This window comes from Parambassis ranga, chromosome 14, assembly GCF_900634625.1.
Source record: "Parambassis ranga chromosome 14, fParRan2.1, whole genome shotgun sequence".
Classification (NCBI taxonomy): Eukaryota; Metazoa; Chordata; class Actinopteri; family Ambassidae; genus Parambassis; species Parambassis ranga.
The window spans coordinates 15,523,670-15,740,211 of record NC_041034.1 but is presented as its reverse complement, the minus strand read 5'-3'; the positions used below and the strand labels follow the sequence as shown (position 1 = coordinate 15,740,211).

The window sequence follows — 216,542 nt, the reverse complement described above, 5'->3', positions numbered from 1 at the left end:
CCCCAACAACTTTAATTTTGCAGCAGCTAACATCTGTGAATAGGTCTCAGAAAAGTGATTCAAGCACAGAGGTGCTCTCACTTAATCATGCAGGTCAAGCTAAGAAATATTGCGAGGATAAAGATGTCTCTGTGTGTGTGTGTGTGTGTTGGCTGCACTGACTGCAAGGACAGCAGCGAATCTGAGAAATTCAGATTTTCTGCAGAAGAAGAGGGAGGGGACCTGAGATGCTTTGTGAATGTGTCGATACACTGTTCTGTTAGTCTTTATGAGAGACATACAGCTGATGTAAAAGGTCCTGCAGCCTTTCACCTGTGTGGTAAAGGAGCTTTTACTCACTGACAAGTTTGCAGAATAGAGAAACTGTGTATTGATTCAGCAGCTAAAAATGTATTTTCGATTCACATTCCATTCAAACAGCCTTCCCTTCACTTTTTACTCCACCAGTTCCATTAACCCCACCCTCCCCTTTGACACCTGTCACCCCTCACACTCTCTGTTAACCCTGTCTGCTTGATTCTCATCTCATCATTTCTGCTTCAGCTGAGACACTATCATTACCTTTCCGCACACGTCCATCTGTAGGCAGGATTGTGTACCTCTGTAATTTTAAGTGTGTTGTAAAATGTAAAATCACAGGATGGCTTCGCTGCCAGTGATGCACTTTAACAAGCTTGCTCAGGCGGTTATAGATTCATCTGGCAGCAAGGATTGCCATGCACAAACAAATAATCCAACTCTGTTAAAAAAAAGTGAACATTATTGGACTGTGTAAAAAAAAAAAAAGAAAAAATCACACCGGAGCTTCAGCGGGGGTAAACCTGAAAAGATGATGAGGCAGCTTTTAAACATGTTGAATTGCTCCTGCTGAAAGCATGCGGAGTGAAAAGACATTTCACAAAGAGAGAGGAAGGAGCCGAACAAATCGAAAAGAAGGGAAACATCACGGAGGCTGCACTGGTGTGATTTCTTAAGCTTTTGTGTAGTATAAATTATGAGGCATATCTGTCTCTCTGCCATTGTTAAGTGCACCCCCCTCAGTATTTGATCTGCAGGGCTGTGAGCAGTTTATTAAAAATGGAAGTCATTCTAAATGAGCCCGTAATACTCAACCCTTTCAGGAAATCTTAATGGATCCCAGCCTATCTCTGACAAGGTTAAATGCTGGAGGAGACAGCCAGAAACGTTAACAGACTAGATTATAGAGAGAGATGAATACTAACCAGCACACACTAAAGACTCAGCTGGAGCATTAGAGAGCTGCACGGATTCATTCAGAGTGTGTTTACATGCTGCAGACATGAAGAGATAAAATCTGTTGACTTCATGCTGTACGCTTAACGTTATTGATTTTTCATAATATTTTATCTCTGCCACCATCATAACTTCATTATAATACATAAAACTGCTTTGAAACTACAGTGGGGCCACAAAACTCGAAGCAGCTGAGGAAAACAAGCATTTAGAAAAACATCCTGCAATAAGAAAAAAAGCACAAAATACAGAGAACAACAAAAAGTTGACTTAACGTACTTACAATTATTTAGTAAATAAGCATGTAATAAAGTGGAGTAATGTTTAGTCATAATAGTAAAGGCCCAGAAATAGAGCTGATATATGAACCAGCTCACAGCACATACTCCCTTACATAGCATAGCATTGTATAATAGCATAACGTGACATAGCTTAGCATATATTTCAATTACACACACACGTGTGTTGTATGTATACATACAATATATAAATAAGCTCATTCAGCTGAATTTGACGTTCAGTGTGCATATTTGCTGCTTATTCGTGTTGGGTTGTGATTTGTTTGAGTGGTGTGCATATGCTGTCACTATCATGAGGATCTTTCCTTCATTTGCTTGTGCTTTGTGTATTTGCATGTTTTAGCTGTAGTCTCATCGCTCTGCTTCAGCATTTTAAATAACTTGACTTCAGTGGAGGACTTTTCTCTGCTCAGCACGCTGCCTTTTGCTTTGAAGAAGTTGAAGTGCAGTCCGGTCTTTCCGCACCGTTCCCATTTCACTTTGACGAACGGTCAAAATGAAAATAATTATGTTCCTGCAGTCTGAAGATCGTCAGAGCAGCCAAATTGTTAGATTACCGTTTACAAGGTCACTTCTGGATATGTGAACTATAAAATGTAAATGTACTATCAGGTTGATCTGCCTCTCCACATGGAGTGTGTGTGTGTGTGTGTCCTTCTGGTGACTCTACTCAGGATAAATTCAGCCTCATTAACTTCACATAACTCAAAGCAGAGGAATTTGTGCTACAGTTTCAGGACATGAGATTGTCTTAAATAATACATCGTCTTTGTTTGTTTGGCGAGGAGTGCCTTTAAAGTCTTTGGGATAAGCTGTTCATATGCATCTTTAATGTCATGCTCACACATTCCCATGTATAATGAATCAATATAATCTGAATAAGCTCACAGATGCCATGGAAACTGTGCTTCAGTTGACATCCTGGTGTGTGAGTATTTTTAGAGCTTCTTATAACTGTAATAATATCTTGGCTCAGCTCAATGAAAATGTTTACATGTCCAATGTCAAAGCCACACGACACATATATATTCTCTCTATATCAACTCTTGGATTATATCCGAGGGGGAAAAAAAATATGAAACATTAAAGCTTTGTTCAAATGTTTTAAACTTACTTTAAACTATAGGAATGAGTTTCCTTAGATGTTCATTTAAAGCTGAATGTGTGTGACATGTGAACATGAATATTTCTATTTTAAGCAGTAGTACAGCCATAAAACTCTCAGAGCAACCGTCGTACAAATATAATCAAATCTTATCTATACTCTACATGTGATCCTACTTTACTACTACTAAAAATCGTAATACAAATTAAGGTAAAATTTAAAGGGCAGCTCAGCAGTTTATCACTAACTAGCCCTTTATTTGTCAGGGTATCAGACATGGAGGCTGCGAACGGCCAGTCTGCCTTTTAGGACACAAGGCTTTCAAAAGGACAACCTGTCACACATTATTATGTCTATCTGTGATCTGGGTCAAGCCCTTGTAATGCATGAGTGCCTTTACAGGCGCACACAAGAACGTCATGCAGCACACAGGACCACCGTTATATATGAGACACAAACAGGTCTATTGTGTCTATCTGCTCTGCTCTTACTTACAGTCTCTAAATGGATCTTAGCTGGTCTGAGCCTTCGGAGCGCCTACAGCGATCACTCAAGCCTCACAGCAGCAGGACTTTCATGGGGTTGCATATTTGCTGAAACTGGCACAAGCTGCTGATGGAGACATGGAATGCATTCCTGCCCTGTGCACAAACAGCGAAGCATAATAATTACCATTGAGATGCTTCCTCTGCTGGATTCAGGGGGAGCAGTGGTGGCTGTGTGTGTGTAAGTGTGCGTAAGGGAGCAATGTGGAGGCTGAAGAGGGTCTAGAGAGGGTGATAATGCACGATGAAGGAAGAAATCTGAGTTATGGTAGCATCATTACTAATTTAGTTCCTCCTTGTGCATTGCCTCAGTTTTTTAATGTATTGTTTGTGGGCTGTGTAGTGTTGATGGTACAGATACACTCCTCATATGTGGTGAAGTCAAACTGAAGATGAAAATATGTTTAGTATTCAGGAGGTTCAGTGGTTTGTTTGCCTGCCTAAGATAAAGATAAAAAAATAAACAAAACACTTTAGGGTTTGTTCATAACTTACACACAAATCTTTAGAAAATGAAAAGTATAAACCCGGTTTATTCCGTCTTTTTGTTGTCAACAATTCAACAGCAAAGCTAAACCAATATTATACTTAAATAAAAAACACTGAAGAGCCACACACATTATAATAAGCAGTGCAATTATCTGAGTATTCCACATACACCCATAGAAATAATAAAAACACCAACAGTCCCAAATGAAGCCCTGTCTAATTCTGTTTGAGTGATGTCTGCTATATAACCCTTATACCTTGCAGGGGCAGCTAGACTCCTGTGAGATTTGAGAGATCACATACTCACACTTCTTGCAAGGCCCGAGGCTCTACGTTTGCAGCTTTAACATAAGCGGTTTGGATCAATCAGCATCCTGTGAGGAAGTACTGGCAGTCATTGGTGGGTTTTAGGTGCGACGGCTGCGATTGTTTGCCCTGTGGCTCGTTGTGTTTCCTCTTAGTGTTGGTTGCAGCTATTCTTTGGTATCCTGTATTCTAGCGACTGTCCTTTCCAAACACTTTCCTAGGGCGGCCACCCAGATGGTTCTGTGTAATAAACCATCTGCTGTGTCAGGTTAACAGCACCCAGCTGTTTAAGGAAATTACTAATCCTATTAAGAACATGAAACTGCAGATATGTGACCTGTTTTTAAAAGTGTAACTTCAGGGAAAACAAACTGTTTATCAGTGCCAGGATAGAAAAGTAGTAAGTCGTAGTCGAACCTGTAGTTTGGTTCACTTGACAGGGAGAACGTTCCAACTATCGCATTTCATGTAGTTCTCTAATTAAGTCTGTAAAACATCATGCAATGTACGGACGAGACAGTCACTGTTTTGGTGATGGTACAGTTGAGTCTGTGTGTTAATGCCTCCTGTGTATGTTCTCTGCTGGCAAAAAACATCATTACTGTTTATTTTAAACAAATACAGCAGCTCTAATCTGTAATCCTGCTTTTCCGATTTAAACTAAGGCATGGATAATTGAGTCAAAATGTCCAGTTAGCAAAGTCCGAGGTCATTTACTGCAAACATTCAGGTATAAAGAGGGGGACAGCTTCCCCCATATGACCTCTTGATGCTGTTAAAGCTGTGGCAGATGTTGCAGTGGGCAGGACAGATGAGAAAGGTGTGACAGAAAATCAACAACAGCACCATCCAGAGCTGCTCTCACAGCTTGGCATGAAGCCATTTACTGCACCAGGGAGCTGGACGCAGCTCTGACCTCCTTGCAAACTCTTTTTTTTTTTTTTTTTGCCTCCTTCTGCCATAAAGCTGCTTCGTGGAGGTTAGAGGAAATAAAGGACTGCATTGCACTCGTGACTCCTGGCCCACATGCAGAGGAGATCACCAGATCAATAGCTGCCCTTAGTTTCTCTCACCCCTGTGGCTCATGCAGGGAGAGCAAGTGTTGTCAGTAGCACTGAAACTGTTTCCTCAAATAACAGAGTTCTAACGGTGCTGACCTTTCTGTCTCCAACAATCCAAGACCTATTTTCACTAACTCACAGCTTAGCCATAGCTGGACCCCCTAATTTCTTCCATTCATTTTAAAGCTGTTAAAGGTATTTTATGAGTTATCAGCCCAACTGGCATGTGCTGTCTCTTTCTCCTTCAGGTTGAAATTTAAAAAGCAGATGCTAAAAGGGGTCAGAGAGGAGAGCAAAATGATGAGATTATTATGTGATTAACTATGAGACTGTTATAAGAAAATAGTTGATAAAAAAACTGCTTTTTCTTCACTGTGGAATACTCAATGCAAAATGGGTTAATTGAGCCACTAGTGATCAATTAGTTTAATTAGAGGGTGAACTGTTGAAGCGGTTAACAACTTTAAAATGACAAATGATGGTGACATACTGCATGTTCAATAACATTTGAATCTGTTCCTGGCTGTTGTTAGGGTTAGAGTTTCTCAGCATTTGTATCATTTTTATGATTCAAAACGTAGTCAGAGATTATAGAACAGGAAGCATGAAGCAGAGCAAATAATCAATAAAGCCGTGTTGTCTTTGCCCCTTTGTCTATGCTGCTATACAGGAGTGTGATTGTACAGCTCCTCTCTCGGCTGTGATGATAGTCGCCATTGTGAGGAGAGAGAATTTCCTCTTAATACTCGCCCACACCCTGACAATATGTATGTGTAGTAATTTTGGTCTCTCTTCCCTGCCTCCAATATTTCTGTCCCGTATGCTGTAGGACAGCAGAAGTCAGCCCAGCGGTGTGGAAAATTAGATCATTAATTGGGAATCATCAACAAGGATCTTGGATAAGTAATTTAGCTGCAGTGGCTGTGGTAGGATGAGCTTTAATGCTGAGAATAAACCTCTGTTGGCTGTTTAAGGATATAAGGCTACGGATGGTCAATGTTTTCATTGCTGTCAACAAATCATATTAAAACATGAAATGCTTTAGTCTGATGATACATTATTTGTTTCTAATTAAAACTCTGTTTAGAAAAATATGTAATCATTTCCTTAAACAGCTGCAGTTTATAGCAAATGTCATTCAAATAGAAGAAAACAGTGCAGGGACTACTTTCAGCAGTGTATCCACACACACATGTGGTGTGACCCATGCAGCCTACAGTAGGACAGACTCAGTTGTACTAAAGGACAGTGTCTCACAGTGACGCATGCCTGACACAGGCAGACCTCTGTCCTTTAATGGCCTTCCTGGTTTTAATTGGACTCATTGAAAATAAATGGAATATCAGAAAATCTGTCAGCACTGCCGATACTCCAGCATGCGCTGATCCTTTGCCCAAACACCTGCTTAACCCTGAGTTTCTCTCACTCGCTCTCAAGCTCGCTCGCCCTGCTGTGCCAGCCTCCTCTGTGCCAAGAATGTTTCACATCTGCCTCTGCAGGGGCACGAATGATGGCTGCAATGTGGATTTAAGAATGTGTGCTTCTGTAAATATTTGGATGTGCCTAGGTGAGTCCCAGAGGGAGGAAAAAAAAAAAACTCCACTCTGTATGGTATAATATAAGGCGCAGCTGAGTGCAATCTGAAGGAGTCCAGAGTGACTTTAATTCCTCTCTCCCGGCAGAACCGGCAGGAAGAAGATCCCAGGAGTATTTAGTGGAGTAGGGGAAACAAGGACAGGCGTAATAGATGAGGCCAACATCACTTTTATAAATATAATTAAATTGCCCACAAGGACAAACAAAATATAGGGAGCGGTTAGGATTTATTAGTTGGCAGCTCACGTCTTTTAAGTTGAATCTGACAGCTGCTTCGTGTTTAGTTGAGAGGTCTGACTCAGTTCATCTAGTCAAAATGACTGTTATCATGCTGTAATGGATCACTACCCCTTGCAGTGCGGTTTGATGGCTTGTTGATTGCCTGAATAAAAAAAAAAAGGATATTATGCTCGAAAATGAACAATTTAACCCTTTCCCTCGTAAATCCTACCCCGCCGTTTGAGTGCTGATGACACGGTTTTCTCATCTATTGCTTATTTTATGTGTCTCTAAAGAGAAAATGTAGCCAGATGAATGGTTTTAAATGCAGAATGAACACGGAATTGTAAATGATGGAGAAAGAAAGTGTGATCGCTTTTATAGTTTGAAGCTCCATAGAGAAGTGATATGGTTGGAAAGCTGATGGTGTTATGGTGCTCACAAAACCCATTAACATGAATGAGAAATTTCCAGTGGTTATTAGGGACCCTTTGAACGTTGCATACTCTCTGCAGTTTTATCTCCCTGTTTCAAATTGGATGATGTGACAGGTGGGAAAATTGCAACTTCAGTTCTTTAATACTTTTGCAAATCTAAATATGTAAATGTGTTTAAGATGAAGAAGGCTTTGAGCCATTTATAGTAAAACTGGCTGTGAAACGGCCCACTGCTGCGAGCGTCACGGGCTGTACACTAAATTTATTATCCAGGAATTATTCTGTGATTGTGTTTTATGAGGTACTTGTATTAGGTCTTGAGGTTTTTTTGTGGAAATTCACAGCAACACTGCAAAAAAATAAAAAAAAACATGCAAAACTTTTCCTAATCAGAGTTTTTAATAATCCATGTCTAACTCTTATGCACAACAAGCCTGCTCTCTTTGTTGTTCACCACTCATGCTCACAAAGAGACTGACTTCACTCATCTAATTCTTCATCAGATAAGTCTCAGAATGACTCTGTGCTGAAATGAGAAAGTAATGGCTGCTGCAGTGTGTTTGTCCCAGTGGATTTATTTCCTGCCAAGTACTACCATAAGTGGTCATATGCAATAATTCATTCAAAAGGACAGAAATCGTTGTACAAAATATTGGATGTAATGTAGCAGTGTCGCTGTGGAATATAGGACTGTGCTTCAGAAGGGAGGTCAGAAAAAGGGGAGGAAATGAATCCTTCTCTTTGCCTAGAAGGAGAACGGTTCAATTTTCAGGAGGAGAAAGGAAGCAGGTTATATTTTTACCACAGCTCAGACAGTTTATATTGGGCACATTCGTTTATAACTGTCCTGATTTTAACATCTCTTTGAACGTGCACGCAAGGGGCCACTATTGTTCCATTAAATAGACGCTAATTGTTTCCTGTTTACTGGGATAAATCACCTCAGTCTGTGTTAGTTGAGGCTAAAGACTATAGAACAGTTAAAAACATCATGTGTCTTCACCTCTTTGAATACCCCCCCCCCCCCCCCCCCCCCCCACACACACACACACAAACACACACTCTAGGATCAGAGGTGACAGTCGTGTTACATGATAGTGATTTAAGCCAGGCCACACTTACATGATGTGTGTTGAGTACCAGCTCATCAGTACGGCTCAGTGATATCATTTAGTCTGCCATAATTACTTGCCAGATCTACCAGATGTGTTACTGCTGACATGTGTGACTCATGACAGATGTGTCTTATTTACTGAAGAGCACATGATTTTTTTTTTTTAATGCAGAATCCAGCTTGATTGCTTGTGTCAGCTCTGTGGTCCGCCTCTGTTCCCTGTGGCGACTGGGCTGCGGTTCCACCCAGCGCCACATCATCTCCAGCACTGGTGGTTCATGATTGGTGGAGTCACACATTACAAGTCAACGCAGCAATCAGTGTCTCTGTTTTCACCTAAAATCTTCACCCTCTTTCTGACCTCTTGCTGCACTGCACGTAATACATCTTATTTCTTCCTCTTGCACTCAACATTCTTTAATTAGTGTTTCTCTGTTATAAAAGATCATTCCAGTCACCCTGGTGCATTTATTACCGTCATTCTGTGGCTTGACTCTTGCTCTCCTATGCTCTTATTACTGCTTAGCTGCAGTGTTGGCTATCCAGGAATTTAGGCTTGTTCTAGTAGTGTCTAATGTGAAGGTTTCTGTGTGTTTTTGCATTTAAGACTCAATCAGACTATGCATTTCTGCAGGGTTTCACAGCTTTAATGCCTTTAGAAGTTCAGTGACAGCTTTAAGACTGAAGAATGATGTCAGTTCATGCTCTTTTGTCTTTGTTGACTTGTTTCCTGTTTGTTCCTTCTTGTTCAAATTGTACTCAACCGCTGCATCAATACTGCACTTTCATGCTGAGGATGGAGAGGCGTGTTTCTGCACCAGCTGCCACAGTTCAGTGGGCTGTTTTTCTCAGCTATCTTGACGTGAGTCTTTTGGTGTGGTCATTAAGGTTTTGTACCTTGCCACACACCGTTTTCCAAAAAAAAGTAAATAAAAGCCATTGTAGCGGTAGTGAGGCGGCAGTATGAATGTAATCAATGCCAGTTTTCTTACCAGTGTTCACAGCTTTAGAGAGCCTTGTGTTAAGAAAACACAGGAGTAACTGCACTTCTGGTCTGAAAAGAGTCTCTGTTCACTAATAATCGCACCCAAAATGAGCCGTTTACAAGACGAGAAGCGTAACACTTTGGTAAGAGAGAACTGTTATCCAGTCACAGTGTTAATTAAATGACAGAAGAGTCAAAGTAAGCCACCCTTCACTCTTTTTCTTTACATGGTTTACTGGGTGACCTCACATGGATATCCGTCTGCTGTCAGCTTGCAGGCTTGAGGCAGAAGGACACGATGATGCACTAACTTTTTGTTTGCGTTCCTTCCACTGTTCCGGTGATCTAAACCTAACTTAAATGTGCAGTAAAGCCGTAGTCGACTGTATTCTGCAATATAACGTCCATATGCTCAGTCTCTCTCCCCCTCACTCTCACTATCTGCTTCTCTCATTTTCCCACTGGGTGGAAGAGCTATAAATTAAACCGGGGAATTACTGCTAACTGTTGGAATAAATTAAGGCGCTTTTGCGTCTGTAAACACCGTCTGACTGCATAATTACACTCCCACTCCCACTGAGATGCCATGGAGAGGGAGGATAAGGAAGGAAACACGGCAAACATGGAGAGCGGGGGCAGTGTGGGAGAGGGAAGATGAACTAAATGTCACAAGGGGGGTCAGATATTAGATTCACTCCTTTGCTGAGTCCTGGACACTGGGCACTCCTACAGATTAAGGGGAAAGGTGACTTTGAACATCATGGGCTCAGTCACCATAATGTTCATGAAATCTTAATGATGGAAGGCCAAATACTGCAAACCTCTAAACTCCTATAGTCCTTGTGGAGATGCAGGTTTTTATTGCAGAGCTGCTTCAGATTTTGGAAAAGTGAGTGGAACTTCACACTCAAACTCAATCAAGAGCATGGACTGTAATTGTAATGTTAATGGCAAATCACAATTCAAAGCACAAGTGATCATTAGATCCACTGAGAGCCACATCATCACAAAAGCATCTGCCTACAACAACACAGTCTTCAAGGACAGCGGCATGATCAACCTGAACATGGAGCAGAACGCAGTTACCAAACACATTTTATTTAATTGTTCAAAAACGCGTAAGCTCCTGTACACCCACCTGTACTGCTGACTGTGAGTCATCCACTCAAACAGGGTTGTTGACATTAGCCAGTTCAATACAACTGCTGTAGTGTTTCAGCATGCAACGCAGGTAGACGCACAAACAAAGCACAGACTCCTCGAAGCTTAGCTCACCTTACCGTTTCATTATAAATAAAAAACTCAGCCATCAGCCTGCAGACTGTGTCCAATCAGTGCGTCCTCTGCTGTGATTGGACCTATGGATGACTTACAGGCTGATAATCTTAGACAGTTCAGCTGATGACGAAGTATGTTCCTAGTGACACACGTCTGAGGATGGTGAGCACATTCAGCTCAGCACTGACACCGTTTGCCCGGGGCACACACCTTTGATAAGATGCTCTGACAACTCCAAACAAGTCGTCTTACTCAAAGCTCCTGTCGCAGCGTTTTTCATGAAGTAGCAGCAGCTTTATGAAAAGGTTGGAGCTTTGTGACTCCACAACGGGCGTCATTCAGATTAGGATTATTAGGCTACACATCGGCACGGATATGCATCAAGAGATGAGGAGATGAGGAACAACAACGACTCAAACTGTCTGGGCCTCCTTGCTCTTCTGTCAAGTTTTATTTGCCTCCCTCAGATGTTACAGTAATTGTTTCCCTAAGAAACACTGACATATTTGATGGGCTGTGAGCACAGGCGTGCACGGTGGCAGAGAACACCATGAGAAGCTGCATTTTTCATTTTTTAAGGTCGTGCTGAATCATTAATGTATTATGCTGACGCTCTGCATTGTAATTACAGGAGCCACCCGGCTTTCCTCACAGTTTTCTGCTTTTCACACACATGGCTTCCTGTGGAATATGTAAAAACAACATAAAACTGTGGAAGTTTCTACACTCACATGCAGATATAAGAGCAGAGAAACCACACCTTCAACACACACCAGCCAGTATTGGTTTTAGATGAATGAACATTAACTGTCAGCTCCACCACACAGTGCTCACAGGACTGGAGTCCTTCCACACAGAGCTGTGGTCCTTCACATCACCGGAGACAGTAAAGGATTCCAGGAACACTTTGAAAACGCTGTGATTGGACACAATCATTACCTGACAAACAGGCTTCACAGATTACACAGAAGCTCTGATCAGGATCAGCCAGAGGAGAGAGAACATCCGTCAGGAAGAGAGGACACTGGGAGACGTGTTGATGGTATTATTCATTCAGATGGATATGCACAGTGTGTTTCACTCTTATTCAAACGGCATATAGAAGAAAAAGGCTTTCACAAATGTGTTCCAGCTTCCTCCTCCTTTAATCCTCTCCATCCTTTACGCCTCAGTCTTTCTCTGCTTCTCTCCTCCAGCCTCAGCCGGCAGATTGGAGAGCTCTCTCTGTTTTTCTTTCCTCCAGAAAATATAACAGCGTCTCGAGGCAGTTTATTCAGTGCGAATCGCACATACAGCGTATTTATTTATTTTTTTATTTTCTGCAAAGATGCACGGGTGGACAAGTACGGACCAGTCCGGTGACTAATTATCATAATAAGGCGCACAAGTTCGCCAGCGAGTCAGGCACGTTTTATTTCTCCGTATTACCATGTAGCCAGTGCCGCAGCGGGGAGATAATCGGGCGGAGGGAGCAGTTACAGAGAGTAGACAGAGGGAGAGAGAGAGGAGCTGGCAGCACATGATCACACAGGCTATCCAGTCACCGATCAACTGGAGCATTCATAATTGCGCTGGCGACAACATATGGGAATACACCGAGGCGAGATCGTGGTCACACCTGGTTGTGGAGGACACTGGAGGACCCGTGCGGGTAAAAAAAAAAAAGGGCGGCCAGATCTGAGGGACAGCGTGGCATCCGAATCACCATCCGGTAGGTGAGCCTTGATTGATGTGCATGGACTGCCAAAATGCTTTTCACTCGATGTGGCGAAAAAAAAATCACCTCATTAGTGTTTTAGCGCGTGTAACAGACCAACAAGTATTCGACATGTTCTTTTTATTTTATTTTATTTTTTTCCTGCTCTTCTGTTCACGGCACGGTTCAAGAAACAATTAGGTCTGCCTGTGAACAATGCCATCGACTCGGTGCAAATGCCAAGCCACTTGATTGAGGATGCGGGTTTCAGTGAATATCTGGCAGTCAGATATATAGCTGTAAGCGGAGGATTCTGCTATGAGGGCCCAGGCTGGATATAAATGAATACAAAGAGAAGACACACCATAAAAGCAACGGGGATTAATGTAGGCAGTGATTGGCGCACATCTGTGGAAGAAGAAGAAAAAAGCCACCATAGCCTATCAGAGCAGAATGTGAGTTCTCATTCGAAATATTTGACATTTGCTCTGTGCCACACTCTGTCTCTCGTTTTAATTGCCTCTGAATCTGACACCCTGTACACCCCCACCAGTCTTTCCTGAGGGGATGAATAAAGTTGGTCAGGTGAGTTCAGAAAGCCCCACCCTGCAAAATTTCCTCTGACTCCTCTGATGAGGACCTGTGGATGGATTAACTGCTCATATTACCTCTGCAGCAGCACCCCCCCACCACCATGCAGCCCCATTAAAATGCCATTAAGTTGGTAAATCAGCTGAAATCAACACAAATCTAAAAATGCATCACATAAACAGCTGATCTAACCTGCAGGCAGGAAACCAACATGATCTGCTTATGTGTCATCACATAAAGAAGAAATATTCGGATTATCACATCATATTTCTCTGCAGCTAAGTGAATAATTCCATGCTATAAATTTAAGAATGAATATTTGATGCTTTAAACTTCAGTGGGCACACCTCAAGAGGTGAAACCAAACCATTTGAAGGAGGCTCCAATGAATAAAGAGTCGCACCCGCTGCAATAACTTGATCTAACCTGTGCACATGGCAGTCTGGCGATAGACAAACAGATGGCATCTCCAAAGGAAATCATCTTGTGAAAGTTGGAAGAGGTATTCTTGGATGGGCTACCCTCTGACTCGCTGGCACAGAGACCCGCGTCTGGCAGTAATGATGGCAGTCGTGTTGAATGGCCTTACTGATTACATCGCTCAGTATTATGACTTACACACACACACACCTTTCCAAAAAAGGAAGAAAAAAACATCTCAGTCTCAAACCTTTCAGTTGTAGCAGTGACGCTGGTGCTGCAGAGTGTTGCTGAATTGATTTGCATGGCGTCATCATACATCAATAGACGCGAGCAATTGAGATTTGAAATTGCAGCTTGGGCACAATGCAGCTTCTTCCAGTTCCTATAGATGTCCGATCATTAACATGCTGATTGAATAGTGTAGAATGAGGAGATTTTTTTGTGGTGTTTCCAGTGTCTCATTTGAAGTTTTTACTGCTAAACCCAGATTACAGCACAATAGGATGCAGATTTATTTGGAAAGCACGACACTTTTTAATGCCTGTCAGAGGCTGGATCACTCTGGTAGGTGCTCCACTCCTTTCACAGCGTCGCCTGGATGTTTGTGTGGCTGCAGTACACAGCAGCCTTGTTAATTACTTCATTGCATTAGAGAAAAAAAACATTTAAAAACTGTATTCAGAAGATGAATGTCTTTGGTGAGGAAGGAGCTATGTAATAAGCAAGGTAATGTATAGGGAGCCATTTATTATTGCATTTGGCCTTGGGGCTTACTTTCAATAATGACCAGCTTCCTGTAAGTGTGCCTTGCTTGGCAACCTGTAGCAGATCAGAGTGTCGTGTTGTTGTTGCCAGCGATAAGCCAGTCACACATTCATGCTTGTTTCAGCTGGCTGTGAATCCCAAAGCAACAGACCTGACATTTGACTTATTGATCATATTGACGTTTGACTGATGGCTGTGTCGTTTTGTCCTGATGCCTGACAGATTGCTTTCAACACATCAAACAACATCCATGTTGTTTATTCCGAACAGGCCATAAAATTGTTCATCGGCAACAGAACAGCCTCATCCCTGCGTTTTTTCCCTCCTTTTCTTTATGAGACGCTTCTTCCTTTCTACCTTCACAGGCTGCTCCGTGTTGCTGTATACAGCCACCACACATCTCACAGGAGTCAAGCTAGCTTGCCCTCAGCTACAGTGCTTCCTGCTCACACTGGGAATAAGTGAACTTCCTGTCTATAAAACATAACAGCGCAGCCATTATATTCATGACAGCACAGTCATTATAGGAATGACAGCCTTCCCCGCTACCCATTGTTGCCATTACAGCTGAAAAATTGATGGTTTGCAGTGTCTGTGGTGGGCAGTAGGTGGAAACCTGTCAGAACAGACCGGAGGTGGACTGAACAGGAGGATTAAAACAGCTCATAAAAATGAGTTCAGATTGATTTTGACGGAAAGCACCTATACTCACTATTGACTCATATTGTTAATTGCAAGGTAAGTCATTCCGCAGAAGCCCACAGTGTTATTTTCACTGCCAATGTGGTAAAACAACACTGATTAAAGAGTTGCATGAATGCTAATTGGTACTACTCTGTGACAGAAAGGGAAGTGTGCGAGCATTTATTCAGGTGCTGGGTATAAAAGGGACTATTTCTCATGAAATGGAGCACACGTTCATTCATCTAGTAGAACAAATTAAGTTTTAAAATTGCCCAGTAGTTTTTTTTCTTTCCAAATCTCAAAGTGTAGGTGTTGCTCTATCCTTGGTGGTCTAATCAAAATGTACTTTTTCCAGCAACTTTATTAGAAGAATTTTCCGTAGTTTTAATGGAATTTGCATCCATTGTTTTTTTCTAACAGAAAAAACAGAAACAGAACAGAAACAGTCTCTCTCTTCTCCAGTGAAAGCCTTTAAAAGGGGAGGAAGGGCAGTAAAGGAGGCAAAGGGAGGGCTTTCTGGCACTAGTGTGGCCTTCGGTGTCGGTACCCTTGCCACAGGCCTGTGCTGAGCTGGACAGCCTCTATCTTTGGCCATGACCACAAATTAATTAGTTGTACATTTGCAGGGTAAACAGCACGTTGAACTACTGCTGACAAAACTGAGGTTCATTGGATCAGTGTTAGTCAGCTGGCTGGGAGACAAGAGCAGGACAGCTTGTGACAGGATGCGTCTCTCTCTACCGTCAACTAACCGAGCAACTGCATCTACATATTCCAGATTTGCTCAATCTCCCCTCACAACATTTGCTCATCTTTCTTGTATTCATCCAATAAATTCTTTCATTCTGATGATAAATAGCCATTAAATTAATTTACATATAAATTAAGGCATTGCCTCGTCTTCTTTGTGTGACTTTTTGAGCAGCCATTAGTGTATTTCATTGGAAAAGAGTTGGCATCGGTGTCTTTGGTGGATTTATCCAGACATTTATTGTAAACTTCCTGCCATCCTGTGCAGCAGACGCCTGAGTTTTATGAGTGCTATTTATTTGGCAGAGTGGGAATGGTGATATCAGCACATGCACTCCCATCCGAAATCCTTCCAAGACAAATAAAACATGAAGGACACGAAAAACATTTCCAATTGTTTCCTAATTGCTGTTGATTGTTTGTAATGTTGATTGCAAATTAGCACAAAATATGATATACTAAAGAATCAATGGTAATCACCAGAAAGTATTAAATACTCCGTACATACACAGGGTTTGTGTTCTTATGGGAGGGATACCTTTGTCGGTTTCTCTGTGCCTGTTGTGCAGTATTGTTGGCTGGTACAGTTTTCTCTGTAATGGTCCTGATAGCCTCTTGTTGTGACTGATAGTGGCGTCGGAGTGGGGAGGCACATCATTCATGTTTGGCTTCCATGGAGGTGCTGCAGCCTGGAGTGCAGCTGACTGATGGAAGCTGCCCACATCTCTAATTTCTAGCTATATAGGTGTGAATACAGCAGGGGCTGTGTCAGGATATATAGGATGTGACATATGTAGATAGCTATATAATGATAGCTCAATAAAGATGTTCTCCTAAAAGTAATTCTTCAGTGTGACAAGGTTGGAAATGACTTCATTAGGAAGGGATACATGTTGATGTAATGGTTATCTTTTGTGCTAACTGAAAGTGTTGAAATATTTTTAGCTCTAAGTGATAAATAAGTTGTCATGGCAGTATATCCACCTTTTCACATTAACGAATGTATTAACACATTTGGAACATGGTGGGTGGTGCAGAAAGCAGCATTGCCACTACCACTATAACACAATGTAGACATTGGGCCTGTCAGGCCATTGGCTTTGGCAAATACATTAAAGCAAGCTGTGACCTCACTGTGAAAAACTGACGCTAAATCAGTCGTAGGTGCAAAAATAAGAAATGCACTAATGTTTTCACTGAAAAGACTAAACAGGAACCGCTCTCTCTCCCCTGCTATGCTTCAGTCCTGTCTTGCTGTGTGGTGCTGTGCATATCTTCTTCTGATTACATCAGCTGTGATGCTGATATAACCACTTAGTGTGGTTTGAGGCTACACAAACACAGCTTCCTGAATTCATTTAGTCTAGAGTATTTTGTATGTCTGCAATTTTGACAGGAAAAAACTTCTCCATGTCTCAGTATTTTTTTGAAAACTGGTTTATTGCTGTGAGTTTCAGAGTAGCGTGACTTCAGCTGTGCATGCAGGAGTGGCCAGTTCATCCTCAGATAAAAGCTCTGTGCAGATGAAAGCTGTGTGAGGTTGCAGAGGTCATTGTTGCACTGACACTGTCCAATATCGGGCTTTACTTTTGGTGTAAGCGATATCCTAGTGTCCCTAAATTGAATGTTGAGTAACAATAGTTGTGGGAACAGACATCAATAGCTTGAAGCTGGTTGTGAGAGCGTACTGAGCAGGAATAAAATCACAATTTGTTTCAAAGAAGCTGTGCTGCTCTACCACAGGCGATAATATTTCCTCTTTCACACATTACATTGCTATGTTGAGGGACAGAAAAACACACTCTTTCAATTTTCATTCATTCTTCATTTCAGTAACAGGCCTAGGGTACACAGATGAAGGAGAGATACCGCTGATAACACTGAGTGTGGCCTGGATGAACGCAACTGAGGTCAAATGAAAGCACTTTTTATCTTTATAACAACATGTAGCTCATAACTTCTGTTATACAACACACAACTATACACAGAAAGCAGCTTTGTGTAATAGGACCTTTCTGAAAATGCAGTCTCATGTGGCCCTGTTTCATTTTAACCTGTATTTGAACATGCTGTGTGGTTTTTTGAAGTATTGTTCATACTCATGTCACTCTAATAAATCTTATTGTGTAACACAGGAGGGACTGCTGCAGGTTCAGGCCTGAGGTGAAGCTCACATGCTGAGAATTATTAAAAAAAAACAAAAAACAAAATGCCTGACATACACCTTTCAATTCCAAAATGTAAAAACAGCAGCAGTTAATAGTGCTTTTCTTCATTTTACTAAAGCTCTAAATGAGGCATGGAGAAAGCTTTCTGAGGCCAAGAATACCGACATTTGTTGAAAATTAAAGCATTTAAATCCAGCAGAAGTCACTGAATGTGTCTTCTAATGATTTAGTGTTCTGTTAAGCCCTCTTGTATCATGTAAATCAAATAAATTAGAGTGTTATGAAAAGCTGGAGAATGCTTTCTCATTTGTAATAAAGCTGTGCCTGACATTTGCTGACAAAATACACACACAAAAGATAAAAATTGTCATAAAGCTTCAGAGCACTGCTCAGTTGCGATCCAGTATAATACAGGCCAAAGGTATTAAATATTGATGTTTCCCATGAGGTGGAATATGAGCAAGTTGTATCTGCATGTGTCGAGGGCAAAGAATATCAAGTAACTTCATGTCCAATCCAATGGACAGTATGTGCTGATGTACAGTGTTTTCCAAAAAACCTCTGCACACATGCTGCTGATGCTTTTTTTAAGAGTAACTAAGCTGAAATTCTCTCTGCAGCGCTGTGACTTTAGGTTGATTGATGGTCTCAAAGTCAGAGAGAGAAGTCATGACATCAGATTTTGTGCTGTGTTGTGTTGTTAGTGCAGTCGGCTCCATTAGGGGATCACAACAGTCTCTCATTCATCATACAAGAAAACAAGCTTTTCTTTAAAAAAGCGACGGTTCATTTTTCTGCCATTTGCTGGTGATTGTTGTTTGCCTGTGGCTGGATGGTAAAAGGGGGTGGGGGGGCTGTGCACTCCTTTTACCCCCATTGCTTATAACCCTACATGCAGTTTTTGCTAAATGTGGCATCAAAACAAGATCTTAAACATCGCGTTTCAGTCATGTTGATGAATTTGTATTTCCATCACATTTTGGAAGCTGTTTGCCATAATAAACCGGCGTCTGTGCCGGCCTAATTAGAAAGGGGGGAGTGAGGGGGGGGACCAAAAAGGAAGACTGTTTTTGTTCTGGTTAAAATGTGCCTCATGAGGAGCTTCTCCTTCTACAGAGGAGCTTTATTTTTTCCCCCAGTCTGTCCTAATTAGTCAGAGGAGTACTGTAATGAATACTGCAACAGGCTGTGGGTAAATGTGTAGTCTCCTGCAAACAAAGCAATTCAAAGTATGCAAAAGCAAAATACCACATTGTTGTATATGGTTAATATCATGGGGAAACCCCAGGGTGCACTCATTTGGACTAATGCATTATGAGTCAGTATGTTGTGGCCTGCATGTTTAGTAACTTTGCCATCAACATGAAAAATGCTTCCTTATATTTCCCTTCCATGTCACGCCCGCTCTCTCTCTTTCTTTTCTTTCAGCATTGTTTTCTCCTTTTTCTTCCTCTGATGTCGACCTCTCCTCTTTTGGAGCTGCCATGTTTTTTTTGTTATCACAGAGACAAATGAGAAACAAGAGAGAAAGAAAGCCTCGGGGCCCATGTCCTCACATCATCACCACTCCCTTTATCTCCCCCCTTTCTCCCCCCTTCTCTCCTCTATCCTCCATCTTTCCGTCTTCCTGAGTGACAGCTGGCAGCCAGTAGGGTACAGTGGGCATGCCAGCCCAAGTGCAGATATTTGCCAACTGACTTGAGAAAATGCACATTTTGAACGTGACTGAGTCATGCATGGGGTCTCCTATCATTACTCTTTTTTGTGCATAGCTCATACACATGCAGCACACATTACACTCCCCACTGAGTTTTGTGGTCATTAAAACATGCGAACAGTGCATTCACAGAAGGCCTGTAAATGAATCCAGTGGGATGGTATGGAGGCATGACCACACAGGCAGCTGCCATAAAATCTACCTTTACAAGCTGCAGCATGTGGAGAAGAACTGATCAGAGGAATCTCTGCATTTAGAGAGATTTAAAAAAACTAAAGGATGATAAATTCACATCCGAAAATCACTATCTATTAAAAATCACTGGGCTTTGTTTTTAACTGGAACAATAATCAAGCTATATATGTGCCTTATTAGCACGCAGGGTCTCGCCTACATACTGTACAACTGATGGAGTCGTATATGTTATCACACAGCATGAAATATGTGCCATGCTGAGTGGTAAGTGGTGTTGAAAACAGCAGAAGCAGCCATGAAACAGGGGGATTACACTTTAATATTTTCCACATTTTTGAAGAATTTCCCAGTGGCAGACAGCTTTCTTTTCATTCCTTCACCCCAAATGAGTATTGACATTTGGGTCAGCTTCTCTGGCTGATGCAGAGTGAACAACAAAAAAAAAAATCCAAGATCTGATTAGTGAAGCTAAATTTTACAACCGTTTATGGTGGTGCAGAGGTCAGAGACCACAAACATGAAATTGCAGAACACAAGATTACACAAAATGTACATAAAAATAGTCAAATAAAATAAGAGCATACAACATAGTGCACACACAGTCCATATCTATGTGTAATCTGGGATTATTGTGGTACAGAAGGAGGCCATGTCCAGCACTTCATTCGTTGCAGAAACACACAAAATGCATGAAAAGAAAAAAGACAGACAGACAAAACACGGGGCTAAGACTCGACCCTTCAGGGATAAAGCAAGACAGGCGGTAATGAAAAATCAGGGATACAGAGATTTGTTGTTTTGCTTTGATGGGGGGGAGACAGACAGAGAGAGAATTAGAGTCTGAAACAGAAACAGCAGCAAAAATAATCTGCTGGAAGCAAGAGAGACAGTTCACAGGCATTTCCATCTGATATGTGGGTGAATGTTGTTTCTGCTATTAGCTCCAGTTCAACATCCAGCATCGGAACACTGATCGCCAAAATAACAGCTGAGACGTTTGTATATAATTATATGTAATCACCATAACGCACAGAGTAGCCATCAAGAAGCCTTTACACTACAGAGCACATCATGTGCCTTTTATATTGCAATGGAAGGCCAATGTGAAAAGCTGCAGTATGATGCACAAAGAGACAGTTGGTGCTAGTTGATCTTTCAGTGTCCTCATAAATATTATATCTGCAGCGATGTTTCAATCAGCAGATTGGAAATTAATTGGCAATAATTCTGATAGTAAACATGGTAGGTCAAAATAATCCTACTCAGTAAAGTCACACATACATCAGTAGAAGCATAAAGCCTATTTTGTGTATGTCGTATGAGAAGCTAGTCCAAAACCTCACAGTCCATCGGTTACACATAATTCCATCACAAAGACTGGGAGCATTCACGCTCACCAGAAGCAGAGAGCCTGCGCTGGTCGATCACCTCAGCTCACTGATGGCGCTCCGCCCTCCAGTCATTTAAGTCACACTTAGGTTTCAGTGGTCATTGGGATTCCTTTTTATGAGGCCACTGATCAATCAGTCCTGTAATTCAATCCCACGGTCAATCATGTTTAAATGAATAATTCACAAACCATTACAGAAAGCTCTGTGAATCGGCTCAGGAGCAGGGCACTGCTTTTCACTGCAGGGAGACCCGAATGGAATCAGTCCTAAAGAAACATAGATAAGATAAAGGTGCATCAGATTGATGTGAACATCTGTGTATGACTGTCAGCTGATCATCATCAAACTCTGCTGTGAGAAATGTAAAAATGGATGAGAAGCTGATTACAGTCAGTGTGTACATTTCCTTCATTTCCTGCTCTCTCTCCACTCATTTCCTGTTGACTCTCTGTTGTCCACTACTGGAAAAAGCAAAACAAAAAGGCAAATCTTTAATATCTCGCATGTACACCCACAGTTCATAACATTCATTGTAGTTTTTACATTTTTCCCTGGTACTCCTTTCATTAGTTTGAAGTGGCTTGATTCAAGAACATTGACCTCTTGTACATATAATGTAATTTGTCTTCTGAGGCTTTAATGTAAACAAACTAGGAGGAAAATAATAAGTCAGTACAGTTATGTGTATAATAAGCATCTGTAATGTTGCACATGTATCCATGCATTGGATGATAAGCCACCAGTTCAGAGCAATTTTAGAATTTAGGGTCGTGTATTTGTTTTCGTCAGTTCAGATTTTTTCAGATTAACGCAGCCTCTTTTCTATATAAAAGAGCAAACGCCTGCGTAATGTGCGTGTTTTAAACTTTGTACCGCCACGAGACCAGAACGTAGAAGCAATCAGCGCCTGTTGCACCGCCCCCACAAGGTCGGATTACGGCGACACATCAGCCGCTCGCGGTGTGGATGCCCAGTCGGGGCGCAACAACCAGCAGCCCACACAGGCTGGGGCCCAGATGGACAGGTTTACTGTTTCTGATTTCCTTCCCTCCTCCTGCCACTGAACAGTCCTCTTTCTGCACTTCAGGCTTTGTGCTTTGTGAAATGAAGTGCGATGATCAATTGCGCTGAAAATTTCTCAGTAGGTTTAAAATGGAGTTCTGTGGCCCCGGCCTGCCTCCTGAATTTTTTAGCTTTCCTCTGTGCAGTAAGACAAATGGCTGCCCTTTATGGAACTGCCTTAAGCGGTTTGATTGTTAGCACTGTAGGTGTTTTATATTGCTGAATAGGGTTGTTAAATATACAAAAACATTACAGTACGCCTTGTAATTTATGAGCTTTTTATAAAATTGCATCGTACCTTTTTGTGCGAGTATCAGGTTTCTCTATATTTCCACTAATAAAAGTGGAGCTTTCAACCGCTCTGGTTTGAAATGTGTATCTTTACCTCATCACAGTTTCAGTGTCAGAGTCACAATCAGTCATATGGACATGGAGCTTTTCCAGCGCACATGCTTTCTGAGAATAAAGGAATGAATTGCAAATATAAAATGCCAGGAAAACATAAAATTTCTTGACATTGAGGATATTGGCTTTGTGACTGGAGAGGAGGTTTATGGCAGAGAGCTTTTCAGAGGCCAAAGGGAGACAAAGGAAGCTAATCTCACTTAGAACGGTAAAATCTGCTATATAGCTAATGAAGTATTTTCTGTGGTCAATGAGGTAGAGGCACTGCAGAGAGCCTACGCAGTGTGTGTGTATGTGTGTGTGTGTGTGTGTACATTATGTGTCAGTGGGCTTTGTTGTATGAGTGGGGGTTTGTTTGTCAGAGGGTTGGAGTGATAATGCTGCCATCAAGAAGTGAAGTCTTTCAAGGAAGACTGAGCAACGTCAGGAAGTGAGGGGGAGAGAGGTAGAAGAGAGAAAATTTACCAAAATACTTTCCACACCATTTATAACAAGATTAGTGTCTTTTTGAACATTTTAGGCCAAGCTTAATGCCACAAATATTAAAATGTAGTGCTGTGGCATCTTCATTTGTCCCCCTGGTAGACATTAACATATGTGAAAGTGATCCCTGTGAGGGAAGAGTTCAGGTTGTGGATGGCTTTGTTTAATTGTTTCAGTTTTTTTCTGATTTCTCCAGTCACAATACATTTAAAATTAACTCCAGTAATCAACATAATCAACAATGGAAGCTAATGCTGTATTTGCCACTTTACTTTTAGTGCACTTGCCACACTTGTGTGCAAAGCATGTAGTATATGCCGATTGTGTGATTGAAAGACTTCATCTATTATTGTACCACACAATAGGCAGGCAACGAGCTTGACCGCTGACGCCCCGCTGTAAGCTTTGTTATTGCAGATGTTCATTCAGTCAACAGTTTCCATTTCCAGTCACAAATGAAATAAGACTTTACTGGGTAGGTTTATTTTTGATCAATGAGGCAGTCTCCATAAGCAAAACCTTCTTTGAACCCTGCCAATCAGAATAAAAACAAGGTTTTTAGGAAGGGAGGGGGCCTTAAAGAGACTGGAGCTAATATTGCCTGTTTTCACAGGCTGGACTGAGAAGCTATAAAACATAAAGTTAGAGATCAACGATTGGTTTACTCTAATCATGAACAGCTGCTCTATCACTGAACATTTCCAACATACATGTGGGTGGCAACGAGCACTAGTATGTTCCATTAAGCTCACTTCTATGAAAAATAAGTGTGGCTTCTGTGACCTCACAATCCCCACATTGATTACAGCCATTGTTGTTTTCAGCTGAAGGGCTATAAAAATGTGCTGTACAGTCATAAAGAGAAGCAATGATGACTGATTTTTGTAGGACAATGTGGAAGTTCAAACATCATGGGTCCCCCACCTGTTTGTAAAAATGATATGTAGAAGCATGAAAAAAACATCTGTGAAGTAGTTACATGTGTATTTTTTGTTGGAGATTAAAACATCTTTAGGAATCTTCAACGAAAAATCCCATTCAAAAACCAATTGAGGGAAGCAGAAGTGCTAAACTAATGCTCTCTGTTTTAGGACTTATACCTGCGTTACTTCACTGTACACTATAGCAGAGAGTACTTTTAGGCCAAGGACCCTTTACATTTGACAGGAAGTCAGAAATAGGATTGTACATGAAGGATAATAATGCTTGATAGCTGTTCTTGTTTCCACCTGTCCTCAGGTGACCTGAGAGTCAGAATAGATTTAATCACGATAGATTACACAACTAAAATAAGTTTCAAGATAGTCATATTTGTAATGAGTTGTAGTGTGGTATTTATCAGCTAGTTTTAATCATCAGAATGTACATTCAGTAAATATAAATAAGCAGCATGACATGCCATTTATTCATTGTTCCTATTTTTAGTCTTATGGCTTACATTTCATTTCTGAACTGTAGTTCACTTTTTCAACCACGCAGTCCTGTATTGATTATTCTTGTGAAATGTATTTGCTGTCCACGATGACTGTGGCTTTAAGCAATAATATGAGCAGAAGAGAGAGCAGAGAGAAATGAGTACAGGTATACTATTACTACATTTGGCTGTGGGTAACGTTACTGTCATTTTTATAGGAAGAACATTAAGTTCTTGATCAAGGAAGTTGATGAGGAGGATGTGTGTAAAATGCCATTAATGTTGAGACACAGGTCAAGGTTGAGATGATCCATAGGTCTGAGTCAAGGCCAGGTGGTTTGAAAGATAACCAGTATTTTCTCCTCAGCAGGAGAGCGGCTGTCACCAGTCCTGAAAATATAGCAGCACAGCAGCTATGCTGTGGTCAGAAGTCACGATGGTGTTCAACAGTGTTCACGTACATAGAGATTTTTTTTCTTCTTAGGAACATAATGATAGTTATAGAGGCCAGCAGGTTTAATGACAGAGATAAAAACCAGGGTGATCTGCCAGGGGGCATCGGGGTGCACAGCGATACGCTATCATGTGTCAGTGGCTGCCTGTGCTGTTGATTGGGCCTCACTCCAGTGTTAACCATACCACCCAAGGAAAAGCAAACATTTAATTACGTTTAATTTACAAAATATCACATAGTATATAGCACATTATTATTATTAAACTTATTCCGAGTTTAATTGAGCTTTTCTGAACACAAACACCGTGTTTTTTAAGGCTCTGTGTTGATCTTGTTCCCTCGGGGGGTCTGAGGATACTCTAGAGGCTCCTTTTTCATTAGAATCCAGGAAGCCTTCGAGAAACGGAAGGCAGCCATACCTCCTGTTCCTCTTCTGCTGCTCTTGGTTTCTGCCTCTCCTCGTTTGCCAAGTCCTGCTGTATCATTTTATGCTTGATTCTCCTTTTCCTATTACCTCATGTACAGACAGTATGGCAGCCCATGGGATATGTCAACATGCAGGCCCATTAAATTATTAGACCTCGTTTATTATTAACTCTGTAGCATACACAACTGGAACAATCTTTTAATATTCATGCAGCATGACTGTTCCCAACTGATGCTAACAGGAACAAGCGGGGATCAGATTAATGCACTTCTATGGCAAGCATACAGCGTACAGTGTGACATATAGGTTTTTTATAATTAGTGCAGTTATGGGGTGGAACAATGCGAGTGCACACATGAAGGATCTTTAAACCGGTCTAAAGATAAAGCCTGCTGTCAGATTGACGAGACCAGTCAGATCAGCCCGGTCTATTTCTGTCTTTTTCTGGTCCGAGCTTGCTGCAGGCAGGAGAGGTTGGAGCGCTGTCCGCTCGGCTGAGCGGTCGTGAGGGTGACCCATCACGCAAAGAGGGAAGACTTTTTAGAGCAAATGTTTTGGAAGGTGAAAGTGCACTCAAACTGCACATCCTGTAAAATGCAGACCGCCCAACAACAGCTGCAAACATTAAAAATGGTTAAAAGTGCAGTTTCTTGTGGAGCTGTGAACATGAGTCGTCTGTGAGATTAGTCTTTGTTTTCTGCATGCCCTCTGTCTCTCTATTCTTATCCTGCCTAATTTTCTCTCTGTCTCACACATTTTTTTCCCTCACCATGTTGACCTTGTCCCTCATTCCACCTTGTTCGATTGTGAGATAGTCCACAATGTACGTGTGACTGCATGTGTGTGAAGGGACAAAGAGGAAACACAGAGGTGGCGGGGAGAGAGTAGGAGAGAGAGCAGTGAGGTGTCCAGCACTTAAATTGCCTGTTTATTTCCAGTCATTGCATCAATTACACTGATACTGCTCACAAATGAGTGCACTGAGTGTGTTTGTGTGTATGTGGGAGAAGGTGCTGGAAACAAGAAACAATTAAGAAAGATAGATATGGAAATTTTTATGCTGTACTGTGCAGTTTCTGGTTTCATTCAAGGCACAAAGGACACACAGGAGGCAGTAAAAGGGATTTTTTATTTGTTATGAGGAAAAGAACCCCAGACTTTATTTTAACTGCAAACTCTGACAATTAGTGATTTCAGAAATGCAATCTGATTGTGTGTGTGTGGCTGAAGCTGCACGGGTGTGTCCGTGCATGTGTCTGTGCCCTCCTGTGGGTTCAGCAAGTGGCTGCCCTGAGATCAGGAGTGTGGTCGTGGGCTCTCATGGGGAAGAGGGGCGTGTCTGTGACAGGCTGCTGTGATTAGTGGAGCTCAACGGGCAGAATATATCAGACTCAGCTGAGGCCATGAACCATTTCGGCCTGCAACTCTGCAATTTGTCTCCCACTTTGCAGCTGGTGTGTGCAGGTTTGCAACACGCACGATTGACTCCTCTTGTGTGATTCTTACTGTGCCACCTACGGTGAGGCACATTTCAATTCTTGATTGGTGAGATGCTAGAAAATCACATGTTTGCATTACAAGGCCTCTTACAGCCGGAAGATATAATGCTGTGAATATGATTACAGCTTTGGTTATTCTGAGGCTAAATGCATGTTGCATTCAAATCTAAATCCAAAATAAATAATTTCCTCCAGCAAAGATATAAGTACGGAAACAAATAGTCAACTGAAAAAAGTCATATTATAGTAAATTTTAGGTTTCTGTGCGTCACACTGTCACAGGGCATAATAGGAGTTTTTGTGCTTTGCTTGTAATCTTTTATTTGAAGTTGCTGCTTGATTGATTGCATGATTCATATGAAAACCTGTTTCCAGACTTTGTATAAAGTAGTAATATGACTGCACAAGCAACAACTCACGTCTCATCCGATTAAAAAGGACATAAACATATCTCATCTTGCACCTTAGCTTGTTGAACAAGTCATCATACATTCACAGGGGGACATTAATAAACGCTAATGCCAGGCTAGTGGGTTGCAGCACTTTAAAGCATGTCAATGTACCTGCAGATGTCACCTTGGTCTGTTTACGTTTTAGGGTTTAGTGCCCTCTTTTCTCCTCAACAGTGTTTGGAATGCTTTAATACCAGTAATTAAGATGTGTCAACATCTGACAGTCTTGAAATAAAAAAGATACACGTGATATTAGGTGGAGATTTTTGCTGCAACCTTTGCTTTTCATACATCCAGCAAAAAGCAAAGCAGCATTATCACAGCGTGTTTCTGCCTACCTGCTAACTTAGGTCCAATAATTTAAGTTTTTGTTTTTGGTCTCTACCTTCGTCTGAAATATGTCAGGATAGCTCGAGAAAGGAATCAAGATACAGTATGAGAGCTCACACAAAATGTCCAAAGTCCAGGTAAAGGGTCAGTACACGGTAATCAGTCCAAAGGGCTTGACCAGAGCAACGACTTAGTCAGAGCAAACTGTTCATACACAGAAAATCAGTCGACGGGCAAAAGTACCAGAGGGAACAGGCTTACTCTCAGTCTGGGTCACGAGGCAAAAGGTCGGGTAACTGCAGATCTCTAGCTTAAGTCTAACAGGGAGCAGGCAAACTCAAAAGTGTCCAAAACAGGTTCAGTATCCAAATATCAATCTACACAGGCAAAGGCACCAACAAGGAGCAGGCAGTAATCACAAAATCAGGGCAGGAGTAGTTCATACACGAAGACTGAATGAAGTATGCTGGAACACTTGGAAACAAACAAGACGATCTGGCGCGGGACAACCCGGAAGACCATCTCCTAAATACTGAATGATATAGGACGACCGTGGATTGGAGGAGTGTCCAGCGCCCCACGATGAGAACCTGCCAGGTCGACCTGAAGTACAGATCACTCCAGATGTGACTAGTCGCCATATTACCCCATAGGGGTCCTAGGCCATAGGACCCTGAAATATTTGGACTCTTGTGGAAGGGCTTCTGAAAGTCCTTGCATACCTGATGGTCCAAGAAGAGGGAGCTATACCCTGAGCCACAGTCACATTGTTTTTACATTTTTACTTGAATCATTGTTAAAATGAAAAAGCTGGCTATGAAATAACAACTGAGAGACGAATTGCTAATGAAAATAATTATTCCATTCACCACTGCTGAAGAAGCCATTAGGTTTCCTGTGAAAGAAATGTCAAAGTAAATCCATGTATTAGGAGAAACTACTTTTAATCAGCCCGTGAACAGCCAATCATACTGGCCTGGCTCATTACTGTCAGAAGCAGAGAGCATGAAAAACATAGATGGCAGATTTAGTGGCCTGCTTCGGTCCCCTTGGGATGCATATGCAGTTTTTATGGTAAGGGAAACAATTCATCACAGGGCAATTCATCAGTGGATAACTTTTAATTAATGTTCAAACATACAGACCTTTAAAACGCCAGCCTCAGCTGGCTCCTCGAGTGTCTGCTCTGTTTGTTTCCTTCTCCTGACGTTGACACCCCCCCCCCCCTTTGCCCCTTAAAGTGTGATTGGTCTATTTACTCATCTGCTTTCACTCCAACACTGCCCCACTCTATTTTCACGCCTTCTCTTTTCCTCTCCACTCTATATTCTCTTCATGTTTACATTAGTTTCACTGGTGGCTCAGTTACTGCCAGTGCTTTGGTGAATGCTGCCCCCTATTTCCACCATTTTACCATCTTAATATCTCGCCCAGCCAAGCTCATTTATTTTCTCATTTCTGTTTTTTTTGTTCTTCCTTTCCTTTTCTCCCATCTCCTCTGCCCTGAATTAGCAACATCAATGCTGAGAATGAAAAGAAACAGCCAATGAGACAAGTGCGGTGGAAGAGGAAACTATCAGAAAGGCTCAAAATGGAGCCGACACAAGCAAATTGGACAGTCTTAGCGGCCTTGATGTAGAAAAGTCCACATAATAGGGGGAAAAAGAGTCTGACAGATTGATTCTGAATGAAATTAAAGAGGACGAGGGGGAGAATGAGGTAGAGCAAATTGAGCATTACATACTGCATTACAGTGTCTCTTAATTAACCGTGTAAAAGCTTTCTTATTAGGACTGATGCACTCCTCAGTTAACGAGGGAAGAGAGAATGCTCTTTCAGTTGTCATTGAGCCGGGCCTCGGAGGAATGAGTGTAACAGCAGAGCACTGAATGGGAAAGATCGAGAACAACTTTGGGACAAAGACAAAGGAAGGTCCGAGCCAACTGTTCGTGCGAAATCATCTCACTTAGTGTGTTTTGTCTCAATTATCTGTCATCTTTGTCATCCCAGTCCACGCTGCTCTCCGCCACAGTGAATACGCATTATGTGCAGCCGCGTTGAAAGTCTGATCACATCGCCGGGTATCTGTGTGGGAGCAGCGTGTGTGTGAGTGTGTCAAATCACTTCAGCTTCAGGTTCTGCACCTTTGCTGTCTGTCACTGCTGAACCACTGTGCGGCAGAGGCAATTTAAAACACACACACGCTCATTTGAATCCTTTATTTGTACCCACAATGAGAGAGTAACTTAAAGGATGCACAATAGTGACAGAGATAAAACCTGAACACTAAAACTGCTAATCAAAAGCACGAATAAGATTACTTCTCAGACTCTGTTTAAGAAAACAGTCATCTCAGTTTTTTGTTTGAAGTATTCATGCTTTGAAAATGATGTGAGGGCTGAGATTCTGAGAAGAAGCAGTGGCCTTACACATCACGCTGCAGAGCGCATCACAAGATGCAGATGAAGTGAGGTCCTATTTTCTCCTCACTGTATTCTATGGCGCATATGTATAGCAAGCATGTCCAGTAAAATGTAGAGATCAAGACAAGTCATACTCAGGCTTGAACTGAAGTTACCATTTATCACTATCAAAATATCTCACTCACCTTATTATCCTGCTCTCCACTGGTCATTTTCTCAGAGCGTCCTTCAGTCTAATCCTATGCCTTCCTGCATGTCAACTAGCCTGACAAATGATTACAATTATAGACAGCATAAAATAAAAATCTCATGTGAGCCACCCACTATCTTCTTGTGCTAATAGTAAAGGCCAAAGCTAGCTGATCAGCATGTTAGCTTCAGTAGATATTTCTGTTCTGAACTGAAGTTTTAGGGAATAGTAAATATTGACGAGAATGACAACATGGCTGTACGTCCAGGCAGTACAATGTGAAGACAGTATTTACCTGTTTTACTGTTTTTAATTGCAGTACTGCAAATATAATGTTGATGTTTAGTTCGACAGCTGTATTGCGGTAATTTTAAGTTGCTCAGCCAGATCAGAGCTGCAGAGTCCAGATGGGAGACAAAGACTGTTTGTATAAGCAACTGGGCCTGAGTCAGCAGATTTTACACACAGCAAATCTGCGACAGCAGCCATAGCAGTTGGTTGGCTGAGATCAAACTAAACGCCAGTCTGGGAAGGAGCTGCGCGGGTGTCACTGTGATTGACGGCTCTTGTTAAGGGCAGGATTTCTGAGGGAAGAACAACGGCTCAGTCTTGTCAAGGTCAATCGGGAGGTGTTTGGCAGGAATCCAATTGGAGATTTCAGCTTGAAAATCAGAGATATGCAACCCAACCTGTGTGTCAGAGCAGGGAATCAAAAGGTCAGTTAAGTGTCATAGTAATGATAGGAGGAATTATGGGATGCGGTGACAGGGCCAAGAGGTTTAAGTGCAGAGAAAGTGAGACGTTTGGCCCTGTTGGATACCTGTAATGTCTTCAGTGCATGTTAAGCTATGTAGTGTCCAATCAGTCTTTTGCTTCTAAAAAAAAAAAGAATTATACTGTATCCAATTTGTGTGTTTCACTGCACAATCCCCACACCTGCTGCCGCCTCCTGCACTAAGTCATGACAGTTTTATAACTCAATAATTAAACAGTTGTTTTCCTCCTTTGTTTCTAGCTGTTACCCATGTGTCTTTCGTCCTTAAATAAGTTCAACATGATTACACTATGCTAACACAGCCCCTGCATTCCCTCGGTGTATCAGTCTGCTTCTCTGCCACCTGGTGTAGAAGATAGTTTAATCACAACCCGTCCATGTAACTGATGGTATTGTGGAATTAAATCATAGTTTGGGTGCACAGTTTGCCCAGCACGTACATATCTGCCTACTGTTGCGTTTGTTTCAATTCCAGTCTAACCCCAAGTGCAGCTTCTCATTTGCACCTAACATCTGTGTTAGGTGTTTGTTTGTATTGGAGTTTCATGGAGGAGCATGTATGTATGTTGTGCTCTGACGAAAACAAGTTAGGTCATTGTGGTTCGGCCAGCTGATGGTGTTCCCTCATCAATATCAGCAGCTGGAGTGGTGGCTGTGATGGCGACACACAGCCCATGAAGGCAATTAAGGCACTCACAAACCATTATTAGACTGCGCCAAATAGCACCAGCAGCTGCAGTTAGCATCAAAAATCTTTCTCTATCTCGGAGCTCAGACACACATATTAAATCCTGAGGCTGTCCTGAATTCCTGAATGCCTATTGACAAAGAACTGCCCATGACAACACGTACTCACACATAATGAATCCAAAAAGGCGTTACTTCAATAATAATGTGACACATCGTCTGAATGTGTGCAAACAGGAACAGCTAATGACCAGTTGTGCATACCTTTAATGTTTTAAGTGTTGTGTCTTTGTACTGCATATAGAGCTCGTAGCTCCTTTCTTTCAGTGTAGTCACGATAGCAGCTGTAACAAGCTGATTCTGTCTGTCACTGAGAAAGAAGATCGTTTTCACGACTAGTGAAGCAGATCTTGAGGATATCCAGGCTGTGGGTTTGATCTGTACAGTGACACAACTGCTGCTGTATAATGCAGCAGACTTTAATAAAGTCAGAGGAGAGACTTGTACAAACAGCTGTAGGCTGTAAGAGTTATAGTGTAGTTGACCTGCCTTCATCAGAGTTCCTTCTTTTGGCCATATTACAGTTTGTAGAGTTCTGTTTACTGTCAGTCTGTTGAATACAGTGATTGTTTTTGTCAAAGTTATTGCAGGCGACGGTTGAGAAAATCGTGTCTTTGTTCAGAACATGTTTTAGAAATAGATTAGGAGAACTCATTGTAGACAGCATGTCAGGAATTTAAGGCAGGGAAGGAAAGAGTAATACATCTTAGTTTTAGAAGTCTGATCAGATGAGGCTTGATTTCATGACATGAGGAGTAAGTCGAATTGACTTGAAGGAAGATGGCGTGCTGTCTTGTGTCAGAGCGCAGTCAGTTGGAAGAAAAGAGGCACGAGCAGCATCAGTGTGAAGCAAATACAGGCAAACAGGGGTGGACAGGGCCGCAGTGACATGGTGGCTTTGATGAAAAATCTGACCTACCTAAAAGACTGATTTAAAAACCTTGTGACTGTCTTGGTAAGGCAATTATCAGCCCAACAAAGATAAACACTGCATTAAATTTTAATGGAAATGAAGGAGAAATTCATTGCTCGAGTTTGCTGATTTTATATTTTTATAATTGGCTTAAAAACTACTTAAACTGCAAGTTCATTTGTAGATTTTTTTTTCCTGATTAAATGGAGTCACTAACATTACAAATGCACAACAGATTTATCTGGCACAGCAGTAGGAGTTTATTAAATCAGTATATCATTTAATCCTCTAACCAACAGCAGATGAAGAAAAGTCATAAAAACGACATACAGTAACATTCCACGACTGACAGACTGACAGAGTCTCTGTAATACTGTTACCGTTTCATCAGAAATGTGACATCCTGACATTTGATTGACGTTGACGGTCATATGTGATCCTTTCTGATTTTCCCGTCACTCTCTTTCTCCACAGATAGGAAATCTGGAGCCAGAGGTGACAACTAATCTACACCAAAGCTCAGCTTATAGAGCACAGAAGAGAGAGCTGTACCTATAAAAAGTGAGAACCCACTCCCACACGTCACCGCCCGCCTCGGCTTTCCCGGAGTTTACGGAGAAGATACAGTTACACTGAAGGAATCGTGTGAGGAAAAACAGTGCAAATGGTGCGGCAGCACCCCCTTCCCTGTCAGCCCCACTTCAAAAAGTAAGTCTGTGATGTGGATCGTACATTTATTTTCTTATCAGTTGTAGCTTTTATGTGTTTCTGTTGTACAGTGTTTGACTCTGACTAATATCAGCTGATCATTTGACCTTAAAGCTCCATCTACAGTGCTACCATTAGCTGTGTGAGTGCAAGTTTTTATGAACAATTTATTTTGGAAGCCTGTTCTGTCCACTTCAGGCTACAAAAGGAAAAAAATCTATATACAGAGGTATATTTCCATATAAAGATGACGTCTAGTAACATTTTGACATATCTCCGTGTTCAGTTTGTGTAAAATGATGTTCCGGTTTCACATTTAGTTAGAGGACAAATAAGTGCTGCTCTGAGAAAGCTTAGCACTAAGCCTCAAATATAATAGTGACAAATGAAAGGTATGAGCACAGGCCAATCAAAATTCAAAAGCATTTACCCAGAGTCACTTCTTTGAACTGCGTAAGATGCTGTAAAATCACTACCTACGTAGAACCACCTCTATAATTTTCTTTCATTCTCAGAGCATTATTTTTTTTTTTTTTACCGAAACGTATAAAATTCTGAAACTCCAATACAGACCAGAGCTCCACCTTGACTGTAGCTTATTCTTGAAGCATGGCAGTGATTAAATAAGACATAAATAAAGCTCTCAAACAAACTAACACCCATCAGCTGCAGTAGTGAGCAATAAAGCTCGATTATCCCCTCATTTTCTCTTTTTTCGGGCAGGAGGCCAAACAAAGCAATCAGCAAAGGTGTCTGTAGAAGCTTGCACTCATTAACGAAATATACTATCTGCTCACACCACAAGTGGTGTTTCACTTGCAAACCTAAAAAGGAGCATTCCCTTTTCCTTGCTGCATAAATAGAGAAGATCACATTAAGAAGAGTAATATTTTCATAACTTAATACAACATGGTCTGTGTTTGAACCCCCGCTGGACTGGATTTCGTGGGGCGAAAATGAGGTCTTGTGGAGTCATAAGCAAGTGAGGGGTTTTAAAAACTGTGTGAGGCATATTGGGATTCAAAGTCTTTTTTTTTTGCTTAAGATCCCAACACTCCCACTGCTTCATGCAGCAGAAACCCACACACGCTGAGAAGTCAAAGTCAACTGTACACTGCACAGGATCCTTTCTGAGCCCCGGGGGCGGCCTCTGTTTATTCTTCAGCTGTGAGTTCACATGTGGTGAAGGATAAACTCATACAGCTCTAAGTGAGACGACACAAGATAATATTAAGAAAAGCCTTACTCCAGTTGTTTCAAATAAAGCTCAGCCTATAAGGAGATTTACTTAAATTAGATTTACTTAATTGCCTGGAAATTAAGTTAGCATGCATTATTTCAGCGAGTCAAAAGAAAACTTTTTATTTTGGGTGAAACAAAAAACAGAAGCAGCACAGAGTGACATAGACAGACAGAAGAGACAGAAGCTGCTGTGAAGGATTTAAATATGCAGGATAAACAAACAATGAAAATATGATGAAAGGCAGCTGATGTAAACTGTTCAGGACAAGGCATGTAATGGCATTTGTGAATGTGGCACACACAGCTGACAGGCCAGACGCATGTGAAAGCATGACAAAGGGAGGCACGATGATGAGGCAAAAGCACAATCTGGGTCTCAGTCAGTGCACTTCGTTTTTCCTACAACCCTCATATGTGACTGCGAGACACCACAGGATGTGTCCTCTGAGTGAAACACAGACTGGCTTTTGTTACAGTTTGGATTAAAATCAAGTATTTAGACTGAGGATGAGATCATGGCAACAGCATGTAATGGTAGCTGACTGATGATGGGTCCAATTAAGCACTAAAGTGCCAAATTATTCATCACATTTTCTGGACCATTAATCGTTTTAGTGCATTTGGGGGGAGGACGTGAATTTTATTTTGAAATTCTGTTGTGACCAAGGACAAACAACTTGAAATTGTCCATATTGTATTCGTCTTCACACACATTTTGATAAAGAACACACAGGTGACTTCTGTTTTTCCATTTTAGTGAATAGAGACCACTGCTGCACAGTCACTATGTTTATATACCTATTCAGGCAGCAGTGATTGTGGTAAGCTGTCAGCAGATTACTGAGCCTCTCCTGAACCTCTTGTTGTCATTCCCAACAACAATCAGAAAAAACATATCTACACATTTACAAAAGCCACAAAAGTGTGGTAACATTTTTAAAGAAAGCACTTGTGTCATGGTCAACAACACACATGTATCTCGTCTGCAGAGTGTGATGACGCAAAACAGATGATTTACTAAGAGGAATGGTGTGTGTCTTCATGTGTGTGTGGGCATGTCTTTGTACGTACTTGGCACCACAATCTGCTGTCTACCTTTGTGTGTGGTGTTCGGTTGATCATTAGATGCTTTCACCAAGACACAAAAATGATTCAAACTACACTGTATGTGTTCATGTTGTTGGACTGTAAAGTATTTCTCAGCTTTTTTAGCAGTAAAGTTTTATCATTTCAGGCATGATGGACCACCTGTGGCCTCCAGGCACAACCTAACAGCCGTATAAAGGTGTCAGGGACACAGAGAGACTTTCTATTGATCTTATCTTTTTCTTCTTCCTCTGTTGTTTCTGAGGTTAATATTCACCCTGAAGATGCAGCATTGTTTTGTGACTCAGCTGCCTGGGCCTCCCACAGCCCGTATTTGTATTTCAGCATGACAGGGTTGAATTTAAATTGTACCAATTAAGCTAACCAACCTCCCTCTGTACCTTTCTCACAAATAAAAAAAAAACATCCAATCAGAGCCCTAGCTGAAGCGTGACAACCACGGGCCAACTCCCCGGCTTAAAGGCAGCAGATAAATTTGCTGTTTAAAATGATCAAGAATGTTTTCTCAAAACAGAGAAGTTATCTCTTCTTGAAATGAAACTGTTTTCTTCTATTTTATATAGCAGCAACACTGAAAGCAGTGCTAATGGTTTCAGAAGGCAGAGAGGACTTGATCAAAGGCTGCATTATGGCCACTGACACAGACTGACACATCTGAAGTTTATTTGCCAGCTTCTCTGTCAAGCTCACACTATCTCAGAGTATCACACATCAGTGTGGCAGAACAGTACGTCTCCTATTAAATATTAAAGTCTTTATTTTAAATAGCACCCGAGATAAAACAAATGCATGTAGGTCACTTGTGTGTTTTTTCATTCATAAACTAAGCCAGAAATAATATTATTATATTTGTATCAGTGAAAATTTAAGGCATGATTAAAGTGCTTCCAGACAGCAGCCTGTGTAATGCAGTGTGACTCCAGGTTGATGATGCAGTTGTCTTAGATGCACAGGCACTTGACATTCTCTTGACTCTTCAAACTTCATCTGGCAAACAAGTACAGTAAGCAGATGCTTGTGTTGTGACATGCCAGCAGACTTCAGAGGGACAGGCACTCTGCACAAACCATAAATGTTTGACAGCTGTTATTCAGACCTGATGAGTATTAAACCTGAGTGTATGTCAGACAGTAGGACAGATGTGGAGCATGTGCTGTATAAGAAGATGAAAAAACCCTTAGTGAGATATATATATATATATAAAAATGTGAATGTGTGTGTTGCATTTGCAAGTTTATAGTTTTTTTTAGTTTAATGGTAATCTTCTGATGTTAATGCACCTTCGCTTAATGTTATATCAATTTGACTGTCTGGAACAAAAGAGCTGGCTTAAAATATAAACCAAGAGAAAGTGATAAAAAATTAAAGTTTGATCTGATATCAGATTTGAAGGTTTTAAGTCTTAATTAGCCAGACATGTCAGAGTGGTAGCATTTGCTAATTATCACAGTAAAGCAGTCATTTATTTTCAAAGTACAAGGTCTTTTGTTCATATATAGTTGACAGCTGATACATATTTAACAGTCATAGCACTAGAAATGAACACAGGGATATTTATTAAAATATTTTTGAACATTTTTTAAGTTCATTTCAGTTAAGGTAGCTGCGGAACTACACCATTTCCAACCAAACCCTCGGATGACCCTGTCAACATGCTTTTGGAAAAGCTGAAAGGATTTATCTGTAACCTGGCTGTCTCTAGAAAGAAACATTGAACCTAAAGAATTCATGGGCAGCAGTAGCTGCAGTGGAGAAAACAGGGAATTAGACTGGTGGCACGACAGAACGTATTATGGTGCTGTAAAGATAAAACATGTTATAGTGCTGTTATGCTATAGATCAAGTCACTTCAGGGCCCTGTGAGCCTCATACCCCACAGCAAACCAAAACCCTCGAGATGAATCCCTAACTGTGAATCATGTGAAGCAATTTCTATTACTTTGCAGCAGCATATTTTCAGATCTATAAATAGTAGAGTATACAATATACAATCATGAATGCAATATTTATTCATACTCTGCTTTGTGTTTGTTTCATTGTCCCATCCTCTTCTATATTTACTCAGCAATTAAACACAAACATGCAGACAGCGTGAAAATGTTTCTATTGTCAGAAACATGCAGATGAATAATGAAAGCAGCGGTCGTTCCAGATCTAACGCTGCAGGCACAGGCTGGCTTTGTTCTTCTTTTTTTAATTATTTGAGAGAATTTAAAATCTGCTCTGACATAAAAGAGAAATTTAGTATCTGTGGTAGTTTATTCTATCATGCAGGAGTTAATATAGACCACGTGACAACAGCGAGAGCACCATTTTCACAAGGAAAAACACAAATCTTCATAAATGTCATATATACTGGGACTTTGTGTCAGCAGCTGAGATGAGAAACTGCTGAGTGTGAATCCAATCATTCCTTCACTGGTGCATAAACCAAGGAGAAAACAAGTAACTTAGTGCGGGGGGGGGGGGGGGGTCTATACTTCTTTAGCCTTTAACACATTATTCAATCAGCCTCGCTGACACATTCACATTGTGTTTCCAGAGAAGATGATAGAGATTTAATAGGATTGTAATGCATTGGTACATCAAATCATTTGTAATTACAATTTATTATGAGACGCAGAAGTTTCACTTAGTTTGAAAATAATGTCATGTGTTGAATGTTGATGGCTTTGCTCAAAACTCTTGAACAGTATTGACATCAGTCCCTGTTTGTTTTTCACATTAGTGACAATGGAAGTCTAGATTTTGCATATGCGATAGAAAGACATAATATATCTGGGACATTTGTTTTTTTTTAGGTTTTAATGGCTTGAAGATTATCTGCTGAGATACAGGGCAGAGTGTTACAAGAAATAATATATGTGCTCAAATTAAACCCTACATCCTCTGCAATTACACTAAATGAATAGACCGTGCTTTTCTGCCCTCATATTTTTTCTCTCAGATCTCTTGATTTATTTCTGTCATCACCCTAACCATTTTTTGCGTCATCCTGTCCACATGTCCAATCTGTAAATCAAAAATGTGATCCATGGACATGGCGTGTAAGATAAGCTGTGGGCCACCATTATCTTTTCCCTGCCATCAGTAAAGTGGATTTCCTGATACATCAGCAGCCCCCTCGGTCATCCCAAATCCAGTTTTCCAGATTTCTCAGACTCTATCCCTCTGTGGGGGTCTTCGGTGAGATGGAATTGAAAGGTCTTGCTCAAAGCTGCTTTCTGTCACTCTCCACCTCTGCCTCCCCCTTTTTTTATGTAAATCGATCTAGTCTTGGATTCCAGTATTGGATTGGGGGGTTGTTGTGTGTACTGTACTCGGCCTGGGGCGGCTGGCTGTCTGGCTAACACATTACCCCACATCCCTGCTTTATTTGCCACTATAGATAACTGAAATGTAGACTGCAACCGTATACAGATTGTCCACATGTGGGTTAATGTTGGCAATTCGATCGTGCATGAATGGCCAAATGCACACAAACAACACACAGGAGTTCACGTCTATATGTCTTTTATGTTGTTCTCTGATAGAGGAAGAAAAATGAGCAACCATGAGGCAAAAAATATCCTGAAATGTGTGTCTGCCATTCTTTGTTGCAATTGCTTAATCCAGAAAAATCACAGCTCAATATGCTCTATTAATCTCTCCAGCTCTCTGCACCGCTTCAATCTCCCACCACATCTAGCTTGTTTTTAAAGGGCTGACCCAAATACTACAGTGTTCAAGAGACTCTGCTGAAGCTCTTGGGATTCAAAAGTCATCCATTCTTTAGCAGTGTTCGGACTATCACACACACAGACCTCAACACACTGAAACATAACAAACACTTACAGAACAATACAGGGATTATTCCTCTTAGCGATCAGATAAATTAATATCATACTGTGTGAAGTATCTCAGCTTTTAAATTTTAATTTTACTTTTCATGTTACACCTAAAGTGAACTGACACCACTTCACTGTCAGGAGGACTGAAGAAGAAATAGATGTTATAGGTATTACACTCATTTCAGATGCTGCAGGAGATAAAACTTAACAGCACATTTTACATTTCAAGTTTCTGCAAAAATCTGCTGCAACAAAGTTATAAATGGGAACCAACCAAGCAGAAGAATCAAAACAAGTGCATTGCAAAAGTGTTGCTGTTCCTTTCTGCAAACACCTGAACTAAAAGAAATTCTGTCAGAAAACAGATTTTTTTTAAACATTTCACTTCTCAGCTATAGATTTTTTCTATGTGTGACACATTATGCTGCAGCCAAAATATAAATTACTTTCAGCCAACCTCAATCTCAGAAATCCATTTTCAGGCTGCACACTTTGTTTTTAGTGGAGGTATTCAATGGCTATGACCATAGGTTTAATAGTTAGACCCATAAGCCATCTCAAAAATAACATAATTATTAACATGCTTGCATGCACAGCTTTCAGCGGAGAAGAAATGCAATCCACAAAAAATACAACCCCCCCTTAAAAAACAGACTGACAAATGATAGACAGTAATTACTTTTTCATTAATAGTTCTCTGACCTGTCACGCCTGAAGTGAAATGCTGTTTACTTGTTTTTTTAAACGGTGATTCATCACACTTGAAAATGAGAGAAATGTCAACAAAGTTTGTTCTCACCATTTTCGATGTTTTGGTAATGAACACGCACACATTGCAGATTAATGTTTGCAAATACATATTCAACAAATTCCACTCCCAGTAGAGTTGTCATTCATTTAGTTAATTATCATGCTGTCTAACTTGCACTCTTGGGAATGCTGTAATCTGTATGAGAGCCGACTGGCTCTGGCAGATCACCTCGGATTTGTGCGGAAATCAATACCACAGCCTGACTATGCTTGCCGCTGTGTGGGCCTTAACGGTTTGACTAATGGTCCTGGTTATTGAAGACTGCGATGGGCTCAAGTTGTCACTGAAAGTGTTGCAATTTACTGGTTTCCAAATCTCAGTAGTCAATACTGTGCTGACTGTTATGGTAACTCTCACTTAATCAGTAACAACAACAAATTGTGTTGCCAGTCACAAGGTCTGAGTCCAGCTTATGTAGGTCCCAACTGCATATATTAACTAATTAGCTGTCACCTCATCTGCATTCAGCCACAGATTATAACTTTTCAGTACTAATTTATTGCACCTATAATGTGATATAATTCAATTAAGTGATTTTATAAAGTGTCTGGTGCTATCCTGACTGTTACTCTGTGCTAAAACATGTTCTCCTTCTTGATAATGAAAAGTATGTTCAGTTCATTCTGGCTAATGTAACCATCTGCAACTCCTAATGGAGTTATGGAGCCTCTCATGATCCCTTAAATAATTTAGAAGAAGAGAGTGTTCTCATGACTTCGTTATTTACCCACAAAGCTTCATTCCAAATGTAAGATTAGGTTTGCAAATTCCAGAGTAACTTTTCCTGAGATTAACAGGAACATTTAGAAGTATAAACATCAAATTTTAGTTTAATAACTGTCTATAATCTTGGATTACTGTTGCTAATTCAACATAACGATTGTTGGCTCTGTGGTTATCATTGTGTCTTTTTGGCTTTGAGTTGATGGCAGAATGTTCTGAGTAGCTGTGTTGGAAATCCTCACAGATCTATCCATGTGTGCACATCCTGCTGATAATATGATTAGTAATCGTCATAAAAAAAGAGCCTTCAGTCGTGTTACTGATAGAGGATGTCTCTGTTTAGACACAATAATTGTAGCATGTTCTTCAGATTTTAATATAGTTTAGACAAAAGATACCACATGAGGTTTTTTGAGTCTGTATTTTATTGAAATCACCTTACGGTAGTTGACACATGAGACTATTAACTAATTAATTTGTGCATCACCAATAACTGCTGATTTCTCCTTCCTTCTCACAGGGTGGAGGTCACAGGATACCAGCTCACAGCAGCGTTTTGAGGATTAACCACACCCTGGAAAAAGACAGACAGTGCTCCCGCTCACCATAATGGCTCCTGCGTGTGTCAGCATACTAGGAGCTTGGCTCTCCACGCTGTTTATTTGCTTTACACCACATGCTAGTTTGCTTCAGTTTGCTGCTGCCACAATACAAGGGTACATTGGAGATATAGATATGACATGCCCGTCCGTGTGCAGGTGTGATGAGGACTTTATCTACTGTAACGATCGTGGCCTGAGCTCCATCCCATCACTGCCTCCCTCTGCATCCGTCCTCTACCTTCAGAACAACCATATAAACAACCCAGGCCTCCCCACCTCTTTGGAGCGCCATCTTGCCGTCCGTGTGGTCTACCTCTATGATAACGAACTGGATGAATTTCCCATGCACCTGCCACCATCAGTGCGTGAACTGCATTTGCAGGACAACAACATTCGCACTATTCCTCGCAGTGCGCTGGCTCGGATGCCCTTGCTAGAGAAGCTCCACTTGGATGACAACTCCATATCCACTGTCTCCATTGAGGATCAGGCCTTTGCAGACAACCCACGGTTGCGCTTGCTTTTTCTTTCACGAAATCACCTGTCGAGTATCCCCTCAGGACTACCTGCCTCTCTGGAAGAACTCCGTCTAGATGACAACCGAATCTCTACCATCCCAACCCATGCCTTCCGAGGCCTCACCTCACTTCGATGTCTGGTCCTGGATGGGAATCTTTTGGCAAACCAGCGTATTGCAGATGACACATTCTCTCGTCTTGCTAACTTGAGTGAGTTGTCCCTAGTGCGTAACTCTCTACAGACCCCACCAGTGAACCTGCCCAGTGCCCATCTGCAGAGATTGTCTCTCCAGGACAATGCCCTGACTCATATGCCACGTGGTTCCTTGGATGGAATGCGCAGGCTGCAGAGGCTGGACCTGTCAGGAAACAACTTGACTACATTACCAAGGGGACTATTCAAAGACCTGGACAACCTGGGCCAGCTGCTGGTCCGGGGTAATCCATGGCATTGTGGCTGTAACCTGCGCTGGCTGTATGACTGGCTACTTGCTCGTGGTAACTCCATCACCGTCAGAGGTCTCACGTGCCATGGACCCGACAGGGTACGAGACATGGCTTTGACAGACCTGAGCAGTGAGATGGAGGAGTGTGAGGTGGTGAGGACAGCAGGGACCAAAGACAGAGTGGGCATAGGTGGAGCTGAGAGTTCTACCACCAATACCCCCCCACAGGGCTCTCTGTTTACCCTCCGCTCAAAGCGGCCTGGCTTGGGGCTTCCTGACTCTGGCCTAGACTACACTCTTAGCAGTAGTGGTGTGGGGAAAAGCCTTGCTCTCAATGTGAAACCTTTGTCTCACAGCAGTGTTCGTGTTACCTGGAGCGTAGCTCAGCCTAGCTCCTCCTTCAGGCTGAGTTGGCTCAGACTTGGAACTGGAAATGCCATGGGATCAATAACAGAGACACTTGTCCGGGGTGATCGTCGGGAGTATCTGCTTACTTCTTTGCAGCCAGGTTCCAGCTACATTATCTGTATGGTGCCCCTGCCTGCCAGTTCAGAAAGCAAAGGTGCAGTTTCTGGAGATGCTGATTCTGATGAAGCTCTGGTTTGTGCAAAAGCTGAAACATCAGATCTAAGCCCGTTGGAAGAAGAGGAGGGTGAAGACTCACATCAGATGACAACACTGCCTATGGCAGGGATTATTGGTGGGGCTTCTGCCATTGTATCTTTGGCTCTTATTTTTGGTGTCTTTTGTTGGTATGGACATAGGACTGGGCATTTATGTGCTCGTGATCACTACACTCGAAACAGTTCCAGGAAAAGCAAAAGTTATGATGATTATATTGAGTCTGGCACTAAGAAGGACAACACCATCCTGGAGATCCGTGGCCCGGGGTTCCAGATGACACCTATGGCAGCTTGCCAGCCAATGCAGCCGAAACCCTTACGAGAGGATTACATCATCCATACCATATTCCCCTCTAATGGCACAGGCTTGTACAAAGGTGCCAACCATGCTTCTAATGCGGGACATGGCACCAACCGTGGCTATAGAGAAGGAGGAATCCCAGATATAGACTACTGTTACACATGATGGACTATACCAGATCCTGTTCACAGTGTTATTGGTAAACTGTATAGATGCACAATTTCCCTTCGCATGGACACTTCTGAAGCACCCCTCTGTGCCTTCTTCTTCTGGTCTCCCATTCCAAATGACCTGCTGTTCACTGCACTGGAAGTACTGTATGAGTAACTAGAACTGAAACCCTGTGGAAACAGTTCACTGCAGGAAGCAGCAGCCAATGTCCCAGGTGTAAATGCACAGCTGAGTGTTTCTTCACCATCTTAGTAATGGTCTGTGTATGTTTCCTTTTCTGCTCTTTCCCTGTGACATGCAAGCAAAGAATGTATCCACTGTGGAAAGGTCAACTTTAGCATAGTGCAGGTAGGGCTCCTCTTCCACATGGGAGCAGCAGTCAATTCAAATTGGATACAGAAATGATGAAAAAAGGACTTTTTTGGTACTCATTTCCTGCTCACCGCTCATACACAGTATGTAGTCTTATAAGTTCATTGTTCCAAATGCCTCAACTATATTGATGTGCCCTACCAGCTATCCAAGCAAAGGGCTTTGTAAAGCTGTGAATTGTTCTATTTCAAACAACCCAATAACCACTTGTCTTAAAGTAGACTTGTTATTACCTTATTCAGTAGTTGGCAGGGTGGGGCAGCCTTGGTAATACCTCTTGAGATCCTTCACCTGAGATCAGTATTGTAGTGTTGCATCAGATGGACTGCAGCACAGAGAGTGTAGATACTTTACATACAGATACCGAAGGGGCTGTGTTTGAAAAAGGCTTTGCTATTTTTATCAGTGGTTTGTTTAGTAATGAAATCCTGAACAGCTCTTTATTTATTTAATTTTTTCCTTATGTGATGTTTTTTGTCTGCGATTAATCATTTTTTTTCAATTCCACCCTAATTATGTGTCATTACTGATGAAACCCAGCTTTTGAAGAACACAGTGGCTTTGTCTCATCTATAGTGAAGAAAACATCCTGATGATAGCTGTCTTCAGGTTCACATTTGGTTTAAAGCAGCTTGATTAAGACTGTTTATATTATAATGTTATTCTAAAATTAGAACCCCTTCCAAAGACTAGCATGTCGGCCCATGGAGACAATAGAGACCAACCTCAGACCCTCTTTTCCAATGTTGTGCCTATGTGTTTAACCTGTGACTTCGGTTGATGATTTGTTTGGTTGTAAAATGTTTCCTCCACATTCTTAAAGTGACAACAGCATTTGCAGAGAAACCAGAATGGACAAAATACTAATGTTGAGCCTCTTGTGGGAGGCAGACTGTGAGTGAACCTCAAAATGAGGCGAGAACTGTGAGTGCAGCTGAGGAGACTCAAACCGCAACACTGTTGACCTACACTGTGGGGCGACAGCCAAGCTGTGTGTGTGTGTGGGAGGATGGACAGGTGTGGGGGGGAGGGGGGGGGAGAGGTGGGGTGACTCCTCAGTGATGGGAGTTCATTGATGTTTGTTTTAGCAATGGTAAAAGGCCTCCACTCATTCCACCTCTTTTATTACTGAGCAGCACTAAAAATGTAAATGTATTAGCACTTAGCAGGGAGCAGGGATAAATGTAATGGCAGGCGTGGGGAGACGGCGGGTAAAGAAACATCTCCGTACACCAGAGATGCAGAATTGATGGCTGCGGCGCAGTGGGGTTCACCCATCCATAAATCTCTTTGTCACACGTCTACCCTTGGGTTTTAATATTGTCCATCAGTTGTTTACCACTGTGTTGCTTCCAAAGCGGAACCAATTGTGCTTCCTTGACTGTTCTGTCCGGCAGAGTGTCACACTGGTGTCAGACAATATGTCAGTGGAATGTATATTTTATCTTGCACCCAAAATCACTGGCTCAAACAAATAACATCCTAACTGGACTGGCTAATTTTGTTTTGGGGAATGTTGATATAGTGTAATTGCTATTTCATAGTGGCTCTATTCAAGATGCATACTTCCTCATCATTTGTATAAATAAAACCATGGCCACATGAATATTTTTTTTCTGGTGAAATAATAGAAAGTACTGGTGCCATAACTTTACGTAAAAAAAAAAAAAACATGTGAACCTGAGATATGTGTGGAATTTGCTTTCTTCAGAGGGGATCAATAAAAGTTTTATAACCTTGTTATTACTGCAACCTGTCATTTCATCGCATGCCCGGAGAGGCTCATTTTATGACTCTAAAAATCTATTCTAACAACCTGGTTGTCATGCAGGAAAAATAGACCTTTTCTTTTTGAGCAGGGCACCAAGTACAGCCCGAGGACAGAGCAGCTGAGATCACAAAACAGAGCCTAGAAGAGTCAACAGGCTGCTGCCCACGGTGACTTGATGTTTACATGCAGCCTCAGACTCCACAAGGCTGAATGAGCTCGACTCTAAATGAACAACTTCATCAAAACACTTCAGATGAAATAGAGTAATCAGTCTCCAATGGGTTGGCATTTGAAGGGCTTGGTGCATCAGCTTGATACCCTTCAGTTACCTCTAGAAATTCATCCACCTATGACACAGCCACTTGCCAATTTAGGGAACGGAAAATAGAGTTTCATTTGCAATACAAATTAGTACCAGCCAGTTTATTAAACAATGCCACATTTTAAAGAGTTCTTATCAATGCAGGGAGCCACCTTTAACCACACTCAGCTGTGATGTCATGATGCACATTTGTGTTACACTTTTGCATAATGGCAGCTTCTTAAAGCGAGCGTACACTCTCATCCATGACGGTAACAGTGGAAATCTCCATCTCATGTTCAAATTGGAACAGGACATGTGTCAGAAACAATATAAACACCAACTAATGTGTAATGAAAGTGACTGCCATAGTTTCTTCTCTGCTGTTGAGCATGACAAAAAAAGCAAAACCACTTCCACTTCCATTAAGCTACACACACAGAAACAATGCCCCAGATTCATTCGTCATTTGCTTGTAAACAGTGAACATTGATTGAGTAGAGATGGAGAGGCCACTGGCAGCCTTTGTGTACCCACAGCCCTGCTATGTTCTGCTGTGTCACAGTTTGATCTTAATGTCTGGGGTCTGAATAGTGGAGTTACAGGGTGTTGTAACTTGAAAAGTTTGTTTTATGAATTTCTTGCACACACATTTGATCACCATATAGAACTATTTTTGAATGTTTATGCCCATGGGGGTGTGGTAGATCTGTGAGAGATTTAATGAGCGCTGCCACAAATGAACAACGTTGCAAAGCACTGTGAACAGTTTGTACAAGGAGCTGAAACACCCCCCCTCCCCCAATGTAACTTTATGTCCTTTATGTTCTCTGCTTTTTTTCTGCATGATTGCTGTTTTCTTTTACATTTAGAAAACAAATCAGCACTTAATATTCCCCTGAATTTGGTGTTCTTCTTTGTTTTACCCTGAAACTAAGGTAGTTCTTTCTCTTAAATGTGAAACAGTAACAGGAACTGATGGTGGATGAAAGTGTGACATTTTTATTTGGACAACCTATAAGTGCCAAGAACATGTGTGAGGATAATCATGAGAATGTAGAAATATTGAAATTAAAAAAAGAAGTTTATTTAGATCTATATGACAGCAGTGGTGAAGATGTTGCCATGGTGATACAGAGGATGTAACTTAAGACAAAGAGAGCTAGGAAAGAAAAGAGGGGAAACCTCATAGTCACCCATCAAGGTCTTGCTGCACACATCACATCTCTCCTGCTGGTTCTGGACAGCGCGCTCCCTCTTTCTGCCACCTTTTGTGCCCACAAAGATGAAAGAGTGTCGTATTATCATGGTCAGCTGCATCACAACTCAAATAACTGTGACCTGAAGGTTGGGCACTATCCTATTTCTTGGCTCACTCCTGGACAATTTAAGACCGTCCACTGTAAATCTCATTGTGGAGCAAGCAGAAAGGGGGAGAGAATGAAATATGAAAAATACAATATTGGAAATGAGGCCCTGGGGGGGGGGGGGGGGGGTATTGCAGAGACAGAGATAGTGGAGATGTTGGCCGTGGGAGTTGTTGGAGAGTCTCACAGCAGATGGGCTTGCTTGGTTTCTGGCGCAGACGGTTTAATAATGTTTTTCCAAGATTTCTAACAGTTAAGGGTTGATAAGCTGGCAGTCTGATCATCTTGGATAGGCGTAATTTTATACAGCATGGATTTGGAGAAGGAACGCCTTGTCTGAGCCCTTCAGATCCTCAAGGGTGACTTGCATTGGCTACAGTGACAACTCTCCCCTTGCTGTGGGGAGACTAGCTGCCCTGGTGGATCTCTGCAAGACGAGCAACATCCCAAACTCACCGCTAATTTTTTTTTTGCCTTTGTGCTGTAAGACTGCAGAAATTCAAGGGACAGAGAGTGAAGATCTGCCCTGCCTCAGCAGGAAGGGCCAGCAGCACAGCAGAGCTTGAAATGTTACCTGTCGGACTGGTCTTGACACTGACTGTGCACCAACCGCCTTGGTGTCAGCAAACAAATAGACAGCTGCAGATTGGGAGGCAGACATAATCCCTGTCCCTGGGGGACAGAGCTGAGCTTGTTAGCCAGAGCTCACTGGTGTGACTGTGGAGTGAAGAGGACCTCTGTGCTCTGTATTGGAATGACAGTATATCCTCTTGAACTTGTGTTGACTGCAACAGAGCTCTGATTACTTTTCCTGACGTGCTGGTTTATCAGTAAAGCTGTAGCACAAATTAATGAAATGAAAGCGTCCCATTTTACTTTAAAGATCTCATAATATTTTTTTTTATCTTGTGACCCTGTGACTTTATTTCTTCAAAGTGACATTTATCAGCAGGATGTTTTGCCTTCAGACATTATATTGCTGCAGTCTTACTGTAATACCATACCAGCCCACGCCTGTTTTTCCTGTCTGTTCTAAGGCTTCAGAAACTGCAGTGTAAGAAATCTATTCAGTTGTAACCTGCAGACACTTTGTACTGTTGTCTTCATCTGCTACCCTTAAGCTTGCATTCTTTTTTTTAATTAGTTAATGTAGGAGAGAAATGGAGACATAATGTCTGTGTGTAGGTGTGTGAGATTTCCTCCAAGAGAGGATTTAAGCAGAGTATTATCAAAGAGAAATTTGCCACAGCACAAATCTACTGTAGGTAGCCTAACATCTGTTTGAATTGTGTTATTTATTCAGAAGTGGCAGTAATCCCCATGATGTGACTCAAATTACTGAGGTGCTGCTCCAGACTGGAATAAAATTACACTTTGTAAACCAATTTAGAGCCGTTGGTTTGCAATTAGATTAGGATGCAGTTTGACTGGAAGGACTGTAAATGCATTATACAGGACACTTAATAAAACTAATGCAATTAAGAAAAAAACAGAATGTGCATGTTGGCAGAATGTGTGCAACTTTTGGGTTCTGCTTTTTTTTTAATAGGACCTAATCCTCCTGTTACATGGGACCAGCAGGGGGCGGATGTGGACAGGTGGAGGTGGTTTCCCTCTGTGTATGAGTATGGACACATTTAGCAGCATTCGTTTCTCTGTTCATCAGTATTAGACACACACACACACACACACACAGAGCACCTTTATAGATGAGTACTGACAAGTAATAGAAAGAAAGTGTCAATTTAATCCGCTGTGTGTGTTAAATAAAAAATAAAAATAATTCTAGAAAACATGTCCCGGTCTTGATGGACTGGGAGACAAACACATTCTGACAGGATGGGCTTTGTTCAAAGATGCTGAAATTCTTAAAAATTCAATGTTCAGTGTTTATGACATTTAGCATTATTAATTGACTTCTAAGAGTACTTGGTTCTTAAAAGCTGTCAATTTGCAGCCTTGTTAGCAGCGTAGCTGCAGAGATTGCACTGTTAGCCCTGTCAGTTGGTTAAGCACCTTGGTCCAAATATCAGTGCCCCTCTCAGGATGATTCAATACTTTAATTATAGTTTTTCCATCAGAAACACACAGCACAATCAGAAATGTTCACAAACACCTTATAAACTGTTGTAATGCAAATAATAAAAATGTTAGCATTTAAATTAGGCTACATAGGACTATCAATTATTACATGTCAAAAACTCAAGTTGTCTACTTGAATTGAACCTAAACACACAATAAGACAGCTGGAATCTCTCCACAAGAAGAGCTGGCAGCTGGAGTTGTCATTTAAGTTTTCCCATCCTTTAGTGTGACATGAACATAGCATTGCTCCTGTTTAATGATCAGGGTATTAATAATAAGGGTTTAATAGCCTATTTTGTGCTTTGTCTGCTATAATGCTATGATGCTAGCAGCAGCCTGGATGAGCCTGCCGCCTCAGACTCCCAGCTGCCTAAAACTATGATAGACATTTCCATGTCAGCCCAGCTCTTAACACCACTCTGTGCCTTATTACCTGCCACCTCCTCATTACGCACTCATACTGTGTCTCTCATCTCTCTTGTTACACTCATATTGTGCCACATTTTCACACAGTTCATTTATCCTAAACAATCAAACTGGGCCAACACAGATTTAACAATGAAAGGAGTGGGTGCTGGAACACAGTACACGGTGGCAGTAGGTGTTTGTTAGCCTGCAAAAAGCAATAATAGCTGGGAGAAAGCAGATGTCTCACTGACTCTCAAATAGCTTTCTTTTGCCAGTTTCATCTTATAAAACCTCACAGGAGATAAACTGATAACAGAGCATGAGTCAGGAGTCAGAGAAACAGTTATGACAAATTCGCAGTCAATACCATCTTTATATTACGAGCTATTCTCTGTCCTTGACAGATAGGTGTGGTGACTGTTAATCATTTGAGATTTGACTGGTACGTGCTCTGATATTGTCAACAAAACCATTCTGATCAAACACTGCACAGGTGAGTATTACTGATACATCATGCTTACTCGCCATGCTTATTCCACTACATGTGAAATACGTTTTTAGAGTTTTTTTTTTTTTTTTTTTACATTGAATGGTCAAGTGCATTTGAGCTCATTTAACCTGGGTCTGTCAGAGCCACTTGGAAAGGTGAGGCACAGATGGCTCACTAGCAAACAAACAGCTGCTGCAAGTTATTTCAGCCCAGGGTGCACAGCCTTGCATCCTCCCTCTGGCCTATATAGGACGGGACAAAGCAAAGCATTCATAGTTTTTTTTTGGCCTCTTGTCAACTTCTCTTTCAAATTCTTGAATTTGTTCTATAACTGCAAGTGGAACATGAGGACAAGGGAGCAAATGACTGCACAGTGTCCATTTTGTCTGCCAGTAATGTCAGAAATACATTTAGTATTTTCAAGCAACAGTTGTGGTGATGGATCTGTTGTTGTGGGGTTAGTCAGCTAGCAGTGGGCTAAGGATGCTTACAGCAGGTACATAGCTTTCCAGAGAATGAGTCAGTATACACCTTAAACAACAGCATGATAAAACATCTCTGACTAATCCTGTGTCAGTAGAAAGAGCTGACCGTCTGTGTGTCTCTATAGAAAGTATAGATGACTACACATGTTTTAGTCATTACATAATCATAATAATAATGTGATCAGCCAAGCTTTCTGGATAATAAACTCCCTTTCAAGCTTAGGGGTCAGTAGCTAGATGAATAAATGTGAATCATTTGACCTGATATAGACGCATTTGAGCTTCTTCACAACTTCTTTTTTTTGGCCTGAACACAGAGAATGAAGCAGCTACATCTGAGCATCGCCTCCTGCTTCATAACTGGGATGGATGGTCAAAAAATGGCATCCATGTAGCCATGATCAGGTAATAATTGTATGTGAGCACATTAAGAAAACAAGCACAGTAGACAGTACACAGTACTTGCTATATATAAGCACATTACCATAGCCATTGTTAACATACTAATTTTGTAATTAGTCACAAGCATCACACGCATTAGCGTCTCCCCAGCTGTTCTTATTGTGCTTTATTTATGCTCTCGTCTGCTAGCAGTCAATCACACCCTCACTCTGTGACACTCTACTCAAGGTCTCTACAATTTCTTTGTCCATCATGAGATCCTCAAGCTTTATCTCATCCTCACCAGGATCTCACACCGAGGACACTCACAATTTAATTTACTGTCTCATAAAGCAGGGCCCTTTGAGACTTTAATGGTGATTACAGGCTATCCCGAGAGCCAATAACAGGCGAGCGCCGGGATAGGGAGGGTACCGCTGTCCTCTGCACACCTCCACTCCCTTCCAGCCAGGGCTCTCAATCTTTTTGCCTGTGTGCTCTCTGTCTTGTTGGCTGAAGCTCCACAGTAAACATCAGGCACTACTTCATTAGATTCTGGATGATAATATGGCTGCCCCCCCCCCTGTCTTCATGTCACAGGGAAAAGTCTCTACCTGCAGAGGTAGCATCCTCACTGGATGATTGAACAATGGGGTGATCTGTTCGTTCTGCACCATGGATTTGAATAATGCCGTGTTAGGGCTTCTTCTAATTGGCTGAAGGTGTGTATGCAAAGAGAAGCCAATAATAACTATGATGGGGGGGTGAATCCTTGGTGGACTGTAACCCATTTTAGCTGATTAATAGAAACTTTGTGTAATTCTCTGCTGGGAAAATGCACAGCTCAGAGCAATATGCAGCATGCAGCAGACATCTGTCAAAGAAATGAATCCTTAGAAAATGCTGGTGTCTTTTCACTGTCAGCCAATGTGTGTGTCTGTGTGTGTTTATAAGTGAGCGAGTGGGAGAACTTGGCAGTCGGACAACAAGCACCTAATAACCAACCATTCATTTTGAGTCTTTGTTTTTAATTATTTGGCGTAGTAATGCAGCACTGCCTGTTTACTTAGAGGGATGGAAGTCAGGGAAAGCATTTGTGTACAAACACATCACCATGCCTGACCTGAGGTTGTGAAGTCATTTGTACAGCGGGGATGTTTTACGTTTTGCCTCAGTGACAGTCTACAGTCTAAGTGCTCCAGACCTCTCAGTGTTTTATAAGATTACAGGGTCCAAAATTAAATACAGGCATGTGCAAAAGGTTGGAGGGGCCAGGCAGGAGCGAGGTAATGTCACTGTCGTCCTGATGTTTATTGTGAGCGGCAGACAGACCCTCCCTCCCTCCCTCCACATACTCAGGCACACACACACACGTGCATTTCCCTGTATTGATTAGTAGGAAAAAAAAGGTTGAGGTCAGCAGGCATATGTCTGAATTTCTCTCTCTCTGTCTCTCACACTCCATTTGTCTCTGTCTGATTCAATACTCTCCTTCCCCCATCAGGGGGCCATGCTTCATCCATATATCTGCGACTCCCCTCCCCTGACCCCCTCTCACACTCTGTGCTTTCTTTGTGTCCGTCTCTTTGCCCTTCACTTGACATACATAAATCAATCACTCAGTCCAATTCCATTCAGAGCAAAGCCTGATGGATTTGCTTCTGAGGCTCCGTTCTGATAAAGTAACTGTATCCAGAGAATAATTACAGTACATTCTCAATTAGATGATGTGGTGATGTGACCATGGATTGGATTTTGCTTTATTTTCAGTTACTACATAGACAAAAAATTATATGTGGAACACAACAAGTTCACACATAGAGGAAAAACATCACAGGTTGTCTCTGACTTTTCAGAACTCTTCACACAGGAACAAACAATGACAGAAGAAACCTGTTTTACCTACTCGGTATGGTGTCCCTAGTGTGACTTATATGGAGACATATAAGCCTATAACCAAGTATTTTTGGTGTTAAACATTACCAAATAATCAGAAGAACTGAACATGAGAAAAACAGAACTGAACTGATCTATGACCCAGACTCATACCCCGTGTCCTGGCTAAAAGTCCAAAACCCCTCCTCACAGGTATAGAAAATGTAATTCCTCACCATGACTGATAATGCATCTACTAAACACTTGAGGTGTTTAAAGGTTTTTAGATTTTGTAACTACCTGCTAAAAACTGGTGCACAGCCAGAGGAATGTAATTCATTTATGTGCAGAGTGATCCTATAGATGCTGTTAGCCCAGAAGCTGTTTTATAATGAAGTTTTTTAAACAAGAAAAACACATTCTCCCAATATGTTTGATGAGAGTTTGAAGCAGTACCCTGTAAACATTTAGGAATCATTACTGTAGATAAAACATGAATCTTTAGTATTAAAAGACTTCTGATATCTTGATATGTTTCAGATTTGACAGATTCTCTATGACATCATCACTGAAGGTGTAAGAGTTATGACTGATTGTGATGAATAGTAGACAAGACATAACCTGATGTGTAGATGATGGTTTTCTCATTATAAGAGCTCCCCTGTGACACCTGAATCATTCATACGGCTCAGTTATTACTGTGTACATATATCTTAAATTTTTAAAATGACTAAAAGTTGTATAATACTGTATACAGCCAGCACCAATTCCGTCACAGTGGCTTCTCAAAATGATTAAACACACCATGGCTGAATCTTTACACTTTCCCTTACAGATAGAACTGATAGTGGATCAATAATTGCCAGACTCAATCAATCAATGTCCTCCAGCACAAGCCAAGCTAACCTCTCCACTGCTGTTTTCGACCCAGCTGCATCAGCTCCAGGGCCCATTCGTCCTCCAGGGCTTCTGTCATTTGTCTTTAGATTTCCCTTCCATCTGATAGCTCCACTCTTTTTTTTCAAATGCCCTTTCTAAACGCCCTCACCCTCTGCCATTGATTTGTACTTGTCCCTGCTCATCACTGAAGTCCATACTCATTTGCACAAAGTCTAATTTTCAAATTTTTCTTCAAAGGAATAATCTGTTTTCCGTTCAGGGTGAGATGGTCCCACATAGATCCAAAGTTGTTTAATCAGACTGTTTTAAAAATAAAATCTGCCTACGCACAGACATGACTTGCAAGAAGAGTGGATGAGATGGAATCGCTCCACTTATACCTCACATCAGCCAAAAAATTTAACTTTAATGAAACAGGACATTTTCATGCATTAAACAACCTTCATGTGGAATAATAAACCTTATAGATGTGCAGCACATCTCCCCCCCTCCTGCACTCTGACTGTTTGTTCTTTTGATTTTTCATTTTCTCATTTTGCTCTCAACGCTTCCCTCTACAGGCAATTCACATGTGCAGTGAACTGTGAAGGAAACAATTTGTATCCTCATTCTCACATACACCCATGGTCATTTAGACACACAAGCATACATGCATACTGTAAAGAGAAAAAAAGTCATTGTTATGCATGAACAGACAGCACTGGGCTCACATCGATGTCATTACCATGCATTTAAAAACTGCTTGTCAGCGCTGGATTGAGAGCTGTCATGGCTGCCAGTATGCACGACATGAAGCCCCAACTTTTTAAAGCAACAGCTCGGAATTATTTTAACACTATTGATGTCTGTCAGGAATGGGCAAGTTTTTATGACAGCCATTTCATACATTTACAGTTACTGATCTCTGTTCTCTCATTTACATTTGGCAGACTGTAAATGTCAAATCAAAATCTTCCTTCAGCATCTTTTTTTGTTTTACTCTTTTACTATTCTTTATGAAATAATTCACTATTTTTTGGAGGCAGTCATTGATCATCTGTTTACAAGATCCACACATAGGGTCAATAGTCCATGACAACATATTCTGGACTGATTTGCAGATGAAAGGTTAACATCTTTATCTACAGGGACAGAGCAGATTTGTGAGTGAACCCAGCATCCTGTAGAAGGGGGTTTAAAAGCAGAAGCAACACAGAAAGCCTAAAATGAGCCTATTAAGATCAAATCAACTTTCTTTAAAATAAAAAAAATCTTGATAGTCTAATAAAACATATAAGTATCTCTGTTGAAAAGAATGTGTTTGATTAAAATTAAAAGTTTAATTGAATTTTAAACACCCCAAAAGAGAAAGAATGTCAGATCCGGGGTGTAAAAACTTACAGTAGCACTCTGTTGTCACAAATACAGATGTTGGCAGGTTATACAGTACACACTCTCTTATACAAACATTTGGGTATGATATCAATACCATAAAAGTGTCAAATGAAATGAAAACAAATGTGCACTCCGACTCAGTAGATGGCAGCATGCGCCTGTGGGCGTGTTGGAAAAGACACGAAGAAGACGCAGAACCGGAAGAGACGTGGCACATAAACAGACAGAGGAAGGAACCAGTTTAGGTTCACTGATGACATATTCTGGAGCCGCCTTCCATGTGAATTTGACAAGGAAGCTTAAATGACAGTCGCACACCAGCACCTAAACCGAGCGAGACTTGAATAAAGTCTGTGAGACAGGTAAAACGAACGTTTGTCGTTGCGTTCTTACTTCCTCCAACTCCACCCGCTAGCTAGATTAGCTTGCTTACGCTACCACACTTGATAACTTCCAGCTAAGCTAGCAGCTAACTGATGTTAGCTCGTAAAATGTTGCTGTTAGTCTATGTGACAAATTATCGTTGGTGACCAGAAGTATTAGTTTGTATTCAACGTGGCGTTTCAGCTAAAAATGACTTGGAACCTCTCGGTTTTTGTCCAATAACTTGTATCAAGTTAGCAGCTGTGTGTAGTGTAGCAGCTGAAAGAACAGATACACAAGTCAGTGTGATCAACATTCGCTGCTGTGCGTGAATGTTAACTTGCTAATAATTGAATTGTATTGTCATTACGCGAGTGTGGAGGTGTTAGAATTTCTGTTTGTTTAATATACTTTTATTAAACGTACTCACCTTCTTTAGGACTGTCCATCTACTGCTTATGACATGATGATAACAGGGTGACACTGGTATCATGCGATAAACCAGCATTTAAAAGCCATTTATACCTAATTTAATCGAGATGGAACCAACACCTCTGACTTATTTTACTGTATTATATCTATAAACTACATTCTCCCTTTATCTAATTGTCCCCCCAACATAGTAACAGGTAGTATAATAAAACCTTTTATGGTGTTGTTAAAACTTTTCCCCCCAGAATATAAGCGCAAATCTGAAATTAATGCATTTTAGTGATATCTGACTATGTACGAGGGAAGCATATGTATGATGTCTGAAATGCTAATGAACCACTGCCTTTATGAATAATAATGCATTTATTATAAACACTGTAAGGACTGTCAAGGTGACAACAAGAAACATTTTAGGGCTCATGATGTTTCTTTGGCTCAGGCTGCTTCAGTCAGTCTCTTAGTTTGTGTGTTTCTGTTCTATGCATAAGGGGTCACTGTTTCTGATTTAGTGAACGACTAAATCAGGACAAGTTGTTTTATACATCAATACCAAACCTGCATTTGTTTTTGTTTGTCCTCGTCGCAGGTCACCATGGGTCTTTGCAAGTGTCCCAAGAGAAAGGTGACCAATTTATTCTGCTTTGAACATCGTGTGAACGTGTGCGAGCATTGCCTTGTCTCCAACCACAACAAGGTCAGTGGGTCAACAAAGAGTATTACATGTATGTTTGTGCAAAACATGTGGCATCATGTTAACTTTCTGTGTATCAATGTGCTGCCCCGTAGTGTATCGTGCAGTCATATCTGCAGTGGCTTCAGGACAGCGACTACAACCCCAACTGTACTCTGTGCAATAATCCACTGACTACACAAGACACCGTCAGACTGGTCTGCTATGGTAACGCTGTCTAGCTTATTTTTTCTATTCAATTAATATGAATATAACTTATTTTATTATTTCTGTATTATTTAGTTATTAGGACTACATGCATACATTTGTCAAAGGAACTGCTCAACCAGTATCTTGTACTTAAACCTACTCTTATCCTGTATCTTCTGAAAAATCATGACCCTCCTGTTTTGTTCCCACAGATGTCTTTCACTGGTCATGTCTTAACAACTTGGCATCTCGGCTGCCTCTCCACACGGCTCCAGCTGGATACCAGTGTCCCACCTGTCAGGGTCCAGTGTTTCCCCCTTCCAACCTGGCCAGCCCAATTGCTGATGTGCTGAAAGAACAGCTGTCATCTGTTAATTGGGCCCGAGCTGGTTTAGGGTTGCCACTGGTAAGGACCTGTCAAGTCTCCTGTTAGCTGATCTCTCAACTAGTCTTATTTCTAGACATATACTAGTCAAGAAGAAAACGAATGTTTCTTTATTTTGTATTCTCTGCATTTCAAGGTCAGTTTAAAATCAATTCAAAAGATTTTATGTTCTAAACAATGTCATTTTTGACTGACAGATCGAGGAACCCATTATAACCCTAGAAGAGACCACAGTTACTGATGTCACTGATTATACAAACTGGTCAACATTTGATGGTGAGCCATTACCTTTATCCTGTAAACTTCACCATGCATTTATTAATAATGCCGATTATTTATTATTCTTAGAATTTTATTATTCTTTACAGAATATTCCAGTGCTTTAATTAATTGGAAAAATTGTAAATGCACTGTTGCAGATGCAGATGATCTGATTTTTTTTTTTTTTTTTTCATTTTTATAGCACAAGAACAAAGTAACATATACCCCAGCCACTCCTACAACACCAGCCACAGCCCGCCACCTAATGCTCTTTCACCTGCAGCACAGGATGACCATAGAGGTCATAAAAATGGGGATCCAAATATGCCGGACTCTGTGATGAATTTTACTACTGCCCCCAATGACACTATTACAATACACACAGGTATAGTTATAGCAAATCCTTCTCTTCATGTAGAGGAGCCAAAAAGCATTTATTTAACATGTTTATTGTTTTTCCTGCAGCATCATCACCAAGAAAGATCTACGACACACGGGACATAGCTCACAGCTCTGTCACACAGATTGACTTTGATGATGACAAGTACCGGCGGCGACCAGCACTGAGTTGGTTTGCTCAAATTCTCAGGTTAGTATTGCGATGCTATATTATGGACATGAGTCCTCCACTATTGGGTAGAGATAAAGAAAAGATGAATATAGACTGTAATCTCTGATTTTGTTTTTTTTGTTCAGGAACCGCACAGGTGGAAAGCGGACATCTCTGTCCTGGAGACAGCGTGTCTTCATGCTTCTAGTGGTTGGCGTTCTAGGATTCTTTACATTGATAATCATAATGGCGAAACTTGGACGTGCCTCAGCTGGCTCAGACCCAAATTTAGATCCTCTTCTTAACCCCAACATCCGTGTGGGGAAAAACTGACCCATGATCCTGCTTTTCTGTGTGAGTTACACAACATTCTATGAGCCCAAGTAGGAGCTGAAATGGGACTTTACAGTACACAGCTAGCCCAGAAGAGGGAGCTGTTTAACCAACTGGAAGAAGGTGCTCTTTTTTTTTTTTTAATGTGAAGGCGGCAATCCCTGGTTCCATTTACATCAGGCAATAGGAACGCTTCAGGGCCCTTTACGTAACAAAAAATGTAAATCAGGAGCAAAGCAACACACAAGATTCCACAGTTGACCAAGGCTCGGTGCATATAGACGGAGGATACAGTAATCGTTGCTTTGAGGATGAGGGGCTGTATTTTATATTTGTAGTTCCAACCAATATTTGTCTGTGATCTTTTTGGTTATTTTCTGCCGTTTAATGGAAAAGAAAATGTAAGTGTAAATGCTGAAAGAGCATCTTATGCTGGCAGAGAAGTTGAGATGTATATAATCTGAAACTTAACCTTTACACAGACTGATGACAGTTGTTTGATTTGAGTGGCCTCATACGTTTCTCCTTTAGAGAGGATATGGTCCTCAGAACTGGGGTCAGAAATACACAATACACAACTATTTATGGGTATTTGCATTACTTCTACAAACAGAGTGCTTTGCTTTTAGACTTGCCGTACATACTGTATGTTCATTTTCTGACGTTTTTGATTGACCATTAAATGGGAAAACACAGAAAGTCCGTATTTTGTGTCATGACCATTTTCTTCTGCTGTCGGGTATATTGTGCAGCTTTGATGGAAATATGTAATTGTTGCATATTTTACTGCTGCAAAGCAAACTAGTTTGTTGTTTTACTGCTCACTTATTATGAAGCAGCTGCTGCCTCATAACACACCAGTGATTTGGATTCCACACTGTAAATGAAGAGATTGGTTTTTATTCAGAATATTTGCACTGAAGTGATGATTGATGAATAGTTTCTTAGAAAACAAGTGGACGGATGACAGCGAAAAATTACTTGTACTCTTTTACAGTGTCTCACTGTAGCATAACACTACACGTCTATCATAATAAATCAGTGACTTTCAGAGATGTTGCAGTGTGGATCTCATTTTATCACTTGTTAAAAGTCTCAGCACATTCACAGTGTAATGCTGTGAATACCCACTCATAAACACAGGTTTGTTGTGGACAAACACACCACCCAACCACCCAAGCACAATCAAGTAGCATAGTGATTAGTTGTCAAGTTCTTGTTCTGTGTGTGCAGACCTGTCCCTTTAGAGGAAATCTGATGCATAGATTGAATGCATTGCTCAACCAAATGTTTTGCATGCAATGCCCCCTGGTGGTGCATCTGCATCCAGCTCAGGACCTCCCACTAAATGTTTTGTGGAGGTCAGTGAGCTCAGTGAAAGGACACCAGGGTCAGCTTTGGTCTCAGTGCAATTCCATATCCTGCATTATACTGTAATATTTGTGCATTACATGTTTATAATCTGTAAGATAATTAGTTCAGAATTTGAGTTAAAAAACTGTCTAATCCATATTATCTTGTTGCATTATGCTCATTTGTGTTTGTGTTTTCTGCTCCCTTGTATGATGCTTTGTGACAAATGGTCAACAGTTGTTCTAAGACTCACAGAGTTGCTCTGATGTTCACATCTGACAAAAGAATACGTTTTACCCCTCACAAATCACTTATATTGCTGAAACATATTTCGTAAATAGCCTTACTCCATAAGAAGATTCATTGTTATGTCTTTGTTAACATCTTCCATGTTGTAAATTTGTCACATGCTGTCCTTGGAAATCCTCAAGCGTAGACATATCAGTGTTCTAAACATCTACCAATACATGACGTACTTGCATGTGAGTGTTAGCTGACTCTCCTAACTTTCCATCATGTTTGCCAGACAGTGACAGCAATGCAGATTTGCCATTGATTGTCACTGGATTTGATCAATGAAAGCATCGATGCAGGGAAAGCTGCCGGCGGTGATGAAATTATACATGCCGCAATATTACAACCATGATGACAGACGTGGCATCTGCATATACCACAAAGCTTTGGTTTGTGTTGCCTGATATATTTTTTGACATTTGAAAATGGTTGCAGTCATTTGTGCCTCAGTAAAACAACTTTATCGCTTGTGATGTGTAATTGCTTTTGTCACTCTATTGGAGTTCAATGTATTTCTCTCTATCTTGAGTTATTAGACTGCCCATTGCACTGACATAATAGGGACATCCTGATCAATTACATGAAGCTTGTTAATGTGCAGTGCAGTCTGTCTGCACCTCATTTAAACTTGTGATGCCAAATCAAGAGAGGGAGAAATATCTTTATACTGAACATCTGGAGAGGTTCATTTGTGCCTCACAGAAATATAGTCCCATTCACATAATCAAAACAAGCTCTAATACATTCAAATATGTGAATATTCTAAAAACATAAGCAATACAAAAAGACATATTATACCCACCCACCACTGCGCCTCCAGTCATTCAGGCCTACTTCAACTGCAGACTTGACCTCTGACATTTTATTTCTATTTTTGATGTACTACACTGAAGGCAACCCTGTGCACAGTAAAGAACAAATGCTGGAAGCCAGTGTTTTCTGGTTGCTCAGACATAAGATGAATACACAGTGAATTTACACTCAGGGGATCTACAAAATAAAGTATCTTTGAAGTTTTGACATGATTTACGATGAAAATCAGAGAATAACGTTGCTTTACACTGATGTGTCGCAGCTTGTATAGCATCAAACAACATGCTAACATGTTCGTGCAAAACAGAAAAGTTATTGAACCTTGCATTGATCATGTTTGTTGCATTTGAAGTCACGTACACTATATCACTCATCCATACACGCCAAGGCGCTTCATTGAGTTTAATATAGTTCAAAGCAGCAACTGGCCTTTCTGTCATTGGATGTCACGGGGGTATATATTGACATGTGAATGTGTGTGTTTCACATGAGCTTCCCACTTTAATTAGAAGGTGCATCACCCAGAGACTCTCCATCTAAGAGGGTAAGTACAAATGTTAACTGTATGACAGACAGATTTGTTGGATTATCTTCTTGGGATGATGTTTTATAATTTAGTATTCCTATTGTTGCTCTGGTTCATACTATTTGAACCCCTGTAGGATTCTATCTTTAAAACTTTATTTTGCTGTATGGAGGATTGCATTCGTTCGCTTTAATAATATGTGCATATTAGAAATCATATGCTTAAATTTTAACGGTAATGATCTTGAAATATAAGTATTGAAATACTGATACTATGTAAGATGTCAGCATCCACCCTTTTTTGATTTGTGTTAAAAATGTAAGAATATCTGTGTTCCGATTTTTTTCCTAAAGAAAGGTGAATTGTGTAACAAAGTTTAAAATATATATTTCTCCAGGTTTCAATATTTGTCCAGGATCTCTCAAGAGTAGTGCCAGTTGATGGAGAAACACTTCAGACCTTTACATCCTCATCAGAACACCAGAGGTGTCAAAGGTCACAAGTCTGAGATGTGTGATCGTCAAGAAAAAGACCACAAGCATGGAAAGACTGCCGGCTCAAAAATTCAACAAACGAAGCAGCACCACCACCAAGGCCACAGGCATCATCATTACAAGCAACAGTCAGATGACAACGACAGTCATGAGTAAGTCTGTCTGTTTATAATTTATAAATAAGATCAGTGATGTTTTAAATTAATAGCTGATATTCTACAGAGGGGGGATTTGAGTTTATTGTAGTAGATCAGAGTAACTTTAACAGCCATGTTTTCTTTTTCAAATAGCACCCATTCAACAACAGAGGAAAGCCTTCTCAGTGATCATCGTCCCAGCCATCAACATTACCACCACAAGCAAAACCACCACCGTGTTTCTCTTTCAGGCGCTTCCTCAAGTTCTTCAACTGGTTCCTCTTCTTCTTCCTCTTCATCATCACCCTCCTCCTCTTCCTCCTCTTCCTCTTCCTCCTCTTCTTCTTCTTCCTCTTCTTCCTCCTCCTCTTCATTCTCTTCATCTTCTGTATCTTCCTCTTCTACTAGCCTGTCTTCTGAAAACAGCAGTACAGATAGACATCCACTTAGGAAGCCCCAGCATTCTCAGTCTTGTACTGACATTTCTGGGAAACACAGATACTTTGAAGAAGAAGATGACACACGCCCTTTGATGTTTAATAGAAACCATCCTAACAGGTTATCTGCCAGACAGAAACGAGAGAAAGGCAAGTCCTCTCACAGTGGCCCCTCCCAGGCAACTTCAAAGAAAGCAAAAAATATTAAAAGAGGCTCTGGAAATGGAAGTTTCCGCAAAGCCAAATCAATGGAGGCTCTCACTACACCCAAAGACAGGGAAAGCCATGGAAATGAGGATGCAAATGAAGAAGAGAGGAGACAAAGTGAAGCCAAGAAAAATTTAATGAAAGAAAAAATGAAATTCTCTGCATTTCTTAATGAGATCACAAGGCAGGTGCTCAGTCCAATGAGACTCACCACTCTTGGTGTTACAAATGCTCAAAGACCCTCCAGTCCAGGGCAGGCCTCTCAGAGATCCAGGACAGCAGACAGCAGCACTGAGAGATCAAGACAGCAGAGAAGTCGGCCTGCCAGTGCAGACTCAGCTAGCTCTGGCATGCAGACACATACAAGCAAACATTCAAGCAAACATTCCCACTCTCCTCGGCTTTCTCATTCTAGATCTTTCCACCATCACAATCGCCCTTCTTCAGAGTCTCCCCATCACATGCATTACCGACCAAAAAGCTGCACTGACATTAGCTGTTTGAAAAGGCAAAACTCATCGTCTCAAACTCCAGAGCACCGGTCCCGCTCATCTTCTTTTAAGCGCCATGACCACCATCATCAAGGAGACCATCACACCTCTGGTCACCATCATTATCATCACCACCATGAAGACTATGATTGTCCAAGTCATCACCATCTACACAAAGATCACCCAACCACATGTCACCACCATCATCACCAGGGACACCACCACAGTCCTCTCTATCACCATAGGCATCACCATAGCCCCACTTATCACAACAAAGACCACCACAGCCCAGCACATCATCATCACTATAGAGGGAGCTACAGTCCAACTCATTATCATGGTGAGCAACACAGTGCAACCCACCATCAGCATCATGGAGACCACCATGGCCATGGTCATCACCATCACCATGGAGACCACCATGACCATTCTCATTGCCATCACCATGCAGACCGCCATGATCATCCCCATCATCATAATCCAACTCATCATCATGAGGGTCACCACACCACACCACATCACCATCAGAACAGAGATCACTGTGAAGACCACCACAGTCCAGGCCATCGCCATCACCATGGAGACCACCACAGAGAATCTGATCATCACAACACAGACCACAGTCACCAGCATCACCATAGTGACAGACACAGTCCAGGCCATCACCATCACCATGAAAAACACCACAGTGAAAAGCATGAACATCACGACAGAGATCACAATGATCCAGGTCATCACCACCACCATGGAAACCACCATAGTGAAGAGCATGAACATCACCATGAAGACATCCATGGATCAGGCCATCGCCATAAACATGGAAACCACCACAGTGAAGAGCATGAACATCACCATAGAGACCACCATGGTCCAGGTCATCACCACCACCATGGAAACCACCACAGTGAAGAGCATGAACATGACAAAAAAGACCACCATGGTCCAGGCCATCACCACCACCATGGAAACCACCACAGTGTGGAGCATGAACATGACAATAAAGACCACCATGGTCCAGGCCATCACCACCACCATGGAAACCACCACAGTGTGGAGCATGAACATGACAATAAAGACCACCATAGTCCAGGCCATCACCATCACCATGAACACCACCACAGTGAAGCACATGAACATCACCATGGAGACCACCATGGTCCAGGCCATCACCATCACCATGAACACCACCACAGTGAAGCACATGAACATCACCATGGAGACCACCATGGTCCAGGCCATCACCATGGGGACCACCACAGTGAAGTGCATGAACAACACTATGGAGACCACCACGGTTCTGGCCATCTTCACCATCACCCTGATGACCACCATAGTAAAGCTCATCCACACCACCCTAAGGAAGAACATGAGTATCACCATGGAGATCGGCAAAGTCCAGGCCACCATCATCATGGAGACTACCCCAAGGATTCACATGAACACCACCATGAAGACGGCCACAGTCCAGGCCATCATCACCATCATGAAGATCACCATGGGGAAGCTCATTGCCATAACCATGGAGGCCACCACAGTGAAGCCCATGAACATCACCATGAAGACCACCACAGTGAAGCCCATGAACATCACCATGGAGACCACAACAGTTTGGGGCATCACCATCACCATGGAGACCACAACATTGAATCATATGAACATCACCACAGAGACCACCACAGTCCAAGCCATCACCATCACCATGAAGACCACCACAGTAAAGATCATGATCATGGTCAATCTCACCACCACCACCACGGAGACCATCACAGAGAGTCTCATCAGCATCACCAAGGAAATTATCACCACCATGATCACCACCAGGATGGGCTTGATGACCACTCTCATTTAAAGGGGCACTCTGCTGGCAGTCCACCTTCACACAGAAAGCCACAGTCTCTTTCCAGCAAGACAGATTCACCCAGAAACACCAGCAGCCCCTCCAGTCAGGAAGAGGAACAGACAAGCTTTATTGGCCCAACATTACATCAGGTATGGCTTTTAAGTTTGGTAAGAAATAACTGGAAGGGATGTAGCTGCCTGTATGTTATGTGCTTCATTAACATATTATGTAATGATGTTCCACTCATTTGTTTCCTATTGATTTAGGCAGCAGTGTGCACGTCATGGTGGACAATAGATCATTCATTACAGGGCCATAGATTAGTTAGCATGCTAATGGTAATCAATTCACATTAAAAACTGATGCTCTTTTATTTTGCCTCTTTTTTTACTTTCTTTATCTTTAGACATTAATAGAAGTACCCTTTAAATGTTCTGTTTTCACTTTTTTTTTTAACTTTTTTTTTACCTTTAATACAGGAAAAGACACATGAGCTGGGTAGAATCATGTGAGTGTCATTCTATTTATGACTGTGATGCAGATTAACTTAACACCTAAAATGATAATAATAACAATTATCACAATTAAAAAATATGTAAATTGTCTGTCATTGGTTTGTTGTGTATTTGTCCTGAGCAGGATACTGCAGGGGCAAAATGAAGGTCTGCACCATAGTTTGCTGAAGACAGCAGTGAGGATGGAATGCTTAGGAGAGGAATTCATGAGCAGCCAAAAGCTGTTGGAGGCAGAACTTCAGAAGACACAAATGGAGCTCGGCAACCTCACAGAGAGGTTTAAAAGGTTAGGAATGGAAATTATAAACTGCATGCTTATATTACTTTATCTCATTATGTCCACAGCAAATTCAAGTTTTTGTACCAACAAATGCAGTATATCCCTATATATCCTTTTCTGCTCTATTTAGACTTCATGAAAACTGCTCCTCCACACAACAGACCAACAGTCTTCTAGAGCAAAAGCTTCACTCAGTGGTGAGATATAAAAATATTTCATTGTTAGAATCATGATTGCATGTTTAAAAGGTTTTTGCAGTGTTGATAATATTGATCTGTGATGACAGTTGTGCTAACTCTTCTCACAGGCCCAAAATATGGAAGGGGAACGTGAAAGGTTAAACTGGCGTATTTCTGACATAACAGCCAAGCTTGCTGATGCAAAATATGCCAACACCATGGAGACATTTGGTGTAAGATATTTATATTCAGGTCAAAAGACAAAATAAAATCATTAAAGGGCACTACAACAATGACTGTAAATATTACAATAAAAGAACAACAAATGTAAAAAAAAAAAGTAATTTACAAGATACAAAAACTTCTTACTTTCTTCTTTATACTTTACATCTGTTCTACAGAAAACCAACCTTCATTTTCAGTCTGAAGACACTATAAATCAGGTCATTCTCCCTATTGCTCCCCCTCCGGCTCAGTTCATGGACAGCCACTACGGAAAGCCCAAAGCCACTGGGCAGGAGCAACCTTTGGGGCCTGTTCCAGAGGAGGAGGAGTCTGATTGGTCAGAGATGGGAGAAGAAACCCCACGGTTTATACTAACAGGGTCAAACAGAGGTCATGCATGGAAACACCAGGAAGACATGGACAAAGACAGTGAGTCAGGAGCGGAGGAGGTTGTCAGGCCACACTCTCCACGTCCACTGCAGATACCTCATCTCCAGTTCACCATCCACAGTGAGATTTTACCAACCCAAACCACCTCATGCCCCTCTGGCCTCAAGAATCTCTCTGACGGAATGACAGGCGAGGGAGGTTACAGGATTGCCACAAGCCCAAACCTTGGTTCTGCCATTCTGATCCGGTCAGCTAGCCTGGAGGAAATCCCATCAGCACGGCATCACATGCAAAAAGAGCTGAGAGGCACAGGGGCCATGATGAACCTCCACCACACAAGGAAGGAAGTTATTGAGGATTTAGATAATGAAATTATTCATCACTGGACGTCAGGCGATGACATAGCCACAGTTATTGGGAGGCTATCGGAAAGCAGGATGTCAGAGGCAGATAGCAGCCTGGCCAGCCTGCGGTCAGCTGAGGAGATGCTCAACCATTTCATATGTGAATCACAGTCCACTGAGGGGAGAGTGCAGGGCAGGGCTGAGGTGCATGGCTGGACAGGAGGGATTTCAGAAGTGTTGAAAGGAGAGCGGACACAGCTGTGATAGTAAACAGAATGCACATTTCATTATAGTTGCAGGAGGAATATGTCAATGATGATTCTCAGTCATTATGGGCTTTTCCATTCAAGACTTTGAAGCAGCTGGGCTTCTTAAAGTCCTTTGAATCTGCAGAAGAAAGTTCAGCTGTTTCCCAGGTGGCTCTGTGGTTCTGATCCAGTAATATGGGGAGACTTTTTAAATTTAAACCATAAAAACTACCTATAAATAGAGTTTTAGCCAATTATCTTGAAACTTCCTCTGGTCATTAAATGATAACATGTAAATGTTTATTTTTGTTGATAGATAGGTCATTTAAGTAGATACAGTATATTTCTTTTCTTGTTTGTCATCTCTGCAACCAACATCAAAATAGACATTCAGTTTATGTTATGTTCTGTATGTAGAGACTGTATATTAAATGAATTTTGCGTAGGTAACCACATCTATCTATTGTTGAACACACTGTAGAAACATACTAGAAGTATTTTACTTTTGTTTTCCTGTCAATCTAATTTCATTTTTTTCTTGTAAATAGTACTATTATATTATATTATATTATATTATATTATATTATATTATATTATATTATATTATATTATATTATATTATATTATATTATATTATATTATATTATATTATGTAACTTGCGTAGCATCCGAACATATTATGTGCATGCCATCATGTATGTCTGTCTGTCCTTGCAACACCTAATAAACTGAAAGAAGAAAGAGAAGACATGATTTCAAACATACGTTTACATTTAATTTCTGATTGCTTCTGAAAGTTCCGATCAGACGGAGTTTCCCTGTAAAGGTAGGGTAATGCCAATACTTTAAATTATTGTGAGGATGTTTACATGTGTAAAGCAAATAGCGATACCTCCCAGCTGCCATAACAGACTAGTTTTGTGACTTTTAAGAGTTGCAATCCCTTTAAACTGTAATTAACTGTGTTAACATAAAGAGATGCATATAACTGACATGCTTAAGGGTAACATGTTGCGAAATTGTGCCCTCTTTGATGCTCCTGTCTTGTCGTGAAAAATCAGTATTACATTTAACATCCTGGCATCAGGCAGAGTTATATTTGTCCATCTGAGCTCCTTATGCATTAAAGGATATCTCTCCCACATTCCCTCAGGCCATGGCTGAAGAGGAACAATTCATCATTGTCAGTGTATTGACTCACTGTACTCATGAATAGCAGACAAGAGCAATATTAATACTAATACTACTAATTATACATCTTAGATTTATATTATGGTAATGTTTTTATTATGTATCAATTACAGTATATGACACAATTTGAAGCAGTGTCCAGAGGATCTGTGTCAAATAGACAATGACTTACACACTAATAATACTCATCTCCCTGTCAGGTTCAATTTGGTTTGTCATCTATGTCCCTGTGCGTGAGAGATGGGTGCTGAGCAGACAATGGCCTGGATTCACAGACCAGTTTAATAGGATAGGTAGGCATTAGTGGTAAGACGCTCCCAGAATCCTGGTTTGCCAAATCCAGTGTGCCAAATCCACTGTGTGGCACACTGGACGGTGCACAGTGGTCGGTGGAGATATCTGGACTTTTTTCAGGACTTTTTTGGGGACAAAAACAAGGTGAACTTTGACACATTAACAACTCAGGATCTGAACCTTTACATCTGCATTCACCCTGGATTTTGCATTGACCTCTTAACTTTTGTTGTTGTTTATTTTCCTGCACAAAGATTTTAATCAGTGTGCAGTAAAAGTGCTTTGCACAGTTGCTACTGGTCTGTTTTCAGCATTGTGTTTTAGTTCTGTTATCTTTACATCTGGGGGTTTGGAGTCCTGCCTCTTACCTCACCTCCTCTCTTACAGACAAGGTACAGCACCGTCCCTAGTTGTTTCGTCGCTCTCCTTCCCCTACTCCCCCGGTAAGACTCGGACTCCCTTGCTGCAACCATGGTGGTAATGAAGATGAAGTTCCCCTTCCAGAAAAGGGTGAAGCTCGCCCAGGGACTGTGGCTCCTATCATGGTGTGCCACAGTTGCTGGAGCCACGACCTTCACCCTGGGGTGTGTTCTCAAGATAGAGCTCCGTAGGAGGGAACAGGTACTTGATGTTTTACATGCATTATTCTATCTATCTATCTATCTATCTATCTATCTATCTATCTATCTATCTATCTATCTATCTATCTATCTATCTATCTATCTATCTATCTATCTATCTATCTATCTATCTATCTATCTATCTATCTATCTATCTATCTATCTATCTATCGCTAAGCCTACTTTGTATGTTGCCCGATGATTACCTAAAAATATTAAAATTGATTGTTTATTTGCTTTTTAAATTCAAAAAAGTATTTGCTTCGTATGTTTGTGTAACTGTGACCGCTGTGTAATGATAATTGTTAAAGATAGATGTCACAAAGCTCATGGTTATAATAGATCTAAACCAACACCGTTACACAATGAAATATCAACAATTTAGCTGTTAAACTGTGAAGGGATGAAGCTAATTACACACGAATTTGCATCAAATATGCTTGTTAAATACCTCCTGCACAAATCTTAAACTGCAGACTGGCATATCATTTTGAGGCGAAAGAGAAAAAGGAATCACCTGCTGAGAAGCTTTAGAAGAGGTAGATACACCTGTGACCCACTTTGACCCCTGAGTCATCATTTCATAAACTAGGCTCTGTCAGTCTCAATCAACCTAATCCTTGCTTCTGAAGGCTGCTCTCATACAAAACCTGACTAAAAAAGAGAAAAAAACAATTTACATACTTTTTACAACAAATAAATCAAACAATGTTTGTTTTTAACCACAGCTGACTTTAATATAAACAATGACTTGTTAAGGTTATGCATTAAAAACAGAGTTTAGAAAGAAAAAACTGCTTTTATGTGGTTGCCATTTTTGGCTGCTGTCAGGACAAGTCCCTGTCCCCATGAGCAGGGAGAGATGTTAATATCGGAACGGTTAAATTTACACTCATCTTGCTGTTTGACTTTCTGTCAGGTAATGGATAATGCAGACGTACAAATTGTGCCCAACACCCTCATGATCGTTGGTCTGGCCTCCTTGGGCATCAACTACTTTGCATCAAAGATCTGTCAGGACGCCCTGGACGCTGGGAAATTTCCACGCTGGAAGAATTTCTTGAAGCCCTACTTTGCTGTCTCTTGCTTCTTCACTGTGCTCATGCTGCTATCTGTCATCATGAGCTACGCAATGAAGGGCAGTCTGGAGTCTTCTCTGAAGGGGGGCTTGAGGAACGGCATCCGTTTCTACAAGGATACGGATACCCCAGGCCGCTGCTTCCAAAAGCAGAACATTGATCGCCTGCAGATGGAGTTTCAGTGCTGTGGAAACAACGACTTCAGGGACTGGTTTGAGGTCCAGTGGATTAGCAACCGCTACCTGGACTTCAGCTCTAAGGAAGTGAAAGAGTAAGTATGTAGCAGAGTAAAGTTAAGCGGTTATAAAGTAACGAAGTAATGTTGGTAAACTTTTGTTCATTCCTTTAGCCGCATCAAGAGCAATGTGGATGGTCGTTACTTGGTAGATGGAGTCCCATTCAGTTGCTGCAACCCCAGCTCTCCGAGGCCATGTATCCAGTATCAGCTCACCAACAACTCAGCTCACTACAACTATGACTACCAAACAGAGGAACTTAACATCTACCTGCGAGGCTGCAGAGAGGCCCTGGTCCACTACTACATGGGCCTGATGAACACCATCGGAGCCGGAGTGCTGTCAATCTTCCTTTTACAGGTAGACTAGAGAAGTTCGGGTAATCTCACAATGATTAGTGGTACTACTCGAGGATGATTAAGACATGGGATTGGCATATAATGGTGTTGCAACATTTAGAATTTTCATTAGTCCCCATTTGTACCTTGTAAATGTTTAAAGATACTCTGCAAAGTAGCCTGTACTACTATGATCTCACTTCCTCTCTACTTCTGTCCTAGGCTTCTGTACTGGTGAGCTTGCGGTTCCTGCAGACGTCCATGGAGGCAGTGGCAGGGAAGGAGAACACAGAGATTGAGACAGAAGGGTACTTGCTGGAACGAGGAGTGAAAGAAACCATCATGGAGTACCTTGACCCTGTGCTCAAGTTCCTCCTGCTGAAAAATCAGGTGGAAGAGGGAGATGCCGCAACTCCTGCCCCAGCTACCTAAACCACACAATGTACACACATGTAAATAATTTTTACACACAAAGGGCAACTAATAAATGATTTTAATTTTAAAAATGCAAACATGAATCACAAGTTCCTATGAATTGAATTGATTTAGGGATAGTGTTTTTTTTTATTGTCAGATGACCATTACAGACACATTTAATAACTATATGTGACTCTACTTTCACATTTAATATTTAACGTGGTAACTTTTTATAAAGGTACACACCAAAACCATGATAAACTTGTGATTCCTAAATGATTTGAGATATTCTTTAAAAGTAATACAATGCAGTAAATAATTGAGCATATGATTTTTTATTTATTATTTATCAGTTTTATTTTTCCTGTTATTTACTGTGAGTGGTAAACCCTTTACTGTTGTACTTGTTTACAGTCCCACAAACACACATAACCCTAATTACTTTTGTATGTGATGTGCATTTGCATTATCACTAAACAAAAGCAAAAACAAAACAGTGGATACACAGTAATTGATGAGGCCATGTGCAAAAGTGATTTTTTTGGATTACAAAGATGTAAAGCTGACTTTAGTGAGACATGAGGCACAAAGCTCTGCTGCGCAACAGGACTATGACATAATGTAACAGATGACTTATTAAAAGTTGGAAGTTACTAAATGTCTTATGGAGTGGAGTTGCTTGCTTCTTTTCTTTGTTTTCCTGATTCAAATGTTTTGTTTGCTCCTGCTTCTGTCTCCCAACCTCTACTCCCGGAGAAAGAAATTGGATTAGGAAGATTGGTTAAATCGGTGCCACTAATGCAGTGAAAGCCATCAAGTGTGTCCTCTGTTCTGACACCTTTGTTAAAGCTGATAATCCCATTTGTTAATACCCAACCTGCTGCTCTTGCAGTTGGACACCTGCGTCAGGTGAATGTAAGATGTGCGCTGAATTATGCAAAGGCAATGCTTCAAAAAATAAAATAGAAAAAAGTAATACTAAGAATAATCAAATTAACTGATCACAGAAACAGTTTAGTATCCTGAATGGTTTGTTAGGCAGAGCTCTACTGTAGTCACACAATAAGAAAATAACACAAATGCATTTGTGTTACTTGCTTAATTTTCTGTTGATTTAATATAATTAATCCTCCACTCTGTACATACATTCGAGTTTTGTATGTCAGTTTGTACGTCTCATCTATAGAATATTATCATTGTAAAGTTTCTACAATTATGTATGTGCTGGGTTGCATTGTGATGTCATTGTATTTCTGTCTTTCTGACTAATATGCTTAAGCTGTGGCTGTTGTCTGCAGATGAATGCATCAGCAACGACCTACAGCAGATAGAGATAAACAAAAGTAATCTGCTGCCTGGAGAATTACAGCTGCGATGACGTCTGGGCACGTGACTTGTCGTCGACGCGCTCTCTGACGTTCGACTCGTGTTTCGTCTCGTTTTTAGGATCGGATCTTTTTGATTCCTTCCCAAGTATTGGTGTATACAATGCATACAGTCTGTCATTTAGTGTAATTTGCAACTATTGCACTCTGAACGCCCCCCTGTCTTCGTTTAAGGACTACTTCATCTATGAATACATCTGTTATTTTGGTTGAAACCCTCCTGGACTGACTGTCACACCCAGCGAGGAGGAGGGTTTCAAAATGAACCAATCATCCGGCATCCTCACGCTGTAACTGTCGCAGCTGCCCGGAAAGCTAGTTGAAGAAGATAACTGGCTAGCTGTAGCCAGGACAATTACAGCCATTTGTTCATTATCAGCTAATATTCTTAGCTCAATAATATACAAAAATAGCACGATTCCATTCAGATCACCGGCAGCGAGTGGAGGGAAACTAATACTTGAACTGGCAGGTAGGTGGAGAGCAAGAGAAACACTGTGTTCCTTCACTTGCTACTAACAGTAGAGTGTGAACAAAACACCGAAAGTTAGCCCAGGGGGCCACAGAGACCAAAATGTTTCCAGCTGGCTGATGAATACAGTGTAAGTGTTGTATTATAGTGTCTACTGTTAGTAGCATGTACAAGGCGTAGCAGAAGTAGCTAGCCCGCTGTTTTTCATTGCCTTTAGCCAACCTAGGCTAACGCTAAATGAATGTGCTGGTGTTGAAAGGTTCCCTGGAATATTACAATCGTTTGGTTGTGTCTGGGCATGTATAAGACAATCCTGTTGGACAGCCTGGATAGCTAGCTAATGTTTGTTAGCGTCGGGTGGTGCCCGGTCTAACGACCTCTTTGTTTAACTTATTTAGCTGTCTGTAACATTATTTATCTGCATATAAGTGTCTGAAGCAAAATTACATACAGTAAAACGTGAATGCCATCAACCTTTTAGGGCTAAAAGACACGTTTAGTTCAACAGGAAGAGGTCAACAACTATTTAGGATGTTATGACTTACAGTCATCCCCCTTTTGAAGCCACGTGGTGGCGCTAGTTCACAGTGAGATTTAAGATTTAAGGAAAGAACGATGTGGCAGATATATATATATATATATATATATATATATATATATATATATATATATATATATATATATATATATATATATATATAGCACATATCTGTCTACAAGTCTCTGAAGCAGTTTCTTAGCAGCAGGCGTATTAGAAGGTATGAGTAGCTATTGCTAATGCAAAAAATATTACACACATGCACTTACACTCCTTTCAGGACACTCTTATTAGCCAGCCATAATTACACAAAGTAAGTAAAGCAAAGTTAAGGTTAGTAAGGATCCTAAATAATACATGGAGAAGGTTGCAGGTATGCGTGTATCTCAGAAGCATCATTTTTGATTCTGCACCAGGGATTAATTTGCATTCCTTTTGGTCTGTAAAGCATGTTGGTAACACGTTCTGCTACTGTGTTTGATTTTGGCCTCTGTTTTTCAGTTTAGAGATGGAAGGAGATGACTGCAGTTTTCCTCCAGATTCATCAGATGATCACTCGCAAAGAGGAAGTGTTGCTTCCTCTGCAACACTTTCCCGTGGTACGATGCAACACAATTTTGAATACATTTTCTTTCCCCTGCATGTGTGACATGTGTGTTTTTGTTGCAAATTAAAGACAATTGAAATGTCATGTGATTTTTGATTCCCTTGTTATTCTAAAAATGTTTTCTTTTTTCACACAGCTCAAGATGTGCTTGTATACTTGTATGGTGAAAGCGCAGTGCACTTATCTGTAGAAGGGCTTGGCAGTGTCACTGTGCAGGAGCTGGGCCGCAGTGTTCGAGAAGCTCTCCATATTCCTGAGTCTGCACAGGATGCTTTTGCCTTCTGGCTTAGCTCGACACTGCTTGGTTAGAGCTTTTCTTTTTTGCATGGCCATGCAATTTTACCTATGGAATGCAAAATATACCATAATATAAGTGATATATTACATCAAACTGTTTTTTCTCTTCCTTATTCTTTAGAATTGCAGCTTAAAGCAAGGCATCAACCATACAAATTGTGTCGGCAGTGGCAGGACTTACTTTATCGCTTTACTGAGGCCTCAGAGGAAGACATTTCACAAGGTGAGAAATTGAACTGTATGTTGTATCTACATAAAAGTAGTAAGTTTCTGCCTCAGTGCAGGTGAAATTTATGGACTTTTTGCTTCACATAAATGTTAATTTTGTAGTGAAGCTATTGTAAAGTCCAGTAAATGCATTCTCTGGCTTTGCGCAGCAGCTTAGTGCATCCAAACATAGCGTTTGTGTTTTATCTCAGATTTAAGCTTACTTGGAGTATACATTGTTGGTGCTGCATGGTCTACCCAGAGTAAATAAAGGAGCTTGACTGCAATACATAAAATGAAAGGGAGCCCTGGGAAAACCTGAAAAAAAGGCTTCAAGATAAAACACTCAAATACCACATTACTTTAGAGATGAGAGTGAATGATTGAATCTTTGAATCTTTTAACTCTTCAACTCTTTCACAACTTTTGATTTAAAAGACGTCTTGTGTTTAGTTTGGATGTTGCAAAGAAGTGACTTTATATTGTCAAATGGTGTGAAGTGTTATTCAGAATTTGTACAAGTTATTACTGCAGCTCTTGGCTCACATAAACTAAGGATGGGGGTGGGGGGCTTGATGTTATTTGTCATAGTTCTCCCTGTCAGAGCCCACACACTTGTGTGGTAGGAACCTTTGGTCGAAAGAACTGGTGGCACAGTGACAGCTTACCAGGGGTGAAACAAAGAAGTATCACAAAGGTATTGTATAAAGAGTTACATGCTGTTTTCTAGAGTAGGTTCCACCCACATAACAGGACTGTGAGGCAGAGTAGAGTGGGTTGGAGGGGGCTTGAGTTGTCTCTGTACCCTCACTCCTCCACTCTGGATGATGAGGCGTCCATTTAAATTGTCTGAAAATCAGTGAACACTAATACACCATTGTCCTCTGCTTTTTCCTCAGATGAACCGTGTCTTCAGTACAGACGCAATGTGTTCTTTCCCAAAGCTAAAGAGCTGCAGGTATTACTAACTGTGCAAAAATATTCATTAATCTTGGATATGAGTGTATTAAAAAGACAGGGTTATCCATCACTGGGTACCAAGGGCCTGAAAAGTCTGTTGACTGACTAAATGTTGAGTGGGCTTTAATGAAGGCTTTGTCTGCAAGTCATTAGACCCCATTGTTCATAATGAGCAGTATATAAATCAGCATCACCATTTATTGGTTTCAGGGGGGCTGTGAGACTAAAAATATTTCTTCTGTTATATAATGAAAAACCTTTGCAACAATCTATTCAAAGTCTAGTATAGTCACTCACAAATGATCCTCTAGAATATTCTGCTCAGGCAAACTGAGCTTTTTATCCTACAGATGCTGTAGCTAGTTAATTGTTTTCATTGTCTCACGCCCAAACAGATAGATGATGAAGGTGTGTTGAGACTTCTTTATGAAGAGGCCAAGAGCAACATCCTTACAGGTCGATACCCCTGTGACCCTGAGCACTGGATGGGTCTTGGAGCCTTGTCTGTTGCTCTTGAGGAGGGGACTGGACTGGACAGCCAACAATTGACAAATACTATAAGGTAAGGGAAGACAGATGCATTAGTTTCTTGTAGCAGTAGTTATTTTTGGATTTACTTTTAAGTGTATAAATACTAGACTAATTGATAAAACTGTATTGTTCCCAAATATCTGTTAGGTTGTACAAAAGGAAAGAAAAGGACAAAAACTAAAGCAAGAATGACATTTCTAACAAGAACCTTTATGAGATTGTGTATCTTTCTTCTCTGTAAAGCCTTTTAAGACACTAATATAATTATAGTATATATTATAATTCTGACTTGACACAGGGCAGTACAGTCTTGTAATCGACTTAATCTACCAAGTTAGCTACATATTGTACATTTATATTTGTTTGATTACAGTGTTGTAAGTGTCCTAGCTTGTCTATGGATGATTCCGGTTTATAATTTGCGGTTTTATGCCTTATACTGGAGAGAAATACCCTCACTTGGTATTTAATAATTATTAGAATACACAATTATACAATTAACACACAATATTACTGTGCTGCAACAGTATGCACTTTGTTGATGTATTGCAGAAGTCCAAAAACAAAGAGAGATACTTTAACCTTTATCTGTTTTATAAAACATAGAATAGAATGTCTGAAGTAGAGCCAAGTCAAATTCTCTGATGCAACTGAACCACTGATGGAAAACCAAAGCTATAACCTTGTTAATCCTCGTATATGTTTTTGAGTCATTCTTTGTTCTAGAATTATTGGCTGCAGATTATATTTTGCATCTAGATGCTCCCACTAATTGTTTTCTGTCAGGGTGTCAGTGGTAGTGTCAAAACTTCAGCTGCACTTTAAAGTGTTTAGGAGATTTTAATTTTGTGGCCCTCGTCTGGGTCACCGCAGAACACATTGCTAAGTGCATTTAAATGAGGCGAATGTGGGAAGATTAAAAAACAAACCTGCTGGATAATTTAGGGAGATGAATAAAGGAAATGTATAAAAAGAGACAAGCATCAGAGTGTAAAATGCCCTGCAGTACAACATGAGAGTCCATCTAAGCAATTAAGTTCAATATTATGTCTCACAGGTTTGAACAGAGCAGATACACCAAATGCATAAAGCAAACCTCTGTCCTTTGTGTACTGCAGGGAGAAAAAGCTGTCCTCTTTTCTGCCTGCACATGTTGCCATGGGGAGTGGAGGTCTATTCTCCACTCTGAGAGGGAAGTCAAGTCGTCAGGCAGGGCTGGAGCACAACCTCTTGGCGGAGTACAAAAAAATCAGCACATCTGCGGGAAACTCTCCTGAGCCCACACAGCTCCTACAGCAGTACCTCAACACGTGTCACACTCTGCCTTATTATGGGTAGGAATTTGTATACACTTCACATATTCACTGTATTCATCAACACACATCTTGAGTTTACATGTATCATTTAATTGCACAAACAGGTGCGCTTTCTTCTGTGGTGAAATTGACAAACCAGCGCAAGGGATCCTCCAAAGGGGAAAACGTAAAACTGTCAATGTTGGGATCTGCCTAGAAGGTGTTTATGTGATGGATGTCAAAGAGAAGGTGAGCACTGTGGTCTCTTAGGTTCACAACAAAACATACCTCATATGTCTCACTTTTTTTGCAAATGGTTTTCCATGCTCTTTAACAATACTATCCCTCTTGTTGTTAACATTTTCTTGCAGCATGTGCTGCTTGGCCTGCGTTTCAGCGAGCTGTCCTGGGACCACAGTTACCCTGAAGAGGAGGGCGACTCACACATTCTGTGGCTGGAGTTTGATGGTGAGGAAGACGGCACTCCTGTCAACAAATTGCTAAAGATCTACTCAAAACAGGTAAGAAAATAAATAAACGTGCAGCCTAATCCTTTCAAAACCATCTTGTGACTGCAGAGGGTGACAGATGTAGACTTCATCTGTGTCTCACTTCAAATGTTTTCAAAAAGATGATGATGATATGCAGCCATTTCTCTCGAGAGCAGCCCTGCACCTGCTGTTTTCAAGATTTTCTGGGTCGGGTGCAACCACTGTGCCCGTTTATACTTAGAGGAGCAGAACACTTCATGTTGATGTCAAATAATTTTTGAGCTCACATGTATGTCTTTCTAGTGCAATGACTGTTGTGTTGAAAGAGAGCCAGTAGATGTGAAGAAGTGTTGCAAAATGGTAGAGGCAGTAATGCATAATCACACTAATCCAAGGATGGCAATGTGAGCCTTATGTGTCAGTGATTCTCTAATGATCCATTAAAAAGTGGATCACAGCTGTTGATTGTGTCCAATTGAATCTTTTTTTTCTGTCAACCAGGCCGAGCTAATGAGCGGCTTTATTGAATTCTGTGTGGAGCTCAAGTCTGTGTCTGAGGGAGGAGCTGCAGCTGAGATGGATGGCGAGGTGAGTCAGCCTCAGCAGCCCGCTGGCCAAGAGGTCAGCAACAAAAATGGACGTGGAGGGCGGCGGGGGATGCTGCACAGGCAAAGCAGTGTTGTGTGCAGTCGGGTGCACTCACTGAACACCATCAGCTACGTGGACAATGGTGAGTCTATAGAATAGTAACAACCTGCATCCAGGATGACTTTTCTGCACTCAGGTATTTATATGCCAAGAATATTTATTTCAGTATATGTTTCAATTTTTACCTTTCAGGGAAAGAAATCAAACGATTGAAGCCCAAAAGAGCAGCGTCCTTCTTCGCCCGTCAGGCGACAGCAACCACCTACTCGGCTGTCCAGGTAGCAGACAGTCTGGAGCAGGGTTAGACTCACTGATCAGCTCTGCTTTGTTCCCCTCAAAGACCAAATCTGAACATTATACACTGAGATTTAAAGACTTGATAAGAGCTTGAGATGTTTAACTTCTATGTATGAATATATGAACATGGAATGGACCAAGCAAGAACTATTCAAAGTGCGTGACAATATTTATCTTCTGAGGTTGTGTATATTGAGAGTACAGTAATGTGAAAAACGAACCGATCTAACAGCTATGCTTCCATGGTTGAACTGAAGTGGCTATTTATCAGTTGGCCTTACATAAAGAACATATGATAAGTCTAAGACGAGCCTTAGAAGCTTACAAACACTGACTGCAGTTGATGACCGTATCTATCTTTGCTGCACCGCACTTGAGGTGGCTTTACTCAAACTACACCTCAAACAAGTATAACCACTGCATTACCTCTTTTTACTTCATTAAACATCCAGAATGTTGCAGTATATCCACTATACAACATTTTGTTCCTGCATAGAACTGTAAGACGTACCACAGACTTCTTACAGTCAGCATGACAAACACTTTCAGGGTTTGTTCCTCCTATTCTACTTTTTATAAACTGTCGGTGCCTTGTTCTCACAAAGGGGTGAAGACAGAAAACTACTGGTATAAATGCTTAGCGTTCGCTGAGCATAAATAATCTGCATGGGAGCACATTGGCTGTGTTGTGGGAGTTTCTTGTAAGTACATCTATTTATGGGTTTCACATAACTGATATTTGCAGATACATGCATCTATGTGTTATGGAAAGAAAATTCATTTTTATAATCAAAATGTGAATTTAGTCAAATGACAAACAGGGCAGAATTTAAAAATAAGTGCAGCATTCATTTGTAAAAGCTACATTTTGTTATTCGCAGTACACTTTATTCATCAAACGTTAATCAAAAATGGCCTGGTTGCGTAATTGTGTGTCCTTATTTTCTTTTTTTTTTCAAATACCCCAATGTTTGTTTAAAGGTGTCTTTTGAAGTAAACTATCCAGGTAGCAGGAGAAGCAGTAATACATCAACCCTGCAATGCTATGTGAAAACAAGCAAACAAACAAAAACCTACAATCACCAAGTTTTAAAATGCAGTGTTCACCGGAGATGCTCTGTGCATAATGACACAGACCATGTCGTTAACATTTTAGTCTTCACACCAAAGTGATCCTGTCTGACATGCTGCAAACCAGTATGCTGCGTACCTAAGCCCTCCAGGTGTTTTTGAACTTCACCCTGATGCTGATACAGGCAGTGTCTGTCTTTGTGGCTTTACATTTAACAAACAAGCCCACCTCAGTAATAGCCATGGGAGAAGGTCCACATCTCTATAATACCGCCTTCTACTTGAACATATATCCTTATTTGAGATGTGATGGCATCATGTATTCTTACTGATCCTCCTCAGCATGCAAACTACAGAATGTTGTTACTTTTTTTGCTTTTATGCTACCATCAGTAACCTAACTGCAGCAGTCCAATATATTGTTGCTAACTTACACTATGCATGTCACATTGTAGAATAGGCATTCCGATGGTCTACACATCATGTGATACTGCACTATTAATACTAATACACTGTTTATAAATCTTTTACATCAGCGGATTGTTTTGTATTGTTTGTTAGCTTTTATGAGAAAATATTTTTACTTTCATTGTCATACTTGTCAGTGTTTGTATACAAAAATGAAGAAATAGGTCTAATTAAGCATTATCTTGTCTAGCAGTCCCTTTGAAGACGCTTCAAGTGCCTTTGTGTTTATACTAAGTTGTCATCTGAATGACTGTTTCAGTGCTTGGATACCAGGACTGGACAATTTTGGTATTATTTTGTTCAAGAAAATGCATTAATGTATGTCCTTCTGTTATGAACCTTGCAATACATTTCGCCTTTCATATCTGGTGTGAGTATAGTGACATCTTGATGAACGACTGTGTGCTGTGGTTCCCCTCAGTGATCAGTCAGTTCTGCCTTCATTGTTAACACAATTTTCCCCAATAAATGGATACAAAACAGCCTGCTTTTTCCAGAGAATATATTTTTAAAGAATTTGTTGTTTCGCCACTAACTTCAGCCTAACTGGACTGTAGGTGTGCTCATTAGGAGGGTATGTGGATATGATTTATGATCCGAACTACTCTTTTAGAAGTATTTTGCCACACATTCAGCTTGAGGCTGAAAATTGTATACTTATTTTTTCATTTAACCCAACACCTTATTTTATTACAACTAGGTGCAGTGTAATGTGAATAGGCATGTAAAATGGATGTAAGAGATGTAATATGTTTAATGGTGACTTTTTTGATGATTACTCCTGTGAAAATGATTTATTTATAAATGATTTGTGATGGTATAAAATCATAGAATATTATCCCCCTCAAACATTATTATCATCCATGATGCAGTACAGACTTAGGTTTGATTTTTTTAATCTTTGACCAATAAAAAAAAAAGGTTTTCTGTGTCCAGCTTCAGCTTTCTTTGTAAAAGTTTAATGTCATCTCTTTATTTTAATAATACTTAGTATTAACAGTTTAATGTATAGCATCAACCTTCCACATACAAACAAAGTCAATTCATCTTGTATTTTATTGTAACTTTTATTTTGGCATTTTCCATGAATGACATGCGCAGTAGTGAACTTCCGGGCTGCTGACTACAACGTCATACCGGAAAGGCAACAACCCCAGAAACAGAAACGCTTGCTGTCTGAGCTGTCTGCTTGGTTGATTTTTGTTTTGGTAGCCTGATAAAACCGTATTCTTTAGATATACGTAGCTTGTTTAAACAGGTGTTACTCACATTTGAGTGCTAATTTACCGTTTTCAGCAAGCGGTTGTGTGTTATCAGCCGTAAACTGGGCTGTCGTCATTATTGTTTATCGTCCTTTCATCTTTCCTCCCTCAGCTGGCCTGAGTTCACTATGGAAGGTGAGGTGGACGGCTTGGTGCCCGAGGACCCCGGGAGACGGCGTAGGGTTCACGGCATGCTGAAGCTCTACTACGGCCTAAACAATGAAGGAAAGGACCCAGAGCAGTCGGAGTCTCTGGATCCCTGCGATATTAACGGGCCACATTTTGACCCGGAGGTTTACCTAAATAAGGTTAGGAATCGATGCTGATACTTAAAATGTCTACTCTTTTCTGTGTGCTGGTAAAGCTGCACAAGATTTCCTGCAAAAGTAAAAAATGCATCCTTATGTAGCCTTATATTCTGCTTTTAATCACATTTATCAATAGATCAAAAACCTTTTTCTTAGTGATGTGCTACATATCTATTATTCACAGTAACTTAGAATGATCTTGTGTTTTATATACACGTTTTCAAAAAAAATGTGACTGTGGTCATTTCATGCATGTCCGCATCCACATACAGCTTAGAAGGGAGCGCTCTCTTGCCGAGTTGATGGATGAGGAGACTTGCATGGTGAAGCAGATCCGCTCTTTGGACAGTGACATGCAGACGCTGGTGTATGAGAACTACAACAAGTTCATATCTGCTACAGGTGAAGGGAGCATCACACTCAAATGCTGTTCAATTGGCCGTTTTTAATTGCAAACCTAAATGATTGAAATATCATTTCCTGCTTCTTTTTGGTAGACACCATCAGAAAGATGAAGAATGACTTCAAAAAAATGGAAGATGAAATGGACTGTCTGTCTGCCAACATGGCAGCCATCACTGACTTTAGCGCTCGGATCAGTGGCACTCTTCAAGACCAGCATGCACAGATAACAAAGCTCTCAGGTAGGACCAGAACTGGCTGTTGGCTTTCTTGAATCTCCATTTTTAGGTGAATTTGTGGTTATGATCTCATTGTTTGTCTTGTCATGTTGCAGGTGTTCACACTCTTTTGAGAAAGCTGCAGTTCCTGTTTGAGCTGCCTGCTAGATTAAATAAGTGTCTGGAACTTCAGGCCTATGCTCAGGCAGTGAGCTCCCACCGCCGTGCCCGTTGTGTACTGCAGCAGTACAGCCACCTGCCCTCCTTTAAAGGAATTCAGGATGATTGTCATGCTATCATGGACAAGCTGGCGCAAGAGCTTCGACAGAAGTTCAGGTGGGAATGATTCAGATAAGAAATTAGAAAAGAGGAGAAATGTGACTGAAGAGAGTGGGTTCAGATTCTCTAAACCATACACCAAAAATAATATATGTTTTCTTCTATTTCCCATTGATCACTTATTTCTGTCTTTTTGTTGTGCCCTTAGGGATGGCGGATCAAGTGCAAAAGATTTATCAGAGTGTGTAGAGCTGCTTCTACAGTTGGATGAGCCAGCAGAGGAGCTCTGTGATAAATTCTTGAGCCATGCTCGCTCTCGTCTGGAGTCTGACCTCCAGAGCCTGGAAGCAGAGATAAGACCATATTCGTCCACCTCATCCGTGAAAGATGCTTCTGCACGTAGGCAGTCAACTGCAGCTGCCGGATCTCCAAGTGATACCTCTCCTAAAATGAGCTCTCTACCATCTCCCAACACTGACATTCTGGAATTCATCGATAGAGGCTGTAATGAGTTTGTGAGCAGCTTATGTTTAGTGATTACATCATATCAAGAACTGTTTATCAACCACGCTCAGACAGGTGAGCTGGCATCCAAAAATATTCCTCAGATGGCAAATGGTAAGCTGCATGCCTTTGTGGATGATCTGGCTGTTCGGTACTTCTCGATTGTGGAGCGGAGGATACAGGAGGAGAAAGGGGTTGGAGATAACTCCTTGCTGGTGCGTGCACTCGACCGCTTCCACCGCAGACTTCAGGCTGTGGCCAAACTGCTGCCTGGCTCAGCCGTGCCAAACCAGGGGACCGAGATCGTTATACGAGCAGCAACAGAGCGAGTCAAACAGTACCTCTCAGCTCTGCAGAGCTTCTACATGGACAGCTTGACAGATGTGAGGCAGGCACTGGCGACGCCTCGGCTCTCTGTGGGTGCTTCGGTGACTGGAGGTGGAACTCATCTAGGGGGGCCTGTCTCAAGCAGAGATGCTCCAACCAGCCTGCCAGAGCTGCTCTCCTCCCTGTCGGCCTCTATTCTCAATCAGATCAAGTCCGTTTTGGCATCAGTGCATCTCTTCACAGCGAAGGACATTACATTCTCCAACAAACCATACTTCAAGGTGAACTACTTTTCTGTTTATTTTTTACACACTGAGAATATTTTACTTAAGTATGAACTTCATTTGTTACCAATAATAGTAATGGGCATACATGGAGTTTAAATTTTGCTACATACATTTTTAGTATTGTCATCCTTATGTGAGAGATTTCTGTCTCCTCTTTGTAGGGTGAATTCTGCAGCCAGGGTGTGCGTGAGAGCCTGGTGGTGAGCTTTATCAGATTTGTGTGCCATTCTTCTCGCCAGTTTTGCGAGAGTGGAGGAGACAAAGGAGGTTCAACTCCTCCAGCTCTTCTGTTGCTGCTGTCCCGTCTCTGCTTGGACTATGAAACCTCCACTATCTCCTACATACTCACGCTCACAGACGAACAGTTCCTTGTACAGGTATTACTCTGCGGGAAACGCACCATCATCAGTCCTGAGATATGTGAGTGATCTGGAATCTGTTTGAGCTCCTAAATAAACCCTTTTAACTCTTTCTTTCAGCACCACAGTCCTGTAACACCAGTGACAACGTTATGTGCAGAAGCCAGGGAGGCAGCACAGAAACTACTCAACCATTATGTCAAGGTAGGTTACCTCACTCTGAACTACAGAGAGCTGTGGTTCCAGGAGAGTACTCATATATCGGTGATGTTTTATCTGTCCAGGTTCAGGGCCTGATTATCTCCCAGATGTTGAGAAAGAGTGTGGAAACACGAGACTGGGTCAACACCATCGAGCCACGAAATGTCCGTGCTGTGATGAAAAGAGTAGTAGAGGATACCACCTCAATCGATGTGCAGGTGATACTTTGGATAAATGTTTCAGGGTTGTCACAGCTGCATCCTCATGTGATCATATGAACAAGCTGTTTTTTAAACCTCTTCCCTTATAGGTGGGTCTGTTGTATGAAGAAGGTGTGAGGAAGGCACACAGCAGTGACTCCAGCAAAAGGACCTTCTCTGTCTATAGCAGCTCCAGGCAACAGGCCCGCTATGCTGCCAGCTACACTCCAAGGTACTGTAGCAGACAGCTAATGTGTACAAGACTATGTAATTGTAATAATTTGATACTGTACATTGTTTTATTAATAAATGTATGCATCCTGTTTACCTGCAGTGCTCCAATGGATACCAATCTGCTGAGCAACATACACAAGCTGTTCTCCGAGAGGATTGACATATTTAGCTCAGTGGAGTTCAACAAGGTAAATGCAAATCCTCAGGTAGTACTCAGAAAAACGTTTCTCCAACATTCTCTCTCACACACCTTTTAACTCCCACAGGTCTCTGTGATGACGGGAATTATCAAAATCAGTTTAAAGACTTTCCTGGAATGTGTCCGCCTGCGTACCTTTGGTCGTTACGGCCTGCAGCAAATCCAGGTGGACTGCCACTACCTGCAGATGTACTTGTGGCGCTTTGTCTCAGACGAGAACCTTGTGCACTTCTTGCTGGATGAGATAGTGGGAAGCTCCGCCCACCGCTGCCTCGATCCTGCCCCGATGGAGCAGAGTGTGATCGAAGTCATCTGTGAGAGAGGTTAAAGCTCAAAGTGAGGTTAATCTAGACAACATTAAACACTGGACTCATGAATCCACTTCAAAATCAGTTACATTTGCTGGTAAATTTATAAATCCAGAGTCAAGTTATACTGTAAAAAAATCTCATAAACACTGTTTTAGGCAAAGGAGCGATAAACACGCTGATACCTGCTCCAACACTTTCAAGTAACTAAAAACATTGACCTACATTAACATTTCAGAGGCTTGCCATTAAAGTACACATGAGTTTGTAGTATTGGCTTAAAATTATGATATATTACACGCCAAAAAAGGCACAGAATAGATCCTCTCATCTGCTGTCTCCAAACATAAATTTCAGACTGTTTTAAAAACATGTTGAATGTGACCCAGAGTATTCATAATGAATGAGAATAGCGTACAGTGATACCCTCATATATTATTAAATCATTTTCAGAGGTCTTTTTTCTGATTTGTTTGTGAGCTAAATATCTCCAGATTGTGTAATCTATGTCAAACACTATAACTGCAAACCTTCAGGTTAGTTGATTCTTTGTTGTTAGTGCGTGACTCCACTGTTGATGCCTGTAGGGATGGCTGAAATGTACACATCTACAATTAAAGTGTATGAATGTGGGGTTTAAAAGGTGTGTTCAATGTCATATTTGAAAACATATAGCATAGTTGATCCACTATTGTATATATGGCGCATGTATGTCAACAGTGAGTCCTTAACTGACGATATAATAAAATTCAGGTGAGTTTCACAACGTCTGCCTGCCTGAGTGTACCGCTGACTGTCGCCACCTGAAGAGCGCATTTGATTGGATGGAGTCTTTTCTCCCCACCCTCTTGTGATAACCGCGGAGGAATCTGATTGGCTGAGACAGCTCCGTGCTGAGGAAACGTCTGACGGGGGCGTTTCTGTCTACAGGCCGCTGGATGGACGCACACCGTTGATGCACAGTGCCCTACACCTCTCCACACACCGGTAAGAACATATTCACTGCATTATAAAAACAAAAAACATCGTCTGTACAGTTGCTGTGTATTCTGGCAAGCCTCGAGTTTCTATCGTGTTTGCATTATGTAACTGCATTTGTCTCATGTTTCATAATAGAAATGTCCCAGCATGGACACACAGGAACCTGAACTTTGGCTCTTTGTTCAGTAATCGCAATAATACAACAGTGGTATACAGCATAACATTATGATATGATATCAGAGAGTATGAAAAAGATGCCTTTTAAAAAAACACTTTTGTTGACTCTTTATTACGTTGTATTGATTGTTCTTTAATCGTGATGAACTGCATTTAGAAATTCCTTGAAGTATTTGAACGCATTATTATATAGATAGATGCTTAATTTTTTTATGTTCATCATAATCAGGTAGCTCTGTTTGTTTACTCTCTTATTTGTGCCTCTTAAATGTCTATATCAATTCATCAGTATATTATATTATGTTATCTTCCTTTATATTTTCACAGCGGTGCAATAATGAAACCAAACAGTCAAGCACTCAAACACAAATTGTCACATGACACGGAGACTGAGTTTGGAGGAACCCTGGGTGAGTGATAGTGACCATACTGAAAGATCTGCTATAAACCAAGGCTTCAGTGTATTCATGCAATCACTTGTTACACTCTTGTTTGAACAAATACAGAATTATTAGATTACGCTGTGTTTTCCCACAGCCTTTTTTTGTACAAAATACACATGAAGATCAACTTTATGTGGAATATATTTGAGTAATTTGATTTTGGAAAAAAGAAGAAATATTTTTACTGAACATGTTGAATGAATGATGCATAGGAGCTGGTGGGAGATTTATTGTTTTTATATTTTTAGTTTTTCTTCAGTGGATCATTAAACTGTTGCCACAATAGAAATAATAACTCTGTCCACACAGGGCTTTTTCATTACAGCTCTAACTCAGATTTGTCATTGTAGAAGTGAAATGAGATGAGAGAGCAGATTAATCACAGCTTCTCTCTGCCGCTGCTTTGTCTCCTGCTGTGAACTGAATTGCATTGAGCATCACGGTCAATTTGCTTTCTAGTTGTTTTTTTTTAAGAACAATCATGTTTTGCTTTGACAGTGAAACTCTCCACAGACCTGATCTATCAGACAGCTAGTTTAATTGCTTTATCTCTGCAATTATTCAAAGTTTGGATTGTTCACATACATTTGCAATATTATCTTTAGAAGCTTTGATCTCACTTGTCAGGCCACGCTCCATGCTGAATGCTGAATGTTGAATGCTGCTGTTTTTATACCTCTGTTGCTTCAAGCTGTCGCTCTGCTGTGTCATCCAAGTTGTCCAAGCACAAATCCTGTCTGTCATCTCACTTTTATCTGTGCTGTATGTGTCCCTCAGGTGCCATATGCATTCCCATCTTTCTTCCGTTGACGGTGCTGTTTCTGATCTGTGTGAGTCAATCTCATGAGGCCAGTGTGCTCCACTGGCCGCCTCCCCTCCCCTCCGCCGACCAGCTGTGGGACCCTCTGGCCCCAAAGCTTCTGCTGGGATGGATCGCTTTGCATGCCCTCCTCTATATGATGCCTATAGGAAAGGTATGAGACGTTCATCAGCCTGATTCAGGGTTACACTCACAAAGGAATCATTGATTTTTGACTAAATATCAGCTACAAACCTCAGTAGGATATCTCTTATCCTTTAACTGACCTTATGTGGATCTTCCTGTTCAAATGCATGACATGAGTTTTATTTGATTTTGCTGAGAATGTGCATGTTTGCCTGCAGGTGTCTGAAGGATTAGTACTGAGGGATGGAACCCGCCTCAAGTATCCCATAAATGGTATTGTTTGTTGGATTTTGGGAGGGTAACCACTAGCAGTATTGCTCTAGATCCACAGATATTATCACACGATTGAATGCAAAACCCTGTTTTTTTATTTTGTTAACTCATTTCATGATCTGCCTATGTTAGAACCAGATTTAAATCTCTTAAGTGTTTTACAGTACTGTAGCACTAGCTGTGATATATGTAATGTCTCACAGCTATGCTATATTACACATGTTTTAAATGCAAGGGTTTTTAATAGTTGCTGGATGTTCTTTTTTTAAATGTAAAAGAAATCCAACACTTTTAATCTGTACACTTTGTGCCTGGTCTGACCTTCAGATAGTTTACCTAAGCTCATTTTTTTCATTCTGACCTCTGTCAGTCTGTTTATCTGTCCCCCCTGGGCTACAACAACATTCAGTTTTGTTTGTTTCCCTCCCTCAGGTTTTCATGGTCTGTGCATCAGCGGTGTGCTGCTGATGTTGTTACTGGCGCTCGGGGCTCCTCTGGGGTATCTCTTTGAGCTGCTGTTGCCTGTGGCAGTGTGTGCAATAGGAGTGTCATTCCTGCTCTCCATCTACCTTTACATCCGTTCATTTTGGGCTCCTTTACATGCTCTTGCTTTAGGAGGCAACACAGGTGAGCGCTTAGGTTGCAGCTACTGGAGGTGTACAGCACATTTGTAGGCCTGTTTTTATAGTTTGGTGGAGGATTTTGGTATTCCTGTGTGTAATTATCTAACAGCCCAGCTCTCCAAGAGCTTGCAGGCATCGGGCTTCAATTGAAAATGTTTCTTTGAAGCAAACTGACCCTGCTGTCCCGGTTTCAATGTGCTCTGCAGCATCTGAAGCTTAAAAACATCCAGTAGACCACTGTGATTCATATTCTGAGAGGAATACTTTCATCACAGTGTGTGAAAAGAAAATTTCAGCAAGGTTACAAGAAACATGATTTTAGAGCTGTGCCATAAAAGCTTATTTTTACAGGATGTACTCTGAAGAAAGGAAGTGACTAAAGTGGATCGAAAGAAGATTTGCTTATGTATAATGATAATAAATAAATCTAATAAATCTATGCTAACATCAGGCTCATCTACATCAGCTTGTGTTGTGTTTAGTGCTCTCAGCAAATGCTAAGTTCATCCAGATCATGAAGTGAAATTATCACTGGGGAACATGTCATCCACTTAGCATTTACATCGTCACTAAGAGCATGATAACACAATGACATCAGTGGGTGCTGTTGACTATTGCTTTTACAATATAAACAAAGACAGTCGATCAATTGAAGCAATCAGCCTTTCCTGTTCTTATGTATATGTACATCCATGTTCTTCAGATACTACATATACCGCCTTAATCTACTAAATGGTTTATTTCTCTTGTTCATGACTGTATTATTAATATTGTAGGCATTTTTAATTTAAATTTAAAACTTGGTGGAACTAACAATACTTGTGCCCTTACACTTACACTCTGAAATTAAATGAAGCATTTAAGATGCCTGCAGTAAAAAAACAAAAACAAAACTGAATAAGTAGTATAAAAACTTTTGAACTATAGATATGTTTCAGTTATGTGAACTTATGAATCAAGTAACTCTGCCTGCACGTACCTGCACATACTGGAAGCTGTGAGTTGTCTTTTATGCATTCCTACGTTTGCTTTTCTTTAGGTAATCCCCTGTATGACTTCTTTATCGGACGTGAGCTCAACCCGCGAATTGGAAACTTTGACCTGAAATATTTCTGTGAGCTCAGACCAGGTCTGATCGGCTGGGTGAGTTGACCTGCAGGAGCAATATTCATAAATTAGAAATCTATCATTGACCAGAGAGGAAAGATCAATATAACTGAATTGCTCTTAATTTCAGAAAACAGTAGAGACATCTGTTGTGCCCTGTTTGTGTATCTACAGACTGTGCTGAATGCATCAACAGTGATAATGATTTATGTTTTTTACGAGACTGACATGACCAACAGGTGGCGATGTTGTTCTCCTCTGATCATCCATATTAATTTGCAGTCTGGGAAGGGCAGAATCAGAAGCTTTTCTCCCCGATGACCTGACACAGTGAGATGTTTGCTGGAGGACAGAGGCACACATCATTTTTTGTGTTTACGTCATCACACAGAATAAGAGAAAAATACAGATTTTCCATTTAGAATGGCAAATATCATTAAATATAAAGGTTTTTACAGTCTCATCAGACACAGTAACAAGAGCGAGACAGTGAGACAGTAAAAGAGTACAAAGTCTTTTTCTCTGAATTTGCAGTATAAACAGTGAAACCTTTGCACATCTGAGTGCTTTAAAGCCTTGTGCGTGGGAGAGCACAGAAAAAGCTCCCACCAACTGGCCACAGACAGTGTGTGGGATATTTTCATTTCCTGTTAAATGTTAAAACTGCCTTTAACATTCAGCATTTTACAACTGCTGATAATGTCACAAATCATTAGCCATGAAAAGTCTCCTAAATTATTTAGTGAATTTAATGGATTATTGACTCGTGTATATATAAAACACTATTTAAAGCACAGTTTGAATTAGCCTGTTTTAAGGTACAATATGCATTTATTTTTTACATGTATCAGTACCTGAGAGATGCCAATGAATGTGAGTACTGTAAATCTGGAAGCTGACAAGCAGGTCAGTGTTCCTACCTCCAATGTGATCTTTATATAGAGAATATCACCTTCCAGTTTTTTTTTAATGAAGTGGTTTATTTTAACAGAAGCCTAAAGGGCAGCTCTTTTTAGAATGAATGGAAGAACTGAGAGTCCTGCAGCTTGAGCTGCTGGCCTGTGACTGTGAGTCACTATGAAGGAAAACAACATGGGAGCCAGGCAACGGCTACATTGATTGGTCGTTTAATCAATCAGTCAACTGGCAGACCATTGATTGGCAACTGCAGTCCAGACCATAATTATATAGTCGCTTTCACACTTTGCTTTCCTGGAAGTCTCATGTTTCACCTGACAGTTGTTTTCTCCATCACTTCATGGTAGAAAGACTTTATTTATCACTCCTTCAGATGTTCAGATGAAAACACTGTATCATTATTCACATCCTGTCAGGTGGTCATAAACCTCGGCATGTTGATGAAGGAGGTAGAGCTTCGAGGTTCCCCCTCTCTCGCCATGATACTGGTCAACTGTTTCCAGCTGCTGTATGTGGCCGACGCTCTGTGGAATGAGGTGAGAGGGGGCTGCAGTTAGAAGGCGCCAAAGACATCTTGGTTCTTTTAACCACTATTTATTTATATATATAACTTCTTGACAGGAGGCTGTTCTTACCACCATGGACATTGTGCACGATGGATTTGGTTTCATGCTGGTGTTTGGTGACCTGGCCTGGGTTCCATTCACATACGGCCTGCAGGCAGCTTTCCTGGTCATGCACCCACAGACTCTAAGTTTACTCAAGGCTGCAGCTATAATAGCACTGAATGGTGATGATCTTTATCATTTATGTTGTATTTCATGACCAGATAAGAATGATTAATGGCTTTCTGTTTGCCATCAGGTGTTGGATATTACATTTTCAGAAAGTCCAACTCACAGAAGAACCAGTTCAGACGAGACCCTACTCATCCAAGTGTTGCAAGTCAGTTAGCTTTTTTAGATTTTTTAATCTCGAGATCACCACAAATAGACACAAATTTATTTGTTTTCTTCACAACTGTTTACAGGACTGGAGACCATTGCCACAGCCACAGGGAAGCGACTGCTGGTGTCTGGCTGGTGGGGGCTCGTTCGTCACCCCAATTACCTTGGCGATCTCCTCATGGCCCTGGCCTGGTCCCTGCCATGTGGTAAGACAGCTTGAAAAACCCCAAAACAGGCTTGTTAAGCTTCTGCGGTTACACCATTGTAACATAGTAACAGGCATGTTTACCTTTATCTCTGCTTTTGGTCTCTGCCAGCCCCTGAGAAAAATAACTAGCTCTATGCTTCTGTCACATTCATACAACATTTTATTTTTTCCAATATCATTATGAGAATGCTGCTTCAGATAAAAAAAGTATCATTTACAAAATAGACTATATCAAACGAAGCATTCATAGCTGTCTTAGTAGCTACCTGACACTGGCATTGTGGTTATCCAGCCGTAACCACATTATTTACCATTGTATTAATGCATGGTACAGTAATTGTAACTAGTGCCGATACAACATAGCAGCAACAATTTGTTCTCTTTGTTCCTTAGAAAACTATAGATGACTGTCAGACTTGTTACAGCTGACACACACTTCTCATTGATATTCAGCTTTATGTGAGTCACTTGTGAAGCTGTCTTTGTAACTGAGATGCATACTGTCATTTTTGCTTTTAATGGTTGCTGCAGATGTCTCAAAATTATTCCCTCCAAAAAAAGAAGAAAAAAAAACAATGACAGCAAATTAAAGCTATACAGACAAGGCCACAGATAAAAGGTATTACAATTTGAATAGATGACCATCAACATGAATCGACACTCGGAACATTATGAGCCTAATCAAACAAGGTATTCACTGCAGGGTCTCAGACTGAAAGGAAATGGTGATATTTGCAGAGGAAGCTTGATTATAAATTGTTTGATTCACATAAATGCTAATGTTAGCTAAAAATATGACGTTTTCTAATTTGAACTTGCACGTATGCTTCTTTATTCTCTAGGCTTCTCACATATCCTGCCTTACTTCTATGTCATATACTTCACTGTGTTGCTGATTCACCGAGAGGCCCGTGATGAGAGACAGTGTAGGGCCAAATACGGACTGGCGTGGGACACCTACTGTCGGCGCGTCCCCTACAGGATCTTCCCTTACATCTACTGAAAAAGAAACAGCAGATGGGAGGACTGGGACTTTGTGAAGTACACACACACACTCAGCAATAGCTTGAAATGTAAACACAGACCACAACTGGTGCTACTATATCAGGCCTGCAGGGGGGAGAGACAGTGTACCATTGACGCATTTTACTTCTAGTTTCCTGGATGAAACAACACAACAGTGTCAAAGACTCTCTGTGAAGGCATCCACCCTTACATGTGTTGAGATAAGGATCTTAGTTTGGGGACAAAATACTGCTAAATATCAGTGCCTTTTTAATAAAAACACAGCATTTTTTTTTTACAAGTCTACATTTTTGTGACATGCATTTTACATTTTAAAAATAAATGTATACAAAACAGGAACTATGTTATAGTGTATCTTATTTACCTGTGAACTACATTATATATGTAAGGAACTGCATGAAAATCTGAATCGCCTTTACAAGTGTGACACATGCAGTAATTGTCAGACAGTTAAAAGCCCAGAGCAGCTATTAACTACTGTAGTCACTGTTAAAATGACAGCTAACAGCCGTGTCACTTTGTAATAACCTTTCTCCAACCTGTTATCATCATTGTTTAAATGGATTGCCCTTTTGAACCTACAAGCCTCAACAGCAGATGTTCACTGAGCTTCCAAGTCTTTTTATAACATCTGCCAGGCTCCGGCTTTGAATCTGCTCCAAATTGCTCTGAAGGAACAGAAAGTAAGGTATGTCTTAGCACCACTAAATGGAGTTAGCTGCTGCTGAGAAAATGGCCTCAGTGTGTTTGTCTCAGAACATGCTCATGGTGGACATTTTATTAGTTTGAGAAAAGTTTTTTTTAATAGTTCCTCACCAAAAAGCGATATTCAACGATAGTGTCAGCTACTTGGTACATATGGTCACACACTGAGACCTCTATTCTATTAACAGGTGACGCAGCTTTGTCTAAAGAATAATGTATGTATCATATTTGCCCTTTTCCATTTTGAAGCACCCTGCATTTATACTGCCAATTATACTTCTCTCACATGCGCTGAGGCTTGTGTGCACAGATGACAGCACTCTACCGATGCACACCATACAGTTGGCCCCTGGCCTCGCCTACGCAAGCTATTTTCTGTTGTTTTTTATAGGCTAAGTGCTAATTAGGAATGGGCTTGCATAATGGCATAGACGGCTACATGGTGCCTTGATTTATGCTGAATTAAAACACAACATAATGATAATGTAACGGCAAACTTTTTTTTATGCAGCAGCTCCAAAACAGGCTTTAGAAAGTGAAAACAATGAGACCAGATTAGAGCTTGAGTCAGTCTTTAAAGGTAAAAAATAAAAAGGTTGCACAAGGTATTTGATATGACTGTTCAGAGACGGGTTACTGTTGAATAAAGATTTAAATATTGATGTTACGGCCCCTGAGGTCCGTATGGGAGAGAGTGACGTTCTCCCTGAGCCTGTGTGTCTGTATGAGGTTATCCTATGAATGGGACGGATTAGGTATGCAGATTGCCACACCTCCGGAGCTTCATCAGGAGTGGCACGTTGAAATGCCTGCACCAATGGGGGTTCTCCTCTCCTGGACCGTGATGACGTAAAAGGCCCGCGCCGGCTGAAATTCTTTGGGAGACTGCGTGAGAGAGCACAACTGTGTGGCTTCCTGCTTGTATTTTATTTTTTTATACTATTGTTCTCATTTTATGAAACAGTTGCCAGGTTTTGTTGAAAACCTGTGTGCTTCGCTTGTAGTTTGAATCTGCCAGTAAAGAAATAGACATTTGAGTTTGGCCTTCCTTTGCTTTATTTTATCTTTATACTAATGTTTACGTCCTTCCTCAACCCCTAGAGAGCTGGGGACGTAACATTAATGGGGGCTCGTCCGGGATAATTAATCTTGGAGTATTAATTTTGGAGTATTGTTCCCTTATATTAAAAAAAAAAAAATAAAATAAAATAAAAAAAATAAAATAAAATAAAATAAAATACAAGCAGGAACCCTGCTGGGGATTATCGAGACAGCGAAGTATAAAAAGAAATCTAAAGCCACTGCTTCTACTACAGTAGTAAAAACAACAAATAACCCAAAACAACTCTAGGAGCGAAAAACACACAGGTCAAACAACGAAATTAAATCTACTCAAAACTGAGGGAAACTCTCTCTCACACACACAGGAGGAACAGCACACAAAATCCCAAATTTTCACAGACACAGTCGTTGCAAGTTTGTGAACACAGAGAAACCTCTCTAACTCACAGCACACGGACGCTACAATATTAAATAGTAGCGCGGGGAGAACTGAAGCCACACAGTTGTGCTCTCTCACGCAGTCTCCCAAAGAATTTCAGCCGGCGCGGGCCTTTTACGTCATCACGGTCCAGGAGAGGAGAACCCCCATTGGTGCAGGCATTTCAACGTGCCACTCCTGATGAAGCTCCGGAGGTGTGGCAATCTGCATACCTAATCCGTCCCATTCATAGGATAACCTCATACAGACACACAGGCTCAGGGAGAACGTCACTCTCTCCCATACGGACCTCGGGGGCCGTAACACCTCCCCCCTTAAGAGTGACGTTCCCGTGTGTGAGAGAGAGTTTCGCTCAGTTTTGAGTAGATTTAATTTCGTTGTTTGACCTGTGTGTTTTTCACTCCTAGAGTTGTTTTGGGTTATTTGTTGTTTTTACTACTGTAGTAGAAGCAGTGGCTTTAGATTTCTTTTTATACTTCGCTGTCTCGATAATCCCCAGCAGGGTTCCTGCTTGTATTTTATTTTTTTATACTATTGTTCTCATTTTATGAAACAGTTGTCAGGTTTTGTTGAAAACCTGTGTGCTTCGCTTGTAGTTTGAATCTGCCAGTAAAGAAATAGACATTTGAGTTTGGCCTTCCTTTGCTTTATTTTATCTTTATACTAATGTTTACGTCCTTCCTCAACCCCTAGAGAGCTGGGGACGTAACAATGGAGTGGTACAAAGTGACTGTGGCTCTAATCAGTAGACAACTTAACAGAGGTAAATCAGAGTGTCATCTGCATAACAGTGTAAACTGATGTTGTGTTATGTCCAATGACAGCATGTATGGTAAACAAAAGCGTTCCAAGCACTGTACCCTGAGGAAGGCCAAAGTGCTTACTGATTTTTTTCTGTGACGTCAATCTCCAAAGTGGTTCATAGCAGCTTGGATGTTATTATCAGATCAGAAAACAGTGCTGATAGCAGTTTTCCAGAAGTTGTTTACTTCAAACTTTCTGCATAATCAATCAAGGAGTTGAACTGTATGTGCATGTAACCAAAGCTGTATAACTCATATCCCTCTAGCAGAGGCTACAAACTTTATCATCTTTACCGAACTTGAGCTGCAGTGTAACTTTATTATATTTATCCACTGCTATAGCTCCTAGCATCATCCCAAAGCTGACATCCATCTGTCGTGAAGATAATGACAAACAAACATTACTGTGCAGTGCAGCAGAGACTTCTTCGCACTTTGCCCGAATATTCTCAGAACAGCTGTATGTGTCTGAGTTGGAGCTGTGAATAGTTGTTATTGCCCTCCATGTTCATGCAGTTTTAAAGCTTTTTCAAGCATTAAACCGCCATTATCCTCAGTATTATGGTAGTCTGTCATCAGGACTAAAATTAGACGCTGTCAGGATCGGTACTAAGAGAAAAAAGACTACAGCAAAAACCTCTCAAATAAAAGCCTCAGGGCCTCATTTATAAAGACTTTTTCATGATTCAATCTTAAAATTGAATTTTAAAATTAGATATGAACTGATCTAGTTGATTAAAACCATGATAACCTTGGTCAATAAATGAGCCTAAAAGTGCCTCAGGGTTTGTTTGATCAGCAGCATGTTTCATTTTTACATTTTCACTGATCAGATACAGCAGCCAAGTCATGATGTCCTCCACAAACAAAGCCACTGATTGGAAATGAAGTTAGTTACGGATGAAAGTGATGGATATTTATATGGATGAGGCAGCAGCTGACAGTCGGAGTGAGTCACGCTCATGTGTCTGTCTGGACAGAAGATCAACAGTCCAAATAAAAACATAAGTGTGAACAGTTTTGACACATTCTTGGACACAAAAACACACTGCATAGACAGCACATCTGCTGCATAGGAAAGCACAGCTAACGGCTTCATTTTGTGCTGACAAAATGATCACCACCAACAGCAGCATACTCTATATCTACTTTAGAGAAAGAAAATATATAATACATTTCTTTATTCCCTTTATTTAAAGAAACTGCCACAATGAGTGTAGAGTCTGTGTATTAATTTATCAAACCAAAGTCATTTAGTAATTTGCACACACAAAAGGACACAAAAGACCAGCCGCTAACATCTTTGTCCTTCTAATTAAACCTCTGCTTTGAACTACAAGGTTCAGCTTTGATGCTTTTTTATTCTTTATTTAACTCTTTTAATACTCATTGTTGTGGTATTTTGCCAATAAATATGTGGAACTTTTTACGTTTGAAGTGATGAAGAATGATTGAAGAACGACCACGGAGGGAGTATTTTGCATGCCGTCTCTGTGCCTGCATGTCTGTACAGGCAGAATAATATGCAACAACTCAGAGTGTCTTGCATAATAATGAATGAGCACATGTGTTTGTGTGTGTGTACCTCTTTGCGTGCGTGCACTTGCCAATTGTGCATGCCAATCGTGACGTTTCAAACCCATCAGTTGTAGCCAGTTTCCATGGTAACATCTCTCTGAGAGAGAGCACAGACGTAGGAGAGAGGGGAAAAGGAGTTGAGACAATTATCTTGGTGGAGGGTGCTGAAAAAGGAAGAGCCTGTGATGATGATGATGATGCGTGTGAAGCTGTGTGAACCGTGGGATGAGACAGAACAAGAAACAGATGCATGTGTTCTGAGTGAGCAACAATTTGTATGTGTGTGTGTGTGTGTGTTTGTCTGTATCCTGGGGTTATAGCAGGTGCCACACATAAATGGATTGGGTTGTGGTTGTCATGACTACACATTAAATACATCCTCTACATACAGTGTATAGTATGTAGAGTATGTAGTACAAATAAGAAAATATGTAATGTGCAGAAAAGCATGTGTGCCAACTTCTATTAGATTTTTTGTGTGTTTTGAGTGAGAGCCTCCGAGTGAGTCAACAGGAATTTCTAATACAATTTAGTTTCCATGGTGACAGCAGGGAATGATATGTCCTTTTCAAACAGAGGGAAAACGCCAGCTTGAAGCCTCGTTGTTTCTCTGTTTTCTGTCTGAATCATTATTTAGACATGCGGTGAACCTTATAGACCCTACAAATGAATTCCTGAGTGGGTGTAAACACACTTTTTTGTTGTCTCTTTTGTTACTTGTGAAAAGAAACTGGCAAAATTGTGAATGTTTTTTATAGATACAGTGACATCTTCATCAGAGTCGCCTGCCTGTACAGATGAACTCTTTCAGCTTAGTTTCGTTATGCAATCTAATAGGCATCCACTGCTCTATAATTTGAAATCTTAGTACTCTGGAGGTACAGACTTTAATGAAAGGCTATCATCCTCACTCTGCTGCCTCTCGAGTAGACGCTCTTTTCACATCAGATGGGCATTTTTATGCAGTTCAGTTATTCTGGTGTCTTTAAAGAGGTTGTGTGGAGCCACTTCTAAATGCAGCTGTGTTTTTTTTCAACAGCTTTCAGTCCTGCTCCTCACTTATGAATTCCCTCATCATCCTCAGAGTTATATTTTTCTGCCCCTTGCTGCTGGCAGAGCGTCACAGCTATGAACTCTGCACAGATGGGCAAAGTGCTGACCCTCCGCAGACAGGAAATAAGAGACACACAGAACGTTTTGGACTGTTTTATTAGAATACGGCATATGAGTAGCTGTACATCATAGTGTAACCTAATAAATATAAAGTAATCCACCAAACTTACTGTAGCGTATGTTGATGAGAAATGTATAAAAGACAGATACAAATAGATATACTTAAATACAGTTTTCTAAAATGCTGTGTTTAGAGCAACTACATAATGACATTCAACCAAGTTGTGTTTCTCCTCCTGTCCTTGTGTTCCTGTGCTTTAATTGTGATTGTCCAGACTCAACACACTCACATCGTTGGCAAGTTTAAGTCTCAGTGTTTTCATTTTCACATCATCATATATCTGGGAAGGAAAAAATAAAATAAAATAATAAAAAAAAAACACTGGCAGCCTATTAAAGTCGCTTCAGGTGTTGAAATTCAGATCACAGTGTGCTCTGTCACACAGCTTCCTTAATTGGTGGCATTTCACTTCTGTCGCATATACTTTTAAGTTCTTAGAAAAAGTCAAACTGTTTTCTAAGAACTTAAAAGTGTACTAAGAGGGTGAATTATAAAGAAAAAGTTTTCTTTATGCAGATAATATATAAAATACTCTATTGGATCTCCTACAACAGTAACAAATATTTAACCCAGAAAATAAAAGTCATATATAATTATATAACTGATCCTTTTCTTCTCTCTGCAGCACTTATCTTATTTCTCTGCGCCAAAGAGATGGAACCACAATTAATTTCCACCCAGACCGGAGGGGAAAACAATTGTGTTTTTTTTTAAAGTGAACTCCTTTGTTTGCAAGCAATTAACTGAAATATGTCTAAAACCTCTTGTGTGTTAGGACGAAGCATCAAAATATAAGAGTAACCAAGAGGATGCTGACAATAATGTATATGTAGTTAAATTGAATGAGTTTTAGCAAAACACTAACTTGCTAATATTATAGTATTATTTGTATGGTGGTGACTCTTTTCCATACTAGTGAGGATTAGCCCTGCCCTCTGTCTCTATACGGTCCTATTGTTACCCAGTAAGCCCCATTGTTGGTTGGAGTCAATCCCACATATCTGTGCAACAGCAATAAGAAGTAATGCTGCACATTAATCCGCTGCTGGAAATAGTCCCTAAGAAAGTGACATTTTAGATTGCATTGTAAATGTTTTTTTTGTTTTCTTATTTGCTTTTTATAGATTTTCTTCTCTGCTAGACAGAAAAGGAGCCTAAATGCCACAGAGAGGGTTTGGATTTGTTGACAATAACTGAAAAACAGAAGTGAGCCAGCCTCACACTTTACTCTGGTATTTAGTCAATGGCATCCACATGTGCTTCTGTTCATAATGAATCAATAAATCTTAGACATCATAAAACAATATCAGCTGGGATTTGATTGTGGCAATTATCACAAAACGGACTTTTTTTCCAGCAGGTGATTGAAGGAGGTAATTGATGCACTGCTTATGTCCCTTCCTGTAAAGTCATTGAATTTGTGTTAAGGGTTTAGAAACTACTTTAATAGGCTGCAGAAGTCAAGACATTATTTCTTAACTGAGCCCCACAGTTAATCCATCAGACGTGTCATCACCACCAGTTACTACACACGGAGCTGGCGAATGACAAACATCACAGTTTGTTCTCAGGCTACTTGAGTTTCTGTTATTCTACTGAAATCACACATTTGTACCACCACTTTGTCTACAAATAGATCCAACCAGCGAACACATGACAGCAAAGACAGCGCCAGCTCAGGACACGGTTTGTGGTCCTGACGTCTGCTCCCTCTGAAACTGCATGACTGCAGATGAGATGTCTTTACACATGTTATATTACCCAAACATTGTCATAGAGTCATTATTGTCTCATCTGCCACTTGTGTCCCACCCACTGTTATTACAAACACTAAAAAAAACACTTCATCGATATGTCTCATGAATCATATTACATTGCTGTTGTTGATTGCTTTTTGTACATGAAATTACTATGTTCTACCTCGGATCAGAGAAAAGTCGCTGTGCTAAAATTACTACAGTATAGATGCAGATGAGTAAACTTCACTGGAAATAGGAATAAGGTGCTCTCTGCACACTTAGAAATACAACATAACTATACTTTTTTATATATATTTATATATATATATATATATATATTTGAGAAAAACATGGTGCCAAATGTGTTTAAGAAAATTAAAGACAAGGCCTAACGGTGCTGCGAGCACTTTGTTGTCTTTATCTTTTCCTTTTTTTTCAAATTTGGCACTGTGTTTTTCAGATATAAACTTTTTGGCATTATATGTCTCTTTAGGAAAGCATGAACCTAGCATGTAGCAAGTATACCCTTACAGCCATGGACTTATTGTGAATGCACACTGCAAGCATTAACCCTTGAAGTCTAACTTTCTGTTTTTACAGTGTCAGAGGCTGACGTGAAGCATCCTGGTTCAAAGTGTCATTCTCCCTCTGCCAGGTCTTCCCTGCGTTTCTTACAGTGCTTTTAAATTTCTCCTACACAACTTCACTATTTTTCGTACTGTTTTAATGCACCTGTGACGGAATCAAAGCAATGGTTGGATATTAGAGATGAAGTATAACAATCCTGCTTTCCTACATTTTCAAAGTCAAAGAATACAGACATATCGTTTTGTTTACCAGCCCCTATATGTTTTTTGGAGATTCACAGTGAGTCGAGCGACTGGATCAGTAAGAGCAGCATGGGGAAAATCCAGCCCTTCAGAAATATTGTTAAAATGTACAATGGGTCAAAGGCAACACAAACACCTCGTTCTCTATGCTTCATTTGTCCAGTCGTTCGACTGCAGTTATCTGAGATGTGATCCAGAAGTGATACAATCGAGCACCTTTACATTCACATTCACTCAGATTGGTCTTCTCATATTGTCCAAGGTTAAACTGCCAAAAGTAAGAGAAAGTCAGGATTCATAAAGAGAAGAGTTTATGCCTCCAGCATCTTATTTTTCTTCTTTCTTACAGATTCCTTTTATTTGTGTATGTCTCCTGTCTGTTAGAAGCTCACCAAGGCGTAGACCATACTACAAAACAGGAAGAAAATTCATCACAACAAATCTGCAAGGCGTGCTAATAATGTAAAAATAGGATAGTCAACTCACCTGTAGAGATAATAGAAGAAAGAGAGCAGATAAAAGCCCAGCTTACACCAGGACTCCTTCTGACAGTAGTTAAGAATGTCTGCGTTCATCACACTGACAGGATCATACATGACCTCTGATCCGTCAGCTGGCCGATGAAAAAACCTGAAAAGGCAAGACTCTTTGGTTTACACACACCCACAGGACCAACACAAGCTACTCAGACATCTGTTATGGGACCGTACCTCCACAGATGGTAGAAGAGCAGTGGGATATTTAGGCCAAGTGTGACCCACTCTCCAGCGCACATGAACATCAGGCAGAAGAGCCCGTGGATGGAGTACTCCGGTACCACCAACTAACCAGGACACACAAAAAGGAGGATGTGACGTGAGGAAACCCAGAACAGACTGTGGCGTTTACAAAGGAGGTACACATGTCACACTCAGCTCTCTGCTGCAACCAACTTCAGACTACATGTTAGCTGTTGCTGTAGTTTGACATTAACTGACCTAGTTTCACAGATTAGTGTGCCTACAGTTTCAATATTGACTGTTTCTGAGAAAATCTGAGGTTTGTAGCTGGGACCACTGAATGACAGAAATACACAAGTAGTACCAGAAAAAGTGCCAATGATGAAACATCACACCACCAGCACTGACATCACTAAGAGAAGGTCTTGCCTCCCTCTGCAGCACTTAGAGATAATTGGAATTACATCTACACTGCTACAAAAGATATTAAAAAATATGTCATTTCTACTTCAATTATACACTGATCGAGTGCCTGTTCCTGCACTGCACCGCTGTGTCAAAGCTATCGATCAACAGAAAACATCTTTTCTGTAGCCTAACACAGAGAAACCACTGTGACAGACTCTTAACTGACTAAATGCTCGTTATATCATAAAAACATTAAAGCTCACGGCACAAACTAACTTACTAGAAAACAGTCTTCACTGCACAAATGTCTGGACCCTGTTAGGGCCTGCCTGTGTTTGGTTTAGTGTTCTAATGACAAGCGCCTAATGTTACTGACTACAGTCCGACACAAGCACGTTCAAGCACAGCATGCCAGCTTTTAGACACACTGACGTCTTTTCTTATAAAAGCCTTGAAGTGCAGAAAAAATATCAAAACACACATAAAACTTTCTTGAGTGTATCAGTGAGTGGGTTGTGGAGATGGGCTAGACATGAAATGAATCAATGTGCGTCATGGTCTCTGTGATATGCAATTTCCCCATTGTGGGACAAGTTTTCTTAATCCTAATTTTAATCTTACAATGGTTAGAGATACATATAGTCATGTTTGTCTAAAGCCACTCTGTTTTAGTCATCTGACACCAGCAGGTACAAAAAAATCTATTACTCACTCTGCGAAGAAGGTTGCAGATCCTTTCAATGTTCAGAATCCTCTCCCTCTGTGGAGGGGATATAAAGAAAGTCAACACTCAGCAGTGACTAAAGGCAGAAACAAAATGATTCAGTTTTTAAGGATTTTTTGTTTCTATCTGTGTTACTGATCGTGAAAGGTGAAAAACAAACCTAACAACTGATAATCATTAAATAATCTATCTCAAACTGAAGCTACAACATTATGTGGTGTTGTTGCCTTCATCAAACACAGCTCAGGTAATGAAGACACTGACGTTTGCTGCAGACCTCACTAATTTCCTGTAAACGGTCTCCTGTGAGTCATAACAGAGGCTTCAATTATATGTTTTGGAATGAAAGCCATTCCTCACTGCATCGACTAACCAGCAGATAGTCACCTCTCATGGTGATGTTTTATTTGGTTGTCCATTGATTGGCCAGCAAAGAACTGCATAACTCTGGACTGAGATTAATTGATAGATCATCAATTTGTTTGGTGTTATTTCTTTTTTTTTATTATTACTAGGTTGGCACAATGGACACGTCGACTTCATTTCCTGAAGCTTTAATGCTTTCCTCCTGGTTTAATGATGTCTGCTTTCTTCAGCTGGAGCCACATGCACTTTTTATAAATCCGAGCATGTAACTTCACTGCTGACCTGAAACGTTTGTCCTGAATACACAGCTTCACTGTTAACAGTTCAGTCTCTGCAATTCTGCATCCTTCTACAACATCAACACTTTGCTACGCACTGACTGCATGCTTTGTTATTGCTTATGGGAATTGTTGTGCTGCTCTGAATTGAATTGCCTGCTGCCCTGGTTTGTATCCGGGCATCCAATTCGTTGTGAATATTTAATAGTTCCAATAAAGAAATGTGAGTGAGGACGTTAATCAAAGGCAGCAGAGACATTTCACAAAATGCAGAATGAATAAAAGGGCAACAAAAGCATGAAAAAGTCTGACTGTCCCGCTAATCAAGCTATCATTGTCCCCTCATAAAATGACAGATTCCATTATGTTATGAGGAGGGGGATAATACAGCTCTCAGTCACTCTTGATCAGCCCATGTTTCATGTCTTCTGTCTTTGAGGCTGTGACCAGTAGCTGGACACAAACACCTGATGTTTAATCTCCTCTTTCTGTCATTTCTGTCTTGCTGACAAATATTTACAGCATTGGTCCTCTTTGAATGTCTCTCTGATACTAACATCAGAAAAAAATGATGTTTATTTTTCCTCAGCTGCCGTCATGTAATTTGTCTTCTGTTTGTGCAGTTTATTGATTCTGGGAGAAGCTGGCAGCGGTGCTTCCTGGGAAAACATGTTATTTCAGAACACATCTGACATGTTGACATCAGTTATGATTGTAATGTTGTCATCCTACAGACGTAATGCAATCCAAAACACTATCCCCAATCCTGCTGCTGTGAAGCTCAGATAATTCATGTTTAGTTGATGTCAGAGAGCTCCTGTACTGCATTAGACTGCATTCTGTTTTACAGTTGTTGCCATTATTGTGTCCACCCCCCTGTAGCTGGCATGCCTCCACACTCCCACAGTCGCTTTTCACAGTTTCCTCTCCCACTCCTCATCACTCTCGCTTTGCAGTTCAGATGCAGGTTCACATGATTGCTAGAACATTAGCTAACTTGTGAAAAAGATATTCACAGCTGCTGTTAACTTGCTACTGACTCATGATTATGTTAATTATTTTTCAAAGACAAAGGCATAAACTGCAAATAGGAACTTAAGAAGAAAAGTACTTCCGCTCTAGCACTTTAGATGACGGGCTGAGTGACTCAGGGGAAGCACTTTGTTCTAGTTACAGTGAGGTGAAGCCTTCTGTCTGTCTGTCAGTATCTTATTATATATACAGCGGCTTCATTTGCATAGATCTCTTTAATTGATTAAGCCAACGAGCCGTGTCTCTGTAAAGGGTTGATTATTTCAATCTGCATACAAATGACTGATCAAGGAAGGGCTGTCTGCTTGCTGCACTGTTCATGTTGCATGAGAAGAAACTGTTTCAAATATTTATTGCAAAAGAATAAATGGTGAGGCTGAAATATACAGGTACATAAAGTGGTGTTTGCCTTTTTAATAATTGCAGGGTACCATGTGTTTATGTCTGACTTCAAGGACTGATAATGATACCAAAGTGATGTAACATTTAACCGAATACATTTTTTTGTAGTGAGATTTGTTCTCAGTCCTTTTGTGTTGTGTGTGTGTGTTACTAAATGTTCTCCTTGAAACTGAACAGAAGGGATTTCTCTGTGTGCACATGAAGGCTCTATCATTCTTGAAAGAAGTGAAACAGCAGGGTTCTTACCGCTCTGGTGGGATTACTCTGATCAATGGGGTTTTTGAAGTCTGTGCGAAGCTCATCAAATGCAATGATCTGAGAAAAAAAAAATAACAGATATGTGTGAGCTTGTAGCATAGATACACATTCTGTAAGTGTAATGTATAGCTGACTGTGACCACCACTATTGAGAAACTGTCTCAGTCTGCAGTGCTGTTGATGGTACTTCCTGTACAGCTGCAGCTACAGTGTTCATTTTGTACACACACATGGTGATTTAATGGCAAATGTGTACATGTATAATTTCTTAGAACATCGCTCTGTTGGTCCTGTTGTCTTTATATCTTAGATCTGCAAAGTAGATCCTTACTTGTGGATGAGGAGTTTAAAAGTTGACAACGTGCATGACTTATAATGGTTTAAATGATTTCTGTGCACATTATAATATTAATAATAAAAATAATAATAAAGGCATTGATCTGGTCCTCATTCTGAAGTGACTGTGACTGACAGCTTTTCTCACAGCTCCCTGATTAATAGCTCTATAAAAAACACTAATCATTCTCAGTGTAAAGGCCACCTGCTGTGCTTATCATCAGTTCAGCTTTTACACAGGGAAGCTTCACTTTAATGGCCCATTGAAAAGCAATAATGGATGGGCATTTTTTTTGCAGATAAGTGAGCCTCAGCCACACAAAAAAAAATAACACTACTGTCTGTTCTGGTAATTCCCCCCATATGAGTCTATAAGGCTCTCCCTCGTCTTCTCTCACACCGAGCTCTGTTGTAAACAGATGCAGTTTCCATGGCGACATGGTGAGCCCCTCACTGGGCACCATGGTTACTATAGCAGTGAACAAACATTCTGATTGGTTGAGGGCCATGTATAGTTGGGGTGCTGTACCCGTGGGTGGAGGCAGACGGGGGAGGGGGAAGGGGTGCATGAAATTATAAATTTGATAAGCGTTTCAATCACATGGTGAAGTGCGGAGCCAGACACACGCTTCTCGCCGTCTCTTTCACGCGCAGACACACTGACTGACTCATATGTAGTCTCACCCACTTAGTCAATTGGTACGTTAGTCATTTCAAGTCTTATATCCATACTAATGTGTTTTGTGTTTCACATTATTTCTGCCTCCATGCAGCGAATGTTAAAGGTGAGAGATCAAAGCTGTTGTTTGTTGAGTCCATACGTGTGTAACCAGTAAACCGTGTGCACCAGTCCCCTGCGATATCTGTGCAAATTCCACTCAGAATGCCGCGGGCAGACAGATTCATAACAGTCTGGTGTCGAGATTTATGATCACTGTGTTTTGCCACCTCCCTGTGCTCATTACATGCAGTTTGCTGAAGCTTGTGCACCGTATTTGAGGAAGTGTTTATTGTCAGTTTATTGGGATCATGTGGAGGGATGGAGCCAGCTTCAATCTGTTTTTTTTTAGCGAAAAAAGGGTCATTATATTAGTGATGAACTACCACATAAGCAGGTCAATTAGAGTCACTGTGAGGAAATTAATGTGAAAAAATGCACAAATTAAGACATGCATCTCCTCCAAATTTGTGTTGATTCATCCATATAAAAAACAAAATCACTATCCAACTAATGTTTTCACAGCCAAGTGTTTAATGTTAAAGGGCAGAAAGAGTAATTTGGTGGCTTTTAAGGGGTCATTTGTACATTTGAAATTCAGTTGACACATCTCTTCCGTGAGCGAGGTGTGTGTGCATTTATGTGTGTGTGTGCTCTGTGTTCCTGTTAGTGTTGTACAACTGTGTGTGGGTGGCTGTGTTTGTCTGCCTGTGTGGGTTGATAGAGTGCTCACAGACCCTACAGTATGTGTGTTTTTAGTTTCAGTGCGTGCAGCACCACTCACCTGCCATATGACAAAGAAGATGAGAGCGGCACACAGGACCAAGGTGAGCATGTAGCAGAAGGCCGCAAAGGTGAACGCCATGGCTGAACCAGCCAGCCTGACGACGAGAAGGGTTGGGAGAGAGACAGGGAACTTCCTCCCTGCTCTCTCTCTCTCTGTTTAACTACGGGTCACTCTCCCTCCTTCTTTTTAGTGGATCCTATTGTCTGTTTTTCCTCTCTGATGTGAGCTAGGTCTATGTCGCCCAGGTAGGTAAAACACTCAGTTTTAGTAACAATCAATAATCAGCTCAAGCCGTGTTTTCACTGCTTCCACTTTTGCTCTGCCTTTGTCTCCTATTGTACATCTGACAGCAGGACGGCTGCTTTCTCACCGTGACTGAGGAAGCTCTTATGTCTCTGCTCACAGCCACAGCTGTCTGTTGTTGGCCCCGTGCTCCTCTTTTCAGACTCTGACAGGCAAAATGTCTGTCTCCTCCTCCTCTCTGTGGTTCGTCTTTAGATAAAGCCTACACATCTTTCTGTTTTTCCCCCCTCACAGTAACCAGCGAAGTGTCTGACTGATGCACAGGATTCTTGTCGATACTAAGATATAAGAAACAGTGATTATTTTCGTCTGAGATGGTTATGGCTTGTGATAGTTCAGTTGTTTGTTGTTCAGTATGGCTTACACTTCATCTGTTGCTCTGTACACATTAATGACGCATGTACTTCTAAGTCAAAATCAACATTTGTAAACAGCCACAGTTTAGCAGATTAGCTGTGAGTTATCATTAACAGTTTTCTTATTTTTATTACTAAACTGTTGAAGAGTCAATATATTGCTCTGGACGCTGCACAGTTATTCTTTGACAAAGCAATTTTCTGTAAAGTAAAAATCAGCGAGGCAGTGGATATTTACCACTACAACGTCACTCATGTAACAAGACTTACAAGATCAGATTACTGAGAATAGTTTTAGTTAGCACGGATCAATATCTTGACTGACCTTAATACCGAGTGGAGAATACCTGCGCCTGGTAGGAGACGTGTCTGCCACTGAACAGTCCACTCTTTCCTCGTCTCTGTCAATTTGGGTCGTCACCATGTCAGAATTCTCTGCTCTGCATCTGTGTCTCAGACGCATCCCTCAAAATTTCTCCAAAAACATTCAAATCTGTTTCTGCTGACGTAACTAATTCGATGCTACTGGAGGGGTTAAAAAAAGAAAAGAAAAAGGAAATTCTTTAACTAGCCACCTGCAGAGCATCTACATGTTGGTTTTGAAAACACTGTTGCTCTGAAGTAAAAACATCTCCACAGCCCTCAGGAGTCATAAGTTAATGAGTCCACCTTCCTGTCATCTCTCCCTGCTCTCCTCTCTTCCTAAAGTCCTCCTTCTTCTGATCCCTTATAAAACAGACCTGAATGTGTTTCCTGAGTCTACTCTCTCCGACTGTCTCATCCTCTATTTCTCAGACTGCAAGAGAAATATTTCTATCATGGTTGATGTTATAACGGTTAACCAATAGCATCGCTCTGTCTCCCTCCCTCTCTTATTTGCTCTCTCTCTCTCTCCTCCTCCTCCTCCCTGTCTGTCAGTCTCCCTCTCTCGTTATACATTTCCATAATCCTTGTTCCCCAGAGAGTGATGAGGGGGCAGGGCAGCCTGCAAATGTCTCCGGCTCTCCCCCTCCTCAGCAGCCTTCCGTCATCCATCACGACATGAAATTTAAGAAAAAGTGTCACCTGTTCTGGCATCCACTAATTTTCATTTTTTGTTTCTCTTTTTTTCCTTGCTCATTAATAGGGTGAAAAACACAATCACATATTTGCTGAAAAATGTTCTATGCTGGATCTGTGCTGTTATTTCTATAGAAAATACATGGGAAATATGGAAAAAAATAACTAATGAACAAATATATTCTGTGAAAGTAAATCCAAACACTCTGCTTGTCCACTCTGTGTAATGTCATGTGGCGTTTGACATACACAGACCCATGAGTCTGAATATGCTCGTCTGTACCGACCATGAATATGCTCAGGAACACACTTATGAATGGATTATAAAATGGAGGTTTAAAGCTAAGTGTAACACTATCGTTAAAGTAACTTTACACATGTCTGTGTGATCAACATGTGTGTTAGCTGTATATTACAGTTAACCCTTTGCTCATGCCCAGACCTTTGTCTTTATTTAAAATATTTGCTTTAAGCAAACTGATCCTGATCACGAATATGATTTTAACATTTTATCTCTAACCTAACACTGTAACTCTCTCTCATATGTCACTCTGCATATCTCCATCTCTTCTGTATTTCAGTCACCAGTTCCTTAAAAGTCCTAATTTTGAACTTTTGTCTAACAACTATGTCAGTGGTTCACTTCCTCACTTATAGTCTTGAACACTAGAACACATATTTCCTGAAGATTATAGCATTGCCCAATATGTTTGTTTGTAACTCAGATTTAAGTCTATTTTTAAGTGCATCCCCCAGCAGACCTCCACCTGTGGACAGCGTCTCTCAGTGTGAATGACTCATACATCCAGATTGGGTGAACTGATCACTCCCCTGTGGGAGACAGGAGTCAGATCATACAGAGATCAACCACATGGACTAGATTATAGTTATAATCCCCAAGCACTGATCAACAGAGTTATCTCAGACACCCTAACCATTTGTTGTGAACATACAATAACAGATTTTTTCTTATCTTGAAATATTTGCCTTTTTACTTTGACCACCATTTATTATAGAGTTGAGTTTGCGTGTGCCTAATGAAAACTCTCTGTCCTTTTAGGTCAGTTTCTTCTCCACCAGCTCTCCAGAGATACATTTTAAATATGTAAGTATCTAAATGCATTAACATCATCTCTTGAAATGAAACTGACACATTGCAGATCTACATACATATATATATATACATACATATATATATATATATATATATATATATATATATATATATATATATATATATATATACATACATATATATATATATATATATATATATATATATATATATATATATATATACATAAAGCCTGGCTCCAGACCTCTGAATCACTTACCTCAAAGGAGATGGAAATTCCGTGTGATCATCAGGATGGTATATTCTGCACATAGCAGTACATATGGCTGATGGATGATGGCCTGTCATGAAAATGTGGTTTGTGGGTTACAGAGCAGATGAATGGGTGGTTTTCACCAATCTGGGTAAGTGTGTTAGCCATCTGACGGTTAAGCAGAGGTTGCTGGTCTATTTTGGTTCACTGTGTTATCAGTGTTTGGGGAATCCCTGCAGTCTGGTCAAACTGTGTCGAGATGTTATTTTTAATGTTAATTACTTTTCACTTGTGCTTTTCCTGAGGCTGTTTGGGTTGTTGGAACCAGCAAACACACAAGACGTAATGAGAAAATGTCCCAGACAGGTGACATATGAGCACATTTATCACATGTATCACAGTGTGATACATGTTTCAGTAATAAACTACAGAGAGAAGGATCTTGGTCTTAGTGTGAGCTGCCATTTCTGCTGCTGCAGGCTACCAGTCTGCCATGGATTGAGGTTTGGCTCCATCTTGAGCCAGTAGCTCAGAACTCATAAACATCATATGAATGTCTCTGGAGCAGTAACCACAGTAAGACGTCCAAGAGGGTTAGTCCTCTGGCCCTCAGAGGGAGCAGTTTTAATTCCTGACTTGCTCTCGTTAAAACCTTCCCACTAGTTCCAGCTTGCTAAAATTACTGCAGCATCTCAGACATATGAAAATATGACTTGACAAAGCCTCATAAGAAAGCAGCAAACACAGAAAGTCATTTTTTCATCTTAACTACAACAAGTCTCACAATGTTATGTGGTACAAAAACACAAACATTTTTATTAAAAGATTTTTGTTTTTTTTAAGTTCCTGGAGAGTCCTACAAAGAGTGGAAAAGCCAGGAAGATGCAACAGGTGTATCATAATGTTCTCATTTCTGGATCTGGGCTTCCCACTAGTGGTGATAAGAGGTGACTGCAGCTTCTGGTGTATTATTACATTCCTATGTAAAGATTGGAAACTCAGGTGTAAAAACACTAGAAGTACATTAATCATCAATCAATACAAAATTAATGTAATATATATATATATATATATATATATATATATATATTAAATAAATATATATATGTTGTGGATCATTTTTCACACAAACCAGTTAGAATAAGTTAAAAACCCAGTTAAATGCTAATACTCTCTGGCTGCAGATAAGACTGGTTGTCTTTTTCATTTTTTTCTATGAAAATCATATAATTCTTCTTCTTCTAGTAGTAGTAGTAGTAGTGGCAGTATTTTTTTTAATCATTATTGTCTGGACAGTGAGACTATGTGATCCCAGCTCACCAACCTTTACACCAGTTTTATTGATCACATTAAGAATATTCATGGTCATTATATTATCATTGAACCTGGTCTGATGTTCTCACTGCCTCATCGCTGAAAAACGATTACTGATTATGAATACAGTCATATACGTTACCTGTGTAATTTGGACCCGTCCTGCTTTCAAGGTCAACAGTCCGTGTCTGTTCTTTTGTTGATGGAGACTGATGCTGTGTATCCATGATTTGAATGTGAGAGTCCTCAGACATTTTAACTGGTGTATTAGTGCCAATGAAGACTGACAGATTTTAAATTGTCCACAAGATGGCAACATATGAGAGGCAGAGGCAGCAACAGATGGTCACATTAGAGGTCTAACAGCAGTATTGACTTGCAGATGACTCAGTCCCTCCAATTATTTATTTACTGTATGTGCAGTGCACACTCATGCTAAGTCATACCATGAAAGGACAGGTAATTCAAGCCTAATGCCCACACCATGGCGCAATGATGGCAGGCTTGACTAAGTCATTAACGCCAGTCACATGACAGCAGAAAGGAATTATTGCAGAAGCTGGTCACAGCTGTGCCATTGCAATGGCGATCTACGGGGAGTGTTTAGTGAGTTATTACAACAATTACTAGATATCAAGATTATCCCAGGGGTACTGAGCGGTGTGGAAGTCATCTGCTATGCTACTAAAATGCTGAGTAACAAGACAGGATCAATGTAATGACTCCTGACCTTCTGCTCTTTGGGCCCAAATAAAATGTCTTCAAAGAGCTTTATTGAGTGTTTCAACAATGGAGAAAATTAAACCACCAGACGTGGAGACATTTACGCCCAATGCATAAATTTGACTTTACAGCACCGCCATGACACATTTGCAACAGAAAACAGCTTTATGTTGTTGTCAAGAAGCTGGTTGGGCATCTGCTACACTCACACTGCCAGTGAGGAACTCCCTGGAGCCTCTTACAAGCCTCTCTGTCTCACTGTGATACAGTAGGATTTTAGTAACCGCCCTGCATGCTGTGCAAACAAACTGATGCACTTATAAGTTTGTAGATATGAAGGTATGTTGTTGTGAGACTACAGCACTTATTCTGACTGTGACGTATAGCCATCATTTATCACATGCTTTAAAAAAAAAAGAAATAAAACATGTAGGCCTAAAAGTGTTAAAAAAAATAGCTCAGCATGACACAGTCATGAAAACGTCCTTAACATCAGTGGATACACAGGGGCAGCAACGGTTGCCGTGGCAACAAAATAAACCCTGTACGGTTACTTTTTAGTCTCTAACCAGAAATCAAATGTGTTGTGCTCCTTAAAGACAGTTCTGAAGAACATGCTGGATACACCAGGTGGTTCTAATGTGAAATGAATGATTATTGATCAATGATATTACAGAATTCTGAAATATAAATAACCTGCTATCTGTGCTAGTCTCTATTACTCTGCTAATAAGCTTTTAACTTCTCATGAATCCTCAGCTGTTTTCTTTCATACTGCTCAAAGGTCAGAGTCAATATAATGTGCAGGAGTTATTCGCCCATGAGCCTAACAAATGGGAAAACTAGTGTATGTCGAGTTACAAGAGTGTAAACACAAATCACACAAGGCTGTGGTGTGGTGGTCATGTGGGTGCTGCAGCAGCAACAATTAGTTTTCACAGGAACTGCAAATGAGAATTTTGAAATATGTGGATAAATATCCATGAAAGCACTCTCCAGGAAATAGTACCTGCTGATCGCAGAGACACTCTTTTTTTTTTGAAAAGTTTTGTAGAAGAACCTGTACAAACTATTTATAAGTATGATGTTTCATATATAACAATGCAACAAGCAGCCCAAAAAAATGCATCAAAAGGACTCGAGTGCATGGCCAGAGGGAACAAACAGAGCAGAAATCACAGAGGACAAACTATCTGCTTCAAAACATAACTCATCTACGGCTTGGCCTCTTGCTGCAACAGCATGGATTTCTCTTGTATTACATCAGAACACTGGTGTCCATATGTTCCAAGAGTTATGGTGTCCCTAAAGCATGAAACAGCTCCCACACGGGGAGGGCAATAACCTACACAAGGGAGCTGAATATGACTTTATCACTGGAAGTGTGTTCCATTCATCCATGTGTACCATTTCTTTTTCCAATCGGTAATTCATTTCCTTGTTAAGATAATATAGTGACTTCTGCTATTTTAATTGGTAGTCTGTTTCTGCTCTGATTATTAGACTATGATTTGGGTGGATTTGATGGGCGGAGGTGGAACACAACACATCAACTAATGAAGCTAGAGGTTAATCTTATGATGAAGGCCGAATCGTGCAGCTGGAGGCACATACACAGCACTGGTAAATCATCCTAATACAACTGTTTATATTTTATTTTGTTATACTCATGTCTATGCTTTACAGTGGTGTCATTTCACTCATAAGTTATAGGACGGTGACTGTGGACTGATTATTCACATGTTCTTAACCACTGTCTCTTCTTATGTAAATAGGAAGGTCACCTGTCAATACACTGTAGTCAAGTGCAAATCATGGCTATGATTATAAAGTGTGTAAAAGTAAAATGTATGGTACAGGTCTGATGAATATGTGTACACAGGGCATATAATGCATATTTTATGTTGTGTTCTTTCTCATTGTCTGAGATTATTCTGTTAGAGATTCAGAGGTGCTGTCCGTGGTGCTGAACAGCAGTGATGGATTGTGACATTATTCAAGCTGACTGGCCTGTGCCTGCACACCTGCTAATTTGGGAATGTTGAAGAATGCAGTAGTGTGTGTGTGTGTGTGTGTGTGTGTGTGTGGATTCACATCAGTGTCACAGTTTACTCTGAGCAACACCTTCTCCTCTCTTAAGCTAAAGGCGCGTTCATCACCATCTGCTCCCACCTACAATGGATGAATAAACGAGCTACAATGGTGCTATTTCACAAGTATTTCTGCTGAGCGGAAAAGAAACAAGCTAAACAGCTCTAACAGTGTAGGGACCACATTTAAATATTCATACTTGTATTTAATGTGTAAGTTAATGTGTAAATTTCTCCTGCCATTTGACCTTTTGACCAGGGCCCACAATCATAATCTTTATCATTTATCTCTTGATTTAGGCAGCTACATGGTGTATAGTCAGTGTACAGGATGTGGTGTATTGAACACTGTGGTGACTTGTACAAGAGAATGATCTCCACAGGTGACCATGCAAACCTTTGCAGCACTGTCAGCATTTGGTTTTGAGTCCTCTCCACAGCGCTGCTTCAGTGTTTCCGCTCCTCCTCACAGTGTTTGGGTTGTTTCGCCTCCTCCTTTCTTTCTGTCCTCCAAATCTCAGTCTAATCTATTTTATTTCCCTCCAAGGTTGCCCATATCAATTCCTTCAAGCCTCCGTTTCACGGTCATTAAAGGCAATCAACCTCCAGTAAGCACTAAATGAATTTTATCCAAATGAAAGCAATATTTTTAGCTTTGCTTGCTTATGTGGTTTAAGAGAACAGTGGTCCGGTGTTTTCAGAGATATGATGGGATACAGACATAAAGCATAATAGAGGTGTGATCAGCTGACAGGTTGACTGAACATCTCATTTTCAGCTGTACTTTGAGGTAAATAGAGCGAGTCAGCAATCACACTAAAAATCAATGATATCCTGTTTTTGCTGCATAGCTATGGAGAAGAATGTTGACATTTTATCTGTAGCCATGTTAGTATTATGACTCAAGAAAATATCTCTTTTATCAGCGTGATTTTTAATCATAAAAAATACTTAAGTATCCATAATACAGTTTAGTTTGGTTTCATGCAGGTTTTCTGTCTGTTTATAGGCAAGAGTCAAGAAAGTCTTGTTGGAATCATGATGACACCATCAAGGTGCACAATTTGTATTGACTGACTGACGTTAGCGTATTGCAGTGCTAATGAGCTGATCTGCAGTCCACTGACAATACAAAGAAAATAGCTCTGCGTGTAGCAGTTTCACCAGCAAACATCCATCTACAACAACAACAGTCCATTTTGTCTTTATGTGAATGTAAAATATCCTTGAATTTCTCAGGAAATGATTTGGCTCTTTGTTAATTGGAGGACAGACAGAGGCTGATGGGAAATCAGTCATGCTTTTTGAATTTCAGAGAGAAAACTAACCAATAGGTTAATGTTAATTATTTTTTGAGAATTTATTGTAACTATTCTCTTTGAATACTCTTGATGGTTCACATGGGGCAGTGGACTTACAGACTGTATAAAGTCTTGTTTTGTGTGTACCAAAAGATCAGCCTACACAACTTGAGTCAATTATTAGTGATGGATCTATATAACACAAACGTTGTGAATATAAAATTTACACCATGCCCATGTGTTTTTTTTCTCTACTACATCTCCGTACAACCATCCAGACAACAACATCCCAGCACCAACCCACAGCAGACCCACAGACAGCAGCATCTGGGTTTGTCAAAACGCATATCAGCTCCATGCGTTGAGGTTATCTGCGCTGATGGTAACATTGATAAGTGAAATTTAAAGGATTTTGGAGTGAAATGGTCATTCATCTCTGACTCCTGATGCGCAGTCAGGAGGACCAGGCGTGCGTGTAGCGCTGCTTCTGAACGTCTCCTCCCCTGTTTCTGCAGTGTTACTGCTTTTCTTTCTCGCTCATCGTTTCTTGTGCCAATGCTGCCCACCGCCAGAGTAAGACAAGACTTCCATTTGCATAACACCACACTCCTCTTTCTTGTATGCCACCATCCCTCTGCTTGATATCCATCTTGTCCTGATCCGTGTACTGTGTGGTTGGCGTCCTCTCAATCCTTCACCATTCATTCACGCCTACTCTCATGTGCAGTCCTGTTTGGTTCTTTGCGTATTCCAGCTCAGACAGAAGAGCAAAGGAATTTTTTTTTCACTCAGTTTATTTCTCGGATCTGGCAGCACCTTTAAAACCTTTTATTATCAGACAGTTTTGAAGATTTTTATGACTGATACAAGCGGGAGGGATGAGGACAGAGTCAGAAATTTAATTTATTATTTTACGCATCAACAATCGCACGTAGTCTGGAGAGGATAAAGCTGAAAACGCATTGTGATTTCTGAAAAATTAACCCACTTAGCTTTGCGGAAGGTGTCGCGGAGGTGGAGCAACAAGAATTAATGAAAGGAACTAATCACACTGTGTTAAGTTTGCAGAGGTAGGGTACCTGTCAGAAAGAAAATAGCGAAAAAGCACCGTGGAAAGCTACGCGTCATTTCCAAGACACCAGCGCAACAAGCCAACACCATTACACCAGCCTGCTGTGTGAATGGCACACGGGGTGTCTTCCTCTGTTGAACTGGTGCAGAGTAGCCACGCTGTGACTGGGATCCAGCTGAGATTCTGGGCTTTCTGTGAGTATCTGTGGGACTGCTGTGCGCACCGAATGGACCAGTCTATCTGTCCCTCATGCACAGCCTACTGATGGGATAATCTGCTTTCTCTGCATCTGTAATGTCCAGCAATCTAGTTATCTCTGAACCCATTTGCTGTTAGCCTTTTGTATTGCAAATTCTGCATCAGTGGTGTTATATTTGTGCATTTGATGCCAAATCTAGGCTTTTTAAGAGCTTATTAAAACTCCCTAACGCCGAAGCTTTCCGGGTGTTATAGCCTAAAACTCTCTTTACATTTCGTTAATTTAAGATAACCATTCCTCCCACAGAGCAACATGAAAGATAAGTTCATCTCCTGAGGCCACAACTTCCACACAAGGCTGACTCACTGACAGCTGCATCCAGGTGAGTAATACCATTTAGATTAAAAATAGGAACTATGCTCAAGAAAATAAATGTATGTTCCTGCATTAGCATCTTGTTTTTTTTTCTCCGGGATGCTGCACTGAAACTCATAGCTGCATGCAAACCAACAGCAACTTGTTCAGATTTCTGTCTGTTGATCTTCATTTCTGTTCAACATGAGCTCTCAGTGATTGTTTCCTTTTATCTTGTTATTAGTTGTTGTTTTGTTTTACATCAGTTTGTTATTTAAATGACTTTTTATTCTCCAAATAGCAGAGGTGACATGTATGAGGAGTCTGAATACAAATTGAGACTGTCACCATTTGAATAAATACACACAGAGCGAGAGAGAGAGAGAGAGAGAGAACAGGTACAGGCTTTAAAGTGTGAGTCATGTACAAGTGTTGCCAAACTCAGACCTTTGCTCAGGAAACAGGAGCGTGTTTAAGGATAAAATCTTTACAATTTGATTTGGGTCAGAAGATTTCTTGTTTGGATTCAAATCATGGAAGTTTAAATGAGAAGTTTGGCTTTGTCAGTAGATGATGCTCAACTGTGGCTTGCACTTAAAGAGAAAACACCAGCTTTGAAACCATCACAGGCAGGTAAGATGAATACTTTCACAGTTAGTATAAATGTTGCCCATATTGCCTCCAGCAACCTCTTACACCTTATTAGCCTGTTGCTACCTAATGAGAAATGTCCCTAAACACTGTACGGCAGCATTAGAACAGATGGGAGGGCAGAGATGGCTTTTGTCTCTATAGTATTGTTGAATATTCCCACCAGTTGGAGATGCTTTCTTTTGCCATAGAAACGTCACCCACTCAAAATTTGTGCATGGCTGGATTCCAGATGCAATCAACAGTGTTTTGTTTATCTTTTAATGACGGTGAAGGACCGTTCACACATCATGTTACTGTACCATTGAATTTTAAATTCTCCTACATGGATGAAACAGGCTGTTATCACTTCTAAACCAGCTCGTGGCAGGAGCCACTGTCCGTGGTGCTGATGACTGGCTCAGCAGACAGGTGCTGCTGTTGCTGTTGCAGAAATACAATTTGTTAGTCATTTATTTATGAGCTAACAAAAAAAATGACAGCCTAATTTCTGCATCTGTGCTCTGCTGCTTCAACCTGACGTGTAGGCTTGATGGAAAATGTGCTCTCCTGTTATGCAGGTCAGAGTGGAAGATGCAGCTTTCCTTCTGCTGCATGTCAATGAGAGCATGTGCCGTACATGAGGCATTGTCAGATCTCTTCTGCTGTAGGTGGGCAAGCTATTTTTGAGATGGTGGTGGTCTTAAAATTTTAATTAGGAGGCACCAGATTACTTTACTTGGCATTGGTGGTGTTCACATTGATGCAGATGTTAATCCTCTAGATGGTATTGATGCCTGTGAATTGTTCAAGCTGTTAAGATGCAGCTGCCAAGAGGAGCACTGTGGAGTCATTTTAAGTTGTCTCCTGATGCAGTTTAAAGGCTTAAATCTAAAAAGAAATGTTTACAGTACAAAGTATTCTAATTGAGAGACTTGCTACACTTTACACTTTAATGAGAGACAAGAATTATTCCTCCTTTATATAATCTTGTGATAGCTATATGAACAAGCCTGCTTAACAACACTGGCTCTTTTCTCATTGTCAGTGAAGATTATTTTTGGGATCAGTACATGGCAGCCTGAGTCAGTTTTCCCTTGATACTACAGGTGCATGGGGCAACATTTGTACTGCTGCTTAGCAGAGAATGACCACATTACATGTGTGGGAGTCGAACAGGGTAGTTCAATACCAGTGACTCAACGATTAGTAGGTGCCAATATTTCTGGCTCTCCAAACTCGCACAAACCAAATTGTTGGATCCCACGTCATTTGCATACAAAAGAGTATGACTGTGAGCACTTTGGTGATGTTAAACCTTTCCATGTAAAGGTTATTTCAGGAATAGAACTCTTGAGTAATGAAAACCTGGTGTGGTCCATCTCATCCTCCACACAGATTTCTTTCTCTTCTGTCTTTCAGAGGTGTGTATGAACCTTCACATGTGACCTGTATTGATCTCCAGTATTAGAAAACTCCAAACATCATCACACCACCATGCTTCTGCACAAGCGCATCTTAAACTGTGCTCCATTTGTCAACCCGAGCAAGTTCATCTCTCTCCTGTTTGCTCTTCTACTACCGGGAGTCACTCATTTCTCCTATGGGAGTGCCAGCCATGACGACATTGGCAGCGTACCAGGAAACTGCTCCAACAAAGATAACTGCTCGGACGGTGTGGTGCTGCCATTGTGGAACCCCCAGAACCCTGCAGTTGGTGACAAGGTGGCACGTGCCATTGTTTACTTTGCAGCGCTCATATACATGTTCCTGGGCATGTCCATTATCGCCGACCGCTTCATGTCTTCTATCGAGGTCATCACCTCCCAGGAAAAGGAGATTACCATCAAGAAGCCTAACGGTGAGACGACGACGACTACAGTGCGCATCTGGAATGAAACGGTTTCCAACCTGACACTGATGGCACTGGGCTCATCAGCACCGGAGATCCTGCTGTCTGTTATTGAAGTGGTCGGCCATAATTTTGAGGCTGGTTCTCTGGGTCCCAGCACCATTGTTGGCAGCGCTGCTTTTAACATGTTCATTATCATCGCTATCTGTGTCTATGTGGTACCAGAGAATGAAACCCGAAAGATAAAGCACCTGCGGGTGTTTTTTGTCACTGCTGCCTGGAGCATTTTTGCCTACATCTGGCTGTATCTGATCCTGTCTGTGTTCACCCCTGGAGAAGTGGAGGTTTGGGAGGCAGTCCTCACCTTCCTCTTCTTCCCCTTGTGCGTGCTGCAAGCCTGGATCGCAGACCGGCGCCTACTTTTCTACAAGTACGTCCACAAGCGTTATCGAGCTGACAAGACCCGTGGCATTATCATTGAGTCAGAGGGAGATGCCATGTTCACTAAGATGGACTTGGAGATGGATGGACAAGGTGTGAACTCTCACACTCACCCCAAAGAAGCTCTGGATGGGATGCTGGAAGGAGTGGAGGAAGGTGGAGGGATGAGCGCAGAACAAGATCAAGAAGAAGAAGCCCGTCGAGAAATGGCACGCACTCTGAAGGATCTAAAGCAGAGGCATCCAGAGAAAGACATGGAACAGCTGATTGAGATGGCTAACTACCAAGTGTTGGTCCAGCAGCAGAAGAGTCGGGCCTTCTACCGCATTCAGGCCACACGCATGATGATCGGAGCTGGGAACATCCTAAAGAAGCATGCTGCTGATCAGGCCAGGAAGGTGGTGAGCTGCCATGAGGCCAGTGGGCAAGAAGAAGACCCCAACACCATCTACCTGCAGTTTGACCCCTCTCACTACCAGTGCTTTGAGAACTGTGGCTCCCTAAAGCTGTCAGTGAGTCGGCATGGAGGAGAAAGCGGCTGCACTGTGAAGGTAAGAGCAAAAGAAACGATAGAGGTCATTTTAAAATGAACCTGAGGTATAAAATATTAATAACTCAGTGTTTTATTATGGCTCAAGTGACTAAATTTTTAATAAGGTTTTCCATGTGTCATACAGGTGGACTACCGGACAGAAGATGCAACCGCCAATGCAGGCTCAGACTACGAGTTTGCTGAGGGAACGCTGGTCTTCAAACCTGGTGAGACGACAAAAGAGTTCACCGTTGGTGTCATTGATGATGACATCTTTGAGGAGGATGAGCACTTCTATGTACGCCTCAGTAACCCACGCATCGTGCACCGGGCTGAAGTCTCCATCCTGGAGCCGAGCTCCATCACCTCCAGCAACAGCATGGTGGGCATCTCTTCTCACATTCCTCCAAAGGCAGCCCTGGGTAAGGCTCACATCGCCACTGTCACCATCTACGATGACGACCATGCTGGGATTTTCACGTTTGAGAGCAACACCACAAGGGTGAGCGAGAGCGTTGGCAACATGCAGGTGAAGGTTCACCGGACGTCCGGGGCCAGGGGGAAGGTGGCTGTGCCCTACCACACTGTCGAGGGCACCGCTAAGGCTGGAGAGGACTACGACGAGGTGTCTGGGAAGCTGGAGTTCCAGAACGACGAGACCATGTGAGTGTTTTGTGATGCGTTACTGTTGCTTCTCATCACTTGATTAAACATAACAACCCACACATGGGTATGTTAAACCGTCCTGCTAGATTACTGTAAGTTGTCTATTCTGGTAATGGATAAAAAGACCATTTTTATGAGTCATAGATACGTTTGCGTTGACAAGTTTAGATCTTTCAGAGGGGATGACGTGGGAGGATAAGAGGATATAATTGTGCAGCAGATAATGAAACATTGTGCCTGATGTAAAACACCAAGAAGAAGCAGGAGGAGAAGCAGAAAAAGGCGTTTTCTGTGAATGAATGCTGAATTAAAATGTAGCCCTTTGAGATTTCTGCTGAGGTTATATGGAAGTTCATTGTAATTCAGCACGATAAAGACTCACAAGCAGAAAACAAAGCAAGTGAGCGACAGAGTAGAGGAAAGAAAGATCCGACAGGTGACTTGAACAGCAGCGAGGAAGGGGACGAGGGCTGAGCAGCTTCTGAAACAGGTGTATGCGATGAAGCCTGTGTGATTATTCCAACAAAAAGATTCATGGAAGTGCCAGCAGAGAGAGGCAGATTAAAAGATCAGGGAGGGAGGAGAGCACAAAGAGAGAGAGAGAGGGAGGAGGGGGTACACTTGTAGCATTTGTTTTATGATGAGATTTTTTTTTTCCTAAAAAAAAAATAATCATGCCCTTAACCATATCAAGCTCATCACAAAATGTTGTACTTTCACACCACAGGACAAAACAAAGGATTAAAATGTGTCGGATGAATCTGTCTGTGCGAGGAGGATTTCAGGGCTGGTGTGTAGGTGTATTGTGTAGGTCGGCTGAGTGGGAGGAAAGGCAGGTGAATACATGGTGTCAAAGAAAAATGTAGAGCTGCCGATTTGTCTTTTTTTTTGCCTCTGAGTGCAGTTGAGGTTTGAATATATTGGTCTGTGGTTTTGACAGTTTATATGTGCGTATTTATACGTGCTTTTCACACATTAGTGTGCGTGTATTATTATGGGTGTACTTGTCTGCTGGATCCACTTTAAACCTACATCAAACAAAATGTCGCTCCGAAGGGAACTAACAAGAGCTTCTTGAGCACCCAGAGCAATAAAAGAGAGTGAAGAGGGGTTAAAGAAGTCCCAAATGTTCCCAGCAAAGAGCAGATAGCTACAGAGGCTGCGCTTAATGAGTCAATAGTGTATATCAACAAGAGATGAAAGCAGGGCAGCTTCTATCTGTATACAATTGGAGACTGAGCAGTAGATAAAATCTTTTCTTACTGAGCCAAGACTCATCAGACTGTAGCAAGCTGACTGTGACACAAGCATCTGCACACTTTATGCTATCTGGAGTCATGCTTCCTTTAACAGTCGCCGTGCAGAAGGAGAGGAAAAGGCCATGGAGCGCCGGATCCAGCAGGGCGGGAAAGTTATCAGAAAACAGATGAAATGGGAAAAAAACAGATACAATGGGAAATGCCAAAGCTGTGCTCAGCTTCTCCTGTGCTCCTGGAATAGCAAGGAGCACTTTGATCATAGGTGGAGCAGGCTTGACTCAGATCTTGAATCACAATGCCAGGTCCGGTCATATCAGCTTATCTCTCAAAGGACCAGAATGTAGGATTTAATGCTGAAGACTCAGAATGCCAATGCTCCTTTCATAGTGTGTAGGTTATTCAATGTGAAAAGAATTAAGGGACTGCATACTAATGAAGATCCAAATAAATGAATCTTCTGCATCATGTGGCATCTGCAGGTCTTTGTGAAAGCTTGATGTCGAACCAAAGTTCCCCAGTTTTTAAGTTGAAGTCTACCACAACACATTTTGCTCCTGCTTTATGCTACTCAGATCCTTGAGTCAGACTGAATATTTTATGAAGTTGTTTAATTTGGAGCATTCAGTCATTCCTGTTAAAAGATGCAGGTGACACCCCACCACTCTGTGTCTGTGCGCTGTCATCTTAAAGCATTTCACCATTTGTGTGTTTGTGTGTGTTTGTGCCTCAGAGCAGATGAACTTGCTCGCACACTGTGTTAAATGCGTATCTGTGCTCCTCACTGCTCAGCATGCTGCCAAAGTTCATCCTTCAAACAGCGCTGGCTTTTGTCACCCCAGTGTTTCCCTGGGCGTTCGGGACAAAGAGCTGACACTCGGCAGCAGTCCTCCAGGCTCCTCTACGTGTGTGTGTGTGTTACTGTGTCTCGGGCTTTGTGCGCCTATGTACATCTGCCTTTTTGACACACACAGAGGAGCAAACAAGGAGGAAGCCAAGTTTTTAAGCTTTAGGCAGGGAGCCAGGAGGAACGGTTAAAAAAAAAGGCGTGCAGTTAAATAATAATTTACCATCTAAATTCTGCACTGCAGTAAATAGATCATGATGTACAGACACAAACCTCGGAGCCAAAATAAACAGGCTGACACAGAACCATTTTACATTCTGTGTTTATGGATTAGAGGAAGATGTGCACAAACCCTTTGATGCCTGTATGCATACGCTTGTATCTGTTTTCGTCAGTGCCTCTGAATGTGTGACACTATGCACTATAGTTGAGGCTGAAGTGGATAACAGGGCAGTTACATAAGCTGCGATGAAAGAGATGTGCAGGGATAAGTTCTGAAAAGAGAAATCAATACCCTGGTATTCCTTATTTCTCATGCCTAATGTAGCGAGAATCAATAACATCCTGAACTTCCAGAAAAAACATGGATAAAAGAGGAGCAGCGAGCGGAGTCAAGACTGTGTATCATTAATTTATTCTCATACAGTATGTGTCTTCTGTAGCGTCTTTAGTGGAGAAGGAAAGGTTTGCTCTACTTAAGCAGCACTGATGTGAGGCACCCAGTTATGATTCATGATAACATTAAGCTATACGCTCTTTGGCGTTGCTCATATTATGGATAGAAAAGTTTTTCCGTCTACCAGCCTGATCCTGACTGAAATATCTCAACAACAACAACAACTGAATGGCTACATTGTGATGATGATGATCTTGATCCCCGGTGGATGAAACTAAATTTTTGACGTGACATTACTGTACAGCCTTTCATGGTTCCCAAGAGATCTAAGTGTGCAGCAACGTGCAGCAGTCTCATCTACGCAGCAATGAACCGTGCATCACCATCTTCACTAAGGAATATGACTACATCACATTGTTACATTACTGAAGACATCTGTACATTTTACATAACATGTTAATATAAAACTATTTGATTGGATGCAGTCCATAGCAACAGTCTGTAAATATAGAAAATAGACCACAGACTACCACGACTAGCCAAGTCGAGTATTTAATGCCCCCACAGGATGAATTGTAATCACCTTAATGATCACTACAGTCAGGTTAAAATGATAAAATTAGTGTTCTCTACTCCATCTTTTCTGCTGTTTAGCATGAAGTGTAATGCGATTCAATAAACATTACACCTACTTTATGTTAGTATTACCACTACAAACACTGCTGACAGCATTTACCACTGTACATCCTGGAAATGAATTGTATTGAATTTTGTTTTCAGTGCTCAGGTCATGTACAACAGTTTCAAAAACCTCTTCTTCCTCTACATAAGCTACACATCAAGGGTGATGACACCATAACGTTCATATTTTATCTTCGCTAGATATAAAAAGTATATTTCTTCTGCTTTGTGTTTGTATTCGGTGACTTGCTCTAGGACACTTCATCAATGTGCAGCCACACTGGATTGATTCATGGCTTTTTAACAGCACAGGTGTTGGGAATGCATTCACTTGCATTGCATTCTCACTGCTGGCTTCATTTTTGTCAGGGTCTCAGGAGGGCTGTTCCCATGCCAGCATGCAGAGGGTAGAAATCAGAGATGCTCTCTCTCCGGGCCAACACAGAGGCATAAAAATCACTCACTCTCAAACCTGTAGGCAGTTTGGAGTTTCCAGTCCTCATGACTTATTGTATATGTGTTTGACTGTGGGAGGAAATTGGAGCATCCTTACCAAACAGATGCAGAATGTGGAGGAGAGGGAGACTCCACACAGAAAAAGGGTCCAGAGCTACTTTAAGAACCACAGCTGCATGGTGCTACTTTCTAAATTGTCACCTCACCAGAGCTGACTTTTTTTTACATGTCCACGTTATTCTGTTCTGAAAACATTCAAAAGACAGATTACAGGAACTTGATGTGGTTGTAGGTGGATCAGAGATCAATCTTCAGAGTGCAGACAGATACAGTGTGTGTTACAGATACAATACAGGGCTTGTTACCCTACTTGTTACCCTAACCCAGTAGCTTCTCAGAAACTGTCCCAGGGTTGGAGAAAACAGGCAGAGACACACTGCGAAATACGATATGCTGTAAGTGGTCTTAATAGAATCCAACTGTGCCTGTAATAATGACAGGTTACATCGACCAGCAGAGATACAGGCCTCATGAACCAAAACTGGATGATGTTATTCATGAAAATGAGTTTATACAGTGGCCATTTCAAAGTGAGTAAATCCCCACTGAGGTCCATGTAAAAACTTTCCAGCAAAATAAACATTTACATCCTGGTAAAAACACAGATTTCATCTTATTATTGATTATTTCCTAGTTGTGAGTGCTGTCACAGGTCAGGTCTGTTTAGGGTCATTCACTCCCTCCACCACACTCCTTGCCCATTCTTGGCATTGCTATGATTGCAATGGGCAGAGCCACTACACTGTATAGGTGTCACCACAGTTTGTCCCTCTATATAAACATGTATAGAGATAAAGATTTGGTCACAGACAGGCTGTATTTACCTGAATAATTGAAAGATTTAGTATCTTGAGCTAATTGCCAGGAACAGGTAAAATAAATACACGTATGACTAACCCAGGAATTCATAACTTGAGTACACATGCCTCCCACATTTCTTGCGAGATATTTTTGTCAAGGCAAAGGTCTGACAAATCCACAAAGGATTCTTAAGTTTTCTAAAATCTGGACTGAATGATCTATCAAGAAAGCAATTCTCAGACACCTTCACCCTCAGGGTACAAACTCATCGACTTACTGCAGACTCATAGCTAACTTTGTTCTGAATATTCCATTTCATTTATTAAAGTTGCTCATTTATGGTGAGCTCATTACTACTTGGACATGTTGGAAAGATTTAAATATATAACATGTAAACTTTTTATTATGGTTTTTCAGTCCCTTTTGGAGCCTGAAGTCAGTTTTGATTTGTTCATTTTGTCTGAAATGAGTGCAAAAAAACTCTGAGGTTGAGATTTAAACTGTCTGCTAATCAGCCTAATGTATAATGTATACCTCCCTGCTGATTTTTGACAGCATTTAATAACTTGTTTGTACGCCTGCATAATGTAAATGTTTGCCTGATCCTCAGCAGTTCTGTTCATCTTGGCATAGTACAGCAAGATGAACAGTGTCTGATATCAAAATGGCTGCTGCTTGAGCAGTGTCATAGCAACTGAACCTTCACATTTTATTTTAAGGCCTTGCCATGATGCTTCAAAGTAAACTTGTACATAAACCCTTTTGTTCCCATTGTAAGGCAGTAATCCTGCGCTTCTCTTTCTCCCACTGGCATGACTTTCCCTGACATTAGACAGCCGATGACGTATCATCGTGTTTAAAATAAACTTCTTCTCTTCTGCATGCAAAAGCTCTTCCTGCGTGTTGTCAAAGCCTGAGTGTGTATATGTGTGGACAGAAATAGACAGCCACCCACATATCATTAGGGAGATGGAGGGAGAGAGAGAAGGAGACTGACTGTGACAGTGTAGGAGACTGAAGCGAGCTGAAGAAAATATGTCGGTCACAGTTTGACACTGCGGCCTCACGTGTTTTTTTTTTTCAGCGTTAAGATCTAAGAGCACGAACTGTGGAATTCTAGAATGAATTTGCTGTGTTGGTTCCTGGATAGGCGGCGTCTAATTTCCACAGAGAAAAGATAACAATTCAATTTCCCCTGACTTATAACTTGAAGTGTGTGGGAGGGGTGTGGGCTATATCACTGTGCTGCTCTAATGGAATTAATGGTGTAGAAGGAGTCCGCCCTCTTGTGGGGTGCTGGGAAAATATATTTATATATTTATTATTCTTTTATTTTGTACATTGTGTTCTATTATATGGCATAACTAATAATTTGAACTTCTTATCTAACAGCTCTTCTCATGATTCATTGTGTAGGCAGCCTACCTGTTGGCTATACTGTCTACAAAAGCAGGAGAAGCTGCTCTCACCGTTAGCCTCGGTTCTATTTTGAGCAAATTTAGGTTACAAAGGCTCACAGCAGGTTAATGCATAACTGCAGTTGCTGTAGTTTTCTAAAACTCTAACTGTAATTAATCTCTTAATCTGTCTCTTTTTTTTAATCCCACCCTTTCCTTTGACCTCCCTGCCTTCAGGAAGCTGCTGAATGTGAAGATCATCGATGATGAGGAGTACGAGAAGAACAAGACGTTTACCATTGTGCTGGAGGAGCCCATACTGCTGGAAGTGGGGCAGAGACACGGTGAGTTCAGGACATGGCTGCAGTGTGATGTTCGTCATTATTTAATGGATTTAAATAAATGTAACTTTGCATCCACTCTGCTTGATATTTAATTTAAATTCTCAGGCTAGCACAGAATATTCCCATTGACATAAACTCAAGAGTTAAATTTTCAGGTGTGAGGTCAGATTTTTTTTTATTATAGATACTTTAATAATCCCAGAGAGAAATTGTTTTTAAGGCTGCTGCCAAGCAGTGTCATACAATGACCAGCAAGGCGCGCCACACCAATGAGTGCACTGGAGGCAGTGCGGGTAAAGTGTCTTGCCCAATGACACACAACAATGGGATCAAACCACCAACCTTCCGGTTATTGGACAACCCTGCTATACCACTGCTGCCCAGACCTCTGTGTCTTCAGTGTATTTCATGTTCGGGTTTTGTCAGAGAACTCAAGGGTTATAATGCAGTCAGGTCGAGGTTAGTTAAATGTGTGCCCAAAGGGGTTTTTGCATATATCTCCATGATCTTATTAACTGAAGCAGTAAAAAATCTCTGTCAGGACAGGTGCCTTGTAACTGTGCATGGATTTTACATTTAGGACATTTAGGATTCATATATTCATATTTTAATGGCTCATTTTCTAACAAACAGATATAAACTGTGCCCTCCACCCCCATAGTGACCAAACCCTTCCCACAAGATGTCCAAATAATTAAGTCATTGCTGTCACAGTGACACACTTAGGTCATGTGACACTAACTGGACACACAGAGAGAGAGAGAGAGAGAGAGAGAGAGAGAGAGAGAGCGAGAGAGAAAGCATTGTTTGAATAAATATTATTTAAATAAATAAGAAGTTTCCAAATAAATGACTGTGGATATTGTAGAATCGTACAAAATAACCAATTCCTACTAATTTTTGTATAGTTTTATGAACTTGCAGCCTGACATTCTTCATTAATTTCATTGATACAAACATACAAAGTAACTGACTTACTGAAGCATTCTCTGTATTATATAATGTTACCGTTCTCTTCTTAGCAGGTTGTATGAGTGTATTTCCCTTCCTCTGTTTCAGGAGACACCAATGACAACAAGACAGCAGTGGGACCAGAGGATGTGTCAAAGATGGGCTGCCCCTGTCTGGGAGAGCACACTAAACTGGAGGTGGTCATTGAAGAATCATATGAATTCAAGGTAACTCAAAATAAGCAGCTTTCACCTCAAAGCCACCACACACACACACACACACACACCTGATTGTTTTGGAATTTCTAAGCAGCACAACAATGTTCACTCTCCCCCGACATCAGAGAAACAACATTCAAACTCATCCACCGAAATAAAGTTTATTTAATCCCACTTTAATTTAGTTACAATACTATATATAATAAGTGTAGTAGATACATGTATATAATGTATAAGTGATGTAACTAAGGGCTCTGCCAGTGATCATCATTTCATCAAGCTTGAATAATCAAATAAATTCATAAATAAATTTTCCTGTAATGATGACACAATCCTCACTGTTAAAATCAAGACACTTCAAAGCAGACCTATTGTTTCCAGCTCATTGTTTTGACTTCTACCTCTTCCTCCCCTTGAGCTACACAAATGTACACTGACTGACTGTACATGATCCTCCTACATTCAACATTATGTACAGTAGCTATGACAGAAATAAGGAGAAGCATCGCAGATCCCCTTTAAGAACATTTAACATGTAACAGGATATTGCAGTGATACTTACAGCTCCAGTGTCATGCGCTGGATCTATTTTCCGCACTGGTGTAAAGCAGCTTCATGCTGGCAAAGTGCCTTTTTCCTGAGGGATAGTTGGGTTTTGTACACCCCTGCATCTGCTCTGATGACTCACTATGCATTGCATCAGGAGGAGAGATGCTGTTAATTGTACCTTAAATCACCACATCAGTGTCCCCAGTGTCATACGCTGTAGTGTTAAGATTATAGTGATGTATGTCATATCCATCAGTGCACCTTTCCCTTTGCTTTTTTTGGGCCTACAGAGCACAGTGGATAAGCTGATCAAGAAGACGAACCTGGCTCTGGTGGTGGGGAGCAGCAGCTGGAGAGAGCAGTTTGTTAGCGCTGTCACTGTCAGTGCAGGTGAGTCGCTGCGTCCTGAAACCTCTCCTCTGTTCATCCCTCTGAGACCAGAGCGGTGGAAGATTGAGCCTGCAGGCTGGATCTGCTCCACCAGCTGCCTGTTTAGATACTTTAATAATAAAATTCCAAAATGCTGCAGTTTGACGTTGAAAATTCTGCAGCATCATTTTAATTCAGAGAGCTGATTAAAAATACATGATGATTTTCTCTTGTGGCTCACCATAAAAAACTAAACTGACCAGCTCTGTGTGAGCCATTAATGGCTCTGAGGAACTTGTTTTGATGTGAGTGGTGTGGTGAACCCTTTTTATTTTGCCCTTTCAAAAGTTGGCTTTGTGAACCTTTTATATCTACACTATTAAACAAAACATTTAGGCTTAAAGCTAACATAGACACGAGAGATTAGAGCCCCTGTTCTATGATTTTCTTTCCTCTCTGGTTGTCATCACTCAGACTTTCTTGCACATACAGTGTATGTATAAATAGAAAGTGTTCTTCTGGCTTATATGCCTCAGTTACTGAGTCACAGCTATGTTTAATGTAAGGATTCAAAAAGGTTAACTCCCACACCTTTATATTGTGGTGTCAGCATAGTTTTTTTCTGTAAAAGATCTCATCCAAGCCCGTGCAGATGAGGAAGGTAACATTCTCAAAGGGTCTGTTATAGTTTCCTGATCCTAATCAAGTAGCTTTGATGCCAAAACTTTGTCATAAAAACAATATAAAACATGATCTGATATGGGAAATAAAAAAGCGTCCCCTAAGCCATGGATGATTCAAGTCAGTCATGTGCAAATTTGCACGATTACTGCTGAGGCCATAGCTGTGATTGTGTCATAGCACACTGGGTCAAATCCCATTTGATTTAACAGTGTTTCTTGGCCGATGTCACCAGGAGCAATAAAGAGTAGTCACAGTACAGCTTAACGTATCAGTGCCCACAAATGTAGACGTAACCGTTCAATATCCACAGCCAGAGCTCAGTCTCACCCAGCCAAGCAGAGCAGCTGCAGCACAGCGGTGAGAGAAGTGCTGTGGAATAATGCGAGGTCTAATGTAAAATGCCATTTCATCTCTTTTCTGTCGTACCTGGAGAGTACTTTCCTGAACTGGCACTGTTTTGTTTGTGTGGACCTACTCATTAACTGTGTCCGTGGATCAGGAGAGAAGCTACTGCAGAAAAAAAAAACACTTTGCGAATCTATGATGCCACAACTGGATCAATACAAATCATCAAAAAAAAAAAACAAATGAAATTTGAATTGACTGAAAAAGCAGAAGCAGCTCTTCTTGTTCTTTGAAGGCATTCATGCATATTCCCTTTGTATTTTCCAGGTGATGATGATGAGGAGGAGAGTGGGGAAGAGCGCTTGCCATCCTGCTTTGATTACATCATGCACTTCCTGACAGTTTTCTGGAAAGTCCTCTTTGCCTTTGTCCCTCCCACTGAGTACTGGAACGGCTGGGCCTGCTTCTTTGTCTCCATTTCTCTCATTGGCGTCCTGACAGCTGTGACTGGGGACCTGGCTTCACATTTCGGCTGCACCATTGGTCTCAAAGACTCGGTCACCGCTGTGGTGTTCGTGGCTCTCGGCACCTCTGTTCCAGGTGGGTGTCTATGCTGTCGATCAGCTCTAACGTGGGGACGTGTCCTTTGTTTCCTCTGGGCTTTGCCCACACTGTAGAAGCAGCTGCTTGGGGAGACTTGTGTAACCTTTGCTGCTGCTTGTGCTGTCAGAGGAATCCTCTCCAAAGCTCTTGTCTCAGACATTAATAAGCTGTAGACAAAGGAAAACACTGTTTCATTTGTTATCCTCCTCCTAATTGCATTCCCATTTGCAGTGTACTAAACACTGCCGCAGAGAGGATGGAAATGAGGTTCTGACAGGTTATGGCTTCATAAACTGCACACAAGCTGGTGGACCAGGGTAGTTGTGCTGAAAATATATAAATCGTAAAGTGAATATTTACAAAGTTATAGCAATCACACATTATGCTAATCCATTTTTGATTATAGATAATATAATTTACATACAAAGTTACAGCATCAGAGTCTGTGCAGGTCATTGATCTCTCACAGTAGCTGGTTTGTATCCATTAAATTTCTCTTTTTACAGACACATTTGCAAGTAAGGTGGCTGCCATCCAGGATCAATACGCTGACGCCTCCATTGGTAACGTGACGGGCAGCAATGCTGTGAATGTCTTCCTGGGGATTGGGGTGGCGTGGACCATCGCGGCCGTTTACTGGAAGACCAAAGGAACTGCGTTCAAGGTGAACCCGGGCTCCCTGGCATTCTCCGTCACCCTCTTCACTATCATGGCACTGCTGTGCGTGCTGGTGCTGCTCTACCGCCGGCGTCCCGGCATTTCTGGCGGAGAGCTTGGCGGCCCACGGACACCCAAGCTCCTCACCTTCTTCCTGTTCCTCTCCCTCTGGTTCATCTACATCCTGTTGGCCTCCTTGGAGGCTTACTGCCACGTGCCTGGCTTCTGAGACCAAGGGAAGCGTACAGACAGATACGACCCCTCTCCTTGTTTTTACAGTCTACTGAAGGTGTTTCTCTCTGTTTTTTGTCTATTTTCACAAAGGTTTATATCTATTTGTATCATTAGTTATTATTGATACCGCACAATATATGATTGACTTTAGACTCTTTTGGACTTTGGAACTTATACCACGCACTATGCCGTGAAGGATAGCTTTAGCCACAACCGCTCTTCACTTATTTTCCTGCCCAGGACATTTCTCTAACCATTGCTATCTCTTAAAAACACATCCACCCCTCTGTCCCATGACACATACAGCTTGTGTCCTGTGTCCTCTCTCTGTGTGGACAAATTATTTGAGCTGTTAGGTGTTAAAACAAAACAAAAAAAGCACAAGAATGAAGCCTGTATTTTGGTTATAGAAAACAGATGGTGGTGCATGGGACGACATTATACAGTACTTTACATTAACATAAAATGAAAGACTGAAGTGATTGCTAAAACATATGTTGTGATTGTAATTATTAGTCGATCTATACATAATTATTCATTGTATATCATGTAAAAGATGAACATTGTGCGTGGGAGTTTTGTGGAAGGTGTGTTTATTTCTGCACGTTATCAAATTAACGGTTTCTTGGTAATCAATTTTTAAAGTACTGTGTGTGATATTTTGATGGTGTGTTCCTGTACATGTGAATCACAGCTGTATCATACTCACTGACTGGTGCCCTTTTCCCTCAAACAGTATCATGTTTAACACAACCAGGTTTAAAAAAATGCCTTTTTTTCTACAACAGAAATCAATTTTGGAGCAGAGTGCCTGCTTAATAATTGTACAAAGCCTTTGAGCACATTTATTTTATCTATTTATTTATTTCCTGTGTGTGTGTGTGTGTGTAAAGTGGTGAGTGTGTGCTCCTCTGCTCTCCAGGACAAAAATTGGCTCCTCTTTGACTGGTACAGAGTCTGAGAACGGATATGAAAAGGACACCAGTATTCTTATCTGTCATGCTGACACTGTGAACATTTTTCAACAATATTACTTACAGAAAGAAAAAAAGCACAGCAACGGGCAACAGGACACTTTTCACACGAGAGCAGGAAGACGGAGGTCCTTATCATGGCACAATCACCGAACAGGTCCATCATTTGACAAATGTGCTAACAGATGAAGACATGTACAGTATTTCCTGAGAGTGTCTCCTTGTGTCAGCAGTTGATACTGAGGTTTGTTTTTTTATTTACCCTAGAATCTGTAGAGCCATATTTATTGTACCAGTATAACAGTAGAGGTATTTATATGATTGATTTTAGTTTTATTGATATGCACGTTTAATGTATAAAAAGTGGAAATAAATGTTGATGATTTATGATGCCGCAGCATGCCTCCTCTCTTATCTTTTCCTCCATTACATCTGTACAACATCTCATAAAGGACCATAACAACTAGAAACAATAAAATATAGTAACAACAGTGGCCTCCAGCAGAAAACACTCTGCACTATATATTGTAAATAAAGGTCATTACACTTGGCAATCCAACTCAGACAGCTACAAAGAAACACTCCGACAAGTCTTCAGAACTTTTACCACTGTAAAAAAAAGCAATACATCCATCTAGAACAAGTATTAGGCAGTAGGCCCGCTCCATTGTGTAATTAGTTCCAAAGCCATTCATTCAGGAGAATAGCTGCTATCACAGTCAGATTATATGATGTATCTGTTATTACTGATGCAGCCAGTCATAAAGAAGAAGACTTCCACTGTTACACCTGTGGGCTGAAGCAGCCATTCACATTTTAAATGTCAGGCTAAGGCTCATAGATTTTTTTCTGGGGTTTTGGCTATAAATTAGTAGAATAATAAAGCAGAAATTAAAGTACAGCTGAACAATCTTTTAATTGTTTGCCTTTTTTGTGGGAAAATGTACACAGCTACTAATTTAAACCCTATTAATTAAACCCTCTTAGAAGTTTGAGACTTCAAAGCAGAAATGGACATTCATGTCAGCTTAATCTCAGCATTGGTTCAATATGACTATTTGAGAAAAAAAGAAAAAATAAGTGGGCATAATGTAAAAAAAGCTTTGGACAATACTGACATTTTAGAAATCTGCAAAGATCCAGAATCATGCATCTTTAATCACACGTCTATTGCTTAACATTTCATGACCTACATTCTGTTCAGTGTTAAATGAAAGTTGTTTTTTGATGCACTGGATGCATTTATATGATGTTACTATCACAGTCAAGGCATGTTTTTTTGGCCACCTAACGTGAAAATGCCACTGAATGAATTAACACCTTTCCAAATGTCATCGTTCATAATTGTGTGCAATCTAGCTATGTAAAATAATCAGGGCCCACACATTGAACATCAAACACACACAGTGAGATGTCTGTGAGCATGGGGCTTGTGTCAATCATACAGTTTTATATATATAATAATATCATGGTACCACTTTCCTTAGAAGCTGTAAGACACGGGGGTATACGAGCCTGACACTGAGTGAGAGCATGGTTCTCTCAGCTAATAATCACAGAGAGATTAACATGATTGAAGACCATAGTCAGAGAAAGCTGGGGCTTCATCGCTGAGCTCAGGTTTGGGGATGTGTTGGTTTTTTTCATGCTTATAATTGCCCAATTCTCTGCACCAGAAAAAATAATCAAAATAATTGGAAAATGAGGAGCACATAGCTGTATATGAAAATAATTTCATCAGTTTCACAGTCTGTCTTAATAGTCTTTTTTTTATTGCAGGCATAAAGCAGTGCTAATTTCAAACATATTATCTGAGAAATAATCCCCCGCTGTAACAGCGAATGGTTTATTATTGTTTTTTTGTAGCTACACACACTCTCACACAGTTTTATGATGTCTTGAACATTGCGGTTATGTAGTTCCACTCGCTGTCAACTCTCTGCCAGGGTTTATGTTAGGGGTCACTACAGATGAAGGTCAGAGGAGAGAAAACATCTTGTTTTGCATTTTTTTTGTAAGAAGTGAAAAAAATATATAATAAAACAAACATTACAGGGCTGTACAGTCAATTTGCAGGTTTATCTTAAACTCCCAGTCAAAAAAGCGCTTGCCTAAAATTAGTTTTCTTTTTATTTAAAGGAAAAACAGTGTACAAAACCATCCATCAGAGCGTACAAATACTGTAATATTATTTGCCTTCCGTATTTTCCAGCTCTTCCATTTTGCCATATTGAACAGGAAATGAGCCATTGACTTAATTTGCAGACACATGCTGAGACTAGATGGGTTTCGTACTTGCTGCCAAGAGCATGCTGGGAGCTGTTCCAGCCACCGTAGAAGGAATAAGCAGGTAAACAAAATGTATGTGCAGGCATACACATGATTAAGCACAGATTAACCCACTATGCAACATTTGTTCAGCACTGGATGACACACAAATAGCTGATGAACATTTAGCAGTAAAAAGCCCAGAAAAAAAAATTTTTCTCACATACAATTATCTGAAAAGCAGCAGCTGTAAAAGTGAATACAGTTTTGTAAGCGTTACAACAGTAAAACAATATATCAGTGTGTAATCATCACATATATTTTTCAGTCAGCCAAAAGTTGGTCCTATCGGCCTGAAAGTTAGGAGCATTCAGTGTAAAAAAAACCCTTTTCAGCTCACCTGTGACTGAATTATACAATCCAGTGTTCACTTCTGCATATATCTATATTATAAATGAACAATTATATTTTGTAACAACTATATAAAGTTAAAAGAGGATAACATCAGTTTGCTGTACTGCCCTCATGTGGCCAACAAAACCCATTTTTGCCCAACGTTTGAGAGGAACAGTAAGTGTGAAGCTGCAGCTAGCTGGTTTAGCTTAGCATCAAGGCTGAAAATAGCACTCCAGGAGAAACAATGCATGCACAGACAGGCACATGTTACATGCTAAGCCAAGCTAACAAGCTTTTGAGACTGTGCTATAGCAGATTTTTTTCTGGCATGCAACTTGTTTGCTGTTTGAATTATTGAGGTAACTTGTCATCAGTTATCAAACGGCTAAACACGAACACACCTGTACATTCAGGCAGAGTTAGAAGGAAACCAGGACTGTGGCCCTACTCTTTGAAAAGTAACATACAAATAGAGGGTGGAGAAGGTGTCTTTTAATCTGTGAATCTCTTGTCTGGTCTTGTACCTCATCAGGCTTACCGAACCTCCTGTGTAAACACATCATCAGGTCTACTGGTGGTTTTATTTGACACATAAAATACATACTAAAATATATTACACTCACATCATCTAATTTACAGTGCAAGTGTCAAATAAGATAACTCACTGATTTAAATGATCATTACGTTAACACATGCAGTGGCTGCAAGCACATCCCTGTCTTACTCACTGGTATAGAAAGAGTTGACTGGTCCCTGCTGTTAACTGGGGAATCTGAAAGACTTAACACATTACAGTCACAGCTGTGAATGAGTCTGAACGCTGGGTGAAGTGAGTCCAGTGGTGGCAGCGGGAAGCCAATGTGTCACAAACTACACGTGTGGCAGACAGATTTTTCTCTGCGTGGAGGCAGTAAGAAACACATTTCAGGGATACTGTAGAAATAAAGCTCACGTGTAGATATAATATCATGCACAGCAATGTGTCTTCCTTTGATCATGAACAGGTTCTCTCTGATGATCAGGATTGTCCACGTTAAGTTGAGATGAACCAGCCAAAGAGACCTTCAGCCAGGGCTTTTTTCCAAGACTCCAAACGGACACCAGCAGACATTTTGCCAGTTAGTCAGTCCCGGTTTGTGCCAAATTGATGTTTGGTAACAGTTGGTGATGCCTTTGTCAAAACAAAAAGGGCATCATCCATAAAGCCTGTAAACAGTCTCAGAATTATGACAAAATGTGATCACAAGCTGCACAACCACAACCATAACAGCTATAACAGAGAAGGAAGGAGGAACAGAGTGACCGTTCAATGTGGGGAGCATATCAGGAATTTTCAATTTATGGGCTAAGAGCTAAATGTCTCTGCTTTCAGCAGATGTGACAGCACAAACTGCTTTAAATGCTAAAATTAGTCTGGAACTGGTGGCTCTGTTCCACTGGCTGATTTCACACAATGAGGAGATCGTTTCCTGGTCAGCGTGACATCCATGTCAATCAGCTGCTCTGCTTCTGTGCAAGTTAAGACAGTTTTGCCAAAAATATCACACTGACAGAGCTAACAGCTAATAGTTTCTCTGTGTGTGTGTGTGTGTGTGCATTCAAAGTGACTGTTTAGTTATATTAAACTATGATAGCTTGAACACAAATAAAATCATTGTAATCAGTTTATTTGATAATTATCAGTAATTATAAATTATTATCCATCCATCATCTGAACCCTGAACATAAATAATTATCAATGATCATATATATAAAATGAGCCATTACTAGCTGAAAGAATTGTGTTTGTTAGGGTTCCTTTTAGTTTGTATTTAGTATTTATCATTGATCAGATCAAATATATCTAACTACATATATTGGCCCATCTCTTTAAAGATTCTGAACTGTCACTTCAGGGAGTCGAACCAGCAACCTTCTGCTCTCAAGCCCTTGTCACCGAATAAACAAATATGATTAGCCAAAGAGTACTTACTAGTAACTAGTACTAGTTGAATTGTTGCTTTTATTTGTATTTCTTGTAAGAGGGGTTAACATCATCCCCTTCTTCTTCCTCTTCCTCATCCTCCCCCACCAGCCCGCACGTGCTGCGTGCTCGCCCCTGAGCCCCATCGTCTCGTGCGTTTCGCCATTGGTCTGGAATGATGTCATCCAGAGTGGAGACAATAGAGCCCACCTCCCCGTCAGTGTCTCCTCACACACGCATCGCAGCTCAGAGTGACACACGCTCAGACGTGACGCCAGCTGAGTTAGCCAAACACTCCCGATGACATGTATTTATTTGTCTGATGATTAGGGGACAGGCAGAGCTGTGCGCCTCACAGCCAAAGCAGGTCTTTCTTTGAATTTTCCTCTTATTTTTTTATACATATATATATTTATATATGCTGCACGTACAGACGCGCAGGCAGGGAAGGTGTTACACATCTGGATCGTACCAACACATCGGGTCGCGCTGCTCGGGCCACTCCGGACATGAGGATTCCTGCCTGCGCGCTGCATAAATGATGAATACACTACGGGACTGCCACTCTTGATGTAAGTGATGTTTCTTTTTAGTAACGTTACTCATCGTCCGGTCGGCCTGCAGCCTGTGACAGTCCCCCGTCAGCAGCGGCTCTCAAAGCGCTACGTGTTGGTCAGCTTTAGCTCACAGCTCAGATTTACCTCCTCCTTCATGCATCTTTTGTATTTTGCGGTCAAATTGAGGCCACATGCATAAACACAAAGCAGTGCATCCTCGTGTTTTGCACCGCTGCCTGACGGATGCCAGCAATTATGAACGTTTGCCGTAATTAGCGGCTTATTATCGTATACTCAGAAATAACTGCAGTCATGTGAAGGTGCCATTATTAATAGAGAATAACTCTAATAACACACATGCAGTCTTGGTTAAGGGGGAAAGGTGCAGGCCTGCTGGCTCGGGGCCTGTCGCCTACATCAGCTTTACTTCTCATCATGGTAAAGGTTCAAAGACTGCTACGAAGATGTGGTCAAACATACACAAGAATCAAGTAGTGCGCCATCTAGCGACGGGGTAAACAGGAACTAATAGATCTTCCTTTATTAGCCTGCAGAACAGCCTCATAAACAGCCATGCAGAGGAAGAATGTAAATGTTTATCTCTGCTTGTGGCTGTGCTGATGAGAACAGGAGAGGTGTGCATGATGTGCATGTTTAAAGACAGCCAGGCGTGTCAACAATGAAGGAACAGAAAAAAACATCATTTCAATACATACAGTGTGTTTATGGTTAAAGTAGGATAGATAGTGTCATAACTTCACCTGCAGGACTCAGGAGGATCACTGCAGTGCCAAGGCTGAAACATATACACACAAACCTCCAGATGTAAACCTGCTTTTAGCAGTATTCTGGATGGTAATATGACTCTTTAATAAAGCATGGTCAATTGCATTGATCACCCCAATGAGACTAATCATTTAACTCTGCCGCTCACCGTTTGAAGCTGCTTTGAGCTTGAACAGCCATTTCCTGTGACGGTGCAGACTTTGATGCTCACAGCAGAACTTTGATATGAGAGTATAAAAACAGAATGATCAGAGTAGCTAACCTGGAATTATGGGCAGGTGAGAAGATTTTTGTTGTGGGACATCAGATATGGACTTGTCTGTGAGTACTATGTTTCCTAGTGCATTCTGGGTGTTCATATTTCAAAATACATACAGGATATCCTACAATATCTGAGTGTCTAAGTTGTTAGTTTGACCTATCAGTGTGTAAATGTTCATGATACATCGTCACCATTGAGCATAGCACACTTGACCTGTTTGGGGTGACGATGTTGACGGTCTCTGACAGTCTTTATGGGCTTATTATAGCAGCCACCATTTAAAACTAAGGAAGTCCTTGATGGGGTATACACACACAAAACAAGTCTTGAGCTTCAGGGATAGAAAGCTAGTTGTGATTTTTATTTTAAATTTAAAACTAAAATATGAGATCAGGAAGAAATGTGTAAATTGTTGTGTCATCTGCATACATGAATTGTGATTTATAATAATAATACCATCTGTTCAAGATAATATTGCATTATCTCATACTTACAAAGTGAAGACAGCGCTGTAGCTGGCTGTTAAATCAGTAACAGAAGATACAAGTGTTAACAGACAAACGGGGAAAGAGTCGTATGAATACAGATGTCCCTAAGATAAGAAACTGGCTCTGACAGGCTCTCCAATTAATATGGAATTAGGCATTCTAATGTGTAATTAGATTTTTTTTTGCATATCTCCACACCATTATTAATGAAAAAGTTATTAAGCATCCCCTCTCCTGAATGTTGACGCTGCAGGCCGGCTCAGACACTGAGGGAGGTTCTGTCACAGCCTCAGGCTGTCCTGCTCTGTTGTTGTTTTCATGCACACTCATACTTTCTTTGAGCTCTTCTTGTGAGGGTCTGAAGATGGCCTCCAGAGAGGAAACAGGAACAGACTGTTGTTACCACACTGCAACTAACAGATGTTTCTGTTGACTTTTTTGTTGGAGCTGAGTAACCATGTCAAATACAATAAGGCCCGATAGTTCTGGGTGTTCTGAGGGGAAGGTTCTGAGGACTCGGTGGACCTGGACACGCTTCATGCCATAGGTTCTGTAAGAAATGGCTTTCTGTGAGTGATATGACACCACACTTGTTCATTTTCTTCCTCCACCAATTGTGTTATCCCTCGCCTGTCTGTCTTCTTTGACAGTTTCTTTGTCAGGAAGCTACAGTTTCAGACAATCATTAACCAGGACACTTTACACTCTATTCAAAGCATTACTGCTCTTCTTATCTTCACCTGACAGAGGGCTCAAATCCTCACCAACCACAAACCTTTTCCAAGCTGCTTTTGTCACTTTCTATTCTTAGTGTTCTATTTTAAGTCATACTTTTGTGGCTTTCTTATTAAAAAAACTGTGCAGAGGTTAAACTCCTCTCTGACTCAGTTACACTGGACCAGCATGGCTCATAAGTTCAGTGGGCAGGAGTGTTGTCTGTAAAGGACTGGGCTTTAATTGTCAGTGTGTTTTAACAGGAGTGAAGGTGTAAACTCTGGGCAACAACAGAAGAAGCTTGGCTCTGTTTCCAATCCTGTGAAATAGACTAAAAATAAGAACAGATCCATGAGGACGTCAGGTCTCTGTTTCAGTTAGATTGAACGGTGGAGGGGAGACAAAGTGGCTGACTGTCTCCTATAATGCTGCTCACTGATTGGCCAGTTTGCGCTGTTGCTTCACTTTGTGTCCGCTGACTGTGGATATTAGGTGATGTAATTATTCTGACTTCCCCTCACTCTCGCCTGTAGTGGTGTGAGCTCTGATGACACGGTGTTAAAAAAAATAAATAATAATAAGTTAAAGGCTAACACAGAGCAAAGCTTATAGGCCTGGATCTGAGAAAAAATAAATGAATTTAAGACTGCCTTCTAATAATCCTAATGTGTCATTATTGTACTACTACCATACCACTGTTTGCAAAACACTTATCTGAGTCACCGCTAAGTCATCACATACAAGTGAGATGCCAGTCATTTCCTTTGTCCTAAGTAAATCTTGCATCATTAGATGTGTGACTTAAGCCTATTTAGAGTGGGAGTAATGATGACTCATGTGCGTGCCTCTGTAAATGGCATCACCTCTTTGTTTTCTGCTGCCCCATTCCCATTTCCTCCTTAAAACATGCTACTTATTCTCAGTCTATTATGGGATGCTGTGTCGTATTTGCACATTTCTATCTTCTCAGTGCTTTAAATAGTTCTGAGGCTGTGCGTGTGACTAATTAATCTTAATGTAGATGAAGCTGATCGTACTTTATTCTGTCAAAAACAAACTCCTGACATTCACACAAGGACACATTAACATACTCATTACATCCTCTGCTGGCAACCAGTTGGCTGCCGTGAGAAAGAAAAGTTTGGGGTTAAACACATATTCAGAGGGGATTTTCAGCCACTTAAGCAGCTTTTTGTATGCAGCGTGTTCATTACCATTCATGTCATATTTTTTGACGTGCAGGAGGAGCTTCATTCTCCGCTGCCTCTACACATCCTACAACCCTCTCTACTGCAGTCACAATTAACATCTCCACCCTGGGGGATGTTAAAGGGGGGACTCTACATGCTGCTGTGACACTGCCAGGCTGTGTGTGCAGGCTCTTTCTTTGTCTTACACAAAGACTTGAACAAAATTATTTGCCTATTTGGCGCCACCCACAAAAGCTTTGGTGGTCAGTCAAGTGGATTATCAGTGTCGAACAATACAAGTGAGAGGTTGTTTTCTGCAGCTCAGCTTGATGATGTTTGATGCCAAGTCATGCTTGAGTGTTTAAATCCTGATAAAAAGGCCGGATAACATTCGACCTCTCTGAGGACTTGTGAATTAGCTCGCTCTCTGATAAGAACATTTGTGCAGGCAGAGGACAGTCTATTTATTCATTCATCTGGCCAACATTTTCTCACAGCTCAAGGCTCTTATACTCCCACCATAATATGTTCAGTAATTGGTCTAATTCTGCTTTATATCCTTGCATTAAATCTGCAACTCATACAGTGGTCTGCACGTCTCTGAAACAAAACTGCTGCATGCATTATATAAACATATAAAGTTGGTTATTTCAACCATGTTATCAATCAGAGTTATTTTAACCCATAGATAACTGTCTCAAGCTACACACACGTTTTTATTACACGTACAAAGTATAAGGCAAACAGAATCATATTTCAAAATTTTTCGAATATATGCTTAGCTTAGCATTAAACCAGAGGAAGGGCAACTAGCCTAAAAATCTGCTATGTGCTCAATCACGCAGCAGCCTGAGAAATAAAGCCCAGGTCAAGTGTCAAACATTGCAGTTCCTCTCGCTGCCTCTAGAGGCTAGCTCTAAAAGCGTGCCAATCTCTGTAGACCCCCCCCCCCCCAATTTAAAATAGCCATATACACAGTAGAAATAAATGCGTTTATATCTTTTCATGACATCTCTTGAGGTAAATTTGTATATAGCTCACTGCTAGTGACTTACATAGAAAGCTTTAAGCATTCGTGACAGCCTGTCCACATCAGTTCGTCTTGCAGTGGACTTCATTGCCTGGATTTTACCATTCTGTAGGCTGCACAACATGATAGACTCATTTGTTTCATATGTGAGAGCTGACATGGCAGTGCTGTTTTAAAATAAAGACATCAAGTTCTCTGAACGTTGGTTGGCGCTTCCTCATCATTTCACACTCACCCTTTTTGATCATCCAGGCACCCATAGTGCATGTCATGTTGCCATACTTGTCAGTGTGAACACACTCAAAATAGCAAGTGTAAAGAAGATAAAACTCATTCTGTGGCTCAGTGTTACTCTTGCCAGTTTGCTGACAGTGTAAATCAGTCAACACACTTGAAACACATTGACGGCGGCCTTCACTAATTATCAGTCACATCAGCAGCCTCACAGGAAAAACCTCATTCAACCTCAAATCTACTTTAGAATCTGCAACACCAACTGATGCTATGTAATTTTTTCTTTGGTGCCCATCACCCACAATGCTTTGGGTCCAACTGGTTATGTGTGTGAATGAGCATATAAAGAGTGAAGCAGACCGCCTTCTGTCATTTTGTGCCAACTCAGAGCTTAACACGAACAAAAAAAATGCAGAGATGTGCATTGTCCTCCGACAGAAGAGGCCTGCTCATCAGCCTCTGGAAACAAGTGACTTAGATGACTAATTTTCCTGCCATTCGCATGCTCGAGAACCCTTCACTTCCTGCGATGAGAAAAAAAAAAAATTTTCACGTTGCAGAGGAAGATATTTTCAGTAATTGAGTGCCCTCACATTATTGCCCGCTTTCTGCTCTGGTGTTGTCCACTGTGCTGTGTGGGTGTTTTGCCTGTCAGGTGCTTGTTATTTTTTTTTTGATGAAGTAGCTGCATAAAACCGGGGTGGGTAGAGAGGGAGCAGAAAGATCTCCATCAATCTTGCACTGCCAGACAACCATCTGCTCCCAACAAAACACCAGCCCCCTCAAACAGCTTGTCCCCAAAAACACTCACTGCACTGCCTCTGCAGCTGGAGAGGGACGGCATGCATGGTGGCTAAGGGCGTGAGCTGATGGCTGTTTTAGCTAATATAAGTCTCACTCTGACCTCCTGTCATGAATGTGATGCCCTGTCATGTCATGCATTTCAGTACGTGCTGTTGATGCATTTTTCTTTTTTGCCTGATTAAAATGTAGTTTAATTGCAGGTGGTTGAGTCAAATCGCTTGGAAAAGCGTTGCCGTATATAGAGCTCTCCTCTCTCTGGCCTCTGAAGCTGTTTTCTTTCCTCTGCTGGTGGTGTACAAGCTAAAGGGAGGGTGTCATGATCTCCGCCGTAGGCTCCTGCAGCCCTCCTAAGTGGAACTGAGTGGCACTCTTCATTTTTTTTTTTAAATATTTCTTTTCATCTACGTGAGGTTGTATTTCAAATCATTATACTTTAATGTGCTCATAAGCAGCTAATGTGATTTCATAGCTTAGCATACTTCAGCTTTTGCCTTAAATATTCATAACTGATCACATGCCTGCTTTTGCATTCACATCTTTTCCACTTCTTGATCCGTCCTGCAACGCCTGTTTATACAGCTTGCTGTCAAAACTTCCATATAGGGTCCTCAGTGGCTCACGTCCTCTGAAAGGTGCTCATAACTTATTTACATTTTAATGTTAGCTTTATATATTTCATCAGGTGTGTCCAGGAGATACATTATGTAACCTTGCACATGATTTAATAGACTGCAGAGAGTTTGTACAAAGGGGTGGCTTACCATTACAGATTGTGTGACAGCCCTGAGTCAGTGAGACATCGATTTGGACCATTAAACTGATGGAAGAGTTTCTTTTTTTAACTAGATCTTAGTCAGCAATAAGCCAGCTCATTTTGAGTCTGTGCTCTGCCACTGTACAATAACTCTGTTTTATTTTTAGGCTGCCACCTCACAGACAGTCTGGTATCTGGCATCTTCAACTATTAACAATGAAAACCTGTCAAATCACAGACTGAAATACACAAGTCAGTGCCTTTGATCATGCAACTGTTTACTCATTTCCTGAGCATCAAACGAGCCTATAGACTTTGTACACGACTCATCTTTTGAGAGACAGTTACTGCAAATGCACAGCAGCACTTACAATGCACAGTACAGAGCAGAGCAGGTACATCACTGGCTTTTATCACATTCCATTAATTAGGACCAGCCAATCAGAATGTTCTCACACTTAATTAATCACAACTGTGATTAACCTCCCAATTAACAGCCTCATATCTTTAAACAGTTTTACTGTCACAGCTATGTGCCTTCAGGTCCAACCAGGAATGAACAGAACATTTGATTTCAGAGCTGCATAATCAGTCAAAGATGAGTAAGAGTGATAGCATTTATAAATTCTCCTAGCAAAATTATCATGCGGTGAATATCTGATATAGTTACACGGCAAACTCGCCACAGATTTTCACAAGTTTATACCATGTCAGGGAAAAAATGGAAGATTTATGTTAGTGTGCATTAGGTTTAATGACTGTTAGATATCAGTATGGTCCATATTAGTACGTAGTTCTAACTACTGTATACACAGTATAAAAAACCTTGTCACATATTTTGGTTATGATGTTTGTAGTTCTTCCCTCTAGTTTGCAGTGTGTACCATGTTCATGTAAACAGTACAATCAGATCTGGTCTGCTCTGAGTGTTTTCTCTGTGTGTGTGACTGCAGCTGTGACTGTGAGTGAGTGAAAATGCCACTAGGCAGCCTGCACTTTACAGTGTGTGAGAGAAAAGTGATCAGAGTGATAGTGACTTCCACCATGATAAAACTGGGTCAATGTAACCCCCCACCCCCTCCACTACAGGCAAGGCTGAAAAAGGGGTGAAAAAAAGATGAGGATACCATCACCAGACTCTTTGCGTGGAAATAAACATGGGGACGCTGGAGCCGGGTTTACTTTGGGTTGGTAACTGTGTTGTGTTGGGACTGCAGGCATCCCCCCTGATTATTCTGATGTGTTCCTTCCTCCCCTGTAGTAGTCTGTGGTTTACTGTGTCACGTTATAATCTGTCCCTCTGTATTTTATCTTTCCCCCCTTTTTGGTCTGTCAACCAGTGTTGTTTTGAGTATCTGTTCCTCCCATTTGAACATGTTGGTTTCCTAAAAAGTATGGCTTCAGTTGCATAGGCTTAAAGTTTAACTTTAAAAACTGTGTTCAGAAACAGCTACATGTGATGTACCGGTTTATTTGGAGTGCTTTTTGCAGCTACTGGTCACAATTCAAAGCACACAAACCAAAATTTTGAGTCGGGATTTATGAAAAGTTACAACTATAATCAATCCTCAGGGGAACATGAATGTAATTGACTAAAGTGACATAGTAATCCACCAGACCCAGCATGGTAAACAGATGACATTGCTTATCTACCGACTCCAGCTGTAAGTCCTGTATATAAATGTTTAAAATATCAAATAATATATGAAATAATATTAGTATCCCAACATCCTGCAAACTGACCAGCTAGTTTAGCACCTAGTCTAGCAAAAAGGAAATTAAAGTGTTTCATCAACCCAACAACCTGTGGGTGCACTGGAAATCACAGACTGACCAGTGTGTGTACCAGAGAGTGGATTTTTCCCTTAACAATGCTAATATTTCATCTAAATGTTTGAAATGAAAAAAAGCCTATACTGTAGCAACCTGTTATTAATAGCATAAATCATAATGGCAATTTAACCATACTATATGTGCATACACATCGTTAATCTCTTTTTGCTGTGTCATGATGAATTCTTTCTCTCCAGCTGCGTTGTATCGGTGTGTGTGTGTGATGACCTTCTGTTTATACCATGGCCTTGGACAAATGCTTGTTTTTAATTGGCTCAAGGGATTGCGGTTAATTTAGATTATACCAGGGGCAGGATAAACAGGCGAAAATGGCTGCAGGCAGGAAGTGTTTCATTTCACATGGTTCTCCGGCAATAAACAGCTTTCAGAGCAGAGAGGACCCCCAGTGAACCATTTGCTGACTGTGAGTCACTGTTGTTTTTCAGTCACAATGTAGTGCGGAGACAGCGATGCAAAAAAAAAAACGTGCCAGTTTACACAAGGAAATAAAAATGTGGTTTACAGTATATTTAGATATTTTTGCCATCATCAGCATCTTGTTGAGTATGAGGGCTTCACAGAGAGATGGAGGTTGTTGTAGAGCTCATTTTATGCAGCTTTTGTGCCTCAGAAGCTTCACCGCCATCAGGATTAGCTGGGATTATCTGAAGCTAACAGCAAACAGATACACACTTTAGCACCTTGAGATTCAGGATTTTACAGTCTAATGGAAATGATATAACTGGAAAATTCTTGTAGATACAGACAAGCATTAAGTTTCTGGCCACTGACCATGGTATAAGACACATACTGTGAGGAGCATGTTTAAATGGATGATGTTACCATTACTGTGAAATCCATTCAAATCAAACATGCACCTCAGTGTATTCTGTCAATGGAATTTCTCCTTCATTTGCAGCAAATGTGAAGGGAAATGTTAAAGGTCAAACCTGCACTGGAACGCTGTTAGTGGTATGTTTTGTTATGCAGAAGCCACCTCACAGGTGACTTACAAAGATATGCAAAACATAAAAATGTACCAGTGTTAAATATATGTTGTCAGTATTGTTCCGGATTTGGAGTTTTACTTTACATTTCACAAACAATTGGCTTGATTCTTCTTAAACTGTAACAAACTATGATCACAATAACAAAGATGGACTAGATTTGTGTCTAAACCGATGGAGTGTAAAGTATACTCTGCATTTTCAGTGCATGTGAAGTTACAGTAACGTGCTGACTCGTCTCTTTCTGTCTTCATTAACAGCTTTGCCTAAACCCAGATGCCTCCCCTCCCTCTTGACGAGCGCATAGTGGTCATTCAGCGCCCTAAAAACTTAGCCCTATGCGAGGCCTCCCCGCAGACCATCCCGCAGCACTCCTCTCAAATAACAGCCTCCTCCAATGGACAAGTCGCCCACCCTCCACACCTCCACCCTTCGCAGTCACATTTTTACTCACCCTCCTGTAAATCTCTGACTTTGGAATGCAAGCGCAGGTCCTCCCGCGTGCAGAAATTCAAGGCCAACCAGCCTGTCGTCCCTGCGAGTGCCAGACACTACCCTAGTCACTGCCATAGCAATGGCACAGTAACTCTCGACCCTCGGCTGCCCTCTCACACACATACTATTGATATCAGGGTGACAGTAGACAAGGGAGGACGGGCAGGAGGATTCAGCAACTCATTAGGGCGTAGCAGCAGTGTTAAAGGTGGCAGAGGGAAATGTGTCTCATCACAGTTAGATCAAGGGCAATGTGAGAGAAAAACTGGAAGTGCAGGGAGGCCAGGTGGAGTCGAACACAAGTCACAGCGCATCCGTCAGCTGTCATCATCCCCTGGGGGGGTCCTACAATTTGTCCCCGCTCAGGCACAGCAGATAAAATTCAGGAGTGAAAAAGAGAAGGAAAACAGCAGTTTTCTCAACAGAAGTGACCAAGAATTTCCCTCTATAGGCCACAAGAAGAAATCCAAACTGGGAACTGTCCACCAAAATCAAAATAGCCACGGTCTTCCCTACCACCACAGCTCTGTCCCTGTGCCCCATGCTGCCATCCTAAACTCCAACTACCCCTCGTCCCCTCCCTCCCAGCCCTCCCATGCCCCAATCTCTTTTCAGCAGCTCAGTCAGCCTCACCCACCTCGTAGCAGGGATTATCGCCCTCACATTCTTCATGGTCTACCCCTCTCCCCTTGCTCCTCCCACGCTGGAGGGTTCCCCAGCCCTGATCACACCTGCACCATCGACTGCACCCACCCATTCAGCTGCGGCTGCTGGAGGTTGGTGAGATGCAAAGGTTGTAAGGGGCACTCTGCTAGCTTCCAAGGAGGTGGAGGAAGCTCTTCCACCTCATTTTCTTGTGGTCACAATGCCGGCGCAGTGAAGAGAGGAGGTAAAGAAATGGGCCTGAGAAATCTGGGTGGGTGTCTTTCCACCGCCTCCACCTCCAATACCTCTTCTTCGAACAGTACTGCGTCTGACTGCAGAACCAACCTGTTCAAACCTCTCCGTTGTGCCTCCTGCTCTGGTGAGGCAGGAAATTTTGAGAGTCCTGCTATCCTTCGCAAAAAACTGGTAGGAGGATGTCTGCCCTGTGCCCCGCTGTCCTCCTCAGCCCCTCTACGGGCGATACAGAGCTGCGTCACAGGCTGCAACCCCAAAGCCTCTCAGACAGGCAGTTCCTCCTGCAGCTACTGCAGCAGCGACCCCATAGTGGTGACGTTCAACCCACGCCGAGGCAAACCCCCAGGCAGAAGCATCGGAGCAGCTCATCCAATGGCTATGTTCCAAGCCGATGATGATGACTACAGCGTTCGTACTATCTGGCCAGAAGAACTGGCTAAGAAGATGACCCATTCTAAAGCCCAAAGAAATCACTGTGCCGGGATGGGTGTAGGAGTTGGGAAGACCAGTGCAAGTCAGGTCCAGAATGGCAGTAATGGAACGGGCCTCGTCTTGGACTGTCAAAACCTTGAAGAATACACACAGTCACAGCTTATAGACCATGCTGGTCGACGGCGGCTTCAGCAGGGCAAAATGGCAGCCCTTGATTTTATGGGCCGCCGGTCAGGGCCTGGGTATGATGATGGCCACAACTCGCTGAAGAGGCTCCTGAATAAATCAGAAGACATAGGAATGAGCGATAGTCTTGAGCAAGACGAAGATGCAGCATATCCCCACTCCCCCTCACCTCGCTCTGTGTCCCCGCCATCACCTGTGTCCTTTTCTCCTCCACCATCTGCCCCTAGCACACTTATCAAACCTAAACCCTGGCAGAGAGACAGGGAGGGAGGACACTCTCTGCCGTCGGCTCAGTCTCTTCACCTGGCACTGAACTCCCTGAACAGAGAGCAAGATGAGGAGAACAGCAGAAGTAAGCATATGTAGAAATTACTAAGTTGTTAAATATGAAGAGTAAATGTAAATGCAGTATTATATCATTTTTAAGGAAATTAAATCTATAACTTCTTCTCCCAGTGCACCTGTCTCTGCCGCTCTCCTCTTCACTGCCTGCTTCTTTGTCCGATGAGTCTGTGATGACTCCCGATGCAGAGAACGCTGTGGTCAGCCCGATTCTGCCCTTCCTGTACCTCGGTAACGAGAGAGACGCCCAGGACCTGGACCTGCTGCGGCGCCTTAACATTGGCTATGTGGTCAACGTGACCACGCACCTGCCGCTTTACCACATCAACTCTGGACTGCGCTACAAAAGGCTCCCAGCCACCGACAACAGCAAGCAGAACCTTCGACAATACTTTGAGGAGGTCTTTGAGTTCATCGGTGAGAGTCCTGAGTGTCTGTATGTGCTTCAAGAAAATCAGTATTTCAGTGAAAGCACCTGCTCTTTTTAAAACAGGTTCCAAGGACAATATATGAGTAACAGCTGGCACGTGAGGGTCCAGTAACACACAGCATTACACAATTTGAAGATCAGATGTTTCAGTTCAATGTGATATGTCTTACATACCTTGATACCGTTATGTACCTCTGTCCTTGTATATACATTGGAGCAGTCTACTTTCAGTAATGAGCAGGTCTAACATGTAACAACACAAACCTTTTGCCATTTTTTCCTGCCTGTACATAGAGAATTTAAAAAGAGAAGCAGTGATTTTCTGTGTGATCATCACATGCTTTGTTCCTTTTCAAAGCTGACTATTTTGTAGCGTTAGCATCTCTGAAGTGAGCTGCTGACCCTGTTTCTGCCACCCACACTGTGACTCACCTTCATATAAGAGCAGCTATAAGTTCTTTATTAAAAAAAAAAGAAAAGTGTTGAGTCAGTTTTTTATTGTTAAAGCAAAAATTGAGCTCATCCATTTTGTTGTTCTCATCCACAGAGGAGGCATATCAGAGTGGACAGGGGGTGCTGGTACACTGCCAGGCAGGCGTGTCCCGTTCTGCAACCATCGTCATCGCCTACCTTATGAAGCACACCCTCATGACAATGACAGATGCCTACAAATATGTGCGGAGCCGTCGTCCAGTGGTGTCCCCGAATCTAAACTTCATGGGTCAGCTTTTGGAGTTTGAGAGGGACCTGAACTCTGGGGTGACTCCTCGTATCTTGATGCCTAAGCTTAATGGTGTGGAGACGCAGGTGTGAAAATAGAGATTGAAGAGGAGTGCAGCACATTTCAGGAGGGAGACACGCTGAGAGTTATTACAACAGAAAAATGTCGGTGTGTTTGACAATTAGTGCACTTTTGATACTGTAAAAAAATGAGACAAAAGACTGGATGGCTCATTTGTTTAAGTAGCAATCCTTAGACAACGTGATCCTCATCCAGTATACTGTTTATAAGATAATGTGCCAATATTTTGTATAGATCTATCATCACTCAGATATCTCTTTTTTCTGATGCTTCCTCCTTGTTGTCCCTGTTTACATTCTCTGCCACACACACACACAAATGCAGCTGCAACGAATCACAAATGCATGCAAAGATTCAACATTCACCACTGTGATCCACCATATGTAGCAACACAAAGGCCATTTCAATGCACTTTACCTCCCACACACTTGTTGTCACCATGATGAGAATTTGTCACACAGACCTATTTACATTTGAGAAGTGTGCAAAAGAGTGACATGGACCTAGGCTTATCGCAAAAGGGACAAAGTTCATTGAAATGTGTTACAAAGGCTTTTTTTCAGTGAAGCAACAGGAAAGAACACACTGAAATGAGGTCATTATAAAAGCAAAATCACAACCAAACATATATGTTGCCGCTGTTATGACGCTTTAAACAGCAGACACATGCTGTTTTTTTGCTAGTAGTAGTAGTAGTATCTAAAAATCCAGAGCATGGAACAGTTCTGTTACAGTGCACGGGCTGATATTTATTTAAACATCAAAGAGCACGATAGCTCTCATTTGATATTTAGTTTTATTTATTTAGTAAGTGGCAGTTTATTTTCCTAGTGGAATCACATTTCCAGAGCAGAGCTAATTTGGTGGATTTATATATTTTACAGTAAGACATGAATACTCTTAAAGCCAAATCTGCTTTATTATTTTCATACCTTTGGGACAGAGCCAAATGAAAACAAATCACAGTTTTTTCAGAGATGTCTTAGTTAATTAGCTCATGTTGGTGTTGTTGGTGCTCCCCAACTCTTCTTCTTCTTCTTCTTCTTTTTTGCCTTATTGTCCACATTTAACTTCTTAACTGTGTCCCTCATTCATGACTATGCATTATCTTTATTATGAAGGCTTTGGTTTAATTAGACAAGGCTGCTTGATTCACTGTGAACTCATCTTCTGCATTATTGAGGTTCAACAACCGCCCCGAGTCCCATTTTACACACCCTAAATTGTAGCTCCTGTACACCTCACCTGCACACACACAGAGTCTTCACTCTTCGGCTTAGGGGAAAACCATTAATAGGTGCAGGAAAAAAAATGCCTTTAGAAAGTACAAATCTCTACCAAACACCTTTCCCCACAGACCGCCCTCTGTGTTTGGAGCCATAAAGGGTGTGAAGCAGCGAGATGCAAACTGATGTAGCATTGCAGTTATTTCACCTTATAGGAAGATTCTGGGATTTGAACCAACGTGAGCTGCTGTTTACTGATCTAGTGAGGATGATCTTATTTTGCACATTTTCTAAACTGATGCCATACACACTGTTAATAAGGATGATAGTATGCAGTAAATTCTGCTGACGTCAGTGTTAGGGGCCCTGAACATACCATAGAGAGCAGGATGTATATACACACACACACAGATGGACCGCATTGCTGTTTTTTTAAACAATGTTTTATTGTTGTTTATGTTTCAGTGTGTCCTAATTTGTGTTTTTTTTTTGTTCTAGCTGTCTGTACGTATACCGGTACACACTTGGGAACTTGCATCTTGTGTGCTTGGAATAGCATTTAGAGTGCTCAGTAATGTTACCTTGATATATATATATATATAGTTCCTGTTTTTATGACAAACCCAGGCTTCATAAAGACTCGGTGGTTAAGGGAGGAAGAAGGGGTACTTGTTGTGTTTATTAGCATCCTGTCTGTCCTTTAAAGACATAAAAAAATTCAAGCACACTGCAGATTGATAGTGAGGGGATCAGGCACACTGTGCTTATTGATTATACAGTAAATCATTTGTGAGGTTAAAGAGGAAAGGTTCCTGCTTTTTGAATCTATAAAACACAAACAAATCAAACGTTTTTAGGCTGAAGTGCAACAAAATTCAGTTATTTGAATTTTATTCTAGTTGCCCTTTTTTCAAATTTTACCAAAAGGCCCTGCTACAGTTTTCTAAAGCCAGAATGCCTTCAGTTTTAGCCTTGTGTGATTAGGTCCTCCGTTTCTGTCAAAATTTTGTAAAATGTTCCTTGTTGGATTTATTTTCTGGCTATAAGTGACTTTGATATAGGCTCTATATTTTTCTACAGTCTTCATCATGTCAGATGTGCACATATATCTCTACAGTTTTCTACATGACTCTTTGTTTTACATCTTCCAACTCTGCCGTGACACTACGGATCTTCAGTGTCGCAGCATTACACTTCCACTGTTATCAGACCTCGAGGAGGTCAACATGCCGCTCTCCTCATTTTTTTTTTTTAACCTCTCGCCTTTAGCTGGAGAAACTCCAACCAAACAATGCTGTCCACCTCCCCTCGTCTCTCCTGCTCAGCTCACAGTGGGCTCGGTGTTAACCTTTGAAGAGGGTCTCTTGCTACTGATTTTTTTTTTATATGGACTTTATATGCAAAGTGGCTTGCTGTGCAGCTGAGTCATTGCTGACCTCAGATGTTTGTATTTGAGAGACGTGTCGAAGGAAATTCAACGTTTTCCCTTGACTTCATATGAACTGAAGGGCCGGTGTCTCTGTGAGTGTCAGTGTGTGTGTACAAATCTTCTCTTTGTGATTTTTTGCACTTGAAAAGAGGAAAGTTGTTTCTGTGTGTATGATAACTTTGTATCTCTGTGCATTGCTTAATTGTGGGAACATAATTCTTCCTAGTTTTTGCCTCTTTTTTAAAACATTGTGTTATTATATCCTGTACCAAATATTGACTTTAAGGTTATTGATTTGTAGGAATGATGATGAAAAAGCAGACCATCTCCTTCCTTCCTGACGGGGGTAAGAACTCTTCAGGTATGTCCATCATAGTAATGCTGTGCTGTTTGGCTGTCCCGCCTCCTCCAGAGACCCCAAAATCTTATGTAATCTAACCTGTGATTCTCCTCTGTTGCACCCCTTCCTCTTTTACATAATGGATTGTTTTCTCTTTACAGCAAATGTAATATTTTCATATTGTAATACCTGGTCCTTGTATTTAGACAACGTTTTTACCTACATGTATCGACTATACTCTTCATAATTCTTTGAGGTACACTGTGACAAATACAATGCTGCTATATCACAAAGACTTTTATTCTGTACATCACATTTAGCATAAGGCTAAAGGTGACTGACGCAAAGTGGGCTTCAAAGGCTCTGCTTACATTGTCTGAATTCAATCCAGGCTTCATCGTGCTGCCTCAGAGTGACTTTGTGCACAGTCTGTTCTGTTAGTCCACCTTTTACAAGCATGATGGACAGATACGAGAGAGTAAAAACGTACCCATTAACCCTTCTCAGTGCTCACTGTGGTTAAATAACACTGTGATTTCTTTGGTGTTAATTCTGATGAATTAAATAATATGTAAGAAAATGTCCAGACATAGAAGTACAACAATCCTGCAACCACTGCAAAGTACACATAGGGTTAAATGACATGTGCATGAAAGTAAAGTTTACAATTTTGGACAAAAAGGACGTAAACACAGATTTGGATGGTCATTTCGGTCTATGTGTCGCTCAGACTGCTTTGATTCAATGTGGAATGCTAATAGTTTAGATTATTGGTCCTCAGAGGATGACATGTATCCTGTGATTCTTTATTTAACACCGTAATAAGATTAGCATTTCTGACTAAAAATAACTTTCAAAAGAGGAGGATTTGCTAAAGAATTTTTTTTTTGCACTGTACAACTACTGCTAGGAGTTGTGTGTATTGTACTGTGCATATAAACTGGAACAGTCAACATATTTTAACACACAAATACAGCTAATCTGCAGATAATATTTAGTGGATCAATTTATGAAGATTAATAAAAATGATTGTGGAAAAAATAGTAGTCACATATATGCAGAATCCAATGTGACATCTGGTTTTGTCTAACAAAACAAACAGTTAAACACACTAATACAGTAGACTTTATGACAAACATAAGCATAACAACTACCTAACTGTATCAGCACTGTACAATGTGTATGTAGTTGATCCTATTATGTGATGTCAAGTCGAAACAGGATACAAAAATAATGTCTTAAACAAAATTAAAAGTTCATATCACACAGTGGGCTAGAGGAAGACTCTTCAGCTGTCCATATGTTTGGACCAGGCTTAATTTGCAACAATATGTATATTCTTAGCATACGTGTACGTGGGCTGTAATGTTTAAGGAACTTGATTAGACTTCAGAAATAATCCAGTCCAAAAAGGTGTCTGTTAATCACTTTGTAGCACAAGATAACATGTAAAACGTCAAACGGAGCTGTACTGAAATACTCTTCAGATAATCTGTAGTTAGTAAATCAGCCAGTGTCAAGATTATCATCTCAGATACACACAGGCCGTCCCCTCATTCAGGACTTCCCAGAGGTTCAGCACAAAGGGTTTTGACATGTAAATGCGGCTGTACATGACAGGAAACGCAGTGTGTGACGACTGGTTTATGTAACTATACTCTATTAGCATGAGCTCCCATCCAGGCAGAACAGTTGTGCAATACACAGGCACACTGCCTGGCTGCACACACATGTATTTCCTCTTCCATTTCTGACCTGTCTGAGTCACAGCAGCTCTGATTAAAGCGTGTTGGTAACATGACTGAAGATTTCCCATCAAGTGATTTCATTGCTGTCTTGTCTCTTTTTGTTGGTTTATAGCTGAATATGATAATGTTACCATAATAGCATCCTTAAGTGTGAGGTACAAAACCTGATGGCTGAATTGTGAATTTGTTCTTCATGTTAATTTCTAGTAAACACACAGAAACTGGCTCTTATAATAAAAAAATGAAAAATAAATACGGAGACAGAGAGAGAAAGAAAGAGAAATAATTTGAATGTCTAGGACTTGTGTTATTTCTTATGTGACTGCTCTGAAAGTTGTTGTGACAGTGAGACCATGCACTGACTATCACTGTGTCGACTGATGACCTGCAGTCTGTGAATGAAGTCAGTAGTGTCTGTTTGGAAAGTATTGAGCAGTTATATTACCGTCAATACAAAGAGCCAATTGCAATTGATGATTCGGATGATCGCTCCACCCAGATCTGCTTTGCTCATTGTTACATAAAGCTGGTTTAGGACTCACAGCTGTGTGGTGACGCACCCGGGGGCAGATCGATTAGAGAGAGAGAGAGAGGTTAAAACAAACTCAGCATCTGACTGGTTTCAAATAAAGGCAATACTGTTCTGACTGCATTTAACTTTAACATGAATATTTAAAACTTTGATCAACTCTCTTTATCTCATCTTGTTCACTTCCTAAAAATCAGTTATATCAACACCCATATTGGACTGAATATATAGGGTGATTGATAGGCTTGTGGCCTGTGTCAGTGATTCACGGTTCTGTGCAGTCTGACAAAATGGCCAATATGTCTGTTGTTTCAGTCCATGAAGACATGGGGGCATTGGATGCCGTCACATGTAACAATATCCAGCTCCTTAGGCCTGACCATGTTGATCTGCAAATGTTAATCTGCATTACCCTGTATGGGGTCACAGGTGAGCTATCAGGCCACCCCAATGGACACGTTGCCAGTCTATCGCAGGGCCTAATATACAAAAGATTCCTGCAGTAAAGCGTAACTGCAGATGATACTTCCAACCTTCAACCGAAAGAACAGCTGTGAGTCTTCTGCTCCCAAGAAGGTCACATCAGTAACACCTACAGCTGTGATTTCTAAGATGCAAAGAGAAGGCAGCAGGTGGTCTACCTGGTAAAGGGTTACTGTTACACTGATCTCTTGAGATAGTGATGGAGACGATTCAGCATGAAAAGCTGACAAGAGGAGTTCTCATTCATCACACAGCACCCACCCTGTTCACCAAATTACTAACCAGGAGGTAGTGGTCGGTCATCAGAGATAATGTTCTTCCTGCTGTGGGTCACTTTCTGGAGGTCTAAGACTCCCCCCTCAATATATCTGCTTACTGCAGGAATTTAGTCCAATAACATATAATATATAACATATTAGCTAAAAGTGTGAGTGGAAACTCATATTACTCATTACCCATCATATTGTTTTGCTGGCACACATCTCTGCTGCATCTCTGCTGCTAGCACATCTGTTGTCACATTCAATAAAGCATATGGAGCTGGGCTGTAAATGATTTATTCATTGTACTGTATGTATGAATAACAAATCTCCAACTGCCATCATCAGTCTACTTACATGATATCTCCTCAGCCACCGACGCATGATTGCCTGCATGTAACACATGACTGTTGGTTATTACAGTGGACGTTAAATGTCCACACAAGCCGCGTTTGATTCAGCAGGATATTTACATGCTAGTTATCATGTTAATACAGAGAAAATGCACTTTCAATATTAACAGTGCAGCTGCTGCTCAATTTGAAACACATCCAACATTTGAGTGTTAGCCGTGGTGGAATCAATGGTCCAAATGGCTTAAAATGAAAATCTTTCACCGACATTGTTTCAATATTTATTGACATCACCCTCGTGGCAGGGACCTGCAAACAATCATAAAACTGCAGCATGTTGGGAGGTCAGTGATTATCTCACAGGTAGATAATACTGATTTCTTTTTGTTTATCTTTTTATAACATAAATGTGTAGCACAGCATGATTTTCTGTATTCAGTGCATGAAGTAAAATTGCAGTAGGGACATGAGGAAGACTGTTGAAGGCTCTCAGCTTGAAGGTCCCGGTGTGCCCGGCAGCAATTAAGTTCAACTTAATTAGGTATTATTAATTATGTAAGAAGTAATTTTAAAATAGTTAATTAACAGTAATATAAATAGTTTAATAGAGAAATAGTACATCAATATAACATAACTGAAATTTAAGCTGTGTTCATTTTAGTGGACATTTAAAGCTGTATTCTACGTTTAAACAATGAATTTCTCACGTGACGTGCGCACAGCTCCCCCACTCACTATTCTAACAGTGTCATTACTATGGCATCATATTAATAAGTGACTTATTGGAAGGTTTGCACCCACACTAATTACAACAGAGAATAACCTGCAGAGATGAAAGAGGAGCTCGCGAGGACCATCTGGTGAGCGTTTTAGACACGGCGCTTGCAGTCATGTACTGGTTTGTACCTGCTGTCACTGTTTTTCAGAGTTTGTGCCAGAACAAAAAAAAATATATTCATAGGATTAAAACTGGTCCTTAAATTACAAGCAATGTAGCCAAATCCCTGCTGACATAAAATTAGTGTTTACACCTCAGATGTGTTGCCTGAAACCAGTTTTAAAATTTGCTACAGAACAGCCTGCTCAGCATAAAGCACAAGACAGAATACTGGCCTAATTAGAGTGAATTTCCATCAAAGTAACAGTATTATTATTCCATGGGCCATGAAACACAGATGTATGAGTATATATATTCTATATTGTTCATGCAAAGAAAGAAGAATACTGCTGTTTCAGTAGTCATATCATTATACATACATACAGAACAGAAACAATTAGTATATGACATATTAACAGTTTTAATCAACACATAATGAAGTCTATTAGGATCAGTACTTAACAAGGTATTTAAATATGCTGTTGAAATTAGGCAGTCGGTATATATTACTAAAGCTACAATATTGGCTAAAACTGAGTCATTAATAATGATATTAATTACACAACAACATAGCTGGAGTCATCATTTCCTCCTATGACATAATAGTTATGAAAAGGACAAATGTCATTAGAAATTAATGACAGTCTTGGTCTGTGTTTAACATGTTAAAGTATACATATATGAGGTATGATCAAAATATTAGAGCTGCATTGGGCATCATTACTGACTACCCTGTTTGCACTCCACACTGAAACTAGATATTTCTATTACTGGCCATGAATTAAGTTTTCTTGTAAAAGAAATACATGTCATCTACTGCTGATTTTTATTTATTTATTTATCAAGTCATTAGAATGTATCTTGATGATATATCTTGGGTGTTGCTACCATGGTTTACTCACAGCAGAGATCCAGGCCTGCCAGGCTCTTCCAGCAGATGGAGTCCTTAAACTGCAGCCACAGTTCATCCATCACAATCTGCTGCTTGCTTTGCCCTGAAGTAGATCCACAGCAAGGTAATCAACAGTAAAATCACTGTATTTTAAAAAAAAAAAAAAACCCAGAATACTCAGTTCAAATTAAAGCTCAGTTCTGTGGACTTCTCTTTGCATTCTGGGGGAAACACCATTAACCATTGTAGCCTTACATGCAGGCCTAGAGTTTGTTCAGCAGCTCTACTAAGTGTTATTGTCTATATCTTTTAGTTCAATCCATATTTAGTATAACACAGTGTAAACATATTAGGCAGTAATATTAAAAACTGGTAACCAATTTACTCCTGGGATTAATAAAGTATTTCTGATTCTGATTAACAGCAGGTTTATTCAACATTAAATTATACAGTAAAAAGACTTAATTTACGGTAATTTACCACCAAAACGAAGCTTTTGCTGTACTTTCTTTCATTACTGGTGATATTTGGTATTTAATGGGTCTTGCACCGTGATTTTACCCCAGCAAGCCATGTACGGAAAGCACGAAGGACAAACAAACAGCAACGCGGATCTCCCCTCACGACCAGAGGCTTTAAAACTAGGAAGACGTGCCGCCGCCGTCAGAGCCAAGTGATCTACAGCAGCACAGCGCCCCCAATGTCGCGCATACACTTAGTAAAGATGGCGTCCGGCAATTTTAAGACTTTCTGATGTCATTTTCCTCATTCAATCGATAAGATTTAGTGCTATTTTCTTGTTAAAGCAGTCTTTAATTAACGGTTTAAATAAAAATGCGTGTTTCTACTGCCGAAAATACAGAGAAGACGTCCACAGAGCTGCTGTGCGCGAACAGAGCTCTCACCTCCACATGATCTTTGGTCTGAGAGCGTCAAGAACGGCGACAAAAATTCAATTTGCATTGTTCAAAAATACACACATTAAAAAAATCTTTAATCTGCTTCATATTTTCATTAAAATATGAGCTGAAATCCACCAATTTTAAACGTGATGTAAACCACTATATCAGACTGCAGCAGTCCCCATAGCAACAGAGGAGAGGGTGGGCATCACAAAAGGCACAGAGACATATCATGGTGTAGGTCTACAGCGTCCACTTCCTGAGCTGTATATGATATTTTATCACTGAAAACCAAAACCACACACCACACAGACCATCCTGTTTCATATCAGAGACTGAAACCTGAGAGCTCCTCCTGGCCCTAATTTCCTGAGCACAGATATGGTACACTCCACCCACATAGGGAAAGCATCACCAGTGGTCTCCCCCCTCTCTCTGTCTGGCATGTACCACTCACCTTTGAGGGGGTGATCCTATCCATCCACCACAAATCTAGTGCTCATTGTGGCAGAATTGCAGTGCACTGGACTGTACAGAGCAGGGTACCATCCAGGCTGTTGTCTGTGAGGGGTGGGGTCCGGCTACACTGATACCACCAAACAGGATCTCACAGAGGGGAAGAAAAAAGGCAGAAAAAGAGAGAGAGAGAAGAGGGGGGAAGATTGCACCTGAAGAGGAATATAATACGGGTAAGGAGAAAAGGGGGAGGATGGAGGGAGAAGGAAAAAGACAATGGGGGAAAGGTCCAGAATGGTTGAAATAGATTCGCTTCTTTGCTGCTCTGCTTTTTTCCCCCCTGTTGACAACCCATCTGACTTGATTTTTTTCCCCATCCATGACATATTTGTGCGCATATTTACTCATTTCATTAACATGTACATGGCTGCTGTGGCTATTTCATTCTACATTTGATATTTCTGTGCTGTGTCTTGCTGATGGAGGAGGAATCTGTGGGCCATGGCTTATAGATCCTCACCATATGGCCCACTTTGTGTTTCATCTGCATTTCAAACATATATATATATATATATATATATATATATATATGCTTTTCTTCCTCACATAAGATGACATAATATAGCAGCTGTGCCGATGGCGTGACACAATATGGAGTGATATTTCTACTTCATAGCTGTAGACTGTTGCTTTGCAGCCAAACATGTATAAATAACCAAGAAAATATACAACAATTTAAACCTAGCTCTTCATTAATATGGATGTAAATGGATTTTGAGACATGTAATCACAATGCTGCATTTAAAAGCTAATTTTGCTAATAAACCTAAGTGTGTTTCATTACAACTAGAGCTGACTGCAAATATTTCTACATTTGTATGTTTTGAAAAATTCAGTTAGTCAGTGTGATCAGTTGTGTTTCTTAGCCCAAGCTCACTGGGGTATAAGGACAGACATTTCATTTCAGTTTTTAAAATGTGTAAAATGTGTTTCCATCTAATTCAAGCACATAAATGTTGCTGTGTTTGTGGCTAGGATGAAAGGAGACACCCCAGTGAACAGCACCATGAGTGTCGGCCAAGCCAGGAAGCTGGTGGAACAACTGAAGATCGAGGCTAGTTTCTGCAGGATAAAGGTAAAGTTGGACACAGATATCATGACAGTGCAAAACTCCTATAGCACAACTTACTGCACTTTTATCTCAAATGGAAAATTGGATACATGATCTTAATGTGCTGAGAGTCATGTCCACAAAAGACAACATTCTGTGTGGGATCAAAACAAATGATAGAAGGACAAACACCCATCCTCATTGGTTTACACATGGTGACCTTCTCAACTGTACTTTAAGTCAGTGCTTCTCGTTGGACAGTTTCTAAATAGGTGTTGGTGTCTATGGTGTTCCTACTGGTGCCTGACACCTTGAGGAGGCACCTTGCTTTAAATAGGACACAAAATAGAATATAATGCTTATGATACCATGTTGACTTTGGCAAAGTATGTAGCCTTGGATACTGACAAGTTTTATATTTTATATTTTTATATCACCACCGCAAAGTCTAAAGTGTTCAAGAGCTAAATCAGGAATAATCTGTTTGTTATATGTTCACCTTAAACTAATGTCTATTAATTGTACACTCATTTTCACTGCTGTATTGTGATACCTTCTTAACTGTTGACTTTTGTTTTTTCTTTCAAACAGATCAATATGTTTCCTCCTGTCATTCTGTTTGTATTATTTATAGACATATGTCTAATATTTAATTCTGGCAGCAGTCTAACAGAGAGAACTATTAAACTGAACTTATTATTTTGACATTTGTATAAAGGCTACAATATAGAAAAATAATAACACAATCATAAAGCAGTAAGTTAATTAAAATACTAGGCAACAAAGGCACAGTATAACCGGAATTATGCATCAATAGCAACCGCGATGAGTTTGTAATATGTAAACATGTCACCTGCATCCCTCTTTCAAAGGGAAATTATGACTCTAAATGCAGCATCAGAAGAATTGAAATTCAATTGAGATATGAACTATGTTCTTAATCTCATCTCCTCTTTCAGGTTTCAAAGGCAGCTGCTGACCTGATGGCATACTGTGACGCACACGCCTGTGACGACCCTCTGATCACCCCTGTGCCCACCTCAGACAACCCCTTCAGGGAGAAGAAGTTCTTCTGTGCTCTGCTTTGAGACAAATCAGGGATTGTTGTGGTTAAAAGTACAGCTGTACAGTGTGTACATGTATGTACAGTGTGTACATGTACTTCCAATCTAAATAAGACATTAATGTACTATAGTAACTTGCATAAAAGCTGCCGATGTACAGTACATAATCAACCACAAAACGTCTCGAACTAAATTGTTAAACGGCTAACATCTGTCTCAATGTTAGAGGGGAAGAAATATCTGCGATAAATCTTAAGCATTTAATCGATAAGAGTCACAAAGAAGTTCCAAAATAAATGTAAAAAACAACAGCAATCATCTGAAACACATACATCTCATGCTCAAAAATGTTACAAGTAACTGCCAACCAGATCAACACAAGCCTAACTCAGCATCACTCACAGGAACATGAATTCTGCAGCATTTGAAACTTTTAAATGGGACTCTAAATTCCCATATAAGTTCTGTGGATTATGGTGGTGCTACTCAGATGCTGCTCTGAAAGGTCAAGGCCCCCACGTCTTTTCAAACTGTCCATACATCCGAGATCTGGCAACTGAGAAGACAATACGCCTGTGTTATGTAATCCAGTGTGACATTTCCCATAACAGGCACTGTTTCCCGTTGGTGGCTACGGATAATAATGCGCCTCCTCCATCAGAATACTAAATGTGCCACTCACAGAGATGTGTTCACTATTTTTCTTGTTTAATATTCAGATTCTCTTTCAGAGCTGCATCCCATCTGATGTCAGTAGATTTTTGTATTCTCCATTCACTGGTGTTCCCTATTTTGGCAGTTACTTGTACCTACACAGTCAAAAGCTGTTTATGAGTGGGTTATAAATATAACTGATTTTATTAAGATTTTAGCATTTTGCTCATTTCTATACTGTTGCTGTAGTGTGGATGTGGAAGTTGTGTGCGTGTGCATAGGTGCTACTGTGAACCTTAAGCAACAATTCTGAGCATCTGATCACTGTCATGTTAAGGTTTTTTAGCTCAATAGCACACAGACCCCCTAAAAATACACATTCCAGGGGTTACTCAATATATAATCTAAATCACTGAAGCTAAATCGGATATTCTGTTACTGTGAGTCTGTCACAAGAACTATTTTCTATTTCTTTAAGGCAAAAAGTAGTACAGCAGTTACAATGTACTTTTACAGACAGGTGTACATCGTCATTTTAACTGACCAGATCTGAGAGGTCTTCCAGAGCAGAGGAGTCCACAAACCAGATTAATGTCAACTTCACAGTTCATCTAAGGTAAAGGGGATTATTTATTTCAGCTAAAAAAAAGGAAACTGTCATTATATCTTTGCAATGACCCTCTGTTCTGAAACCTTTCCAAAATTTACTACTGTAATTCATCATACTGCAAATGTCAAATTTGGAGTTTAGGTGGGGGAAAAGTAACCATGGAACATAAAAACATAAGAAATAAAACCTCCTGTCATCAAAGAGTTTCTTGTCTCATGATTTATTCAATTTAAATGTGTAAGACACATATGTCCGACTCTGAGACTTGGCGTGTGTTGTTTTATAATAAAGGTAATATAAAAGGTGAAACGTTTTCACAGTAAATGCAAACAAATCTGCCAGTGCATTAACAAGGAGCTACTACACATCGGTTACATCTTCACACAGATGGTGACATGTGGGTACAAGCATCAATCAATGAAAAATTCGTTTTGTCATTTATGAGGTTACTAATGTACAACTAGCATGCATTAAGGCATCTCATGTTTAAAAATACACTCAAATACAATATGAAGCTTAGCTATGAAAACCTGACCTTAGATCAGGCTTATGGCATTACTACATAAACAGTGTGGTGATACGTTATCTCCATTCAAAGATGATGCAAACTGTAAGCCATGTGTTAAATCAGAGTGGATTTGTTTTATTTTTGCTCAGTTTTAGGAGCTTTAAACCTATTTACTAATACACAAAACTTATTAGCTACATGAACTGTGCCAATAGACCTATTGTTTACTTGTTACGTGCTATTTAAAAAATAAACGCAGTGGCATTACAACAACAGGCAGATAGGGCAAGCAACTTTAGATATGATACATGATCACACTGCACAAACCGCAATGTGTATTGAACAAAGGAACAATTCCTGAAGGTAGAGGGATTCCACACAAAACAAACTAGCTTAAAAGATGTATTTTCAGTATTTCATTACCAACACTGGATAAACCATAAAGTTCAAATTTAACCATGAACACAGTAAATGCTGTTATCCAGTAATTTATGGCGATGCTGATGAAGATTTGGTTTCAGGCTCAAATTTCTTTTTCCTTTTTTTCAAGTGTTTGTTAGAGCATGTATCAAAAATGAAGGGGAATCTGTGACTGTTAAATTAGATCTACTTACTGATGACACTAGCAAGAGAAGGGATATGTCAATACACCTTGTGGTGTGTTGTGTCGAGTCATACATATGTTATAACCGATTCAAAAACCATTGAAGAGGTGGCGTACAGCTTACACATCAGTATGAAGAAAACAATGACTGAATGTTTATAGGAAGGCATCACACCATTCCTTAAGACAGCCATAGCAATCACCTTGTTGCTTAACATTTGCCCCACAAGTGTCCTTTAGCCAGTCTCGGAAGAGCTCCTCATCTTTCTTTAACACGAGAAACTGCCCAAGGACAACATATGCCTGTGGTGGTACAAACACACAACAGAGAGTATAATTAATGATCTGGTGGCAAGTGTAAAGGAATTTCCCTGCATCAATGGACCTGTTGTCAACCAGCAAAACTTGAAAAACAGTTCAGTCCTTCTTCTGTGGAACTTTACATGAACTCGTTATTTTGGTCTTATAATTGAGTAATCATGTTGCTGTGATTGCGCAAGATTAAAATAAGTTATTAGGTAAAAAGACATAGCAACTCAAAGAATTTAACAATAACCATACCACATGGCAGAGATGCTATGTATTTATAGTACAGTACATCACCTTGTCAAAACCTTTCTCCTCCAGCCTTTTGCCTAGGACCTCTCCAATGCCTGCAAGAGCCATCACAGTCTTCTCGCCCATGGGCTCAGCCACAAAGTCTTTATGCTTTTGAGATGTTGACGACATGGCAGCTTACAGACTGTAAAAGAACAACACATACAGAGCTGTAACACAAAGGCCGTAACAGATCAACTATAGAAATATGGAGTTCTATGTATGTGAACACACGTTCTATTGTTTTGTATTGCATCTAAGCGAGCAACAGTTGCTTCTCACTTGTTATTAAATTATTATTACCATTATTAAATCTGGACACCCACGCCCGGGTTTAGCCGCAGAAGCACTTAGAAAAACTAATAGTTCAGATAGACACGATACATTCCTGGTGTTGATTTGCGCGCGCAACAGCGCTAACAGTTTTAGCAAATAGCTAACGACTACTAGCTCCAGCTTTGTTACTTATTTACCTATGACTCCCCCTGCTCGTTATCAGGAAGTGTTTGCTATTTTAAAGCATTGCGTAAGCTCTAAATAATCTTTGAATAAGAGGAATCTACAAGGTTAAAGCCAGCTGAAAGATTTAAAAAACACAAGAACTCACAGTTTAGGCGTCTTCGAATTAGCCAAACTTAATGCTAAGGTAGCTCGTGTGTTGCCATGCTAACTTACTCTTAACTCAGTTTTAACATGTAACGCTACATTTTGCTGCGGTATAGATTGACTTATTATAACCACACGGAACAAATACGCATTGACCTACCGTCCAACGTGCTGTTTAAACTGAAACTAACGTGGCTCGTTAAAGCTGAGTAGTCTCTGATTCTAGCCGAACCAAACACCGGCGACCACAATGCAATGCTCCAGCCTCCTGCGTCCTTACGTCACACGTAAGGACGCACGGACGTACAAAGTAAGTTTTGTTTCCCAAGGGACTTCGGGTTGTATGAACCAGTTTACCCTGTAATATGCTTTGACAACTTCCAGCGATCTCACAACAGATTTAAAATGTACCGTTTATAATGAAATTAATGCTATGAACAAAGTAAGAGGTTAAAAGAGATAAAATAGTTTTTGCACAACAAATGATGATATTCCAAAAATGTGTAAACAGTGATTATTGCTCAGAGGGTACATTTTATTTTCTCATGAGTAACAGTGTACACAGATTGATGCACTGTCCTTAGGATTGCTATTCATGTCATAGTTGTGCGCATTAAGTGACTTTTAGCTTGGTTTCTGACACTAGCATCCACATGACACTTGCATCTGTCTTTGGGAAAAAAAGAGGAAGCTAAACATGTTAACACTGGGTTTTGTTGCTGCCATTTTCACAGTAACACAGGGTGTGGATTTTGGTTTAATAATAAGATGAGAATAAGCCTACAGGTCAGACAGAATGTTAGAAGCCAGACTGCAGGTCAGCCCAGTGCCATCAGGCTCCACATTGATCTTCTTCACAACTCCATCTTCCACCAGCATAGAATATCTGGAACAAGATCATAAACAAGACATGCCATCACATGTGGGATTACATGTCTTTCAACATGTAACTGACATAGGCAAAACAATCATTACCTCTTAGAACGCTTGTTCCCGAGTACCTGTACAATCTGGTCACTGTCAAGTAACAGATCAACTGCCTAACACACACAGAGAGAAAACAAACATGAGCACACACAGTTTTAAACGCAATATGAATGATGACAGATATGTATTTCTACCTTTGTGAATGCTCCAGTGGGATCAGCCAGCATCCTAACCTGCAGAACAAAGTAGTAGTTGTGAAATTCACCTATCTATATAAGCCACACCTTTATTCTAAAGTAAGAGGTGTATAGTTGCAGTTTATACCTTGCCATCTGTCCCATGCTCCTTCCCCCATGCAGCCATCACAAATGCATCATTGACAGAAATGCATGCAATTTCCTGTAGGCCTTTGCTTCTCAGGTCCTCCGTCTGCTGCACAAAACCTGGCAGGTGAGTCTGAAAGAAACAAGAGAAGTATAATCTCAGCATATGCACATATGTACAAGACCATGGTGAGCAGTGTTGACATTGCAGACTTGCCTTGGAACAGCCAGGGGTAAAAGCTCCAGGTACAGCAAAGAGGACTCCTTTCTTCCCCTTAAAGAGCTGATCCATTGACACCTTGTTTCCCGGCTCCCCCTCCTGGACCTCCACTGCAGGAAGATGCTCACCAACCTGATGGGGGTGAGACACAAAAAAAGCAGACTTGCTTTAATAATTTGCAGCATTGAATAATACTTGTCATGTTACCCATGTGAGCTGATGATATCATTGCATGTATAAACTGTCTATTAATTAGAAAAACTTTGTTTATTTAATCATCTGTGTTGCATAATTATGAAAAGAAGATAAACTTACACGATTTCAATGTTTAATCGTAATAGACTGCACTTCTAAAAGTGACCACTAGGGGGCGACAAATCATCAGCTATAGATCTGGATAAAATGGCTGAACTTCTATATTTAAAACTGACACTGACGGACTGAATTTAAGTGGCAAGCGCTTACATCGAGTGCATACAAGCTATTTAAACAAGTTCTAATAATACCCATGGCAGTATAACTTATGTTATCACCTCGAGGACATTAAATAAACCCGTAGTTGTGACATTGCGCAGGTCAGCTGTGAGGCATGCTTAAATAAGAGCAAGTCTATATATACATACCTCCTTCTTTCAACATAAGAATTATATTTTAGCATAACTATATTGTTAAAGAAACCAACATTTAGTATAGGGAGCGATGTTGTAGTCGTTTGAGATGTATTAGTATACAAACGCACAGTACGACAAAGTGCAATAAATTTGAACGTCACACGCTGAAATGAAGAGGAGCAGGTGTGGAGGAAGATGCAGGTCAGATACTGACATGACGATGATAATCATCACACTGATAATCACCACACAGTATGATTTAGATAACTGGCTGTCATGGCGACGGCTGCACTGGGACAGTTAGCTTAAAGCCACCAGATAATAACACCAGCAATGTAAACCGTGTCATTCAGCTACTTCAGAGTAACACTGCCTTTGTCAGTAGGTTGAGCAGAGCAGCTGGAGTTTGCCAAACACACGCAAGTCTTACCTGAATCGGCATGTTGGCTGTCGGAGAAAAGTGCAGCAGCCTGGCGCTGTGGACGACACGGGTGCTTTTGATGAGAGTGCCCGTGATGGAAAGCATGGTAGTTTAGCTAGCTGGCTAACGCTAAGTCTTACGCTAGCTGTGTAGAGTTCGGGGCGTCGTGTGTTGCGTTATTAGCTCTCAGACACACTTCAGACTGGCTGACACTCTGACACACGCTGTTGTCCCACATTAAGTTTGGCTGCTCGGACTTAGCTTAGCTTCCAGATTTGGACTTGCTAAATCTTTATTACTGCGCCATCTGCTAGCATGAGGAAGCCATATGCCTGATTGATAAATGTGCGGACAAAAACTTTAAAAAGCAAGAGTTAAGAGACATGACAACAATTCTCGTATTCAGGTATTAATCATTATACAATGAAAACGTACATGTAGATGGAGGAAATATGAATAAAGCCTATAAAAGACTTGTGACAGTATGGACGGGTGTAACAATAATGGTTCAGTTCCTGTAATAAGCTAGCATGCAGAGCAGGACCTCCCCTAAATGGAACTCAGCCACCTGCATTATCCTATCTGTGGCAATAGTCTCTATTAAAGGTCCATTGCTGGCTTATCTAACATATTTACACCGGTAAAGTCATTAATGTACTCCCTCATAGGCAGACATGTGTACTGTTATTAATGTGCCAGTACCACCATGTAGAACAAACACACACACACACATAAACATCTACAGGGAGAGATGAGGCCAATGATATGTGGTGGTGATGTGTCCATTTATTACACAACACAAAGCACCTACAATAATCCACTCCCTGTTTGTGTCAGACAGTGGAAGATCTCACTTTTTTCACAGTGATTCTTTTTTTTTTTAATGTGGACATGTTTAGACAAGGACATCAAACTGTTTTTTTATATCTAAATGAAAAAAAGTAGCCTACACACAGAATTTAACAGCCAATATCACACACAAAAATAAAGCAGTGTCAACAAACAACAGTAAATTGAGTAAAAAATAGAATTTAATCATTTAAATAGTCTTTCAAAATACAAACATTGATTTGAACTTCTAAATAATATAACGTTTAGTAGCTATTCTTCATTATAACTGGCAATGTTAAATGTACACTGTGGCTATACAAGGAAATGTGTGAGGTTTGGTAATTTATTGTATTGCTCATTTTATATTAATGCGCACATGTTACAGAACCTACAAATGACTGTATAATTTAAACAATGACACTGCAAGTGACCCTCGCTCCACCCGAACCCCGCGCTGTACCTAAAATGTATTTGTATGCTAATGAAAAATAATCTACCGTTGCATATATGACTGAGTTTAAACAAGGAACAGCTCTAATTACCACTCTAGAATTATTTGTTTGAAAAGAAATTTGGAAACAAATCAAGAGACAGACATTTTTAGATGACTGACATATGTAAGCTGTAACAAACAGGTGAATCAGAGTCACATTTTTTGCCAGATATCAGTCCCCATGTTTCACATGCTAGTACCTCTGTCTGACTGTACCATCTGGGTACCATGAGGCATCTTATAGAGCACAGTTAATGAGCCGTATAACCGTAAAGTTATGAAAACAGAAACAAACCGAGGTGTTTGTACGACTGCAAGACATTCAGTGTACCCAATATATCAAATCAAACCCCCCTGTAAGTTACATTTGTCTCCACAGTAATTGGCCATCTGGCTTACTCTTGCCTCCTGAGGTAGCCTTCTGTAGCCTCGCTGTGACACCACATCTATTACAACCAGTTTAATTGATCCCTATGTGAGCAATACTCAGAAAACACACAACTGTTTACATACAAAACAATTATCATTTTTTTAATAATATCCTGAATAGAAAGCATCATTTTTGATACCAAACCCACAACAGTGTGTCACAATGTAAATAAAGTACCCTTAAATCCTAAAAAGGAAACAGTATGAAAAATGCAAGTTTCAAGTTTTTACAAATTTTAGTACACTGTAAGCTGCGCGAATATCATTAAAATGGGGAATTTGTGTGCCTTTTGCTGGCTTAATTATCTTCCACACTAAATTGCATGACTCTTGTTTATTTTATTATTTTAATGGAACTGTACATGGCTAAAAGATGAATGGTCTTTCAGCCATTTAATATTATATTTAGGGATCTGATTTTTGAAATCAGATGTGGTAGTTTTGCATTGCAGTGAAGCTAACTATAATGATCATTTATACTGTTAGTATACAAACTTTCTAAAGAATGAGTAGGACTTTTCGGGATGTTGTCTAACAAAGATTCAAACATCCAAAAGGAAGATGTTGCATAATTTGCATTTCTTGTTGCCCTGAGCCCTTTTATCGGGCATTTTAAAAGTTCAACAGACGTGTGTCAACCGAGCAGGGATCTCTTATGCAACATCCTTAACTACTGCCAAAAATGCAGCAACTTCTCACCATACACACAATCATATAGGTTAGTGTTACACGCTTATAACCCACAAATGAAACAGGACAGAACTTTTTTTCTTTTCTTTTTTTTAAAATGCACAGCCGCTGAACCCAAAAGCTCTGTTTCTAGTGGAGGAGGAGTTGTTTAGAAAAGCAGATGAGGCATATGCATTTCTTTTCTAATCATGTCTGTGTGCTTCCCTGATCTCAGTCGAGCTCATCGGAGTGGCAGCAGACACACACACGCTTGCTTGTATGGAAGCCATTTTTTTCAGCCTTTTACACTTGTATCACTTCCAAGTAGAACATTGCAACTCTAAAAATCAATTGCACAACCTTTTATAAAGAATCCTCCACCAGTAGCGCCAACTCCACCACTAACCCTAAAAGTGCTGCTGTTTTTTCCTCTATGAAGAGTTTCTTTCTACTCATGTAGTTTCTACTAGATGTTAGATTGATAAAAAAACAGCACTTGGGGTCTGAAGAGTGGAGAACTACTGACATAAACCCACTGTTTTATCTGCATTTTAAATGTGACAGACAATAATCGAGTCAATATATTGCTTTTAACATATTGCAAGTAATTCCTATGATTTGCCTACAACGGCACACTAAACTATAGTAAGTACAAGCACTTGATGTGCATTTTATCCTGACCCCCACACTGGACCCTCGAGCCTTTCACCAGGTTTATTGTTATGGCTTTCATGAGCATTATTTTTAAAAGGTTCAAAGCCAGATGATTGCAGTCTGTCCATGTTCTTCAGAAGTGAAGTGATTGCAGGTCGACACTGTGATGACACATGCCATGGAGAAGTTCAAACTGAGACATTTATGTTGTTGTTTTAAGTCATGGATCCAGGAGCCTTTCACTTTTAGTTTGGCAGTTTCATATTACTGTAAATTGCCCAGTACCACTCAGCAAAATGAAGAAATGAGGTTTCTCTTTTCTCAAATTATTTTCCTTTCTTCGTGTAGCCTAAGGGTAAAGGATTATTTCCTCATTATTATTTCTCTGATAAACGCTTTCCTTTTTCATAAACCTCTCCTCTTGAAGACTTAGATCTCTATTGGGTCTTTCTCTGCATCTTCTTTTCTCCTGCTGCTTTTCCACTCTAGGGGGAGTCCATCATGGCTTCCAGCATCTCCAGAAATAGTTTGTGCATGGGTACACCACCACGGGTCTTGATGCTGTAGAAGGTAGTAAGAGCACGGCCAGCAGTCTGTCGGAGGAGAGGCAATGTTAAAAGGAGACGTCCTGCCCGCTGGGGGTCGTCTGGGCGCCTCTGACATTCCAGCTCCAGCAGGGCCTGGTGGAGGATGTCGCGCAGCTTCTGCACAGCCTCCATGTCCTCGATGTAAACAGAGTCTGACAAAACAGCAGGGGACGTACAGTAAGTATAGGCGGTTTATATTTCCTCAGCTTTGTGAGTGAAAAAGCCTGAGGATTATCACAGTCTTTGATATTAGATCTTAATTTTCACTGTACACTGTATTTGTATATTTCTGTTTATTCTAATTACTTTATATTTCACGTAAGGCGTGTCTACATAAAGGTTAGTAGGAGTTGGGTAAACCTGCCACAAATTCTCCTGTCTTTTTTCCTGCAGTGTTTATGTCACAGTCTGCCCACAAAGGGCTGTCACCGCACCTAACTGTGGAAATACCAGATCTTTCTCCTGTTGTCAGGGGAACAGATAATCCCATCAAGCTAAAAGGACAGACAACAGACATTGTCTGCACATTTAACCCAACCCATCCCCACTGTAATAATGCACATACTGTACTGTGCAGCAAAACCACACACAGGATCATTAGGCAGTTTATTAGCTAAACCTGTATAACCTGCAGTGTGTTCTATTAAACCTCAATAAACTCATTCATTATGTAATATAGTGATAAGGATGTGTTTTTTGTTGGATTAAAACTAAATAGTTTTAGCTTGTATGCTGTGCCATGGTAGTAGATAATTAATTAGTGTTATCAAGTGGCAACCGCAGCAACAAAAGAGATTAGGTAGTTTAATCTTGGCGAGCTAAAGAAGTATAGCCCTGAGGTACAGGTAATGTTGAGTCTGATCTACATGTCATCATAATTACTGTTGCAGTGCATAAATACCTGAGTTAGTGAGTGCGATGGCTTTTAGCATGACAAATTCCTCCCGGTCCACGTTTAGTGCACGGAAGCGGCGAGCAAGTTGACTAATTGCTGCATTAAGCTCTGTCAGTCCAGCAACGCGTGACATCTCCTCGTCAAGGACAAAATCCTCTGCGAACACCACCTCGTCCTCACAGCCGAGTGAGCGGTATGCTACACCCAGCACTAGTACCTCCAGCCACACTGACTGCAGCACGGACATCTGGTCTGCTAAAGACAGTGACAGGAAGCCTGTGGGGGGGAAAAAGACAGTAAGGCAGACATATCTAAATGCGGAGAATGCGAACTGTTAATATTTTTGGGATCAACCAACAACTAACCCATATATAAGCTACTTCCTGTAAGCAGCTGTTGACTAAATTCCAGAGTGAGTGGATATTCAGATGTATATCTATCGTGCAATGCACATCAAAGAGTTCATTTTGTTATACATTGTTCACCATTCACATGAGGTTTAATATTCTAGTCACAGCCTAAGTGAAATATGACACTGCATGTTCCTAAAATCCACAGACGCTGCTCGCCTCCTTCATTATCTCAGCATCTCTTACCAGGAATATGTTTAGCCCAGCCAATGATCACAACCAGCTCACGGTCTGCAAGGTCACAGAGGGTGGTGAGCGTACGCTGGGCTGTGTCAGGCTGCAGAGGATCGGGCATGGCAAATAATTTCTCTGGCTCGGCTACTAGGAGGTGAGACACGATGATGTTGGAGGAACCTGTGTCATAAAACATAAAATGATATATTAATAGAAGTGAAGATTCAGAAACACGGTGGTCAGCTGAAACACCTTAAGAGCATGTTTACATTGTTAATGCTGCAAATGTCCAGATTTCTATTCAAATACAGGCTTGCCGACTAACTCATTAACAAACACATATAAATACTTCTGAGACACAGCCAGATTTTCAGTTCAAGTTAAAAGCTAAAGCATAAAATGACAATGCACCTTTTATGCAGTAGAGGGCACTGTTTTGTAATCAGTTGTACTTGACTAAGAGTTTTGTAAATTGCTGATGCTGTTGTATTACTGTTGTATTGCTGAGACTCATAGCACTCACAGTAATAACAACAATGAATCCCACCTTTTTCACTCTCCTTTGTCAGGGGCAGAGGGGCACTCTGGTATGTTGCATTTTCCACTTCTGGGCGTCTTTTGTACTTCTGCCTTCCGCCTCGCACCCTGTCAAGACGGACTCCTACATTGTGAAATATAAAGTAATTAGAATAAACAGAAATATACAAATACAGTGTACAGTGACTATTAAGATCTAATATCAAAGACTGTAACACTTACCCTCCTTCAGCATGCCTACTTTGAGGCACTTGGTAAAGCGGCATGCCTGGCAAGCCTTTCTACGCCTTTTGGTGATTTCACACTCATTTGATGCCGGACAGCTGTATTCAATGTTACCTGATGAAGAGAAAATGTCAATTTCAATAAATTACAAGCATTCTACATTTTATACTGCAAATCTGCTAACATGCAGTAAGACAGCTATTTGTTGTTTACAGAAGGTATAAACCAGACGGGTTGGTTAGGTACCGGGTGACTGTGTACTGATGCATAGTAAAGAATAACACCATCAGTATATGATGTGGGTCCTTCCGGACCACCATGAAGAGAACTGACTGTGACTTTGACTATGAAAATGAAGAATAAAGCCTGCAGTCTAAATTCTGTAAAGTGAAAAAGTATGAACTAAACGTATGTTTTTCAGCACTGCATGTTTTTCATCAACACACCTTGAATGGTTCTCTTGAAGAACGCTTTGCAGGCCTCACATGACGCCACGCCATAATGGTAACCTGAAGCCACGTCCCCACATACTAGACACAGCCTTTTAGGCAGCGTGCTGAGGGCATACTTGCATCGCCCTGCTCCATTTCCAGTGGAGCCCTCCTCTGCCCCGTCACCACTCTCATCTTTGAAGTGACAACGCAGAGCTGGTGTGTAGAGAGGCGGCGAGTAACGTTTAGCGCCGTCTCCTCTGGTTCCTCCACCTCCACTTTGAGAAGAGTCTGAGGAGGCCCCACCGGGACTGGTCCGTCCTCCCCCACCTCCCTCTGGACTGCTCGGTTCTGCCTTTATGTAGACATCTGACCGACGCTCCCGGGAAGACATGTCTGGAGGACAAAACAAAGAAAGGTCAAATTAATAATAAAACAGAACTCTTTGCCTCACATCTTTTTAAGTATCTTCATCCAGCCTTTTAAAGAAATGTCTTTTCTTGCCAGCAGATGGCACAAATCCATTATGGATTTTGAACAAGGCACAAAATACAAACAATCTGAAACATTTAGAATCTGACATAATATAAACTTGTATAACTAGAATCAAAGCAGTTCACTTTAAGTCTGAGGTTTTTTAGTTTTCAGTGTAGCATCTTTCAACAAAAAAAAGACCCACTGTGCCTCATCATGAGCTCCAGTCCACCATGATGTGGGATGGTTTGAGTGTAAACACAGTGATCAAAAGGGAATGGGCAGTAGAAAAAAACTCTTAAAAGGAATTCAAGACTTATGCTAGTTACAAACTGTCCCACAATTAATTGACTCCATTGTCACCATACTTATATATGTTTGAGTCCAGTGAATAATTTCCATGACTTAGAGATTACTTTTATATTACAGTAGAGGACTATGCAATCTGAGGCTCCATATCAGCGTGTTGTCCTGGTCATCATCTAGACAGAAGAAGTACGGTCGGCATTTTGTAAAGTCAAAATGATCTTTGCCACAGACTCGCTTCATTCTTGACTCCAAGTGAACATTTGTGCTCCATTGAAGAAATTTCCTCAAGGCATTTCTTGAGACATTACTTTCACAAGGACGGGACAGACATGAGGTCAGAATGACCTTGACCTTTGACTACCAAAATCCAATCAGTTCATCCTTGAGTCCAGAGAACATTTGTGCCAAATTTCCTCAAGGCGTTCCTGACATATTGCGCTCATGACAATGGACAGACAACCCTAAAACATGATGCCTCCAGCCACAGCTGGGGCCAGTGTGGCAGCATAACAAATTAAAGTCGAGCTAAACTACTAACCAACAAACATGTGGGGACTGCAGAACAAGATCATGGCCCTTTTTTAGATAGAGACATAGATTGAGTTTTGCTTTACTGTCATCACAGCAGACCCACTTGTTCTCCCATCTCACTCTCTGTATTGTGCTGTTAATCTGTCATACATGCTTTAAGCCATAAAAAACACCTCAGATTGACGAAACCAAACCTTTCAAGCCTAAAATTGAACTATGGAGTCCTTAGACCATCCCCACTCTGTGAAGGCTTTGTCACATTCCTAGTCATTAAAATAGCCAAGGTGACTGGATGAAGGTCACTATACTCATAAACAGTGGTCACTCTTCCTTAACCGGATATATAATTTATAGGCGGTAAGAGTACTGCAGTAACCTTTATACCTGCCAACGGCTGTCTGTGCTTCTCAATTTAATCAAAGAAACAAAAATGATGGCTTCACACTGGCAATGAAATGAAAAAGGTTTATGAATCCAAATACAAGCACATAAAATTTAATGAGTCAACAACTGAATGTACTGTACACTACAGTATAGTGCATTCTTCTTAAAGGACATGAAACATGTGACACAATTTCTGCCCTTCAGGGAGTATAAGCTTGGTTTCCCCAAAAGTAAATCTGCTATTTAACTGTGATTCAACGTGCAGTGTACAACCAGATTCATGTATATTTGTATGAGAAAACAGACCACCACTCCAACCTAACCTAAGGGTAATTAACTCAGAACATACCTGCACTGCTGCTGTAATTACACCCTACAAAGAGTCAGTAAATAGTATAGGAAAACAAACAAAGACTCACTTTACTCTGTCTAAATGGTTGTTGGAAAAATGGCTTCCACAGTGAGTACATCGATGCAGAGCCTTACTATACAATTGTGCTCTTGTTCCAACTTAATAGATCACTGCATGAGATGGGATCTCTGAAGCCTAAATAGTCTACGTTAAGACCTGAAATTGACTTGTAGTTTCTCCTGCATACAAACTGGCAATGCATTGTACATTGTGCATTGTGCATGTTCTTTTCTCATTCATTAGCTGGATTTAAATCAAGCTGTAACTCTAGCTTCTAAATTTACTCTGTTTATACTGTGTGTATGGTCATTTAAATACTTCAATTCCAAGCCTCAGTGACAGCATTTGATGGGAGTTTGGTATCATTGTTAAAATGCTTGTCAGTGTTACATATATATATGCTATGTATAGATATACATATATACATATATACACATGCATATTGCTGATAAAACACCATCTTAACTGACCTGATTAATCAATGCTAGCATGCATATGAAGGTGTGTTTTGATGGTGATCTGAATCTGGTAACACAAACTAGGTTTAAGACCCTTTGAAACAAGGGTAAGCTTGTAATGCATTCATACTGTCAGGAAAACTGAGTTAGTCGTGAAGGTTTACTGGGAAATAAAATATATTACCATAGGTATTACATATCCACCAAATAATGTAAGATGTAGCGAAGTATGGCTGTATATGTGGGACATCATATCCAGGACAAGGCTGGATACACACTCACTGCGACGCAGGTATGCTTTTATCATATTTATTGTTGCAGCAGATAACCTAATCCTATAGCTGCTGGCATAGATTTATGTGGAGTTTGCCCTCTCTGCATATAAACACTGTCTAGCAGGTAACAAGGAGGTCACAACAACCCTAGCTTGTTTAAAGTTTAGCTTGCTTGGACTGAGTTTTAAACGCTCAGTGAATTGCTCAGCCAGTACCTGCAGAACTACTACATAACGCTATGTGATCAACAATGTGATTGAGCTACCATGTGCACCGCTGGCCGGATCAACATCTGCTTGGCAAATGAGGAACACCGTTTTCGACAGAGGAAAAAATATAAAGCGATTAGATCGATATCAGTTCTCACTGCTGTCAATACAACAAATGAAACAATGTGCAGAGCAGGTCGAGGTTGCCTCTGTTGTCCTGCCATGGACATGTGTTGTGTGCACTGTAAACTAAGATTCGGCGTGTTTGGGGGTCGGGTTAGCATTAGCTAGCTTCAACATGTACACGTTAATGATAACTGTTGGTTAGCTGCTTGTAGCTAAGTAAGCTAGCTAGCTAGCGTTAATCCTGACTGACCAGCTATCTCCTTCTGGGGTCGAGGTTTATTTTTGTCACACTAACCCGGACTAGGCTGCATCTTACCTGACAGCGGTGACTAGTACAGGTCTTAATGTTAAGTCCCCCCACAGAGTGATACCATGGCACCGGCGGGACAGAAAAAAAACAGTTTCCAGACTGCCTGCTGCTGCTAGCTCGTGTCGGCTGTGTGTTGAGAAGGGCCGGGCTACGATCGGCTTTCTCTGCTGGATGATAAAGGATGGATCCACCGAGCTGAACACGTTAGTGCACGGAGCAGTCTGGGAACAGTTTAACACGGTGACGGCCATATGACTGAAGCGGTGTTCACCATGATGGCCAAATCAACCATCTGTAATAACACTAGATGTAAAACATGCGTAGATGAAATATAGCATCTACACTGTTACACTGCAGAATTTAGAGTTATAGTCTGTTATGAGAGAGGATCACCACAGACGGTATTTATTAGAGGTGGCACTGGATAAGTAGTCCATCCAACCACAACCTTGATGCCCTTAATAAAATGATAATAATGGTATTTTCATAATAAGTTGAAAATCTGCATTTAAGTCAAGTTCACCCACCCCCTAAATGAGAACAAACAAAATAAACGCTTCAAAAACGATGACATCGCTGGGACTGATATCTTAATTGCTCCTTTCTCCTTGGATTTTGGACATTGCATTGATTTATTTTACTCTACTCTCTCCTCATTGATTCTGTTTTCCAGTTTGCACTGAAATCACTGCATATCCTTTTTCAGTTAGTGCATTATAATTTCAGACATATCTGTGCAAGGTCCTCCTTTAACAACTCCTGGAACAACTCTTTAAGAATAAAAGTCAATCACAGCCTTAGATGAGTGCAGTGTGGAGCAGGTGAAGCTATACATAATCCAAGCTGAAGCATAATATTTCATCAGTGTAAAAGGTGATGTGGGAACAGCTTACCCGTTTGGTGAACTGGAGTTCGAAGCCTATGTATCGCTCACTTTTGATGCCAGCTCAGTGAAGTGCTATTGCTGTGGGTTGAAGTCTGCAGTTATCAGGACACCTGAAAAGTAAGCAAAGGTTTTTCAGTGTCATCAGAACTTACCTCCAGTTCAAAGAGATCACTGCCCCTGTTGTGATCCATATGTGATTTGAGTGGTACAAGTACATTGTGTGCCGCCTCTGTATGACCATGATGCATGAGAACAAGGTGTACATATTAAATGATTAAAAGGCTCTTAATAATAGCAGTGCTAATCTTCACTACATGCCAGGAGGAACACATTGTACTCATTGCAAACAGTTTGGTTGTCTGTGTAATAAAGCATGTATGTATGTTTTTTAATACTGACTTTCCTTCCAAAAATACATAACCCAGTGAATCTATCCAGATCTCTGCACACTGCTGGAGTACCCACCCCCTTTATGCTGCGTGACACACTCCAAAGGTCACAGTCACAGGAATGCTTGAAGGACAGACAGAGTAAAGCCAACACCTTGACTCTCACTCTTACAAAGTCATAAGCTAAAGTTTGGTGATAACTGTCTGTAAATAATTAAAGAGACTGCTTTAAGTAGAAAAAAAAAACTTTACATGGAATATGATTTCAGTCTGCTGTCTAAGTCTAAATATAACTCTTGAATTGCGTATTTTAAATTCCAAATTGCAGGCAATTTTGAAACTTTAACCTTGAGCGTCAATGTTGTAATATGACTATAGGCCTACATATATATATATATATATATATATATATATATATATATACTTTTTATTAGGGATGTATCTGACACATTTCTGACAATGTTATCTAGAGGTCCCATATCTTTGCTTATAACTAGTCTTTCTCATGTCTTTAAAGTGTTCTTATCAGGTTGGCTTTTGTTAGGGGGCCACCAGTGGTCTCTGTCACTGACAATGCATCACACACAGACTGTATACACTAAACTCAGTTGGAGCTTTTTTTTGAATGCGGCGCACTGTGGAGACGACGAGAACAGCACCCAGGGGTGACCTTGCTGCCTAGTGATCTCGGACCGGTGAAAGGTTAATTGCCAAAGTGGATTATGCCTTAAGATCAGTGATCTCAATCCTGGTCCAGCAGCCTCGGTGACTTAAAGAGTTCAGTGTGTTAAAACCAAAAGAGGAATAACTCCAGGGAATATAATAACGAGTGTGCAGTTGTAAAAGTGTCCTGTGCTGTTTGTCCATGCAGGACATGACTTCATAAGTGAGGACAGTCATCTTATTCAGTCATGCAGTGTTCATTCACTTCATATATTTCTATGAGTGACCCTCTTATTAATGGGGTTTGCAGGGAGGTTTATTGATGACCAGACCTTTAAGGGGAGTGTTGCAGCATTTAAATAGCCATGGATTAGTCCGATATGTTGTAAACCGGACAGTAAGCGCGTGAAGCTAATTATTACACAATATAGTCTACTAAAGTATTTATTCAGCGGCTCGTGTCTTCTACCCCCAATAACGTGGCCAAGCGAACTTACAGCTCTGCGTGCACATCAGGCTGTCGCTAGGACAGCTGACATGTCCGGAAAAACAAATCTAACACAACAACGTCGCTATATGGCCAATGTGTGCACTGTGGTGTGAGAAATGGTACTTACTGTGCAATGCAAAAACATCTTAGTGATGTGTTTTAATCTGGAGTCAGTCAAGTCTTTGCGGCTGGTAAGTCCACAGTCGACTGAAGTGGTTTAATGGCGCCGTCAAAGCCTCGCAGGGTTTCTCACATCGCATCACAACGTTACCGTGTGATAAGGTTGTAACGACAACCAGCGACACAATGTCTTGCCCGGCTGTTCGGTTTCGTACCCTGGTGTTACAAATTCCCGTCTTCGGCTTCCACAACTGAGGTTGTAGTTGACTATAAGCGTCAACACGCCAAGAAGGAAAATACGAACTTCCGGTAGGAGAGTTCCACAATAAAACGTAAGGGACGCACGGCACGTTCTTACTTTTAACAAGCTAGACGACGTCTAAAAGCGAAAATACGTCTGATGTGGAAAAAAAATCGTCTTTAGTTGCGTGAATGTGCCGCTTTCTCCACAGAAACACTAACTGCTGTTATAACTAGACTAAACTGAAATCGCACATTTATTACGGAGTGACTTCCGGTTCCTGCCTCACTTTCTTCTTTTTAGCTTGACGCAGTTTAGTGACGTATTCCCGATCTCGTGCTATTTCTCCTCCCTCTGCCTCAATTTGCGTCCGCTGTGTCTCCGTTACGTCCGTACGCACCTTCCACCAGCGTCATCCGCATTATAATACAGGCCTGCAACTCGGGAAAAAAATGACCTGGTCTACGTTAATCCTAATATATTCCAGGTATATTCATATTATAGGGTTATCATTTCAGAACAGCATAGCAAAAAATAGCTGTGTCGACATATTTAGGAAATATACTTGTAAAAGAAGAACGACAGAATAATATATTATATATACATATAATATATTATATGTACATATAATATATTACATGTCTTTAAACAGGCCTATAAGTTTCTTCTGGATGTAATTACACAATCTGTCTACAAATAATAGTCTTATACGTTAGTATTTTAACCTTTAAAACACTGAATACATCATAGCTTTTATGTGGGTAAATGTTCTCTTCAGCTTCCATTGTGACAGAAGATTTGGTGGACTGCTGCAGAAAGAACAGGCTGCATGCACACCTCTATGGAAAATGTAGTCATGCTGTCGATCTCGTGACACTGACCCGGCTCCACTCTGTTACTACACTATCTGGACAATAGCCAAAGAAGAAGAGATCAGGAGATCACTGCAATGGGATGAGAAGAGGAAATAATCAGTGGGTAGTAGTAGGATGAACAGAGATGGATCTGTGTGCTTTAAAGTCGATCACAGCATTTGAATAGTTTTTTTCCGTCTAACTTTGTTGCCTCTCGAAATAGACACTGCTTTTCAACATGCCTGGTAACAGCTGGCGGCGAGAGAGAGGGAGAAAAAAGGGTTGTCACGGTTTAGTTTATAACCTTGTCTACTAATTAAAAAAAAAATAAAGTACTAATCTGTATGTCTCCAAACACCATGGCATTATCCGGTTCTAATTATAGACGAATAAACGTTGGTGCAGCCCGGACCAATAGGCAGAGCACAGTGAGAGGTGCAGGACTACAGTCTTGCTGTGGTCACATGAATGCAGCGGGCTCGGGGCTCGGACAGGATTTTCGTGGTGCGCGCATGAGAGGAAAAACTGACGGCAGTGTCATTGCGACCTTGAAGCAAGGTCATCAGTCTCTGCTGCAGACACTGCAATTCCGCGGGGCTGCATCATACTGGTGCAGAGTCTGCGTTATCCGGCTAGAGACGAAAGCGCTCATGCCAGATTCATTCGAATCATGCACACAAATTGGACAGTCTAAACTGTTTATATTATCTACTTTCATAAGCCTTAATTAAACGTGTATGTGTGTGTGTGTGTGTGTTATCTCCGACAAAAATTTGTGTTGAATGTGTGAAGAGCGGAGCTGTAACAGCAGTGTGAATGCCAGCTGGGGGTCCGGGGGGGGGGGGGGGGTGGGGGGGGGGGACTCCTTAGGGCGGGTCGTGACCTCAGACAGGTGTCATTTGATGGGCTACATAAATACCGAGGAGCCATTGTGTCCACAAAAAGCACAGGGCACTGCATCAGTGACTGACAGATATCACAGCTGATAGGAAACAAGCCTCCACCTTTACTATAAACACCTCCATCACAATACAATCAGTATTACTCTACTGAATAATGGTTTTAAGGATTCAAGCACCCAGTCAGAACAGAAAGTTAAACATGGCACACTAACACAGGATGTGTCATATTTTGTAATGATTATTCATAAAAAAGGTCTTAATAGAGAATCTAGGTCAGTGTGACCTAATCCCTATATGTAATATTGTTTCCATTTATCAATTGATGCTCCATTATTCGTCTAAAAATGATATGAACTGCTCAGCTAAGACAAAGCTTGGATGTGTGCAGCAATACACACTGAAGAATGTTTAGATTCTAATTTAATGTGGATTTTCCCTTTAAATTAAGGGAAATTCGCCCTCCAGTGGCAGCACAGGGGAACTGCAGCAGCCCGTGATGACGTTATAGCAGCTGAGTGTGTGTCCTCCAGTAAAAGGTCACCCACTGCCATTGCACATCATCACTGCCTCCTGATGTCCTGATTGTTATGCCAGAGAGTGCTGCGTTTTGTCTCTGCACATTATGCTGCAGGAACCTGTCAGGTTTCCAAAGGCGGCCTCATGTTCTGTTTAATACAAAATGGACAAAGGGCTGGCTGAAAAATGGCCTCATTTTATATAAATCAGTTGGCCAAAATTACACAAATAGAAGTAAATACATACAGTATTTTAGTCAAAGACCTTGGATATACTGGAGCACTGTAGTGTAGCCGTGTTGTGGACACTAGATGTGAGTGCCATCTGCTGGTTGTGTTAGAATCATAGAAAAATCATCCATTCAAAGAAGGAGAATCAGCAGTAACATCTTGGTTTGAGAGCCCTATTGAAACCCTAGGGATTATTTTTTTTTATTTTTTTCCTGATTCAGTGATCACATTTTTGGAGGCCTTAACATGCCCCAAAACTCATTAAATTTGTGATCGCACACTTGTTCAAGATTGTGTATTAAAGTATTACGGTGTGGCCGGGGCGTGGCTTCAAAATGTGACAATTCCACAAGAAACAGGAAGTCACTATAACTTCTGTCCAATTTGTACCAAATGTCACATGCATGATCAGAGTCTGACCCTAAACACATCTATACAACAATATTCAGTGTTTGGCACACCGCCACCTACTGGCTATATATATTATATATTATTTCATGTTATTTTATCTTGAAATCATGTGTTTATTATTAGACTGCTGTCACATACTACAGCAGTTTAGTTTGTTTTGTTTTGTAAAAGACTAAAAATGCAGACATTAGGATAATTGCAGCCGCTCTCTGCTGCTGTTCCTCGTTTGTCCTTGGTGCCATTTTCAGATTGAAACAAGCTAAGGTTTCCTGCAGAGTATCACTTACATGGTTCAGCTGAGGAGATATACAGTGCATGCTATAAGGGCCATATTGACAACTTGACATTCATACAGCGCATCCATACCACACAGGAAACCTGTCTCTACAAGCTTTGCTCCAAATAATTGTTTAATTACAAACTACAGCAAAGTGCTTTCAGGCCTTTCCTCCCCTCTCTTCAGGTTCTGCTGTCACTGATAAAAGCTTTGTGTACAGACAGAGAGTTTGGGGGTCATTGTGTTGTTGCAGAATGAAGGTCCACACAGCGACATTGGAGGAATTGCTTATTCATGATAACTGCAGCTTTTCTGTTCTCAGAGAAGTTCATGAGGAAAACCAACAAAAAAGGTTAGACAAGGTATATATTAAAAAAACTTTATTACAGATTAGTAGTACAGTATGGTTTAATGCATTTGGCAATCAAAATGCAAATGTTATGCTTGTACACAGGCTTTTGTTTATTACCTGTTTAATTGTTGGCAGGACTGAAGACAGGAGCTGTTTCATTTGTGTTGTTTTGGATTAGTTTTTTATAACAAAATGTTTTTGCAGGTAGTGTAATTCAGTCTTAGTCCAGTAGAGGACAGTAACTCTTCATAAATAAAAAGGAACAATCCATCTTTGACAGGCATACACACTCACATGCTATAAAAGCAAACCACAAGTGGCCATGACTTCAGCATCATGTTTTCATCTTAAGTGTCTGTAAGTAAGCAGCAAATATACACAAAGATGCCGACAGTACACCTTTCAGGTTGGTGCTGCAGGAAAGACACTTAAGGATTCGCTGGCAGCTCTGGTACAGGTTTGGGGTGTCCGTTGGGCTCCTTCTTGGTAGCAGTGAAGCCGTTTACTTTGGTGTTTCTCTGTGGAACAGGCCTCCTGTGGCGTCTCCTCTTTGGCTGACGGGAGCCGGGTTGTGTTGGATCCAACAGAGGATCCAAATGTAGTTTACCACTCTGAGTATCTGAAGACTCATCAATAAAGGCAAGGTTCTCCCCAAAGTAATCCAGAGGCTGAGACAGGTGGGGATCAGGAGGAGGCTCCTCCTCCTTCTTAGGCTCTGCAGTCTTTTCCTCTGGTACTCGCTCTGTCTGAGTGACCTGAGAGTCTGTTTCTGATCCAGATCCTGATTCATTAGAGGAGGAGGAGGAGGACGTGGAGTAAGATCCGGACTCTGTTCGACTCTCATGCTGCTCTTCGTTTCCTTCAGGGTTGCCAGTGGCTGACACACTGTGACCATGGCTGCGTTGGCCGTGGCGACGCTTTCGTCTATGCCTTTTGAAGGGGTCATCAATTTTACCAGGGATGCGAAAGTCCACCGACATATTCTGTATGTTCTGGGTCCAGTCTGTGGCATGAGCTCGCAGCTCTTCCATCTGAAAGGAGGAGGATAGATGATGAACGAGAAGTGGTGGAGACAAGACATGACAGAACAGACAGGAAGTACCTCAGCTCTGGTCTTCTTTGAAAGAACCCGCAGCCAGTTACCAATCATTGTCAGGATGGATGCAAAGTACGCAAGACCCAGCAGGATCCAGAACCACACCAGAGGCTTGTACCAATGGTCAGTTCCATTTCCAGAATCCCCTTTAACACACGGAGTACATGAGCAGTGGGTAAAGAGGCGACACAGTCACACATCCTCTTCAATGGAGTAAATAAACAGTTAAGACAGGATATTCTACACAGCACATTACATGATCAATAATTCATCTCTCACAAGAAAATCATTATGAATAATTGATGACACTGTCTGTGCTAAGTGAACTTAATGCATTACAGCTGACAGTTATACTTATGAATGACTAATTAAGTCCTACCAGCTACCTGTCTGCCGATCAATACATTCAACGAAGAAAAATATGAAAAAGCAAGAAAGCCATGGTTTCATATCAGCTGTAGGGAAAGAACAGCAACAGTATTGGAGTACTGTTATATTAAAGCACGTCTCTTTGATGAGACGTCATCTGCAGTGTTGAAAAAAGGGTTAGGGTTAGGGTTAGGGTTAGGGTTAGGGTTAGAAACCACTACAGGTATCCCATATGTATCACTGTGAAAGAGGCTTTTTTGAAGGTTTTGTGGTATATGTTGTAATATTGCCAGTCTGTCTTCACATACATACACATAAACAAGTGTCTTTGCATGACACTTTTCATTATTACATGGGAGAGTGAGGTGTTTTTACATCAAAGTTAAAAAAGCCATGTGACCCTTTCTTATTCCTAGATGATGCTGTGTCATGTTTAACGTCACAAAATGGTAGTTTCCCGTCTTCTTCTTGAGTTTCTTCAAAACCAGAACGAACTGAACAAAGTTGGAGTGCTGCATGAAACGCTTCCAATTCGATATGCCACATTAGCAGAGGCCAGTGACAGTAGCTAATTAATAGAAAGGCTTTGGAGGTCATTTTAAAGTATGCAATCTAGTGCAATGGTTTTATATCTGAAATATTAGAGCGCCATCTATTCTGAAGGCTAGAAAAGGTGTTGCCTTTCACACCACTGCAAGCTGTGATAAGAATCGTGCTTTGGCTGTTATTACCTGCAACATAGTCACCAAATCCCACTGTGGTTAACGTGATGACCACAAAGTAGGCTGACTCCAGAAAGCTCCACCTCTCCACCCTTTGAAATACAAAGATGGGCACAGCCACAAAGAGCAGGCAGCCCAGCAGGATGGACAGCACAGCTGAGATCACACGTACAATGGTGGGGCTGACCCGCCATTTCTGTCACAGGGTCAAACAACACAGCAGGATGAGACTTAAGAAGTGAGTTAAGACTGGCATTTGAATCTGATTTTAAAAGGTCTGACCAGGAAGAGAGTCTCGATTCTGGCCACAGTTTTTCTTAGCCCGGTACCCAGATGGTCACCAACCCCAGCAAGCAGGAAACCAAACAAAGGGATTCCAACCAGGGCGTAAAAAATGCAGAACAGCTGCCCTCCTTCTGTCTTTGGGGAGATGTTTCCAAAACCTGGACACACAGGGTCAAAGGTGGAGGTTTAGTATTATGAGTTCAGTCACACATATGTAATCAGAGTTCATTCAGATGTTTTAGTGAACACCCACCAATGGTTGTGATGATTGTCCCTGAGAAAAAGAAGGCGCTGGCCAGATCCCAGTTGCTGACAAAGGTGGTGTTACTGTTTGGATCCACACCTGCACCAATAGCATCCACCACCTCCTAGATGAGAGAAGAATTAACTAGTTAGTTTATGAAACCTTACAGACAGGTTGAATCCTAACATTGTATTTCCACAATCAGGCAGTCAGAGAGGTGACTGCTGATTGATCACTGGGATGGCTCCATTCCTATCGAACGACTAATTCTCTGATCCAATTACCTGCTTCTGAATTTAACCCTGGGTGTAATGAAGTTATGAATTTACATGGTTTCTGCAGACATCATTACATTTGATGTATTGGATGTTTATAATTGTGAGACAAGCCTACGTCCTGTCTGCCAGAGTGACACCACCCTGTACAACAGCTTTACAGTGTTATCAATAAAACCTGACCCGCAATGCTGCTGTGTTGCACAGAAAAACTAAAGAATGACTCTGTAACAGCTGCCAGCTGCAGTTCTTTTAGTTATCTGCAGACTTTGACTGCACAGATCTCACTTCCTCTATCATTAAAATTTCAAACATGGCTGTTCATAAGAACAAGGTGAAGCAGCAGGCGGTCAGGACAACAAAGCTACAGGCTGGCAGAGGGGGGGGCAACTCTCCACTGAGCGGGATGACCATCATCATCACCATCTCTGTGCTGAAACTGATGTTAGAGATACACGTTTGGAACATGTGTCTCCACACAGACCCACAGCCACAGGAGGGTATATGATTTGGCTGAAAGGTGAGAACACAGTGACAGCACCACTGTCATCAAGAGGGACATTAAAAAAATTCACTCACTGTGTCACAGCGAGCTAAATCTCAAATACTAAAAAATAAATATATCATAATGTCCTTCATCATTTTGTCTGCTAATATAACTATAATGCAACCACAATTCATTTTTTTTATTTAAACAATAAAAAGATAGGACTTATTTTACTAATATGGCCTTTCGTGGCCTCCTTTAACCTTATTGTAAATGTCAGCCGGCGCATCTTTTTAATCACTTTGTAGGCTAAAACAGTCATTTACAATGTTCATTCTAGAGGTGCTAAGACTGCTCCTAACGGTGGACTTCATACACAGGACCAACACCTGTTATCTGACCCAGAGCCTGGCAGCACTTTCAGGGTCACACAGGAGCTGCATGACAGAAATGTGAAGGATTTAAAGTATGGTAAGCTTTATTGTCAGAGTCATCAAAGTTCCCAGTGGATATGAAATATGAGGTAGGATCAGTTAACTGTCGGACACATGGCCAAAATATATTTTTAGCTGGAAGAGGTGGTCAGTATGGAAGATTCCAATCTTCGTTGGAGTTTGTTTATGTGTAAATAACAACAAGCCGTAGCTGCACCAGCAGAGTCAAATTCATTTTAGAGTTTCCATTGATGAAAAGCATTTATTTGAAAAAAAAATGTAACAAAAAAGTACATTTTTATTCTGACAAGTCCCCTGTTTCAGCAGTCAGCAGACAGTCTGCTGAGTCCCCCTACCTTTATAAGGTCCTGCAGGTTGTCTATGTCAATGCAGGTGAAGTTAAGCAGGAACTCCTCGCACTTTTTCTGCAGTTGCCAGTGCTTGCCCTCCTCACGTGGAGACTCCAGGGCGCGGAACACCACAGCTCCCAGCACCAAGTAGAGAAGCACCCCCGTGAGGATGCAGAGCAGGGTGGAGCAGCGCATGGCTGCACCACCACTCAGTCCGAATGCAGCCTGCTCCTTCTCTCTGTCAGCCTTAGTGATGTGGCCCTGATCCCAGCTGCTGCAGCTGAAACATCAGCAAACCACATGAACACAGGAGGTTTCACACCGACCACAGTGCCTGACGCAGGCACAGACTGCACACTAGCCTGCAGCCAGTCAGCCTATTATGAGGCATTTTCTGGATTCAGGCGTTGCCACAGTGTTTACCCACAGTAAATGCAACATTCAGGATCAAAAGCCTGCCACATGGAACAGATGTGATAACACAACCATAACAGCTGTGCTCACCTGTCAGTGCGCTTCAGTTGCCCACGTCTTCGTCGCTTCCAGCCTCTCTTCGCATCAGGTTTGAGGATGGAGTCCCTGGATCCGTAACCCACTGGGAGTCCGTCCCCCTCACACTCTGAAGGAGGGGACACTAAGACCACATGCAGAGTCACAATCCATCCACAAAGACTGAAATGACTGACACATGCAGAGACCAACTTACATGATCTCTGCCTTGACAAAGACACATTTAGTTTGGATCAATGGATGATAAAAATCTGATCCCAATGATGCCTCTTCGTTGTTTATCAGTCATTATCAACTCAAACTAAGAAGGCCCTCTCAAGTCTAGTTGAAACTGGAGCCTGCATGCATTGATGCACCTTTACCTTGTTAAATCAATGAAGCTGAGAAAGAAATAGACATGTCAGATGCTCCATTTGTTCCGGAAATGTGAAAATGATTCAAGTGGGAGAGGACTTTAGGATTCCTACTGTACTGTGAGCCAGAAAAAAACAACAACCTTCTTTTAAAGTTCAGCAACTACAGCTCTTTAGTCAGCAGAGCTGCTGGTCTTGATCCAAAATTAGAGCAATAAACTGTCACACAGGGACAGCAAATTATACACATGCAGTCCAAACACTTTTACAGTTGTTGGAAATATACAAAGGGATTGTCCACCTACTGAAGCAGACACACTGCATGCAAAAAAAAAATCACTTTTAATACCTGTTTCCTGGAGCCATGTGTTAACTATGAAATGTTATTCTGAATACATTCAGCACAGTACTACAGCAAATACACAGCAATCAATGTGGACACCAAAGCCACATGCTAATATGCAGCTTATCTGTAAGACAGACTCATTATGCACCAATTGACCGAAGGAATATGCCTTGCATTAAGTGCTGCAGCAGCAGAAACACATCCATCCATTGTGATCCCATTTTATTAGCACTTAGAGTCCCTCCGGGTCTATACGATTCATCGTACTGACTAAACACGCCAGACAGTCCAGTCCATGTCTGCTTACCTCAAAAAGAAGGATCATAAGAGTCCAGAGCATCAACGGCCTCATGCAGAGTGTTTCAGGAGCACATGCAGGGAGACTGTGTGAGAGTGTGTGTGAGCAGGGAGGCCAGTGCTGAGCACACAAGAGAGGAGAAGATACTCAATCAAACTGACTTTATATAGAGAGAGTGAATTACCAAGAGAGAGAGAGAGAGAGAGAGAGAGAGCAGACGAGGGTGGAGCTGTGGAAGTTTGTTTTCATGCAGCAGGTAGGGATTTCAGATGGACACACTCAACTCTGTGTAACACTCACATCTGTGTTTTCTCCTGTCCAAAGAACAGCTGTAGTGTCCCTTGTCATATTATCGCAATCAATTTTTATAGATATGTACTGAGGTGTGATTGGTTCTGCGCTGCAGATGCTGCAGAGGGAAGCAAGCTCAGCCACCCTTCACCCAGCCCTCAATATGCCATCTTACTCAAGCAGCAACTACTGCTACTACTGTGTGTGTGTGTGTGTGTGTGTGTTTACAGAGATAAGGTTTCCAGGATAGATCCAGGAGACTGAAGTGATCCCTCACACATTACAAGGAATAGACATTACTGGCTTTAGTCTTATGTAACCTGATGGTTAAAGTACCTTATGATTATACAATAAAAATAAAAATGTTGAATTACTGAACTGCATTTGTCCTCCTACAACATTGAGGCAATAAATACTACCAATCAAAAGTTTGGACATAGCTGCTCACTCAGGTGCTTTTACGCATAAATGGTATAAATGAAAATAATACATATAAAATTGTGTAGTGAAGAGCCTTGCCTTGATGACACATAGCTTAAGTGGTCACCAGGAACAGTCTGACAACGTGCACCTTGATTGTCACAACTTTACAGATGGTTGTAATCAAATGCAAAACATTTTCAGAATACTCTCATCTAGTGCTGTAGGCTAAATGCTAACGGTCCTTTAAAACAAAACAAAAACATGTAATTCACTAATATGTGGACACTCATATGCATCATACTCAGGTTCCAGGTCCAGGTGGCAGTGATGTGGATCTAACAGCAAGCTTTTTACAGATCCATCAGAAACATCTGCATTGTTCAGACTGTAGCTACAGAGACAAAAACAAAAAGTAATCAGATTACTGCATCACTGGCTCTGTTCTCTAGCAGTGTTAGTGACACCTGGCTCAAGCTGGTAAATACCCAGCATGCTTTAGTGTTGTTCAGTCAAGGTTGACCATCACATTCTGCCGATCTAATTTAGTCGTGCAGAAAAGAAAAAAAATGGTTGTAAAAATACTTAAAGATTCAGGGGTTGTCTTGTTGCTTGGGCATATTGTATGAACAGGGATCTTTCCTTTTATACACATGATATTTTTAGACTATATCTATATTTTATAGTGACCTTGTACTGGTACTCCCAACTCCCTTTCCAAGTTCCTCTTTAAATAATGACTGGGATCATCCCTCTCAGTCTGATGTATTACCCTGGCACACGTTGTCATTTTCAGTCTTTAAGCTGTGCTGGTCGTCTGCTGAGCTGCCTGCCAGCCGCAGCAGCCAGTAACTGAACAGACCACAGGGAGATAACAGTGCACACCGATTTGTGCCAGCATGGGCAGCTGAGGTCCAAGCTAGCGAAGATAAATCAGAGAAGGTGGTGTGAACGAGTTCAGTGCTGGTTAGTGGGAGGGACTGTGATAATGACCTGGGCTCTTTTATTTATTTTGTTTTTATTACCACAGTATAAGATAAATGTAGTTGGGGGACATCATGTGTCTGTTGGTAGCTGGCAGGTTGAGCCCCAGCAGGAACCAACAGAAAAAAATAAGCAAATTTGTGCTATAGTCGGGCCTCTGTGTGCAGACAGTGTGTTAGCAGCAGAATGGGAGCAGCAGCCTTCTAGGTGGATGTTGTTTATTTGCAGTGTGATCTCACTGAATGAGGCTGTGGCCTGTCTGGCTGTCTGTGTTACCACTGACCAATGAGACCACACCGACCACACCTACTGATGTAAAGTACAGAGATCTGACTGGCAGGACAGAAGTAAGGTCTCTTTAGGTGGCTCCATCATGAAATCCAAATGTACGAAATATACGTTTCTCTCCGGGGTGTTTCTGTCGGGGTTTGTTGTACAATTATACAACATACTGTATAATTAAAATGCACCAAATCCAGCCATAGAAGTATGCATAAATTGAATGGATTATCAAAATATACTGATTCTATGAGATTGATGAGTTTTCTTCAGTGAAATTGACATATTTTCATATCATGTAACAAACAGCCAATATACGCAGGTATGAACTTACTCAGAGAAAATACTTGAAAACATTATCTATGTACCAAAGAATACGCTGACAAAGGAATTATGTCATCATAGCCAGATCTCAGACAGCTACACCACAGTCAGATGTATGAGCTGAGCCCCATCTTTTCCTGCAAATACCTTGTACTCCGTCTGTACTTGCTGAACAGCAGAATTTGATTTATTTTATGCACTCTCCAAATAAACTGTTAAATACATTTAGCTCCTTCAATTCAATCTGTGTGAGAGCTGCTGTCTCTCCGTTCTCAGCAAAAAACTGAACACAGTCCAACTGCAGTGAAACAGGTGTCTTAGTACTCTGGCCGACTGCATAAATCATGACACTGTGCAGTAAAAGGGACTCTTGCAGTATTAGGGAGAAATAAGAGAAAGAAAGCGTGACAACCCAAGAGGTCATCTTGTAACAAACATTGATTAAATAAAACCTCTACATGATTGTTGTAGTCATTCATGCAAAGAAATTGCAAATGTGCGACCACTTACTTCTTGCTGATCACTGATTACAATCCCCAGTGTCCTTTTAATTATAGTAATAAGAAGAAAAATGAATTCAATCCGTCTAGTAGACAAGAAGATGCTAGACAAGTGCTAGAAGATCTAATAATAAACAAACGTTTGTGAATCAACAATGGAACGAGATGCTCAAATTGATTGAACTGATGATGACTGTACTCACAATTGAAAGTAAAGGAAGGTGGTAGTAAATAAAAAAAGTGGGAGGGAGAGAGAAACGTGAGGAGGAGCTATTATGAGCACTTTATTTTCAATTAAGCCTTCTTGTATGGGCTTTCTAGTGTAAGCTCACTTTATGCCATTTTTGATGATGCAGGGACTTGGTGGACTGGAAATTGACTGGTTAGCAAACGTCTGCAACTTTGGCCATTTAAGGGAAGATGCACTTTAAATGTGCAGCAAGAAAATAAAGATCAGAGACATTTTTTTTTAATTGAGAAGACAAAAATAAAGTCTTTGATATCAAAATGGTGGTTATGGTTTTTACCTTTTTTTTAATCTTAATCTTGCTGTAGCTGCGATAAGTCTTTTTAGCAACAAGGTGTTTTGAGCCATGTGATTCACTTAGACGGCGTGATCTTAAGACTATTAAAGGTTAACGACAGTTTGCTAACATTTGTCGTTTACTCATGGCTGCATGCTAATGTGCTAGCATAGTAGGTATGATTACCATGTTCACCAATTTCAACCGACATCCTGTTGGGCTGTTTATACTACAGTTGATCATTTTTCTGTATTCAAAAGAAATAATGTGCATCGGCATATATCCATCATCGACCTTAGAGGTGACAGGAGCCAGACTAGCTGAAAACACCTGTGTTGGCTGTTAAGGGCCTTTAACACATTAGAAAGACACTGAATATCTGGGAAGACATAGTAGACCGTTACACCTCAGATCGATTGGTCAAGAAATCCACTTTACACTTTAATCTAATGCTGAAAAGCTTTTAAACTGTGAGAGGAAGTCGACATAACTAAGGAGAATGTAAAGTAAGAAGGATTGAGAGAAAACCATTACAGTGAGGTGTGTAGATTTTTACACTGGTGAGTCCTTCAGTGTGAAAGAGAGAACACCTCTCAGGCAAAATCAAACATTAAAGGTTTCTTTTATTGATAATAGCAAGCTGAGTAAGAGTCCTTTACATTATTGGCAAGATGAGGATCTTTCTGTACATTACTGTCCACCCTTTTCTTTACATTGACACATTTTTTTTTCTAATAACTTTTGTCTGTGTGCATGTGAAAACTGTATCTACGCATGGTGCTTAGTGTTGACGACTCCTTCTTAAGGATTCTTTTTAACACACTATGTTCATTACAACAATCGTCATAAATGTTACAAACAGCAAGATTTTTTTGTGGTTAAAATGATTCAGTCTAGAAAAGCTCACATCACATTATGGCTTTTATCTCATTACAAAGCTTGAAGCCGTCAAATTGTGACCTATTATTTAATCTGAAGCCTTCTACATCTGTTCATCAGTGACTCTTCAAGTACATGTAAAAAATAACTGCAAAGTGAACAGATGTCAATTCAGGTCCTTTTAGTTCCAGGTGCTAAAAAAATAAACAGTAGAATGAAATTAGGAATCATTGACCAATTTGCAGCAGGTTTTAAAATTATTTCCCTAATAAATATACAAAAGATGTGGAATGCTTAAATTAGAGGAATTGCTGTAAATGTGATGCACAAGCAGCAACTAAAGGTTTCACAAGCAGCCTTGCTGGTGACGTTTCTTCCTTTAGAGTCCTGCTAACCCTTTAATAACCTGATTCTGAGTGGCTGAGAGGACTGCAGATGTGGAGGTGGCAGCCTTATCAAAACAGTCTGACCATGCTCTCTCTGGACTTGCCGACTCCCACCCACTTCACTGCAATGAGAAGACACAAAAAGTGACTGGCAGGTTTGGCAAAGCCGGCAGCGGTTTGGCTCTGGTTTCTCCATTAATGTAAAAGTATCTCTTTACAAACCTGGCACTTGCAGGAAGTCCTCAATGAACCGAATGTAATTCTGTGCCTGTGGAGGCAGCTCCTCAAAGCTCCGAGCTGCCTCAGTGCTGCAGCACCAGCCGGGCAAGGTCTCATACTCCACGGACACTTGTGTCAACACGTCCATGTTTGCTGCAAAAGAAGCGATCGATCAGACTAAGAGAAAGACTCAGAGTTTTTGTTATCATTTGCAATCAGTAGCAGTTTTATTGCTGAATTGTTGCTGTAAGACTGTAGCACATGCTTAATGCACTCAGAGAAAAGAGCTGTGTCAGAAAAAAACCCAGCACACTGAAGAGAATCAGAGAAAACATGCAGTTTGCTGCAGTGTCATATTAGGCTGAGACGTGAATCAAACTGTTTTATCCCCAACTGGTGCATTAGCCTAACAATTCAATTTGCTTCATTTGGCACTGTAAACAGAGATAAAGGAGATAAGTGTGCCTTCAAATCTGCTGTTCAAAATAAAGCCAAGATGTTGCACTTCCTGCTCAGAAAGACAAGCTGACACATGTAAAATAATGACTGACATGAAATGCTCTTGTATATAGCACCTTTATCTTAAAACACATGTATGTACATTTACCTACTAATGTGGATAAATACACCATCTTAACATACACTAGGTAATGACTTTTCATAGTGTAAAACATAATTTCAATAACCTATTTGCAATATAACCGTCAACTACACTGCTAAAAAAAATAGATAAAATAGAGGGAACACTTAAAGAACACAATGTAACTCCAAGTCAGTCACTCTTCTGTGAAATCAGCCTGTCCAGTTAGGATCAACACTGATTGTGAATCAGTTCCAGCTGCTCTTGTGCAAATGGGACTGACAACAGGTGGAAATGAGAGGCAGTGATCAAGACAAGCCCTATAAAGGAGAGGTTCTGCAGGTGCTCACCACAGACCATTTTTTTCTGCTCTCATCCTTTCTGCCTGATGTTTGATCACTTTTGCATTTTGTCAGTGCTCTCAGCCCTAGAGGTAGCATGAGGCGGTGCCTACAACCCACACAAGTGGCTCAGGTAGTGCAGCTCATCCAGGATGGCACATCAATGAGAGCTGTGGCAAGAAGGTTTGCTGTGTCTGTCAGCACAGTGTCCAGAGCATGGAGGAGATACCAGGAGACAGGCCAGTACACCAGGAGATGTGGAGGAGGGTGTAGGGGGGCAACAACCCAGCAGCAGGACCGCTACCACCTCCTTTGTGCAAGGAGGAGCAGGAGGAGCACTGACAGAGCCCTGCAACATGACCTGCAGCAGGCCACTAATATGCATGTTTCTGCTCAAACTGTCAGAAACAGACTCCATGAGGGTGGTATGAGGGCCTGACATCCACAAGTGGGGCTTCTGCTTACAGTCCAACACCGTGCAGGGCGATTGGCATTTGACAAAAAACACCAAGATTGGCAGATTCACCATTGGCACCCTGTGCTCTTTACTGATGAGAGCAGGTTCACACTGAGCACATGTGACAGACATGACAAAGTCTGGAGACGCCATGGAGAACGTTCTGCTGCCTGCAACATCCTCCAGCATGACCGGTGGTGAGTCAGTAATGGTGTGGGGAGGCATTTTCTTTGCTAGCTTATGTGCTATCCAGAGGTACCAGGATGAGATCCTTTGACCCATTGTGAGACCATATGCTGGTGCAGTGGGCCCTGGGTTCCTTCTGATCCATGACAATGCTAGGCATCATGTGGCTGAAGCGTGTCAGCAGTTCTGCATGATGAAGGCATTGATGCTATGGACTGGCCTGCCCGTTCCCCAGACCTGAATCCAATCGGGCACCTCTGGGACATCATGTCTCGTTCCATCCACCAACACCATGCTGCACCACAGACTGTCCAGGGGTTTACTGATGCTTTAATCCAGGTCTGGGAGGAGATCCCTCAGGACAACATCCACCGCCTCATCAGGAACATGCCCAGGCGTTGTAGGGAGGTCATACAGGCACGTGGAGGCCACACACAATACTGAGCCTCATACTGACTTGTCTTGAGGAATTTCCACTCAAGTTGGATCAGCCTGTAATGTGATTTTCCACTTTTATTTTGAGTATGCTTCCAAATCCAGACCTCCATGGGTTAATAATTTTGATTAATATTAATCATTTTTATGTTAGATTTTCAACTGGAATATTTCATTCATTGAGATCTATTAGGTGTTTTTTGAGCAGTGTACTTATCTAACCAGATGTTCATACACATTTGTTCCAGCATTTCAAATGTGTATTTTATCCATTTATGGTCGACTACAGTTTACCATTTTCAGCCTTCATAATCAACAACTGGTCTTATTTCAGACCAGTGTCTCCTTTGATTTAACACTTGTTTTTTTCCCTGCAGATATAGAAAACAGTAGAGAAGCCCTACCTGGGAAACTTGGTAGCAGTTTGTCCTCACACTTATAGGCCACACCCACTTTGATCTCAGACAGCGTGTCCAAAATATCCAGTTTTGTCAGAGCAATTCTGCAAAAGAATTTTGTTACTCAGGTTGGATGATAATACAAAAAAGTGTGATGAATCTTTCTTCTATGTGTTACGTTGGTTAGTGAAGTGTCTTACGCAGAGAAGCCGTTGACCATGTGGGCATATCTGACTAAAATCAGGTCCAACCAGCCACAGCGCCTCCTCCTGCCTGTCGTCACACCAAACTCTCTCCCTCTGGATTGTAACAGATCGCCGATCTCCTGCACGACAAAGAATGCACTGTTTTATATGTATGTATTTATACAGTACACTTGTCCAGTAATACACTGCTTTACTTTCACACTACATGTAGGAGCGGTCCAGTGCACACTCCTGCTGTCAATCTGCTCTGTATTTTATTGTGTACATCAGTTGCATTCCCACAAAGGTTTTTCCCAGCAATGCTAGAGATCTGAACTGACCCAGGTCTCACCACAAGTCTGCCTCTTTAACCTCAAGACTGCATCAGACCACAGGACCTGAATAACCGATTATGTCACTGCAGCCACAGGAGTTACAGTGAGAAGGTTTAGTGGTAGCTGAGTGTGTGTTCCATTACACTGACATCAACATGGGACGTTACTGAAAATACTTTTAATTATATCATCAATGAAACATGTTTTTGTGGATCATTAAGATAAATCTGATAAGGACACAACATGTATCTTTAATTGGCACCATGTCTGTCACTCTGTACTCACATTATCCTGCTCTGTTGGGAAGGCACCAACGCCCACCCGGGTGGTGTATGCTTTGACAACGCCATAAACTCTGCCGACGTAAGATGGAGGGACACCAAGCCCGGTGCACACCCCTCCCACGGTGCAGTTGGAAGACGTCACGAAAGGATAGGTCCCTAAACAGAAAGTCATCCGTTATCCTGGAGAAGTAAAAGCACCCATCACCTTCTTAATCAATCTCATTGTGCCCTCGTTCCTCACCAAAGTCAATATCCAGGAGAGCAGCGTTGGCTCCCTCCACCAGGATTTTCTTACTTGGTCCAGTGAGAGCTTTGTGCATAAAGTACACCCCGTCAGTCACAAGAGGGCGCAGTCTCTCAGCATATCCCTAAAAAACAGACAAATTCAGTGGATGAAATTTACAAGTAATAATAGGTGTACATTGATGCATTTAAAACTAAGAGCAGAAACACACGCTCTACTTCCTGAGTTACATCCACACGTAAACAGGACATAGGAATCTTTATAGCAGCTGTAAAGCCACCTTATAGAATCAATGAGTGTGTGCTGTGAAACACACCCAAATCTGAAACAACTGAATAAATGTATATATGCTTAACTGCGAGTCAACCAAGTCCAAGCCCTCAGTGAAACTGCTCACAGTCCCCTCACCTTCAGCTGCTCCAGCTCACTGTCGATGTCAACGTTAAGGTTTGGGTACATAGTCAGGAAATGTTCCGCCAGCATGCGAAATCTGCCAAAAAACCAGTGAGACAAAGTTTAAGGGTTTGTTTACATGCGTTTTTATTTTGCATCCCATCTGTATATAATAATCCGCTTTAACTTCACAATATGATGCACGGGGCAGACAGACTTAAGCTGGATCCATACTCCACAAGAACAAAGAACTTTCTTCTCACTCCCCGGGGTGCAAGAACAGGAAAAATGTCAGTTTCGGCACGGAGTAATCACACTCCCCGAGAAGCGTGTGTGCAGAACCCCTAATACGACCCTCCCACTGCAGCGCACGTCACACACAAAAGGTTGACAATACAATTGTATTGCAAATTGTGTGCACAGTCGAGGTTAATAGATAAAAGGTTAGTATAGCTGATTGTATAGCAGTGGTCTGTGCGAATTTAATTCTGTGAACGTGTGGATGACTGTCTGCAATAATACATCCCGTCTCCCGGTGTTTAATGTGCGCATTAAGCCGCTGTAACGCCGTGATCAATGCTGGGATTAATTTCTCCAGCTTTAAAACTGTAATACAGCACTTCTAGTCTTCAGTTTGAAGTGGAATAACACAGCCACCTGCTGGTAGGAGAAGTGGTGGTGACTGAAGCAAATGGTCAAAGATCCTGAGCATTAAAAATACTAATCATGCTTACTTGTCCTCAAAAACTTTAAAGTCTGAGACCAGGTCACAGACTCGAAGTCCATTCCGGGCAGCTTTGGAGGAGTAGGCAGGGCCGATCCCTTTCTTTGTTGTTCCCAAACTGGAGCAAAAACAAAAACACAACAATAAAAAAAACAGAATTAATAAACAAATCTTAAACACTGCCTTATTACACATAAGAGTTCACAGTTCTAGTATTATATTAGAGCTGATTTACTTTTTCCCTTCTTGCTGCTGCCGCTGCTGCTCCTGGATTCCATCCACAGCTTGATGGAAGTTGAACACTAGAGATGGAAATAGGGGGCAGTCAATAACAGGATCGTTTGATGTCAAAAACCTCAGTGAGGAAATGCCAACTCACCAATGTGGGCACGGTCAGAAATCTTTAATCTCTCCTCCCATCCCTGTAACCCTGCATGAAAAACAACAAACATTCTTAACTTGTGTTAAGAAGTTTTCCCGTTATATAACAACGTGATATAATGTAAAGTGACACTTCACCTTTGCCTTTACGCAGGTTCTTTTCAGCCTCTTCAAACAAACCCGGCAGATGTATTACCACTCCGTTTCCTAATAATAACGTAAGATGAATCATATAAGAAGCCACTTCTGCATTAATAAAAAAACAAGCTCAACGTGTGTGACAAAATCACGTTTCCCCCTTTTTGAGATAACACTTTTGAATTTCCTCTTTCCCCCCTCATTTCCTGTTTTTACAGAGCTGGTAAATATAGCTACACAAGTAGGACATGGAAAATAAACAAGAGTTAGATGTGAAACACAGTATCAGGGGAATATTATAACAGTGGGATATGTGGACAATATAGTTTTTGTTGCACAGTTAGGAACACGTCACTATAACTATGTTTGTGGTGCTGTTGAACTGTATTGACTCCACTGTTGAGTTTAACCTAAATACTAGACAACAGGGTCACTCCTTCAACATGGCACACAAGATAAGGCTCTCTGCGGTATGATTATGGCCATACACATAGAGTTTCTTACCGCCACCATCAGGTTTTTGACAATAAAGTTTGAGTCATACCAATGAAGGAGACAGCCTTCTTATTGAGGACCCCACTGGGCAGTAAATGGAAGTCGTACTCCACTGAGTCCACAACCACCGTGTGACCTGCATTGTTGCCTCCCTGCAAAAACAACACCACAGTCAACCGGCTGTAGGACACTGTCCACACCTGTAAAACACCGCAGAGTCCATCCAGGGCTGATCTGAGCTCCTGCATGAACAGTGTTTACAGCTGGCGACCACATCAAACAAGCCATTTTTAGCTAACTCTCAAAGCAAAGAGGAACAGCTGGGTGTCGGCGGCGGGATAGCGCCTTATATAACACTAGCCGAACACCCTTATCAGTATGTGGAGGTCATTCGATCAATTCTGCACACACGCACTCACACTGCTACAAAGACAAAAGTCAAACAAACGAGGGAAACAAGTTAGCAGCGGCTGCTAGCATCAGTTTAGCACTTCTACATCCGGGAGGTCAGACAAGGTTGTTGACGTCGTAACCAGGTCATGAATATTTAACGGAACTCAAACGTTACCCAGTCCTAATAAACTACACATTTACTGTTGTAATAAACAATGACGCAGTGAGAACAGAGCCATTTAAAACGTACAACGTCAAGTGGACCGTGTATTTAAGTACCTGGCACCTGCATACAATATCCGCATCCATTGCCAGCAAGTCCACAACTTTCCCCTTGCCCTCGTCGCCCCACTGCGCTCCGAGCACAACGGTCACTTTGTTCTGGGGCTCCTTCGGGATGCGGAGCGAAGAGTCCTGTGAAACGCTCTCTCTGGGTCGCTTCACGACCGGCTCCCCGTTCAGGGACGCGGTCCCCCCTCCGTTAACGTTAGCCATGCTGCTGTCGGATGCCATGCTGCTGCCTTCCTACTGCAAACCGGAAAAACGTTTTACCGCCTTCTGTCCTCCACGGGAAGTGCTGGGCTTTACATACAGTGTGCTGCTGCAACATGTCAATAAAGACATGTACAAAAAAAAGAAAAAGCAGGACTAGTCGTCAGCTCGTCCACTACAAGGCAGTGTTTGTACATTCTGAGGTATATCGATGTCTGTAAATAACATTTTATATAAATGGATGTGTGACACGTAGTGGCAGGAAGAGTGAAGGAAACATGAGAATCAATGAAAGTGATGGTGAGCAGGCCAGTGATCCCACATTAGATCTCATGGAAATATCCCATGGTAGTCTAATAGGAAGAAAATAAGAAGAAGAATTCATCTTTTTAGATCAGAAAAAAGTCAGGAGTGCTGTAGGTTTTTAAGGTGGAAGTAGATTAGAGGATGAGTCAGGAACTGGAAAGGCCAAAGGTGTGGACATGCAGTTTGTAAGGGTAAGAGGGTCAGGTCAGTGAACATAGTAACAGTGTGCACTAAGTTTAAAAAGGCCTGAATGTTACGACACGCCTGACTGGATGTGATCAGGGAGCTAGTATATGTGTTTACTATGAAAGGTGTATATTGCACTGATGTGGTCTGTGATAGATACATACACATAGGTCTGGTTTGTGTGAGAATTGCCATGAAGAGAAGTCTGTCCATCATGTATTCTGTTAATATCAATGTATGCAGCAGAAAGGAGAAAGTGTCACAAGGATCTCAGGAAAACTGGTAAACCCTGGAAATATCTGATGGTATATCTAACAAAAACAGGTCTAATAAAAAAAATGAAGGTGTGTTTTTTTCTGTCAAGTCCACACTCCAGCACAGTAGGTGGCAGTAATGCACCTTAACGTCGGTTGCCACCCACCATTATACTGAAGGGGAAGGCCTCTTTTTCTTTGTATTTTTTATACTGTTTGCACCTCATCCAGTCAAGTGAACCATAAGAAGCTTACAATATTTTAAAACTGCATTCATCTTATTAACCGCTAGGTGGCGCTTTCCTGGTTTGAATTGAAGCAGCATGTTGATGGCAGCCAATGTCTTGCTTAGAATTAATAACATGTTGTTTATTAATCCCCAATAACAGGCCAATGTAACATTTTTTAATGGTCAATGATTAATGGAAGACAGTCAGTGGTGATTAATGATATTGTAAATATTACACTTGTTTGTGTAAGGATGGATTTTAATAGAGAGCACAGCACATAACACATGTAACTATTTAATGTATACAGGGCAGAATACACGGACCGCCTCTGACCCCCGCAGACCTCTTAGGTCAGGGATGCTTGCTTTGCATGACAGGAAATAACCAGAGGGCGTCTAAGTAAATGCTATGAATAAAAACATTCCCATTAACTCTTTAAATCCGTTACCTTGGCATAAATAAAGATGTGAACTGCTGCATATAGACGTGTAAGTGTTACTGTTTTTGTAGTTATTGCTAATCTCATAGTGTAAATGATAAACTCTATTGTGAACATGTACATGTTTTTTCTGCTCCCTTTGGACCGGTTTTGAAAAGTTAATTAATTAATTGCTATTAATTTATTTTCTGCTAATACTGTGTGTGTGCTTTCTGGGTTTTATTGCTTGATTGTGTACCCTTCTTGTTGTTCTAAGGTCGCTTTAATTAATTTGTGTACACAACAATGTGCTTTAAGTGTTTTTATAACCAAGTCCATGTGTACATGGACATAAACATGTCTCTATAAGTTTCATTCATAGTTGCTGAGGACAGCTGTGCATCTGTATAACATGAGGACACTCAGGTAATATTATTATTCCTTTATTGATGTCCTCTGTGTTGTGTGTTTATGTAGGTGTACAGATTTCCATAACTAACAGACGCACAGAGCAACACATTTAGACTTTATTTAGAGAAAAAGATACAAGTTTTATAGCACAAAGGTCATAAACATTCACATCAATGCATCAGCTCTATCAATCCGAAGCTCTTTGTGTGTATATGTTTAGAGGGACCAACGCGGCAGTGGCCTACAGAACTGACAGGCAGATGTTTGAAATCATTGGCTGTCAATTCATAGGTCATCACCTTGTGTCCCGTCACTCTTACTTCACCACAGAAGATCAGGTCACATCAGTCAAACAGGAATAAAAGAAGAAATCAACGGCGTGGTCGGTGGCTCTCTGCAGGTAACAACACCTCCACTGGAACAGATACAACTTCCACATGGAGTTGCTGTTACATCCAGCTATCACCTGTCATTTCCTTCAGTTTTAAACAGCAGCTCCACATAAACAAACCTTTGATGGGTTCACACTTCCAGTTTCCTCTGGGCTGAATGGCGATGAGGCAAAAGAGAAAGAGAGAGGGAGTAAGAGAAGAGAAGAAGCACAGTGAGTCAACTCAGTATCTGGACTTGGAGGTAACCGCTTTAGTACGTGAGGAGTCTCCTGTCGCAGGCGACTTTGACCCGGCAATTTCCTCCTCCCAGTTTTTATAGCCTGAAGTAAACGCCATCATTGCTCATTCTCCTCCAACAGCACGGCCAAAGGGCCAAGGCATGTGTAGATAACACAGATTTTATGGTAGCTGTCAACATGAGGAGGGCGCCTTTCAATGTGTGAGCGTATGGGTGTGTCTGACCTGTGTACCTGAGGGCCCTGTGTTTCCTGCTTACACTGCCATTAGGCTTCATTATTGCTAAAAGACTGGCTTCATAGTAGATAACTACTTGATTCTAACCAACGTCCTGTAGTAAGTTTTTTTTCAGCCAGCCATGTTGACTTGGCAGGGTAACATCTCTGTAGACTTTGCCTTGTATTAAAACATTCAAGCAGAAATAATCAGAAACATAAATCAAGTACATGATCAGATGATCTGATGTTATACATGGTTAATTTGTATGGTGTTAAATTAACCAATCAAACTGTTTTAATCCAAAAATATTACCATTCATAGTTACACTCAAAATATAAACACAATACACAAATAAGATGTAGTTGTGTTCTTCAGAGCATGGAAGGTAAATGTCTTTAAAATAAAGTAACTAGTCCTCACCTGTATGTTGAACACGGTGGATTTCACAGGCGAGGCCAAAGGTTTGGGAGCAGCAGGGTGTCGTGACACAGGGTCGGAGCCCCCAGGGGCCCCCTGACCAGCACGGACAGGAGACACACTTCAGAGCAGCAGCAGCAGCATCAGCAGTAGACAGGCCGGAGAAGATGCAGTGACACACACGGTCAGACTTAAAGAGCTGCCGTTTCTCTCTTCCGTGAAGTTGGACTGACAGCGAAAGCAATGGCAGCGAGGCAGAGCAGCCAGTTTAAGAGATCAGGAGTTGGGGTTAATTATTACACTCGCAGTCAATATTTAACAGGCCTGAGCGCCCTGCCCCTCAGTCCAACATCCTGATTCCACACTGACTGACATGGAGGGTAGGGCCAGGCGTCAAGCACATCTCTATTGTCCCCTGTGCGAAATATGTACTGAATGCCTAACATGGCCGACAGAAAGAAAAACCATTACACCCTCAGAGAAGTGTGCTTCTCCTGAAACAGAAACTCAGACGAGAGAAGAAACACAGCATGCTTCACTTGCACTAACATTTCTCACACATTCATACACTTGTTGTACACTTAGTGAAATAAGCAGATAGGAGCTATGAAGCAATAGCACATGAGGAAAAGTGTGGAGGGTGGTCACGGAGCAAGATTGAGCGACAGAACAGTTTTAAAGATTGAATGAATGTGTTAAAGGTTGCAAAAAAAAATTATTAATAGTGTTATAATTAATAACCATAGTGGTAAACAGTGGGAGGAGGGAAATGTGAAGTAAAAATAATAAACAAATAAAAAATTCTTTAACTTTAGAGTGACTATAAAAAACATGTGACACAAATCAGTGGTAGTGAAGAGGCGATTGCTGCTCAGGTCTCTCATCATGTATACTTACAAATAAATAGTATAATGAGGACAAATGTCATACATAAACTGATAAAGCAGCTGATCCACTGATTTCCTGTGTTTCCCCACCATAAAAAGAATCTAAATTGTGGTAAAATATGAATGATTTTACACCTCTTTTTTCTGCATACACTTGGGCTATCTTATCTCTGAAGTTCAAGGGATTGGTACGCCTCAGTGCAGAGTCCAGCGTCTCAAAGAGAAAGAATATGTGCACAGCATTAATCTGGCCCCACAGATAAAGCTGTTTCTTGATCCTCCTGCAGGTCATTATCATTTCAGCTGCAATTTAGATCAGATAGCATCATAAAATGATCTCGCCCACAAGGTCACATGCAATCCTCAAATCTGAGCTCATTTCAGAAATGATTGACTCCGTCAGGGTAGTTTAAGGCTCGTCGGATAGCTTCATTTTCTGAGGTCAAGTCTGTTACTGACAGTTTTTTGTGATATTTTCTCATTTTACTCTTTGATCGAGTCGTGCTGAACAACTGGGAAGCTGAGGTCTGAAGAATAAGCTGCAAGATGTCGAAGACGTGGCTGCAGCAAACGTGATGGTTTGAACATCATCATCACGTGCACGACCATGTGACGATGTTCAAACCTGTCAGATATCTGATGACTCTTAGCCTTTTGACACAATGTGTGATACTTCAGTTCACCCACTGTCTCTTCAGATTTACATGTCGTGACAGAACTGTGTTTAAACTTGCTGGAAATATCCTCTATGTAATGGGTTTTTGCCACATTGCTTTTTTCACCTCTTCCTGTTTGTTTGAAGAGGGCGGAGCTTTTTTTAAAAAAGGTGATGTCATCCACTTCAGCACTCCAATCACTATTTAGCAACATTTGAATTCAATCTAAGACAGCTGGAGGATTGTTGGATCAAGTCTGATCGAATCACAGCCACACAGTGATGTTTTTATGTATTTATTATTCAGCCATAAACAATTACTTGGAATATTTAGATTAAAGGATCGAGGATCGAGGGCCTCTCCCTCTTGTATTAAACATTGCCAGCTCAGCATGGCACTGATTGTGTTGAGTTCTGTCAGCTACAGCCTCTGCAGGTCCACTTCACGATGATAATCTTTCAGCACAAACACTGACACAGCCATTTACATGTCATAAAAATCCTATAGTAGTGATTTATTAATGAAATATCAGATTTGAAGTTGCACTTTGTTGCACCTATGTGATTTAGTACACCGCTGGTTGTGAGGCATAATTTAAGCCACTAACAAACACCCCCCCCCCCCCTCACCACCACCCCCGGCATGTTTAAAAGTGCATAAAGAAAGTGTAATAAAAAGACTTTGATTTTCAGTCTGACAACATCAGATCCAGTTATCTGTGTGAAAATGATTTCAATCAGAGTCTTAGAAGACTTCTCTAATCTTTAAATGCAAATGAGCCCCTGTGAGGCTGGAGTTTTCACTTCTTTCAGCTTTGCTTTTTTAAATCTGGGTCCAGTCACATTAAAGGCAATTTAATTATATTATCCAAGACTCTCAGTGAATTCTTTGGACTCTTAAGGAAGACATATCAGTCAAACCAGAGCTGTGACAATATACAAGCTCACATACAGAGGCAAAAATCCACTTTAGGTAACATTTACAGTTTAATATGTGTTCTTGCATTTAGTGGTGACCTCTACTGGTAACCAGGATGCACAGCAAAAGGCCTCAGGTCTAGGCCTAGGATAACCTGAGCAGTAACATCTTTTAAGATATTAGAACCTGTCTTGTTCAAATCTGATGGGATTTTGCTTTCACAACACATCCACTCTGCATTTCTTAATTTCTGCAAAAGCTTTGTCTCCTGTCTGAATTCCATCAAATGGAAGCCACCTTTCATCTCCTTTTTACCCCACTGCCTGAAATCTGATGCTGTTATCTAGATATAAAAGAACATTTTCTGTATTCATGGAAGGAACCTTCATATAACTGATTTCCCAGAGGCCTGATGAAATCTCTCATTTTAAACTAGACGTGCCTGTTTCCTCTCCTGTCTCATACAACTGTTTATATTTATTCCTCTCCTTCAATATTTTTGTTCAAGTCAGAATGTCTTTTATGTAAAAAAAAAAGGAAAAGAATTTAAATAAACAGATTTCTCAGTCAAACACAATACTGCTTTGTCTTGCATTTTGTTTGGCCTGGGAAGCAGCCATTGTAGCCAAATAAAATAATCCAGTGTGCAGAGCAGCATCAGGTGAGAATGTTTGGGGAGTTCACGGGGAAGAATTGGCAGTGACTTCATATGCCACCAGGTGAAGAGCTTTTGTTTCAAACCTACACACACACACACACTGGGTACTGAGAAATGTCAACACCCTGTGAGACCTCTTAATTGTTGCAAAGTAGCTCCCTAACTCCTAAAAATTGCAGCTGCTACCAGCCTGCAGCTTCGTGTCTGCAGACAGCCTGCAGGAGCCACCATGTCGGTTCATGAAATTAAGATTTTACAGCATGAGTAGGTAAAGTATGCAATTTCTAATAACTTGCGCATTCTTGAGGATTTAAATAGAGAATATTGAAGAGGAATTAGAAGGTACTCATGGAGAAATGCATTTTGTTTTCTGGACCATTCTGAGTAAGTGAGGGACTGCTGGTGGTAAAAATCCCAGCAGACATATTGTTCCTGAAACACTCAACCACCTGGCAGCAGGAGGTATTACTCATTCTGGTGTTTGATGTGAACCTCTACATCACGTGTGTCTGCAGGATTTTGTGTGTTACTACTCTGTCATCTTAATGGCTGAAAAAACATAAGCATAAATAAGCAGCTATGTTAACATTAACTATTTTATTCATCTGACACTTATAACAATGTGCAACATATGACAGGTGCTGATCATGTTGTGTTGAGTTTCTAGAAACAGAAACTGATGCTCAGGCTGTATTCAGCTAATCTAAACACTGTAACAGATGGTTGGAAATACTTTCCACCTTTAAATAATGTCTAAACAGTGACCTCATCAAGACAAAAAAGAGAGAAACAATCTGTTGTTCTTTACAAATCAAGATTTAACTAAGACTTTATTCAGTTCTGATACTAAAAGCACAATGAAAATCCTAAAGGTTGCCCTTATATTGTGTGTATGTCATATAATTGAAGTAAATTTAGTCTTGTTATTTAAGGAAATATGATATGGCACATAAAACTAAAAGCTATGTACAGACTTCATCTCATAAATGATTCAACACTATTCACCGTCCTTTTGATAGCCTATAAAAAGTGTTTAAATCAAGAGCTACTTTCAAGTTACAGTACGCAAACCTTTAGTCACATATAAAAAGACTGAACACAGACAAACACCTAATGTAAAAATCTCCACCATGCTCTGACTATGATTCTTCTCTGACTGGAGTGCAGCCAGAGAAGAAGCTGTTCTGAAAACTCGTCAGGATTCGTTTCTTCTTCTTAAGGAAGCTGACTGTTGTTCTGTCCTCACTGTTGTCTTCCTCCTCTTCTTCCTCCTCGTCTGCCAAGACGGGCTTCCTGACCAGCTTTAGTTCTGCAGTGGGGTGTCCCATGTCTCCGATTTCTTTAAGCACCTAGAACAGAACAGTTTAGTACACTACTGCTTGCTCCTCTCGCTTACATTCAATCGTCACTTCACTGTTATAAATAAAGTGACAGATACATGCCTTCTTTGTTGGTGTGCAAGATGGTGGCTTGAAGAAGGTGGTGTTGTCAATGCTGACAGATGTGGGGTCCTGAAGAGACTCAGACCCTTGGGAAACATTGTCTGACTGACTTGCGTCCTGTATGAAAAACAAAGATTCCAAATGAACTAAATCAAAATATTTTTGTCAGTGAAATTAAGACACTTCTTGGGTAACAGGCACAAATACTACAATAGACAGCTATAAAAATGCATTTTATAGCAGTTTACTTCATGAATTAAAGTCCATTCCTGTGCAGGACTTTAATGACCGTCTTTATATACTTCAATTCCAGACTTGGCTAAATCATGGGGGCTAACAATACCAATCCTGGCCATTTTTACGTTTGTGTGAAAATCTAAAAAAATATCTGTTACTTTGAACAAATTTAACGCTTGCTCTGTAAACAGAATGCGACACATATTTGAAAAATAACCATCTTTATAATTATCCTAGTAATTCTGTGTAAATTATTTTAAAATCTCAAAATAATTTATACCTCAGCAGCTGCCTGGTTGTCCATGTTGCGACATTTTTCATGATCACACAGGCAGTTCTCACCGCATGCCATCTTTCCTTTGCGGCAACTGCACTGTTTGTTGCTGCAGCGCCACCGACCTTTGCAAGCACACTAAAGAAAGAGAGACGATACATGTCAGTGATCTTTTCACCCCTTGTGATGTTTCAGGAAGCACTGTGGACAGTCAGGGTTTATAAGCTTTGAGTACGTCTAACCCCAGTTGTTTTCTTGAGTTTTGAGTTTCTGCGTCCAGGTTTCTCTGGACGCCATTCGTCCTCCTCCTCCTCGTCCTCATCCTCACTGTTAGACATCAGTTCCTCAATGTTGATGGCCATAGTCTGTGGTGCTTTTGCCGTTGTGAAGCGTTTTGTTTTAGGCTTTTGAAAACACAAGAAAAAGACAACTACGGTAACCCCCTTGGGCTTTGGATCAAACGTTCTTGGTTCAACATTAACCATACAGAATTATTTGCAGCAACTACAGGGAGATAAGCTCAACAGCTAAGCAACCATTTGAAAATCAGAATGGTGGAATATCTGTAAATACTTACTTTTGGAGGAACGTACTCAAAAGAGTTATCAAAGCTGGTCTCATTGTTGGTCACAGGCATAAGGACTTTCTTTGAACTGGCCAGCTGGAGCAACGACAGTTTCTAAAAATGAATGAAAGACATGATTGGGTTTGGACGGATCACATATATCACCATATATGATTCAACTTCAACAATAAATGACGACAAATACACACAAAATAAATAAAGTTGAACACTTACCTGTCTGTACTGATCATTCTGCTCCACCAGTGTCTGGTTCTGTTCATTTAATGCTCGTAGTTTTTCAAGCTCTTCTTCCTATAATTTGTTACAAGTACCTCTTAGAAAATCTGCGTGGTTTGAACTAAACTAGTGGCAAATAAACTGAAATGATGATCAAACACTCAGCTCTAACATCAGTGGAGGCAAACCTGAACTTTAAGGCGTTGGAGAAGCTCTTTCTCCTTTGAACTCTCCTGATCTTTCTGTTGTGTTTCATCTGACCTTCCAGAAATGGGTTTGTTCTGTAGCTGGTTAAGGAGGTAAATGACCTGCAGAAAAGGATTAAGTTACTCATACAGATCAAAGTTGACGAATATGCATGTGAAATGCACATGTGTACATATGTAGCACCTTCTCTTGATGCCTCTGCTCCAGCTCTACCAGCTGCTGCTGGTGCTCCATATCCATGGTTGACATCACATTTCTCTCATCAGCCAACAGCTTCCTTAAGTCTTGAGCATTTCCTCTCTCCTGTTTGACTTCACTCTCCAGTTTGGCACTGGCCGTTTTAGCAGACACCAGCTGATAAAGAAGAATTGGTTTTGGAAATACAATGAAATCATGCTACAAATTAGTTTCAGAAATCTAACGTATAATAATAGCTTCTGCTGACCTCAGACATCAGGACCCTGAGGGCACACTTGGCATCAACTATGCTTGTGATGCTGTCCATGCGTTGCTTTAAACGACCCTCGCCGTCTGCGACAAGCACTTTCTGCTGAAGGTCGGCTATCTGGGCATTCCTTTTAAGATACAAATGACTCTGTAGATCTCAACTTTTCTGGGTGCATGGATACTAATGGATATCTTTTTGTCTTAATATCAATTCTTCAATTAGAAAGAGTAAGGTGGTTTAAGACTGAGGGGGGTTTGTTGTCTCACCTGAGGCCAATTTCTGTCTCAAGGTTCTCCACCTGTTTGGTCAGGGGTGTTTCCATCGCCCCCTGGCTCTCCAGCTCAGAGATGATCAGTGTCCGACGCTGCATAGAACAACATTAATAAGGACTTAAAATCGATAGTCTGCTGGTATATGGATGTCCCACTTATGCACTATTTTCCTAATGCCTAGCAGTAGATCCATCTCAGCTCACCCTGATTTTGGGAGCTGCCCTCTCCCCCGCCTCTATCTGCTGTTTGAGGTGGTTGATCTCCTGAGCCAAGACCTTTCTGTCCTCCAGCAGATCATTGAGATGGCGCCGGGCCTCCTCTGTGCTAACTGACACTTCAACTTCATTAAGAAGCCATGTCTGACAACAAGAATGCATGGTCAATGATAGGAATCATCTTTACAAAATAATATACTGTAAATCTGTGCAGTAAAGGTTTTTCTACCTTAATTCTTGCAGCTGCTCCCTCTATGCCTCTGTTCTGAGAGTCTTTGCGCTTCTCTGCTACCTCACTTCTCTTCTGCAGTGCATCTTTCAACCTCTTGTTTGCAGCAGCAGCCTGTAAGAAAAAAGGCAATTCTGTCAACTAACCAAAAGTGAAGCATCGACTCCATGAAATAACACCACGTTTAAAGAAATGCAGCAGAATGTTTAGACCAAGGGGCTTCACCTCTTCAGTTTTACGCCGCAGGACATTTGCTTGTTTCTGGAAGTCCCTCTCAAGTTTAAGAAGCTCATACTGTCGTTTACGATCCTGCAAAAAAACATGAAAAATGTTAGAGATGAGGAGATTTTGAGGCATAACTGACTAGTTCCGTGCAACATGTCATGAACTTCCCACATACCTTCTCTTTTAGCTGCAGTACCTCCCTGTCCTTCTTGCTCTTCCAGTGTCTGAATTTCTCAGAGTCCTCTCTCATCTGCCTCATTAGCTGTGTGCGCTGTGTCTTCATAGCCTGTGAAAACAGTGTTACTAACACACACTGAATATTCACATATACACCATATTAGAAACCCAGTTAAGAATGCCACTTCTTACCTGTATCTCCTGCATGAGCTTGCTAACTTTCTGCACAGAGGATTCTTTGAGTTTCAGTAGTTTGGACTGCTCCAGCAGCTTCCTCTTCATGTCTGACAGATGACCCTCAAGCTCCTGCAGTCTCTTCCTACGCTGCTCACTGAGCCTAGACGAAGGTGATGCATGTCAGAATGAAGGTGTCTCATGAGAATATTTCCCATGAAGACTGAACGTTGTATATTTGCATGAAGACCATTACAGTCACAACCAAACCAGATGGAGAAAATGTCCATACTTTGCCTGGTTAGTGTCTTTCTTTGCAGACTGAAGTGCCATAACAAGCTCCTCTTTCTCCTTCTGCAGAGATTCCACTGAAGACTGTAGACTTTGCACATTTTTCTGTAAGATACAGAAAACCCTCAATTTAATTATTACATTTATGCAATTATGAACACCACACAGGCAAAACAATTTAGTGGTGAAAATGGACTGGAATATAATTGATTTAAAAAAAACTGAGTTGAAGTTCTCGTACCTTGTGCTCTGACTGCATCGGCTCCAGCTGGCTGTCATTTTCACACATTTTCTTTACAAAGGCTTCCTTCAGACTTAACACTTTGTTGAGCTCAATCAGTTCCTTGGAGAGCTGGGCTTGCCGTAGTGCATGCTGTGTTGTAAATGCCTCTGGAGTGTCTTTTAGGGTAGTGGCATCCTGTTACAAATATGGTAGAAGGGAGGTAAAAAGAAAATAATGTACTGTTAGACTGAAAACATGCAACACCACCTTTTAAAAGAACTACATAAGGTTTGCATAAGAGAACAGACGGGACAACATACTGCTGGTGATTCATCGGATGAATTTTTACTGTTATTCCCAAACTCCTCAGGTGCATCCTCTCCTGCAGCCATAGCATCAATGGAGGCAGCGATGCCTGCACTCTCATTCTACAAACACAAAAGAGAAAACCAACAAAGTCTGTATCAAATTAACACTGAATATGAACAGCTGCAACAGAAACTGATAAATATTTCAATGTGATCTCAAAGTGCATGAAATAATTTAGTGTAACTCTAACATCCAAACACACATCAAATTTCTGAAATGCCACACATTTGTGTTGTTATAATGTATTTGAGTACCTTGAGCTCTAAGATGAGTTCCTGCAGGTTCTTTATCACTTCAACATTCTCCTTCAACTCCTGGTCATCCAGTGTCTCCAACAGTTTCTGAAGATTGACTGTGCACCTGTGGGGAAAATGAGCGTTGCATTAAATTTTAATAAACATCTGAAATCTGAAAACTGACTTGGGCCCCTAAACGCAGTCTTTAACAAGAACATTTTTTCTGTGCTCTACATGTCCTCCTCATGTTTGAGGTCTAAGGACCCACTGGTTTACTGTTTTTGCAAACGTACGCTGCATGGTGCTGAAGTTGTTCCAGTTTGCTTTGTAGTTTCTCATTTGCTTGTTCTGTCTATAAAATAAACACAGTGTGAACATCATTGCAATGCGTAAAAAAGCATAATAATGTGTACAGTGAAAAAAAACACCTGCAAATGAAAGTCAGCTCACCATAATGATCTTCTCAAACATGAGGGCTGTCTGTCCAGCTGCCTCACTCAGCTCTTTGCTCAGCTTACTGTTCTCGTCCTGCAGAGAACGGTTCTTTTCCAACAGCTTAGTCACTTTCTCTGCTGACTCTGGCCTGTAACAGAGGAGCTGAGTAACTAACTGCACTTCTGTGACATCCTGATAGAAATCGGTTGTGGTGTGAAATGTCCTGCCTTACCCAGAGAGCACTGGTGCTACTCCACCACGTGCATGAAGCAGCATCACCTGCAACTCTTGGACCTACAAGAACAGGAATAAAAACACATGTCATGTGTTTCTGTACATACAAACAAAAAATCTCCAAGTAAACTGTAAAAAAAGGGGGATTTTGATATGACAACAAAGCTCATCACAATGTTTGTGTACCTGTTGTTTCAAACGGTTCATTTCTGCAGCTCTGGGGTCTACGTTAACTATAGGTTTGTTTTTGATTTTGCGAGCTCTGTCTGCGTATCGGAGAGTATTGATGGTTTCCTCCATGTTCGAGTCTGCAGGGCTGATGCAAGAAATCATCAAAGTGTGGCTATTGCCCCCCAAAGAATCTGAGGGCATACACAAAACATGTAACAGGGAGAATTATTCACCTGGTATTTATCATGTTGCATAATTTCAGCTTCGAACATCCATATGGTCTGATGTACATTCAGCAGTCATGCTGTTTCTATACTAAACAAAAAAATTACCAGTATATGATATATGCACATTCAGGATAAAGCAACAACGCACATCATCACTGAAGACTGACACATGCATGAAAAACCTTTCAGGATGCATGCTGTATATACTCCATGATAAGATGTCCTTAGTCTCACGGTGTTCAGAATGACCAACCTAATGACCACTTTGTAACTTTAGAACAT

General features: G+C 41.0%; 16 protein-coding genes across 28 annotated transcripts in view; 9 read left to right on the top strand and 7 right to left on the bottom strand.

Moving 5' to 3' along the window:
• The first annotated feature begins 41,652 nt into the window (after positions 1-41,652).
• On the top strand, positions 41,653-43,718 carry flrt1a (fibronectin leucine rich transmembrane protein 1a). The gene has a single exon (XM_028421762.1). The coding sequence runs from the start codon at positions 41,673-41,675 to the stop codon at positions 43,716-43,718; it is 2,046 nt and encodes a 681-aa protein (XP_028277563.1). The 5' UTR covers positions 41,653-41,672.
• Positions 43,719-55,729: 12,011 nt separating this feature from the next.
• On the top strand, positions 55,730-59,796 carry zfpl1 (zinc finger protein-like 1). Its single transcript, XM_028422511.1, has 8 exons — positions 55,730-55,895; positions 56,915-57,022; positions 57,115-57,226; positions 57,421-57,614; positions 57,791-57,869; positions 58,057-58,239; positions 58,320-58,443; positions 58,551-59,796. Exons 2-8 carry the CDS (start codon positions 56,921-56,923, stop codon positions 58,735-58,737), a joined length of 981 nt encoding a protein of 326 aa, XP_028278312.1. The 5' UTR covers positions 55,730-55,895; positions 56,915-56,920; the 3' UTR covers positions 58,738-59,796.
• A 9,670-nt stretch (positions 59,797-69,466) lies between these two features.
• On the top strand, positions 69,467-71,737 carry LOC114446313 (peripherin-2-like). The gene is made up of 4 exons (XM_028421836.1): positions 69,467-69,616; positions 70,535-70,965; positions 71,044-71,290; positions 71,491-71,737. Exons 1-4 carry the CDS (start codon positions 69,467-69,469, stop codon positions 71,698-71,700), a joined length of 1,038 nt encoding a protein of 345 aa, XP_028277637.1. The 3' UTR covers positions 71,701-71,737.
• Positions 71,738-73,358: 1,621 nt separating this feature from the next.
• On the top strand, positions 73,359-81,435 carry frmd8 (FERM domain containing 8). The gene is made up of 11 exons (XM_028422158.1): positions 73,359-73,542; positions 74,582-74,679; positions 74,824-74,991; positions 75,106-75,207; positions 76,091-76,149; positions 76,547-76,713; positions 77,801-78,016; positions 78,103-78,226; positions 78,349-78,498; positions 78,970-79,198; positions 79,309-81,435. Exons 2-11 carry the CDS (start codon positions 74,589-74,591, stop codon positions 79,419-79,421), a joined length of 1,419 nt encoding a protein of 472 aa, XP_028277959.1. The 5' UTR covers positions 73,359-73,542; positions 74,582-74,588; the 3' UTR covers positions 79,422-81,435.
• Positions 81,436-82,086: 651 nt separating this feature from the next.
• On the top strand, positions 82,087-86,682 carry vps51 (VPS51 subunit of GARP complex). 2 transcript variants are annotated; one of them, XM_028421898.1, is made up of 12 exons: positions 82,087-82,210; positions 82,327-82,522; positions 82,795-82,924; positions 83,020-83,166; positions 83,259-83,478; positions 83,630-84,533; positions 84,701-84,916; positions 85,019-85,102; positions 85,183-85,317; positions 85,410-85,535; positions 85,572-85,721; positions 85,800-86,682. In XM_028421898.1, the coding sequence occupies exons 2-12, from the start codon at positions 82,343-82,345 to the stop codon at positions 86,058-86,060; spliced, it is 2,553 nt and encodes an 850-aa protein (XP_028277699.1). In that variant the 5' UTR covers positions 82,087-82,210; positions 82,327-82,342; the 3' UTR covers positions 86,061-86,682. The 2 variants fall into 2 exon arrangements, with proteins under 2 accessions (XP_028277699.1, XP_028277700.1); XM_028421899.1 differs by having other exon boundaries at positions 82,095-82,522; positions 85,410-85,531; positions 85,634-85,721.
• Positions 86,683-86,927: 245 nt separating this feature from the next.
• tm7sf2 (transmembrane 7 superfamily member 2) lies at positions 86,928-94,025 on the top strand. The gene is made up of 11 exons (XM_028421900.1): positions 86,928-87,027; positions 87,526-87,608; positions 88,419-88,615; positions 88,806-88,860; positions 89,293-89,487; positions 90,523-90,626; positions 91,925-92,044; positions 92,130-92,298; positions 92,373-92,453; positions 92,539-92,661; positions 93,506-94,025. Exons 1-11 carry the CDS (start codon positions 86,996-86,998, stop codon positions 93,664-93,666), a joined length of 1,320 nt encoding a protein of 439 aa, XP_028277701.1. The 5' UTR covers positions 86,928-86,995; the 3' UTR covers positions 93,667-94,025.
• Positions 94,026-100,031: 6,006 nt separating this feature from the next.
• cnih2 (cornichon family AMPA receptor auxiliary protein 2) lies at positions 100,032-109,543 on the bottom strand. 2 transcript variants are annotated; one of them, XM_028421408.1, is made up of 7 exons: positions 109,092-109,543; positions 108,105-108,339; positions 106,255-106,323; positions 103,919-103,966; positions 102,790-102,902; positions 102,566-102,709; positions 100,032-102,487 (listed from the first exon to the last, which is right to left on the bottom strand). In XM_028421408.1, the coding sequence occupies exons 2-7, from the start codon at positions 108,183-108,185 to the stop codon at positions 102,460-102,462; spliced, it is 483 nt and encodes a 160-aa protein (XP_028277209.1). In that variant the 5' UTR covers positions 108,186-108,339; positions 109,092-109,543; the 3' UTR covers positions 100,032-102,459. The 2 variants fall into 2 exon arrangements, with proteins under 2 accessions (XP_028277209.1, XP_028277208.1); XM_028421407.1 differs by lacking the exon at positions 109,092-109,543 and having other exon boundaries at positions 108,105-109,050.
• An 8,204-nt stretch (positions 109,544-117,747) lies between these two features.
• Positions 117,748-133,963, top strand: slc8a4a (solute carrier family 8 member 4a). 7 transcript variants are annotated; one of them, XM_028421165.1, is made up of 9 exons: positions 117,748-117,847; positions 118,159-118,234; positions 120,259-121,680; positions 121,807-122,324; positions 128,679-128,785; positions 129,845-129,963; positions 130,794-130,893; positions 132,229-132,501; positions 133,011-133,963. In XM_028421165.1, exons 3-9 carry the CDS (start codon positions 120,334-120,336, stop codon positions 133,388-133,390), a joined length of 2,844 nt encoding a protein of 947 aa, XP_028276966.1. In that variant the 5' UTR covers positions 117,748-117,847; positions 118,159-118,234; positions 120,259-120,333; the 3' UTR covers positions 133,391-133,963. The 7 variants fall into 7 exon arrangements, with proteins under 7 accessions (XP_028276966.1, XP_028276973.1, XP_028276972.1 ...); XM_028421172.1 differs by lacking the exons at positions 117,748-117,847; positions 118,159-118,234 and having other exon boundaries at positions 120,586-121,285; positions 121,319-121,680; positions 129,848-129,963; XM_028421171.1 differs by lacking the exons at positions 117,748-117,847; positions 118,159-118,234 and having other exon boundaries at positions 120,586-121,285; positions 121,319-121,680.
• A 5,367-nt stretch (positions 133,964-139,330) lies between these two features.
• LOC114445633 (uncharacterized) lies at positions 139,331-157,205 on the top strand. 2 transcript variants are annotated; one of them, XR_003671693.1, is made up of 5 exons: positions 139,331-139,568; positions 148,916-151,020; positions 151,125-151,427; positions 151,988-154,989; positions 155,199-155,221. XR_003671693.1 is itself a non-coding variant. In XM_028420693.1 (4 exons), the coding sequence occupies exons 2-4, from the start codon at positions 148,932-148,934 to the stop codon at positions 152,251-152,253; spliced, it is 2,658 nt and encodes an 885-aa protein (XP_028276494.1). In that variant the 5' UTR covers positions 139,331-139,568; positions 148,916-148,931; the 3' UTR covers positions 152,254-157,205. The 2 variants fall into 2 exon arrangements, 1 of the variants encoding a protein (XP_028276494.1); XM_028420693.1 differs by having other exon boundaries at positions 151,988-157,205.
• A 4,592-nt stretch (positions 157,206-161,797) lies between these two features.
• Positions 161,798-165,365, top strand: gng3 (guanine nucleotide binding protein (G protein), gamma 3). The gene is made up of 3 exons (XM_028421860.1): positions 161,798-161,970; positions 162,773-162,872; positions 163,808-165,365. The coding sequence occupies exons 2-3, from the start codon at positions 162,774-162,776 to the stop codon at positions 163,934-163,936; spliced, it is 228 nt and encodes a 75-aa protein (XP_028277661.1). The 5' UTR covers positions 161,798-161,970; position 162,773; the 3' UTR covers positions 163,937-165,365.
• A 12-nt stretch (positions 165,366-165,377) lies between these two features.
• banf1 (barrier to autointegration nuclear assembly factor 1) lies at positions 165,378-167,790 on the bottom strand. Its single transcript, XM_028421859.1, has 3 exons — positions 167,652-167,790; positions 166,892-167,030; positions 165,378-166,591 (listed from the first exon to the last, which is right to left on the bottom strand). Exons 2-3 carry the CDS (start codon positions 167,015-167,017, stop codon positions 166,445-166,447), a joined length of 273 nt encoding a protein of 90 aa, XP_028277660.1. The 5' UTR covers positions 167,018-167,030; positions 167,652-167,790; the 3' UTR covers positions 165,378-166,444.
• A 215-nt stretch (positions 167,791-168,005) lies between these two features.
• prdx5 (peroxiredoxin 5) lies at positions 168,006-170,338 on the bottom strand. The gene is made up of 6 exons (XM_028421378.1): positions 170,003-170,338; positions 168,959-169,093; positions 168,743-168,874; positions 168,613-168,651; positions 168,467-168,531; positions 168,006-168,377 (listed from the first exon to the last, which is right to left on the bottom strand). The coding sequence occupies exons 1-6, from the start codon at positions 170,096-170,098 to the stop codon at positions 168,272-168,274; spliced, it is 573 nt and encodes a 190-aa protein (XP_028277179.1). The 5' UTR covers positions 170,099-170,338; the 3' UTR covers positions 168,006-168,271.
• Positions 170,339-171,094: 756 nt separating this feature from the next.
• esrra (estrogen-related receptor alpha) lies at positions 171,095-182,642 on the bottom strand. 2 transcript variants are annotated; one of them, XM_028421658.1, is made up of 8 exons: positions 182,372-182,642; positions 180,710-180,812; positions 176,344-176,724; positions 175,895-176,011; positions 175,683-175,796; positions 175,148-175,315; positions 174,558-174,827; positions 171,095-173,808 (listed from the first exon to the last, which is right to left on the bottom strand). In XM_028421658.1, exons 3-8 carry the CDS (start codon positions 176,720-176,722, stop codon positions 173,555-173,557), a joined length of 1,302 nt encoding a protein of 433 aa, XP_028277459.1. In that variant the 5' UTR covers positions 176,723-176,724; positions 180,710-180,812; positions 182,372-182,642; the 3' UTR covers positions 171,095-173,554. The 2 variants fall into 2 exon arrangements, with proteins under 2 accessions (XP_028277459.1, XP_028277460.1); XM_028421659.1 differs by lacking the exons at positions 180,710-180,812; positions 182,372-182,642 and adding an exon at positions 179,823-179,957.
• A 3,933-nt stretch (positions 182,643-186,575) lies between these two features.
• Positions 186,576-190,989, bottom strand: kcnk4b (potassium channel, subfamily K, member 4b). Its single transcript, XM_028422210.1, has 7 exons — positions 190,914-190,989; positions 190,416-190,689; positions 188,873-188,987; positions 188,617-188,777; positions 188,344-188,530; positions 187,250-187,389; positions 186,576-187,178 (listed from the first exon to the last, which is right to left on the bottom strand). The coding sequence occupies exons 2-7, from the start codon at positions 190,602-190,604 to the stop codon at positions 186,576-186,578; spliced, it is 1,395 nt and encodes a 464-aa protein (XP_028278011.1). The 5' UTR covers positions 190,605-190,689; positions 190,914-190,989.
• A 4,852-nt stretch (positions 190,990-195,841) lies between these two features.
• adssl (adenylosuccinate synthase, like) lies at positions 195,842-203,282 on the bottom strand. 2 transcript variants are annotated; one of them, XM_028422231.1, is made up of 14 exons: positions 202,971-203,282; positions 202,348-202,450; positions 201,804-201,872; positions 201,664-201,714; positions 201,520-201,586; positions 201,295-201,402; positions 200,576-200,657; positions 200,165-200,291; positions 199,925-200,079; positions 199,320-199,444; positions 199,126-199,223; positions 196,726-196,875; positions 196,524-196,625; positions 195,842-196,311 (listed from the first exon to the last, which is right to left on the bottom strand). In XM_028422231.1, the coding sequence occupies exons 1-13, from the start codon at positions 203,202-203,204 to the stop codon at positions 196,573-196,575; spliced, it is 1,422 nt and encodes a 473-aa protein (XP_028278032.1). In that variant the 5' UTR covers positions 203,205-203,282; the 3' UTR covers positions 195,842-196,311; positions 196,524-196,572. The 2 variants fall into 2 exon arrangements, with proteins under 2 accessions (XP_028278032.1, XP_028278031.1); XM_028422230.1 differs by having other exon boundaries at positions 195,842-196,625; positions 202,971-203,281.
• Positions 203,283-210,172: 6,890 nt separating this feature from the next.
• The window catches only part of kif4 (kinesin family member 4), a 9,178-nt gene continuing 2,808 nt past the window's right edge, over positions 210,173-216,542 (bottom strand). For both annotated transcript variants that reach the window (XM_028421302.1, XM_028421303.1), the window contains 23 exons: positions 216,049-216,224; positions 215,861-215,922; positions 215,644-215,776; positions 215,487-215,545; positions 215,212-215,317; positions 214,909-215,016; positions 214,607-214,783; positions 214,367-214,470; positions 214,093-214,237; positions 213,899-214,009; positions 213,724-213,807; positions 213,499-213,612; positions 213,258-213,413; positions 213,049-213,146; positions 212,780-212,909; positions 212,518-212,688; positions 212,316-212,435; positions 212,125-212,202; positions 211,903-212,004; positions 211,568-211,729; positions 211,332-211,463; positions 210,815-210,931; positions 210,173-210,721 (listed from right to left, as the gene is read on the bottom strand). In XM_028421302.1, the coding sequence (XP_028277103.1) occupies positions 210,512-210,721; positions 210,815-210,931; positions 211,332-211,463; positions 211,568-211,729; positions 211,903-212,004; positions 212,125-212,202; positions 212,316-212,435; positions 212,518-212,688; positions 212,780-212,909; positions 213,049-213,146; positions 213,258-213,413; positions 213,499-213,612; positions 213,724-213,807; positions 213,899-214,009; positions 214,093-214,237; positions 214,367-214,470; positions 214,607-214,783; positions 214,909-215,016; positions 215,212-215,317; positions 215,487-215,545; positions 215,644-215,776; positions 215,861-215,922; positions 216,049-216,224 (2,855 nt within the window). In that variant the 3' untranslated portion in view covers positions 210,173-210,511. The remainder of the gene's footprint in view (positions 210,722-210,814; positions 210,932-211,331; positions 211,464-211,567; positions 211,730-211,902; positions 212,005-212,124; positions 212,203-212,315; positions 212,436-212,517; positions 212,689-212,779; positions 212,910-213,048; positions 213,147-213,257; positions 213,414-213,498; positions 213,613-213,723; positions 213,808-213,898; positions 214,010-214,092; positions 214,238-214,366; positions 214,471-214,606; positions 214,784-214,908; positions 215,017-215,211; positions 215,318-215,486; positions 215,546-215,643; positions 215,777-215,860; positions 215,923-216,048; positions 216,225-216,542) is intronic.

Bases quoted from the DNA above. Each gene is read 5' to 3' on its own strand.
- tm7sf2 (XM_028421900.1), top strand. From the start codon at position 86,996: ATGCACAGTGCCCTACACCTCTCCACACACCG. The intron at 89,488-90,522 runs GTGAGCGCTTAG...GCTTTTCTTTAG, and splicing joins TGCTTTAGGAGGCAACACAG to GTAATCCCCTGTATGACTTC. The intron at 92,662-93,505 runs GTAAGACAGCTT...TTTATTCTCTAG, and splicing joins GGCCTGGTCCCTGCCATGTG to GCTTCTCACATATCCTGCCT.
- LOC114446313 (XM_028421836.1), top strand. From the start codon at position 69,467: ATGGTGGTAATGAAGATGAAGTTCCCCTTCCAGAAAAGGGTGAAGCTC. The intron at 69,617-70,534 runs GTACTTGATGTT...ACTTTCTGTCAG, and splicing joins AGCTCCGTAGGAGGGAACAG to GTAATGGATAATGCAGACGT. The intron at 71,291-71,490 runs GTAGACTAGAGA...CTTCTGTCCTAG, and splicing joins TGTCAATCTTCCTTTTACAG to GCTTCTGTACTGGTGAGCTT.
- banf1 (XM_028421859.1), bottom strand. From the start codon at position 167,017: ATGTCGTCAACATCTCAAAAGCATAAAGACTTTGTGGCTGAGCCCATG. The intron at 166,592-166,891 runs GTGATGTACTGT...GTACCACCACAG, and splicing joins AGGAGAAAGGTTTTGACAAG to GCATATGTTGTCCTTGGGCA.
- frmd8 (XM_028422158.1), top strand. From the start codon at position 74,589: ATGGAAGGAGATGACTGCAGTTTTCCTCCAGATTCATCAGATGATCAC. The intron at 74,992-75,105 runs GTTAGAGCTTTT...CTTATTCTTTAG, and splicing joins GCTTAGCTCGACACTGCTTG to AATTGCAGCTTAAAGCAAGG. The intron at 78,499-78,969 runs GTAAGAAAATAA...TCTGTCAACCAG, and splicing joins TAAAGATCTACTCAAAACAG to GCCGAGCTAATGAGCGGCTT.
- prdx5 (XM_028421378.1), bottom strand. From the start codon at position 170,098: ATGCTTTCCATCACGGGCACTCTCATCAAAAGCACCCGTGTCGTCCAC. The intron at 168,532-168,612 runs GTAGAAATACAT...TGTGTGTGTTAG, and splicing joins CCACTGGAGCATTCACAAAG to GCAGTTGATCTGTTACTTGA. The intron at 168,378-168,466 runs GTAATGATTGTT...ATCTTGTTCCAG, and splicing joins GGGAACAAGCGTTCTAAGAG to ATATTCTATGCTGGTGGAAG.
- slc8a4a (XM_028421165.1), top strand. From the start codon at position 120,334: ATGCTTCTGCACAAGCGCATCTTAAACTGTGCTCCATTTGTCAACCCG. The intron at 121,681-121,806 runs GTAAGAGCAAAA...TGTGTCATACAG, and splicing joins AAAGCGGCTGCACTGTGAAG to GTGGACTACCGGACAGAAGA. The intron at 130,894-132,228 runs GTGAGTCGCTGC...TGTATTTTCCAG, and splicing joins CGCTGTCACTGTCAGTGCAG to GTGATGATGATGAGGAGGAG.
- esrra (XM_028421658.1), bottom strand. From the start codon at position 176,722: ATGTCTTCCCGGGAGCGTCGGTCAGATGTCTACATAAAGGCAGAACCG. The intron at 175,316-175,682 runs GTGGGATTCATT...TTTATGACACAG, and splicing joins GACAAAGGAGAGTGAAAAAG to GTTCCTCCAACATCATCGTG. The intron at 174,828-175,147 runs GTAAGAGATGCT...TCCCCCCCACAG, and splicing joins CTGGGCTAAACATATTCCTG to GCTTCCTGTCACTGTCTTTA.
- gng3 (XM_028421860.1), top strand. From the start codon at position 162,774: ATGAAAGGAGACACCCCAGTGAACAGCACCATGAGTGTCGGCCAAGCC. The intron at 162,873-163,807 runs GTAAAGTTGGAC...CTCCTCTTTCAG, and splicing joins CTAGTTTCTGCAGGATAAAG to GTTTCAAAGGCAGCTGCTGA.
- flrt1a (XM_028421762.1), top strand. From the start codon at position 41,673: ATGGCTCCTGCGTGTGTCAGCATACTAGGAGCTTGGCTCTCCACGCTG.
- kcnk4b (XM_028422210.1), bottom strand. From the start codon at position 190,604: ATGCGCTGCTCCACCCTGCTCTGCATCCTCACGGGGGTGCTTCTCTAC. The intron at 188,778-188,872 runs GTGGGTGTTCAC...CTGTGTGTCCAG, and splicing joins GACAATCATCACAACCATTG to GTTTTGGAAACATCTCCCCA. The intron at 187,390-188,343 runs GTAATAACAGCC...CGTGTGTTAAAG, and splicing joins ATTTGGTGACTATGTTGCAG to GGGATTCTGGAAATGGAACT.
- LOC114445633 (XM_028420693.1), top strand. From the start codon at position 148,932: ATGCCTCCCCTCCCTCTTGACGAGCGCATAGTGGTCATTCAGCGCCCT. The intron at 151,021-151,124 runs GTAAGCATATGT...TTCTTCTCCCAG, and splicing joins AGATGAGGAGAACAGCAGAA to TGCACCTGTCTCTGCCGCTC. The intron at 151,428-151,987 runs GTGAGAGTCCTG...TCTCATCCACAG, and splicing joins GGAGGTCTTTGAGTTCATCG to AGGAGGCATATCAGAGTGGA.
- zfpl1 (XM_028422511.1), top strand. From the start codon at position 56,921: ATGGGTCTTTGCAAGTGTCCCAAGAGAAAGGTGACCAATTTATTCTGC. The intron at 57,615-57,790 runs GTAAGGACCTGT...TTTGACTGACAG, and splicing joins CTGGTTTAGGGTTGCCACTG to ATCGAGGAACCCATTATAAC. The intron at 58,240-58,319 runs GTATAGTTATAG...TTTTTCCTGCAG, and splicing joins CACTATTACAATACACACAG to CATCATCACCAAGAAAGATC.
- vps51 (XM_028421898.1), top strand. From the start codon at position 82,343: ATGGAAGGTGAGGTGGACGGCTTGGTGCCCGAGGACCCCGGGAGACGG. The intron at 85,536-85,571 runs TGTAGCAGACAG...AGACTATGTAAT, and splicing joins CCAGCTACACTCCAAGGTAC to TGTAATAATTTGATACTGTA. The intron at 85,722-85,799 runs GTAAATGCAAAT...TAACTCCCACAG, and splicing joins GCTCAGTGGAGTTCAACAAG to GTCTCTGTGATGACGGGAAT.
- adssl (XM_028422231.1), bottom strand. From the start codon at position 203,204: ATGGCATCCGACAGCAGCATGGCTAACGTTAACGGAGGGGGGACCGCG. The intron at 199,224-199,319 runs GTAAGACACTTC...ATTCTTTTGCAG, and splicing joins ATGGTCAACGGCTTCTCTGC to AATTGCTCTGACAAAACTGG. The intron at 196,876-199,125 runs GTAGGGCTTCTC...CTTCTTTTGCAG, and splicing joins ACTGCTACCAAGTTTCCCAG to CAAACATGGACGTGTTGACA.
- cnih2 (XM_028421408.1), bottom strand. From the start codon at position 108,185: ATGGCGTTCACCTTTGCGGCCTTCTGCTACATGCTCACCTTGGTCCTG. The intron at 106,324-108,104 runs GTGAGTGGTGCT...TTTTTTTCTCAG, and splicing joins TCTTCTTTGTCATATGGCAG to ATCATTGCATTTGATGAGCT. The intron at 102,488-102,565 runs GTGAGTTGACTA...CCTGTTTTGTAG, and splicing joins TTCTTCTATTATCTCTACAG to TATGGTCTACGCCTTGGTGA.